The sequence below is a fragment of the Tachypleus tridentatus genome, chromosome 2 (assembly GCF_004210375.1).
Source record: "Tachypleus tridentatus isolate NWPU-2018 chromosome 2, ASM421037v1, whole genome shotgun sequence".
Classification (NCBI taxonomy): Eukaryota; Metazoa; Arthropoda; class Merostomata; order Xiphosura; family Limulidae; genus Tachypleus; species Tachypleus tridentatus.
This window is the reverse complement of record NC_134826.1, coordinates 132,911,886-133,146,327: the sequence shown is the minus strand read 5'-3', so window position 1 is coordinate 133,146,327 and position 234,442 is coordinate 132,911,886. Positions and strand designations below refer to the sequence as shown.

Below are 234,442 nucleotides of genomic sequence, written 5' to 3'. Positions count from 1 at the left end.
CCCTGGAAAAAGAAGTGGTTGAGGAAAAATAACAAGAAGAAAGTATATCCTTTATTGTCAAACAGGCGATATCGGAATATGTCATCCTTTGCAAATCGTAATTTATTATGTCAGTAAATACACACAAAAGCTATTATGACATCTAAACACTCAGAATAAAGCAATGAAATTTAAAGTCAGAAAATATTACATGATCTCATAATATGGGGGATATTTTTTTATGTTTGTATGCATTCTAACTATAATGCTGTCATTTGTTGAATTAGAACTTCACTACAGAAAAAAGGAAAACTGAAATGAGAGAAAAGCCAAATCAAATGCCCTACTTACAAAAGACAGTCATATCTCTATTAAACATTTTGTAACAACAGTTTGCATAAAGGTTAGTAGACAGCAGCAGCTATTCGATATTCTAAATTAGCAGTAAAACACTCAATATTTATATATTTTTCAATGTTTCAGTATGACGAAGTGCGATCATTGAACAACCTTCATTGAAAGATAGAGGAGAATCGGGTAGTAAAGTATTAAGAAATAATGGAACGTTGTAAACAGCTTATTGCGTGATTTATTTTTGACTGAAATTAAGAATCATCATAAAACGCCTCAACCCACCTGTCCATGCCCGGCCGTTCATATATTTAAAGGCAAAGGTTCCAAATTTCCTTTCGGGCACTTTGTAGTGTACATTAAATATAAATATTCTTAATTTCGGCCCGGCAGGGCCAAGCGCGTTAAGGCGTGCACTTCGTAATCTGAGGGTCGCGGGTTCGAATCTCCGTCGCACCAAACGTGCTCGCACTTTCAACCGTGAGAAAGTTATAATGTTACGGTCAATCCCACTATTCTTTGGTAAAAGAGTAGCCCAAGAGTTGGCAGTGAGTGGTGACCTCAAGCTGCCTTTCCTCTAGTCTTACACTGCTAAATTAGAAACGAGTAGCGCAGATAACCCTTGCGTAGGTTTGTGCGAAGTTCAGAAAACAAACAAGTATATCAAATAAATAAAGTGTGGGTACTCAGAATTGTTTGTAAGTTGTTTGATTGTTTATTTGAGAGCAAAGCCACATTAGACTATTTGCTGTATTTACAGGGGGAAATCTAACCCCGAATTTTAGCGTTGTATATCCATAAATTATGGATCGTTGTTGTGAGATATTAAAATATCTTAAGATTTGACGTTTAAGTTGCAAGCCATGTAGAAAGTTCATAAAATTCAGCAGTACCATATTTTAACGACTTGAATTTTTAATCACAACACCTCACGTCAGAAGACAAAATCAATGTCTGAAAGCGTGTTGCAATTTTAAAAATGCAAAATATCTTTTAAAAGCCTTAATAGATGGTAGAAGCTTCCAAGAATTCAAAACCAAAACTAACTGGTGGAGAGATATTGCAGATACATTTGTAAACACCAACATTATATTAGAACATGTCTTACAGATCTTGTATGTGGTATTTGTGAGATACAGCTCACCGTATCAACAGTAAATTAACTATTACTCCATCATATACGTATTATTTTTCAGATGTTTATCTAAGAAGTATGACATTAAGGTATCTAATTTATTTCAATAAATATTATGTTATCATGTTTCGTCTATAAAAAAAAACTAGATGAAGTACCCTCCATGTGGATGGAAGCTAAGTAAATGTATGATTAAGGAGCTTTCTCTGTGTTGGTATTTGGGTAATTGTGTGGAATACCCTGGAGGGTCAGGTGCACTAGACCTCTTCCTCCATCCCGTACTTTGATGGTATGTCTTCAACGTATGTACCACCAGTTGTACCTCATTTTCTCATCCTGCATTCTCTTTCAGAAAAATCTTTAGGGCAAATATCCACCTTTTTATTCAGAAGGGACTGGATAGATTTGCTGGCTCTCCAAAGTTGGTAAAGAAGCTTCGATCTGGAGACATATTGGTTGAAACATCCACATGCCAACAGAGTGAACTTCTTTTGAATTCAAAGGCATTTGGGAATGCATCTATTGTATGATTAAGGAAAGGTTTGTTTGTTTGTTTTTGAAATTCGCGCAAAGCTACACAAGAGCTATATGCGCTAACCGTCCCTAATTTAGCAGTAAGACTAGAGGGAAGGCAGCTAGTCATCACCACCCACCGCCAACTCTTGGACTACTCTTTTACCAACGACTGTCACATTATAATGCCCCCATGACTGAAAGGGTGAATATGTTTGCTGTGACGGGGATTCGAACCCGTAACTTTAGGATTACGAGTCGAGCTCCTTAACCACCTGGTTGATTTGCCGTTTTATGGCCAAAGCAACTAAGCTGTCTGTGCCAAACATCCAGTAAAAAGTTAAAATCAAATTAAAAGTATTAAAATTCGTAAAAAGGATTGTTTGTTTGTTTGTTTGTTTTGGAATTTCGCGCAAAGCTACACGAGGGCAATCTGCCCTAGCCATCCCTAATTTAGCAGTGTAAGACCAGAGGGAAGGTAGCTAGTCATCACCACCCACCGCCAACTCATGGGCTACTCTTTTACCAACGAATAGTGGGTTGACCGTCCCATAATAACATCCCCACAGTTGAAAGGGCAAGCATGTTTGGTGCAACGGCGATTCGAACTCGCGACCCTCAGATTACGAGTCGAACGCCTTAACCCGCCTGGTTCGTAAAAAAGAATCAAGGTAAAAAAAAACAAAGTTTAATTTTTGAATTAAAAACATAAACAGTATGAAATACAATTTTTATACTTAGTGTATAGCAGTAAGAGAGAAGTTACAGTAATGCTAGTTTTAAAGGACTTTCTGCAGCATGTTCTTATCATAACTCGCCAGAATGACTAACAGGTAAGTTCAAGCATCAGCGTCAGTCACCTGAAGTTGGCCTTTCCAGTTCTGGTTTTGAGTTATTTGACGTCACGACCATTTTCAGAAAGTAAAGTAATAAAAATTTTAAAAGATTTTCTGCAGTGTAATTTTGATCATTATAACACGCCAGGATGACTCAAGATAAGTTCAAACATCAGCGTTTGTCACCTGAAATTGACCTTTCCAGTCTTGCTTTCGAGTTATTTGACGTCACAGCCATTTTCTAATTTCATATCGAACTAGTTGTACTTCAAAAAAGGAATCATAACAAGGGTCTAATTTATGAATTAGAAACTTAAATAGTGTTAGAAAGGTCAATGACCTTAAAAAACTAAAAACAGTTGTAAGGTGGACAATGTCACCATCGCCGATGACAATGTCGAACGTTATGTGTAAACCTTGATACAAAACATGTCTAAAATGGTGCCGTCGTTGAGAGTCATATCGACGGTTAGACAGTAAAATGTGGCTTATTGTGATTTGAATGTCACATAGACAACACATTGGTGCATCACTCCCAGATAAAAGAAAACGATGAGTTAATAAACTGTGACCAATGTGTAGCCTGATTAGGACAACATCCCCTTTCTGATTCTTATTGAAACAAGACAGCCAAAGTCCAACAAAAGGTTTTATTTGGAAAAGCTTGTTTTCACGATGCTCACTTCAAGTCAACTGCCAACTGGCACGGAGACGAGCCTTGAATACAGGACCATAGTTCGTGTAATGAACAGGCACAGTAGTGATAGTGCCAGAGCAAACAGACTTCGGTGCGTTGTCGACGAGCTTTTTCCCGCGAATACCATGGCCTGATATCCAAAAGAACTGGATAGAAGTAGATGTTAAATAAAAATGGGCCAGTTGGTTTTGAATGTCAGCAAGAAACGATTCCAGGGCTAACATAGAGCTAAGTAAATCGATATAAATAGTACAGTTTGTGTACTGCATAGCTTCTATGTGATCCAGGGCAAAAGAAATGGTGTACAATTCGACAGTGAGCACAGAAACTGTAGAAGGGATTCTTTGTGCAATAACCGAATCACGGCAAACAAAAGCAGAGCCCACAGAGTCATTGTTTTCAAACCATCTGTATAAATAAGAATGGAAGGATGGTTCAAAAGATGTTTCGCAAATAATAGACGGTACTTCTAATCAAGAGTATCTGCCTTCTTCAGATGGTTCAATGAAAGGTTACATTTGGGGATAGTAATTAGCCATGGTGGGATGAGATGATCTGTGGATACTGCTGTATCCTCCAAAGATAGACCCAATTCATCCAACTACACTTTGAGATGAAGGCTAAAAGGGACAATGGCAGACCATCTATAATGAAAAAGTGTGACCTACTGAGGAAGGAAAATACAACCTCGTGTGTGATGCTGTGGTAAAGTTATGAAGCATACGTTAAAGATAGATGCAAACAACGAAGGTGTAGAGGAGGTTCATGTGACTCCATGTACAAACTCTGAACTGTAGAAGTGCAGATGGCTCCTGATGGTGAACAGGGCCCAACATATTCAAGGCTGAAGTCCTGGTAGAGCCATAGACCACAGAGCCATAGTTTAGTTTTGACTTAATAAGAGCATGACATATTTTTAACATGGAACATCGATCCACCCCACCCCCCTCTAAGAGGTGGAAAAGAGGTACGTAGAACGTTCAGTGCCCTTGTACACTTGACATGTAGTTGCTTTATGTGTGGAATAAAGGTCAGCTTACAGTCAAATATAAGCCTCAAGAACTTTGCTTTAGAATCCACGGGAAGCACAACTTCACCAAAATGGAGTTAAGGATCAGGGTGAATACCTCGTTGATGACAAAAGTGCATGCAAACAGTTTTGGAGAAAGAAAGGTTGAAACCATTTGTTGTGGTCCACGTCAGCAAATGATTGAAAGCAGTCTGTAGCTGCCGCTTAATTTACCTCATATATGATGACTGACATGAGATGTGGAAGTCGTCAAGAAAGAGACCATTTGCAACTGTAGGGGTTAGTTGTCCAGTGATGCCATTAATCTTTATAATGAAAAGTGTGATACTCAAGACACAGCCCTGAGGGACTCAAAGTTCCTATGGAAAAGAATGGAACTCTATTCGCCGATTTATTAAAAAACATTTTAAATAAAAATCAGCAAATTGCCTCGCAACCTAAACGAGTGGAGGTCTCACAAGATACCATACCTCCATGTTGTATCATAAGCTTTCTCAAGGTAAAAATACAGAAACAAGATGCTGTCGCTTGAGAAAAGTTCCCCGATTGATGTTTCATGTCGAATCAAGTGGTCCATGGTGGATCACTGTCTTTGGAAACCACACTGAGAGGGTGATAGGAGGTTGTTTGATTCAAGGAACCAGACAAGACAAGCGTTAACCATCCTCTCTAGGATCTTACAGAGACAGCTCGTCAAAGTAATTGGACGGTAGTTCAAAGGAATCTTGGGATCCTTCCCAGGTTTAGGAAAAGGGAGAAAAGAGGATGAATCTGAGGAAACACTCGCACCTGAAGGAAATAAAACTGGGCAGTCACTGGAAGGAGTGATAGGGACAGAGATGGAAACAGACATAGATACGTCAACTTTTTAAATTATGGAGGGTGCAAGATTCTTAAGATGTTTTGCAAACGACTCTGTTGGAGGCACGGAAAGATCTGTCTGTACTCCCACTGTGGTAGTAGAATGGAGTAAAGCAGCATATGTCCGAGATGAAGTTGGGGACAATAATTTACGAACTTCTGACTATGTGATATTATTAACAGTCTTTAATCATTGCACCTCTTTCTCTTCTACCCATTTAGGGCAAGAAATAGAGTAAGAGGGGTGTTGACCACTGCACTTAACACAGTGTGATTCTAGGTTGTACTCGTAAGTGTCGTAGCCTTTACCACCACAACGAGCACATATCAAAGAACCATGACATGATGTTTTTGAGTGACCAAACCCCTGACACTGGAAACATCTGAAAGGGTTAGGAATGTAAGGCTGTATCTTGAAGTTCAGATAACCAGTTTTGACTGTGACAGGAGAACGAGGTAATGTAAACATTAGTATCAAAACATTAGTGTAGTCCATAATTTTGTCCTTAGGGGTGAAGATAAGGCGCACTGCAGTACGCCTTGGCTGGAGAAACCAGAAAGGATTTCCAATTTGGGAATGTTCTTTAAATCCCTCTCAACTATAACTCCTCTGGAAGAATTCAAAGTCGCATGGGGAGTAACCTCAATTGGTATATTCCCTATGGATTTTGATTTCAAGAGGAGTTTGGTATGTTGTGGAGAAAATGTTTTCACCAAAATGTCTATATAGTGCAACTTCTTTACTGACTTTGGGGAGCCAACAAGTCCCTCTAATCTCTTATGATTGAAAAATGGAGACATTTGTTCCAAGTATTTCTCAGATAAGGAATGGGTAATCATAAATCGAGGTGTAGAATTTAGCTGTAATATTGTCTGTACAACAGAGTCGTCCATGCGTGATCGTTTTCCAATGATCTTTTTTGTTCAATTTTATTTATTTTGTCAGAAAGAGGGGTATCCATAATAAAGAAGCTATATTTAAGTGCCCACTGACCCCACCCATCATGGATCCCTACGAGGGGAGGCACTAAAGTGCCAAACAAGATCCAATGTCAGGGTTTCGTTAACGCTATATCCAAACACCAGCATCAGATACAATGTCCACAACACCTATTGAGAACATCCAACACTGGTACTTGGTTGATCCTAGCCCAAGTAGACCAGCCAATTGACCCTAAGGGGGCTACCCCAACGCCGACCGTCTACAAGAATTCAAGGTTGAAGTGATGTGTTAGGGTTGGACCCCAAACACCAGAATCCTCTCCTCTCCTTCACGGGTCACCATGCACGGTAAACACGTGGGTGGATCTTTAGATCCTAGAGGATGGTAAACTGAAAGAACAGAAACTTCCTTGGGAGGTCCCCTCACCACGTACAGGAATCCATATCAAATGGTCAGCTACCTCGCCGATTAATGACAGGTCATCTGAACTCGCCATGGACTCAATGAACCTCCATACCAAGTTAGATAAAGATCCATCCACAGGAGGCAAAAAAGTGGTAAAAAACGTAAGATCCAGAATTGAAAATTTGTATGTACCTACTAAACCTTCAAACCAATTTTGGTGAAGATACTTCCACACCCTGTAAAGTATTTACCTTGACATACAACAGACAGTACTGTTATATTCATATCTAGAGATATCACGTTGTTTTGAAAGTGTTTTTTTTTATTTCGTATTGATAAAGTCACTTAATAGCGTTGAAGTAACTATGTGTTGAAAATGCAAAGTAAACTTTGACTCAGTTGGTGAGGAAAAAATTATTACTTACTTGAACTGTTACTTATGTGTGCAAGATAAGTATGCTCCATCTAGAGTCTAGAAAGTTCTAACCCAAACTAAATTAATTAGAAACATTGAGTGCTTTACGATAGCATTTTATCAATAAATTAATCAGTATAATTCACTACATCTTGCTTCTTTAAGCCGACTAGAAATTAATAACGTCTTCAAGAGTTATCTTTATATAATAGATAAAAAGTGCAAACTTCCACTTTATTTGTTTGTAAAATTAAAGATGAAAAACACCGTCACTACAGTCATCTGTACTTTTTAAACCTAAATGGTTCATGATAAGGGTTTCGATAAAAGAAAAAAAGTGTCACTCTATGCGCTATAAAAAATATCAACATATTTTCTATACTTCGATGACGATTATATGTAACGTGTTATATTTTTCAATTTTTGATAGAGTAAGGGAATGTTTCATGAGTTCTAATTTAGGGCCCGGCATGGCCAAGTGTGTTAAGGCGTTCGATTCACAATCCGAGGGTCGCGGGTTCGAAACCCGGTCGTACCAAACATTCTCGCTCTTTCACCCATGGGGGCATTATAATGTTACGGTCAATCCCACTATTCGTTGATAAAAGAGTAGCCCAAGAGTTGGCGGTGGGTGATGATGACTAACTGCCTTCCCTCTAGTCTTACATTCCTAAATTAGGGACAGCAAGCGCAGATAGCCCTCGAGAAGCTTTGCGCGAAGTCCAAAACAAACATTCAAATTTAGAACATCTTATGCTTTTCCACCCAGTTCTTATTACTTCATAAAATTGATTATTCCTTCCCTTCCTCAAATCTGAATTTTGTTACGTAATCATCAAAATATTTCAAACCCGTCTCCGCTGTTATAATACTTACTCTTTAAAAATGAACGGTATTTGTGTATAAAGTGTGACGTTTTAGGGAAATCCGACAGGTTTGGTGTTTTATTTATATTTACTAATATCCAGTGCCGGATTAACAATAAGTCACGTACCCCAAGGCCACCTACATTGGAGAACTGAAATTATTTGTAAAACTAAATTCACAAATAATTTTTTGTTTATTTTTTATAAATATATTAATAGATAATTTTACCCTGTATAATAATTGCTGAAAGAATGAGGACAGACTACGTAGAATTATTTTACTATTAACCTTTATATTTTCTACAATTTTATTCAAAACTGATTTGAAGCAACATTCACCTTTGAATTATACTTTTACTTATATTTGTAAAAACGGCTGGTTGGGTTGAGAAAATTTTTTATGCAGAGGAGCGAACAACGTTTTGACCTTCTTCGGTCATCGTCAGGTGAACCTGACCAGCCGTTGTTTTTACATATATTTTTCTCTACAAAAGTATCATCACTGATACTTTTACTTATTTCTATTGTATAACCCCTGAGGATCGTTTCGACCCTGGTATAAAATTACTTGAATACAAGGAAGAGATTTCGATTTTCTTTTGTAGGTCCCCTCGGTGTGGATTCCTGTACGTGGTGAGGGGACCTCCCAGGGAAGGTTTTGTTCTATCTGGTTACCTTCCCTGGGATCTAAACATCCACCCACGTGTTTGCCGTGCGTGGCGATCCGTGAAGGGGAGGAGAGGATCCTGGTGGATGAGGGGTCCAACGCTAACACACCACTTTGGCCTCGAATTCCTGTAGACGGGCGGCTTTTGGGTGGCCCCTTGGTCAATCGGCTGGTCCACGGCTAGAGTCAACCAAGTACCAGTGTTGGAAGTTCTCAACGGGTGTTGTGGACATTGTGCCTGATGCTGGTGTTTGGGTATAGTGCTCACGAAACCCTGGCGTTGCTGCATTGTCCTTGCGTGACTTTGTAGTGCGTCCCCTTGTAGGGCTCCATGGTGGGTGGGGTCAGTGGGTACCGAAATTTTTTCTTTTTCCTATGGATCCTCTAAAAAATTTAAATAAAATTGTAAAAAAAAACAGTCAATGGGTAAGCGACCACGTCTTGAATACTCAGAACAGCAATCTTCAACATCAGTAACACACGTACCTCATTTTCTTATATTACATTATCTTTCGGAAAAACCTTTAGGGCAAATGTCCCCTTTTTTTATTCAAAAGGGACTAGAGGGACTTGCTGGCTCTCCAAAGTCAGTAAAGAAACTTCAATCTGGTGACATATTGGTTGAAACATCCACATCCCAACACAGTGAACTCCTCTTGAATTGAAAGGCAATTGGGGATATACCTATTGAGGTTACACCCCATGCTACCTGGAATTCTTCACGAGGAGTTATTGTTGAAAGGGATTTGAAGAACGTTCCCGAGTCAGAGATTCTCGCTGGTCTCTCCACTCAAGGAGTTTCTGCAGTGAGGCGCATCTCCACTCGCAAAGATGGAGTTACACTGCCAACAAATACCCTCGTTTTAACATTTACTTCACCACGTGCACCTGCCACCATCAAGGCAGGTTATCTCATTTGCAGGGTTCGGCCATACATACCAAACCCTCTTCGATGTTTCCAATGTCAGAGATTCGGCCACTCAAAGACATCTTGTCGTGGTTCCCTGACATGTGCTCGTTGTGGAGGCAAGGACCACGATGCCTATGACTGTGACATGAACCCACATTGCGTAAACTGCAATGGTTCTCACCCTCTTACTTTCATTCTTGCCCAAAATGGTTGGAGGAAAAAGAGGTGCAGCGTTTGAAAACGACACATAACATTAGTTATCCTGAGGCTCGGAAATTGCTGTCCACAACTCCATCTCGGACATATGCTGCTGCACTTCATTCCACAACTACAGTGGGAGTGCAGACAGATCTCTCTGTGCCTCCAAGAAAATCGTTTTCAAAACAAATGAAAAGCCTTTTGACTTCCGTGGTTAAAAAGGTTGATGAATCGACTTCCACACCCATCTCTGTTCCTCCCATACCTTCCAACAAACCTCAAGATCCACGTCCTTCAGTTTCAAATACAGGCATTTCTTCTGATACATCTTTTTCTCCCACCACAAGAGACAAAACAATTATTCGTTCGCGTCCTCAGTCACTGGATTCCCCTTCCAATAACAAAAACCTGCCCACCCGACCCAGAGCAGGATCCATGGAGGTTGATAGACCTCCTCCGACTAAAGACAGTAAAGAAAAAAGACGTGGTCGTATACAGAAGGGTTCTCCAGCCACTTCATCTACCCGTTCTTAAAAATGGCCACCTTGATACAATGGAACTGTCGAGGTTTACGTTCTAATCTGGATGATATCAAAACGCTGATTGCTTTCTACCATCCTGTTTGTCTTTCTTTACAAGAAACATTTCTCAAAACTGCTGATACTGTCTCCATTCGGCAGTTTTCTCTGTACAGAAATGACAGGTTGTGTGATGGTCGAGTACATGGAGGGGTGGCACTGTTGGTTGATCAACATGTGCTCACCCTGTCTTTGTCACTCAACACACCCTTGGAGGCTGTAGCCATCCGTGTTTCCTTGGATCATACCATCACTGTTTGTTCTCTGTACTTGTCCCCTGGAGAGACATATGATCAATCAGATCTTGATGCTCTCGTTGAACAATTGTTATCTCCATTTCTAATCCTAGGGGATTTTAATGGACATCATCCCCTCTGGGGAAATGCTAGTATTGATGGGAGGGGCCGATCTGTAGAGCGGATGCTCTCTGATCACAATCTTTCTCTTTTCAATACTGGTTCTTCCACTTACTTTCATGCACCTAGTCAGTCCTATACCGCTATTGATCTCTCAGTTTGCTCCCCTTCATTATTCTCCCATTTTTCATGGAAGGTTGACAGTAATCCACTAGGCAGTGATCATTTTCCGATCCTTTTGAGAGAGACTGGCCGTGGTCAATGCCACCCTACCCGCGTGCCCCGGTGGAAGCTGGATCAGGCAGACTGGTCCACTTTCACTGCTCTCGCAGAACTAATCCTGCCATCGTAAATCAGCCATCATTAGACGACTGTGTAGCAGCGGTAACTGACTGTATTACACATGCAGCTGCTCAGTGTATTCCTAAAATTTCGACACGTTTTCCACGATATCCTCGTCCGTGGTGGAATCCTGCTTGCCACTTAGCACGGAAGGCTCAAAAGCGGGCCTGGGATACTTTTCGTAGATATCCCACACTTTCAAACCGGGTTGCTTTCCAACGGGCCCGTGCACATGCTAGGTGGGTAAGACGTCAAAGCCAGAAGAAATCTTGGATTAAGTTCACAACCAGCATATCTTCTACCACCAGTTCCAAGATCACATGGGACAGGATTCGAAAGGTTAATGGGCACTACAATTCTGTCCCTCTCTCGATCTTACTCTCTGATGGTCAGGAGGTGACTGATGTTCGGAACATCGCTAACATTCTAGGTGAAAGCTTTTGCCGGGTATCTAGCACTTCTGCTTGTTCCTCCACCTTCCTGGCCATCAAGACTCGGGCAGAGCGATCACCTCTTTCCTTTCGAACTGACTGTTTCTTTGACTATAATTTCGCTTTACCCTGGTGGAACTAAAATTGGCCCTTCATCGGTCTGCCAGTACGTCTGTTGGACCTGATGATATTCATTATGACATGCTGCACCATCTACCTCCTACTTCTCTTAATGTCCTTCTGATTGTTTTCAACCGGATCTGGCAGGAGAATGTTTTTCCTGATGCCTGGCGCCAGGCTATTATTTTACCTTTCTCTAAGCCAGGGAAAGATCCCAAGATTCCTTCAAACTACCGTCCAATTGCTTTGACGAGCTGTCTCTGTAAGACATTAGAAAGGATGGTTAATGCTCGTCTTGTTTGGTTCCTTGAATCAAACAACCTCCTCTCGCCCACCCAGTGTGGGTTCCGTCGACAGCACTCCACCACAGACCACCTAATTCGTCTTGAAACATCTATCAGAGAAGCCTTTCTCAACTGCCAACATCTTGTATCAATATTCTTTGACGTAGAGAAAGCTTACGACATAACATGGAGGTATGGCGTTTTGCGAGACCTCCATACATATGGGTTACGTGGCCATCTACCCATGTTTATTAAAAAAATTTTAATGGACAGGAGATTCCAAGTTCGTGTGGGTTTGATACTTTCCCGTTCTTTTGTACAGGAACTTGGAGTCCCTCAAGGCTGTGTATTGAGTGTTACACTCTTCAGTATAAAGATAAATGCCATCACTGAACAACTCCCTCTCACTGTTGCGAATGGGCTGTATGTCGACGACTTTCACATCTCATGTCAGTCGTCAAACATGAGATATATTGAGCGGCAACTACAAACCGCCCTCAATTGTGTACGGAAGTGGACTCTGGCGAACGGCTTTAATTTCTCTCTCTCTAAAACTGTATGCTAACACTTTTGCCGTCGACGGGGTGTTCATCCTGATCCTGAACTTCATATCGGTGAAGTTTTGCTGCCAGTGGTCCCGGAGACCAAGTTCTTGGGGCTTATCTTTGATCGTAAACTGACCTTTATACCACACTTAAAGCAGCTTCGGGTCAAATGCACAAGAGCACTGAACATCCTCCGTGTTCTCTCTTCTACCAGTTGGGGGGCAGATCGCTGTTCAATGTTAAAGGTATATCGCGCTCTTATAAGATCGAAACTCGATTATGGATCAATGGTCTATGGCTCTGCCAGACCCTCGGCCTTAAAGATGCTGGACCCCATTCATCACCAAGGACTTCGACTCTGCACTGGGGCTTTCCGTACCTGTCCAGTTCAAAGTATATACATTGAATCTCATGAACCTTCTCTACACCTTCGCCGTTTGCAACTGTCTTTACAATATACTTCGAAACTTCATTCCTTACCAAAGCATCCCACCTGGAAATGTGTTTTCCTTCCTCGGTGGGCAGTACCTTTTCAGAACAGACGATCTGTCATTGCTCCGTTTGGCCTTCGCATCCGGGCGCAATTGGATGAATTGGGTCTGTCCTTGGATAACATTGCAGATTCTACAGGTTGGTCCATCCCACCATGGCTTATTACAGCCCCCAAATGTGACCTTTCTTTCTGTCACCTAAAAAAGGCAGATATTCCAGATTGGAATATCGTCTTTTATTCAATGAATATCTTTCAAACAATCATTCAGTTCCCATTTATACAGATGGTTCCAAATCAGGTAATTCAGTGGGCTCTGCTATGGTTTGCTATGGGTCAGTAGTTGCGCGCAGAATCCCTTCTACAGCTTCTGTGTTCACTGCTGAACTGTATGCCATATCTCTTGCCCTGGATCATATTGCAGCTGAGCAGTACTCCAACTGCACTATTTATACTGATTCGCTTAGTTCTATACTTGCCTTGGAATCGCTACACGTTAGCTCACATCCTATTCTCGCTGATATTCGAAACCGACTTGCCCATTTCTCATTAGCAGCTACTTCAATCCAGTTTTTCTGGATACCAGGCCATGTTGGTATTCGCGGGAACAAGCTTGCAGACATGGCAGCTAAATATGTCTGCTTCAGCACCATCACTCCTATGCCTATTCCGTACATGTACTATGGTGTTGTCTTCAAGGCTCGGCTCCGTGCCAGCTGGCAGTCCACTTGGAGTGAGCAACGTGACAACAAACTTTTTCAAATCAAACCCAAATTGGACTTTGGCCATCTAGCTTCCGTAAAGTTCGGAAGGAGGAAGTTGTTCTCACTAGGCTACGCATTGGTCACAGTTTTTTTAACTCATCATTTTCTTTTACTTGGAACTGATACACCAATGTGTAGTTTGTGTAACACTCAAATCACTATCAGCCACGTTTTACTTTCTTGCCATCGTTACAATTCTCAACGACGGCAATATTTTAAACATATTTTTTCCCAGGGTCAATCTGTAACATTGGACAGAGTTATTGGTGATGGTGACTCTGTCCACCTTGATAATGTTTTTAATTTTTTAATGGCCATTGATCTTTTTAATCTCATTTAAGTGTTGCATATTTATTCATTACACCTTTTTAATTGTGGCTCCTTTTTTACAGTTTTAATCTCTCTCCTTCAATTTGACATTGGACAATGGCCAGAACATTAAATAACTCGACACCAGGACTGGAAAGGTCAACTTTAAGTGACTAACGCTACTGTTTGAACTATCCGTTTGAACTACTCGTTAGTCGTCCTGGCGAGTTGTTATTATACTTTTGCTGCATATCATTTCACACTTTTACTACTTAACTTTTTGGTACTGGCCATATTGACTCATAACCCGGAACCAGGACTGGAAAGACCAACTTCAGGTGACTGACGGTGGTTTTTATACTTACTTGTTAGTCTTCCTGGCGGGTTATGATCATTACCATTCTGCTACAGGTAGTTCTTTACAACTTTGTTGACTGGATGTCAACATTGGTTTTTACACCATTTTCTGTTTTAATTGCCGTTTTGCTTTTATCTTCAATTACTTTTACAAATTTTACTCCATTTACTTGACTTTTATCTTTTTTATTGGACATTTGGCTACTCATTATTACGATTTTGCGGAGTGTCTTTTAAAACTTTTATTCTTTTACATTTTGATAATAGCTGCTATGACACATAACCCGGAACCAGGACTGGAAAGGCCAACTTCAGGTAATTGACGATGGTTCTTGAACTTACCTGTTAGTTTTCCTGGCGGGTTATGATCATTACCATTTTGCTAGAGTAAATATTTTACAACTTTGAAGACTGGATGTCATCATTGGTTTTTACACCATTTTCTGTTTTAATTGCTGTTTTGTTTTTACCTTCATTTACTTTTACAAATTTTACTCCATTTACTTGACTTTATCTTTTTACTGGACATTTGGCTACTCATTGTTACAATTTTGCTATGTATCTTTTAAAACTTCTATTCTTTTACATTTTGATACTGGTTGCTATGACACATAACCCGGAACCAGGACTGGAAAGACCAACTTCAGGTGACTGACAGTGGTTCTTGAACTTATCTGTTAGTCTTCCTGGCGGGTTATGATCATTACCTTTTTGCTAGAGTAAATACCTTACAACTTCTTATACTCTGCCTTCTATCTTAACATTGTAGACTAGGTGTCAACACTGGTTTTATACTTTTTTGTTTTACCTTCATTTCCATTTATGTCTATTACTACATTTATTTATTTATGTTACATTTTTACCGAATGTCTGGCGCAGATAGCCTCGCTGCTTTGTGCCATAAAACACTAAATCAATCAATCAATCAATCTTTTGTAGGTCTTAAAATGCTATGTAACCTAAACCGTTACCTTTGACATGCATATCGCATCAAAACTTATAACCAATTAATTCACGATTGTATTTAATGAAATATTTCGCTAGTGTTTGATCGTGATTAACCAACAATGTCGCTGTGTATTTTTAGAAATATCAAAACATCTCTTAGTTATAAAAAAAATTAAATATACAAGTTTGATATGTTCATACGAATCACTCGAGGAAGCAGTCTTTGAGTTTTTATTTTAGTTCAAAAAATCAGTATGATACATATTACTTCTTTTTATACTCGCAAACCATATACATTATAATTTACTTTACTACAAGAAAGATTATTTAATAGGATTTGTTTAACCGTAGGGATCTGTGTTTATAATTGACAAATTCAACGGTTTACCTCATACTCTGAATATTAAAATCACAACCTTTATTTTTATATGACAGCCAGGTGGTTGGGGCGCTTGTCTGAGGTTCGCAGGTTCGCATCCCCGTCACGCCAAACATGCTCGCCCCTTCAGTCGTGACAGCGTTATAATATGACGGTCAATTCCACTATTCGCTGGTAAAAGAGTACCCTAAGAGTTGGCAGTAGATGGTGATGATTAGCAGCCTTCCCTCTAGTCTTACACTGCTAAATTAGGGACGGCTAGCGTTCTCCGGTGTTGGAATAATTGTAGATAATTGTATATAACAATACTTTAAAATGAAGCAAGAATTAAAACATTCAGTAACGTGGGGTCGGACATAAGAGTTGGCGGTGGGTGTTGTTGTCTAGTTACCTCCTCTCTAGTCTATCACTAAAAAAATATGAACGGATAGCGCAGGTAACCCTCGTGTAGCTTTGATGGAAATAAACAAAAATGAAAAAACTTAAATAAATCGATATTAAAATCGAAAACTTAGTCGATAGCCCACATGGCTGCTTGCTTGGAAGTCCAAGGCTTGAGTAATAATACACTGTTAAATATGGTTTACACTTTCAACTGCGAGGTTGTTATAAATGTGACATTCAATTCTGATATTATATTAATAGAAGACACTAACTGGTTACAATTTCTCTGGTCAACAGTTTTAAGTTGGAATTAGCTGTGTCTGATCCTTAAGGTGACTTCCATGTGCAAAATAACAAATTTTTACTTGAAATTAATCTAACCCTTTTCTGTTAATTAAATTGAATAAAAAAGAGAAAGAAAATTATTTGTTTGTTGTCAAGCATAAAGCTACACAATGAGTTAGTTGTGGAAGGATGCTATTTTGGTTCGATAAAGGGGTTCATTTTCCTGTAACTATGTTCAATAACATCTGTTTATTTTGGGAACAATACATATATATATATAATGTGTATTTAGCACTATTTAAATTATTATTGAATAATACACGAAAACATTAAAAGAAATGATCCCAAAAATATTTTATATTTTAACCGTTAAAAATATAACAACATTCAGGGTCTTAACTCGATGGACTTCCAATAAAAGTTCTCTCCACTTTCCATTACGATTGTCGAGACTCGAATTTTAGCACTGTAAATCATCAGACTTTCCGCTTAGCCGTTTGGGAGGGAAGAGAGGACAAGATAAGGAAAAAAGAAGAAGAAGAAAACTGACCATTTCCAAGTTGGATAAAACACAACTTACAAATCATATCGTGCAAGTGCTAAGATTTTCACTGTGTAAGTTTATAATATTGAATATTTTATACATATATCTTGAAATAATAATGAATGGATACTCGTTTTTCAGTGAAATTCTCTTTGTTTCTTTGTTTTTGAATTAAGCACAAAGCTACACAGTGGGCTATCTGTGCTCTGCCCACCACGGGTATTGAAACCCGGTTTTTAGTGTGTAAGTCCGCAGACATACCACTGTGCCACTGGCGGACCAGTGAAATTCTTAAAATGTGCTTGATTCTATAAAAAAGTCACTTGTAATAATTTTTGCCCAGTGCGCTTGTTGGACAGAGAGTGAGCGGACCGTGAATCCAAAACTTTATGGCTCCCGTCTCGTTGCCCCCCAAAAACGAAAAAAAAAGAATTGTGCTCAACAGTTTGAGAGATAAAGAATTTTCAACAGGGGTGACCAAAAACCCATTATTCGATAAGATAAGAGTTACGTGTTGACTTGACGTTTTACTGCTAGTCTGTCAATTCAAAACCAGGGGTGGCTGTACACATACATTCCTTTAAGTAATTTGCAGAAAACAACCCACAACACACTGATTAATTCGAACCACGTTACCAAGTTTTACACCCACTAGTTATCAGTTTCCATGAGCTCATAATTAATTTTCTTATTTCGACATGAATTACCGGAAACAACTTGAAATGTTACTTCTGAATAATCAAATTATTTCATGGCTCAGAGTTATACCTATCATCGCTAAGAGGATTTTAAAAGAGGTAGTTAATAAGGTTTGGTTTGTTTTGGATTTTGCACAAAGATACACGAGGGCTATCTGCGCTAGCCGTCCCTAATTTTGCAGTGCAAGACCAGAAAGAAGGCGACTAGTCATTTTCACCACCGCCAACTCTTGGACTACTCTTTTATCAACGAATAAAGGGAGTGACCGTCACATTACAACACCTCTAAGGCTGAAAGCATGTTTGGTGTGACGGGAATTCAAATCCGCGAATCGATTGCCTTATCCACCTAACTATGCTGGGTCAAATGCATAAGTCTTACGATAATATTTTAGCTTATCTCCTGGTTGGCAGAGCACAGACAATTTAATGTGTAGCTTTGCATTAAAAACAACAACATAAAAAAACAGTAATTCTCGATATTTCTTCCTATTAAAAATGTCAATGTCACATCTATGAAGACAATTCACACAGAACGTTAAACTTTAAAGATATTTTATTATTAAAAACAATTTAATGCAAATAAAATGGCGGTAGGAATATAGATTCAAGAACTTGGGAAATATTATTCCGTTCATATACTTGTTTCATAGAAAGCAGTTTTTCTTCAGCTTTTATGATATACATTTATCAATTGTAATTATGCCATGTGGTACTCTGGCAATAATGCTTTTTTTGTTTGTTGTTAAGCGCATAGTTACACACAAATTATCTGCTATCTGTGTTGTATCTATTGCGGGTATCGAAAGCCTTCAGACTTACCGCTGATGCAAGTGTCAAAACCAAATATACCGAAGAATTATTTCTGTTAAGTTTTCAAAACTCGTGGGTAATATTTCTTTACGAAAAGGCCCGGCATGGCCAAGCGTGTTAAGGCGTGCGACTAGTAATCTGTGGGTCGCGGGTTCGCATCCCCGTCGCGCCAAACATGCTCGCCCTTTCAGCCGTGGGGGCGTTATAATGTGACGGTCAATCCCACTATTCGGCGGTGGGTGGTGATGACTAGCTGCCTTCCCTCTAGTCTTACACTACTAAATTAGGGACGGCTAGCACAGATAGCCCTCGAGTAGCTTTGTGCGAAATTCAAAAAACAAAACAAAGATCTTTACGAAAAACAGAAAAGCTACGAAAATAGTGAAAAGAAAAATAATAATTATATTTTCGTGACTTTTTTAATTCATTTGATTTTAGATAAGCTTTCATCATTTCATTGAAATTAGAATTATTAAAACAAAAGTTTGTATTGAAAATAAATATTCAATAAAATAGTGAATATTTCTCATCATATAGGAATCCTATAGGCATGATAACAAGTTGGTGCGTCCTCTAGAGGCTACAGGTATAGCAGTTGAACAACAAATAATCAAATGACGTATACACCTGTTTCAAGAACTGGAACAGGTTTGTGATATTTACTCCCAGCATTCCACCGTACCGCGAAAAGGGCTTGTGTTAAGTAGGGGAACATTTTAGACAAGTATTGGAAGGTGTTTGTTAGCTATGAATATGTTCATTTAGTTGTGATGTGTGTGTTTCAAAATAAGTAAGAGTAATTGTAGTGTTTTGGAGATTATAATTTACAATAACGACGTATGTATATTCATTTCCAAAACTATATAGTACAATTAAGCCTCTCACTGTCAGTATAAGTTGTAACTGTGTAAGCAACTTTATAATTTATTCAAACAGTACTAGTGGTTAAAAAGGATTTCTTCAGAAAATTTCATACAACTACCAACTCGTAGATTTTTCTTGTCCTATCGGTAGTGACGTCATATCATGCTATGAACCTAACTCAAGGTATGTTCATAAATTTAGTATTTCTTAAATATTTTAATATTCATATCTAATTCCATATTTAGTATCATACTATTTATAGTTTTATACTGTCTTTACTAACCGTTTGCAAATTTTAATACTTGTTAAAAATAAAATTCATTGTGAAAGTTAAGTATATTTCAGACTGTTTACTTTTTATCATTATATTAAAGAAGTATTTTATCTGCATTCTAAGTTTCATTGTAGAATACTCTACAAAATAAAATGCTATTAATGAGAAGGATTGGATGAACCACAATAAACAAAAGAGTAGATCTTTTAAAAAAAATAAAGATACAATACTCAAAATGAGAAAATTGAAATGAAATAGACAAACAAATAACACAGTTAAGTTTATAACTTAAAAGGTATTCATAAAATTAAGGTAGAAAAAATTAACCAAAACATTCACAACATGAGAAATTGCATCCTGATACAGAACTCTGGCAAACCCAAACACAACACTACCATGAAAACCTGACAGAAGTAACACATCACACACACACACAAAAGAAAAATGGTATTGTGGAAACAAATAATGAAGTAATATGCAGAAATTATTTAAAGAAAATGATGGAAAAATCATTGGGATTTGTAAAAAACTGATAAAATAATTTTTCAAAAACAATGCATAATATTTATTTATGAGAAACAGAAAATCAAAGAAAATAGCGTAAAAGAGAGTGATCAAATCTTTATGACTTGATTCCATATGACTGCAAAGAAGTGACACTAGCTTTGAGCAAGTACCCATCAGTTTATTGAAATTTACAAAGTAAAAACATGGGAGGACTGAGCAATAAATCAAAACAACTAAAATTAAATTAAAAACAAAATTTCAAGTTGATAAGTGAGTAACATTTTTTCTTAAATGATTGAAATCTTGAATTCCAGCCATTCAAATTTATTAATTAATAAGTTATTAATATCTGACTTTGTTAATTAAAACATAATAGGGGCATATTTTTCTGACTCTTGCTTCAAAAAATAACAGTGAAACATATTGGTATACTTTTAACTGTCAGGAAATATGGCAGTGTAAAATAATGATTGAAAACCCACTAACCTTTTCTTATAGTTAGATCAAGGTTTTACAATAATTGTCACTAGGGGATGAAAGCTCTACTGCAAGTTTCCCAGGTTTTTTTTTTTTTTAAAACTGAAAAATAAATACCTTTCTACATTTAAAGATATTTAACTGTTATGTGAATATTTTCTTCCTCATCAGTTAAAAAAAATATCAGTCATGTTTTTTATTTTATAGTATTACAGGGTTCCCTTTAGAAAGTCATAAATAATTTTTCTAAACACAGAAACCTTAGAACTTAATAATTTAGCATAAACACTAATAATTTTAATAGCAGCTAACATAAATGTGTTATTTCCCTAATCCTCAAAGTTCTATATTTAATTAGAATCTTTTGTAAACTTGATGTTTTTCATTGTTAGTAAATTCTTCTGATGATCAATTTCAAAATGGATTTTTGGTTGAATTTTCAAGATTTTGAAAGACAATTTCTTTGAAGCTAACATGATCAAATGAATTAATTTCTTAAATATTTTTTATTATTTAGATTATCCTTCAAAGTTTCCATCAAAACAAATGTCTATTTTTGAAATAATTTTTAATTGGGGATGAATCCCATATTGATTATACAATGTTTACAACTGAATTATGTGATCCTTAGTATCAAGAACCCATAATTGGATGGCACACATGCTGTGTGAGTGTATAATCTCCCACAACATCAAAAGAACTTTTATAGCCTTGTGTGACAAATTCAAGACTTAGATAGTTTCTCTCAAATGAGCAGATAGCCTGATGTGGCTTTGCTAAAAAGAAAATACAAAACACACACAAACTAATAATCCTTAATAATAAAACTGGTTAATCGGCATTATAATGCATCTGCCTGTGTATATTCTTATCAGTAACCAATAATCTGTTCAGGTGGCTGTAGAAAACTGATGAGGACCCCCACACACTTTTTTCTTTCTTTCTTTTTTTGGAACAGTTGAAACACACCAAATATTTGCCAACATCAGTATTATTAGATATTTCATGGCATTTCAGTCACTACTTTCAAACAAAATCATATTTATTTTTATGATTTCTAAGGGAGATCTGTTCTTGATATAGTTATATGTAATAAATTAACAAAACCAAAACCTATACTAACTATGGTAACAAATTTTAGTATTAAATAATTTAAAAGTTAATTTTACATCTTCAGTTTTAGTTTATATTGAAAAATACATGCATCACCCAGAACATAACAGACCCTATATATGTGCATGTGCTTTTTTGTTATTTTTATCTATTAAGTTTATTTTTATATTTTATAATTTGGAATTATCCTTCATTTTTTCTTTCCAATCATAGCAGATAACACCTGTATCACTCATTATCACAATTTTCTGCTGTTCAATTCTATCTGTGGAAATGGCAAACTCTTCACAAGTTGAAATTTAAACATAACTCGCAGTGTTACGAAAAGACAAAAGTGTACATGTTCTGTTTACTGCTGATTATGCTTTTAGTCAAGTGCGAAAGTTTGTGTGCAAGTGCAAACAAAGATAAGTAAAATAAGAAATATATATAAATATAAAACACATTTTGCCACACCTAATAAAAAAAAATTAACGAGCCTGAAATACATTTCAAGAGGTTATCTAAATAAAAGGTCATGGATTGATAAATAACTGAATGAAAAAGATATAGAAGTGGATAAGAATAAACAGATAAATAATTTTAGGATAAAGCTTGTTTTGTATTGTCAGGTTTATTTTTTAATTATATTGGAAAATAAGCATTTTTGTAGCAATTGCTTGATCCTAATCAATATGAAAATTATGTTAAACTTTTTTTTAAAATAAAAGCATATGCCTACTACATAGTAAATTGTGAAGTTTATTACATTTAGATCAGGCATTGTTTTGTTAGAATAAAAATATTAAGCAATTGTTAGCTGTAAGTTATATTCATGAGCTATGGATTCACCCTTTTACTGTGTAGTTTGGATATATCCAAATAAACATTTGTATCTGCTAACTGCAAATTTGGATTTATCCCATGGCTACCAAAAAACGTTTCCCTCTTCTACAAAAAGCAGGAAGGTTTCCTTGTAATTGAAACAGTCATCAAACCTGTTTGCCAGTTGCCATCTGTATTCTGCACCATGACACTGGGATGTTTATATGACTACAAAATTGCACACTTCTCAGAAACACACAGAATCTATATAAAGACATTATCTTTACATCTTGAATATCTAAATAATTTGTTTTATATTTTGTGGTGATTTTGGCCTGTTGTTGACTGACTTTATGTATTTAAACCATTTATTGGAGAACACTTATTTTCTCCAATTTTTTTGTTTCTGTTTTCAGTTATTGCTGTCAGATATATAAAATGTTTTGGTGGATAATTAACATTTTTTGGCAATAATCCTGTAAAATTAATTGCTTGGCAAAAGAGTTAGAGTTGCTTGGAAGTAGGGGCATAGTACATTATGAAGAGGGAAAAATAAAGTTCATTTGGTTTATTGAGGTCACATCTAAGCAAAACCTATAGTGTTTGTGTTAAGGGTGAAAATAATTTTTTTGCCCTGTTCTACATGGCAAATGATCAGGATGTTTACATTGGTGGAATGTGTGTAGACATTGTAATTTTACTGACAACAGAAACGTGCTTATTGTGATAAGGTACTGACTTCAGGAAGTTAATGTGGTTAGTCTTTCTTCATCACATTTCTTAATTTCTTGAGGTTTCCCATGCATTTTGGTGGTAAGAATTGTTTTTTCACTTTGTGTATGAACAATCTCACTAGTGGACACTTGTACTTCTTTTATAGCAGTGAGGACAATGTGTTAAAAGATTGGTTGTGGAAGTTTCTGAGTGATAAAAGGTGCATATCTTATATTTAAAAAGTGGACTAACAAATAGTAAAAGATATTTTGAAAGAGAGGGATTTGTTGGTTGATCTTTATGGTAAAGATGGTTAATAAAATCTGGAAATGTTTGTAAAGCTTGTTTAGCTAGAAGAAAAGGAAAATATTCCATACAAATGGTTACATTCCTTCCAAAAGCTTTTTCAAAGAAGACGAATAGAGGATTTGAACATTGGTGAATGAAGAATGTTTAACTTATAAAACAAAACAAGAAGGAAATTTATTTAGAAAAGGAACGGTGTTGAAGTTCATAGAAATAAAGAATATTATTATGGTTATTAGGAATATGAATGTTTCATGGAACCAAAACAACAAACTGAAAAAAGAAAGTGAAATTAACATTGGTCCTTTAAAAGACTTTGAAGGGAAAATGACTAAAATAGTGATTAAGTTTTTTACTGATGGAAATGAAGTTCCTGAACTGACTAACCTTCAGGGTAGGTAGGTATAATTTTTCTTTTGACATTTAAGAAACTTTTTTTTTATGGAAAAGCTTGAAAGAGTTTTTCAAAATGAAGCTCCAAGCTTGAGAAGATTCATTTTAATATCTTAGAAAAATTTAATAAAAGTCTGACAAGAGCTTTTATTATTTGGGAAATTCTTGATAACTGAAAGATTGTTGATGCGAGTGGCCTATTTAGAAAGAAAAGGTGTAAAGACAGCATTGTAAACCTTTGGCTCATAGTTTGACATGTGTTATTAGCAGGGTGTTGAATGCTATAGTTGGAAGCCATTTAGAAAAGCATATGGTAAGTTGGCAGCATTGTTTCAGGAAATGTTTTTTCCTTTTCCTTTACCAATTTTAATTTTTGATATGGCTCTCAAATTTATGGGCAGAAGCACCTTGATTGGTCTTGTGTACCTGGGTTTTAGTAAGTCTCACATAATGTGCTAAACAAAAAATTAATTAGATGAAAAATTTGATGCTTTTTTAAGATTGGGAAAGTGGTAAGGTAGAAGACTTTCGTGACAATTGTAATTTTTCTGACTGAAAGAATACAACATTTTTATTAAGGGTGTTTGTTTTAATTTCTTTGTTATTCAATGTTTGTGTTAACTTTTTGAGAGGCATTTTTTTGGCCAGTTGTATTTCTAAAATACTGGAATGAGATAATTCCATTACATTTTTATTTTTGTCCAAAATGTAAAATGAATTTGGAAAATTTTTAATATTGAAAAACAATTATACTCATGGATCATGAAAATTGGATAGGGGTTTGTGTGAGAAAATCAGTGGTTTTGTGAAGGAAGAATAAAAACAAAATGATTTAAGTGTAATTGTTTACAGAATCTTAAAATCGTTTGAGTATTTGTTTGTAGTTTAAAAAAGAGCAAATCCAAAGTTGTTTTTTATTTAGAAAATTTAATTTTTAGCACAAGTGTGTGTGGTTGTAACCATGTTTAAAGTATGAGAAATTTTTTCAGGATACTTGTTAATGACAATTATTTTTTTGTTAATTTAGTGTATGATCAAAATTGCTATAAAAATATTTGAATTTTATAATTTTTCATTTTGATGTACTGTAGAAATAATTAAAAAATTAAACCTGTTTCATTTAGTATTCTACATAATTTAGTCATAACAATGGTCATAGCCTATATATTTGTATGTTGTACAGGAAATTGTTTTTACAGTTAGTATGCTAGCTGAGTATTTGTTTTTGAAAATGAAAGCAGATAATCGTGTTTATGATGCACATAGGTGCATTAAGTGACTTGGTGATATCCTGTGTTATGTGGATCATTTTGGCTTTGCAACAGGGTTGTATTAAATTAATTACATGTTCAAACTTGTTTAATGAAGATGGCACATCACTTTTCATGGAAAGCAGAATTGAATAAATGAAAACATTAATAATGTATTTTTTTTGCTACAGTATTCAGTGGATTATGAGGGTTGTTTTGTTTTTTACAGAAGACTGATAGAGTAAACCTGATCCTGTGATCAGATACAAAACATTCATTCATTCTACTGTCACTACTTTTCTATGTTATACTATTGTTTTAATGATATGACTGTTTAATGAGAAATCTGTTATTGAAACCCTTGTGTGTTGTATCACTCATTAACTAGGTTGTCCAAACTCCTTTAAAATCATCAGTTGTTAGTGGTTATAATTAACTGTGATAGTTATTCTCTTGATGAACAGTAAGTTTCTGCTGGTATGAGCAGTCATAAAATAGTTGTCATAAAAGTGGGTTTTGTTTAAACAAATAATTTATTAATAGAATGTGTTTAAAATATGAGTATTGTACATTGTTTATACATATCAATACAGTTTTCATCTTCGATTAAAAAATACAAAATAAGAGAAGAGTATAGGTTTGAAAAATACCAGTTACTTTTCTGCTCTTTAGTGTAGGAATATGTAATAACATAATTATAGTGGTGCAGAACTGTAATAAGAGAGATCTAAATTGATTCTAACATAATTAAAAAAAAGTACCATTTTTTAAAACAGAAATGATGAATTATGTTTTTCATCAGCATTCTTAATGTTTTACTTCAAATTTGTTTATAAAAGATTTAGAGGACTTTTACAAGCTGTTGATGTGTTAGTGCTATTACTGTTGGAAACAATGGATCTGTTGTATAAAAGTAGCAATAACACTTGCAAGTTGTATCTAACTCTGACTAGTCATCTTGTCATAAATGCCTTTATGTCAATATAAATATTATAATTCTGTCAACATAACTGCTCCACAAGGTGTGGATTAATCTTCACAAAAATTGGTTCATTAGTTCCATGTGGGACACATACAGATTTGTAGTATTTGTGTGTTTTTGCATTTTTAATCATGAATTTACACAATGTGAGTCCATGGAATGGGTACTCTAGCTAGTGTGTGTTAATTAATGTCAAAAATTGCCACACAAATAGTGAAATATTCACCTGATTTGAGTGCTGAGTAACTGTCTGCAGATTTCAGTATGTCTGCTACTGCCACAGTATCAGACACCATCTATATGCATTATAGAGGTTATAATTTCATTGTACATGTCACTGGTTAGGCCATGTTTAGAGTATTATATTCAGTCTTGCACTTCTTACCTTAAGAAGGACATTGAATTGTTGGAAAGGGTTCAGAAGAGGGTTACTAAAATATTGCCTGGGATGGAAGGCTTATTATATGAGATGTTAAAGTTTCTTGAGCTGTTTTCTCATGAAAAAAGAAAGTTAGGAGGGATCTGATTGAGATGTTTACCATTTATAAAAGAAAATGATAGTGTTGATGCAGTGTCTTTTTTCATATTTAACAGTGAGAGTACTAGAACTAGGGGACACAACTATAAAATTTGGCAGGGTAGGAGTCATCTTCAGTTGAGTTTTATTTTTCTGACAGGGTAGCTGGTCTTGGAAATGGGTTGCCTTTGGATGTTGTAGCTGGTCTTGGAAATGGGTTGCCTTTGGATGTTGTAGCTGGTCTTGGAAATGGGTTGCCTTTGGATGTTGTAGTTGGTCTTGGAAATGGGTTGCCTTTGGATGTTGTAAATTTAAGTGAGTTTAAGAAAAAGCTTTAACTATATTATTCATAAAATTTAAAAAAACGTTTTAATTGTTTACTTTTGGAGGATGAACCAATAAGTCCTTTGTTGTCACTAAACATTGTTATCAATATACTAAATGGAATTAAGCCTAAAGCATACCCTTGAGTTTGTGAAACTATGTAAAAGTAATGTTGCATTAGTGCTATTGTTAAATCAGTTTAGAAAAAGTGTTAAGTATTTTGGATCATTAACATAATGTAATAAAAGAAATTGATATATTAATATTCAGTTAATAAATATGTATAAAAATAATATCATAAATGATAACTATTTATTGTATAAAACTGACCAAAATATTTTGTGTAAGGTAATACTGATTAATTATAACTTGTGAGTGATAAAGAACTTGCTAGTGTCACACAACACTACTTGATTTACACACTTCCGATAGGGCATTTTGTTGAATACCATGTCTCATTAGGTGAGCTTGGTATATGACATAGTGGTCCCAAATATTGTATACAGCATTACTTAAACAATGACTATTTTGGTATGAAATATTAAGTTGCAAACAAATTTTTATCAGTTTAATTTGTCACAAATCAGAATTATTTTAACTTTCATTAACATTTTTATTACTAATACTTATTAATTTATTGAATTAATAATGTGTCTAATTCTGCTCTGTGCAATACAATGAGACCTTTCACTCAATACCAGGGCTAGTCAGGCATATTGGGGACAGGGTGCCACGTTTATTTTTTGACATACGAGGTTGGGTGTGGATTAGTGTAGCTAGACTATGAACCTGAGGGCTCATGAGTTGGTGACCTGATACCACAGAAAAGGGCTCTGTAGTTTGAGGTCATATTCTACTACTCAGTCAGACAGGATAAACTTAAGACTTGACAATGGGTACTGTGAACTAGCCTACAAGTTCACAAATAGGTATTTTTATGAACAGATAGCTGCTTTTAGTAGTGTTGCATGGTATTCTAAAAAAGAAACAATTCAACATGCTATTACTCCTAGAGGGCGCTCTGTTTTCTAATGGAACTTCAGTATGATAGACAACGTGGAGATAATTTTATCTCAGTTGACGTTGGGAAATGGAATTTTCAAGTAGATAACAATTTGAGATAATACAATTTGTTATTGCTGCAAATTCAATTAAATGTATTTTTGAGTCAATTCATCACTTATCAGGGGGAAAACGAAGTTTTATAACAGATGTGAGGAACACAGTAATGCAAAAAACATCGTTAAATACAGATGTTACGAAATTGTTTTATGTTATATCATAGGTGCTAAAACATCAAAAAGTTATTTAACAGTATTCTGACTACAACGTAAAACAAATAAAAACCACAGAAACATTAACTGTTAAGCAAGATGTTTTTGATAGAACTAAAAGTTTAGGAGAACCCAATTGTAAACGGTAACAGTGTCACAGAATGAAATTATTCCGTAATGCCCAATGCTAAATATACACTTGGATCACAAATATGGTTTTAGAATTTCCAAAAATATGGTATTCGTTGTACTTAACGACGATGGAAAACAAAGAAATGTGCATTAACTTGGGGTGCCAGGACCGTCAAGAGACCTATACCAAGTTTTATCCCAGCTTTAGTAAAGCAGAGTACAGCGTCTTTTAACAGATACAAAGACCAGTAGCAAAAGTCGTTCACGTGCCCCAGGCAATAGTACCCAATATAATCAAGAAAGATCTCAGTCTGGAGAAGATATGCAAGTCGAATGTATGTATGTTGCTTTAATGACGAATCCAGTAAAGGAAGATTTTGTAGAAAACTGTATGAACAGTATCTATTTGGAAAAATATTTGTAGCGCTTGGTGACACTACAAAGCTTGTGTGTAGTTTGGCACGACACTTTTTACAATTATCATTTTCTAATGACTAGTTGTGAAAACAAATCCTAAATTTGTATGCATTTTTGACAAAACACTTTCAGAAAGATTCATTATTTTCACTGGATTGTACCCTGAGGACAGGTTGGGATCAAGAGAGTAAATAGAAGGGTCAAGGTAAATTCTGCTTGTTATAAGGCCAATGTTCATAGGCTTTGTACTGAAATGAAGCCTATGGGGTATTGATTTATTAGGATAAGGCTTACAATGCATATTCCATTTTACCCTCACATATTTTAAGGAGCTGAATAACTTAACGGGTATTCATAATATTCAATAAGAAGACATGTCGGTTATGTCGCTGTGCCTGTGAATTTCTGTGTGATCAAACTGAAACAGTCATTGGAAAGCCGTCGTCCAAGATGGATCATGGAAACAATGCTTGGAGGAGCAGTGTGTACACTAGGTATTACAGCAGAAGTTTTTAGATTTTTCACAACAATTTTTTTTAGTAGTCATACCGGAGTTACTAAGCCTTAGTGTAATCTCGACTTTAATTCCAAACCTAGCAATAATGAAAAGCTCAGTGTAGGGACACAGGAATTTTGTTGTTGTTTGAAGGGCGACTTTAAACGAACCTTTATTGTTATCTCTAAATGGGAATTTAATTGTTTTGACCTCCTTGGGTCACCGCTTTTCCCCTTCTCGCCTCCTCCTACATAAATCTAGGAAGAGCGTTTGACCCCCCCCCCCAGTTCCTGGTTCCTACACCATTGAAGTTTAGTGTCAAATTTACTGATTGGGACCTGTTTACTTACTACTGTAATTTCCTTACGAAAGTATTTAGCTAAAGTGTGCTTAATTAGTGTTAGCGATGATTTTAAAGAGGTTATTGAAGAAATTAAAACTTGAAAAACGATTGAATCACATATTAGTGTCAGAGTCACTGGTTAAATACAATTTTTCCAGTAGCGCCCTCTATGATTTTTTGCCCATTCATGATGTTTTTGTTGAAAAATGTTATAAAAATATGGTTGTTGAATTTCGTGCAAAGCTGTTGAAGGTTTGTCTACTAGCCGTTCTCAAGTTTAAAGTGGAGGGATTGTAGTTAAGTTAACCGTAATGGAACTGCGAAACCCCAGATCTAAAGTGGGTCTCGTCAGCCAATAGGACGCATTAAAAATATAAGTACGATTGTAATTATTCTAATACTTAAATACTGAAAATCAGAAAATACCGAATACACTGTCTTTATGTGTTGTAGTCTGTTAATTGTTCTTCACGTACCTGTTCACCTTTTGACGCGATATTTGGTCTTGTTAACTTGTGTAGTCGTTATCGATATTCGAGGGTAGCGGATTCAAATCCCCGTCATATCAAACATGCTCGCCCTTTCAGTCGTTATAATGTAACAATCAATCGCACTATTCCTTGGTAAAATAGTAGTCCAAGAGTTTGCGGTAGGTGTTGATGACTAGCTGCCTTTCCTCTAGTCTTACACTGTGAAATTAGGGACGGATAGCGCAGAAAACCCTCGTGTAACTTTGTGCGAAATTAGAAAAACAACAACAAAAAACAATCGTTATTGATCACGTGTCGTTGAGACAACAGTAATGGTGGGTGTAAGATTGCAGGGAGCATTGTATACATTTAATATATACTGTATGATAGATAACAGTGTAATGTAATGTATCTATGTATCTGGAGACGGCATTAAAACTTGTTAAAATTAGGTCATCTTTAGGTTGACAAACACCCATACCAGAGCCGTCTTGACATACATTTTTACTTCAAGTGGTTTTCTCGTCATCAAGGAGTGTAATATAATGTGTAAACACATTTAAGAAAATAATGCAGATAGAAGTATTCCTTATATATGTAAAATCTGCTTGTTTGGGTTGAGAAAATATTTTACGTAGAAGAGCAAACAACGTTTCGACCTTCTGACGATGACCGAAGAAGGTCGAAACGTTGTTTGCTCTTCTTCGTAAAATATTTTCTCAACCCAAACGAGCCGATTTTACATATATATTTTTCTACAAGTGGGTTTTCTCGACATCACTGAGAAGACTTCCTTGGTGCTGATGCGGGTGGATAATTAGGAGAGCTTTAATTTTTAATTTATTCACAGTTATTTGTATGCTTAATATCTTGGTGTTTTCTAGTGCTATATGTGTTTGTTTGAGATGAAGTGATCCAAAACATGGGGGGCTGTGTTTTTGTGTTCACTGAATAAGGTTTTCATTTTTCGGTTTGTTTCTCCAATATAGAAATCATAGTTGTTGCATTGTAATTTGAAAATAAAATTAGTATTGTGATTGTAGAGTAGTTTTTACATTGTAGATTTGAGTTTGGTAACTGATTTTTGGATGAATTTAATTTTTAATAGAATGTAATGTTTGAGTATAATAGTTTTTTCCAAATGTTATTTTGTTGGTGATATGTCGAATGTAATGTTATTTTAAGGTATTTTGTTATTGTTATATGGAATGTAAGATATCTGGCAGTGTAATGTTTTGTCGTTAGGTGTTTTATTTGTTTTCAGATTGTTGGTTGGATGCTCATTTCATTGTAGGTCGTGCTTTGTGTTTTAATTCTGTTGACGGTTTTGGAGGAAATTTATTCACCTTGATGAAGAATTGGGGTTGATTGACTTCGTCATCAAGGTTGTCAGATGAGAAGATTTACGGCCGTGTTTATTAGGTTTTTGTTTTGTTTCGTGTGACGAGTTTCAGGAAATGTAGTTCAATGTGGTGTTTTTTTTTTCTGTGGAAATTTGTTTTAAACTGTGCATCTGTTGTTATGTTTCGAATTTCAGAAATGTTAGAGTTTATCTTTTTTTTTTGTATTTAGTGTTGAACTTGGTTTATGGGTTTATGGAGCTGGTGTGGTTGGAAAAGCTATCTTCATGTTCTGTAGATGTGAATCCCTTACATGTATCATCTACATATTTGTACCAATGTGGTGTAAAACTTAATCGATTACTTGAGAATCGATCTGTTATAAAAATGTAGTCTAGGACTGATGACATCAGATCACCCATAATTTCAACCATGTGTGCATAGTTTTTTTTAATTTTTGAACATAAAATTAGCTTTTGAGGTAGTAAATTCCAAGAAAAATATAAGTTTGTTGCTGAAGGTGTGTATTAATGAGTTAGAATATTTAGTGTAGAGTTCTAAAACTGTTGTAGACTGTTGTGGTTAAAACTTTAGCGAAGGAGAAACTAGTTAAGATTTTATCTCAGAACGGCTGGCATGGATATTCACACTTTTATTGATTAGCAGAGAACAACGTTTCGATCTTCAGGTTTAGAAAGTTAAGATTTTATGGTTTAATTGATCAAATATAGTTCTAATGTTAAGATATCTCTGAAAAAGGAACCAGCAGCTGTGGTGTATGTGGAAAATGGTCATGCTATGCATTTACTTAGGTTTTAATTAAATGATCCATGTGTCGATATTATGGGTTTTAGAGGATTAATGTGGTTTAGGAGTTTTACACACTTATGGTATGGGAGTCGGTGTTATGTAAGTAGGAGTTAGGGTACTTTGAAATTGTTTTCTTGTTTCAGTTGTGATGATATTTTCCATGATGACGTGAAAACCCACTTGTATAGAAAATTATATGTGTAAAACATGGCTGGTATGGATTGAGAAAGCACTGTGTAGAGGAGCGAACAACGTTTCGACCTTCTTCGGTCATCGTCAGGTCGACAAAGAAAGAAAGAAGTAACTGACCGAACTTGATCATGACCGAAGAAGGTCGGAACGTTGTTCGCTCCTCTACATAGTGCTTTCTCAATCCATACCAGCCGTTTTTTACACATGTAATGATATTTTATTTAGTTGGGTTTTACTTGTTTTACCAACAGAAAAAAGACAACTTCAACAATTTTATTGACATCCAACAGCCAAACTTCCCAGAAAAAAATATTTTCCAGAAACACCTAAAATCATCTTAAACGATTTTTTCAAAGAATTTTCTCGCAAAACCATCAACATAATTTCACAAAAGAGAAAGCTAAAAAAACAATCTTACAAAAAGAGACATTAATTCCATTAAAAACCTAAAACAAGACAAAAATATAAAAATTCTAAAAGCAGATAAAGGAAACGCTATAGTCATAGTGAACACGAATGAATACATGCAAAAAATGAAGAACATTCTATCAGACACAAACACATTTAAACCAATACACACAAATCCAACAAAAACACACGAAACGCAACTAAACAAAATACTACTAAAAATAAAAAAAAACACTTTATTTCTACCTACGCAAGACCGACTCACGCACACCACAAATATACGGCATCCCCAAACCTCATAAACCAGATTGTCCATTACGACCAATAATGTCCACATATGAATCGTTTGATCACAAACTTGGTAAATACATAGCATGGGCATTTTCCAAATATGTAACATCAGCCAGCTCATTCATCAAAGACTTTTTAATTTCAAGTCTAATCTTAATCAACTTAATCATAAAGCCTTAATGGCCAGTTTTGATGTTATATCCCTCTTTACAGAAGTCCCAACCGCTGAAGCCAGCAAGATAGCCTTGTAACTCTATATCCGGGACCCTAATCCATCAATAGACATTCCTAGCAACCAATTAGCAAACTTCATGTTCAACAACCACAACTATATACAAACAAATGGCCTAAGCATGGGCAACCCAGTATTACCAGTTCTCGCCAATATTTTTGTGACACAAGTTGAAACATAAGCAATTAACACAGCATTACATCCACCACTCTACTGGTACAGATATGTAGATGACACGGTCGCGGGATTCACATCTACAGAACACGTACTTAATTTTTTTAATCACATTAACTCTATACATCCCAACATTAACTTCCCATGTAAACAGGAAGAAAGCAATCAAATATTTCTTAACCTCAAAATTACAAGAACTGATACACAATTTCAAACAGAAATCCACAGAAAAATCACCCATACTGGACTATACATTCCTTGGGACTCAACACATGAAATAAAAAAAAACTTAACATACTAAGAAACCAAATAAACATAGCCATAAAACTATGCTCACCAGATAAAATTAACGATGAATTAGACAAAATAAAACAATACTTCATCAACATCAATAAGTTTCCTCCACAAACCGTAGAAAATATTATACGCACACACCTAGACAGAAAGCAAAATCAACCAATAAAAGTAAATACATCTCACGAATTAAAAAATCACGAAACCATATAATGCTGCGTACCATATATTCCCGACATCAGCAGACAAATAACCAACATTTGGCAAAAGCTAGTAACAAAGTATGACATTCCAGTTAATACTAAATTTATTCAAAAACCAGGCACAAAACTAAGGTCTATACTATGTAAAAACTACACTGACAAACACCACACTAACATTATTTATAAAATACAATGTGATAACTGCCACGATTTCTATATTGGAGAAACAAGTAGAAAAATGGAAACCAGATTCAAAGAACACGAAAAGTCACCCTCACACGTTTTCAAACACTGAAAATCAAATAAACACAACATAACCATAGAAAACACCCAAATAATAAATAAACAAACATAAACGCAACATTAAAGAATCCTTACTTATACAACAACTCAAGTGCAAAATAAATTAATAAAAAAGAACACCTTTATACCTATATTAATAAATATATCCAACATCTAAGCACGCCCTCTGCATTCCTACACTCAATTACACAACCCCCTTCAAACCATGTGGTCAACTATTGGTCAGTTACCTCTTTCTTTCTTTGTGAACCTAACGATTACTCTACGTAAAAAAATTTCACAACCCAAACCAGCCGTTTTTACATATATTTTTGAATGTTTTTCTTTGGAAAATTATATTGGAGGTTTTGTTTGAGAATTCTTTTAAAAGTTGTTTAAAATGCTAATACATGTATTTAGGTATTTCAGTGAAATGGATGTTTTCATATGGCTAACTTACCATGTAGAATAGATTAAATACATACAACACCCCCTACCATCTTGTATCTTTTATTACTGTCATCTCTGCGACACATGATCAATAACTGTCACTTTTTCAAAGGTCATTCTTCACCTGATGATGACTTAGGAAGGTCTAAAAGTTGTTACTTTTGTTTTTAATACCTACATCCACCGTAACCACTTACGTGAAGTGGGTTCCCCGCCATCATGGACATGTAACCGGTTTTCCATCGCGTGTTGCCTTGGTTCTGTTGTTAGCTGTTCGCTTTTCGTGTTTCACCGAGTGTATATGAATAGCCAGCCGTAAAGCATCACGACGTTTGATTTGTATGTCTAATAAGGTCTATTCGTAGAATAAAGTAGCTTTTTATTTTCCTTCTCATTTCTTTAATAGGTGTGCTAATCTCAGAATTAAGACAATCGGGTCAACATTGGTTGAAAAGCATTGCGTCGAAAGCGTTATTATTGGCTATTGAAATAAAAGTTGTATCTTTGGTTTTGCTCGTTTGTTTTATGTGAGTGTATTACCCTATATCTATTGACATCTGCATGTTAGATACTATAAGGCAAACGTCACTAAGCTGTAATTATATTTATTCATTGTGCAAGTGAATAATAAACTATTGGATTTTGTGTACTACATTTTAAGTAATATGGTAACTTGATATAACGAATATTACACAATGTTGGGGGTGAAAACAACGAACCAAACCCTATTGTGGATAAGGTTCTTTTTGTGAAACCGTTATTAATAATTATGCAAGTACGTTAGCACTGAAAACAATGTGTGACAGGTAAGTTAATTTTAGGTGAAATGTGACATATAGAGGGTGACCCGTAAGTCCCTACCCATCCATATATCTTATGTGTCCAGTGTATCTGTGTGCTGACCTTCATTCTTACTGTGTAATATTATGCGACGCCATGTTGTGTGAGACATGTTCCTCAACATAGCAGGGGTTATTGTTCCAAAGGCCGCGGTAACAGCTGCCTTCAACTCATCATTAGTAATATAATGTTGTTTAGACACAATATATGGATGGGTAGGGACTTACGGGCCACCTTGTACGTGTGTGTGTGTGTGTGTGATATGTGACACTTGATGTATTACTTATATGAGAAATGATATTAAACCTATAGTATTACAACATACATATAAGTAAAGTTCATCACTGTTTAGAACAGACTGGCTATTGTAAGATTATACATGAAATCATGCCTTGATTATATATATATAAAATAATAATTTTCAGCAAAAAAGGAAAGCCAGGTACAGCGGGACCTTTTTGTAGTATTTTTATTAGCCAGAGGCACTTATGTCAGTTTTAATACGTGTGTGTGAGTGCATGGGTGCCCACAGAAATATTGTAAAGGGGAACATGTGTGAAGGGGGTCAGTGTTTGCAGTGTAAGTCAAAAGCTTAAAATATATGTATTAAATGTGTTTAAACGCAAACACAAGTATACAGTTTCAGTAAAAATTACTGCAACAAGTAGTTTAACTGAGAAACTAAACTTGCATCATAATAGGTATATTTTGTTTCATAAAATATGAGGGACAAGCGCCCCCCCCCCTTGCTATTTCTGTGGGCGCCCATATGCACGTGTATGTATGTGCACGCGCGAGCAAAAAAATGTTATCACTTTGTTTTGATTTATCAGCTATCTTTCTTCTGAAGTGTGCAGTGAAAACTTATCGATAACATTGCATAACCGTAATCAAACGAAAACAACAAACACTTAGGATCACGCAATGTGGGTGCGGTTTGGCCTTCGTTTAGAGCTTGGGATTTCGGACCTCGTAGGTCGGGTTCATATCCTTGTGTTACCACAAAATAGTCCCTGTACTTAAGTTGATTGGTTAAGAGTGATAGTAATTCCCTTAATTTGGACAGTGGGTACTACTGACTAGAGCTGTCTGCCCGGTTGGTTAATAGTTCAGAATTAGGGATGGTAGTGTGTAACCTCAGTATGATTTTTCCAAGTCATATTTTTGTTTTTAATAATTGATTTGGTTTAATTGCATGCTTTTATTGTTGTTATTACAATAACTGGATGTACTTAACCTTGCGAAGACATGGAAATGATCCTGTTAGGACAGTAGCTCACATCCTGAGGGTCTACGAAGGTAATGACGGGGGTTCACGATTATTTTCAATTACATAATGTACAGAAGGACATAAATAATAACGCGTGAAGTGCTATATAAGTTAATTATTAGTTAATAAAAACAGTTTCACTGGTAGACAGAAGTTTTCCTAAATATTGGGTCCGTGGGGAGAAAAATACATTGAAAGGGGTATATGGTGGTGAAAAGGTTGGAAACCCCACGTTGGGACAAAAACGGTGTATGTCCAGAACAGACAGGGCTTGAAAAAATCGTGATAGTTCATGACTTTAGGGTTACTTTGTTTTTGAAACTCTGCTGTATAAAACAAAGAAGTTGTGCTATTTATGTTTAGGCTTAAACTTTGGCATTCTATTTTAAAAGCATTTTAAAATTGACACTTGCATCAGTAAAAAAGAAAGAAAATGGGCTTACATGTTGCTGATGTTTGTTTTATTTAATGTCTTATTTTTAAATACACATTTTTTTCTTTTCTAAATTTAAATTTTTTACATTCGCTCATGTTTTTTTTTTTTTTTCTACAGCACTTTTACAGGAAATAAGCGATGCTTGTTGATGAGACAGACTAACGAAAGACTGAACACAGAATTCAGGTAAATTCGTTATAATGTACAATAGTTGAATTGTGAACAGCGTTGGAAAGCTAGAAATAATTATTAAAGATTAATGGTTAGGCTGTACAACAGTTGAACCGTGAAAAGTGCTAGCGTCTTGGAAAGCTAGAAATAATTATTAAAGATTAATGGCTAGGCTGTACAACAGCTGAACCGTGGAAAGTGCTAGCGTCTTGGAAAGCTAGAAATAATTATTAAAGATTAATGGTTAGGCTGTACAACAGTTGAACCGTGAAAAGTGCTAGCGTCTTGGAAAGCTAGAAATAATTATTAAAGATTAATGGCTAGGCTGTACAACAGCTGAACCGTGAAAAGTGCTAGCGTCTTGGAAAGCTAAAAATAATTATTAAAGATTAATGGCTAGACTGTACAACAGTTGAACCGTGAAAAGTGCTAGCGTCTTGGAAAGCTAAAAATAATTATTAAAGATTAATGGCTAGACTGTACAACAGTTGAACCGTGAAAAGTGCTAGCGTCTTGGAAAGCTAGAAATAATTATTAAAGATTAATGGCTAGGCTGTACAACAGCTGAACCGTGAAAAGTGCTAGCGTCTTGGAAAGCTAGGAATAATTATTAAAGATTAATGGCTAGACTGCCGCTACCCAGTGGCTCAGCGATAAGTTTGGTTTGTAACTCTAAAACCAAGGTTTGAATACTGTGTGGTAATATCGCTTGAAAATTTTAAATTATTGACTCATGATAAATCCTTCAAAAAACACCACCAAAAACGTTTGGGCAAACATTTCAGAAAGATTGACATGTTTGCGTGAAATGTTCCGTTTAACATGTAGCAATTTGTTTTCAAAAGGCTGGACGGCAAAAAAATGTTTGACCAACATTAAAGTTTTTCTTCTGTGTATGCTCTTATATTGTCATCTTAAGTTTCGTGTTGGTGTTCTAGGTATGTAATTACCCTTATGGAAATTGAAGTTGCAATGCCAACTTTAGGAGCTATATTTTACTTGGCATAGCATTTCTGTGTGTTACGGGCTCGAATTGAGTTCCTTCACCGAATGTGCTCGCTCTTTTGACCATAAGAATATTATTACGTGACGCGTGGCCCCACTGTTCGTTGATAAAGAATAGTCTGCGATTTTGCGTTGGGTGGGAGATGTTGAGAGCTAGCTGTCTTCCCTCTAGGCTATTACTTTAAAATTAGAAATGGCTAGCGCAGATAGCTCTCGTGTAGCTTTGCGCCATATTCGACAAATACACAAAATTGAAGATTACATCCTGAGTTTATTTACGTGTTGGGTAGTAATTATTTTATTCTGTTTTATTTGGTTTTTTGTTACCAATTTTGCTGTTTCTGTTGTTCTTATAAATAAATAACCATCAGCCACTAAACTGACTGGGTCGTGCGCCTGGACCGTATGTTCGTAGTTTTAAATCAATTTCATTAAAAATAGAAGTTCGATCCAACATTCTATTCGTGTATTGTTTTACGCCCGCTGTGACGTATTAAGTGTTGTAACTGCACTATTTTCACCCCAGTTTTAGTCGCCGTTCTCCCGCGACTGTTTGTTTTTGGTCCTGTTTCTATTGAAATTTAAAATCACTGATCGCTCTTCAATGTTGTTATTATTTTTAATTTCTCGAAATTCATTAATGTATCCAGAAATCTTTAAATATAATGTACTTTTGCATTTATTTCTTTCAGTAAAATCCACCAGTGAATTATCGCTAAGTTTGTAGTTTTGTGACACTGAAAACTGGATATCGTTAGCCGTGATGAGAACATCACAGATGACACTAGTAACAAAAATTACTTTATCTTGTTCCTGGCCAGAAAGTGTTATTTCCCAATTGCTTATGCCTAAAGTAAATGGAAAAGACCTATTTTCCTCTTCAAACTTTGCTTTTGTGACCTGGAAGCGTATAATGAAAACATGATGGGAGACTATATTTGGGGGGCTGATACGTGAAAGTGATTTAAATTAGTCACAAATCTCGAAAAACTACTCACTTCTAAACATTTTTGTATAACTTTGGTATAAATACATGTAAATCTTAATTCATATGTTGTTTTATTCAGACCTTATGTAAATGAAAATGTGCAAATTTGCCCATTTTTACATAGAAAATAGGTTAATTTTAAATTTCATTATCCAGGTCACAAAAACAACGTTTGAAAAGAATAATGGCCATTTTCTGTACCTTTACAACATAAGCAATTAAGAAATAACACATACTATCCAGGAACAAAATTTGTTACATAGTGTAATAACACACTTTGCTCTTAGCAACTGACAAACCTTTCAATAAAAGGATGTATCTCGCTCACGATGTATATATAACTCGTGTTAAAAGTTTTTTTAACTTCAAGTACCAAATATATAAATTTGTATCGATGGTGTGTGTTTAGTCTAGGTTTCAGTCAATGCATGAGTATGCAGTTGCTGATAAATTCTCAACCTATAAAGGAACCGATGTCTTGAAAACAAAAATAGTGTGAAGAGGGGAACAAATAATTATTGAAGTGATAAAATTGCACGTTACTGTGTAATTTAAGTTGTATAGAAGCCAATGTGTGTTACGTCACTCCTGTTTTCCAGGTAAAATATTCAATTACTGTCTACCAATTACGATTTTTTATGACAGGAATGGAATGGTGGTGGCGAAAAGGGGGCCGACCTTGAAATTCAAAGTTTAGTGAGTGTTGGTATAACCAAAGACGTAGAATGGAAACACGTAGCATAGAGCCAAGTGCATAACATTTATGCACGTATTTATGAAAATAAGAGTATTGATGAAATTTTAAATCTTTTCTGTATTTAGCTGTTTTTCGTTATCTTACCAACGTTTTCAATGAAAACTAACCTCTTTAATTAACGGAAACTCTAAAGTAAGAAATCAACAAATATTTTCCAGATTTGTACTTTTAGTACGTAACAAACAACAATATTAAAGTATTCTCTCGTACTGTCTTTTGTATTCATTAGAAGTTGTTAATCTGATTGTTTTTTACCAATAACTACGCTATGAATTCTCCAAGAATTCATTTCATGAATGTTCATAATTTTGATTGGTTCACAAAGGAATTTACCAATGTTTGACTGTCTTTGTGTTGTTCGAACTTATTTCGTAAAATTTGTTTCAGCTGTAAAATGTGATGTTAAAGTATACTCTAGAATGGAAGGTGCTATTTTTTTTTGGCTGTACACAAGTTAAAGTATATTATTTAGTTTGTAAGATTAAATGCTCCTCTTGTTTTTTAACGATTAAAGTGGCTAGTTATATGAAATACTATGGACATAAAACATTTCTTTGGCTACTACTTAAGGCATGTTACATATACGCTAACACATAGAAAAAAGGAGTGAACCAAGTGTTGTTTGCAATGTGGATGTACCTCAGTGTGGTGCCTAGGCATCTTTAAAATGCTTGTCTACACCACTGTTTCAAATGTTCGTAGTCTATTTATTGATAAAATGTCGAATTGTTAAGTGAATTGAAGTGGGTTAATCTTTAAAAAATATATAAGTGTGGTGACATATATATATATGTAATGAAGGTTTAGTTACTAGAATTAAAACCTGAACCTTCCACACCTTTCACTAATACAACAATGTAATGGAAATGAATACCATGTATATTTATCAGTAAAAATAATTCTGATATATGAATGGTTAGATGTTGAGATGAAATGTAACTTTTCGATATTTGATTGGGAAAGATAGATCTTAATTTGATTAGTGCAATAAACATATAAACAGGTGAGAGGACAGAGTTATGGACTTTTATATACTAGGAAGCAAGTAAGAACAGTATAGAGATAATGAAATGATAGTTTGACACACGTGTATTTCAATGTAGAATATATTAAATAAAGCTCTGCGTGTAATATACTTAATTTGGTGTGAATCCGTGGAAACCAACTTATTTATATCTAACTCTGGTTACAACAAACATTTACGTTGCGCATCACTGTTACGTGAATATTGAGTAAAAATAATTGATTTAAATATCGTTATAATTGTCTGTCTCCTAAGCTTAAGCCTCATTCTTCTGAAAAAATGTCTAGCAACAGATCAGTGTAATGAGTCGAAGTTTATGTACAAGTCCCATTGACACGCATCTCTTACAAAAGAATTGAGATAATCGTATAGGCTTTGCAGAGATAAAATGTTTTCTTATCCGTACCAGATAAGCACTTTCGTCAATATTGCTGATTTTTAAAATATCCCCAGATGTTTAAAGGTTGTCTGGGGATAAGAAGTCTACACAAGACGCTGATTTAAACAAGTTGATGTGTAATGTTATTAAAAAGAACTAACAATCCGATAAATAGATGTATCTTTGCAGTGTAATGTTTGCAAATTTATTTTCCTATTTCTTACCTTCAGAGCATGTGGGAGGTAGCTTTAATTTTGTTTTCAAATATTTCACTAATCGCACCTAGTCTTCTTAATTGATAAGGATTTTTCTCGAAAGAAAATTCGCGCATATTTATTGCTCCCCCCCCCCCAAGGTTAAAATCTATTGTTACGCTAACGAGATGCACAGGTGGTGATGTAGTTATACATATACTGTAACGTAAAAGTAAGGTCGACTAGGTAAGAAGGCACGTGTTTATGGTTTGATACTTTTTTCAAACTTGGAATGGTGACGATGCAGGTCTTCCCCCCCACCTCAACTGACGAATCATTATATGAAATACGTACATACTATTTTATTTAGTTATTTTATTACCGTCTTAAAATGCATTTTCTACCACGTGCTGATTTTAGTTGACCAGTGAGGTTGGGAGACGGGCGTGGTATCTGTTGTGTTGCCTTGTGTGTTGAAATCTAAATATTGGGAATTATATTTTGATTGGTTGGTTTTTGATTTACTTTTATAATCAGTGCTCAATTTTATGTAATTACGATTAATTTGTTTGAGACCTCCACTTACGAATATTCATCTGTTTCTCAGGTATTTATGAAGGTGCAGAAAATTAATAACCATAACTTCAATGTTTATGTATTAAGGTTTGTATAGTCAGTGCATCAACGTTGTGACATTTCTGAGTTATGTTGTAATAGTTTAGGCGTTTGTACAGTTTTGGTGAGAGAGTTCTAGATTTAATGTGATGAGTACATGACTCTACGAATTTTCTTGTTATGATGGTACGTGACTCGTGAAATTTTCACGAGTGTCTCGAATAGTGTTTAATAATGTTAAGTTAGACTATAAAGAAAGATGGATACATGCGATAGTTAGTTTTGTGCTCTAAATTATTATTTTAACAAAGTAGTTTGCAAGCAAGTGGTTAAGTTGGAGGTGTTAGAAGAGTTACTAGTATTTCATTTTCGTAGTGTTTTTGTGTGTTTAGATATATTATATTTCTTTGCTTAAATACTGTTGCTACCCAAGGCTTAGCTATTGTTTGCGCCGTTGCTAATACGTGGTTAAATATTGATCAAATGCTAAGAGTTAGCTTGAGTTTATTTTTAATACATGTTCAAGTCATCAAGTCTGAGAGAGGGACTAAGGTAATTCAAACTCCGCATTTTAAAATCTTGGTTCTGTTGTATGCAACTTTAAGGCGGGTGAATCTCTAGAATATGGCATGAAAAGTGTAGCACACGTACTTGATAAGTTGACAGAAAATATTTCGTCATAACCTAATACTGAAGGATTGAAACAAGCAGGGTCATAAGCAGGGCTGATCGACTTTCGTTCAGGCTACTAGGAGGCTTCTAGGCTACGGTTGGGTATCTTTCTACCCTACTGGCCAGTGTGCCACCCACCTCACCTAATAATTCTAATAGATTATTGTTCTCTTGCGTTGTTTGGGAAGAAAGTGTTAGGAACAGGAATTCTGAACAGTATATTGCCCTCAAACAGAAGTGCTTTAATGAAGTCCATGTTTGTATAATGGTACGACGTTTTGGCTTTATCCAAAAAAACAACACAAGTCTTACGTTAAAGGTTATCATCACAACAAGGATCCAGATAAACTATTATACACGTGTTTAGTGTTATTGGTGTTATTGCGTTATGATTTTCACCTAATTTTTCAAGGTGTGTCACGATAAAGTTCGTCTATTGTGTAATTATTAGCTGAGTTTTTTATTACACTGTTAGTCAGTGAGACGATAAATGAAAAAAAAAGTATCCTTGTATCTCACGACGGCTGGTATGGGTATTAAAACTTTTATTAAAATAAAATACATAACATGATTTACCTGAGGGTGACGTAAGATGGTCGAAACATTGTTCTCTATTTTCATAAAAGTTTTAATATCCATACCAGCCGTCTTGAGATATATTTTTACTTCAAGTGGGTTTCTCGTCATCACGAAGTTATATCTTTTATGAAGAGTCGCGAGAAGTGTAATAAGAATTTCTTTATCACCCAATTCAGCATGTTCCTAAAATATTAGGAAATTTCTAGTCGCGTGCCACTTTTTATTGTTTAAAAGATTTTGCTGCTGATTTTATAAACATTGATTAACACAATTTCAAACTGTAGGCACGTGGAACCACATTCAGTAGCGCAACTTTTTTTTTCCTCTTGAGGAAAACCAATATAGGTTAAAGTAAAATAGTTATTACCAATTTTCTGAATTTATAAATGACAACGTACAGGACTCGCCTGTGGTTGGTTTCCCAGAAAACGTGTGTTAAATTTACTATTTCAACATTATTAGTAACATGCGTGGTAAAGTTTTGCAGGCGGCGCTACCATCATCAACAATAATAAACTAATAAAATACTAACAGATAATAGTGAGGTAGCGAATGTGTTGATAAGGTTTAATACGTGTGCGATAGAAGAGTTGATAAGGGAACTGAAAATAGTTGACATTGTTTCAAGTATTGAAAAATGACTATTGTAAAGTACGTTTTAAAAACTGTTAGAAAAATGGAGTTATCTTACTTTAACTGCGTCGTTACCTATGAACACGTATTTCTTTCTCGTTGGTAATTGGTTGCATCTTCTTAACCTATTGTTTAGATTTAGTTTTTGCTCGCCAGAAAAGTTTCGTTTTAACTTTTAATGTTTGGTTGTATTAACACATGATTAAACTTCTGATTGAATTTGTCATGCTTGGCAAGCTTGGGATTATGTATCCATTGTTTGCCTGTACCAGTACGTGATTGTTAAATTTGTGAATGTATGTTTTGTGCGTTATTTGTCACTTTTCTTAGTAACTTGTTCTGTATTATTACGAACACAGCTGCAAGCACTTGTACTTAGCTTTTGTTCTCCGCGAAAGCTTTGGTTCTATAAAGAGATATTTGAAAACACTATAAATATGCAATACTGAGTATACTCGAATTTATGTGGTTGACCTTCGTTGAGACAACAGCAACGTAACCTTGGGATCGCGTGATTAGTGTAAGTTATCTAACAAGGAACGGTTCGTGGAGTGTAAGAAATAAGCATACTGGATTGGAAGATTGAATAGCAGTTTTTGTTGTGCTTTAGATGATACATTATAATGAGGCCTAGTGCTTTACTTTTAAAGATAATGATAAGATAAAACAAATCTCCGGCTGAGCGTCTCCTGGAGCACCTCTGGTTTTTGTTTTAAGTATAAACTTGTAGCTTACAGCTCCGCCATCTCTTGGCAAATTTGAGATCTAATTACAGTTTTGGATTCAGGGTGCCAAACATTTTCGATTGATGTATTTGACCACGCCGAATGTCTCGTAGATTAATTTATTCAAATTCTACCTAAAATAATTTCAATTTGGGGTAGAATGGTAGAAATCCTGATGAGTTTTAAAATTGAATCGTATATACGCACGCCCCGTGTTTTGGTATTACTAGCGCACAGAAATATAGCCTATAAAAAGGGAAGCAAAGATCTTGTATATTAATTTACTATAATTCTACCTAAAAAGTTTGTGCTGCAGCTGTTGAGGATTCCCTCTTGTTACTTTCGTACTGCTGAGTGACTTGTGGAATGAGTTATCGTTGGCATTGGTAGAAATGGGCATTTTACAAAAATTTAAAAAGGAAAATTCAAGATTTCATGAAAAATAGTGGTTCCTGTTTTTATATTTCTAAAGGGTGGATATGACAGAGTAACTGTGAAGGACAAAATGGTCCCTTGTTAATTAGTTCGTATGGTACGTAAAGCTGTAAAACTTTATATTAAAATATCTGAAGTTGAAGTCTTTGTGAGAAATAAAAAAAAAACCTTTGAACTGTAAGAATAGAGTTAATGATTTAAGCAAAGGAATTATTTGCGGGATCAGAAACGGGATCTATAATGAATGAAATTGGTTCGTTTGAGAGATATTAACTTCAAGTACTTTGAATTTCAAGTCGAAAAATATATAATTATGCTTGAAATGAGTATGAATCACTTTGAATTTCAAGTTGAAAACTTGTAATCATGGTTAAAAACCATAAAACATCTATAGTTTTCGAAAATAGATATGGAAATTTTAATAAACTTGTAAGTGTGGTTTCACGTGGTAACGGTGGTGTCTAAAGTATGGTATTAAAAAAAACATCCAGAACACCAGAAGTATTGTTTATTGAAATTTAATTTTCAAAACTGTACAAGATAAAATAAGACCAATAGCGGTTTGTGTGTGCATCATTATAACATGTTTAAACAAATAGAGACAATTTAATTATAGGTAGGAGAAATGTGCTAAAATATGTGACTGAAGGCAGTATAATTTTTTCATCATTGTATTACTAACTTCTTGGCAGCCCGGCATGGCCAGGTGGTTAAGGCACTCGACTCCTAATCTTAGGGTCGCGGGTTCGAATCCCCGTCGCACCAAACATGCTCGCCTTTTCAGCCGTGGGGACGTTATAAAGGACGGTCAATCCCACTATTCGTTGGTAAAAGAGTAGCCCAAGAGTTGGCGGTGGGTGGTGATGACTAGTTGCCTTCCCTCTTGTCTTACACTGCTAAATTAGGGACGGTTAGCGCAGATAGCCCTCGTGTACTTTTGCGCAAACTAACACACACACTAACTTCTTTTGTCATGATTGTTTTCTAGTATTTTGCTGTTATGTGGGTTTCACAATCACCATTTTACCAAAAATTGGGAGGCACGATAATGTTTATCTTCGATATTTAGTGCTACGTCATTTGAAAATACGAAATTATCAGCTGATCATTATTTTATAGAGAATAATAACGCTTCAAACAACTGACTGCTGTCTGGTTATTATAACACGTGGTTCGGACCTTGTGTACGTCCTTGTTAAGCATGTGACAAAACTGGTTTCTTGGCTTAATTTCAAGTTTTGATACATGATGAACGGATAGATTCAACAAGCATTCGAAGGACGAAACCGCCATTATAAACTGTTGTTCAAAATGATTAAAATCCTTCACTGTGAATCAAACGTTTCGTTAGCTTATACACTGAAGGTTAAGTAACTGATCGTTTGTTTTTGTTGTCCTGTGTATTGAGGTAACAAGCTCATTTGAGATACAGTGGAAGTTCACCAAATTTAGTCACCCAGTTCTTTTATAATCCAGTTTTGAATATCATTAACCCAAGACTGTCTTATCCGTAAGTGGAAAAATAGGCTTAAATCTGGATTTGTTTTAAAACAAAAATTTCGATTGAATTACCGTTGAATAGTAACGTCTCGAGAAAAACTGTAAAATTGCGCTTATTATAAAATCTATAAATTAACTTAAAATTATATTTCATTTGGTGCGTGAACTTTACATCAGATTTTTATGTAATGCTTTGTCTTCTTACAAAGCATGTTTTGTAAGAATACGCATTCTCTTTTGTATATCATGTTATATACATTTTCGTTCTGACACAGAACGAAATGATAATCTGACGTCACTGATCCCTGGATCTAGAGTTATTTCACAAGGTTGAACAGTATTCAAAACTACAATCCAATGAGATTCTCTTACTTTTTGTAGTTTGTTTTGTTTCGAAAACAAAATTTTTTTATTATACAAAAATAACATGATATATGTTTTTAATTTTTTTTTACCCTGTTTTCACTATGACGTATTAAATAAACAGAACTTTAATATTTGTTTCTTCGATAATGTGTTACTTTTAGAGGTGGAGCCTGCAAAGAAGGAAGTTAACAGAAAAAAAACAAGCATTTTATAGGAGCGACAAACAATTTATAAGCGCATATGAAATATTATGTATAAAATATTTGTGTAACAACTCTGTCGTTTGCCATCAGCCTCGACTTGGATATTGTGATCATGACCATTAACCTATACGTCTTTACGGTTAGTGGTTAATTTTAGTATTCTGAAATAATACTAAATATAATGATAAAATATGAATTACTAATAATTTAAGTCTCTGATAACTCTATCTTACTGTGGTAAATGTCAGAAAAATTAGTGAGGCGTTGTTGAGATTCTAATTTTCATATGTATAGGACTTTGTACCATAAATAAATCAAACGGGTTCAATGTTTAACTTGGTAATTAAGCTATGGCGTTCACCAGAGAGACAAAATTAGTGACAGAGTTGTGCTTTTCGAATTGCCGATTAAAATGCTCAAATGTTATAAAAACAATAAATAAATAGGCAAAATATAAACAAACTAATGATTTACGTAACTTTTCAGAACACTAGAAAAAATTAACTCGTAGGGAGTATTTGTGAAAAATTGTACTTTAAAAATTATAAAAGTTACAGCTTACCAAGTTTTGTGAAGATACGTAAATCGTGTTATTGGCTTCACGATACGATCGATGCTCGTATCGTACGACATTACACACGTGTAATTTTTACTCTCAGTTCATCTTGAAGCACTGTTTTAAAGCTTAAGTTTTGGTTGTTGAAAATAGTAGTAAAATATTGTTAAAACTTCTTTAGCCGTACATTATTGTGGAGTTCAGCCTCCATCGGTCACATGTTTCTCCAGTTCTTTCCTTCTTACAATTTGCAAATATCTTTAAATAGTGGAAAATGCTCCTTGAACTGATAGATGCGACAGTAAGTTGAGCAACTGATGTACTTTCTATATTGCTGTTCCTCTTTGTATCTTATAATAACGTTGGTTATTTATATGATTACATATAACCAAGTGATAAACTCGTATAATCATGTTTACGATCTTTCTGACTGATATACTTTCTACAAGAAAAAAATAATCTATAATTTTTTAAGTTGCATTAATCTGAAAGTTTGATGTCCATATATTAAACCGAGTGAATATTATCTCATGTTTAAGAAGCAGAGAGAACCATTTTTCTAAACTTATCGGTTTTCCAAGCACAATGAACCCGAACTTTTTATGATTGTGGTAACACGAGTATACTCAGTGGAGTTATGTTACACATGTATAACCACACAGTAGCAGATATAATAAATAAACTTTGTATTCAGGAAATTGTTTAATTTCGAAGTCTTAAGTTTAAGGGAGGTCCAGTTCAATCTGATATTTGATCAACTATTGTTATTCGGCTATACTAGCTTCGGATAATTCCACTCTTTATCAGAAACTCTGAACACAAGTTAACTAAAATGAGAGAGAAGATATAATTTGAAAAGCTGAATAATGACCAATGATACTTTTCTTCGCTTATCCAGTGTAGAAGTTTTCTCATAGTGACCGCAAAGTACACTAACACCAACATTATGTGGCTGAACTGTTTTAAAAACATGTCATTCTTTTATGACTGATGTACATCAGGGCTGATGTCATGGGGATGAGATCAGGGAATCTTTCCCAGCTTCCAAACTGACGTAAAAATTCTACGACAAACACAGCTCAGAAACTAAAATAAAACTCAATTAAAGCTACACGCAATAATAATGATAGTAATTATACGGAAGGATTTCTGGTACATTAATAATAGTACCACTCATTTAAAAAATCAAATTATGTTTGTGTAAATGTTTAACAATACGCTGTCGTATTTTATTAATTAATACACAATGATGTAACATCAGAGAATAAGAACTAATTAATTTTTACTTTTTCAAGCTCCTTTGTTAACAAGTGGATGACCTCTCATGGTGTGTGTAACAGTATTGTTGTAATTTAGGGTCATTTCTTGACGTAAGATGTTGTGTTGGATGCAATTATTTTCTAAGATTTTTATCTTTTTTATACCAGTGATTTCCAACATTTTCACCACCAAGGACCCCCCTTTATTATTATTTTTTCCCCACAGACCCCATCTTTCTGAAAGATTACGTTTACTCATAACACTTTAGCTAGAAAAATTGAGATAGTTATTATAGAATAATGTTATTCGTGCCCTTCCGTGCATTATTTAATTAAAGAAAATAGCTCACGAATATCCTGTATTACTTTCTTGGATCCCAGGTTGGGAATCACTGCTCTATACAAACAGATTAGGCCCGGCAGGCCAGGTGGTTGAGGCGCTCTACTCATAATCTGAGGATCGCGGGTTCGAACCTTCGTCACACCAAACATTCTCGCTTTTTCAGCCGTGGGGGGGGGGTTACAAAGTAACGGTCAGTGGTTGGTAAGAGTAGCCCAAGAGTTGGCGATGATGACTTGCTTCCTTCCTTCTACTCTTACACTGCTAACTTAGGGATGGCTAGCGCTGATAGCCCTCGTATAGCTTTGCGCGAAAATTCAAAACACACAAACAGATCACATTAAATTGATCACTTCAGACTCCGTATTTAAGAATTCAATATATTCCGGTAACCGAGTTAGGAAGGGAATGTTTTTTTCTGAAATGTTTGGGACGTAGGACATTTCGGGGTATAAAAGGTACATAACAGTTCTGTTTAAATACTTCTGCCAACCTTACAGTTCAAGTTCATGGCTACCGAACAAGCCCGTTAAATTTCAAGCCGTAGTTACAATTTGTAACATCCGTATTTATGTGAAACGATCATTGTGCATAATTTAGTCCAGTTTGCGACCAGATGAAGGTATACACTTAAAAGCCGAAACGTCGCACGCTTCAATACTCCTGGTAAATGAAGGGCGAAGAAAAAAAAGTCACAGTTGACATTTTCTAAAGTACCAGTATGGCGTTAATAAAATAACGGTGTAATATGGTTTTTTAAAAAAGTGTTTACTTAATAGTCTTCCATTAGTTGAGTAACTGTGTATTATAGGCGTTTTGCATTCTTCAGGAGTATTATACTAATAGAAAATTTGAAGGTAGTATTTTATGGTTAAAAAAAAAAGGTTTACCAAACCTCAGACGAAAGGGCGTTTGGCAGTGAACACAAAACTAAAAATGAAAGTCTCCACCCACGTCTGACCTTGAACAGAAAGCGCATGGCAACTTTTGTAGTCGGAACTCGAGTTGACAAGAAACTCACTTGAAGTAAAAATGTATCTCGGGACGGCTGGTATGGGTATTAATACTTTTACCAATAAAGCAAAGAACAACATTTCGACCTTCTTAGGTCATCTTTAGCCGTTTTGAAATACATTTTGTAGTCAGAACAGTGAAAGATGACCGATGTCCTTATTTCGCTTGCTCGCGAAATGTTTGATATACATGTTTTTGTTTTTATTACTGGTATTCAGTACTTGTTAGTTAATTTGAGTTTATTACACAGGAATGTATATGTATATATATATATATATTTGTTGCTGCGTATGATTTATACAAATGTGGTAGGAGTGATAACAAAGAATTGATCGCTGAGCTGTACTGGTGGTTACAGGTTTTATGAAACATCGCAGGTGTTATAAGTAGGCTTAAAGCCAGTTGACGTAACACAGCGTGTGTATTAACTTCCAAATATAGTGGTGTCGTTTTGAGTGTAGGTTTTAGCATGTTCAATGTTGTAAATGTAGGTTTTTTTTGTGGTCACTGGTGTAAAAGTGCAGATAGTTTTTCGGTATTTTTTTGCGTGTAATGTGGGTTTTGTTTTTTAAAGTTTGTGTTCATTAAACACGAGGCTATGTTAGTAAACTAGTTTAAACCAGATATCTTGTTTCATAGTTACATTAATATCGCTGTATGTTAGTTATGATTTTAATTCGTGATGACGAGAAACCCACTTGAAGTAAAAATGTATTCTCAAGATGGCTGGTATGGGTATTAACACTTATTAAAAGAAAGTACAGAACAACGATTCGACCTTCTTACGTCATCTTCAGGTAAACAAAGAACCTGAAGATGACGTAAGAAGGTCGAATCGTTGTTCTGTACTTTCTTTTAATAAGTGTTGATACCCATACCAGCCGTCTTGAGAATAGTTACGATTTTATTATGCACCGTGTAGTTAGTAGAGGCTATTATGGTTTGGTGTTGTGGTGCATATTTTACCTTTTCTTTTTAAATACTGATGAACCTGACAGATAATAAACGTATGCGTATATTACAGTTCTAGAGAATGTTTTCGTGTTAGTTTTTAACTTTGTCCGTCTGATTTATCTTTAACTCATTACATAACCCCCTCTATAAAATATATAAACAATTATATATAACATTTAACTTTTTTAATGTTAAGTCTACAAACTACAAGTTTACAGAATATAACTTGTTTCTAATGTGTTATGTACAACTAAATTTTGAGTAGGTTCTTACTTTTATTGATAGAATTGAACATAAAGATGGTAAAAGCTCGTATGTCAGAATATGCAGCGAATTATTTTAATAGTTTACACAAGTTTATAAGATTCTTATTTTCAACAGGACTTTTGTATTTTCTTGCACCAATTTAACTGGTAAATGCTTTCAATAACCTTTTAAGGACATCAAATGCATCATGATCTAGTGACAAAATATAGTTTAAGTATATGCAAGTGGGAAAAATAGGTCTGTGTATGAGAAACAAGTTTAGTAATGGGAAACAAAATAACCATTTTTTTTTCTCTCCCCCATCTGTATGATAAGTTGACTCAACTGAATAATATGAGAAAAACCATTTAAATAATGAAACATGAAATAAATCCTGAAATAAAATAGTTTCTAGGAACTTAAAAGTAAGTTAAGTGCATACGTTGTATTTCTTTCCTTTGTTTTAAGAAACTGGAAATTTACCTGTGTATAATAAACATAGAAAGGAAAGTATATAATATTAAAGACCTTTTGTTAGAACCACAACAGTGTTAGAAAGACTGACTGTTGAACATATGCTATTATAGCAAACTACTGGAGTTGAAAGTTACATTTATACTAGTTGGTCAAGGCACACCCATCAGTGATGTAATCTAACGGAAACAGGTATTTTATCTTAGGCCATACTCTCATGAACCAGGATACTTGTATCATTCTAATCAGGAAACTTTAGAGGGTGATGAATAAGAATTAAATTTGTATTTACGTTGATTATAAAAAAACACCTTAAAAACAAATTTTGTGAGGTTGTTAGAGAAAATTGTACTTATATTTTGGACAGGTAATTCTGGAGATGTGTAATGTTGTCTTTTTATTTGTAACTTTATAATCATGTATTCAGTTTAATTTCTAATTTTTATTAAATCATTTTCCCATTAATAGCATCTGTGATTTATGAAGATAGCTTGGTTGTCAATAATATTTCAAAACATATTTGTCTGAGTTAATTGAGGAAAACTATCTTCCTTTTTTTTTAAATATTTGCCCAACTTTATTTGCATGTCAATATGTATTGCAAAGGGCTAGCAAAGAACAAGAAACAAGTGTAGAAATAAGTATAACATATAAATAGAACTTTTGTTAATACGAATGCAGATAAAAGAACTGAAGGGGTTAAATATCAAAAGTTTCTATCTTGGAAAGTATGTATATACTGTTTGATTTTATCAAGTTGCATTGGTTAATATCAGTTGTTATTCCTGTACAATTGAACTCTTGTTTGTGTTGGAAACTTGACAGTAAGTTAGAAGGTATTGGCATTATTTAATGTGCTTGTGTAAGTGTTAAAGTGTATACTAATGTTAAAATATTTTTAAACTTATGTTAGTAATCTTAACTTTGTTTTAGTGGAATTAAAGTTTGTTACATTTTACTGTCTGAAGTAATCGATGTTTAGTATTTAAATTAGCTGTGAAAATATTTTACCTCAAATTTTTGTTACCAAAATTAAAATTTATCTGTAATATGATGCCAAAGTTGATCAGATAAAGAAAATTTAATTTTTTATCTTTATTTTTGTAAAATATTTTACTATTATTACTTTATCAGAAAAAAAGGAGGACAAGTTAGACTAACACAATTGGTATTTACTTCATGATAATTATAAACTTTTCCATCATGACTTTCATGTTTCAACTAGACTTTATGGTTTAACTGTTTCAGAAATTTGGGTGTTTATTTAGTTTGGAGATGAAACCTGGAAAGTATCAGAAGGATAGGAAAATGTGTTTATAAGCAAGCATTTTTATCTGTGTATACTTTTGGTATTGTGCCATCTCTTTTGATGTGTTTTTCATCACTATTGCTTATTGCTATAGTGTCTTCCAGTATCACTTCTATAAAGCCAATGCTTTGTTTTAAACAGTGAGATCTGCAAAATTGAAATGTTTTTTACATAGTTTTTATAACAAAGTTTTATTAAGTTCTGAACCTGAGACGTTGTGAGATAACACTGGAATTAAAACTAGAATAAATTAGTGTACCTTACTGTCAGCTCTTCAGCACTTTAAAAATATATACACTTTGGACTATCTTAGTTATAGTGCTGCAATTTTAAAAACAAGCAGTTGAAGTTAAATCAAATGAATATACCAAAATTAAAGTTTAGTAAAACTATTGTTATTAGAGATAACAAAAATATAAGGACAAGTAGTAGGTTTGTAAATTTTAGTTGTAACAATTAATGAATTTCTTCATGTCTTCCATCATTCACTTTAATTCTTCATTCAAGTCCTAAGAAAACATTTTCCAACCCAATAATATGATGGATTAGATAACATCATTGATTTGATGTTTCAGTTCTTCAAGGTGTTTTTGGTTTGTCATGGTAGACGTTTGTTTTAAAAAAGCCCCAGAGATGAACACTTGAAAGAATTAAATTTAATGAACAAGGAGGCTATCTAATAGGTCCTCCTCTACCAATACAACTCTGGAAAATTTGCTTTAAACACTTTAACAATTTGAGCAAAGTGGGGTGATGCTTCATCCTGTCAGAAGATGGCTCTTTGTAACAAGCCAGTAGTTTCTCAGAGTTGTGGAATAAAGATACACATCTCCTGTAACAGTTTGTTTATCAAGGAAATACGAATAAAACAAAACTTGCAGACCTACTACTTGTATTTATATTCAGTTTTAGTTATCTCAAATAACAAAATTATTCAATGGTATTTTTTGGATATTCATTTTTAGACACTGTATAAATAAGTTAGTGATGTGATTGAGTTGAAACATCATTACCAGAAAAATGGTTCATACCGTAATGCACAGACTGAAATGTTTATTACAACAATAATTTAAGTATTATATTGTTTTAATAAAACTGATTATGAAATTCATGATTAAGTCAACATAACCTTCAGCAGGTTGTTTTAAGTTAATTATTCTAGTCCCCAAAACTCTCAAATCTTTGCATGGGTTCAGTTCTTGAGTATTAACCTGTCTAGGGCTGTGTATTTCAGAAGAGGTCAGTTCCTGTTGTGATGTCAAACAGTGTTGGTTATTGATAACAGTGTGGAATAATCACCAAAAATAATTGAATTTGTTTTTCAGAAACTGGTTGAACACTTAGACAAGTTTATTTGTAGTGGAAAATAGGATTATTGAAAATTGGTATAAGGCCTTATGGTATTCACATGTTGTCCTGATTTTTCTCAGAGAAGCTGGAAAGAACTATTAAAACAGAATAATTCATCGTATCATTTAATAAGATCTGTATTTTTCTCTGCTTCTGACCAAGTCTTTACACACAAGAAAGACTGCACATGAAGTGTAGATAATCAGAATATTTATTATACTAAAACAAAGTCAAATTCAGAGTTAAAATGCTTTAACAAGTACTTTTTTTTTTTTTGTTGAATAGGGAGAGAAAAAGAACTCTACACTCTTGCCAGTGCAACCATTATGCTAGTCAGAGTAGTGATAAACATAATGTATGTATTTGAAGAATATCCCTAACAAAGGAATAATAGAATTATCTGTTAAGAGTAATATATCTGAAGCTCTAAGAATGGTTGCACAGTTCTCTGTAAGTTTGGCTAAAATCTGGCAAAAAAAAAGACAGACAGTACATTATATTCAAAGTTTTCTCCCTTTGAACATCTGATTGAGGGCCATTGTTATGACAAGGGGTGGATACCACAGACCATCCCATAGTTTACCATTGGAACACAGACTGCATCTATTCATAACATAAGTTATACTACAGTGATCTATTATAAAGGAAAAACACATGATATTTATGTGTCAGTAACTCCATGAATAACTAACATGAGATAACTTAGTTTTCTTGACTGCTGTTCTGTGTTAAGAATAAATCCTGAAACACTAAATATGTGAAGCAATTATTAGCTAAGTGGGTAGAAAAAACAAAATATCAGCTTGTTACAGCCTTTGTCATTATGAATCAGTGTAATACTGTATGAAGAAGTTAGTGGTTCATGGTAAACTAGTGTTCCATTCCCGTTTTACCAAAATAGGAACAGCACACTGGAGACTTGTAAACCTGGCTTGAGTAAAAACATGATAGAAATTTTTATGGGGTAAAAGAATCGGTGATTTCATTTGATATCTAAGTCTGTTATAATAACATGAAATATAAAACAATTTTTGTTTAAGAAATGGTTATTTGAATTACTAAATTGTCAATGAACAAAGCAAATACATTATTATATGTTAATATGATAATATTATTAATATTATTCCTTGAATACATAATTTTATTCTCCAGATTGCTAAATTGGCAATTAATAAATACAGCTCTGTACCTTTTATTCCAAAGATGGGTGGTATGAATATTAAAACTTTTATTAAAATAAATGACCTTAGAAGGTCGAAACATTGTTCTCCAATTTATTTTAATAAAAGTTTAAATACCCATACCAGTCATCTTTGGAATACACTTTCACTTTAGCCTAGCCAGGTGGTTAAGTCACTCGACTCATAATCCGAGGGTTGTGGGTTCGAATTCCCCTTGCACTAAACATACTTGCCATTTCAGCCATGGGGGTATTATAATGTGATGGTCAATCCCACTATGCATTGGTAAAAGAGTAGCCCAAGAGTTGGCAGTGGGTGGTGATGGCTAACTGCCTTTCCTCTAGTCTTACACTGCAAAATTAGGGACAACTAGCGCAGATAGCTCTCGTGTAGCTTTGCACAAAATTCAAAAACCAAACACATTCACTTCAAGTGGGTTTCTCATCATCATGAGTCCTGTACCAGGTGTTAGTGTTATCATAATTAGTAGTCAACAAATAAAAATTCTGTATCTTGTGTTAGTATTGTGCTAATTGACAATTAATAAATAGAATCTTGTACGATGTGTTAGTATTGTCCTAAAAGCTGTTAATAAACTCCTTTAGTTTGTTTTAGTTTTTCCATAATTGCCAGTTAATAAGTGAAATGCTGTAGCTTGTGTTAGCTTTATGCTAATTGGTAATTAATAAATAAAATCCTATACTTTGTGCTAATATATTTGTATTATCTTTTATTTTTAGTATGATTGTTTTTGTTCAGTTTGTAAATTAGCAGGTAATGATGACATTTCTGTAACGTATGCTTATATACATATTAATTATATTTTATTTCTAATATGAAATATTTTATTAGTTGTATTGTGTTAATGAATATTTAAAAAAATCAAGGTATTCTGTCAGTCATATGTTTAACAGTGATGTATCAGATTTTTCTCAAACTGTGTTTGTAAGTAAACATTCTAATTATAGAAAGAGTTAAAGTTTTTGCTATTAACAAATGTGATTTCAGAATATACTGCTTAGGCAAATACCCAGTGTCATTATGCTAGTTTTTCTTCCAGTATTGCAGTAACTAGACATTATGATGCCATTCATGAATCAGGCTAATGATGAATAAAGAATGATGTATTGCACTTACGTAACAACTAATGAAGTTATTGTGTTTACTTTTATATCATAATCTATACTTTGTGAGACTTAACGTTTTGTTATTTATATATATTTCTCACCTTACAGAGTTTAATTTTTCATCTAGTAATCAAGGAATGTCCCCTCACTACGTGAAAGATCCAGAGATGAGAGGAGCCAGATCATCTCATTCTAATGGTTACAATTCAGGTATTTTCAGAAGAACATGGGTTATATGTAATGCCACTGTTTTCTATATGTGATATAAATCTTTACTCGTCACATTGCAAAGTTATGTATTTATAAATAACTTTATTTAAATTTTGTTAAATTTCTCATAACTTTTAATGAGCTCCATGCAAAAACTTTCAGTGGGTATCTAATTCAACATTAATGTAATTTTTTATAAACACTGATAAAATATTATAATATATGTATAGGTTTTAATAATTAAACTACACACATCAGCTCTTTTTTGCTCTCCATGGGTTATGCACATCACAACAAAGGTGAAATCACCATTGAAAGCATTAAAGCACCAGTTTCCAAATTTATTGTAATTTTGAGACATTCTGAAGGATATAGCTGTGGGAGGATTAAAACACTAAGATAACAGTAGTGGTTGGTAAAAAAATATTAAAATATTCTTTGAGTTTATTGTGATGCTTTTCTGCATCTTCCATTTGTGATAAGGTTTTTTGTTTTTCATCTTGTTGTTACAGTATAACTTGCATATAACTTTGACACAACGGCTGTGGTTCCGAATATTTACTTTGAAGAACAGGATTCAACTGATACAAAATCTTGTACTTTCAAATGAAATTTGGATTGTCTGGTTTTCAGTGTTTTGGATAACATATATTAGTTTTTCAAAACTATCAGTCTGACTGGTGCCAGGAAGAGTACAGTTTAATAACACTCGAGTTGCCTTGTGTTTACCATTTGGAGAATAGATCTTAATGGCCACATTTTAGTGTTTGTGCACTGTACTTTCAATAATTATTATACAGAAATATATGGTATTGAAATTAAAAGTCTTTATAATATTTAAACATTTTATCAAAAGTTTGAAAGTAAAATAAAAAATTGTAAATAGAGCTTACCAGAAGTTAATCTGTTAGGAAGTTGTACTTTTGTGCATTTTGTAATAGTATTTAGAAGCATTTAAGAACATAAAGATTTTTCTTTTATCTCTGAGATTTTAAAATAATTGATCTGACTTGTCATTTACTTTATTTGTTGCTTAGTTTTGCACATAAGGTTGTTATTTGTTTTTGTTAAAAAGTGGAAATTCCAAGAAATTATAATGATTACATTTTTTTTTTTACCTTGTTGGTGTTATGTGTATATAGCAGCACTGTGGATAATTATAAGGCAGTTTCTTCTGTTGGTTTAACATCTTTAAATATTTCACTGATTGTTCCCCCTCCTGTTCCAAGCATAAGAGTTTAGATTCCTGCTCCATCTTATTGTTTATTTTCATTAGAGATTGATGACCTGGTGAAGAAAAGCAACTTTCATTTTTCTACCATAATAATTCATTAATATTGTTTTCATTAGATCAGCACAGTGACACCAGTGATGAAGGACCAGCTTACTTGGTGGAACATTTAGCAACATTTTCTGTAGGACCTCAGTTTGGTACAGTTTTTCTCCTTTTTGTGTAAATTATAAGTAATTGGAGGAACTGAATAAGAATGTAGATTGTTAAAAGTTTAAGTGTTTAGTGATAAATTACTGTTTTATTGAAAATAATAATGTGATAGAAGTGTGTTTATAAAATGTAAGTTTAATAATGAGGAATGTACAACTGAATATTTATGGATGTGAAATTACGAAACTGAGTATTTGAATATAAGACACGTGAAATATGCAGGGTTAAAAAAAATTATACAACAAAATTATAAAACTTACTGTATTCTTGAAAAAGACAAATGCATCAAATTTAACAATTGTTGGAAGTGTTATTATGTTTCAGTAGTATAGTTTATTCTAACATTTGTTAACTGATCCACACAAAAAAAAGCTGTTGAAAGACACACATAACTTATAACTGCTACAAAAAAAAATAATGTGGGTTATTCATTCACATATTTCCCGGAGAATACAGGATTTATATAATATGTATAAATACAACATGCTAAATAAGTTTTTTATGTATTTTCAAATTTTTTTTTGTAATAACATACACTTAAATTCATGTTGTTCTTGCCTGGGTGCCCCTCCAGTGATACTGTGGTATGTCTGCAGACCCACACTGCTAAAAACTGGGTTTCAATACCCATTGTAGGCAGAGCACAGATAGCCTATTGTGTAGCTTTGTGTTTAATTCCAAACAATCCAATCCAATCTTGCCTGGATGATGTGACAGCAGAAATAAACAATAACTGTTTCCTACAATATTTCACTAAATGCTGTTTGCATATAGATGTTTCCACATTGTCTGTGGAAGGCTTTAAGTATAACACTTTAGTGGATATATATATTTTCTATGTGTTGTGGTGATCTGTTAAATATGCAAATTGGAACTTGTGTAAGATGTTGTTTTTACCCTATGTACAAAATATTCCACCTCTTGTATATGCTGTGATCATCTAAACAATTTTTTTTTTTTTTTACTTTCTTTGTAAAGTCAATTTAACCTTTCTTTAAGAAAGAGAGATTTTTTTCTGTAACTACTGTTTATTTCTGGTTATTGTTAATTAACATTCTAATCTGTACAGTTAGAAGAATTTTATTTACCCAGATTCATTCATGCAAAGTATGTGTTCAACAGAGAATGGAAGTAATTATTGATATTGTTTGGATTGAGGCTAATTAACAGAACTGAAACTCTACCACTTCTGTTGAAACCACACTTCAGTGATTTTAGCAAATAACCTAGCAGTATTTTTAAATCAAACAATATTGTTGTTATAAATTAACAAAAGTGATACCTTGTTAGTGTGAGCTGGATTTCATTGAATCATATTTTATTGTTTAATATTGACATAGACAAGACAAATTTGTAATGTGTCTGAATATTTGGTTATAATGGGGATTATGATACTTGACTGAACACTAACATATGTTGGCAGTGTTGTGCATTATTGCTGTAATTGGCATCATTTGCTAGGTTGTTAGAATGCTCGCACTGCCAGAGAAGGACATTTGTTGACTTGGTGGTTCGTAAAGATATAGTACTTCTGTGATCACCGACTTGTGTGTGTGATGGAATGAAATTGTGAAAATTAATACTGTAAAAGCTGAGTCGTAATGTTAGTTAGTTGTAACTTGTATTATAGTAATGTTGGGAAAATGATCTGTAAAATAATGTGGTTATCCCTCAGATTTCTGATTAACAACATAGACAAAAGACACAACAAACTTGTTGGCAGTTATGTGAAAGTATAAATTTAACTAGGATCATAATTTTATTACAAAATAAACATAAGTGTTGTATTAAAATGTTACTAATTTTTTAAGAGAATTAGCAATTAGTTTTTTATCAGAAGGTACTTGAGCATGTGTAGAAGATTATTGTGTGTGTGTAATTTAATAGATCAAATGAAATACTAAGGTGCAAGTGTATTCATGTGCTTCAGAAAAAAAGAGTACAAATAGTTAAAACACCATTTTTTCTTGTTCTCATGACTTGTCCTTGTAACCATTTACATAAAGCTATTTTTAAATACAGTTAACCTGTATGAATTGAATGGTGGGACACAACACTAGCATAGATATTAACTGGTAAACCTCAGGTTAGGTGAAAAATATTCTTTAAATGTATTAATTTCAAAAGTTTTTTTTGTTACCTTTTTCTTCATAATTCATCATTTTTTAATATATTAGGTTTAGAGACGTCAAAAGATGGGTTGAGGCGTTTATTTCAAATGGAGAAAACCAATGGTATTTGGACCCAAAAGATGCAGATGAAGTTGGACAAGAGATGGCTTGTGATTATTGATTACGAGAATGGAGTAAGATATTTTGATTATCTTTTTTGCCAAAACACGTATTTAAGATGTTTTTGTCAATTATAGTTAGTTGTAAAAACAATTTTTAGTATTTTATATTAAGTTGTTTCATATCAAGTGGCTGATTGTATAAGTAAAATTTTTTAACATATTTTTAACAAATACTAATTTTATTAATCAAAATATGCTCCATATTCTGCAATTCTTTTTCTCCCAATGGGATACTAATGAGAATATCCTATCTCTATAAAACTTCATTGTTTTGGAAACTAAACTCTTCAAAGGCTTCAACAATAAAGTTCTGATTCCTAAATGTTTGTTGTGGAAAAACAGCTCCAAATGCTGGATAAGGTGATAATAAGATAGGTCAGGTTAGTATGGTGGATGCTCCAAAATTTCATATTTCAGTTGTCTCAATTTTCAAATGGTGATTTGTTGGTTATGGGGTTAGGTGTTTATCTAGCAGCAGAATCGGTCCATGTCTGTTCACCAATGATGGATGTTTGGTGTTTAATTTTCAATACATTTTATTAATTTGTTGACAGTAAGATTGTGCTATAATTGTTTCACCTGGTTGCAGAGAGGAGTAATGGATAATTCCTTCTGCAGACTACCATACTGTCACCATAGCCTTTTTTTGGTGCAAAGATGTTTGGGCACGTCTTAGATTCACCTGCATCTAACTATTGTCCTGATCTCTTCCGGTTGTTGCATAGGTGATGATTCATTTCAAGAATGACTCCCTCTTGTTCCTAACCAGTTCTTGCTTTTCTGTCAATTCATGGTGTACCCATTTGTCCAATTTTTTAACCTTTCCAGCTGCAGACAGGTGACGAGAAACAGTTGCACTGGAAACTACTAAGTCTTCTGCACATGTCTGAACTGTAGTTTGTGTGTTAGTTTTCACAATACCTTTTAAATTGGGGTTCATATCACCAAAGCTATATTTTTGGAACCAAGGTCAAATAGTCTGTTAAGGAGTTGTCCAAATGTCTAGTTGATGATTTTAGCAGCCTTGACTGTATTTTTTCCCAATTTGAACTTGTACAAAAAAGTAGTCTCGATTCTTTTGAAGACATGTCTTTTATAGGGTTCCAAAGAAACACAATTATAGTATAACTTAACATGATGACAAGAGAAGAACAACATTCTTGTCAGTACTGGATAGTATACAGTCAGATTACTGTATCTAACTTATCCTAATTGCAGTCACTCTTCAACTAAACAAAAGTCGGTCATCTTACAAAAAACGACCTAATAATAGGAACATAAGGGCTGAGAAGCTCTAAAATCTTGGTGGAAGAGTAAATCATGAGACAACTTTAAGTTTTGTTATCATTTTAAATGGTACATAGTTATTAAATATTATAATAATAAATGATAATAGTAGATATTAAGGGTTCAATTATTACTACAGTAGAACCTGTTAGGCTAGAGAATAGTTTCAGAATGCATGATAGTCTAAAAAATCCATCGTAGCAGAATATTTCTCATGCTTGTAATAGAATGTTTTTGAATGCCTGAGCATTTAATGTATACTAACTCATTTTTTTTACAAATTCTATAGAAGATAGCAAATGGATAGTAATGACTACAGAAGAAAATTAGATTTCTGAAGGAGTATTAAAGGCCCAGTTTCAGTTGTTATGAGCATTTTAGTAATTTATGAATTTAAAATATGACAAGTAACTTTTGTATAAAAATAAAAAAAAGATTGACACATTGATATGAGAATGTATTTTTTCTTAAAAACTTGGTATAGGCATAACTTGATAACATTAAATTTTATAACTGTTTATGACCGTTTTAAGTTTCTCACTAAAGAAATTGGTAGTATAACAAATATGGGGTTGCTGGGTCTGCCTCTTATCTAAGCAACAAGAAATAATTGTAGGTTACTATTATTACATAGCATTTCTTTTTATTTATTATTTTCATGCAACATTATTATTAAAATCTTTATTCTCAGTATTTTTATTTTGACAAAAAAATGGGAAATAAACATTGATATTTGTTTTTGGTTTTTTTCTCCAGGATGTTGTGGAAAAATTTCCAATGAACTTGATTAGTGATCCAACTGACTTTACCAGTCGAGATCCTAAAGAACTGTACAACAATATAGTTATTTTTATTGTCATTGGTGACCCAAAACATAAAGATCATAATCCTTCTGAAATGCACATATTTCAGTCACTGCAAGTATCTGTAAGTTTATTTTCATCATATGATTTTAACTGTTAAGAGTTGAAGTTTAAGGTAACTGTAAGAAATGAATCTTTTTTTCTTCTTCTATACAACTTTGAGAAAAGAATCAATAGCACTTTGAATATGAAGCTAAAAGATGAGTTGAAAAAAGCAATAAATAAATACTAATAGATAATTTTCTGTAAAATAAATCTCTGGCTTGGATACACTAGCACTCTGAGAAGTACAACAGAAACTATTACATAACAGTGGAGTTCTGTTTCTGTTAAACATTGTTTACGCTGTATATTTTGGATGCACTTACAGGCCAGTTCTCTGAGACGTTTTTACTATTCTATACATCTGAAGTATCAGTTTTTCTTTTTGAAACTGGCAGATAACTTTTATAAAAATCAAATAAATTTTATTTTTTAACATTATTTTGTCTTTATAACTTTTACAGTTAATGTTTTTGAATAACATATTTCTAAGGTTTTCTCAGCAACTTATTCTACTTCTTAACTTTTTTAAATTTTCTTTTCCTGAGATTTCTCAGTTGGAAATGATTTACAAAATATAGAATGCTGAATTTAATCAAACATAAGTCTAACCTATAAAATGTGTCTAAAATGAATAACAAAAATTGCGTAATTTCTTGTCGTTATAGAAAAAAAAATATTTTATGGTAAAAGTTTTATTTTTTAAGCTTGTTAATTTCACTTCAGTAATTTGTAGCATAGCTGTTTATGTACTTATGGTTATCAGTTATGATGTCTGACTTAATGTTCTATATTTTTACAAATCCCAAAGGTCACATTAGGGTTTTTAAAAAGTGTACCATGAATGCCTTCATGTGTCTTCAGATTAGTGGTGGGAAACAAGAAAAAACCCTCAACTTAGTCTGCTCACTCACTCCAGTTCAGATGGCCTGTTCATAGTTTGGCCTAATGTTTGGCTAGTGTTACCAACACTTGGCTAACTGTCAGATATGTGAAAAAATCAACAGAAAAATGAAAAACTTTAGGCCTTGTATCAAGTGATATAAAAGAACTTCCGATATACAGTCGAGACTTGGGTGTAAATAAACAAAAATGCTTACAGTATATTTGGTGTGCCAGTGTTTGGGTACAGGTATAAGTTTTGTGTGATATATGCACAATTTTGCATTAATGTGACCTCTGGAGTTCTGTTTAAAATGTTTGGATTTTCAGTGTTCTTAAGAGAAATTGGCCTGTAAATATGATCATATATATTTGCATAACAATATAAAATCTCCTTAACATTTAAAGTAATTGGTTTATCTTTTTGCATAAAAAATATTCATGTTTTTTTGGGGAAAAATGTTTATTAGGTTATACATAAGTTATGAAAATTGTATTTATTAAATTATTTAGGCTCATGACATTGTAGCGGACATGAAACTTTTCATGACTGGAAAATGGAAACCTGGGTAAGGGTAGTTGTAACAGAAGAAAGTTTGATCAAGTTTTAATGACTAGAAAAATATTTTAGAAATTAAATTGTGTTGGAAGATCTGTTTATTTTGATTGTTTAGTTTTGTTCAACTTTTTAAAGTAGCTAACATTAATGATTGCAAAGATTTTGATGGTTTTGACATCTTTTGTAGTTATTAAAAATACTATTATGTTCACTGTAATTCAGTATGTTTATTAAGTTGACAAACAATATTATATATTTATGAACATAGAGTTAAGAAAACAGTATTTTACCATGTTCACATGGTTTTATTTAGTGTAAGTAAATGTAGACAATATACTTTTCTTTTGAATCACTCAGATACTGAGCTTTTAATAAAATTTTTTATAAGATTTACTTTTAGCAGGACTGGCATTGTATGAAGTTACTCTAGGGGACCTTGCCCATCCTGGTTTCAAATTGATATAAAAAATTGTGATAAATACAAATAATATAATAATGTTTAGGGACAACAAGGAGCTTATTGGTCCATCTAGACTTCCTAGTCCTCTAAAATAAACTAAAATTAACAAAACAACAACAACAACAACAAGGATTTAAAGCCAGCCCTTATCATTCATGTAGTTATTAAGCTGTTTCTTAAACTTGCTTAAATTTACTGCATCTGCACCATCTGAAAGCAACCTGTTAGTAAAATATTGTCCAAACTGAAGATGACTCTTCCCCTGTTAAAATGTATATTTCTGTCCCCAAGTCCTACTATTTTTATCATTAAGTATGAAAAAAGATTGTGTCAACACATTTGATTCTTTTAACAATCTTAAACACCTCAATCAGATTCCCTCCAGCTCTTCTTTTTTTTCAAGAGAAAACAATTTCAGAGATCTTAATCTCTCCTTGTATGACAACTATTCAACCCCAGGCACTATTCTAATAGCCCTCCTTCTGAACCCTTTTGAACAATTCATTGTTTTTCTTAAGGTAAGGATTAATATTACAATTGTCTTGTTGCTCAAGGCAGAACACGGTACTCCTATACAATGAAAGTATAACCTCTTTAGACTTGTATTCAGTATTTCTGTTGATACGACCTAAAATTTTATTTGCCGTACCACTAACTGGTACTTGAATGTAAATTAAAATGGTACTCAGACTGAGCCCTGAGGTACCTCACTTGTGAACATTAATCATTTATAACAACTCATCTTTCTTCCATTCAGCCATTTTTCTATTCAAACAGCTAACTTACCTCCCATATTCATAGATAATATTTTTTACAAGCCTTTTATGTAGTACCTTGTAAAATGCTTTCTGAAAATCCAGATACACATCTACACCCTTGCCCTTATCTACATAAGCAGTAACCTTTTTAAAGAATATTAAAATATTGGGCAATCTTTAAATCGGTATACACATATGCATACAAGCATGTTGAAATGGAGAATATGTTAAGTGTGATAATTGATCATGCATCATTTCTCTCTTTCTCTCTCTGACAAATTTTGTTGTTGTCTCGAGTTTGGCGAGTAGAAATTTAAACTTAATTATTTATTCAGTAGAAATGGTAACTAACTATAATCAACAGTGTAGAATAAAAAAGACTAGAGGACAAAGATGAAAAAGTAAAAATTAAATTTAAAACATTACTTGTATAATCATAGGGTCCAGTTGTTTGATGGGTAATATCTGCCCAAGGACATCCCTGCTTATCTGAGCTTTGTAAAAAAATATTAAAATTTGATTTGTAGAGTGTCTGTACAAGGTTATTTATGTTTCTAATTTATAGTTATTGTAGTAGTTCTTTTTAAAATCCATTTTCAGAGATTATTGTGAAGTTTAATGGTCATGGAGGGCATGGTTAGCAAAATATTTTGTGTGAAAGGAAATTGTTGGTCATTATATAAACTGTAAAAACAAAAACAAAAAATATAAACTTAACATTAAAAGGTTTTTGAGGTGCAATTTATATCGATGCAAACCTACTAATATTTTTATTTGTCAATATATGTTTAATTAAAAAAAAATATAAGCACAATTTAGGAATTATTTGAGTTTGTATTTTCAATCAGTTATTTCATAACTACAAGTTGTTTAGTACTTTTGAGAAGCACGATTGCTCAAATTATGCCATGAATGTAAAAGTTATGTTAATTAATTTACATATTTAAGCACAAGTTTTTAAAATTGGAAAAGTTACAAAAATGTGATAATGTTTAAAAATTTCAAAGTTTCATTCATATCCTAGTACATACTTTTGTACTAATTGTAATAATTAAGAACACTGAAATGTTTTATCATAAAAACCTTAAAAATATCTACACTAGACAAGATACAGTTTCTACTCATATTTAAATTTATTTTTGAATTAAAATATTTCTTACTTTGAACACATGTTAATCAAAGAAAATAAATTAAAATTTGTGAACTAACAAGAAAAACAGGAGCTTTTGTGCAAGATTTTTCGTTGCTAAGTTTGAGAGTAAATTAAACTGTGTTAAATGTTTGAAATGTGTTGACTTAACATTTTGTTTCTTCTCTTAAGGTACAGAAGTGATAGAAGACCCATTCCGCCGCCACCTGCTAATTCTCCACCTAAGCCACCTCTCAATGGTATCAGTGTAAGAGAACAAGTAGACATGTTCAATGCATCAGTGAAAGCTCAGGTTCCAAACTCTCCAGGTAAGTGATGTTTATGGACAGTTATATTTCAGTACAAGAATAATCTTCTGTTGGTGCTTTGTGATTAGATTTCTTTAGTGTGATTCTCATTCTTTAAAAGTAAATATGTGCAATTTTAAATTCCAAATTTGATACAGGTACAGTTTGTTGATATAAAATTGATAGTTTTATTATGATCTTCTCTTTTAATATTAAGGAGAACTTTACTATATAATATTTTTTCTCTAGCACCACACAGTCTGTCAATTCACCAGGAGCGACTTGAGCGAGCAGACAGATCAGAAAATGTACGGTCAAGTTTGTCTCGTGCATCCAATGATGAAACAAGTTCAACTACAAGTGAAAGATATGAGAGAGATGTTGTGAGTAATTTACGTTCTGAACTATATTGTTTTTATAAAGTTACACAATGTCTCATTCACAGGATTTATTGCTGATACTTACTCTCTGGATATGAAACACTTTAATGGTAGGAAACGTATCCACATTAGATATGCTACAAATCATTAGATAGTAAAGACTTAACAGCAAAATAAGCTGGGATTTTAAGTCTTTGAAACATTGTTTATGAATGTGTTTTTCAGACCATGCTGAACCATTGTTTTGATGATATTGAGAGATTTATTGCACGGCTTCAACATGCTGCAGCAGCTTTCAAGGAACTGGAACGTAGGCAGAAAAGCAGGAAAAGCAAGAAAAAAGATCTAGGAGGTGGGTAGCTATCCTTCAAAGTTTCAAACACAATTAATATGATGATCTAGAAGGTGGGTAGTTATCCTTCAAAGTTTCAAACACAATTAATATGATGATCTAGAAGGTGGGTAGTTATCCTTCAAAGTTTCAAACACAATTAATATGATGATCTAGAAGGTGGGTAGCTATCCTTCAAAGTTTCAAACACAATTAATATGATGATCTAGAAGGTGGGTAGTTATCCTTCAAAGTTTCAAACACAATTAATATGATGATCTAGAAGGTGGGTAGCTATCCTTCAAAGTTTCAAACACAATTAATATGATGATCTAGAAGGTGGGTAGCTATCCTTCAAAGTTTCAAACACAATTAATATGATGATCTAGAAGGTGGGTAGTTATCCTTCAAAGTTTCAAACACAATTAATATGATGATCTAGAAGGTGGGTAGCTATCCTTCAAAGTTTCAAACACAATTAATATGATGATCTAGAAGGTGGGTAGTTATCCTTCAAAGTTTCAAACACAATTAATATGATGATTTAGGAGGTGGGTAGCTATCCTTCAAAGTTTCAAACACAATTAATATGATGATCTAGAAGGTGGGTAGTTATCCTTCAAAGTTTCAAACACAATTAATATGATGATCTAGGAGGTGGGTAGTTATCCTTCAAAGTTTCAAACACAATTAATATGATGATCTAGAAGGTGGGTAGTTATCTTTCAAAGTTTCAAACACAATTAATATGATGATCTAGGAGGTGGGTAGTTATCCTTCAAAGTTTCAAACACAATTAATATGATGATCTAGGAGGTGGGTAGTTATCCTTCAAAGTTTCAAACACAATTAATATGATGATCTAGAAGGTGGGTAGTTATCTTTCAAAGTTTCAAACACAATTAATATGATGATCTAGGAGGTGGGTAGTTATCCTTCAAAGTTTCAAACACAATTAATATGATGATCTAGAAGGTGGGTAGTTATCCTTCAAAGTTTCAAACACAATTAATATGATGATCTAGGAGGTGGGTAGTTATCCTTCAAAGTTTCAAACACAATTAATATGATGATCTAGAAGGTGGGTAGTTATCCTTCAAAGTTTCAAACACAATTAATATGATGATCTAGGAGGTGGGTAGTTATCCTTCAAAGTTTCAAACACAATTAATATGATGATCTAGGAGGTGGGTAGTTATCCTTCAATGTTTTGAACACAATTAATATGATGATCTAGAAGGTGGGTAGTTATCCTTCAAAGTTTCAAACACAATTAATATGATGATCTAGAAGGTGGGTAGTTATCCTTCAATGTTTTGAACACAATTAATATGATGGTCTAGAAGGTGGGTAGCTATCTCTCAAAGTTCCAAGCACAATTAATAAAATCTTGCACCATCTTACATGGTTTTGATAATAAAGACTTATTCTCTTAAAAGTTTCTTTTTTTTAATAAGGCCAGCCAAAATTGACTATCATTAAATTCCTTGTTAACTGTTACAGTATCATGAATTTAAAACAGGGGGTGTTTATATTTTTGATTTTCAGTTGCTTTAATATCACTTTATTATGTAAAGAACTTGTGGTTTCTATCATTTTTCAATAAAATATTTTTTGTACAGTAATTTCAGACTTTTATTGATTTGATTAATAGAGATAAAGCCAAGTAAATATTCCAAGGGTAAAAGTATAATCTTTTGTATGAACTTGTATTTCTTTAAGAATTTGAGCAGCAGGTATTATTTTTGATTTCTTTACATAAATTAAAGTACATATACTGTTTGTTGATGTAATTTAGGTACTTTTATATTTGTTTAATAATATTTCACTGAACATAAATAATTATAAAAATATTGTTTTTCTATCTGACTTTAACATTAGTAACATACACAAATAATTGTTCATTCATGTTTAATAAAGTTTTATTGCTTTCTTAATCTTTAAAATAACTTGCATTTGTTTATAAAAATTACATGGAGAAGTGTTCCTTCTTAATTTTCAGATGGAATGTTAAGTATGAGGGCTAAGCCACCACCTGAGCGAGAATTTCTTGACATTTTACAGAAATTTAAATTGTCCTTCAACCTTTTGGTAAGAGCAAAGAAAAAAAATTATTATGCATAGTAGTGAAATTCTTTGTTTTGTTTGAAACATTCTTAGTTAGGACAGTCTTGGACAGTACTTTGTGTATGAATAATGACCTATCAAAACCAGTTGAGTTACCTATGGAGTGTTAACTTGTACTATAAATGAGTTCATTTATAAACAAGCGTATTATAAAAGATAAAACTCTCTTTTTACATAAATTTTGTTCAGTTTACTGAATGTTAAGAAACTAGTATTGGAGTTGTGTTCATTAAATCAAACCCTCCATGTATGTATTCACTATGTAATTTTTTACTACGCAGTAAGTAATGCACACTTGTGTTAGTTTGGTAAAAGTCATAAGTGCCATGTTTGTATTGACTTTTCTAGTTTTAAACTCGAGTACTTAAAATACTTTTTTTATAATTTTCCAGTTAAACATTGGAGAGTATGAAAATGTGGTTTTTATATTTACTCTGACTTTGCTTGTTTTAGGTATTTGTATTAAGCATTTGCAGTTGAAGTATTTCAGTATTAATTAGTGCACACTGAGACCAGATATTTAGCCATTTAATATGGTTTATGAAAAATATTAGGAAAAAATTGCAGTTTTAGACTTAGATGAAGATATACTTGCACGTAAACATGTGATAATTAAATCTTTGAACATTTGTTTAGTGGTAAAATATTTATATAAATGATACCTATATAGTATCAAGTAAATTTGATCACTGTTTCTTCATGCTTTCATCATAGGCAAGATTGCGGAATCACATACATGAACCAAATGCACCTGAACTGGTTCATTTCTTGTTTACACCTCTTACTGTGATTGTTGAAGCTGCACGAGACTCAAATTATGGACCTAATGTTGCAGATAAAGTTGTTGCACCTCTCTTAACAGGAGATGCCATTGATCTACTTAAAAATTGTTGCACATCTAAAGAAAGTGACCTGTGGTATAGCTTAGGGGAAACGTGGGTTGTACCACGGTGAGTTTTGATAGAAAAATGATTATTTGGAGTTCATTATTATTAGTGTTTGATTTTTATGTTAAGCTTGGATTTCTTGCATGATTTCTGTTAATTTAATCCTATTAAGATGGGTCGCAGGTCGAAGTCCATTTCATCGCATTTGTTGACTTTCATTCAAAATTTTATTCAACTAGTATTGCATGAATTTATGGTAGTAAGTTTGGTATCATACTGTAGATTATAATTCAATTTTTAATATTATACATTAATTGAGTTTTTTAACCTAAAAGTAAATATTAAAAGAACCCACCTAAATATCTCTTTTTTTTTTTTTTGTGAGTCATGGTATGTTGAATGCAACACTGGTTTAAATTAGATATTTATTATGTCAAAATACTAAGTATGTAGTTCCATACAAATTAGGAACTCAAATTACCAATATTGAAAAGCTAGAATATAAAGTAAGAACCTCGTATTTTTTCATTTTGCTGAGATATGGCTGAAGTACTGAAACAAAAACAGTGGGCCCTGTTCACCTCTTCCCATTTTTGGAATCGACCCCTTATATACAATTAGTTCAATGTGTAATCTGAATAACCAGTTGACAGCTTAGAATGTCCCCTTGTGGTTCTTTTCTTCTACTAGAATATCTCATTTTTTTCCAACCAAACTTTTGAGGAAGCAGGTTGTGAAAATTCATATTATTTTTAGAATTAAATACAGCTTAGTATGGTATCAATGTAGTATTTTTTTTTTTCGGTTATTCAAGTGTATATATATATATAAAACTTAAAACAATACTATGTTCCATATTTTCCATGTGCAAAATTTTAAAAGGCTGAGTAATCTATGCCAAGTTATAACAGAGTTCAAAGGTCATAGCTAGAAGAGATAATAGTTTTTTAATCATAACATGAAAATCACTTCATATTTGGAATGCACATTAAATATTTATGCTATAATTTGTATGTAAACTTGTGTGTATTATATTGAGATCATTGTGGAAGGGTTAGTAGCTTGTATGTTGAAGTCAAATGTTTTTAGTAATTTGCATTCAAAATTTTATTAATCTGCTTTGTGTTTATGCATAGAATGTAGCATAAAGTCTTAGTTAATAATCCATATTTTAATACTATACAAGTTTTAATTTCTTGATTTTATATGGTAATACTCAAAACATCCTGAATTTTTCCTAGTGTGATACACTTGTTTATGTATCCTCTGCTTATAATGCAAAAAGCAGAAAATTCCCTTAATTTCACAATTTTTCTGGCCTTCTAATTATGTGACGAGCCATTACAAATTTATCCTATCTAATCATTATCTTTTCCATGTGAATAATGCTTGTACTATATGTGAAACTAATGTTTATTTATCTGTTCAGAATACAACATTATACAATGTCCTTTGATAGATGAGAACCATGACTTTCAGTTGGATATAGGTACTTACAGTTATGATAGAAAGTGTTCATACATCTGTGTCCTGAGTGGGTTTTTGCTCATAACTTAAAAAGTATCATGAGTAGACTAATTGAACAGTTTATTTGTCGTTCAATTTAGATAAAAATTTATGTTAGTGTAATACTTATAATATATTATACTTTCAGTAACCTAATCGTGATACTTTTTAAGTTATGAGGAAAAACTACTCACGACGCGTGGGTATGAACACTTTCTGTCGTAACTGTAAAAGACAGGATGTGACAGTTAGGTGTGGCAGTTCTGTACCTAAACAACATTAAAGGCTATAAAAATTATGGTTTGTCTGAGCAATGATGATATTATATGGTGCAATTTATATTAACTTTCTTACATTTTGAAGGGATGATTGATAAAATAAAGATGCCTATAGAAAATTTTTTTTGTGTAACACTAGGGGAAGTTCAGGATCATTTAAACGTTTCTTTGTAGAATTAAGAACTTAAAGCGTACATATTATTAAAAGATGGATTATTAGTTAAGTGTTTATTGCATGTTAGTTTGTGTAATATAAACAAAGAGTAGTTTTATAAAATTTTGAATATTAGACACTAAAACTTTGTCATGCATAGTAAAGAAATTCCATAAAGTGAAAGGGTTAATACAATGTACTCAAAACTGTATATATTACATTTGTTCTGTAAGTAAATGTTTTTTTTGCAAGGTATAATCAATTATGAAGTGTTTTTTTTTTTTTTTTAAACAGAGAACTGTGGAAGGGTTATGAAGGAAATTATCGTCCAGTATTTGGAGATGGCTGGGCACCAGAAATTTCATTTGTAGATGAGAGAGAGAGATCAGAGCTAAATGCACCAGTGACTTCTTCAGTTATTCATCGGACTCACCAAGAAGATGTGAGAAGTAGTGAAGAAGTATGAGTTATTTCTTTGTTTGAATACAAATTAAGGACAAGTAAATAAACACTTAGCCTTTTTCTCAACTATGCTGACAAGTATTACTACAAATAGAAATATTGTTTTATGGGTTGCTGTTTGTAGTAGTAATTAATGATTGTTGTTTTCATGCGTTATTGAAAACAATGGAATAAACGGAGGTGGAATAAAAAATCTGAAATTCTTAGTCAGAAATACATATTTAATCATCCATTCAGTATTGTGATGTTTTTTGCCATATGATGTGAAACATTAATTTGAATCACAAAATATAAGAACAGTTGCTTGTAGGTGAGTGTTAAATATGAAAATTTATTCTTGTAATGAGATACTTGTGTATTCATAGTATTTTTCATTTTCAAGGTGATACATACCTGTTCACACAAAGCTATCTTCTCTGTAGATCTGCTATAAATTTGCATGCCACTAGGCTTTAGGCAAATTTCATCTAAACTCACCAATAGGAGGGTGACATAACCTTCATGATTACAAGCTCTCTATGTTCTTGCACTCATGATCTCTATTCCTTTTTCCTTGGCACTACACAACTAGACAGTGTTTGTTTTGCTTATAATGTACAGAGATATGCAGCCTGATAAAGAGTCTTTCTTTCCTCTATATATTCCAGTTATGTTATGCACTCTCAATTTGATGTTACTTCAACATCTGGAATGATTGAATAATATCCTTACACAAATCAAGTTTTTAACTTGACTACTGAGGGCACATTAAATGGCCATTATGTATAGGGTAGTGGATTCTATTATGCAACCATTATTTTTGGCTCCTGTCCATTTGTCTGGCATTATTTTCCCTCATTACAGGAGGGAATATGACTTTTTAATTTATTTTCTCCTCCTTGTTATGCTTTGGGAACCTCTCTTCCTGTTGAGGATAATTCTCAAACTTCATCGTGTCATTTGGATCTTATCACTAAGGTACATTATGTCCCATCTTTCACTCTTGTATCTTATGATACTTCCTGTTCTCTTCTTCACTCAGTCTAATTTGTTTTGTTTTCTACTGTTCACATGATATTGTTACTCATGCTATTTCGTTTTCTTTTTTAGATCAGTTCCATTTCTGACATTTTAGGCCTCATCCCTCTGCCCCTTTCAGGTTCCTTTATGGTTTTATAGACATTTTAACCTCACCTTTCTGAATCACAGGATTTGGAGGACAGACCCATTAGAGTCAGTCTCATGATTCAGTGCTCATTTTCTTTGTCTTTGTTCAATACTCCTTTTCATGGTTTGTTACTTTTCTTCCCTCATGTAATATGCACTTCACAGACCCTCAGATGACTTCACTGGTAGTTCGTACTCCTTTCCACCATTGTTCATACTGTTATTACTTTCCTCTCCCTACTCACTTGGATCATTTCTTACTGGGACTTGTTGGGCAGGGAAACATGTTTTATTCATGTTTGCATTCCTTCTTCCTGTTTTGTAGGACTTTGCCTTACCCTATTTTTACATCCCTCTGTTTTTGATGGTATTCCTGATTGAATTTAATCACGAATAGAGGCTGCTTAACATCAATGCATGCTAGCTTTTTTGGTTACTCACCTGTCCCAACTCCCACATTCCACTCCTGGTTCTAGTCCTCCTGCTTCCAGTTTTTCACTCTCTACTTGACATTCTTTAGCTTGACATCATTCTTGTCTGACTAGTTGGTAACAATTATGCATATTTGGTCCTCAGAAGTGCTTGTCTGCTGCAGTATGCATATCTTTGGGAACACTTATCTTCTGACAGATGGGTTACAATTGTTCTCTCTCTTTGTCTCCCCTTCTATTTATTCTCCCCACTGCCTCTCAGCCTGTGCCCAGTTCCCCCTTTCCCTCAGATCTCAAATATCTTTAATGATCGGAAGACATGCTGTCAGATCTTTTGCAGAAATAGGGTACAGAGAGAGTGCATGACCCTTCAGCAGGGTTTCACTTGCCTTTTCTTAATCTCCAAGAAGACCATAGATTGGTGGTTGACCCTCATTTATATATGAGGGAACTTCCCAGGGAAGGTTCTGTTCTTTCAGTTTACCTCCTTGGGATCTAAACATCCACCCACATGTTTGCCATGTGCGGTGACCTGTGAATGGGAGGAGGTGAGATTAAAGATTTGATTCTTACCATCCCATGTGCCTCTCCTTACAGGAAACATTTCTGAAACTTGCTGATTCAGTCATCCTTTGGCAATTTTCCTTGTATAGAAACAACAGGTCATGTGATTGACAAGTGCATGGTGCAGTGGCATTGCTAGTTGATCAGTGTGTGCCCACGTTGTCCTTGTCACTTGACACACCATCAGAGGCTGTAGCCATCTGTGTTTCCTTGGGTCGTACCATCACTATTTGTTCTCTCTACCTGCCTCCTGAAGAGATCTATAATCAGTCAGACCTTGATGCCCTCAAGGTTATCAAGCAGTTATCATCCCCCTTTTTACTACTGGGGGATTTTAGTGGACATAATCCACTTTAGGGTGGTGCTAGTATTGATGGGAGGGGTCATGCTATCAAGCATATGCTCTTGGACCACAACCTGTCTCTCCTCAATACTGGTTCTTATACTCATTTTCATGGACCTAGTTGGTCTTTTACTGCTATAGATATTTTTCTGCTCCCCTTCACTTTTCACTTACTTTTCTTAGAGTTGATGATAATCCATAGGACAGTGATCATTTTCCTATTGTTTAGAGAGAGACTGGCCATGGTCAATGCCATCCGATTCACATACCTTGATAGAAGTTGGACCAGGCTAACTGGGTTCTTTCTCCACTTTCTCAGAACTTGATCCTGCCATCTTGTGTAAGCCATCAATAGATGACTGTGTGGCAGCAGTAATTGACTGTATTGTTCAAGCAGCTACTCATTGTATTACCTAAACATTGACACGTTTTCCACAGTATCCTCGTTCTTGATGGAATTCTGCCTGCTACATGACAATAAAAGTGAGCTTTGTAGACCTTTCGTAGATATCCCACACTTTTAAACTGTATTGTGTTTTAGCAGGCCCATGCACATGCTCAGCAAGTCAGAAGTTAAAGCCAGAAGGAATCTTGGATTAAATACACCTCTAGTATTTCTTCTACCACCAATTCCAAAGTAACATGAGACAAAATTTGAAAGGTTAGTGGCTAGTATCCTTCTGCCTCCCCCTTCAATCTTTTTCTCTGATGGCCATGAAGTTGCTGATATCCAGAACATTGCCAATACTCTCAGCAAAAGATTTTCACATGCATCTAGCACTTCTGCTTCATCTTCTATCTTCTTAGCCATCATAAGATGGGCAAAATGATTACTTCTTTCCTTTCAAGCTGATTGTCTCTATGACTATAATCACTCCCTTACAATGGTGGAACCTAAACTTGCTCTTCATCGGTGTGGCAGTACATCAGTGGGGCCTGATGATATTCGTTATGAGATGGTGCATCACCTTTCTCCTGCCTCTTTTGCTATTTGTCTGATTGTTTTTAACTGGATCTGGCAGGAGAATGTATTTCCCGATGCCTGGCACCATGTAATTGTACTCCCTTTTTTTAAAAACCTGGGAAGGATCCCAAGATTCCTTTGAACTACCATCCAATTGCTTTGATGAGCTGTCTATGTAAAATCTTAGTTAATGCTAGTCTTGTCTGGTTCCTCGAATTAAACCTCTTCTCACCCTCTAATGTGGGTTCTGAAGACAGCACTCCACTATGGACCACCTGATTCAACTTGAAACATCAATCAGGGAAACCTTTCTCAAATTACATCTTGTTTCTGTATTTTTTTGACCTTGAGAAAGCTCATGATACAATGTGGAGTATGATATCTTGCGAGACCTCCACGGGTTGTGGGGCAATTTACCGATTTTTATTGAACATTTTTTAATGAATCGGTGATTCCAGGTCTGTGTGCGTTCAACACTTTCTCATTTTTCCCACAGGAACTTGGAGTGTCTCACAGTTGTGTCTTGAGTGTCACACTTTTCATTATAAAGAATAATGGCATCAGTGTACAATTAACCCCGTACAGTTACAAATGGTCTCTGTAGACGACTTCCACATCTCGTGTCAGTCATCAAATATGAGGTATATTGAGTGGCAGCTACAGACTGTTCTAAATCATTTACTGACGTGGACAACAGCAAACGGTTTCAACCTTTCTCTCTCCAAAACTGCATGCACTTTTGTCGTCGATGGGGTATTTACCCTTATCCTGAACTTCATATTGCTGAAGCTGTGCTTCTTGAGGCAAAGTTCTTGGGGCTTATATTTGACCATTAGCTGATCTTTATTCCAGATATTCAACAGCTATGTGCTAAATGTACAAGAGCACTGAACATTCTCCATGTTCTCTCTTCCACTTCCTGGAGGGTGCAGATTGATGTTCTATGTTAAAAATCTATTGTGCTCTTATTCAGTCAAAACTAGACTATGAGTCTGTGGTCTATGGCTTTACCAGAACTTCAGCCTTGAATATGTTGGGCCCTGTTCACCATCAGGAGCCATCTGCACTTCTACAGTCCAGAGTTTGTACATGGAGTCACATGAACCCCCTCTACACCTTTGTTGTTTGCATCTATCTTTAACTTATGCTTCATAACTTTACAACAGCATCACACACGGGGTTGTATTTTCCTTCCTCAGTAGGTCACACTTTTTCATTATAGATGGTCTGCCATTGTCCCTTTTAGCCTTCATCTCCAAGTGTAGTTGGATGAATTGGGTCTATCTTTGGAGGATACAGCAGTATCCACAGATCATCTCATCCCACCATGACTAATTACAATCCCCAAATGTGACCTTTCTTTGAGTCATCTGAAGGAGACAAATGCTCCTGATTGGAAGTATTGCCTTTTATTTGCCAAACATCTTTTGAACCATCTTTCTATTCCCATTTATGCAGATGGTTTGAAAACTGACTCTGTGGGCTCAGCTTTTGTTTTTCGTGATTCGGTTATTGCACACAGAATTTCTGTGTTCACTGCTGAATTGTACACAATTTCTCTTGCCCTGGATCACATAGAAACTATGCAGTACCTGAACTGTATTATTTATACCAATTTACTTAGCTCTCTGTTAGCCCTGGAATTGCTTCATGTCAATTCTCATCCATTCTTGCTGATATTCAAAACAAACTGGCCCATTCTTCTTTAACATCTAATTCTATTCAGTTCTTCTGGGTGTCAGACCATGTTGGTATTTGCGGAAATGAGCTCGCTGACAATGCACCTGAGTCTGTTTACTCTGGCACTATTACTGCCGTGCCTATTCAATACACGGACTATGGTCCTGTATTCAAGGCTTGGCTCCATGCTAGTTGGCAGTTGACTTGGAGTGGGCAATGTGAAAACAAGCTTTTCCAAGTAAAACCCTTTATTGGTCTCTAAGCATCTTGTTTCTGTAAGAATCAAAAGTTAGGAAGTTGTTCTAACTAGACTAAACATTGGCCACAGATTTTTAACTCAATGTTTTCTTATATCTGGGACTGATGCACCAGTGTTTTGTCTGTGTGACACTCAGGTTGCAATAAGCCACATTTTGCTGTCTTGCCATCATTACGACTCTCAATGACAGCACCATTTTGGACATGTTTTGTACCAAGGTTTGCTCATAATGTTGGACAGTGTCATTGACGATGGTGACACTGTTCATCTTACAAATGTTTTCAGTTTTTTACAGGCCATTGACCTTTTTAACACTAAGTTTCTAATTCATAAAGTAGACTTTTTTTATGATTTCGTTTTGAAGTACAACTAGTTCAGTATGAAATTAGAAAATAGCCATAACATCACATAACCAGGACTGGAAAGGCCAACTTAAGGTGACTAACGCTAATATTTGACTTACCTGTAGTCATCCTGACAAGTTATGATAATTTAACTTATGCTACAGAATGTCCTTTAAAAATGGTATTACTGTTTGCTGACTTTTTAAAATAGGTTTTTGTGGTTAATGATTGTGTTGTCTCCCACTTACATATTCTTTCCCCTTTCCTCTGAGTTGAGCATGGGAGATTCTTTCTGCTAACCAGTTCTTAGCTGCTGGGTTGATGGATGTTGAAGAACACTTGAGTTACTGATTGAGACAGAATAGCAGGGGGCTGTTCCAAAAGTGCAAAGTCAGTTGGAAGTGAGGTAGTGGTGACACTTTCTGTATAGCACAAGTCACCTCTCATATTTTTATACTTGTAACATACCAACAGTCCCATCCTACAACCTGAAAGTCAATTTTATTTCACAGAAAAGCCATTCCACTAAATATTGTGCAATTAAAGTATCCATAGCAAAAATTAGCATTGATAATGTAACAGGTTTCAAATATGTTTTGTTTCTTGTGTGGGATGATATTTTGGGTCTCTGTGTTGTGAGATGGACATAACGTATTTCTTCAAAGAAATGAGGCAAGATAATTTCATTAATAACTCCAAACTTACAATGTGAGTGCTGCTTATGAAATGACTCATAATGCAGTTCTGTGATTCATTGAAACTTTTTCAAACACTATATTCAAAATAGCAATAACATTGTTAGTTTTGATCATTTGTAATTTTCATAAACATCTGTAAAAAATATTTCAAAACATGCAAGTTTTTCTTTCTTAATGCAATATAAGCTTTAATGTTTTCTTGTGGCATAAAACTTTTAAATTTCTTCTGCATCTGCCTAGTAAAAAAAGTTGGTTAAAAAAGTTAATGCTGGCTTATAAAGTCAAAGGCAATCTTTTTTTAATTAACTTAGGAGTTCCGCAGACCATTAGGTCTTCCAGCAGATCAAGACAGTCACTACGACAGTGATTTCTTCTATAGAAGTGAAAGAAGAGGTGAGAGAACTTCTCAGTCTGTACCAGCTAACCATCCATCCTCAGTGTTTGATAACCGTCACTATGAGACTCAACATTTAAGTGTTCCAGGAAGGTATGAAACTTTGTGGTATCATGATCATATTGCTATTTTGCAAATCATGAATCTATATGAACAAAAGCAGTATTGGGTCTATCCATATTATTCTTTTCTTTGATATCACAGGGTCCCAGGAATTTTTTAACTGTGATATTTGTTATATTGAGAGTAATTATTTGTCCTTCAAAATGTATGTCAAAGTTTCATTATAGGAAAAACAGTTGTGTGCCCTTTCTCTGTTCCTAAAAGTAGAAGTCTTTAATGTTTTATGTTACAATTTAAGTGACTCAATTGGTTTAAATGTGTTAATGGCTGCTGATTGGTCTCAGGAGTGAACGCCATTCATCTTCTGAAAGGGACTTCAGAGATACGAGGTCAGATGTGAGTGCTGACTCTATTGAGCAGGGTATAGACCCACAACAACAATTTGAAAGGTGTCAACAACGTTGGATGGAGGAACTAAAAACCAGTGGTGCCAAGATTGTGGTAGTGTTATACCCAAGGACAGCAAACAACGACAAAGAGTTGTCAGTGGTGAGAGGGGAAGTGCTAGAGGTAAGTGCCTAAGTGTAAGAACATTTTGTAAACATTTTCCAGTAATGCCAACCATGATATTGGCACCATAATTTTTTAAAACAAAAAAACAAACTATATACACCATCTAAGGTTATTATCTTAATATACATTTTGGCATTTCACTCGTGTTAAGGTTTCATTGCTCTTTTTATCAGCTTTTATACAAAACTAAAAATAAAGTAGAAGGCAAAAATATCACTTTAATCCTTAAACAGTGGGTAACAGCATCAGTTGATGATAGGTGTGTGAGGGTTAATAATTGAATTTTATTTAAGTGTATGAGTTTATTCATTTTCATACATCTAAAGGTTTCTTTTATTTTCCTTCATTATCTTCCATCTGTAATTCAATTACAAAAGGGTGATAATGAATAAAGAAAATTCAGACAACAGCTTTTTTGCACATGTAGTTTCTTATTCTGTGATTGATGAATAAGTGGTTATTGTGTATGAGTTTTGAAGAGGCATCTCTGTTTCACTATCGTTGTTCATACAATGTTTTCACCTCGGATTTCTTATCTGGTGGTTACGAGGTTTAAAGAGATGTATATAGGGCAGACGGTATTAATAATCTACAAACCATGGAATTTCTCTACATTTTCTCAAGTAATGCACAAATTTTTCGAAGTTAAAACTTTAGTACAGGATTTAGCATAGTTAACATGAACAGTTTTTTTCAAATAAACACAGCATTACTAGTGTAAGTGCACCTCCTAACTACAGCAAACTGTATGCTGCACATTGTTAATATTTCTGTGCCCTTTCTGGTAATTACTATCGCATGAATTCTCTGTTAGTATATTTGTACACCTCCCTATCCTGACAGTTGACTTTTACTGAAATTATGAAAGATCTATGTTACTGCTGTCCATATTACTGTTACTTGGAATTGTCATTGGCTGAGGCAGTACTTTGTGAACAATTTGGACCAATGGAGAAGTTTATTCTTACATCTGAGTATTCTATTTCTAAAACCAGAAGTCTGTTTGGCTAGTATTGATTCTTTAACAGAACACAGGAATGAGTTCATTGGTGGAATTTGACCATTTTGTTGGTGCACAAATCACAACTAATGTTGTAACCACTAGGAAGTTATTGCCAAAGAAATATGACATTATGCAATTTACCAATTTCAACATAAGTCAAAGAATGTGAACCAAAGCTATAAGCTATGTGAAGAACGGTTGATTGGGTCAGTGATAAAAACCATACCATCTGAAGAGCAGTAGATTGTGCTAGTCATAAACCAGAGCTGTAAACTGTCAAGAACTGTTGATTGGGTCAGTAATATATTTAAAAAAAAAAAAAAAAAAGGAATTAGTTCTTTATACATGTCACTGGTTCTTCTGACCTGTAGTATTGTGTACACTTTTGGTTTCATTATATAAACAGTATTAAAGTAAAATAACTGAAAAGGATGATTCTAGGGATGTTAGAGTAATGTGGATAACTTAAAGATATTTTTAATTTGTTTTAACTTGAGAAAGGGTAGTTAAGAGGTGAATTTACTCAAGTTTATAGAATTCCTCAGGGTTTAACCTGGCTCTGATTTCTTTGTTCTGAATTTTATAGGACATCAAGAAATAAATATTTGAAAAGTGTCTTATTATCAGATATGTTATATATTATACAAAGAATAAATGATTTAAAATATTGCATCTCCTCAGTTAAATTGTGCACTCAAAATGTGCACCATTTCATTAGTCCTTATCTTTTACATCTGTAACTTGCCAACCAGATAACTGGGAATCAGCTAATGAACTGGTAAGCAGCCAGGAGCAAGCTGCAAAGTAGAGAGAATTTAGTTTTTATAATTGATTTCATCTGTTGTTTAAACAAAATGAAGTTTTATTGTGTACAGCTTCTTAAAATTTTTCCATCATGCCAATACATTTGAGTCTTATGATGTTGGCATTGTATTTACAGGTATTGTTCAGTGACACATGTTTACAAGTTACATTAATGACTGAAATTAGTGTGAATTTGATTTGCACAGTTTTCTATATATGAATGTGTGTATGTACATTTAGAGAAGATTTGATTTTTGATATAAAAGGTTTAATGTAAAGTATTTTCTTGAACAATGTAGATGCACATTAAGGTGAAAATGTTACTTTTATTTGAACCTATGTTAAATCAAAGAGAAATTTTTGGTTTTATTTTAAATGATTTTAAAGTGGTGGGCAAAGCACACGTAGCCTACTGTGTAGCTTTGTGCTTAAAAACAAGGATGGAAACAAAGTAAAACTTATTTGACTTGGCATAGCCTTGTTGTAAATGTACTTGACTTGTAATCTGGGGTTTATGGGTTTGAATTCTATTACTTGTATTGTTCAGCAGTGGGAGAGTTACAATATTACAGCAAACCCCACTATTTGATTAGAGTAGCCTAAGAGCTGACAGTGGATGGTGTTGACTAGCTGCTTTCTCTCTGATTTGTCATTTCTAAATTAAGGATGGCTAGTGCAAATAGCACAAGTAACTTTCCACAAAATTAAGCAAAAAACAAAACAAAAAACGGACAAACATACCTCTGACCGTTTAGTTTTATCATGATGGTAAGATATAATTTTTAATATTTTGGTGCATCCGCTATTCAGAGTGACCATATTGCTTTTTTCAGTGTATGTTTGTTTCTCTGAACTGAATTTTGATGCACGATTCCCCAGTTCGTTCTCTTCTCTTCTTGGTGTCTCTCTCTCCTCCTTGTGTACTTCATCAACATATTTATCTGTAATTGTGATTTGTTGTTTTAAAAGTGAAATAAACGCAAGTTTTTCAGTTAAATTACTTTCCTTTGCTCTTCCTATAAATGGTGGGTTTGCCAAAATTTAAATGTTGTAAGTTGGTCTATCAGAAGTTGAGTCTTTTCCTATCATTTTGAAAACCTTGTTTTATGTAAATGAAAGTTTAACTCAGTTTAATGGAGATGAAATATTTGTTATTGAAATTAAAATTATTACAGAGGGAGTTACAATAATGATTGAAATTATGTAAGATACATTTACTTACTTGAGTAAATACCTGCATTCAGAGGAATTTTATTGTGAATTAAATAACAAAACCCTTGAGAGATGCATCTTAAAATAAATCCACAGAGCTTTCCTTGTTAAATTAATTTCTTCAAGAAATGTAATTTCAAATTAATTTCAAAAATTGTGTAATTGAGGCAGTTTGAAAAAGAGATGCGCTCTTAATTTTATTATAAATAATTAAGAATTCTTTTGAGTGACATCATTTTGTTTGTGTATAACTGAACTTCGATGTTGAAGTCATTTGGAGAACTGTTGAGTAAAATTTTCTATTTTATTTTTATGCAAACCAACCCACATCAAGGTAGAATCATCTTTGTCATAATGTTTTAACATTCTCTAGTATTTGTCAAAGGCCATTTGAAGATTGTGCAATTTTTTTGAAAACATCACTGTTGTAAGTTACTGTTCATGTTTAATATTGTAAAAGTTTTTGTATTTCTCTTGATTTTAAATGCAAATGGAGTTTTATTTCTTGGTAAACACAAGAAACATTTTGTTTCGATTGATGATAGGTTATTGATGATAGTAGAAAGTGGTGGCGTCCGAGAAATTACCAGAACCAAGTGGGACATGTTCCTCACACCATTGTCACTCCATACCAGGCTATGGTTCGTGAAGAAGAGGCTATTAACAATCGGTCATATCTACGAGGTGGGCCAGTGAGAGAAACTTACCAGAGTCAGGTATGTTTGTTATTGAAGGTTATTCAGTAAATGTTTCTTTTTACCATTTGTAATCATATAAGCTCAAGTGTGAGAGCCATTTTACAAGTGTGTAATGTGTGTCACTTCTAGGGAAGTAACTTGTATAATTTTATGCACATGGAATGTTTATTATTTGTAGTAGTATTGATTGTATGTGCCTGGAATGTTTATTTGTAATCCTGAATGTAACAGTTACAACAAAGACTTGTTTTCATTTTTGAAAATGTAAAATTATTATGTTAGGCAATGAAAACAAAAACTGCTTCTGCTATGTTTTGAAGATTTATCACGATGATAGGCAATTGGAACAAAGATATTTTTTAAAGTTATAAAAATATTGTGAGATTTGCATTAACTTTTTCAAAAAATAATTTTTGTGTACTTGTTTCAAATGAATACACCAAATATAGAAGGAAAAACAAATCTTTGCTTTGGTTTTTTGTGTTAAAAGATTGTGTTATTCCAGTGCTTTACATTCTGAGGTTTTTTAAGTAATCTTTTATGGGCAAGAAATGTCTTGAAAATGGAGGAACAACCTAACTATACAAGTACAGTTAATAAAAGTGGAACACTGTTTCCATAAGTAGAGCTGTTTGTGATGGTTTCTTGAAGTTGAAGATAACACTTAAAGATTTGAAGATTCTTTGGGCAGCATTTAAGTCATTAGCTACTTATCTTGTTGACAAATTTTTTGAAAGTGTTTAATATATAATGGGTGATTTACTATTTACTTGTATGGAAAATTCTGTTTTTCAGTTTGTATAATACATTTTACTTAAAAAAAACAAAATAAAACACACACACTCTCTCTCTCTTGTAACTTTGTTATAGGTACAGCCCTGTTTTTGTTGTCAAATTAAACCATTAGTATTCTTGTGTTTTATTTTGTTATAAAAGACTGACAGTCAACCTGCTTTGAGTGGTGATTTAATAGATTTGTTTGCTTCTGTCAGCTGCAGTATTTTAATTGTCCACAGTAAGGTGCTCTTGCAATGCAAGCATACTGTATGTGTGGTTAAACAATGTACATTTTCTATTTTTATGTAAAATATAACAAACATGATCACTGTTCAGTATACCATTGTTTTAAGCTACATGGGAACGTTTTATTTCATTTGTGTAGATTACTACTAGAATCCAAATGTTTTCAGTCAAGTATAAAATAGTAGTTATTGAGACTTCATTAGTAAATTATACAAATTAGTGCTGTTGAAGGTTAGAACAATCATTCTGTAACTTGTTCTGAACTTTCAATAGTCAGAATCTACCATTCTTAACAATTCTATCCAGGAGAATTGTGTAGTTGAGTGTGCTATAAAATATTTATTGGTTCTGAAGCTGCGAATTTATATAATATTGAGTATTTGATTGTATTTCAGGTGTTAGTTGTGATGATAATCATGTTTTTTGTTGTTGCTTTTTTTGTCAGGGAAGCCTTCTTGGAGGAAGAGATAGGCTGGAGGAAGGGTCTCATCGGGGTTCTCAAGGGTCAGTTGGTGCTTCTGCACCACCTGAATGGATACAACGAGAACGAAGAGGTAACAAGGGTGAATTTCGGTACTTCTGAGCTGGTGTGACGTTTTTGTGGTGTATGCTGTGTTGTTGTGGTACTTGTCTGAACTTTTGTGGCCTTATATATTAATCTTTTGTTTCTGCCAGAGTATATGAGCTGCTTATAAGTGTATTTTTTAGAAGAATGCCATTTCATCAAGTTCACTGGCAGCTTTGTATTGATAAAACACAAGTTTAAAATTGATGATGGCTATCATACTGAAAAGGAATAATAAAACATGCTCAACCATGAATGTGGAACACATTTCTCCAACCTCACAAGTTGTGTGCCTTTTTGTTATTCACATTATTTAATTTTATGATATGATCACAATTAAAAATGTGAATCTAGCCCAGTTTTTATGGTAACAATAATAAAACTCTTTTATGTTTTGGGTTTAAGGATTGCACTTAATCTAATCAGGGGAATTCTGAGAATAGACTTGGAGCTTTTATTAATTTCAGTAGTTTAAGACTGATTGTTTTGTACTGTTATATGGCAGACTTTAATGTTCACTTTATTTTTATTATGTGGTATTTTCTGTGCATATCTCAAACTTTTAAATGTATTTTTATATGACCTTTTCAAAAGTGAAGTAAAACAGTCGAGAATAATGACAGTAGTAGTTTGTGATTTAACTGTAGAGGCATAATGTGAAACACAGTCTTAGTAAATAATTGGAATTTAAAGTTTAATGTTTACAACAGCACTAAAGTACTTTTTAATTTTGTGAATTTTTTTCTAATTTTTTTATTAAAATAAATAAAACTGAACAAATACCATTCCATTTTGGTTTTTAGACTTTGAATTATTCTTTTATTGATATTGATTTGGTTTTAATTGTTAATGAGTGTGCTTGTAAAAATTCTTCAATTGTGATAAGTTTTTGTTTTCTAAAGTGAGTAATTTTCATTTTTAATTCAGTTGTAAAGTTAAGGTTGGTCAGAATGCTTTTTAAGCATTAAAGATTTGCACAACTAGAAGTTTCAATGTGATATTTGATCGGTGACCATAAAGCGAGTCTTACTACCAATTTGTACCAATTATTGTTTCTAATTGCCCATACCTTCATTTTATATTAGTGTTGTCCTTTTTTAAAAATAAAATTTATCAGTATGCAATGTACTTGTTGTCAAGTTTATATTCAAGTAAACTTACTGCATTCCAAGGTAACTAGACATAATTCAAAGTAATATTTTTGAACTTCAGTTGTATTGTTTATCAGCAAATTTCATTTAAAGTCTCCAAATATGAACATATCTTCAGTAATATTTAATGTACAAAAGGTATAACTCCTCTCTTACTTTTCTTGTTTTCCAGATGTAAATTTCATTTAAGTTTTGTAATATGTAGTGGAGTTTTGTATCAAAATACAATAATAGCAAAGATTTACCTCTTAAAGACTGTGTTTTTGATTAAATGTTTTAGTTAGATGTAATTTTTTTCGCTAAATTTAATGGTTTTAAAGTCATTTCACCGGTAAAAGTGTCAATTTAGAACTAAGATAATCCATCTGGCATTATGTTTTAGTTGGAATAGTTCTATTTATTGGGAGAAAAACTTAATTTCATGTGTTAGCCCATTTAGTTATGAGTAAAAGCTGAAATTAATAACGTTTAGTGTTAAATGATTCAAGTGTAAGATATTTTCAACACCAAATGATTCCATTGATTAGATGGTTATTATTAATAATGGTAGGGATGTTTTGTCAGAAAAAAAATGGGTAGTGTAAAGTTATATTAATCCTGGATACAGTTTTACTTGCAGGTTAAACAAAAATGTTAGGCTTTCAGATTTTTGTTTAGTAGAACTTGTCCAGTTTTATACATGTTTTATATAATTGTTATACACTGTTTGACAAAATGTATTGTCAGAAGTTCTATGTTATTGTTCTCTATGTATTTGTGAAAAAGATGACACTTCTGTCTTTTAGGTGTAGTGTTCTTTGTTTTCTTTTGTATAATCATCATTGTGACCAAATGAGTAAAACAAATCGTATCTTTAAACAAGAGTTAATTGTGAGTGGAGAAGTTCTCTACTTTGGTTTCATTTTAATTCTATTACTTGATATATGTATTCATTTTTTGTTTGGAAAATACAGCCAGTGTTCTCTATTACTTTAAGGATTCTTATTCATTTATCCCGTACTTGTGAAACACTTGTTTACATTCCTTAATATGAATGAAACATTAAATCATCTTATTTTATTCTGCATTACTCTACATTTCTTTATGTTATAGCATTTTCCTATTCCAATTCTGTCATCAAAGTCTAAATGTATTGCAACCCTAAACATTTCTAAGCTTACTTATTTTGGCATTTATTAATATTTAAGATTCTGTCACTTAACATGCAGTGTTGTATTTCATTCTTTCTTTAACCTTATATATATGTTTTAATAATCTAAAGTTATAAAATATATTTGGGATGATGCTGACATTTGTGTTTATTCTGTACAAAGTTGTTCTCTCCTTACCAGTAAGTGTTTAATACCCATACCAGCTGTTCTGAGATACATACTTATTTCGAGTGGGTTTCTCCTCATCAAGAAATGACTTCTCTTGGTAAATGACCCTTGATCACTCAGTACTACACTTGATAGGCTTATTGTACTAAAAATGAATTGGGACTGGATTCTCATGGTGGGTTCAGCTTTTTCTATTTGATGAAAAGCAAACTCTTGTTGAAAATTACTAACAATATTTAGAATTGGTAGGTCCTGCTATTCCATATATTAATGGATGTTACTAACCTGTTGTCTTTTGACATTTTACAGCAGTACTAACATTTCTGTTTGTTTTTCTTATTAAGTCTCTTTACTAACACATCTGTTTCTCCTTATAACCAGACAGCAGTATTAATTCTCATTCAACATATTCATCTTCCTATCTGTCAGAAGAACTATCTCCAGTTAAAGGTAAGAGTTACTGTATCCAGGTGTGTGTAAATAGAATTCGTGAGATCGCGTATTGTTAATTTTTGTATCTTGGCAGCATTTTCTGTCGTTGTCATAGTTAGTAACCTTTGTGAATGTTTAAATACTAATTTCCTTCTAATTTTTATTTATTTTTATTTTTCTTTTTTTTAACAATAATAATAATAAATGTCATTTGCTTACTTTTATTTTTATATTTCTATGCTAATTACCAGTTAGAATTCACTAAAACACATGTAAAATAAATTAATTAGTATCTAATTAATAATTAGAATTAGGCAGTTGAACAGGTTTCTAACCATGACAATGATTGATATCTTTACCATGAGTTGTTTCTTTAGGTAATTGGATAGGCTACTAACCATGACAATGATTGATATCTTTACCATGAGTTGTTTCTTCAGGTGATTGGATAGGGTAGTAACCATGACAATGATTGATATCTTTACCACTAGTTGTTTCTTTAGGTGATTAGATAGGCTACTAACCATGACAATGATTGATATCTTTACCATGAGTTGTTTCTTCAGGTGATTGGATAGGGTAGTAACCATGACAATGATTGATATATCTACCACTAATTGTTTCTTTAGGTGATTGGATAGGCTACTAACCATGACAATGATTAATATCTTTACCACTAGTTGTTTCTTCAGGTGATTAGATAGGCTATTAACCATGACAGTGATTGATATCTCTACCACTAGTTGTTTCTTTAGGTGATTGGATAGGCTACTAACCATGACAATGATTAATATCTTTACCACTAGTTGTTTCTTTAGGTGATTGGATAGGCTACTAACCATGACAATGATTGATATCTTTACCACTAGTTGTTTCTTTAGGTGATTGGATAGGCTACTAACCATGACAATGATTGATATCTTTACCATGAGTTGTTTCTTCAGGTAATTGGATAGGCTACTAATCATTACGATAATTGATATCTTTACCATGAATTGTTTCTTTAGGTAATTGGACAGGCTACTAACCATGACAATGATTGATATCTCTACCATGAGTTGTTTCTTCAGGTGATTAGATAGGCTACTAACCATGACAGTGATTGATATCTCTACCACTAGTTGTTTCTTTAGGTGATTGGATAGGCTACTAACCATGACAGTGATTGATATCTTTACCACTAGTTGTTTCTTTAGGTGATTGGATAGGCTACTAACCATGACAATGATTGATATCTCTACCATAAGTTTTCTCTATATTGATTTCTGCTGCATCTAAACTGGCATTTTTATTCCCAAATGTTGTAAAATGGGATTTAACTATTTTTGACTTTTTCAGAAGTCATTGTTTTTAATTCATGTATTACAGGGTTAGTTTGTAGGTTCTATGAATTACTGGAAGACAATCAAGAATTGTGGAATTTCATGATTTTTAGATCAGTCTGGGTATTTATATGAAGATGTAATCAAAAGAATGCAGTGTTAATTATAAAACTTTTGAGCATGTATAATGTGTGTATTTACTATAAAATTGACAGTTCTGAAAATATAATTTTACCCATTTCAAGTTTTAACTAGTTTTATCTTATAGTTGTATCATTTTACTCGTAGTTTTATTTGTTTCCACTCTATAGTTGTGTTATATCGGCTATTTTCCCTGCTTTTTTTAATTTCAACTATAGTTGTGTTATACAAACTTTTATCCCTACTTCTTCTGATTTCCACTCTGCAGCTGTGTTATATAGGGTCTTATCCCTACTTTTTCTGATTTCCACTGTAAAATTGTCATATAGACACTTGTGGACTCTATATATATTTCAGCTAATTAATGTCACAAAATACTTGTGCAATCTATACATTTTCAGTAGTTGACCATCATTTTTTACATTGACTAATGACTATAATATTTGTTCCTTTGTTGTGACCCTGTGACATAATGTGAAGAAGTGTCATTAGACAATTTATATGACAGAAGACGATATAAAAATTAAAATGCAACTCTTCGATTTTTGAATTCATTGGAATTGTATATAATATATTGCACTGCTCAGTTATAGACCTTATATTTGCACTTAATAGATGTGTATTTTATTCCTACACCACAAGAAAACAAATTTACAAATAAACAGCCACCTCCCAATGAATCACACATACTCTGTTGCATCAGGAAATAGTGTGAAAGTTTAATGTTAAGAATGGTTTTGGATAAATTTCTAATGTCAGGATTAGGTTTGGACACAATTATATCAAAATTTGGATTTGGCCGAACTTCTAATGTCAACGTTTGGGTTTGGATTAACATCAAATGTCAAAATTGAATATTTGTTAAGATTAAGTTTTGGACACATTGTTAATCCAAATACTGGAATTTGGACAGACATCTGATGTCAAGATTGAGGTTTCAACAAACATCTCAAGACTGGAGTTTTGACAAACATAATTTCAAGGCTAGGGTTTGGACAAGAATCTCATTAAGGATGAAGTTTCAACAAATTTTTAATGTCAAGGTTGTCGTTCTCATAAATGCCACGATTTGAGGTTTGGACAAATTTTAATGTCAAGATGGGAATTTGTACACAAATTTGTCCAAGACATTGGCTTGGACAATCTTCTAATTTCAAGATAGAGGTATGAAGAAACTCCTCATTAAAGTATCTTGAAAGGCTTCAAACCTGTGTTGAAATTAAAAATTATGTAATCGTATACAACGGTGCAATGAAAGCTGATAAAATAATGGAAAACCAATAGTCATAAAACTGCTGCAAAAACAAGTTAATTGTATTTTTTCATCCCATTCCTTTTAACTTGTTTTTTTGTTGTTCAAGGCAGGGTTATGGAAAAGTAGCATTTCATCTCTTGTCTCTCTTACTACAAGCCACTGCCCAATAATAGCATTTCATCTCTTGTCTCTTACTACAAGCCACTGCCCAATAATAGCATTTCATCTCTTGTCTCTCTTACTACAAGCCACTGCCCAATAATAGCATTTCATCTCTTGTCTCTTACTACCCCAATAATAGCATTTCATCTCTTGTCTCTTACTATAAGCCACTGCCCAATAATAGCATTTCATCTCTTGTCTCTCTTACTACAAGCCACTGCCCAATAATAGCATTTCATCTCTTGTCTCTTACTACAGTACTGCCCAATAATAGCATTTCTCTCTACTACAAGCCACTGCCCAATAATACTTCATTCTGTTCTCTCTTACTACAAGTTAACGCCTTGCATTTCATCTCTTTACTACAAGCCACTGGGTATTTATATGAAGATGTAATCAAAAGAATGCAGTGCTAATTATAAAACTTTTGAGCATGTATAATGTGTGTGTATTTGCTATAAAATTGACAGTTCTGAAAATATAATTTTACCCATTTCAAGTTTTAACTAGTTTTATCTTATAGTTGTATTATTTTATTCGTAGTTTTATTTGTTTCCACTCTATAGTTGTGTTATATCGGCTATTTTCCCTGCTTTTATTAATTTCAACTATAGTTGTGTTATACAAGCTTTTATCCCTACTTCTGATTTCCACTCTGCAGCTGTGTTATATAGGGTCTTATCCCTACTTTTTCTGATTTCCACTGTAAAATTGTTATATAGACACTTGTGGACTCTCTATATATTTCAGCTAATTAATGTCACAAAATACTTGTGCAATCTATACATTTTCAGTAGTTGACCATCATTTTTTACATTGACTAATGACTATAATATTTGTTCCTTTGTTGTGACCCTGTGACATAATGTGAAAAAGTGTCATTAGACAATTTATATGACAGAAGACGATATAAAAATTAAAATGCAACTCTTCGATTTTTGAATTCAGTGGAATTATATATAATAAATATTGCACTGCTCAGTTATAGACCTTATATTTGCACTTAATAGATGTGTATTTTATTCCTACACCACAAGAAAACAAATTTACAAATAAACAGCCACCTACCAATGAATCACACATACTCTGTTGCATCAGGAAATAGTGTGAAAGTTTAATGTTAAGAATGGTTTTGGATAAATTTCTGATGTCAGGATTAGGTTTGGACACAGTTATATCAAAATTTGGATTTGGCCGAACTTCTAATGTCAACGTTTGGGTTTGGATTAACATCAAATGTCAAAATTGGATATTTGTTAAGATTAAGTTTTGGACACATTGTTAATCCAAATACTGGAATTTGGACAGACATCTGATGTCAAGATTGAGGTCTCAACAAACATCTCAAGACTGGAGTTTTGACAAACATAATTTCAAGGCTAGGGTTTGGACAAGAATCTCATTAAGGATGAAGTTTCAACAAATTTTTAATGTCAAGGTTGTGGTTCTCATAAATGCCACGATTTGAGGTTTGGACAAGAATCTCATTAAGGATGAAGTTTCAACAAATTTTTAATGTCAAGGTTGTGGTTCTCATAAATGCCACGATTTGAGGTTTGGACAAATTTTAATGTCAAGATGGGAATTTGTACACAAATTTGTCCAAGACATTGGCTTGGACAATCTTCTAATTTCAAGATAGAGGTATGAAGAAACTCCTCATTAAAGTATCTTGAAAGGCTTCAAACCTGTGGTGAAATTAAAAATAATGTAATCATATACAACGGTGCAATGAAAGCTGATAAAATAATGGAAAACCAATAGTCATAAAACTGCTGCAAAAACAAGTTAATTGTATTTTTTCATTGCATTCCTTTTAACTTGTTTGTTGTTGTTCGAAGGCAAAGGTGTGGAACAAAGTAGCATTTCATCTCTTGTCTCTCTTACTACAAGCCACTGCCCAATAATAGCATTTCATCTCTTGTCTCTCTTACTACAAGCCACTGCCCAATAATAGCATTTCATCTCTTGCCTCTCTTACTACAAGCCACTGCCCAATAATAGCATTTCATCTCTTGCCTCTCTTACTACAAGCCACTGCCCAATAATAGCATTTCATCTCTTGTCTCTCTTACTACAAGCCACTGCCCAATAATAGCATTTCATCTCTTGTCTCTCTTACTACAAGCCACTGCCCAATAATAGCATTTCATCTCTTGTCTCTCTTACTACAAGCCACTGCCCAATAATAGCATTTCATCTCTTGCCTCTCTCACTACAAGCCACTGCGCAATAAATGTATTTTTTTAAATTCAGAAGTATTTCAGTTGGAATATGAGAGAAAAATGATTTTATGAAACGCCAAAATGCTGTTTGCTACACACCTTGTTTCAATCTGCAATCAACAAAATAAAATGAAATAAATAAAAACGATAAAGAACATCTACAGATAACTTTTATAACATATCCACGATCCTAAACCGCATAGCGTTTTCCCGACAAATGTTCTCGATGCGCGAGCCCTCGAGTTCTTTAACGCTTTTTATATTGTTAAGAATAATTATTAATTACTTGGTATTAGCAGTTTTGAATCTGATTAGTGTAAACTTCTGCAAACTGTAGATAGTTCAAAACTGTTTGTGCCAGATTTGTTAATCAAGCGACCACCGTTTAGAACATTACATGGACAGGTATGTGATGGGCTTTCAGTGGGAATAAAGTCTGATGTTCTACCAACCTTTGAGCATTACAGTAACTTGTCTATTAATAATTGCGTTTTCCACGATTCAATCTGTTATTGAAAGCAGGATTTAATTTTTTTTTTAAATTTACATTTTCTCACTGTTGTAACAAAGCAAATGTTAGTGAATAACTTGGGACTTTTAAATAAAGGAGTAGAACTGATTCAGAAAATCTTGCCATAAGCATGTAGGAATTCTATGTATTTGATATAGTGGAAATAGTTGGTTCATGTGAAATGATTTCCGGATGTGAAGTCAAATTTACGCAAACGCCGCTATCACCACGATTTTTTAAGACTTTGCAGAGGATCATATTGCACACACTTAATATCATGATGATAATATAATGCAAGTTCAATCACATCCGAGCTAGTTATTGTAACAAAAAGTAAGTGAAACACAAACAGGTTGTGTTTGCATTAAAGATGAGAGTTTTGTATAATCCTGTAATATTTATTGCATGTTTAAAAAGGCCAGGTAGGTTAAGGCGTGAGGGTCACAGGTTTGAATCTCCGCCGCACCAAACATGCTCGCCCTTTCAGCCGTGGGGGCATTATAATGTGACGGTCAATTCCACTATTCGTTGGTAAAAGACTAGCCCAACAGTTGGCGGTGAGTAGTGATGACTAGCTGCATTTCCCTCTAGTCTTATACTGCTAAATTAGGAACGGCTAGCGCATATAGCTCTCGTGTAGCTTTGCGCGAAATTCAAAACAAACCAAACGTTTAAAAAACAATGTTAAATTTTAAATACAATAGTTATAAGACGGTTATTTTGTTCAATCTTTAAACGACGGCCATCATCAATTGATGTTGCTACCTACAACATTCCCGCGGTTTCGAATAATATCGTTATCGAGATATTGGGCTCTTACATTTCGAAACCAGAAGTTTCAGTTGATTATCGTATATGGTTCTCATCCAGTGTAATGAATTAAAACAAAATGTGAGGTTGGAAGGTCTTGTTCTAGGTCTCCTCTGGAGAAAGCTTCAAAACATTTTCAATACAAAAGAATCCAAAATCAATAGGGAACCCTCGATAGCTGTGGTAGGAAATTAAGCTCAAATCGGTCAATAGATGGGGCCACGAGCAAAAGGTTTTTACTTGAAAGCAATACAAACTCTAAGTCACTCTACGAGACGCGGCTAAATATGTTCATGTTGAAAAGAAATCGCACCAAACTGGGTTTTCATTAACACACAAAATACAGATCTTCAGGAGTTACGTGTGACGAGAGTTTTGTACAATTTACTGAGAACAGTAGATGAATTAGATGCTCCCAAAATGAAATAATTTTGTGAAATACAATGTTTTAAGTAAGGTGTAAATAAACCAGCTTAAGGTATGTGTGACGTGTGGTTATGTACTTCGATATAAATGATTAACAGATTAGAGGAAACCAGAAGATTTTATGCTTTAAAGCAACATGAAACACAACTTTTAAACCAGCGATTGAATCTTCGGATGCGGTTGAACCCACAGTGAAGAAATACAGTCTTAGTATCTTTACGTAAAACCAACGAAGAAGTTCTAATCGCAAAATATTTTGATGAAGTTCGAACAAAATTCTTTTAATGTAAGGAATTATACATTTTTATCGTATGGCTCCAAGCTACCGTGCTACATAGATGTAAATTCATGAGTGCATATTACGAAGCAAAGAAAAACAGCGAGAAACACATTTTATTAACTTTTACTCACGCAGAAAAAGTTTCAAAAATTCTTTCACTGATGAAGTGAACTGGTTGTTACGGGCAAATGGACGTTTCATTTTGGACGAATTTCGCAGGACCTGCTAATCTCACTAGCCGTATGAAAGCACGTGTATGTATGTATGTACATAGCTATGTTTGTTGAAATTATCAAGATAAAATCTTTCCAGACATTTTTTTCAAAAATATAATATTTCCGTAATGCTTCTTACAAAACTTCCTTTTTTTTACCCTCAGTCGATGCTTGTAATTCCTCTCTTCTAACGAAACAAGAGTCTAATCTTACAGGTAAGCTAATGGCTCGTTTATTATCTTAATTTACGATAGTATAAATTACTTTCGTATTGGGTAAAAAAAAAATGTTTTGATTAGGCGGTTATGCATTTTGTTTGATCTTAACTAAAAATGGATGAGACGAAGCTTGTTTAGAAGAATCGCCAACAAGAGGGCGTTTGCTGTTTATTTTAAACCAAATCCGTATTGGATCATATGCTATATTCGCCGCAAAGAATCAAACCCTGAATTTTTGGGTTGAAAGTCCGTAACCTTACCGCTGTCTCACTGGTGGAACCCTACAAGAGTTCTTATATTGATTTTTTCTGTGATTTGTACGTGAAAATTGATCTCCTGTTGGGACAGCGATAAGCCTAAGGACTTACAACGCTAAAATCAGTGTTTCGATTCCCCTCGGTGGATACAGGAGATAGCCCGATGTGGCTTTGCTATAAGGAAAAACACGTACACACGCGCGTAAGAATTGTAGTTTTGTTTGTTTTGAATGTCGCGTAAACCTACTCGAGGGCTATATTTCCTAGCCGTCCGTAATTTTAAAGTGATAAATCAGAGGGGAAGCTTTATCAGAGAAGTTAGTTTTGCCTTATGGGTGGGGGTTCAATAGGTTGATTTGTATATTGTTTACAAAGTAGGGCTAAATATATTGGTTGATTTATCGTCTAGGATAACTCATCAATACAGTTTTAAAACGACAAGGTAGCACCTTATGCAGAGAAATTATTTCTTTTTCAATTCAACATCACTCACTGAAACCTCTTGGATTACTCTTTTACGAACGAAAGGTGGTATAAACCTTTACATAAAAACGCCTACTTAGCTGAAAGGGCGAGAACCGTCGAGGACATGATTCGAACCTGCGACCCTCACACTCGGGCTGTAAATCGAGTGCTGTGATTTCCATATCATGCTAGGACCTGTCTGTTTGAAAAATCTGGAATTTATGTTTAATAATCATAGAAAACAGTGGAATATTCTTTTAGTTTTTATTACCTTTTGTCATTAGCTGTTGATAACTAAACTTCTGCCTGGATTGTTTTTACAGCCAAAATAACCTTAAATATATCGATTTTTCTTATAATTGGAAACATGGTCACTGATACCATAACCACAATAGTGTTTAAAAATGACACACAGGAAAGTAACCTGCTACCAAATGCTTATTTAATTAAACAGTCGTGAGGACGTTATAAAGTACAGTCACCACTTTTCATTGGTAATAGAGCAGCCCAAGAGCTTGTAATGAGTGGCATTGACTAATTGCTTCCCTCTAGTATATCGCTTCAAAATTAGGGAGAACTGGTGCAGATAAACCTTTTTTAAACAACAAAATGTCTTATTACTCTTTATGATATGCTATTCTAATCTTAAGCAATAGCTTATACAACAAATGGACTAAGCGTACATGTCAGAGATGATTGGGTGTTTTGTTTCCACAGTCCGGCACAGTGACCATTAGGTCATATTTAGCCCAAAAGAAAAATAAACTTTTTTTTTTTTTTATTTCTGACTGGTTGATTGGTCATAAAGAACTACTGCCGTATTTCAGACCAGTGTGTAGCATCCTTGACATATTTCAATAGGTTAAGACATTAGATCCTTCACCTGTGGATATCGGATATAGATGATGAGTGGTAGTGGAACGTAGGACGTTGTGGGTTCTCATGGTTAAGTGATTACGGCGCTCCAATCGTAATCTGAGGGTCGTGGGTTAGAATCACCGTCACACCAAATATGCTTGCCTTTTGAGTCGTATAGGCGTTATAATATGATACTCAATCTGCTATTTGTTGGTAAAAGAGTAGTCCAAGAGTTGGCGGCGGATAGTGATGACTAACTGACTTCCATCTTGTCTTTCACTGCTAAATTAGAAACGGCTACCACAGATAGTCTTCATGAAGCTGTTTTTTTCTTTCTTTCCATTTTTATATATGTACAGTCTTAACAGTCAGTAGTAAACATTTTAAAGTGCTGTTCCAAATTAATCTTTACTGATTAATGTGCTTTTCGCCCGAATGTTCTACTAGGGTTTGTTCAATTCCTTCGGTTCCTATTACGAACTACTATTGTGGTTCATATGTGCGTGTGTCTCAACGAACGTGTGTTCAAACACTGAGATTGACCTCACACGTCTTTGAACGCAGGCGTGCTGTAGCCTTACGTGAAAAGAAATTTGAACTTTAATAATCACCTTGAATTATGGAAAATTAAACTTTCTGTGTCAATCAATTGAAGAAAGTTTCTGTCAAAGTGTGGCTGTAACAAGTACATAAGTATGACTTGTAAAGTTTCTCCTGCTGTTATCTAAAGTGTGGCTTTAACAAGTACATAAGTATGACTTGTAAAGTTTCTCCTGCTGTTATCTAAAGTGTGGCTGTAACAAGTACATAAGTATGACTTGTAAAGTTTCTCCTGCTGTTATCTAAAGTGTGGCTGTAACAAGTACATAAGTATGACTTGTAAAGTTTCTCCTGCTGTTATCTAAAGTGTGGCTGTAACAAGTACATAAGTATGACTTGTAAAGTTTCTCCTGCTGTTATCTAAAGTGTGGCTGTAACAAGTACATAAGTATGACTTGTAAAGTTTCTCCTGCTGTTATCTAAAGTGTGGTTGTAACAAGTACATAAGTATGACTTGTAGGGTGTTTTCCGCTGTTATTTAAAGTGTGGCTGTAACACGTACATTAATATGATATATGTAGTTTGTCCTGCTTTCAGTGTATTGTATTTCAAACTTTTTATGGGGAATGCTTGGGTTGCTTTTAGTCTAATTTTAGGAAAACACTGGTGCAAAGAACAGTGTAACTAAAAATATTAAACATAAAAATTCGAGTTCCTATTAGTTAGTGTTGACTTAATTAATTTTCCCAAATCACTATTTTTTGTGCCTTGTTTGCCTCATTTACAACTGATCTTGAGTCGAGTTCCAAGGTTTAACAATTAATGGATCAGCTCTAACGCTGGGGAGGTGTGATCTATTGATTCAATGACAGTGAGAAATTTCTTGGTTCATGTGCAGAATGTAGATTTTGAAAAACATTCAGTCCTCATGTGCTGCCCAGTGGAATAGATCTTTTCATCTGATTCACACATACATTAAGGCTTACGTTATGTTGTCTGCTTTAATTTATATATGTGCGGTTTTTGGAGACAGAAGTCAGAAAACATTGAAACACAATTTAACGACCTTCCGAGTCATCTAAGCATTGTTATTAGATACGTATTTGATGTATTTTCATTAGATCACAGTAGGATATATCTTACTATTGAACAGTGACACCTGTAATTGTCATATCTTAATCAAGTTTCTTTTTTATTTTGTGACTAGAAAAATACAGAGATAGTCCTTATTACGTAATAAAAGCGCCATTAAAAGGAAAAGGTACGTTAATACAGAAGTTACTTTTTGTATTTCACATTAGAAATTGTTGTTAATTTGTTTTAGAGCAAAGCCACCGCGGGGATACGAATCCCAAATTTTAAAAAGTGGCGAACGACATTAAAAACAAACACCAGGTTTATCTTTCACGAGATAAATTACTTTAATCTTTTGTAACATTTTTACATTCATAATCAAAATTTAACTGAATTTAAAAATTTTTTATTTTGAATTTTGCCCATGTTTACTTGTTTTTTAATTTTCATTTTGTTGTTATTTTCCGGAAATTGTATTAAATTTAGAGCATTAAAAACTATCTTAAAACGCAAGTAATGAAACACAGTTTCGTTACTTATTATAAGGTTATGAAACGTAAGTACTATATTTTACTTAAGTTTTAAAAACATCAAAGAAGTTTCTAATGTAAAAAGTTTTACCTTAGCAGAGTTCATTTTCATTCAGATAATACAATGTGATTGTAAGTAAATCATAATAAGTTGCTATAATTTCAAACATGTTGGTGAAATACGTAAAAATTGGACAGAATAAATAAACGGAAACAAACCTATTTTACGGCTGATACATGATTTTCATCGACATTAGAATCGTGCCTCAAACATGACACATTACGTTGTACGTATAGTCATTTCGGACATGACACAATATGTTTCATGCAATCACCTCGGACCTCGCACAAAATGTTTTCCTTTTACGCGTAAATACCTTATATGCGGAACACTATAATTATCTTTTATTTTCTGAAAACATATTGCAGTTACTTCAGTGTTTCTGATTTGTACGATGTGTGATTAATTATAAGAAGCAAAACTATCCAAAAACTGTGTTCTGATTTATACACTGCTGGCCAAAATCTTAAGGCCAATGAACATAAAGAAAAAATATGCATTTTGCGTTGTAAGACTCAACCACTTATTTGAGTAAAGCTTCGAAAGATAAAAATAAGAAAATTGAAAAAAACACAACAAAAAAACGTTTTTAGCATTTAATAGGGAAAATGTGAACACTATGAAATTAGCCTAAATACTAGCTGATTAAAAGTTTAAGACCATACTAAAACGAAGCATTCGTTAATCTGTAAACACGTAACGAAATTTAGTCATTTGTGTAAATTGTGTTCAAGCATTAGCGTTGTCAACATCTCCCACTGACATCTCTTATCTCACATTGGATAGAAACATGGCAAAGGCTAAAAAGGTGACAGAGTTTGAACGTGGCAGAATTGTTGAGCTGCAAAAGCAAGGTCTTTCTCAACGTGCCATCGATGGTGAGAATGGGCGTAGTAAAACTGCTGTTGCAAATTTCCAAAAAGACCCTGAGGGATACGGAACGAGAATTTCAAGTGGTCGGCCCAAGAAAATGTCGCCGGCGTTGTGCAGAAGGATTCGACGGGTTGTTCGGCAAGACACCAGCCGATCGTCGAACCAGATTAAAGCCCTTACGGACGCAGAATGCAGCTCAAGAATAATAAGACAGCATCTACGAGAAAAAGGCTTTAAAAACCGTAAACGTCTTCAAAGGCCACGCTTCCTTCCACACTACGAAACAGCTCGGTTAAACTTTGTTGAGAAGCACCAAACATGGGACGTAGAAAAGTAGATGAGGGGTTTGTTCTCTGATGAGAAAAAAATTAACCTGGATGGTTCAGATGGCTTCCAACGTTACTGACACGATAAGAATATCCCACCGGAGACATTTTCTACACGACACAGTGGAGGAGGTTTCATCATGATCTGGGGTGCTTTCTCCTTCCATGAAACAATGGAGTTTCAGGTTATACAGGGGCCTCAAAGAGCAGCTGGGTACACTGGCATGTTGGAGAGAGCATAATTATTGACTGAAGGCCTTCGCTTGTGTGGAAATGACTGGATCTTTCAGCAGGATAACGCTGCAATCCACAATGCTTACAGGACAAAGGACTTTTTTATGGCAAATAACGTGATTCTTTTGGACCATCCAGCGCATTCGCCCGAACTGAACCCCATTGAAATTGTTTGGGGGTGGATGGCAAGGGAAGTCTATAGAAATGGACGTCAATTCCAAACAGTGGATCGTGAAGCCATCTTAACCACTTGGAATAACATTCCAACCAGCCTTCTGCAAACACTTATATCAACCATGCCAAAGTGAATGTTTGCAGTTATTCGCAATGACGGCCGTGAAACTCACTACTGAGACTTCTTGTTGGGCATTTCCTACCTTATTTTGGACTTCTTTTTGGTATGATCGTAAACTTTTGACCAACTAGTATTTAGGCTAATTTCATAGTGTTTGCATTTTCCGTATTAAATGCTAAAAGGTTTTTTATTTTTATTTTCTCTTTTCTTATTTTCATCTTTCGAAGCTCTACTCAAATAAATGGTTGAGTCTAACAACGCAAAATGCATATTTTTTCTTTATGTTCATTGGCCTTAAGATTTAGGCCAACAGTGTATATTTGCATATATATTAACTTTCAAATTGTGTAATTTTTCATGGTATTGGAATTTACGACAAATATTTGAACATGTTTTCGTAATCAGAGATTAGTTTTGTTATTTTTGTGAAGTTTTTTTTAAACGAGAATTATAATACCGACGATAATTTTCTTCTCCTTTCTACATAGACGTGTTCGAGTTACTTAAGATATTTATTTGTTTTAGCAGAAAGTGATGACGACAAGCCTCCATCTTCTTTATTGTTGAGAACAGAAGAAAAGGTTAAAGGTGAGATATAGTAATAATAAATGCCTTTCACAAATTAAAGTCTAGATACTTAGCTAACTAATGCAAGAAAGTTCATTTTTAAGCCTTTTCACTTCGGACAAGACGCCAGGTGTTGCGTGAAAACGCTTCATATAAAGTTAATATTAATTGAAATGGAATTGCAGCCAGAGTACTGAAAGAAAACCTAAACTTTGTCACCTAAGGAATTTCCTGTCTTGATAAATGCTGATTATGCTTACAGGTTCTAGTTCAAATTTCAATAAAAATAAGTATCTGGAAATAACGATAAAGACACTTTTTTTTTTGTTTTAAATACAGGTGCTGTTATTAACCGATTGGATAATTGCTGTTATAATGCAGCCTAGAACATAATATACATATGCGAATTAATTACAACTATAAATAAATATGCATACAAAACATATTGCAAGGCTGAATAGGTTTTTTTATTAGTAAAATAAAACGTAAAACCGACAGGATAACTAAGTAAAAAAGTGTTTTTAGTTCCATCTTTTAAATCGAATTAAGTTCGTTTGTGTCAAGCACAAAGCTACACAATGCCATCTTTATCTATCGAACCAGATATTTAGTATTAAGCTATCGCTGAGTCATCGGGAGAGGGGGCGTATAATTGAATAGAAAAGATGTTTTTAAATTAGAACAGCAAAATACCTGTTAGTTTCGCGATAGTCGCAGAAGGCTAATAGTAACATAAGTTCTATATAAACAGGACAGGTGTGCAAGCAAGATAATGACCAGTCAGAAGAGGTGGTTAATGTGGCTGTTACATAAATATGTACGTCTTTTATAATTGTATTAATAACTGAAGTTATAAAGTATATTTTGTGTATTAGGCTTAGACGATTTTATTCGTTTCGCTCTATAGCCATCATTAAGTTTAAATTATTTTTACCCAGGTGTTTCAGTAGTGAACTGAGGGCTTAAAACATTACAATTCAGGGCTCGATAACACACTGTTCAGCATAGCGTCAAATCGTCTCAATGTATCATTTCTTTTTACGTAATGACAGCGTTACATTAGTTTCTTACTTGATGTAGATTAGTGGTCGAATGGCACACTTATCGCCCTCCGCTAGTACAGCGGTAAGTCTACGGATTTACAACGCTAAAATCAGGAATTCGATTCCCCTCGGTGGGCTCAGCAGATAGCCCGATGTGGCTTTGCTATAAGAAAAACAAACACAAACAAAACAAACACACTTATCGCATTGACAAACTATAAAACTACAGATTAAATGTTTGTCGTGTATTCTTAAAAGTTTTCTTTAATGTTTTCTTCTGATCATCCAACACTGTAAAGGTTTATGTGTTTTTCTTGTTATCAGCCACTACTGTTGTCGTGTAATATATTAATAAAACAAATGTTTCATAACTTTTGATTTGTGCCGCTTTCACACTATGTTGGTTAAAAAATGTCGTTAAGATCTTTGTACTATAGCTGCCCCATGGTAGACGTCATTTACTCTCTGTCTATAACCTTTTGTCTTCTCTTGAGAAAGACTGTTGTAAAGTCACCTATGGTATGTGAAGTTAGATATCTTTTCAACTGGCGGTCAAGTGAACTCTGGAAGTAATGGCATCTTTCGTATTTCATTGGGGAGTGACTTGTCACGTGTATGAGCGTTAATTGTTCTGAGTAAGTCTAACGTTAATGATTTCAATCGTTAATGTGAACCAGACCTAAGAATATTATGCCTGGAACACAAGAAAAGAATTTTGTTGAAATCACCCCGTAAGCGCTAATCTCCAGTAAAGGCATCCATCCTTTGTGACAAGTATATATTTTCACTGTTTGTTTTGAATAAAGATTATTGTTTGTCTATTTTTTTTTCCACATTTTCCTCTTTTTCTTGTTAGCAAACATTGGAACTAAAACACAATCAAAGAAGGCACAGTACGGAAACATATACATTTTCCCACATGGTATATGAAATTATTTAGATAAAGGCAAACAAATTAATATTAAACTTTTATATTACCTGCTTTTTTTTTTTTTATCGCGCATTGCCGGTAGGGGGCACATATTGTAATTTTATGTTTTTACCTGTTACAGCACTAGGTGTAGAGAAGAGTGGTTGTAATTAGTGGGACTGACTATCACACGACTGAAATGGATGAACTTGTTTGGTGGAGTGGGACTCGAATTTGAGATTGACAGCTTGTGATTTAAGCACCCTAACAACCTGGCCATGCCAGTCCGAGTAAGTCGCGAGCCCCAAGCAATTTGTTCGGTAAAGAATTTAGAAAACATATTTTAAAAAGTCGGCGAGGTAGTTACACTTCACAAGTTGTCGTTGATCTCAGAACTAAATATTTTCTTAACTTCTGCTAACAAGTGTAATAACAAACAGTTATCTCAGTTATAAATTACCACATCTGTTCCTACGCCTACTGAAAAATTTTAAAACACAATAAACACAGTATACAGTGAAGGATTGTTTGCTTATTTTTGAATTAAGCACAAAGCTACACAATGAGCTATCTGTGCTCTTCACTACGGGTATCGAAACCAGTTTTCTCGTGTTGTAAGTCAGCAGACATATCGCTGAGCCATTAGGGTTACAGTGAAGAGTACTGATACACGATAGGGTTACAGTGAAGAATACTAGTTCACGATAGGGTTACAGTGAAGAGTACTGATACACGATAGGGTTACAGTGAAGAGTACTGATACACGATAGGGTTACAGTGAAGAATACTGATACACGATAGGGTAACAGTGAAGAGTACTGGTACACAAACAGTGAAGTGTTGTAAAAAGTTCCGATTTTCTGGTTGACTGAAATTTTTCTCCTTGAAACATCGACAGCTATAGTCAACGTTTTACCCATTAACAAATTAGAGGTTTGATCTGTTACTCTCGATTTATGTTGCCAAACAATATTGTACTGTACTTATTACAGTGGTGCAGGAATAAGAAAGTCAGTTTTTATCTTACCGTTTCTAGACAACAGTGCTAATGATGGTCCTTCAACTGTGAGCTCGTTTACGACGGAAATAAGTAAGTCACTGATATGTCAAAAGACTTTTAACATTGATGGCAGTTTCACATTATTTTATGATGTATTAATACACTTAATTTAAAATAATGTTGTTTAACTATAAGTGTTCAAGTGTCTTCTAATTCTTGATTGTTCTCATTAGGTTTGATAGAAATAATTAATTTTATATATGTGTGTTTTTCGATAACATGAAGTATTCATATGTATTTTACATATATTGTTTTTATTGATAGAGGAATATATAGCAACATAAATATAAAAAAACGGACCAAGAACTCTCCAATTTTAAATATCTTTACAGGTTTTGCCCTTTTATTATCGGGTTCGAATCCCCATCACACCAAACATGCTCGCCCTTTCAGCTGTGGAGGCGTTATAAAGTGGAGGTCAATCCCAATATTCATTGTTAAAAGAGTAACCCAAGAGTTGGCGGTAAGTGATTATGACAAGCTGCCGTCTCTCTAGTCTTACACTGCTAAATTAGGGACGGCTAGCGCAGAGAGCCCTTCAGTAGCTTTGCGCGAAATTCAAAACAAACCAAATCCTTTTATATAACGACACTTTAAATATCACATCTTCATTTTACCTTAGTGGTTTTGTACTCGTAAAATATTTCGATTAGAGTTATTTATGTATATATATATATATATATATACATTAAATGTTAAAATGTAATTCAAATGCGTGCAAAGACATTGCGTTAATGTTTTGTATGTTTATAGGTGTATATAGTTGTTCTCATTTAGAAAATCGGTTACTTTATTAAAGGGACTATAGAAACGAGCTGTCGCTCCTGGTTGATTTTATATTCGTGTTGAGTAAAACAAGTAGGCCTACCGGTATTATTTCTAATTGTGCTTAAGATCTTTCCTAATATTCAACTTACAACATCCAAACGATTGTTTTTGTTTGTTTGTTTTTTAACTTCGCGCAAAGCTACACGAGGGCTATCTGCGCTAGCCGTCCCTAATTTAGCAGTGTAAGACTAGAGGGAAGGCAGCTAGTCATCACCACCCACCGCCAACTCTTGGGCTACTCTTTTACCAACGAATAATGGGATTGACCGTCACATTATAATGCCCCCACGGCTGAAAGGGCGAGCATGTTTGGTGCGACGGGGATTCGAACCCGCGCCCCCAGATTACGAGTCGAACACCTTAACCCACCTGTGATGCCGAGCCCATCCAAACGAAACCCTTTGTTTTATCTGGCATATGATGCTAAAATTTCTTTTTGTAAAGACTGTGTTGTGCTTTTGTTAACCTAGTATAATTTCGTCACCAATTCAGTGTCATGAATGTATATATATGTGTATTTTAATTAGAGTGCGTTCAAGATGATGAAGTGAAAATCAGGTCTGGAAGTTTCGTCGAACAAAACAATCAACTTCCAAATCCGCCATCACCTGTCCTTAATGCACCTCCAGCGCCACCTCTGCCAACAAAGCGTAAGTTTGAATAAATTTATCTCTATATTTAATTTTCTGTGTACTTGTTGCTTTTCCTTCTCGTTACCACTTATTTTTCTGTTTCTTCTATTAGGTAGAAATTGGAGAAATAGAACTGTATACTTCAGACATAACTTTACAAACAGAATTATGTGCTTCAAACACAGCTTTAATTATGTTCTTCAGACATAGCTTTAATTATGTACTTCAGACATAGCTTTAAAAATAGAATTATGTACTTAAGATACATCTTTTAAAATGGAATTATATATTTGAGGCTCGTGTTTAATGCAGCCCTTATAGTTGAAATAGATATGACAATCTCTATGCAATTTGGGCTGTGGAATGACAACAAAAACTTAATGTATAGTATTAAACAGTGTTTTTATCAAGGTTTTTGTGGAGTTCTATTAAATTGAATTTTTCTAGTGTATAGCAGTACCATATGCTTGTTTCTTTCTATACAGCTAAGACACTGCATGGGGTATCATCATGGTTATTTCATGAATTTGACTTGTCCTTTGTACAGGTGTAAGGGAATTCTAAAGAATGATAAGTTTTCTCACTCTGGGTCATTCAGTTGTCAACATTGATCAGTAAAGTATTACCGTAATGTTAAAACTTACATTCTGTAATGGAATGGAAGAATTAGCCTTATAGAATAAATAATGATAAAATATTTTATTGTCCTAAAACTTTTGCACAGTACTGTATGTCTCTATGATAGTCACTGTTGCTAACTGATATATGTATTGTAATAACCTTGATGGTATGTTATACTATGCAATAAAATTTTTACTTTTTCTTGTTCCTGGGCAGCAAGTGTTGTTTCCAAACTGCTTATGCCTAAAGTAAATGGAAAAGACATATTTTTCTCTTGAAATTTTGCTTTTATGTCCTGGGAGCGTATAATGAAAACATGATGGGAGACTATATTTGGGGCTGATACGTGAAAGTGATTTACGTTACAGTCGCAAATCTTGAAAAAACTACTCACTTCTAAACATTTTTGTTCCTTTTTGTATAACTTTAGTATAAATACATGTAAATTTTGATTCATATGTTGTTTCATTCACACCTTACGTGCAAATTTGCCTGTTTTTACTTAGAAAATAGGTTAATTTCTAAATTTCATTATCCAGGTCACAAAAGCAAAGCTTGAAGGGAATAATGGTCATTTTTCTGTACTGTTACAACATAAGCAATTAAGAAATAACACACACTATCCAGGAACAAAATTTGTGTTACATGTTGTTATTGTGTATCTCTATGATAGTCACTGTTGACAAACACTTTTTTTGCAGCCTTGGTTGTGAAGAAGAAAGATGTGAGTGTTCCCAGAGATGCACATGACCGCTTGAAGAAAGAACTTTATGAACATGTGACTCTAGGCTATAATTCTAATAAAAAATGGGGAAAGGTCAATCTAAACCACTGGGATGGATTATATATAACTGCTGAGTCAAAACCAGCCGAAGTCCAGGAGTGGTTAGAGTCTAAGGACTTTGCCCCAAAGTAAGTAGATTTAACACTGACACGAAGACTGTAAGTGTAAAACAACAGTAGAGTCTTGCCTTGCGAGTTGTTTCCCAAGCATCACATTCAATACATTCTTGTTGTATTCATTGACATATAATTCTACTGCGGTCATCTGTAGCACACTAATGAGAATCATGCTGGTTTACTTTGTAAGCTTAGCCTATACCGCTCTGTAAACATGATGTATTTTTGATCTACATTAGTGAGAATTCTGTGATGTTGTTTGACATGCACTGATTAAAATTCTGTGATGTCGTTTGACAGACATTGGTCAGAATTGAGTGATATTGTACGATATACACTGGTTAAAATTGAATGATGTTATTTTACATTCACTAGTTAAAACTTTGTGATGTTGTTTGATATGTATTAATTAGAATTCTGTGATCTATTTGTTTGGTTTTGATGCATGATACTTCCATTTCCAAGTGAAACTTGTTTGCTACAGTGGAAGTAACAAACTAGGACTTTACATCATCTTTTATTCATGAAAATCACGTTTTGATGAGAAAAATAAATTCAAAATCAAATAAGTAACCAGTTGGTACACTAATGAAAAGTAATGGATAATTATTTGTGACTGTATATCACATGTTATCCAAATACCTAAAGTGTTTTAAGCTGTTAGTGGTGACTAAAAGGATTTAAACCACTACAAAATCATACACATTAAAACTTTGTTATAACCACAACAGTGACATGTTTTTCACCACTTAAAATATATCTGATTGTTCTTTCTGCTTTTCTAGGATCAGGAATTTGTTTAATGAGATGACAGGAAAAATGATGTTTAAACTGACTCGTTCTCGTTTGGAAGAAGTTCTTGGTAATGAAGAAGGTGGTCGACTCCACAGCCACTTAACTGTTCAGAAAAATATCAGTGGGGTTTGTAACTTAATTATGTATATCATCAACTTACAATCTGATTTATTTAATATCAGCTAGATTTATAAACTAATCCCGTATACTACTGACCTACAACATACAATTTCTTTATTTATCTGCTAGGCTCGTAACCTCATTATGCATGTCACTGATTTACAAAGACAGATTTCATTCATTTATTATCCGCTAGGCTTGTCACCTCATTATGCATGTCACTGATTTACAAAGACAGATTTCATTCATTTATTATCCGCTAGGCTAGTAACCTCATTATGCATGTCACTGATTTACAAAGACAGATTTCATTCATTTATTATCCGCTAGGCTTGTCACCTCATTATGCATGTCACTGATTTACAAAGACAGATTTCATTCATTTATTATCTGCTAGGCTTGTAACCTCATTATGCACGTCACTAATTTACAAACACAGATTTAATTCATTTATTATCTGCTATGCTTGTCACCTCATTATGCATGTCACTGATTTACAAAGACAGATTTCATTCATTTATTATCTGCTAGGCTTGTAACCTCATTATGCATGTCACTGATTTACAAAGACAGATTTCATTCATTTATTATCTGCTAGGCTTGTCACCTCATTATGCATGTCACTGATTTACAAAGACAGATTTCATTCATTTATTATCTGCTAGGCTTGTAACCTCATTATGCACGTCACTAATTTACAAACACAGATTTAATTCATTTATTATCTGCTATGCTTGTCACCTCATTATGCATGTCACTGATTTACAAAGACAGATTTCATTCATTTATTATCCGCTAGGCTTGTAACCTCATTATGCATGTCACTGATTTACAAAGACAGATTTCATTCATTTATTATCCGTTAGGCTTGTCACCTCATTTTGCACGTCACTAATTTACAAACACAGATTTAATTCATTTATTATCCGCTATGCTTGTCACCTCATTATGCACGTCACTGATTTACAAAGACAGATTTCATTCATTTATTATCCGCTAGGCTCGTCACTTCATTATGCACGTCACTAATTTACAAACACATATTTAATTCATTTATTATCCGCTAGGTTTGCGACCTTATTTTACGTACCAGTGACTCACAACAGTCAGTCTAGTTTGTTTAACATCAACAGTATTTGTTACCTGATTCTCAATAACACTGATCTCAGACAAACAATGAGTTTTTTTTAATGCTATTTAACATTATGTAAAAACTAAATGCTATCAGAAACAACAATCTAAGTAAGTTTAAAACTTCTTTTTGCTGATTTTATTTTAGTATAAAACATTTAGTAGCCGGGAACTTCAGACTATTCTAGCCGAAAGACGGCGAAAAATAGAAAGTACTACTGATGACAAGTTCTCATGTAACCGAGACTCTAACTCTAATTTTAATGGTTCTACAAATAACTCCGATTCCGGTGTTTCCACCCAAAGCTTTGACTCTGATGTCTCCAGCCAAGGCTCTGATTCAGAAGGTAATTGTATCTCAGCAATATATAACTATTGACACACCTTCACAAATACATACACATACATATATTCAATATGCCCTTGACTTATTCTAAATTTAGGTTTATATTGATTGAAGGCCCTCTCATCTTTAGTTCTGTAAGAAGTTTATATTAATTCTTATTAACACCTAATTTTGTATTGATAAAACAATAAAGTAGGGTAATTAAATTCTAACTAAATAAAAATGTTTAAGGAAGTGGGGAAAGATCCGTCTTCAGAAAATAAAGTTGTTTCGTTTAATAAGGTGAAATGAGAAGAAATAACTATATTTATTTAAAATAAATTATATTCAGCTTGAGGGATATGATATTTTACCTTTGAATAGTTCGATTCTTCATTTTACATAGTGTTCATTTCTATTGCTTAGACTAAATAAATAATAAAAAATATTGGTTACTCATATATGCTACATTATGCGTCAAATTGGCCCTGGCATGGCCAAGTGGTTAAGACACTCGACTCGTATTCCGAGGGTCGCGGGTTCGAATTCTCGTCACACCAAACATGCTCACCCTTTCGGCTGTGGGGACGTTATAATGTTATGGTCAATCCACTATTCGTTGGTAAAAGAGTAGCCCAAGAGTTGGCGGTGGGTGGTGATGTCTAGCTGCCTTCCCTCTAGTCTTACACTGTTAAATTAGGGACGGCTAGCGCAGATAGCCCTCGTGTAGCTTTGCGCGAAATTCAAAAACAAAGAAACAAATAATGTGTCAACTTAAAATCATTATATTTTGGCCTTCCGTTGTATAGTAAATATTATATGATGGTAAATCTGACATGTTGGTATTTGATATTTTCAACACATGCAACATCTTATGATACACGTATGCCAAACGGCGAGGTAAAAGACCTCTAAAGTTCCAGAGGAAGGGAATCCAACCATTAGCAACTGCCGGCTAGACGCTGTTCTCAGAATAATGGGATTGACTGTCACAGTTGTAACGCCCCAATAGTAAAAAGTGGGGAAAGTGTTTTGGGGCCTATCACGATTCTAATCTTAAACTAACCAGTACACAAACGGGCGGCCTGGCATGGCCTAGCGCGTTAAGGCGTGTGCTTCGTAATCTGAGGGTCGCGGGTTCGCGCCCGAGTCGCGCCAAACATGCTCGCCCTCCCAGCCGTGGGAGCGTTATAATGTGACGGTAAAGAGTAGCCCAAGAGTTGGCGGTGGGTGGTGATGACTAGCTTCCTTCCCTCTAGTCTTACACTACTAAATTAGGGACGGCTAGCACAGATAGCCCTCGAGTAGCTTTGTGCGAAATTCAAAAGAAACACAAACGGGCAGGCACGAAAGCTACTGTAATATGCTTGACCTATTAACAGCACATTTCTGTGAATTAACTCTAAGTGCATTTGTGACATTACATGTGATATATTATAAAACTGTCATCACTATATTCAGTGTTTTGCCGCTTTTAGAACAATAATAAAAAAAACTATCTTAGTTTCTTACTTTTCTTTTCCAGTCAAGGAGCACCGGCCACCCAGAAAACTATATGGTGCCAAGAAAGAAAAGGAAAACCAACGTTCGAATGGCAACGACAACAAATACTGGCTCAGGCTTTGGCTAATTAACAACACGAAGTTCATGGGATACAACGACGCAACCTGGATTTTGTAAACGTAGTTATGCATTGTTTCTCTAACAGTGAATATAAACCACTGGAAAATCAGTTAAATGTAGTGCTAACGATTTGGACAAGAAATTCAATGCGTGATTATCTCGCTTAGAATTTAGGGAGAATATTTCCTACCCAATATTTCTCTAGGAAAACATTTAACATCGAGATTGTTTCAATTATCAGAAAAAAAACTTTCAATTTTTTAATTTATAAAATAAAGTAAGAAACCTTTTAATAGAAAATTAACATTGTAAAACATATCCTATTAAAACAATGTAAGAACTTCTCGTATTCAAATGTGAAATGTGTTCACTGATGTCAATCGTTATTATTGTTATGTGAGGACTATCTGAAACTATGTGCTGTTAAAAGTGTTTTGTTCTCTTAAAGGGTGGTTTAAAACAGTAAACAGTTAAATTATGTATAAATACGTGGTGTACAATGAAAATATTGAGTTTTTTTAATGTGACACTAACGCATTGTTTGTTAACTCATCAATTATAACGCATAACTCTAGCGATGGGAGACAGCCAATAGCAGTTGTTTCTTATCGTAACGGATGTTTAGGCTTAGTCGATTGTTGTGTCTTGTCGTAACGGAAACTTGAAGTTCGGGTAGTTGTTTATTAGAGAATTTGAATGAGACACAAGTTGTCAGAAATAAGCATTGGTTAACGTAATTAGATCAGTAGGTAGATGTTTCATAGCAACACTTTGATTCGTGCTGTCTACTCAGGAGTATAGTCTTTGAATGGATTAAATATAGAGGTCGTTTCGGCACTCTTGATCTGATGAAGGCAACTGTGAGAGTGCAGATTAATTCCGTTCATAGCAGATAATACAACACGGAACCGCTTGTAATTTAGACTAATATCTGAAAGTGTTTACAGTATTGCTCAATATGTAACTAATATAAAATATGTTCAGAAAAGGTGCTCCAAAACGAATTACGTGGTTTTTGTTTTGAATAACATTCTATGTTGTGCTTGTGGATGGGGAAAAAAATCCTTCTGGATGTTACTAAGGTCAATTAGTTTAGTCATGCTATTACCTAGTCAACTTGTTGAATCCTACAGTCATGCGATTTATTTAGTTGGTTTATGTGACTGATGAATTATTCCTACAAATATATGGCTTATTTAATTGGTTTATGTGAATAATAAATTATTCCTACAAATATGTGGTGTATTTAGTTGATTTATGTGGATATAATATAATAAATTATTCCCACAGATATGTGGCTTATTTAGTTGATTTATGTGAATATAATAAATTATTCCTACAAATATGTGGCTTATTTAGTTGATATATGTGAATAATAAATTATTTCTACAAATATGTGGCGTATTTAGTTGATTTATGTGAATAATAAATTATTCCTACAAATATATGACTTATTTAGTTGATTTATGTGAATAATGAACTATTTCTACAAATATGTGGCGTATTTAGTTGATTTATGTGAATAATAAATTATTCCTACAAATATGTGGCTTATTTAGTTGATTTATCTGAATAATGAACTATTTCTACAAATATGTGGCTTATTTAGTTGATTTATGTGAATAATGAACTATTCCTACAAATATATGACTTATTTAGTTGATTTATGTGAATAATGAACTATTTCTACAAATATGTGGCGTATTTAGTTGATTTATCTGAATAATAAATTATTCCTACAAATATGTGGCTTATTTAGTTGATTTATCTGAATAATGAACTATTTCTACAAATATGTGGCTTATTTAGTTGATTTATGTGAATAATGAACTATTTCTACAAATATGTGGCTTATTTAGTTGATTTATGTGAATAATAAATTATTCCTACAAATATGTGGTTTATTTAGTTGATTTATGTGAATAATAAATTATCCCTAAAAATATATGACTTATTTAGTTGTTTTATCTGAATAATGAACTATTTCTACAAATATGTGGTTTATTTAGTTGGTTTATCTGAATAACGAATTATTTCTACAAATATGTGGTTTATTTAGTTGATTTATGTGAATAATAAATTATTCCTACAAATATATTACTTATTTAGTTGATTTATGTAAATAATGAATTATTCCTACAAATATGTGGCTTATTTAGTTGTTTTATCTGAATAATGAACTATTTCTACAAATATGTGGTTTATTTAGTTGGTTTATCTGAATAACGAATTATTTCTACAAATATGTGGTTTATTTAGTTGATTTATGTGAATAATAAATTATTCCTACAAATATATTACTTATTTAGTTGATTTATGTAAATAATGAATTATTCCTACAAATATGTGGCTTATTTAGTTGGTTTATCTGAATAATGAACTATTTCTATAAATATGTGGCTTATTTAGTTGGTTTATCTGAATAATGAATTATTCCTACAAGTGACTTATTTAGTTGTTTTATGTGAATAATTAATTATTCATCAAATATGTGACTTATTTAGTTGTTTTATGTGAATAATTAATTATACATCAAATATGTGACTTATTTAGTTGGTTTATGTGAATAATGGATTATACATCAAATATGTGACTTATTTAGTTGGTTTATCTGAATAATGGATTATTCCTACAAGTGACTTATTTAGTTGGTTTATCTGAATAATGGATTATACATCAAATATGTGACTTATTTAGTTGGTTTATCTGAATAATGGATTATTTCTACAAATATGTGACTTATTTAGTTGGTTTATGTGAATAATGGACTATTTCTACAAATATGTGACTTATTTAGTTGGTTTATCTGAATAATGAATTATTCCTACAAGTGACTTATTTAGTTGGTTTATCTGAATAATGGATTATACATCAAATATGTGACTTATTTAGTTGATTTATCTGAATAATGGATTATTCTTGTTGCCTCTGGACTCATACTCTCAGTTAAAGAAATATTTTTAGGATAATTTTTTATAGTTAGTCGATCTAATTAAAGAACAGTTTATCCTACTATTAGCAAATGTGATTCAAGAAAATATTGAGAGTTTCTATTATTTTTCTTATTTCAAAGACAAGTAATGAAGACATGGGTATTCCAATATCACAAGGCTAACGTGTTTCACTAAAAGTGTGATTTTTTTCATAATTCATTTATCAGCCACGAACCATAGAAATGTCGTTTGACTATGTAAAAATTATACTGAGCGGGATTCGAACCTATGTCAATGATAATTTTTGTTAATGAGCCAGAAAGTTACTTGGTCTTGGGTTTATTCGGTTTCAACTTTAATATGTTTTTTTATAATTATCTTATACATTAATAGCTTTATTTATTTTTAATAATGAGATAGACCTTTATTGATATGTTGTTTCTGTTTTTTGGAACATAATTCCGAGGCTAACGAACTTCACAAAGGCGTGATTTAACCAACAATGTCTTGGTTGTTATTGTCAGTTATGTTTAGTCGTTCATCGTAAAGCGTTGTAGCGAACAATTAGCTAGGTGCATATAATTTGTTTAAATTAGCGAGTAGAGATCAAAGGCTATACCCAATTTACATAAATGGATACTTGTAGGAGTAAGTTAAGTTTGATTTTTTTCGTCTCTGTGCCCCATTTATTCTTTTTTTATATGTTTAGAAAGATTCTGTGCCTTGTGATATAGAAGAAAATACAATGCATTAAAATCTAGAATTAGGACAGCAGGTGGAGTATTGCTTTCTGGCTATAATATAAATACCAAAACCTTTCTTAAGGAGCAAGTTAATGATTTTCAACATTCTCAGTCAAGAAAAGTCTTTACATATCAATTTCCTTCTGTGATGTTTTCTGCTTTGTAATTATTTTTTTAAAATTTCAGGTCAGAATTGGCATAATATTTCAAGGGGTTGTTTTAAATTTTGTTGAAACTTTGCCATTTTAAGTACAAGTTAAAAATAAAAATCGATAACTTCTAGCATAGTACTGCTCAAACGAAAACCATTTTTATCTACATAAAGATGTTAGAGTATTTTTGAAAGTGTTTTAGGCAGTATGGATTTCTAGCCATTATAAAAATATTCGTGTCTAAATTCAACGTTCAAAATCCTTTTCATAAGGATCGAAATGAATACCACAGCTTGTTTTTAGTAACTTCAATGACTAGCTTCACTCATACTGGGTTTAGTTGAAGCAAGATTAAAGTAAAGAAACAGTTGATTCAAAGTAATTGACTTCACAAATCATTATACAGTATGATTTTTGTATTTGTTTATTCATAATTATAAATCGTTTTTATAAGAAATAGAACTTGTGCTATAAGCCAACTTTAATTTATATGCACAATATATTTATTATTGGCCAAAGTTAACGGTTGTACAAACAAATTTATTGTAATTTATCGTGTATTTTTGAGTTCGAAATACACGTAATTTAATTTCCAGATATAATCTTGTTTTATAAAGTTTTGTGGATATTGAAACATATGTGTGCAATAGATAAATATACTTTTTAAATGAATATATATTATCAAGTAAGAATTCAGTTTATTTTAGACATCCATAAAATAATAATCACAGAATTTTGTTTTCGTAAAATAAAACTGTAATTGTTAAAATTATTATTGTAATAATAAAAAAATAAATAAGATTCTTTTTTCAGTTTTATTTTCTCTCTGTGTTTGGCATAATGGCTTTCTAATGAGTTTGTAAAATGCGTAGAAATAAAAATAGTGACAAAATCCCCTTTACATTAAACATGTTCGCCCTTTCAGCCATGGAAACATTATAATGTGACGTTCAATCACATTATTAATTGGTAAAAGAGTAGCTCAAGAGTTGGTGACGGGTGTTGGTGGCTAGCTGCCTTCTCTCCAGTTTTTCACTTCTAAATTAGGAACGGCTAACGTTGATAGCTCTCGTGTAGCTTTGCGCGAAATTCATAACAAATGAACCATCGTAGTTATAAAATCGGCGAGAATTTTATATTAAAAATGTGAATGTTTTTTTTCTCAAACAAATAAATGTATTTTTCCATTTTCTTGTACTTCACTGTCTGAAGTCTTGCCACCAGAGCTCTCCAAAACGGAATTACGAACGTGTGACGTATTTCTCGCTGTCAGACTTATACAGTGGTGTTTCGGTGCCAATAAAACAGGTGAAAAAATTATTATTAATTTACAGATATGAACATTTCTGAAATGCATGCCATTTGGAATTCAAGTTTAGTTCCTGAAGCAAATGTTACATATCTAGCATTGGCACTGGTATAAATTACAACATTAATAATGCATGACGGGGAAAATGGTTTACATAAAATACTATTTCTCTCTCTCTGTAAGGAACAGATTTCTAGAAAATTGCACGTGCGTGAGTCTTACGTAAACCTAGTAAAATGTTTTTGCACTTCATATCACTTCTGGTACAAATTATGTGACTGAAGCCATTATTACTATTACCAAAGCTATTATTAGTATGACATTCTTACCTAAGTTACATTTTCACCGTGGCGCTCGCGGAAATATTTTAAGAGGAGGGGCATGTATGTATGTGTGTGCTTTTGCAGTGTAAATCTGTTTGTTTGTTTCAAATATCGCGCAAAGCTACACGAGGGCTATCTGTGCTTGTCGCCCCTAATTTAGTAGTGTAAGACTAGAGGGAAGGCAGCTGGTCATCACCACCCACCGCCAACTCTTGGGCTACTCTTTTACCAGCGAACAGCGGGTTTGACCGTCAAATTACAATGCCTCCACAGCTGAAAGGGTGAACATGTTTTATGTGACGGAGATTCGAACCCACGACCATCTGATTAGGAGTTGAGTGCCTTAACCACCTGGCCATGCCGGGCCTGATATATGGGGTGGAGGAGTTTGAATATACCCCCGAAATTTGTTTCGTCACAGCAAAAAAAAAAAAAAAAAAAAGAGAGAGAGAGAGAAGGAGTGAGCGTATATTTAAGGAATTGAAAATGTTAAAACAATGAATTTAAACCAAACAGAGGACTTGTAGTGGCAACTTTGGTTTAGGAAGGAGAGTACTTTTCTAGGCATATACTCCCTTCTCCGAACTGAAATTTTGACTACGATCCAACAGGTAGATATTTGGTGTTCGTCATTTTCAAATGTATGAGATTAAACATGCTAATTTTGTAAACTTTTATGTCCTTTTAGATAGGTTTTAATTGTATCTGTACATCCAAGTCTCGGAGGGAAGGAAGCTATAGGTAATTCTTAACATTAATGCCCCCCAGTGGCTCAGCGGTATGTCTGCGGACTTGTACCGCTAAAAACAGGATTTCGATACCCGTGGTGGGCAGAGCACAGATAGCCCATTGAGTAGCTTTGTGCTTAATTCAAAACAACAACAACTTAACATTAATATGTAGAGATCCCCTTTAAAACTAGTTTTACTGCTATACACGTTGTACACAGTTTTGCGTTTGACATGGTTCTTAAAAGAAATGGAATTGCACAGACTTAGAAAAAAACAAGAAACGCTTTATGAATTTACACTGTTGGATGTCATAAACGTAAAAAGTGTGAATTATGGACTGGATATTTTTGTGATGAATGTCCATAAACAATTAAAATTAAAGAATTTTTTTTTTTTTTTACCCTGCTGGTATTAAAGCTTCAAGAAAAACTGAAGTCATGCTTTTATTTAGACTACTATTCCTGTGTTCGCCCTTAATGAAATGACTTTAATGTATACATTCTATTGTAACATATATGTTTCTAATAAAGCCATATTCCATGAAAATTAAGGAGACAAGCGAGTTTCTAAAAATGAAATATATACCATACATAGGTATAATATAAAAAGTAACAAATAACAGTATTAACAAATTATAATTTTAAAATTAAGTAGGGACCCTACTATAAAACGTAATTGAAACAAAAATTGAAACCGAAATCCCAAATTCATAAAATTGTAGGCCTACTTCGGCAGCTTTATACGCTTGACTGGTGGCCAAAGTGAGGATTCAATTTTATAAATGTGTAATTATGGTTTCATTTTCTGTGAAAGTTACAGCTGTCAGGGATATGGCTATACTGAACATTTATAGATGTTGTGTCCATTCCATGAACATTTAAGAACTGAACAAATAAATAGAAAAAAATTTAACGGAAAGTAGGAATCTTTGGTTATTCGTAAAAATGATATAAGATGTATCTAAAACACAATAAATACTGTAGTAACAAACAAGTGAAGAGATACTTGTTAGATAGATTTTAGAACGATTTTCAATCCTTCTAAGTCTTTATGTTTGTGTTGCTCAGGTGTAAGTAATCTGATATTATTTTTTACAGTCTTGGAATGGTTGCACCAGACCAATCAATTAACTTTCACAGTGAAATTTTATCTCCAAAGTTATTTTGATAAAAAAATAAACCAAAATATGTATATTTTGTTATAGTGAGTATGCAAACAACGGCTTATAAGCATAATTAAGTGATTTATTTATCGTGGAAATAGGCCAGGTTGGTTAAGGCATTCGACTCGTAGTTCGCGGGTTCGAATCCTTGTCGCACCACACATGCTCGCCCTTTCAGCCGTGGGGGCGTTAAAATTTGTCGGTCAATCCCACTATTCATTGGTAAAAGAGTAGCCCAAGAGTTGGCGGTGGGTGGTGATGACTGGCTGCCTTCCCTCTAGTCTTATACTGCTAAATTAGGGACAGCTAGCGCAGATAGCCCTTGAGTAGCTTTGCGCGAAATTCAAAAAACAAACAAACAATTATCGTGGAACATACTACATGTTTCGAGAAAATATTGGTCTCTCATTTTCAGACAAAAACATATAGTAAAGTCCCCCGAAATAAATCACTTTAATTTGCTTATAATGGTGCCGAATTAAGGAAGAAACTACCTAAGATGTAACTTGTGGCCTCGCAATATATGAGACCTTGTAAACTTGGCATAGCTTAGGGCGTCATAATGTCATAATCTGGCACTACCTTACAAATCATTATTTTCAAACTTATTAAATTTTTCTCTTTACTCAAGTATTTCATTCATAACATCTCAATGTAAGTGTCTTTATGTTTTCTTATAGCAAAGCCATATCAGGCTATCCTCTGAGTCCACCGAGGGGAATCGAACACCTGATCTTAGCGTTGTAAGTCCGTAGATTTACCGCTGTACCATCGGGAGACCCAGCTCTCCTCTAACTGGTTCACTTTACTGGCACTAATGTCTTAGTGATTTAAATTTCACACAAACGCACGTAAGCTGAGTTAATCACACTTTTCGGTTGTTTATTGTTTGTAGTTAGGCACATAGCAACACAGTTGGCTATCTGTTCTCTGCCAACCAGCGGTATCGAAACCCGGTTTATAGCGGTGTATGTCCGAGGGTAAATCGCTGTGCCACTAGGGGGCACACTTTAAGAATTGAAAACAAATTGATATACATGAAATTACTTTTCTGATTAGATAGATACCATTTCATTAATTGACTTCTGCTTAAACGTGTAGGTATATTTCTTGAAAAAATCTACTGGTGTTATAAAAGTTTTGATGAATTAATTGTTTAAATCACATCCTTTTCTATGAATTAAATTTGTTTATAGCAGCTGCAGTGACTCTTTTTGTTACCTTGTTAATTAACTTAATGTTGTTGTCTTTTTATGATGCTGCAGAATCACAATAGACCAAAAAGGAATAAATCCCCGCCCCTAACAAACAAAACAAAATACAATCATCTTTGTACTTTCAAATGGTAAACTTTTATTTTTCAATTTTTATAAAATCTTATTAAGAACAATTTAATGTACAAACATTTGTGCCAAGTATTAAAGTGATATTTATAATTAGTGTTACGATGAACAAGGGGACCAACAGGGGTACACTTTCTCCAAAAACTAGTTTATGGTTTATGTATATATAAATATCTTTGTGTTTAACACGCCTCCTTCAATAGCAGTCATACTTATATTCCTGCATAATTGTTTTTTTTTTTTTTTTGTTTTTTAAGGGAAAGTGCTATTGTTCAGAAAATACATTGCAAGTAATAAAAAATTTCCAATACGTACTTTGATCACTGTGGAATGTAAAACTACCAACATTTTAAGTAAAACTACGAATATAACTGTTGAGCAAGTTTGAATGTTTAATAAAAGATGTGTAATACTTAATTAACATTGTCCCCACTTTTAATAACTCGAGTAAAATATAGTTCTCAGCGTATATACAAGTAGGGGGGAACGAAAAGTAAAGTAAGTATTGACAATATGGGGGAAAACAAATTTCTGTATATAATATACAATTCCAATATAGTATTATCAACTTTATACAGCTGATAAAATATAGTTCTCAGCGTATATACAAGTAGGGGAACAGTATACAATATTTCAACTTTATACAGCTGATAAGGGCAGTATACAATATTTCCAAATAAAACATTGTCAGCATCTTACAAGATTGTCTTGTTGTTATTTTGAATCAAGCACAAAGCTACACAATGGGCTACCTGTGCTCTGCCTACCACGGGTATCGAATCCCGGATTTTAGCGTTGTAGGTTCGTAGAAATACCGCTGAGCCACTGGAGAGCAAGACTGTCTTAACTTTTGCGGTCCTTCCGGTGTCTCTGGGACACTTGAGTATAGTCATTGGGAATAGTATGACAGCCTACACTTTTAAAAGCATTATTCTGGTGTAACATGTGATTACTTGGTTGATAGTTAATCACAATGTAAACTGTCAACATAATAGAGGTGTATTTCAAAATATTTGGAGTTATAACCATTTTATTCAATATTTCATAATCATTTCCACAAAGTAGATCAGAAATAAATTTTCATAATATCTAAGCTTATAAATTCATGCTCAAGATACCGCTAGTATGACATTTTATTCTACAAAAAGTATTATAGCAGTCCTGGCCAGAATTATCTGTATTTGTGGACTGTATATTTCCTTGAAACGTAATTTACCAACGGTTTTTGTTTAGTTTTCTGCCGTTAGACGTCGGAACTATGTGCTCTGGGGTGACGTTGCTAGGTTTGTTTACTTCAACACATGCGCAAGTACCCGTATCCAAGGTGAATGTAACTTGCACATGACTAGAAAGAAATGCTGGTTTCTTCACTGATGTAGAAACAGCCCAGCATGGGAGATATAACGACAGAAAATATAGCATTTTCTTCCATTAACGAAGGTCGTCCTCAATCTGACCAGGTGAGTTACATTTCTACTAGTAATGAAATTATTTATATATAGTAGTGAGTTTTTGCAGATGAAAAAAAAACAAAAAACACCCGTAAAACCGAAACACAAGAACTGTCTTTATTTGCTGATTGTGTATTACTATTTAACTAGAATGTAAATGTTGATATTGTAGATGTGATAATAAACGTACCTGACTTATTTTTTCTCTTAAGAAAATAATTCGTATTTAATAAAGCTCAACTTCGTATGGAAAATATTTACAGAATGTAACTATTCACAAATCTAAGAGTAAACTCGTATAGCCAGGTATATTTCAGCAACCGGAGGGGATTTAATTTTGAAAGTAAAATAACAATATGTGGAAAAATACCATTTGTATCGTTTCAGTTTATCGTTAAGAAACGAAGTTATAAGTTCGAAAGAATATTTAAAAAATTAGAACTTGAAATCTTTTTCTACAGGTAAAAAGCAGAAAGTGTTCTACACGAATCATATTATTTTCTGATGAAATAAGAAAGAATAAATATCGATAGTCATAGTCTATTTTTAAGTTAATAAACAAATTTATTTTCTAAAATTGCTGTACACGTGGGATTATTTAAAGTAGGCTTAGGTAACAAAATGTCGCTTGGACAAAGTTATTTACGTCATACTAAGAATGTTAATTTTGATATTACTCGTCGTTTAACGTAACACAAATATTGATGATTCATAAATTTTAAAAAAAATCAAGGTTTATTCTTTTCAAACTAATTATGTAAGTATCATTTCTGTAGGAAGGAATTTTTAATTGGTCACGTCATTGCCACAGCCAAACAATGTGACGCACATTATGTGAAAAGCACACTACCGGTTTACAAGGCATGCCAGTATAAAGATTACAACAAAAACAAACGGGCCCGGCATGGCCAGGTGGTTAATGCATTCGACTCGTATTCTGAGGGTTGCGGGTTCGCATCCCTGTCGCACCAAACATGCTCGCCCTTTCAGCCGTGAGGGCGTTATAATGTAACGGTCAATCCCACGATTCGTTGGTAAAAACGTAACACAAGAGTTGGCGGTGGGTGGTGATGACTAGCTGCCTTCCCTCTAGTCTTACACTGCTAAATTAGGGACGGCTAGCGCAGATAGCCCTCGTGTAGCTTTGCGCGAAATTCAAAACAAACAAACAAAAAACAAACGAGGTTATAAAATAACTAAAAACATAAATCAAGTTTTCCAAATGTTACTTTTCTTTTTTAGAATAATAACGCTGTTTGCTTTTTATTTTTACTATGAGGAACCATGATATTACTGTTTATGTTCTTAATACTCGCAAAAGATCTAACAGTTTTACAAATGAAAGGCAAATAAAATTAAATACAAAAGTAAGGCAACTGTTTTTATATCACCATTTGAAATACAAACTAAAATACGAGTTGTTGTTTTTCCTCAAAAGGGTTAACACGCTCGAACAAAGGAACTAAAGAGTGTCGGTTGTTTCAGCTGAGGGGTTTTCTCTCACACGGAATGTTATTATTAATTGAAGCCACTTCACTCTAAGAAGCATTATATGTGAAATACCAGCAGGATGCATTATTTAATATTTAGTCTATATTAAAATATTAAAACCCAGATAGTAAAGAAGTACAGTTAAAAATTTATAATACTGTGACAAGTCAGTATTTATGAAACAATAATGGTGCCAGCTTGACGGTTCAGCTTGTAGAACATATGAAACTGAGAATTAAAACAAGAAAAATCAATGTTGACCTATATCTTGTTAAGATATATGAAAACTGTTGTAATTTGTTCTGCCTAGATCAGAGCTACTATAATACAATGAAGTACAGACAGTTGAGTGTTGAGAACACTAGTTATTTGTTCTCTTAGATCACAGCTGATATAATTTAGTGAGTACAGTTAGAGAGTTTAATTACTAGGTTCGGACAACTCTATAGTACAGACGAAAGACATAATGATTAAAGTTTCGCTAAATATAGGTTTAACGTTCTCAGACAATACAACAGTTATAATATATCTTACAAATGAAGGATACATGCTTTTATCAGATGTAACGTTTTGGAAAAGTTGTGAAATATTTTAAAATTAATAAACTCTATAATGGAAACACTTTTAAAAAATACAGACCTTTCTCTTTCAGGGGTAAAACAAGTTAGATGTTTTTTATTGAGTAAGGAGATTTTAAATTAATTAATTAATTATATTATTCACATCCATTCTTTACTATTTCCTTCATCCATTTTTCCATATCTCGACAGTATTAGTGACTAAGGAAGTGATTTCATTTGGAACAGTGGCTTCTATAATAGGCACCGAACGTATTACGTAGTTATAAGTTACGAAAATAGGTTAGATCAATGCAGACTTCGGCGGCTTTTTTTTTTTTTTTAATATATTTATAACAATAAATATCGCGCTTCACTCTTTAGGGCGTTGTACCCTTTAGGCTGTGTGGCTGCATAACAACCAATCAAGTGTCGGTCACATTCTCAGTAACGGTGAGGAGTCTCAACATGTTGACGACCTTAATGACTCTGGCAGTCGATAGGCCTAAAGCCCAAGTAACCAACTGATAGCACTGAAAAATTGGCCTAATGATTTAGTAGGGTTGATAGTCTAAAAATACCCCTATAAAAGAAAACTGGTAGTACACATTCACACATTTCTTTGATATTGGAGCACATTAAAAAATTCATTCTGCACTTGGAGTGAAAAAAAAACTAGAGGGAACATTGCTTTAGGGTCGTGGGTGTGCTGCAAAAGTGGCAATCCAACTACTCTGTCTCACAACAACAACCCAAGAATTGACAGAATATGGTGTTGACTAACAGCCTTCTCTCTAGCATATCACTCGAAAATTAGGAAGGGCTAACGCAGATAGCACGCGTGAAGACCGACAAACAAGCAAAACTAATACATACATACACACCTATATATATATATCCCTTGAGTAGTTTTGCATGCGTGGCAGAGAAGTATGAACAGCGTTTTCCCAAAAACAAAATATTAAACCACTGACGTCAATACAACTAATTAACACTAAGGTAAAAAAAAAAACCGGCTTCAGGATTCTGTTCAACTAGCTTAAGTTATCAGATAAACTTAAATCTTTATGTTCGGAAGGTTATGTTGTGATAAATTAAGAACAAATACAGGGGTTGAGTGAAGTTCTACATGGTAAAAAAATAAAAACAACACTGAATCTTTTGGAAAAAGAAGACATTTTAATATTACAACAGGAATCACGTGATTTGCATTACTCGGTGGAAACGTTTTATTATTACTAGAAAAATCTTCTAGTTCCCGATTTCAGTCAGTATCTCATTGATAATAGACGTGTCAGATGCAGTATCTAGACGTGCTCGTGGCGTTTTCTTTGCCACTTTCCTCGCGCAGATGAAAGCAACATGAATGCTGCTTAAGCATTAAAACCGAGTTACAAAACGTAGATTATTCCTTATGTTGCTCCCCTTCCGACAACTGAACCTAAATCTGAGGATTTAAAACACTAAAAATAAGAGTTCGATACTTGCGGTGCAAGTGACACATCAAAGATAACCAGTTGTGTTTCTTTGTTCTTGATAATAAACAAGCAGAAATCATTATATCATTTAAGAAATTTAGCCTTTAGAAATTTACTGTTAAAAGAAACTCAACTGTAAGGCAGGCAACACGTCATTTTGTATCAATATAAAAAATTAATAAGGAACAAATTTATGGTTCTTAAAACAAACCTCTGGAAATAAATAGAAACAAGATCGTTAATGATGTCAATTTCCAAACCTATTAAAGTCTGTAACTGTAAGTGACTTGTAGCTTTTACTTTCAGATATGTGACTTATTAAGGTGTTATCAAAGTACAGTTACTCCTGTTTGTTCCGAATTACAAGGACAGCTCGTGGAACACATTCTCTAGAATTCGTTGAAGTTTCATGGGTAAAAACAAACAAACATGTATTTTACAAAATGTGTTAGTTACTAACTTAAACCTAAGGCAAAGAAGGCATAGGCGTACGAGGCTTCCTATACATAACGGCCGTTCGGGAAAGTTTTCAGTTTTTGTTTGGGCAAAATTATAAAATATTGTGATTCGGGCGATTTTTAACTTCATTATGGAAAAACTCATAATCTCATTCGGGCAAAAATTGTACACCCCACTCTGATAAACCTTCCATACATCTATGAGAGTAGTTCACAAAACCTCTTCAAGGTGAAACGATATTTTATATTGTTATTCAAATAAGGGCGTTGTTGCTTAAAATCTCAGGTAAAGGAAAACTACTGTTGGTGTTGTATGGCTTAGCTGCTACTGTAAGCTGTTATTATTGAAGTATAGAACTGTTAATAGCTAAAGTTTCATGTACAATGAAACGAGATGGACCGGATTAGACCCGGCATGGCCATTGGTTAAGGAACTCGACTCGTAATCCGACGGTCGTGGGTTCGAATCCCCGTCGCACCAAACATGCTGCTCACCCTTTCAGCAGTGGGGGCGTTATAATGTGATAGTTAATCCCATTATTTATTGGTAAAAGAGTAGCCCAAGAGTTGGCGGTGGGTGTTGATGATTAGCTGCCTTACTTGTAGTCTTACGCTGCTAAATTAGGGACAGCTGGCGCAGATAGCCCTTGTGTAGCTTTTCGCAAAATTCGAAACAAACCAAACCTATACCGGGATGAGAGACACAAAACATGATTTATAAGGAACATACTTTGTTAGAAATGGTTAGGGTGATTGTTATGTTGTAAAAAACAAATAATGTTTATTTTTATTTGCTAAAACGAGATAGAAACAGCTTTTTAAAATCCATCAAATTTTTCCACAGTTATCTGAAATTCACGTTTATCTTGTACCGAAGGAAAGATGGATAGAAACACGAAAATTAGCCAAAAATCAAGTCATGGATTATGCTATTTCCTCAGGATTTATCAGGTAAGTGTATTGCTTACCACGTGTATTTCAACAACCATTATAAGCTACTCATGCCCGGCATGGCCAGGTGGTTAGGGCGATCGACTCGTAGTCCGAGGGTTCGGATCCCCGTCAGCCGTGAGGGCGTTGTAGTTTACGTTCAATCCCACTATTCGTTGGTAAAAGAGTAGCCCAAGAGTTGGCGGTGGGTGATGATGACTAGCTGCCTTATTAGGGACAGCTAGTGCAGATAACCCTCGTTTAGCTTTACACAACATTAAAAAACAAACAATAAAACACTCTTTAATTTTTCAAATAGAAATAGCACATATTTTAATTCTTTATCGTATCAATACTAATTTAAGCTCTGGTATTCGTTTGTTGTTGTTGTTTTCAAAATCAAAATAACGTAAGCTAGGTGAAAATTACAGCAGAATTAAGCAACAAGATTATGTTATGAACAGCCTGTTTACTAGCAACACCTTTTAGGCTGTACGCATACACACGATAACACATTTATCAATAATAACTTATTTTTTCCCTCTTTTTAAATATTTGGTATCGTCAACCTGAGCGACACCTTTTTGCAAAACTAGGCCTAAACGGTTGAGGTCATAGATCCCAAGGACATAACCATTCATGATATTTAAAACGCCGATCAGAGGGAGTACAACCAATCAATATTGGTTGCCAGCTTCACCAAACTCCTGAGCAGTTAAGAAAATTAGATATGTTCGTGTTATAAAAGCATCAACACACATTATTTTGTTGGTTAAAATGGCAAATTTAAACTCTGGTGTGTTCAAAAGAATAAAATGAACGTAACATAGAATATACTTAACCGATCGATAACAAGAACATAAACAACAAAGCATCAACGAAAAATGTACCACTTACATCGAGTTTACAGATAAATCCGCTCATAATAATGAGTTCTTGCTCTTGTAAGATGATATGTAATCAAGCATAATATGACCAACGTTTCGAAAAGTAAACCCGTAAATAGACTAATGCAAATTACTGATTAGTTATGAAAGTTTGTTACTTTTATACGAAATTAACTTTGTATTTGTAGTTATGCATTTATGTTAAAGTTACCAAGGCTGCTCACCAGAAAAAAGTCACCCAGTGCGCACACCATAGAACCCGCTTCAAGAGATTGTTACTCTTAACAGCTTACTTTCCATGAATATCTTGTGGTATTGCACGGATTCGAACCCGGTTATGGCCCGGCATGGCCAAGCGTGTTAAGGCGTGCGACTCGTAATCTGAGGATTGCGGGTTCGCATCCCCGTTCGCATAAACATGCTCACCCTTTCAGCCGTGGGGGCGTTATAATGTTACGGTCAATCCCACTATTAGTTGGTAAAAGAGTAGCCCAAGAGTTGGCGGTTGGTGGTGATGACTAGCTGCCTTCCCTCTAGTCTTACACTGCTAAATTAGGGACGGCTAGCACAGATAGCCCTCGAGTAGCTTTGTGCGAAATTCAAAAACAAACAAATCGAACCCGGTTAGCTAGCTCAAAACCAGGGTTCTACAACAGGGGCACATCTACACCCTTTGATTTTACTTAAAGAGAGGTCGTTTGAAATGTGATTTGATGAATGAAGGGTTGAAAAAAATCGTATTATGAGTAATTTAACAGTTTGTCTTTTTTCTTACATTACTCACAGACAGTCGCTAGAAACGTATATAAATAGTTTTTAAACTTTCTTTCATATATCAGTCAGAAGCTCTATTTGTTATATTTTCCTTATTCTGTATATCACAACTTATTTATTCTATACTGCGCAAGACTTTGATTTGTCAAACCTTTCTCCGACGCGACCCTGTAACGAACAAGACGTTAGCACGTGAGCCATAAAATTTGCTTGTTTTTTAGGGCAAAGCCACTTTGGGCTGTCTTTTGTTTCAACCGCGGGGAATCGAGCCCCAGATTTTAGCATTGTAAGCCCGTAAACTTACTCCTGAGTCACCAGGAAGAGGGAAATGGACATAGAAAAATATTACTAAAATGTAAACATGTATATACAGAAGAAAGAAAAAAATATTTATCTGATATCTGTACATAGAGTAATTATCTAAATAAAGTTAAGGTTAGTTGTTTTTTTTTCTTAATTTTGCACAAAGCTACACGAGGACTATCTGCGCTAGCCGTCCATAATTTTGCAGCGTAAGACTAGAGGGAAGGCAGCTAGTCATCACCACCACCAACTCTTGGGCTACTCTTTTACGAACGAGTAGTGGGATTGGCCGGCACATTATAAGCCTCCACGGTTGTAAGGGCGAGCGTGTTTGGTGTGACGGGGATTCGAACCCGCGACCCTCAGTTACGAGTCGAACGCCTTAACCCACCTGGCCAAATTAAGTTTATGTCGGTTTAGATAATAACATGACACTAAAGTTAACAAGCTAAATTCGATAGCAGTAATTGGCAAATGTATATATTTTGACCCATAAATGTTAGAGCGTGTGTTTGTGTGTTTTCTTCGAGCAAAGCCACGCTGGGCTGTCTGTTGAGTCTACAGAGGGGAATTGTTACCCCTGATTTTTGTGTTCTAAATCCGAAGACTTACCGCTGTACCAGCGGGGAACGAGTGTTAGAGACTCATGTCACTCTATGTATAATCTAAACACATGATTTGTCACTATAAATATTCATAATGCGCCGCTTTTTCTTCGTAAAATAACAAATTTTAACTGCATTGTAGAAAAACACATGTAAGTGGTTTGTTTAACTCTGAGTTATCCATAACAGAAACAAGTAACATTTATTATTTTTTTCCTTTCTTTGATGATGACCTATTACTATATAAATTACTTTTGTAACACTGTACACACATGCAGAAATAACATTTTCGTACTTATCAGAGGAAATTTTTCCAGAAATGTTTATTTGTAACGATAATAAAGGGAACCATTACACATTTCGTCCTTTTGTTTGTTTTTTTTATCGTACAGTCAAGTTACATGTAAAACGAATTCTACTTTGGTCGAAAATGAACCCTACCCTACTTCAAATCTGGATATGGTCTTGTTGTTACGAAGCAATACGGAAGATAAAACGATACTGTACTATTACTACCTTTTCTAGTGTTAGTCCACCTGATGGATAGTTTCCATGGCAACATTATATGATTATTAACTTTTCTAATAATGTTATGTCACTATAACTTTTCCTGATATTATGGTATTATCACCATCTTTCCTGGTAATTCTAAATTGAGATCAGCTTTCCTAGTAGTGCTAAATTGCCATCGGTTTTTCCAGTAATGGCACACAGTGATTAGCATTACGGCTAGTTTTCCTAATAATGCTATACTGCGATCAGCATTTCTAATAATTCCACATTACATCTAGTTTTTATACAACACACCAGTCTTCCCTAATTGTTTTACATCGTGAACAGAATATATGATTGCTCTACGTTACGACAAATTTCCTATTGACACTAAATTGCAATCAGCTTTCCGAGTAACGTTACGCAGATAGCTGAACCAACTCATTATGATCTTACTATATTAAGACTAGTTTTCGTAGTGATAAGTTTTACGACCATGATACGTATGATACTATATTACAATAAGTTTCCTTATTAGTATAGTTATATAGTTATAACTATATAACAATCAGGCCTCCTGGTGACTGACTATTAAGATCAATTTTCTTATTAAAAGAAAGTAGTTTTACTTCATTCAAAATTTTAAAAAAATTATTCAGTTCACTAAGTTGAATTGAAACTTTCCAGCTTAACCAGATGTGCATCCTACAAGAAACCGTGTTTATATTTTTAACCATTTTCGATACAGTATAACACTTTCGACTATACGTAGCTACTAACCATCATACAATAATGGAACTCTTGCTTATATTATATATATTCATGATGTTCTAAAAACACGTAGGTCCATGAAGTCTTGATAACAATGAAATGGAAACCCTATAACCCTTTTTCATTTTACTTATATATATGATACTGGAAAAAAGTTTTTATTACGTGATGTGCAACATCCAACTTCGCGACGTTTTTAACCTGTTGCATGTAGATTTGCAATAGCGGTTACGAGTTTTCCGTTTCGCCTCTGTTTTCCGTTACGGATAACTTTATTTTATCTATTCTCAGGGTGCAGATATGACGTCATGAATACGTCACACGCGGATCCAATGTACTGGCGCCACGGGTAATCGGCTAGTAGTAATAAAAGATACGCTGTGGTTTTCTTTTTTACATTTTTATTTTTAAATACTGGTCTTGTTAACTTGTTAACCTTACATCATTGTTTTCTCTTTTATGTTCCTTATAAATTCGTATTAGAAAATTTCGCTGTTGTGTAATTCGCGATAAAAGGAAGGGAAAATATTCAAGGTTTGATATATACTCAGAATTATATTTTTCATCGAGTTTTAAGCTGTGCTTTAAATACAGAATGGTCAATGTTCTTAATTTTTCAGTATTATCTATATTGACAAATGGATACCAATGTAATAATGACACTACGAATGCTACAATACTAATGATTAGTCTTCATGCTGCCGATGTATTCTTTGGTTTTTCCTGTACATTACGGCTGATGAGATTTTTATAGCAATGATCCTGAAATCAGGAGCTTTTAGAAAATTGGCCAATCAGCCAATACTTTATCTTGTTTCTGTGATGAAGAGGCTCCAATTATAAATATATATATGGATGCAAGCACACATATATACATATACCAGACAGCTTCATCAGTGGATCAACTCTGTGCAGTGTGTCACATAATTCACCTTTCAACTGTTCTTTTTTTTTTTTTGCTGTGTTTGTAACGTAGTTTAATACGAAGGTTTTATTTATAACCTATTTGTGCTAGTATTGTTATGGTGAATGTTATTTACGGTACTTTGCCCAAGGGTAAATATTAGTCGTAAATTTGAATCTTACGACAGTAAAGGAGGAGTCATGTTGGTTGCTAAGCAACACTTGTCTACACATTGATTTGTGGGTATTTCGAAATGAATGAACTGTGTACATCTGTACTACTACCAGTGCTAAGAAATAGACTAGACTGTTCCAGTGTAATTTGGAAGCTCTTTTGAAATCTGTGCACAAAATAAAGGAATAGGATTTTATTCGTGTAAGTTAGATAAAAACAATTTGGGGATTCCAGACGAACAGTTTGAACAAAATCGAGCTTACATTATTGATAATCTCGTTTATAACAAATGGAATATTGAGTTTTAAGACATAAAACTACTTTTTAAAAGGCTTTCTATTTTCATTTACTGATATATTGCTGCCATATATATGGAAATATAAAACACCAATATTTCAACAGTGAAGTAATCTGTCACTTTCTCAATCTATTAAAAATACTTAGTTAAGAAAAGCTTTCTCAAATAACTGTAAAATAAGGGGTTCGATTCCTCTCGGTGGACTCAATAGATAGCCCGATGTAGCTTTGCAATAAGAACACACACACACACACATTTTTATTAAAAAGGAAGTTGCACAATAATAACATCCACCTAAGCCTAACGAAACCTTTTACTGTGTCCATGCAAAAGCAAGGGCAGAAAACAATGAAAGAGGTGACATTTTTACAATTTGTTTTGTTTTTTTATACGCTAGTAAAGTAATTGTCATTTGAGGATGCCTTGTTGAAGGAACTGAAAAGTTAGTTGTTGGAAATACTGTCTTGGGTTTTTAAAACGCTAAAAATTGCAGCTCGATAGCTGTGATTGGCACGAGGCAGTTAGCCCGCTATGAAAATACACTAAAGAAGAACCAAACAAATTGGTAGCAATGATGGTTCCCGTCTCCCGAGCTTGTGCAGACTGATAAAACACCTAGTGGTAGTTTTTCTTCTTCAAGCATGTAGGTCATGTTCCACCGTGCAAGGCCCGGCATGGCCAGGTGGTTAAGGCACTCCACTCATAATCTGAGGGTCGCGGGTTCGAAACCCCGTCACACCAAACATGCTCGTCCTTTCAGTCGTGGGAGAGTTACAATGTGCCGGCCAATCCCACTATTCGTTGGTAAAAGAGTAGCCCAGGAGTTGGCGGTGGGTGGTGATGACTAGCTGCCTTCCCTCTAGTCTTACACTGTTAAATTAGGGAGGGCTAGCGCAGATAGCCCTCGTGTAGCTTTGCGCGCACCGTGTACTCGATGTATGTCATTAACTAGCCAGATTAAATGTCGGAGTATAATTTTGCTTTTCAGTTTGGTTGTTAGACACGCAATGTTAATTATTCAGATGCATCATACGATAAATGTGTGTTCTCTATCAGTTTCAACTTAATGAGCTGTACAAATGTCAATATAACAATTTGTTATAGTTGAGATTAAGCTTTAGTCTCAGTGTACCTTTAACGGAATTTCAGTAACTCTTGCCAAGGTTAGCAGACCACATCGATTAGAAATCATCTGTGGTAGTTAGCATATGGTCACAAGAGAGGATTGTTCTTTTTTGTAAATCCATTGATGGACAATGTTACGATCAATCTCAACAATAATAGGATTCACCGTAACATATATAACACCTCAAGAACTGAATGGCCGATCATGTTCCATAAGGGTATTCGAACCCACGATCTGCAGATTTACAAGTTTAGCACCCCAACCAGTAGATTATTTGTTGTCAACTAAATATAAATAATGCTTTGTTTAAAGTGTATACATAGACTTACTTAACAAAAATTAGGTTTAACGTCCTTCTGTACATAAGGGAGTTGTTTGGAATAAAAATGTTCCACGAGTTATCAGCCATAAGCTCGTTCACGTCACAAAATACTCATGTCCCCCACGGTACATTGTGTATAATAATAATCTTGCTAAATTATTATTTCAAGATTATGTGATGGTATTTTATAATCTTTACCATTCTGATAGACTGCAGAAAATTGAATTTTAGTTTTGACACGTTAATAGCAAGCTTTGTTCATCGTGTTTGGAATCGTGATTAACATTACGATTTCCTTTTAGCCATAATTAGTTTTTGAGTCATCTATAAAGCTTAATAAAAAAAAACGGCATTATAGAGCATAACAATGATTTATTATGTAAGTACGCACTACATCTGTGGCGTATCCAGAGTTTTGCTAAACGGGGTTTGTTCTTCTATTAGGTCGTGAAACGTTTGAAAAAGTTCCTTTTTTTGTTATATCTGATCATCTAAGAATATCTTTGTTTGATGGTCCACAGGAAGGAAATCATGCCTTGTAGGCTGGAGACAAAACAGACTATCCGGTGTGTTTTTGCCTCATGAGGAAATGTTACATTAACTGCATTAGAATAACAAAATGTGATATTAAATTATGTATATTTGATGATGACAAATGTTCTAATAATACTTAGAACTTAACTTACCTTTTAAAAAAAAACACATCTACAATCTATCTCAACGTACCTGTTAACAAAACACGTGCAATCTGACTTCACTTACCTAATGACAAACACAGGTGTAATCTTTTAAAGTTACATGTTAAAAACAATACACTCATAACCAGTGTTCCCTGTAAGCTGCGAGGTCGCACAGTAATAAATCAAGTGCCATGCACATTCTCAATAATAGTGAGGAGTCTCATCACGTTGATAGCCTTAATGACCCTAGCAGTCAATAGGTCTAAAGCCTTAATGACTCTGGCATTCAATAAGCCTAAAGCCCAAATAACCAACTGGTAACATTGCAAAGCGGCCTAATGATCCAATAGTGTTGATGGTCTAAAAGTATCTCTTAAAAAAAAAAAACAACTGATAGCGTACATCCACATGTTGCCTTAATACTGGTACACATGAAAAACAAAATCCACTCATGGATTGAAGAAATTAGAGGGAACATTGCTCGTAACATACTTGTTACAGATTAAATAAACAAGCTTGTCATCATTTTAGTATTAAGAACAACTGCTTTTTCAGATACTGCAATGATCAATATCTCATATTGATTCAGCCTGCTTATAATTGTGTAAGCGACTGTACATCCGGTTTACACCTCCCACAGATCTGGAGCAAGAATCAAATTTGGCAGACAGACTGAGGGTAGCCTGGAGGGTATCCTTATTTATATGGCATAGCCCTATTACCAAGGGTACCCAAGGGGCTAAACATCCCTGGAAGGCTATCCAAGAATAAGTCCAGGAGCAGGTTTTTAGGGTCGCTAAATCCAAATTTGGCATCGGATTTTCAGGTCCTCGCCCTCTTCTACAATTTTGGGGCTCACAGGATCAAACTTAGCATCGAGATTCGTGATGGTCTGGGATGTATTTTTACTTATATGACGCAGCCCCACTTCCAATGGCCTACCAAAGGAGACTAAAACACCGCAGGAGGGTCACTCTAGCTTGATGGGGAAATACCATGAGGGTTTCATGGTTGCTGAGCCCGAATTTGACTCTGAAGTTTTTGTTACTGGTCTGTTTCGGGATTCCGGTGGCGCCATGTTTTAAATTTAAGTTTATTCTCCAAGTTGTAAGTTAGAGAAATCAAACTCACATGTACAATAGGCAGGTGCCATAACGTTTCTTGTTTCTTGGATACGAACTTCTCTCGTGAGAGCTATAGAAGTAATTGAAGATATTTGGAGGAGATTGACAGTCAAATTAGGGAGTCAGTGAATAATGAAGGATCTTCGAATCCCACAGCGGATCGCGGGTATTTTATTCTAGTCTGAACAAAAATAACAAACTGTGGTGTATACAGGTTTAAGTTTACTTCGTTGAAATAGCGTCGAAAGCCAACTATATACACAACACTAAGTTTAAAAAACTTCACTATCAAGCATTTTTGGTAATGAGCAAAAAAAGAGACAGTTTTCATTTCGTTCTTCATAGCATATTTTAATACATGATAACACGAATAAATTCGGACAAATATTTTTGAAACATAGAAGGCGCCCATGTTATCTTGGGAAAGTCACATAAAGGGTTGGGCCCGGCATGGCCAGGTGGTTAAGGCACTCGACTCATAATCTGAGGGTCGCGGGTTCGAAACCCCGTCACACCAAACATGCTCATCCTTTCAGTCGTGGGAGAGTTACAATGTGCCGGCCAATCCCACTATTCGTTGGTAAAAGAGTAGCCCAGGAGTTGGCGGTGGGTGGTGATGACTAGCTGCCTTTCCTCTAGTCTTACACTGTTAAATTAGGGAGGGCTAGCGCAGATAGCCCTCGTGTAGCTTTGCGCGCACCGTGTACTCGATGTATGTCATTAACTAGCCAGATTAAATGTCGGAGTATAATTTTGCTTTTCAGTTTGGTTGTTAGACACGCAATGTTAATTATTCAGATGCATCATACGATAAATGTGTGTTCTCTATCAGTTTCAACTTAATGAGCTGTACAAATGTCAATATAACAATTTGTTATAGTTGAGATTAAGCTTTAGTCTCAGTGTACCTTTAACGGAATTTCAGTAACTCTTGCCAAGGTTAGCAGACCACATCGATTAGAAATCATCTGTGGTAGTTAGCATATGGTCACAAGAGAGGATTGTTCTTTTTTGTAAATCCATTGATGGACAATGTTACGATCAATCTCAACAATAATAGGATTCACCGTAACATATATAACACCTCAAGAACTGAATGGCCGATCATGTTCCATAAGGGTATTCGAACCCACGATCTGCAGATTTACAAGTTTAGCACCCCAACCAGTAGATTATTTGTTGTCAACTAAATATAAATAATGCTTTGTTTAAAGTGTATACATAGACTTACTTAACAAAAATTAGGTTTAACGTCCTTCTGTACATAAGGGAGTTGTTTGGAATAAAAATGTTCACGAGTTATCAGCCATAAGCTCGTTCACGTCACAAAATACTCATGTCCCCCACGGTACATTGTGTATAATAATAATCTTGCTAAATTATTATTTCAAGATTATGTGATGGTATTTTATAATCTTTACCATTCTGATAGACTGCAGAAAATTGAATTTTAGTTTTGACACGTTAATAGCAAGCTTTGTTCATCGTGTTTGGAATCGTGATTAACATTACGATTTCCTTTTAGCCATAATTAGTTTTTGAGTCATCTATAAAGCTTAATAATAAAAAACGGCATTATAGAGCATAACAATGATTTATTATGTAAGTACGCACTACATCTGTGGCGTATCCAGAGTTTTGCTAAACGGGGTTTGTTCTTCTATTAGGTCGTGAAACGTTTGAAAAAGTTCCTTTTTTTATTATATCTGATCATCTAAGAATATCTTTGTTTGATGGTCCACAGGAAGGAAATCATGCCTTGTAGGCTGGAGACAAAACAGACTATCCGGTGTGTTTTTGCCTCATGAGGAAATGTTACATTAACTGCATTAGAATAACAAAATGTGATATTAAATTATGTATATTTGATGATGACAAATGTTCTAATAATATTTAGAACTTAACTTACCTTTAAAAAAAAACACATCTACAATCTATCTCAACGTACCTGTTAACAAAACACGTGCAATCTGACTTCACTTACCTAATGACAAACACAGGTGTAATCTTTTAAAGTTACATGTTAAAAACAATACACTCATAACGAGTGTTCCCTGTAAGCTGCGAGGTCGCACAGTAATAAATCAAGTGCCATGCACATTCTCAATAATAGTGAGGAGTCTCATCACGTTGATAGCCTTAATGACCCTAGCAGTCAAGAGGTCTAAAGCCTTAATGACTCTGGCATTCAATAAGCCTAAAGCCCAAATAACCAACTGGTAACATTGCAAAGCGGCCTAATGATCCAATAGTGTTGATGGTCTAAAAGTATCTCTTAAAAAAAACAACAACTGATAGCGTACATCCACATGTTGCCTTAATACTGGTACACATGAAAAACAAAATCGACTCATGGATTGAAGAAATTAGAGGGAACATTGCTCGTAACATACTTGTTACAGATTAAATAAACAAGCTTGTCATCATTTTAGTATTAAGAACAACTGCTTTTTCAGATACTGCAATGATCAATATCTCATATTGATTCAGCCTGCTTATAATTGTGTAAGCGACTGTACATCCGGTTTACACCTCCCACAGATCTGGAGCAAGAATCAAATTTGGCAGACAGACTGAGGGTAGCCTGGAGGGTATCCTTACTTATATGGCATAGCCCTATTACCAAGGGTACCCAAGGGGCCAAACATCCCTGGAAGGCTATCCAAGAATAAGTCCAGGAGCAGGTTTTTAGGGTCGCTAAATCCAAATTTGGCATCGGATTTTCAGGTCCTCGCCCTCTTCTACAATTTTGGGGCTCACAGGATCAAACTTAGCATCGAGATTCGTGATGGTCTGGGATGTATTTTTACTTATATGACGCAGCCCCACTTCCAATGGCCTACCAAAGGTGACTAAAACACCGCAGGAGGGTCACTCTAGCTTGATGGGGAAATAGCATTAGGGTTTCATGGTTGCTGAGCCCGAATTTGACTCTGAAGTTTTTGTTACTGGTCTGTTTCGGGATTCCGGTGGCGCCATGTTTTAAATTTAAGTTTATTCTCCAAGTTATAAGTTAGATAAATCAAACTCACATGTACAATAGGCAGGTGCCATAACGTTTCTTGTTTCTTGGGTACGAACTTCTCTCGTGAGAGCTATAGAAGTAATTGAAGATATTTGGAGGAGATTGACAGTTAAATTAGGGAGTCAGTGAATAATGAAGGATCTTCGAATCCCACAGCGGATCGCGGGTATTTTATTCTAGTCTGAACAAAAATAACAAACTGTGGTGCATACAGGTTTAAAAATAGCGTCGAAAGCCAACTATATACACAACACTAAGTTTAAAAAACTTCACTATCAGGCATTTTTGGTAATGAGCAAAAAAAGAGACAGTTTTTATTTCGTTCTTCACAGCATATTTTAATACATGATAACACGAATAAATTCGGACAAATATTTTTGAAACATAGAAGGCGCCCACGTTATCTTGGGAAAGTCACATAAAGGGTTGGGCCCGGCATGGCCAAGCGCGTTAAGGCGTGCGATTCGTAATCCGAGGGTCGCGGGTTCGCATCCCCGTCGCGCCAAACATGCTCGCCCTTTCAGCCGTGGGGGCGTTTAATGTGACGGTCAATCCCACTATTCATTGGTAAAAGAGTAGCCCAAAAGTTGGCGGTGGAGGGTGATGACTAGCTGCCTTTCCTCTAGTCTTACACTGCAAAATTAGGGACGGCTAGCACAGATAGCCCTCGAGTAGCTTTGTGCGAAATTCAAAAAACAAACAAACAAACATAAAGGGTTAAATTTTATGTCGCTTGGCGTTCAGTCTTGGTTATGTTTGTGTAAATATTTCCAGTTGTATGAAATGGAGGCTTACAAGTTTTAGGCCTGTTAGAAAAAATGTATGTATGTGACAAAAGGGATACTTTTATTTCTTTAATGTTCTTGTATAATTCTTGGCACGACAAAATGTATTGTTTTTTTTTTTTGCATTTCGCTTATTTCTGTTTTCCCCTTTGAGAAAAATTAATTACTTCAAATTAAATAGTACTGAATAAAAGGCGAAAAGAAGCAGAAATGTCTTCAGAGAACCATGTTAGTTCAGTTTGTTAAAGAACTTGGCTAAAGTCTCGATGCTGGTATCTTCTGATGATTCAAACACACAAATGAACAAATATTCCGTTTGAAAAAAAATACAGAAGAAGAGTGGTTATAGTGGCCATATTTTCTTGCTTCTTGAAAAGTAGTTAGTAAATATAGAAAATAAGGATCAGAAAATACTTAAATTCATTGGGGTTAGAGTATTTAGTGCGTACAAAACACATGTCACGTTAGTTACAAGATCGAACAAAACAAACAAATTAATAACATAATTATATCCGGACAGAAACCTCTTACTGGTAGCAACATCAACAAAATTATTATGGAATACAGTTGACTCAAATTCAATTGGATACCAGGCATTAATAGTATAGTACCACAATTTGGAAAAGGGAGAGTTACCTGAGAAGTCTGACTTGTAATAAACAAGGAGATTCAACAGCAAATATATTAAAAATTTACAGAACGTAGAATAAGCCTGTATAACATAAATCAATGCATCAAAAATACATGCCAACAAATTACAACAAATATAAAACTTATTTTAATGAAAGAATGTATATTCCCACCATCAATAAATTCAGAATTTATACGTAACTATTTAAACGTGCCAACTCTATCAGACAATCTCGCTTCAGTATTATAAGAAAAATATTAATAAAAATGAACTGATGAACAAACTAGAAAGTTGACACATGATGAATCAAGCCCTAAATACTTCTACCCTCTAAACATCATAAATAAGAAACTTAGAGGCCAAACAGATCCAGACCAACTGAATCATAAACTCAAATGTAGTTCTATTTTAAAATGGTTCTATATGCAGGCCCGGCATGGCCAGGTGGGTTAAGGCGTTCGACTCGTGATCTGAGGGGCGCGGGATCGAATCCCTCTCGCACCAAACATGCTCGCCCTTTCAGCCGCGGGGGCGTTATAATGTTACGGTCAATCTCACTATTCGTTGGTAAAAAAGTAACCCAAGAGATGGCGGTGGGTGGTGATGACTAGCTGCCTTCCTAGATGACTAGTCTTACACTGCTAAATTAGGGACGGCTAACGCGAAATTCCAAAAAACAAGAACATCAAAAACAAACAAAACAAATTCTATATGTAAAAATAGGATTGTATATGTATGTGTATATATGAATACTAAATTGAACTGTATTGTGAACATGGACTAATAGTGCGAAGCTTGTCAAAATATGAGTTAATATTACCCCATGAACTGTACATGATACTTAAAGGGTATGTTAATTAAAACTACAAACAACGGACAGTGGATAAAATTTAACATACTGTGAGTAGAGTAACAAGTGTTCTTACCTAGGATTCAGTAACAGTACAAACAAAATAACAATTCCAGAGGGAGAAAAGAGAGTTCCCCTGGCATGTTGTTTTAAATTTTGTTGATTATAGGGGGGTTACTGAAACTCCACAGGCTATTTTATACTAATAAGAAATATAAATAACGCTGAAAGTGTTCACATCTATAGGGAATAGCACATGATAACGACCCCACGGCTAAAATGACGAGCATGTTTGGTGTAACGGGGACTCGAACCCGCGACCCTCAGACTACCAGTCGACAGCTATCTAAATTTGAACATTGGTGTTAAGTACAAATTCGTTTTGTCTAAATGTTGTTGTTTGTAATTAAACTCACAAGTTGCACAATGGGCTATCTGTGAGATGATCACCATGTGTTGTTGTTACACAATCAGTTCATTGTTTTTTAAGTTATGGAAATTTTAAAAGAGTTTCTACTGATTTTAAAACAGGTTAAATAGAGTTAATTGTCATCTTAATCCACAAGGAAATGCGTTTTCTCTAAATGTTGTTGTTTGTAATTAAGCACAAAGCTACACAATGGGCTCTCTGTGAACTGCTCACCAAGAGTATCGAAACCCGAATTCTAGCGTTGTAAGTCCGCAGACATGCCGCTGTGCCACTGAAGAAGGGGGCTTGTCTAACTGATAAAATCTTCTTTTCCTGAAATTTAGAGTTTTGTGCGTAAAACTTAAAATAATATTTTACCAGAAAATTTCTTTAGGTTAAAATCATGTGAAGACTAAAAATTAGGTACTTTTAAAGCGCTACCTAGTGATAGAAAAGCAGAGTTAATATTTAGGTAACTGATTCTTTTTTTATAAGATAGAAAGCACATAAATGTTATAATGGTATTGAAATACAAATAGCAATGAGTTAGAAGACTTTCACGTTTACCTTCTGACTCTACGAAACTTGTCTTAAACGAAAAATATCTTTCCACATTAATTGATATTTTCATTAAAATCAAATAAGTTACCGAACGGTCACAAATTACGTCAGTTCAGTAGCTTTTTGTGTGGTTTAACATTATTTGTTTGTTTATTGGTGTTAAACACAAAACTATACAATAAGCTACCTGTAATACGTAAACCACGGGGATCGAATCCCAGATATTTAGTCTTTCTAGTCTTCAGTCTTATCGCTCAATCGCTTAGAATATTCCAATCTTGATATTCATGTTACCTAATATTTAAAGTTTTGACATTTTATCCTATTTTATTACAAGGCTCGGCATGGCCAGGCGGTTAAGACGTTCGACTCGCAATTTGAGGGTCGGGGGTTCGAACCCCGCTCTTTCAGCCGTGGGGGCATTATGATGTACGATTAATCCCACTATTCGTTGGTAAAAGAGTAGCCCAGGAGTTGGCGGTGGGTTATGATGACTAGCTGCCTTCCTTCTAGTTTTACACTGCAAAATTAGGGATGGCTAGCACAGATAGCCCTCGTGTAGTTTTGCCCAAAATTAAAAAAAAACAAACAAATAATTTTATTATTCACTAACTCAACTAAACATAAAAAAAACACAACCACAGATCTATATGAATGGAGAACTACTCCAGACTGCTACATCAGCAAAATTTTAGGACTTACCTTTGACTTAAAACTTACGTGAGTAAACCTCGTAAATAATATTAGAATAGAACAAACTGTGCTAGGAGTCTAGCTGGCAAAAACAGTGGAGCTACGGCAGACAACATTATAAAAAGATACAAAACATATATTAGACCTGTCATTGACTATGCAACCCCTGCATATATAAGTGTAAGCAAACAACTAGTTCAAACAAAACTACAAACAATACAAAATACACTTTCCACAACAGCTTATGAAGTACCCAGAACAACATCACCAGAATTGATGCATAAATACACACACATGGAAACAATAACAGATAGACTCCTACATAGTACAATAAACTGTTTTGACAAAAAGTGGAGAAAAAATGAACAAGTGAGCGAACTTGTTTACATGATGAGGATAGACCTAAGTACTTTTCCCCAATGAATATATATTTTCTAAATAAATAAAAAAATAAAACGCCACCTATTAACTAGACTCCACATTAGATTAAGGATTAATTACAAAACATTGAAAGGGTTTTTTATGTAAACGTTTTCTAGTTAATACCTAACTGATAAAAGTGCAAATAATCTATGGAACTATAAGATAAATGTTTTATTTGCACGAAGTGTATGTGTAGATACCGTGTTTCTCCGAAAATAAGACAGGGCTTATATTAATTTTCACTCCAAAATATGACACTAGGGCTTATTTTCGGGGGATGTCTTATTTTGATATATTAAAAAAATGAAGTTACAAAGTAAAACTATTAAACTAACCATTTAATACTTAATACACACTTTTTGTCAAGTATATATATATATATATAAAACTTTCATTCAGTTATGACAAGTTTTGTTGATAGACGAAAATAACAATTATTAAAGCCTCTTAATTATTTTTCAAAAGCTACTTAGAGCTATTTGATCGTCTCTGGTGTAAACTGTTTGGTTTTTCGAATTTCGCGCAAAGCTAGTCGAGGGCTATCTGCGCTAGCTGTCCCTAATTTAGCAGTGTAAGACTAGAGGGAAAGCAGCTAGTCATCACCACCTACCACCAACTCTTGAGCTACTCTTTTACCAACGAGTAGTAGGGTTGACCGTAACATTATAACGCCCCCATGACTGAAAGGGCGAGCAGGTTTGGTGCGACGGGGATTTGAACCCGCGACCCTCAGGTTATGAGTTGAACGGTTTAATCCACCTGGCCCTGCCGGGCCGGTGTAAACTGTGTAAGAATATTCAAATGTAAATTGTTTTCAAATGCCCCTTAGACCTATTTGATCGTTTTTGGTGTAAACTGTGTAACAACATCCAAATGTAGATTGCTTTCAAACACTTAGAGCTATTTGATCACCTCTGGTGAAAATTATGGAAGATTGTTTTTGTTTGTTTGTTTTTGAATTTCGCGCAAAGCTACACGAGAGCTACCTATGCTAATCGTCTCTAATTTAGCAGTGTAAGACCAAAGGGAAGGCAGCTAGTCATCGCCACCCGCCGCCAACTCTTGGGTTACTCTTTTACCAACGAATAGAAGGATTGACCGTCACTTTATAACGCTTCCACGGCTGAAAGGACGGTCATGTTTGAGCGACGAGGATTCGAACCCGCAACCGTCAGATTACAAGTCGAACGCCCTAAACACCTGGTCATGCCGGACCAATTATGGAAAAACATTGAAATGTAGTTTGTTTTCAAATACCTCTTAGAGCTATTTGATCATTTGTGGTGTAAAATATGTAAGAATCAACAAACTTAGCTTGATTTTAAGCAGGAAAAATTGGTTTAGGTTGGTCAGCATTTCTTCTTAACGACATTTTGTTATGAATTTGATCCCACTTAGGCCTTATTAATTTAGCTATAGAAATATTCACAAATATATATCACTGTTAAGAGAAAATTATGTAAGTTGTACTTTTTGTGTCATAATATTACTCTTGTTGTTTACTTTCGTAACAAGAACAAGAATTACGTCATTGTTTTTAACATTCCTTTGACGTATTTTGATTTGTGGCGATTCTAATATTTATTAAAACCTATTTTATGACATTTCTAACCTTCACGCGGCGTGATGTGTTTATGAGGTTTCGAATATCTCTTCGTTTTTGTTTCAGTTTTTAACCCCATTCTTAGTATTTTCAAAATGTTAGTCGTACGTTATTAATTGTACATTTTATTTACTATGGCTATATATCGTCTTAGATGCAAGTCGCGACTCCAAGGGCTGGCATGTTCGGAATGTATAGAATTTCACGTAAAGCTACGCGAGGGCTACCTATGCGATCAGCATAGAGTAAGAATGTTAGAATAGAGGGAAGGCAGCTAGTCAATGCTACACCCAACACCAACTCTTAGGCTCCTCTTTGGCCAACGAATGGTGGGATTGACCGTTACTTAAAACGCTTCCAAGGCTGAAAGGGCGAGAATGTTTTTTGTAAGGTTATTTATAAGAATATTTGTAAGTTATACTTCTAGAGGGCGCTATCAATAGCCTTTAATAATTATGGAGAAAACTAAGTTTAATGATAAAGATGAAAACGGTTGATAAAACAAAAAGCGTCTTCACTGTTATTATTAGACCCATAATCATCCATGGCACTTCAGAAAGTAGCGAAATTTTTTTTGCATGGTTCCAGTTTTATTCGTTTGTGTAATTACGTGCTTTCTGTAATTGCCATGCGACAGATATATCTTCGATTCACTTGTGGTAACATTTAATATTCCTGCTACGTTACATCCCCCCCTCCAGACTTGGTCAAGGATTGTTATGTCTCATGAAAATACCTTTAAAAACAAACATGACGGAGAGATTTGAAACTAGACTTTAGAATCACGTTCACGCAGCAGAACGAAACAACAGATTACATGAATATTGTAACTGTTGGGATTAATTCCCGTGTTTAATGATTAATGTAATGTATATGCTCTTCCCAGATTAATCGTTTGAAGATCCTTGTCTGCTACAGCTGTCGTGTTTCGCATTATTCCAGACAAGCCTTCATTTCCTGTTAACAAATGTCATAGATAGACGAACTTTTACCGCGTTTCGGAGAGAATTTTGTATGACTACCTTGAAAGCAATATTAAAAATAGCGTTACTAGAAACTTCTAATTTCCATAGCAATGACAGTTCAAACAGTATAAAGGTACGAAAGAAAAAGTTTGCTGTTTTCATTTGAGATTATTATATTCCAACCATAGTCACCCGTGATTAAAACTAACACTACTACTTCAACTAATTACATAGTCATCCGTGATTAAAACTAACACTACTACTTCAACTAATTACATAGTCCCCCGTGATTAAAACTAACACTAATACTTCAACTAATTACATAGTCACCCGTGATTAAAACTAACACTAATACTTCAACTAATTACATAGTCACCCGTGATTAAAACTAACACTAATACTTCAACTAATTACATAGTCACCCGTGATTAAAACTAACACTACTACTTCAACTAATTACATAGTCACCCGTGATTAAAACTAACACTACTACTTCAACTAATTACATAGTCATCCGTGTTTAAAACTAACACTACTACTTCAACTAATTACATAGTCACCCGTGATTAAAACTAACACTACTACTTCAACTAATTACATAGTCACCCGTGATTAAAACTAACACTACTACTTCAACTAATTACATAGTCACCCGTGATTAAAACTAACACTACTACTTCAACTAATTACATAGTCACCCGTGATTAAAACTAACACTACTACTTCAACTAATTACATAGTCCCCGTGATTAAAACTAACACTACTACTTCAACTAATTACATAGTCATCCGTGTTTAAAACTAACACTACTACTTCAACTAATTACATAGTCACCCGTGATTAAAACTAACACTACTACTTCAACTAATAGTCACATTAAAACTAACACTACTACTTCAACTAATTACATAGTGATTAAAACTAACACTACTACTTCAACTAATTACATAGTCATCCGTGATTAAAACTAACACTACTACTATAATTACATAGTCACCCGTGATTAAAACTAACACTACTACTTCACTAATTACATAGTCACCCGTGATTAAAAACACTACTACTTCACACTACTACTTCAATTAAAACTAACACTACTACATAGTCATCCGTGATTAAAACTAACACTACTACTTCAACTAATTACATAGTCACCCGTGATTAAAACTAACACTACTACTTCAACTAATTACATAGTCATCCGTGATTAAAACTAACACTACTACTTCAACTAATTACATAGTCACCCGTGATTAAAACTAACACTACTACTTCAACTAATTACATAGTCACCCGTGATTAAAACTAACATTACTACTTCAACTAATTACATGAGTCACCCGTGATTAAAACTAACACTACTACTTCAACTAATTACATAGTCACCCGTGATTAAAACTAACACTACTACTTCAACTAATTACATAGTCACCCGTGATTAAAACTAACACTACTACTTCAACTAATTGCATAGTCACCCGTGATTAAAACTAACACTACTACTTCAACTAATTACATAGTCATCCGTGATTAAATCTAACATTACTACTTCAACTAATTACATAGTCATCCGTGATTAAATCTAACATTACTACTTCAACTAATTACATAGTCATCCGTGATTAAAACTAACACTACTACTTCAACTAATTACATAGTCACCCGTGATTAAAACTAACACTACTTCAACTAATTACATAGTCATCCGTGATTAAAACTAACACTACTACTTCAACTAATTACATAGTCATCCGTGATTAAAACTAACACTACTACTTCAACTAATTACATAGTCATCCGTGATTAAAACTAACACTACTACTTCAACTAATTACATAGTCACCCGTGATTAAAACTAACACTACTACTTCAACTAATTACATAGTCATCCGTGATTAAAACTAACACTACTACTTCAACTAATTACATAGTCACCCGTGATTAAAACTAACACTACTACTTCAACTAATTACATAGTCACCCGTGATTAAAACTAACATTACTACTTCAACTAATTACATAGTCACCCGTGATTAAAACTAACACTACTACTTCAACTAATTACATAGTCACCCGTGATTAAAACTAACACTACTACTTCAACTAATTACATAGTCACCCGTGATTAAAACTAACACTACTACTTCAACTAATTGCATAGTCACCCGTGATTAAAACTAACACTACTACTTCAACTAATTACATAGTCATCCGTGATTAAATCTAACATTACTACTTCAACTAATTACATAGTCATCCGTGATTAAATCTAACATTACTACTTCAACTAATTACATAGTCATCCGTGATTAAAACTAACACTACTACTTCAACTAATTACATAGTCACCCGTGATTAAAACTAACACTACTACTTCAACTAATTACATAGTCATCCGTGATTAAAACTAACACTACTACTTCAACTAATTACATAGTCATCCGTGATTAAAACTAACACTACTACTTCAACTAATTACATAGTCACCCGTGATTAAAACTAACACTACTACTTCAACTAATTACATAGTCACCCGTGATTAAAACTAACACTACTACTTCAACTAATTGCATAGTCACCCGTGATTAAAACTAACACTACTACTTCAACTAATTACATAGTCACCCGTGATTAAAACTAACATTACTACTTCAACTAATTACATAGTCATCCGTGATTAAAACTAACACTACTACTTCAACTAATTACATAGTCACCCGTGATTAAAACTAACACTACTACTTCAACTAATTACATAGTCATCCGTGATTAAAACTAACACTACTACTTCAACTAATTACATAGTCACCCGTGATTAAAACTAACACTACTACTTCAACTAATTACATAGTCACCCGTGATTAAAACTAACATTACTACTTCAACTAATTACATAGTCATTCGTGATTAAAACTAACACTACTACTTCAACTAATTACATAGTCACCCGTGATTAAAACTAACACTACTACTTCAACTAATTACATAGTCACCCGTGATTAAAACTAACACCACTACTTCAACTAATTACATAGTCACCCGTGATTAAAACTAACACTACTACTTCAACTAATTACATAGTCACCCGTGATTAAAACTAACACTACTACTTCAACTAATTACATAGTCACCCGTGATTAAAACTAACACTACTACTTCAACTAATTACATAGTCACCCGTGATTAAAACTAACACTACTACTTCAACTAATTACATAGTCACCCGTGATTAAAACTAACACCACTACTTCAACTAATTACATAGTCACCCGTGATTAAAACTAACACTACTACTTCAACTAATTACATAGTCACCCGTGATTAAAACTAACACTACTACTTCAACTAATTACATAGTCACCCGTGATTAAAACTAACACTACTACTTCAACTAATTACATAGTCACCCGTGATTAAAACTAACACCACTACTTCAACTAATTACATAGTCACCCGTGATTAAAACTAACACTACTACTTCAACTAATTACATAGTCACCCGTGATTAAAACTAACACTACTACTTCAACTAATTACATAGTCACCCGTGATTAAAACTAACACTACTACTTCAACTAATTACATAGTCACCCGTGATTAAAACTAACACTACTACTTCAACTAATTAATTAAGAGTATCCTCGATGAAAGATGAAAAAAGAAAGAAAAAAAGGAACACTGAATATTTTTATATTTGAACTATGGTTTCAGTATTGATATTTTTGTATGGTTTCTTTAGGGTTTTACCGACAACGAATCTCACGGAACTTCGAAAGGTTATCCACCGACAGTTATCTTACGATGTAGTACCCAAAAATTACGTCTTCTTACGAAGTGTTGGGAGGAACTTCACGCAGGTTAGTCCAGTGATATTTCGATATTTATTATTGTTAGATTTATTGTCTCATAACTTCCTACTTCTAACTGATGAATAAATTGATTAACAAGATACCTTTTAGCTCTTAACGCTTTAGACAAAAACCTTGTAGCAACAAATGCTCTTTAGTTCAGTGTATTAAATGTACATTGAAAACAATGTTAACAAACTCAACAAAAATATTATCTTACAGGTAAAACCACACCAAGAAAAGGAAATGAAAGCCAAGCATTTTCTACCACCTTTTGTAAGATTTTCTTTATTGCTTTTATTTCTTTGTATTTGTAAAACTTTGATTCTTTGTTTGTTTTGAATTTCGCACAAAGCTACTCGATGGCTATCTGTGCTAGCCGTCCCTAATTTAGCAGTGTAAGACTAAAGGGAAAGCAGCTAATCATCGCTACCTACCGCCAACTCTTCGGCTATTTTTTTTACCAACAAATAGTGGGATTGACCGTCATATTATGACGCCCCCGTGGCTGAAATGGCGAGCATATTTGGTGCGACAGGGATTCGAAACCACGACCGTTAGATTACGAATCGAACGCCTTAATCCATCTGACCGTGCCGGGCCTGATGTTGTTATCAAGGTGGTGCTAATCATATAAGTATCGATATGTTATATATATATATATAACGTACGTATGTTCTTCATCATGTAATTTGTTGAAATAAGAATTGGTATTTTAAATATGTTGAAAGAGTTATGCTGTTAATTATGGCTTGTGATGAATGTAGATCCCAGGTGATTTTCATGGTAGTGTTGGCCATAGTGGCTCAGCCAGAAATCTGAAGATTTGTAATGGCAAAAAACAATAACAACACACACTACTCGTACTATGTACAATACATATATTTTATTGTACATCTTTGTGTATAAGAATAAACAAAACAAAAAAACAATATTATCAAGAGTGAAATTATGTTGTGAGCATTCATATGATATGTATAGACAGTCTAGTTTGGTGAATGGTTCTTAAACTGTGTAGAGGTCATGTAAGAAGCGTTAAGAAAACGTTTCGCCTTTTGTTTTATTTCTAAGGTTAAGGTCGTTGTTGTTATTATTGGCTACACACACACACACACACACACACACATATTGCAATTTGAATGAGTTGAACGTTGTTTTTTTTTGGGGGGAAGGACGACTTAAGAAGTTTGAGAAACATTGGTCTGGGTGAGGAACGCAGACAACAGTGCTGAATATCTATGTAACATAATTTATTTTTATTATGTTAGTTTTTGAGTAGTTCAAGTAGAATTATTACACGAGCAAATAAGCCATTTCATACTCTCAGAAAATGCACCGACTCCCCCTAGATTTTTTTCATTTTAATGGAAATTAAATGTATGTTTTTTTTAAATTTTGCACAAAGCTACACGAGGGATATCTGCACTAACCGTCTCTAATTTAGCAGGATGAAACACATGCTAGAGGAAAGACAACTATTCGTCACCACCTACTGCCAACCCTTGGGCTACTCTTTTACCAAGGAATAGTTGGATTGATCGTCACATTATAATGCCCTCCCCCACAGCTGAAAGGGCGAGCATGCCTGGCGGGAGAGGGATTCGAAACAGTAACTCTCAGATTACGAGTCGAGCGTTCTAACCACCTGGCCATGAAATTAAATGCGAAACCAATGACTTCTAACGATAACCAAAATGTGGGAGTCCTTCCTGGACATGAGGAAAATAACAGATCTTAAAGTAATAATTATAATTAACCTTATATGTGTTAGTTATAGACATCGTTTCGTTCGTTATTCTTGTTTTATCAATTAAAATTTGCTTTATGAAAAATATAAAAATACAGACAACTAAATCATTTTTAAAAGAGGGCTTCATCACGATACCACTCTAAATTTGAATAACATGGTTCATGATGAATTAGCTTTCTACCAGGGGGCGCACATATATAAATTGCAAAGTCCTGCATATGTATAGTTTATGATCAGTTAGGCCTAAATTGTTCGTATTTGTTACACAGATATATCTTATGAAACACATACGTACAACTCAAGATAAATTTGTTAACAAGTTTCTGCTTCTGTTTTACCTCGAGAACACGCAGAATATTACAAGTAGAGATGATGTAGTTAAGAAACTTAATATATATGTGTGTATCAGTTTTTAAACTTTACAGAGAAAACCGTAGGATTGAAACTGTTTAGAAAAAATGACTAAAACACTCCAGAAAAAACACACGGAAAAACGTTTTTTTATTTCAACTTCGAGGTTTCGGCTTACGTTTCTCTCGAGGGTTAAAGCGTCACATACAAATGTAAACTACGTATTGAAAAGAACACATACAAGTGATTCGTTTTTTAAAACAGTTTTATAAACATTCAGGTGAGAATGCTTATATATATTAATAAGTATAAATAAATTGTTAAGTTAAATGTCACACTTTTAGATATACAATGATACATGTTGATGTTGTGTTAGTGCAGAGCCACACAATGAGCTGTGTCCATTGCGGAGAATCGACTTTCCGATTTTATCGTCTTAGCCCTGTGGACTTACCGCTAACTTATCACGGGACTATAAAGATGTAATAGTTGTAGGATATTTCAACGTTAAGAATTGAGGCTAGTTTCTCTTTTTTTTTTTTTCTCGTAAATATGAGATATATTTTTTCTAAAAAGGAATATCCGTTATACAGTATCTGAACGTTTTAAATTTCACAATATTATTGTCAAATAAAAGGTGTAAAACGCATTTTTTATATAAAGAATGTTATTATATAAGTATGTGCATACGCACACACTAAAACTTGTTTCTTGGATTTTATTAAACAGGAAGATTATTATTATAGGAGGTAATAGCAAGCAATAATAATGTAATTCCAATTAGTGATATTCCTGTAAGAGAAATTCAGCGGTATTTTTCTTGCACGAGCACTGTCTTTTACTAGAAAGTGATTTGTTTAATTATCAGCACGAGCAGATTAGCCTATTGTAAAATAGTTTAGGCTTAAGTCAAATACTGAAATCAATACGCGTTAGTTTGGCATTTATCACAGATTCTTTGTGGCTATCGAGCACGTTTGACTCAAACGTTTAGATAAAAATACTTTAATTAAGCAATATATTTGTAACAAAGGATCAAAACCCTCCTTTTTGTAAGGAAGAATCGAAAAAGTTAACAAATTAATTTTCATAAGATGTTTGGTAAAATATACAATTACTGTAAATTAATTCATAATATTAGAAAAACACGTGGCAGACATGAATAAAAACCCTATAACCCGAGCGGTTTTGAAAGATGGAACTTTTTCCTTGAGGGGCAAACTAGGGGTGTTCAGTTTGAAGAGAAGTCGGCCTTTAGAAAGCGTTCTAATTATAGGGTTTTTATTCATGTTTGTAGATAAAGATCATTGATATATGTGTATCACAGAAATGAAGATTTAGTTACTTTGGTTTCCAATGTGTATCCATCGTTCTTATTTACCTGATACTTTCTAGATTTTATTACTATTAGGCCTTTGTTCTATTAGGTAACTTCTATTTTTTATATTCCCAAGGCCCCCGAACCTGAGATCTATTTAAAGGAAGGATTATACGTAGGTGATCCTAATTGGTCACAAGGAGAGGATAGTGGCGTTGAAGAGACACTAGATAATAAATCTCAGTACAGTGAGGGTAAGTATGAATTATCCTAAATGAAAATTTAACACATTTCACTAACAGATACAGGGAAAGTATCCATAACAAATAGTGGACTTAATAAGGATAGAAACAGTGTCACGTTATTAATACAAATATAAACAGCTAGAAATAAAGCATAAACAGTACTAATAGTGCTAAATAGTACTAGGCTTGTGCAAAATACCAATTGAAACCACTGAATTATGCAAGATGTGTTCAGAAATAACCATATGTGTGATATTAGTACACTGCGCGAGAGATGCTCAACGTTATGTGTTTGTTATTAGAGGCATTACTTCGGTGTTTTCACCAAAGTTGACATTCAACACAATTATAAAATGGTAACTGAGAGTGACATTGGTTATGACTGCCACTGAAAAATTCAGATAAAACAGCTCTTTCCTCATTTCCATTGGTACGTTATATCATGTCGCCACGTCCAGTCATATTCTATCTAACTACAGTGCATCTTTACAATATCCCTGTAGCGTAGTTTCGATTGCAAAAGGCTATATTATAAGGCTGTCTTACCTAAAGCAACTACCCCCTCCCAGTTTGATTTCTATAATCCATCTAATGTATGGTTACGATGGATTTTCAATGCTCATTTCAACAGTCTGACCACACTGAAGTCTGTTGGCAACTGTTCCTGTGACTGTCTAATATTGTGGTAAGCCAAGGGTCATTATATCTGAACATAAGAAAATGAGATATTCGTGGTCCTAATTTACAGAAAGAAAATGCAATAACTTGTGACAAATGGTATAAAAGAGATAAGACACGGTTGAGCAAGAAGAAGGAGGAATTCCTATTTTTAACAACTCCTGTAAAACAGCAAGTGAACATTAAATACCTGAAAATGCTGAACAAATATTGTATGCTCATTTATATTCATTCAAACTGACTGTAATCACTGAAGAACAATTTTATACGTCAGATTTAACAGAAAGTCATAACCTGGAACTACTGGAGAGTTAATACGCACACAAAAAATATATATAAATATATTTACATACATAAGTAGAGTTAGGGGACAGTAATGGTTTCAGTCCAATATGTTCTGACTGTTTATTTGGTTCTATACTTCATCAGATTTAGAGGATTTTCATAGTTTGATTAGACTAAGAATTATGTAAAGTATTTACATAGTAATTCTCTATAATACTGGGTTTGTTGAGTAATAATATTCTGAATTTTTTTATCAGTGGTTTTTTGTATGGTACTGAATTTTATTGGAAAGTAATATTCAAATGTCCTCGTACAGTTATATGACATTTGATAGTAATATTCTAAAGTCTTCAGATAGGGTTGTATGTGATAGTGGTTGGTAATGATCTAAAGTTATTTGATAGTAATATTCTAAAGTCTTCAGATAGGGTTGTATGTGATTGTGGTTGGTAATGATCTAAAGTTATTTGATAGTAATATTCTAAAGTCTTCAGATAGGGTTGTATGTGATAGTGGTTGGTAATGATCTAAAGTTATTTGATATTAATGTTCTAAAGACCTTGTATAGTAGTTCTATATGATACTGCGTAGTAATATTCTAGTCTTCGTATGATGGTACTGGTTAGTAATATTCTGAATTCATCTGGTACTAGTATTTTTTAATCTGATAAGGTGGTTTCACACGACAATATACTTATTTGAGTAATGATATTCTGAAGTCCTTACGTAGGAGTTTTATACATCATAGCAATTATTGGAAAGTAATGGTATGAAGTTGTTGTAACAGTAATTGATGGTTAAAAGAGAGTTTAGTCAGATACCATTTTAACCATCAATGTACCTTTTTCTGTATGACAAGCGTGGGCTTCAGTCATTTGTTTACTTCTTTCTTATCTTTGTTAGTACAATGGAAAAAAAAGTCCCTTTGTGTTTACCTTCCTGACCTTTAAAACAGTAAACTAATTACACTATACTTGTATGCAGAAGTTGTGTATTGTTTTGGATTTAGTACACAATTGCTGACTCATGGATCGCAAAAACCGTATCGTATTTAGTGGATATATGTTAACTCAAAGCTTTATACGGTAGCTGTCTATTATATTGGATTTTGTGGACATTTGTTGCCTCAAAGCTTTGTACAGAAATTGTATATTATACTGGATTTTGTGGACATTTGTTGCCTCAAAGCTTTGTACAGAAATTGTATATTATATTGGATTTTGTGGACATTTGTTGACTGCTTACACGAAAAACATCTGAATCGGAAATGGTCTTTTTGGAATGAACTTCATTAGAACTTCGAGATAAAATATTCGAATGAAAATAGAAGGAAAACCACGAAACCTAATATATTTTATAATACATTTTTTACAATCATTTCTAATTTTATAACATAATTCTGTACTTGTTAATTTTGCTAGTGTTTCTGTTTTTTTCGTTTTACTTAAACTGTTTAAACCTGCTCCACTTACCTTCTTGTATAAAGTGGTGTAAGTATTGCACACCTTACAAGCGGAGGTTTATACGGAGATGGTAAGGTGTGCAATACTTACAAGTCTTCTTGTATAAAGTGGTGTAAGTATTGCACATCTTACAAGCGGAGGTTTATACGGAGATGGTAAGGTGTGCAATACTTACAAGTCTTCTTGTATAAAGTGGTGTAAGTATTGCACACCTTACAAGCGGAGGTTTATACGGAGATGGTAAGGTGTGCAATACTTACAAGTCTTCTTGTATAAAGTGGTGTAAGTATTGCACACCTTACAAGCGCAGGTTTATACGGAGATGGTATTTTTTTCTCATAATTAATATTTGAACATTTTCCAGATACTTCTTTTGGTGGAACTAAAGGTAATTACATAGAATCAACCACTCAGTCAAACAACACTGTGTCTTCAAAATTTGTAAAACAGCAAAAGTACAGTACAGCGCCACGTTCTGATGAAAGGGGAAAACCAAGACGACTTATGGTTAGCAGAGGAGAAACTGACGAAAGTAACGTTCGATATAGACGGTAAATATTAATTTACAAGCGTTTGTTGTTCGTCGTACCTCTCTTAAAACCCTATTGGAATAGCATAATTGTTAATAGGGAAACAGTTCTAGCCAGTAAGTTGCAGAATATAATCTGGTGTATGACAAGATATAAAATGCATCATGTAAATATTAAAGTTTTAAAAATGTTTTACATGTGGATGAACCGAATTTAACATTGCAAGACCATCGTATTTATGGACGGGCATGGCCAGGCGGTTAAAGCGCTCGACTCGTAATCTGAGGGTCGCCGGTTCGAATCCCCTTCACACCAAATATGCTCGCCCTTTCAGCCATGGGAGCATTATAATGTGACGCTCAATCCCACTATTCGTTGGTAAAAGAGTAGCCCAAGAGTTGGCGGTGGGTAGTGATGACCAGCTGCCTTACTTCTAGTCTTACACTGCTAAATTAGGGACGGCTAGCGCAGATAGCCCTCGTGTAGCTGTGAACGAAATTCAAACACGAACATACCAACATATTTTATGTACACCATTTTATCCCAACATGTGTATCATGATAACAATTCTTTGATATGCGTACTCAGTAAGATAATGTATCAGCGTTATCACGAACCTCATATTGAAATTATGTGACTGTGATTATAAGTATACTTAACTAAAACAGAAGGTATCATTTTACTCCACTGTTACACAGCATTTGGTTGAAATTCTTAACAAAATATAATGTGATACAAACTTTATTAATGTACTAGTTGGAGTACCCGTCCCCTGGACGGCAGTTATATAAATTCATGATTAATGGAAGACAATTGTCCTTTATCCGAAATTTAAAAATCGCCCATTAAAACTGCAAAAGTGAAAAATTTCTGTGTCCCCCTGCATGGACCTAATGAACCTCCACACGAAAGTTGGTTAAGATCCATTTACAGGGGGCGAAATAGTGGTAAAAAAACCACAAAAACACCCATAAAAAACCAGCAAAACTGAATATTTATATATATCCCCCGCTTGAACCTAATGAACCTCCATACACGTTTTGCTGAGGATTCATCCACATCCTGCAAAACAGCTACATGGACATACAAAAAACATTACTATTATTTTGATATCTACACACATACATACAGATAAAGCAATCGACTCCACTCATATAGGCCAGTGTTTTTCAACCACTGTTACAGCCACCTTGCCGATTTGTGGGATTTAAAAACCAAAACAAAAACTGTTCCCTGATATTTAAATTATTGAAAATCTTTTACGTAGAAGATAGCAACACGCTCAAAATGTTTCGTCAATATTATGTCTTGCTTTCATGCCGTATATCATCTTAACATTTTTATCTATTTACGCAGAAAAAAAGGAAAAGAGGCGAAATACAAATTAAATGAACAAGAAACTGGGACCAGGAAGGAAGATGCCGAAGAAAACTATTTTGATGAAGATGAAGACGAAAATGTCAGTTACGATCAGGTTGAAGGGGAAAAAGTGATAAAAAATAAAGGAATTAGACGTACAGTCAACAATAAGTCTCATGAACTTTCTTCTAACAGAAGAGTCAATAACATTCCAAAGTCTCAATCAAAAAGTAAAAATGGTCTCCCCGACAGAAAAAGGATAACAAAGAGGAACGAGTCTAAGGTGGAACAGCACACGGATCAAGCTGAAGCTATAAGAAGAGAAAGAATGTCTTCACAGAAATACCAAAAGAAAACTTTTGGCAAACAGAACAATAACAGACAAAACACTTTGACAAATAGTAATAGTGTTAGTACAGTATCCAAGGGGCAACTTTTTACTGAAGACAGTAAGTACAATTCTCCTTCAAAGAGTTCAAATGAAGAGTATATTATTGAAAAGACCAGTATTAAACTTCTTGATGCTGACGGAAACAATGCTACAGGTAACGAGATTAGTGAAATAGTTCAATACGTTGAAGACGAAGAAAGAGATCCTGAGGTAGAGAGTGGAACAGCTGTTATTCGAGAGCATGTTATAACTCTTGATGATAATGGTTCTGATGCTGAAGAAGGTAATAAGTACATCGTAAGGAAGATTATAACAGAGACCCGAGAAGAAAGAACAGAAAAGAGGAGATACAGGCATACAGTGAATGATGGAACGATCCCAGCCAGTGGAGATAATGGAGGTGATGAACCTACAACGTTTATGAATAAGAATGAAGAAGAATGGATTGAAAACAAAAGTTCTGAAGGAAAAGTTCTGGACCAGGATTCAGATCATGAGAACAATGAAGAACGCTATGCAAGTTCCGTTTTACAAGATAACGCAGAAATTAAAGCAGGAAGTGAATCTAGTCAAACTCAGCGTGGTCGATTAAAAATCGAGGTATCTGTGAAGGAACTTGGTGAAACAATGACACAAACTGATAGCACAGAATTAGAAAACATGCAGACAGAAACAGAAATTGATAAAGTAAGTGTTCATGACAGTAAGGAAAATTATATTGACGAAGATATTGGAGATTCGCATACAGGTGAAGCTGTTCTTGAAGATGGAACACAAGATGTATTAGAACGAGATGGAGATGGGACTAGAATAGAAGCTGGCGAAGAAGATATTAATGATAGAACGGGGGATGCAACTGAAGCTGGCAAAGATGATATTAATGATGGAACGGGGGATGCAACTGAAGCTGGTGAAGAAAATATTAATGATGGAGCAGGGGATGCAACTGAAGGTGGTGAAGAAAATATTAATGATGGAACGGGGGATGCAACTGAAGCTGGTGAAGAAAATATTAATGATGGAACGGGGGATGCAACTGAAGCTGGTGAAGAAAATATTAATGATGGAGCAGGGGATGCAACTGAAGGTGGAGAGGAAAATATTAATGATGGAGCAGAGGATGCAACTAAAGCTGGTGAAGAAAATATTAATGATGGAGCAGAGGATGTAACTGAAGCTGGTGAAGAAAATATTAATGATGGAGCAGAGGATGTAACTGAAGCTGGTGAAGAAAATATTAATGATGGAGCAGGGGATGCAACTGAAGCTGGTGAAGAAAATATTAATGATGGAGCAGAGGATGTAACTGAGGCTGGTGAAGAAAATATTAATGATGGAGCAGAGGATGTAACTGAAGCTGGTGAAGAAAATATTAATGATGGAGCAGGGGATGCAACTGAAGCTGGAGAAGAAAATATTAACGATGGAGCAGGGGATGCAACTGAAGCTGGAGAAGAAAATATTAACGATGGAGCAGAGAATGCAACTAAAGCTGGTGAAGAAAATATTAATGATGGAGCAGGGGATGCAACTGAAGCTGGTGAAGAAGATATTAATGATGGAACAGGAGATGGTACTGAAGCTGGTGAAGGAGATATTAATGATGGAACAGGTGATGTAATTGAAGCTGATGAAAGTGGAACAGGAGAGAAAGCAGAAAGTTTTGAAGGAGACTTCAACAATGGAATAGGGGATTTAACAGAAGCCAGTGAAGGTGATATGGGGGTTGGTTCACGAACTGGAACAAGAGAAGATGATGGACAGAGCAATACTGATAAAGCAGGCAGTGCGGCTAAAGCACATGAAGGTGACTTTGGTGATTTGGAAGTTGAGAAGTTGCATGATGAAGAAGGCTCAGACGGCGTTGATGATCAAATAGAAGAAACAGTTAAGAATAACAGAAAACATAAACATAAAAATGAAATTTTTGCGCGTAAAAACGGTGTTACACACAGAAAATATGAACACAAGAATGATGTTTCATTGAGAAACAAACTTCCAGAAAACACTTATACCTCAAGAGGATCGCTTGCCTGGGCAGTTGATGGGAATGGTAGACGATGGTATTATAGACGCCATGATCCTAGAACAAAGCGTGGAAGAAATGCCCAGAATGAATTACCTCCAGCTTCTCAGCGTGGAGTGATACAAGAAAACGACGGGACAGTGAGAACGAAAAGAGGAAAGGATACTCTTCACGGAGGACCTGGCAGCAAACCACAAGTAAACACACAAGAACAGGACTTTGGTTGGACGTCAAGATTGGGAAAAAGAAAATGGCGACCACGTTGGACATCTGATGGAGGATACCTACTACGAAGAAGTCGCTCTGATGGCTATGGACTTGCAAGACTTCCAGCAATGGAAAGAAATAAAAAGGGAGATATAAACAGGGTGCATAAGACTTCGTCCACATTAGAACTACTGAGAGATGATGAACCTCTTAGTCGCAGTAAGTATTTGTGAGTTTTGATCTTGTATGTGGCCCAACTATTTTTACAATATTATAATTTTGTTTAATATAATAACTACAATTTAAGACAAATTTTGAAATGTGGCTTCTGTTTTGACACCTTAGAGTAACCCCAATTATGACTTCATTTTCATTTTCAAAATCAAATTAAAGCGAAGTTAAAATAAACTGAAAGAAACAGTTAGGAAATAGCTATCAGGTCCTCTATGTTGGACCAATATTAGAATAAAGACTGACGTTTAATACTTCATTAAATAAGATAATTTACTACACTATATTATAGTAGCAAAAAGAACGGACATTGCTTATAGTTTCTGAGTTTATTTACAAAAGAAATCTGAAACCCAAAGTACTTGTTTAATAGTTGTAAGGAACAATGACAGAAAACTAGTTCCGTAGTTGTTCTTTATTTTCACTGGATGAAAAATGTAAATTAATCATCTGTAATCTTTACTTAATGTTCGACAATTGTTATATTAAAATGTATAACAAAACGGACGTATACGGATAAATGAAGGACAAGACAACTTTTTGCAAGATAGGTTCTTAAGGTTATTTGTACCACAATGGGCCACAGTAGACATAGCACATCAACCGATGTGGCTTTGTTCTAAATCAGACAATCTTAAGGTTATTTCCTCATGTATAACCTAAGTTTTAACCTGTTCTTGTTTAAAGACGCACGAATTTAAAAGCAAACAACAAATTAATGAAACTGAAAAACTTGGGGGTTTTACAGTACGTACACCATTTGACTTTTCTTGTCGGTTTTCTTTTCTTAGCGAGTATTAAATCTGTATATTCGACACGACGGTCTCACTAGCATATGTTTTAAAAAAATTAGCCTTCCTGTACATGTAGATAATATCTGACTAAAGAACGATTAGTACCAATCAATCAGTTTCTCTAGGAAAGTTTAATAGCATTAACGAACGTCATCGTCTTGCAAGCTTTGAACTGTACTGTATTACGTTGTATAAGTGTTGTTACCGAAGAAGAAAAACTGGGATAAATGACAACAAAGAATAAATGCCATCTGTTGTATGTCGATGTAACTATTTCGTAGGGTGGAGATGGAATTTCACCAAACTTGGTATGGAGGTTCATTAAGTCTATGAGAAAATATATACAAATTTTCAGTTTTGTATTTTGCGTTTTTTCACCACTACTTCGCCTTCTGTTGATGATTCTTTGCCGAACTTGATTTGAAGGTTTGTTGCATCAATGCGAGGATACATACAAGCTTGCGATTTTGCATTTGTGCTTTGCAGTTCTTAAGATCATTTAATTACATATAAGGGAGGCAATGTTCTAAATTTACATAATTTCCCTCCAGGGTACGGATAGTCCAGCTACTAAAGGATGAATTGATGTGTCTATACGAAAAATTTAGGCCCGACATGGCCAGGTGGGTTAACACTTGCGACTCGTAATCTGAGGGTCGCGGGTTCGCATCCCCGTCGCGCCAAACATGCTCGCCCTTTTAGCCGTGGGGGCGTTATAAATGTGACGGTCAATCCCATTATTCGTTGGTAAAAGAGTAGCCCAAGAGTTGGCGGTTGGTGGTGATGACTAGCTGCCTTCCCTCTAGTCTTACACTATTAAATTAGGGATGGCTAGTAAAGACCATGATCAAGGACTTCTGGTTGAAACGTCGCACAATATAAAACTAAGTAAAGTTTTGATATAGACACGTCAATTTATTCTGTATTAATTCTGCAGTTTTGATAAATGAACTTATAGTACAAAATTGAATCTATTACTAATTTAGTTCCAGCGTATACAAACCTTGGCATATTGAGCCCAAACATTAATATAATTATGTTCTTGTATATTTCTGTGAATTAAGGAGAACGCCTACAGCTGATGTTAGAGGAACTTAAAGCAGAACGTCGACTACTGGATGCCAAGCGACAAGAGTATCTCAGACGAGCGAATCAACTAAAATCCAAGGCTAATCGAAAGAAAGATCAAAGTAAAGTACAGTTGATACTTATTTCTGTCAGCTTAGTTTCTGCGTTAGTATAGCATGGTCGAGAATATAAAAAATGACCCAGTGAAGTATTATAGTTTTAACCTCTCATCTTGTTTTGGTACTGCAATTTTAAAAAATATAAACTACATATTTTTAAAAACGAAATAAATAATAGGAAAAAAAAAAGGAAATACTGCTGAGTAGTGTTGAGCACGTGTATGAAAAAATGGAATTACCTTTTTTCAAGACCTGGCATGACTAGATGGTTAAGACACTCGACTCGTAATCCGAGGATCGTGGGTTCGAGTCACCGTCACACCAAACATGCTCACCCTTTCAGCCGTGGGAGCGTTATAATGTTCAGTCAATCCCGCTGTTCGCTGGTAAAAGAGTAGCCCAAAAGATGGCGGTGAACGGTGCTGACTAGTTGTCTTCCCTCTGGCCTTACACTGCTAAATTAGGGACGGCTAGCGCAGATAGCCCTCGTGTAGCTTTGAGCGAAATTCAAAAATAAACAAAAATCAAACCTTTTCCCGAAATTCCTATGGTTATTGTAAAATGAATTACTTCTTTAAGGTAAGACTGAGCACCATTTTATGTCGTTACAGGTAATGTAGTCGATCCATGGTGGGTGTTATTTTCAAGAGATTGGGTGAATTCTTACAATTTTTTTTGACTCGATAAAAATAAAATATATTAATTATTGTTTAAAGTTTTTTAAAATAACAAAGTCTGCGTTTCAAAGAATTAAAGTGTGCTCGTTAAGACCTTGCTTTACCGTTTTTGAAAATCATATAAATATAATACAAGAACTTTTGAACCCATATATTTCATGGTTTTGAAAATCCTATAGTACAAGGACGTTCACTATAGTCCAATCACTTTTTTTGCTCCAGATCTTCTAAGGTTTTTAGAAATTCCAAAATTATACTAGTGTATGTAACCAAACGTTTAATCAGAGACAAAACGCTAATCTTGGAAAATGATGAAAAATAATATCGATAATTAAATCAGTCTGTTGCCGTTTAGGGTTTAGTGGCGTGTTTGCTTTTTAGCTCTACGAGTGAACTCAGGTAATTGTGATAGAACAGTTTAGGTGGTTTAGCCTTAGCAGTCGTAATCAAATGATAATGACTTTTGAAAACAAAATTTTACATACTCATATTTAAACACACAGAAATAAGTCTAAATACATGAAAATAGTATAGATATAATTTAGTTTTAAATTTGTGTTAGATCATTGCTTAGGTATCGCTACTTAGTAACATACAAGTATATTTAAATATTTCTAGACCTAATTTTAGAGATAATTAGAATACTTTAACGTGTGTTAAGTTAACCGATACACAAGTTACATTTATAGAATTAACGATTAACTACAAAAACTTATATCTAGACTTAAAAACGTATCTGAAAGATAATTCAAATGTTCTATCAGGTCTGGAAATGAATATTTTATCGACGGTTCACGATGAGCGAGTTAATTCTGAGTTGATATTGTTACACTTCGCTTCGTAGCTAGCTAACTTTCTATTCTTGGCTAGCCTTACACCATTTACAAGCTGACTTTTCACCGAGGAAGATATAATATAATGTTCTCGTAGAAATACTAATGTCTGAAGTTATTTTCTTAAGTTAAATGGTTCATAATGTTCGAAATTTATAAACGTTTCTGGTCAAATATCTCTAGTTCTCTGAATAATACGTGTTTATCACAGTTATAGCTTCCGAGATTTATAGTAGTATACTAACTGTAGCAAAGCAACAATGTATACTGTCTCTCCGCGTGTTGCGATGACTACTTTTTATAATCATCAGGCGAGGTTCTCTAAATTTCAGTTGGCAATAATACTGGCAGTCACTAGTATTTTACATACACACATTGTTGATTTTTATATGCGAGAATTTCTACAAATTTAGAAAATAGGCGGGACTTTCGCAACACACATTTTCAATATATACATAAGTCACATGCATTTCTAAATATATATTTAACTAAAACAAACATCAATATTAAAATAAATATGTATTAGCAAATCCGTTATAACCGATCTATCTTTCGGTCTATCTCTGTCTCTAATTGTCAAAAGTGAAAGATATAGTACTGTGATTTATCTTTCTTTTTTCTGTATATGGATCTATATATTTGTCTGTTTAAGTCCTCAGGACAGAATTAATGGCATGCTAGTGTCTAATAGACTTCCAATGCTCGAATTTGCGACTTCTCAGGTTAATTATTCTGGACCAGGGACTGTTTCAATGAACTTCAGAAGCTTTCAACATCGTATTGATTTTTGATTATGCTTGAAACGTGATATCAGACTCTTGTTAATCGTACCTGATGTATTAGGAGAGCAGTAGTTAGCAGTGTTGTAGCGTTTTATTAGAGTCATATGCTTAAAAAATAACTGAACTATATATACTGTCTAGATATATTACTCAGCAATGAAGACATACTCAACCAGCAATTTTTTAGTCCACTGGTAGATTAGGCCTGTTTGTAATTAAGCACAAAGCTATATATAGGCTATTATCTGTGCTCTGTCCACTACATGTATCAAAACCTGGATCCTAGCGTTATAAGTCTGCAGACATACAGTTGTACTACTAATATCCGATGCTCGATATCCGCAGTGGACATAGCTCAGGCATTCATTGAACAGACTTTTACTAAGACAAAAATAAATACTTTCAATTACTTTAAGCAAAGAAAAATTCTGAAATCCAGGGAATTTTAATTATATGTAAAAAATAAATGATGATTTTAAATTAAAATTGTTAGAAACTTCTTTCATTGTAGTTTAATTTTCGCAATGTTGGAATTGAAAACCAGGCGGTTAAAAAGTCACATGTTTAAACTTCTTGTTATAACATTTTCAGTGAATACATTTGGAATTCTGTCTGTTGAGCAAGAAATTTCCAGTTGGGCGATTTTAACCTAGTTAATTTGTTTTCAAACTATTTTGCTAGATGTCGCTAGTGTCCTTGTTAAGTTCACAATTCTGTTTCAATTTTTCTTGCTGTCTGCACTTACGCTTTTCATATTTCTGTTTGCTCTCGCGCTAATTTTTTAACTATCGTGGTTTTACTTTTATGGGGCCAGGTGGGTTAAGGCGTTCGACTCGTAATCCGAGAGTCGCGAGTTCGAATCCCAGTCGCACCAAACATGCTCGTTCTTTCAGCCGTGGGGGCATTATATTGTGACGATCAATCCCACTACTCGTTGGTAAAAGAGTAGCCCAACAGTTGGCGGTGAGTGGTGATGACTAGCTGCCTTCCCTCTAGTCGAACACTGCTAAATTAGGGACGGCTAGCGCAGATAGCCATTGAGTACCTTCGCGCGAAATTCAAAAACAAACATTATTTACTTTAATGAAGTGGTCGCGTGTTAATCCAGGTACACAGTCTAATTTCTAAAGTAACAATAATTATTTGCCTTATGTTTAAATGATCGAGTTTTTACTAGAAATGATGGAAAAATGTCGGGTGTTTTAAGACAACAACCAATAAAACCAAGTTCGAGAATAGAGACTGCTTGTCCTGATACTTCTATCAGTGAAATCCACCAGGGAAGAAGTGACTTTTATATTACGTTCTTCTGTGATTCATTTAACTTCGTTTATGTTTACCGTGGCCTGAACAGTGGGGAAAAAATAATAGTTGAGTAATATGGCGTTTCTTTAGTGTCAGGAGGGCCAGGCACAAATTAGGGCAATCTGAGGATCGTGGGTTCAAATCCCATAACCGAATATGTTCGACATTTCAACTATGGAGGTGTTATGATGTGACGGTAAATCCCACCTTTCGTTGGTAAAGAGTAGCCCAAGTGTATGACGGGGTGGTGTTGCCTACCTGCCTTCCCTCTAATAATACATACATCACATCTACCGAGTATACTTAACAAAAGATGTCAGGTAATTACATCAGTAAGTTTATTAACATTGAATTCCGAGCTTGTGTAGCACGAGAGTGCATATTGCATGGACCCCTCTTCTTTACTCTTTGTTTTGGAATTTCGCACAAAGCTACTCGAGGGCTATCTGTGCTAGCCGTCCCTAATTTAGCAGTGTAAGACTAGAGGGAAGGCAGCTAGTCATCACCACCCACCACCAACTCTTGGGCTACTCTTTTACCAACGAATAGTGGGATTGACCGTCCCATTATACACCCCACGGCTGGGAGGGCGAGCATGTTTAGCGCGACGCGGGCGCGAACCCGCGACCCTCGGATTACGACTCCCACGCCTTACGCGCTTGGCCATGCCAGGCCTTCTCTTCTTTACTATTGTGTAAATAACACGAATGCCAACCACAAAATACCTCATTACCAGAGGTTGAAGGCGTGTAAGTCTGAAGCTAACTAAAGTCTTTAATATTGTAAACTCAATTTCCGGAAGACCCACACCACTATTTTACGGAATTAACAAATTGTTATATAACACAATGCCACTTTCTGTCTCACTGTTTTACTGTATTAACAAATTGTTATATAACACAATGTCACTTTCTGTCTCACTGTTTTACTGTATTAACAAATTGTTATATAACACAATGTCACTTTCTGTCTCACTGTTTTATTGTATTAACAAATTGTTATATAAGACAATGTCACTTTCTGTCTCAATGTTTTACTGTATTAACAAATTGTTATATAAGACAATGTCACTTTCTGTCTCAATGTTTTACTGTATTAACAAATTGTTATATAACACAATGCCACTTTCAGTCTCATTGTTTTATTGTATTAACAAATTGTTATATAACACAATGTCACTTTCTGTCTCAATGTTTTACTGTATTAACAAATTGTTATATAACACAATGCCACTTTCTGTCTCACTGTTTTACTGTATTAACAAATTGTTATATAACACAATGTCACTTTCTGTCTCAATGTTTTATTGTATTAACAAATTGTTATATAACACAATGCCACTTTCTGTCTCACTGTTTTACTGTATTAACAAATTGTAAAATAACACAATGTCACTTTCAGTCTCATTGTTTTATTGTATTAACAAATTGTTATATAACACAATGTAACTTTCTGTCTCACTGTTTTACTGTATTAACAAATTGTTATATAACACAATGTCACTTTCAGTCTCATTGTTTTACTGTATTAACAAATTGTTATATAACACAATGTAACTTTCTGTCTCACTGTTTTACTGTATTAACAAATTGTTATATAACACAATGTAACTTTCTGTCTCACTGTTTTACTGTATTAACAAATTGTTATATAACACAATGTAACTTTCTGTCTCACTGTTTTACTGTATTAACAAATTGTTATATAACACAATGTAACTTTCTGTCTCACTGTTTTACTGTATTAACAAATTGTTATATAACACAATGTCACTTTCTGTCTCACTGTTTTACTATATTAACAAATTGTTATATAACACAATGTAACTTTCTGTCTCACTGTTTTACTGTATTAACAAATTGTTATATAACACAATGTCACTTTCAGTCTCATTGTTTTACTGTATTAACAAATTGTTATATAACACAATGTAACTTTCTGTCTCACTGTTTTACTGTATTAACAAATTGTTATATAACACAATGTCACTTTCTGTCTCACTGTTTTACTGTATTAACAAATTGTTATATAACACAATGTCACTTTCTGTCTCACTGTTTTATTGTATTAACAAATTGTTATATAACACAATGTCACTTTCTGTCTCAATGTTTTACTGTATTAACAAATTGTTATATAACACAATGCCACTTTCTGTCTCACTGTTTTACTGTATTAACAAATTGTTATATAACACAATGCCACTTTCTGTCTCACTGTTTTACTGTATTAACAAATTGTAAAATAACACAATGTCACTTTCAGTCTCATTGTTTTATTGTATTAACAAATTGTTATATAACACAATGTAACTTTCTGTCTCACTGTTTTACTGTATTAACAAATTGTTATATAACACAATGCCACTTTCTGTCTCACTGTTTTACTGTATTAACAAATTGTTATATAACACAATGTCACTTTCAGTCTCATTGTTTTATTGTATTAACAAATTGTTATATAACACAATGTAACTTTCTGTCTCACTGTTTTACTGTATTAACAAATTGTTATATAACACAATGCCACTTTCTGTCTCACTGTTTTACTGTATTAACAAATTGTTATATAACACAATGTAACTTTCTGTCTCACTGTTTTACTGTATTAACAAATTGTTATATAACACAATGTCACTTTCTGTCTCACTGTTTTACTGTATTAACAAATTGTTATATAACACAATGTCACTTTCTGTTTCACTGTTTTACTATATTAACAAATTGTTATATAACACAATGTAACTTTCTGTCTCACTGTTTTACTGTATTAACAAATTGTTATATAACACAATGTCACTTTCAGTCTCATTGTTTTACTGTATTAACAAATTGTTATATAACACAATGCCACTTTCTGTCTCACTGTTTTACTGTATTAACAAATTGTAAAATAACACAATGTCACTTTCAGTCTCATTGTTTTATTGTATTAACAAATTGTTATATAACACAATGTAACTTTCTGTCTCACTGTTTTACTGTATTAACAAATTGTTATATAACACAATGCCACTTTCTGTCTCACTGTTTTACTGTATTAACAAATTGTAAAATAACACAATGTCACTTTCAGTCTCATTGTTTTATTGTATTAACAAATTGTTATATAACACAATGTAACTTTCTGTCTCACTGTTTTACTGTATTAACAAATTGTTATATAACACAATGCCACTTTCTGTCTCACTGTTTTACTGTATTAACAAATTGTTATATAACACAATGTCACTTTCAGTCTCATTGTTTTATTGTATTAACAAATTGTTATATAACACAATGTAACTTTCTGTCTCACTGTTTTACTGTATTAACAAATTGTTATATAACACAATGTAACTTTCTGTCTCACTGTTTTACTGTATTAACAAATTGTTATATAACACAATGTAACTTTCTGTCTCACTGTTTTACTGTATTAACAAATTGTTATATAACACAATGTCACTTTCTGTCTCACTGTTTTACTGTATTAACAAATTGTTATATAACACAATGTCACTTTCTGTTTCACTGTTTTACTATATTAACAAATTGTTATATAACACAATGTAACTTTCTGTCTCACTGTTTTACTGTATTAACAAATTGTTATATAACACAATGTCACTTTCAGTCTCATTGTTTTACTGTATTAACAAATTGTTATATAACACAATGTCACATTCTGTCTCACTGTTTCAGTAAACACGCATAATCAAACTTTGTCAATGAATCAAGCAATAAAAATGGCAGAATCCCAGTTCGAATTTTAATATATTTTCGTTAAATCTTAGGTTTTTATTAAGACTTCGTCTTTGGTTTTTCTATTAGCTCTACGAACATGCTAGCAATAACTTTCATACAACATCTAGGGTAAAAATCTCCAAAAACAGCAAAAGTTAATTAAAACACGAAAACTTTATATTTAGCATAAAGTTGACGAGAATTGTTTAATATGATGTCATTTGTTGTTGTTCATAAACAATATCGTTCATAAAATTGATCATTTAACCTCAAGTAATTAAACCACCGTTTTAACTACACTAAAGTATCTACCACAAGATTCAACGAGCCTTATAATCCATCGTACAAAGTATTTGAGATTTGGAATTGAATATTTTAACCTAAACGACGCGTTATGCGACACATGAGATGACCCAAAGGTTTAAAAATAGCCAATTCTACTTTAGAATTACTGAACAAAAGGAAGAAAACCAGTCAGCAGTAGTTGCTTCGGACATTAGACTCTTTAATCCACTAACCATTTGTTACTTCTGGCCATTGAGGGTGATATTTTGTCAACAGAAACATAGGTGATGAGTAAAACGTATAGATTATAGAATCATACAGTTAACGATTTCGATAGGCCGTTTAAGCAAATATTTTGTTGACTCACAACACAGTACATCCAACTGTATTTCCCACATGAACTCAAACCTATGAGAAATTATTCGAAAGTTTCGATACGAACCCTCCTAAAGTTTGGTGTGTATGTTTTTTTCTTATGGCAAAGTCACATTGGGCTATCTGCTGAGTCCACCGAGGGGAATCGAACCCCTGATTTTAGTGTTGTAAATCCGAAGACTTACCACTGTACCAACGGGGGATAAAGTTTGGTTTGGTTTGAATTTCGCGCAGAGTTACACGAGAGCTATCTTCGCTAGCTTTCCCTAATTTAGCAGTGTAAGACTAGAAAGAAGGCAGCTAGTTATCACCACTCACCGTCAAATCTTGGGCTACCGTTTCACCAACGAATAGTGGGATTGACCGTAATATTATAACACCTCCACGACTGAAAGAGCGATCATGTTTAGTGTGACGGGGATTCGAACACACTACCCTCAGATTGTGAGTCGTGCGACGTAACCACCTGGGCATGCTGGGCCTTTAAAGTTTAGCAATGAGCAAATAACTCAACACTAATTTGAATGATTGAAATACATCTAGGTTACAAAGTTAACTGTTTTAGGTTCATATCTATTTGTATTATGTATCAAATCATATCTAATTTGAACAAGTACAACCCTTCGAATGGCTGTGGTAACAGAGAGACGTAAAATAAAGCTGCCAGTAAGCAATTTACAGACACGGTTTCACAATTTTTATCCCCTATCCATCAATTTTTCAATTTTCTCAGAAAACAACAAGAAACACAAACAAATTTAAAAAACGGTGAAAAACAGGCACTTGAGAAACGTTGCTCTTCGTAAACGCTCTTCGTGAGCCCCACCGAACTCTGGTTCAACTCATCAAAACTACCCAGAGTTATACAGAAGCTAATCAACACTTCCTAATAATGCTTTCTAGAGCTCTTTTTGATTGCTTTCCGTGACTTAATAGACATATGAATTCTCTCAATATTTCTCAGTTATTTTCCAGCAGAGATAAAACACGGGATTTCTTAAATTCTGATTAATTTTTATTACTTCCATCCCACTAGAATTCTCTTCTTCACGCGGTGTATTTTCAGTTCCTGCTGTTTTCGCGATTGTTTTCCAGTCTTTTTCAAATAATAAAATACCGCGACACACGAGCGTCTCATTCGCCACTGACGATGTTGATGAAATTCCATATTTGTTGTTTTCACAGCACGAGAAATGTGGAGAAAACGGTACATGGAAGAAAAAAAGAAAACTCCCCTACTCGAAGAAGAATGTGCGAAAATTCGTGATGAACTGGAGCGACTTCATCGAGAGCTATTACTCAAGCAGGAAGAGGAGTTTGGAGTGGGAGTTCACGTTGGAAGAATGGAACAACCTTCAGACAAGGTTAAATATTATTAAAGTACTCATTTGCTAGTAACCCTGGACGAAATCAATTGAAAGGCACTAGTCAAGAACCATTTTAAAGTTGAATATGATTAAAGTGAATGACTTTTAACGCTAGAACCAGGTTTCGATACTCGTGGTTGGTATTACACATATAGCCCATTGTGCAACTTTTAAAATGCCGTAATAATGTATAAGAACGCGTTTGTGTTTTTAATTAGGTGCACCAATTAAAGTGAGGATGTTGTTTTTACATATTTAAAACAGTTTATTTTTAATATTCGATAACCCGTGTAAATTAAAATGTTTATTTACAGAACATTGCACTTGCTGTTTCTTTGTTGTTGTTTTTTCACGTGGTCTTTTCAAGAAACTGTATTTCAGACGTTACTATTTCGCGATAAAGCAAGTTAAACATTTCATTTCCATACAGCATAATTAATTTATTAGCCCTCAACTAGTGGCATGGGGTCAAAATGACCCAACTCGGTTTTTCAACTCGATATTTTAACTCAGCTACTTATGCTCTCTACCTGATATCTTGTGTACTCTATCCTCAATCAGTTCCTAAGTGGACGTACTGTTGTACTCGTCTTTCTTATTATTTGAATCGTTGATTCGTTGTTTGTGGTTCATTCTGACTCCATCTGGCACAAAATGGCCAGTGGTTAGGGCACTTGCTATCTGTGAGCCGAATTATTGCCCCATCAAACACGCTTACTCTTTCAACCGTGGGGCCGTTATCATCTGACTGTTAATCCCACTATTTGTTGGCGGTGGGTGGTGTTGACTGGCTGCATTTCCTTTAGTATACCACTTCAGAATTAAGGACAACTAGCGCAGATAACCCTCGCGTAGCTTTACTCGAAATTCAAAATAAACTAACATCATCGTACTTTAAGGGCAACTTTTCTAAGTTTATTCAAAATTTTGAATCACTTATACTACAAATATTTTCCCTTACCATTTGAAGGATAAATAAATCTGTTCTTCAGTGAGCTCAAGGCAAGCTGTGGCGCTTGTAACACTAAAATTTAGCCTTTGATCTCCGAATTAGACATAACGCAAAGACCACGTGGTGTAGGATTGAACTAAATACAACCAATGAAATACATTAGCTCACATATGTAGATGACATCCCCCGTACCATAAACTGGACTTAGTATTGGTGACATACGTCAGAACCTGTCATCTGGGTCAAGTATTTGGAAAGTTAATTGGAAACGAGTACGTCTTTATGTAAGAAATTATATTTTCCCCTTAAAACAAGCAACCAGGAAAAATAACGAAAAGTAGTAAAGATAAAGAGAAAGCATACCGCTGACACCAAGATCCACCATGGTCAGATAGTTATAGCTCTTGACTCGTAATCTGAGGGTCGAGGCTTCGAATCCTCGTCATACCAAACATGCTCGTCCCCTTTTAGCCGTGGAGGCGTTATAACGTGACAGTCAATCCTACTATTCGTATGTTAAAGAGTAGCCCAAGAGTTGGCGATTATGACTACCTTCCTTCCCTCTAGTCTTATACTGCTAAATTGGTGATGGCTAGTGTAGATAGCCCTCGTGTAGCTTTGCGCGAAATTCAAAACAAACAATCCCTTGACAACAAGAAACGAATAATATTGGTTACCCTCCCTCTAAATTATTATTCAGAAAACTTGTATATTCGTTGTTGGACTTTTAACTAGAAAGCTACACAATTTTATCTGCACTCTTTCCATCGCGGTCAATTAAATCCAGGATTTTAAGCCCAGAAACTTATCGCTGTCCCTCTAGGGAACAGACATATAGTGAGAATTCCTCATTAACGTTCATGCTAGCATTGCAGTTAGTCTAAGGAAGTTCAAGGTGGCCATCTTAGTAACTTTTATCCAAAAATTCAAAACGTGGACCTGCCAATTTGGAATTGTGTTGTATATTGATTAAGTTGTTTTAATCAAACCACGACGTGTATTATGAGGGAATTATATTCTGAACGCCGGCTATGGCATTTCCCACCGGAGTCCTACTTTTATATCATGTTTGACGGAATTTATTCCAACTGTTCGTCTGTTATAAGCGACGATACACAGAGAGGCTTTCCCTTAAATAATTCTTTTGATAATTCTTAATTTCAAGCATTTCGTATTTAAATTATATATTTATTCAGTGACGCTTTTACCAGTTTTATTATCTGTGATATGTAAAAAACAGTTTTTATTACGTAAGTTCTTACTAATAGGGGAAATTGGTAATAACCTGAAGATTTTTATCATATGAAAGGAAAGTATTCTAAAGTATCAGCAAGACAGAAGCACTCGTCTCATTTACCGACTTAGTCTAATAAGGTTTTAAGGAGACTTCATTCGTCATGTAATAATGCATAAGGTATCATAAGCTTTCCTAACCTTATGAAATGTAGGTTATTTTCGTTAAAATTTAATCCGCATATTTTTTTAGTATTAACTTTATTAAATCTGACAATAAAATCGGATAAAGTTAACTACATAAGAAAAGAAACAAAAGCAGGTGAGCTGTTTATATTGTTCTATTTATTGACTATTGGGCCCGGCACGGCCAAGTGTGTTATGGCGTTCGACTCGTAATCCGAGGGTCGCGGGTTCGAATCCCGGTCGCACCGTAAAGGCTCGCTCTTTCAGCCATGGGGGCATTATAATGTGACGGTTAATCCCACTATTCGTTGGTAAAAGAATAGCCCAAGAGTTGGCGGTGGATGGTGATGACTAGCTGCCTTCCGTCTAGTCTTACACTGCTAAATTAGGGATGGCTAGCGCAGATAGCCCTCGAGTAGCTTTGCGCGAAATTCAAAAAACAAACAAAAACAAACAAACATTTACTATTTGCTAAAGAACCCTGATTCATGATTAATGAAAGGTTATCTTAAGACACGAATAGTTTCTTTCTTTATATGTTATTGTACAAAATATAAAAAAAACGCCCATGAAAACTACAATTTTGTATATACCCCCCCCCCATGATCCTAATAGACCCCCATACCAATCTTGGTGAAGATCCATTCGCATGCTGCGAAGTAGTTATGTGGACAGACATCAGACAATGCTATTACAGTTATACAGACATCAAGGGATTCGTGAAAACGTGAAGCTTTGGTCAGGGTTAGACACGACTCGCGATTGCTGTTGTTACTGTTACACAACAGATCCATCCCACCAAATTTGGTGAAACTCCATCAACGGGAAGTGTAGATGAAAATATTCATAAAAACCGTAAAACGCATAACTGAAAAATTTATTTATATCTCTCCAGGGACCCATTGAATCTCCATATCAAATTTGATGAATATCCATCCATGGGGGAAGGGGGAGTAAAACAGCTCCTATAAAAACAGCAAAATGCAAAACTGAAAATTTGTATGTTACCCCGCATGGACCTATTGAACCTCCATACTCATTTTGGTGAAGATCCATCCATATCATGCGAAGCAGTTAAATGGAAATACAATAGAAAACAAACAAATATATAGATACAGTTATCACGATTTATTCGCAGTGTTCTGATGTACTAAACCTATTGACGCCATGCAATCATCTAGTGTTCTGATGTATTAAACCTACTGATGCCATGCAATCATCTAGTGTTCTGATGTATTAAACCTACTGATGCCATGCAATCATCTAGTGTTCTGATGTATTAAACCTACTGATACTATGCAATCATTTAGTGTTCTAATGTACTAAACTATAGATTAGATACATTTATGTAGCGTTCTGACGCCCTAAAACTGTTGATGAGATTCATTTATTTTTATATTTCTGTTAAAATAAGACAAAATGATGTCCGCACGAGCAGTGGAAGTGCTAACAAGTTTATTAAATCATCAGGTGGTGTTTTGTTCAGCTTACTCAATTGTTGCCACTCTGTAGTTTCGGCGCTGTGGGTGCACTATTTGATTATACTAATCCAAGAAACGGTAGTCGATGCTTTGACTAGTTACCTGTTCTCTAACATATTAGTTCAAAATTGATGAGTATAGTTAGTTCTCGCGTCGTTTTACGCAAGTATCTGATACAGAGTGAGCGAAGTGAATTGTCAAGTTCATAATATATCATTATAAAAACTGAGACTAAAGAGCGAATTAACACTGGTATGTTTTAAAATATTTATTGACGTACATTATTAATACGGAATTTTCCGATGTTGAGCTTTATTTCTTTTAAAAATATATATCTCTCTTTTTCAGCTAAGTTTGAAGATCATTATTGCGCGGTTGATTCAGGAAATCGAAGATTTGAAACGTCGGGTTCAGTCTACAAAAATAAAATTAGCTGCTGAAGCTAAAGTAAGTTGATTTTACCCACAGTGTTTCTTCACACACAGTGTTTCTTTGAGATAATGTTGAAACTAAAGTGAGTTTAACGATCGGCGTTCGTCTTGAATATGTAGTGGTCCTTCGTTAAGAGCTGCTTTTCTTTAAAAGTAATTAGTTTCTGTAGTATCAAGGTCGCAGTAAAAGAACACACTTTCACATTTTTTAGAAAGCCGAATAAAATCACCATCGTGTGGCGGAAGTATATACTCTACTGAGTGGCTCTCTAGTTGTGAACTGTTTCCACATTCTGTGCATAACAGAATGTAATATATATTGTGAACCGTAGTGTCGAAATGACAGGAGAACAGATACGAATGATGTTGATGCCAAATTTTATTTCGTAGGCAGGATATTCTACACTAAATTATTATGTTTTAATTACACTATCATTCACATTTCAAAATGTGACGTAACTTAAATAATAAAAACGTAGACTTACTGTATGTTATTGTTCAGTGGCTCTTAGCATGACTGAAATACTCAACAATTACTTTTCGTGGTAACTCAGAACTTCGACTCTGAGTGAAACCAAAAGGGCATTAGAATAAACGTTTTTAATGTTCGTGAAATCATTTAAATTTGTAGACTAACACAGAGCTTTTCCAGTCACTAGGGACGGGTACTTTTATTTGTAGATATATAATTGCGTTTCAAGTAAAGATATATTTCAAAGTACTGAATATAACGAGATTTATACTTTATTTTTCACAGGTTTCTAGCATCTGTACTTATTTTCTTTCAGTAGCTATTTAAAACCACAAGTCTGTAGCTATTTAGGTGAACAACAGTATAAAATTCACTGATGCAGTACAGTTTATTTCGGTTTGACTAGTAACCCTCTACTGCTCCTCAACTGGTGACTATAATAACGTGTTTACAAAAGAAATACAAAAGACAACATACATCTAATACTTGAGAATTATTTAACAAAATACTGATAATTTGTCTCCACACTAGAGGTTGCCTTCGGTTGCGCTACTCTTCTCTTAGTTAACCAAAATGAAAGTTTAGACTTTCACAGAAGAGTAAAAATTATAAAAGTAAACCTAACTTAGTATGTACCAGCAAAAACCTGTGTCGTTTTATAGCGTATGTGTACAAATCCCTGATTTGTAAATCCGTAGACTTACCGTTGTACCAGATATAGCTGCAAACTTGTAGAGAATAGTATCTCTAAATATCGCTCATGGAATCATTCAGTTCGCTTTCAAATGAATAATTAAGTTACTCAATGTTGCCTTCCGGTGGCTGAAAGTAAGGTTGAAAGTTTATCACGCCAAAATGTGGGTGTTCCATTCCTGCATATTGTAGATACTCCAGTGTGCAGCCTTTCGCTTAAACACACAAAGAAAAATTCCTTTCAATGTTTATATATATTTTTCCAGTGCACATTTCGTAACGTCTATGTAATAACTTTATTATTGGTAGTCGGTAGAACAATAAACGTACATTAAAAACATAAGACGAAGTTTTTCTTTTACGCTGTTGGGTTTTTCTTTTTACTAGTTTTCAGTTACAGTTATCCATTGTTTGTCAGCCGGCCACCCGAAAATACACAAAAACAACCGCAAATAGTCGCTGAAGTTGTTATTCCAAGTTCTTATGAAAAAAAAAAAACAACAACACATACAGAAACACTTATGTTTTATCTTTTAATATACGTGTTACCCAGGTTACGATCTCTAACATTAAGTATAATTTGAGAAGAATGTCTGTATTATAACCAATAATGAAGAACAAGGCCTAATTTAGATATCACTGCTCTGCCATATTTCTGTTTTAATTAAAACCGTAACTATAGTAACACAACCTCGTATACTTAACAATTCATTTGTTCGAAACAATACTGTACTAAAGTAAGGCTACCGGCTGAAAAGTAGCTGATATACAATTTTATGATTTTTGTTCTCTAATGGTGGTTCTTGTTTCTGTTTTTGTAGTTACGGACACACGCTGAAAAGGAAGTTAAAACCTTACGAGAGGAACTGATGAAGAAAAAAATCCAAGCTACGTTAACTAAAAATGAAGAACAGTCTATTCTGAGGCCCATGTTGAGGGATGCTCACTTCATCAGTGCTGTGTAGAGAGTCGAGAGCAAACTTAACTATGAGGATTGACTAGTTTAATGAATGTTGAATTATTTGCTAGATATTTCATTTCTACAAAGTATGTGTAAGAAACGTTTACGTACACTATTTTTTGGGTGATAATTTGATCAAATTATCTTGTTTAAAGCAAAGACAATCTATTCGTAGGTAATTTACATAGATCCAGAAAATATGAGCTATAGGGTCGGTGACAATTTTTAACGACACATTATGATTTGTCTTGAATTTGACTTTCGCGCAAAGCTACTCAGGGCTATCTGCGCTGGCCGTCCCTAATTTAGCAGACTAGAGGAAAGGCAGTTAGTCATCATCACCTACCGCCAACTCTTGGGCTACTCTTTTACCAACGAATAGTGGGATTGACCAAAACATTATAACGCCCCCACGGCTGAAAGGGCGGGCATGTGTAGTGGGACGGAGATTTGAACCCTCGACCCACAGATTACGAGTAGAGTGCCTTAACCACCTGGCCATGCCGGGCCCGCATCTTTCTGTACTGCTAATTAACCCTAACATGCTAACCCATTGAGCCGTGGACCGTTATTATTTGTTGGTCAATCCCATTTTTTGTTAGTAAAAGAGTAGCCCAAGAGTTTGCGGTAAGTGGTGTTGACTAGCTACATTTCCCATAGTATATCACATCATAATTAGGAATAGCTAGCGTAAATAGTCGCGTAGTTTCGCGCGAAATTCAAAACAAAGAAGCAATTACTAATTAACAAGAGGAAGAGATCTGAATAGCACTTGCCCAGATCCCGATATATTTGGTAATTAACAAGAGGAAGAGGTCTACGTAGCATCTGACCCCATAGATCCCGATCAAGATAAATGTTCTAATTAACAAGAGGAAGAGGTCTATATATCACCTGACTCCATAGATCCCGATCACGATAAATGTTCTAATTAACAAGAAGAAAAAGGTCTACATATCACCTGATCCCCATAACTCGATTAATATAAATTTACTAATTAATCTGTCACACTGTAAGTTACAGTGACACACAAGCCTCCTCTCTGATGTTTGTAATTAAATGAGTCACAAAGGAAATGACATATACTTGGTATACTTTTAATCACATCTAGAAATGTGTTGGTGAGAGTAGGTTACGCATATGAGAGTAGGAAAAGCATAGTTTATTACGTAAATCATAAATATAAAATGTCTTAACAAGTGAACTTATTTTATATACTTTTAACTCAGGGCATTCGCTTATGCGCGAGCAGCTGAAGTAATCGCACATTATGGTTATAAGTCGCAAGATAATATTAAAACTTAAGGTCGCAGTTCTGAATCTGTAAGGAAAGAAAAGCTAAAAACTAAGGCCAGTGAACTGAAGTTTGTCCACGTGTGGAAGAATTAATGTCACTGGCAGCCAAATCCTATTCTGAATAATATTAGCTTGATTTAGAATATTGCCCTCCCTCCTAGTGGCACAGCGGTATGTCTGCAGACTCTCCGCTAAAACCCGAGTTTCGATTCTGTGTTGAGCAGAACACAGGTAGTCCTTTGTACTTAAATCTAAACAACTAAACATTTAGAATATTTTCCTTAAAGTATTGAGTCTTGGTAGAAACAGAATAGCCTCCCGGTGGCTCAGCGGTATGTGTGCAGACTTAAAACGCTAAAAACCGGGTTTCGATAACCGTGGTGGGCAGAGCACAGATAGCCCATTGTGTAGCTTTGTGCTTAATTCAAGAAACAGAATAATTAAACAAAGGAATATGAAACAGTAGATTTCTGTTTTAAATTAATTATTATAAATGATATTATTCAATGGTGTTTACAATGGTGCCTACATATATGTGTCTTTTACAACCGTGATATATATGCTAGTTGATGAGTTTTGGGTTTTAACTAGGCTTCGTTTTATTCTGTTGTAAACTTTATCTGGTTGGCATTGTTACTACACTGACCTTAACTTGTATAAATGTTTTAATAATTCATCCGCGTCAGTATTGCAACCATGATTATCTTTGTATCAGTGTGGTAACGCCTCGCTCGTATCTTCTTATAAACAAGCATTGTTACTACACTGACTTTAACTTGTATAAATGTTATAAGAATTCTTCCGCGTCAGTACTGTAACCAAGTTGATCTTTAAATCACTGTAACAACGCTGTGTTTTTGTCATTTCTTGTCCTCTTGTGAATTATACCTAAACAGTATTGTTATTACAATAACCTTACCTTGTACAAATATTTTCTTCCGCCTCATTATTGTAATCACGTTGATCTCTGTCTATATATATATATGTATCACTGTGATAATGCCACTTCTTTAAGTTTTCGATACTTTGAAGCTAAAAAACTAAAAAAACAGCGGTTCCCACTTTGGAACAGAAATTCGCGAATGTTAAGAACAAAGACTTTTTATTTTCGCACGCAGTATAAACGAAAAACTCGAATTTTCTAAAACCGTTCAATTGAATAAAAAATGTATTCTGTTGTTCATCGGTTTTTGTTTGATAAATGAACCAAACAAAGCAATATAACTTTAATGAATTTATAGAAACGCTAAACAGTTTCTGAGTGATTAATATATCTGATAAATTATTTATATACAAAGAGAACTGTCAGTGAAGTTCATCAGAGCAGTAGGGTACCGGAAAGTAACAAATCTGAGAAGGACATGTTATCGTGCCTAACTAATCTTTCACCTAGACGGTTGGTTTTATTACATTATAAGTGTCAAAATATATAAGCAATTTTAATTCTGTGGAATTTATGTCGTCAGAGAATTATACGTATAATTAAATATTTAACGGAATAATTCTGTCAGTAGAATATGACAATTTATTGAACCTTTTAGGTTCAGATGTTGCCTACGGCCAAAGAATCTTACATACAGGTCTGTTTTATGGCATTAACATTTCTATTGTTAGCAAATCTGTTATAGAAATTTTAGGAAAAGAAAAACTGGACGTAACAGATATAGTGTAGTTAGATATTACTGTATCCTCCTTCATCTACACTCATCAGTTCTTGTAATTATTGTTATTTGTTTCTCTAATTACTTAACGTTCCCTCTTCAGAGCATGTTCATTAACATTTGGAAATGTATTCATGTTCAGACTTATGAGTGTAAAAGGAATGATTACTTTTAACATTAGATACGTGAACCTACGATGATTTTATTGTTCTACAGTAATATTTGTATGCTGAATCCGAAAATGATATCCAATTTCATTCACCACGCACAGATGTTTTCACAAAACGTCATATGTAGTTTTACATAAGCGAATCAATTTCAATGAGATCCGGTCACGTTTTGTTATGCTTAAAATTTTGACAGCTACTAGCCTTAGATTTCTCTAGACCAATCGCGACGTGAGAGTCTTATCGATCGTTCTAAACCCCAAACATAATAAAAATATTTCACTATTATGAACGAAATAATAATTTGATCTGAGTAAAAGTTTTTGTTTCAATTCCCGATTTGTAAAAAAAAAAATCCTCGCGTGATGGGGGAAAAATGAATATTATTTTCAAAATTTGCGTAGCTACGTTATGGAAAATTCCTTATTAAAACTAAAACAACTTTTATGAAATATATATACGCAAGCCTGTGATATTAGGATAGTTACCTCTCAGTGATCATTTAAAAAAATTGTTGGGGTGACAGCGCGTTAGTTAGTGTGAAGAAGTGTCGTATAACAGCAAGAAATGAGACAACAAATAACATTTTACTTAAAAAATTAGAGTCCGTTTGAGTCATCTTTAACATGTAGGTTTAAAATGTAGGATATAATGTGAAATGAAAGTAACTAACATGTGAAACAAAGTATAGAGTGCATCAATGTACGTGATTGAAAATATATTTTATTGATTGGTCCCATTTATTGATTTGTTTTATTAAATAGAAGCTTTATCCCTGTTAATATGAAGCAGATATATATAAAATGTGATATCAAGTAGTAACTATTGTTGTATATAAATAATTAATTGTTGAAATAAAACAATTTGTGACATGTACAACATTTCTAAGTTTTGTTGTCTTTGAAATATGACATGTTTTATGATATATAAGCAAAAATATTAACAACAATTGTATCTTTATAGGTATTTTTCAGAGTTGTTTGTTTGTGTAGTTATATGAAGTTTCTACATATTGGTAAAAAAATTTTGTTCAGTTCCTTTTGCTCTAGCTACCTATTGTTCTGTGTCATTTACTTATAGTACTCCTTTTTGTCTTCCCATGGCAAAGACACCTGCAGGGTTAGTAATAGTATGTGAAGCTAAACAGTCCTATTTTCTACTGGCAATCACGTCTTCTTGATGTAGTGATCTCTAATGTGTCATTGCCAATCACGTGGGTATCGTTAATCGCTGTGAGTAAACCTAACGTCAAGGTTTAATTTAGCTAACGTGAAATTTGATCCCTTTGGAACACGAACTTGTCCGATTCAGTCTAGAATAGGAGATCAACTGAATTAGTCTTGATCAGTGATGTCGAGAAAACCCACTTGTAGAGAAATATATATATGAAGAAACGGCTCGTTTGGGTTGAGAAAATTTTTACGTAAAGGAGCGAACAACGTTTCGACCTTCTTCGGTCATCGTCAGGTGAACCTTTGTAAACCTTTGCCCTGCTCAGGGCAAGGAACAAGTAAAAAATAACGTAATATCACACCTTCAAATGAGACAAAACAACACCTTAGCGAACACCAACAAAGAAAAAGCAGAAGTCTTCAGACATCAACTACAAAACACATGATGACCCAGACATGAACAACTATTTCTAAGTAAACAACCATGTAACAAATAACATAGAATTACACAAACCATACATTCCAATCAATATTACTAACAATAACACTGATAATACTTATGACTATAATACTCTGTTGCTCACCAAAAAAAAAATCCCACTAACTGAACTCAAACAAGCAATCAAGAATTCCAAAAACAAATCACCAGGAAATGATGGCGTACAAACAATTCTCCTCTAAAAAGGCACTCCAAAATTATTTGACTACCTATTAGCTATCTTTAATTTATCTTTCTACTCTGGATACATCACAGTTTCTTGGAAGCAAGCTAATAAGACAAACAGTTATTGGCCAATCACCCTGACCAGCTGTGTAGGCAAAATTCTTGAACGAATAATAAGTAATAAGCTCTCCACATTTTTTGAAGATTACTTCAAAATTACCTGAGGAACAAAACGGATTTAGAAAATTTAAACAAACAACAGATCATTTAATTAGGTTAACTGAAACGATAATAAATAGCTTTAATAAAAGAATGCACTATCGTTTGCTTCCTTGATATCGAGAAAGCATTCGACACTGTATGGCACAATGGTCTTTGGTTCCGTATGCATTAAATGGGACTACGGCGTGGAATTATTCGCTGGTTATCTAACTTTTTAGAAAATAAAAAATGCAGAGTAAACGTAGAGGGAACTTTCTCGAAGTTCTTCACTCCAGAAGCTGGAGTCCCTCAAGAAGGGATGGTTAGTCCTATTCTCTTCATCATGTGTGGGAATAATATGCCACTTAAAGACCCAAATCATGGATACACGTCACAGTTCGCTGATGATGTAGCAATTTGAAAAAGTGCCCCTACACCAGAAATTGTAGCCACTAACATACAACCGCAACTAAACAGAATAAGTGAATACTGTCAAAAATATAGAATTAAAATAAACACAGCAAAGACACAATTAGTGATATTTTCCAAATAAACGAAACATCAAAAAGTACCATCGCAGATTTACATGAACGGAGCGCTTCTCCAGACTGCTACATCTGCAAATATTTTAGGACTAACATACGATTCTAAACTTACCTGGATAAAACATGTAAATAAAAACTAAAATTTGGCAAAGAATAAACTATGCTAGGAGTCTAACTGGTAAAAATTATGGAACAACATCTGAAAACATCCTTATAATATACAAGACATATACAAGACCAGTAGTAGACTATTCAGCCCCTGCATGGATTAACGTAAGTAAAAAACAACTGCAAACCGAACTGCAATCATTACTAAATACATTAATTACAACAGCATATAGAATACTCAAAACCACTTCCTCAAAGTTCATGTACAAATGCTCTAATACACAAACAACACCAGATAGACTTCTACAGAGTACATTAAAATATTTCCATAAAAATTGGAGAAAAAATGAGTTGTTATGCAAACTAGACAGGTATTGCATATATGATGAAGAGGGTTCTAAACACCTCTTCCCGATACACTTATACACTAGATCATTAAGTTAAAATTAAGTATTTAAAAAAAACTAATAAAAATCAATAATAATAATAATAAATATAAATAAATTATGTATATATATATATACTAGTGCTAAAATAAAACAGGCCACCTATGATCTAGACTAAGAAAATCTGAAAGAACAATATACATGGACATTGCCCTGAAAAAGGTCTGAGTTATGTTCATCACTCTAGCCCTCATGTATTTACTTTAAATATACTAACAAGTCCACTCTAACAATGAAAAGGAATGAGGAAGAGGTCTAGTGTACCTGACCCTCCTGGGTATAGAAATATATACCCAAACACCTACAGAGAGAGAGAAGTCTAGTGTACCTGACCCTCCCGGGTATACAAATTTATATACCCACAAACCTAGAGAGGGAGAGAAGTCTAGTGTACCTGACCCTCCCGGGTTTTATATACCCAAATTAGAGAGAAGTCTAGTATACCCACAAACCTAGAGAGAGAGAGAAGTCTAGTGTACCTGACCCTCCCACAATTTTATATACCCAAATACCTAGAGAGTACAGAATCTAGTTATGATCCCCACAATTTTATATACCCAAACACCTAAAGAGAGAAAGAAGTCTAGTGTACCTGACCCTCATAGGTATACAAATTTATGTACCCAGACACTTAGAGAGAGAGAAAGAGAGAAGTATAGTGTACCTGACCCTCCCGGGTATACAAATTTATACCCAAACACCTAGAGAGAGAGAGAGAAGTCTAGTGTACCTGATCCTCCCGGGTATACAAATTTATATACCCAAACAACTAGAGAGAGAGAGAGAGAAGTCTAGTGTACCTGACCCTCCCGGGTATACAAATTTATATACTCAAACACCTAGAGAGAGAAAGAAGTCTAGTGTACCTGATCCTCCCGGGTATACAAATTTATATACCCATAAACCTAGAGAGAGAGAGAAGTCTAGTGTATCTGACCCTCCCGGGTATACAAATTTATAAACCCAAACACCTAAAGAGAGAAAGAAGTCTTGTGTACCTGACCTTCCCGGGTATACAAATTTATATACCCAAACACCTAGAGATAGAGAGAAGTCTAGTGTACCTGACCCTCATAGGTATACAAATTTATATACCCAAACACCTAGAGAGAGAAGTCTAGTGTACCTGACCCTCCCGGGTACACAATTTTATATACCCAAATACCTAGAGAGAGAGAGAAGTCTAGTGTACCTGACCCTCCCGGGTACACAATTTTATACACCCAAACACCTAAAGAGAGAAAGAAGTCTAGTGTACCTGACCCTCATAGGTATACAAATTTATGTACCCAGACACTTAGAGAGAGAGAAAGAGAGAAGTATAGTGTACCTGACCCTCCCGGGTATACAAATTTATACCCAAACACCTAGAGAGAGAAAGAGAAGTCTAGTGTACCTGACCCTCATAGGTATACAATTTTATATACCCAAACACCTAGAGAGAGAGAGAAGTCTAGTGTACCTGACCCTCCCGGGTATACAAATTTATATACCCATAAACCTAGAGAGAGAGAGAAGTCTAGTGTATCTGACCCTCCCGGGTATACAAATTTATAAACCCAAACACCTAAAGAGAGAAAGAAGTCTTGTGTACCTGACCTTCCCGGGTATACAAATTTATATACCCAAACACCTAGAGATAGAGAGAAGTCTAGTGTACCTGACCCTCATAGGTATACAAATTTATATACCCAAACACCTAGAGAGAGAAATTTTATATACCCAAATACCTAAATACCTAGAGAGAGAGAAGTCTAGTGTACCTGACCCTCCCGGGTACACAATTTTATATACCCAAACACCTAAAGAGAGAAAGAAGTCTAGTGTACCTGACCCTCATAGGTATACAAATTTATGTACCCAGACACTTAGAGAGAGAGAAAGAGAGAAGTATAGTGTACCTGACCCTCCCGGGTATACAAATTTATACCCAAACACCTAGAGAGAGAAAGAGAAGTCTAGTGTACCTGACCCTCCCGGGTATACAAATTTATGTACCCAAACAACTAGAGAGAGAGAGAAGTCTAGTGTACCTGACCCTCCCGGGTATACAAATTTATATACTCAAACACCTAGAGAGAGAAAGAAGTCTAGTGTACCTGACCCTCCCGGGTATACAATTTTATATACTCAAACACCTAGAGAGAGAGAGAGAGAAAGTCTAGGCAGTAAGAAATTACCTGCTATAGAAATATCAGCACATCAGACGATGAAATGATTTCATCTATGATCTTTAGGTTCAAGTTTGAAGAATAACGCAACGAAAGTTTTTTATTAGCCTATGAGCAAAATAACATCTGTCGCCAGTGATCGTCAATATTTTTTTAACAATCGTAAAAAAGTTCAAAATTCTTATAAAATGAGAAATGTAAACACACTTTCTTATACAAATAAACATATTTAAGACGAAAGTGAGACAAGCACTTACAATTTCTAGACAAATCCATTACTCAAGAACAACTGCTATTATTATCAAATCCGAAAATATTAACTATCAACCTTGACGTCCCCCAGTGGCACAGTAGTATGTCTGCGGACATACACACTAGAAACAGGGTTTCGATACCCGTGGTGGGCAGAGCACAGATAGCCCATTGTGTAGCTTTGTGCATAATTCTAAACAAACAAACAATCAACGTTGTATCAAATTAACAACAAATGAAAAACCCTCGAACTACCCAGCTAAAAAAATTATCTCCTGATATAAGTTGCAATTAAAAGTGATATATAAAACTTCTCTGTTCAAATGACATACAATTCCAGTTTTTTATTTTCAAATTTCTACGTCATTATACGTTAGTTTGTGGGATATTTAAAATGGTAAATATTGCGTAAAAAAGTTATTTGAGAACGTAATAACCTTACGACCTAGTTTCATGCACGCGATTACAACTGCTGCTAAATGTTTTCTCTCTATGATAATTTTAATTTTAAGATGAAATAATTAATTTAATCTGATTGTGTACCTCATTAATTGTCTAATTTTCTGTAAAGGAGTGCTATTCATCTAAACGTTCTGTTGTAAAAGATCACATAACACTTAAATAAATGGGAAGCTAGAAATGTATTGAAACAGTAATCTAAGTCGTGCATTCCTTACTTGAAATTATAGTTGTTATGGCAACTTCCTGGTTGGAAATAATTGGCTAGAGAAAAGCCCATTAAATTACTTGGGACGTGAAGAGACTTGCGATAGGTAGCAGTAATTGCATTATGGAATGTGTCTAGTATTTATGATAAACATGGAAAGACTGTTTGTTTGTTTTTTGAATTTCGTGCAAAGCTACTCGAGGGCTATCTGCGCTAGCCGTCCCTAATTTAGTAGTGTAAAACTAGAGGGAAGGCAGCTGGTCATCACCACCCACCTCCAACTCTTGGGCTACTCTTTTATCAACGAATAGTGAGATTGACCATCATATTATAACGCCTACACGGCTGAAAGGGCGAGCATGTTTGGTGCGACTGGGATTCGAACCTGCCACTAGAAAGACTGTACCGGTAGTTCTAAAAATGCACGATACCGTTAGGACTAATCCATAACTTCAAGTTACTACTATTATTACCTTATCCAAATATGTGAAGTATCAGTTTATGTTCGATGACTGAACAACTTTAATTAATAGTTGGATTTTTCATACACAATGAATCAAGAAAAAGGGGGTTCACGTTGAAAGCGATCAGTCCAGCTATCGCTATTGCACTTGTAGTGTTTATTATTATTATTATTTTGAGTTGCTTCCCATAGTGACGAAATTGGCGAAATAGAGGTTATTATGAAAGAACTTTTAAAGCAAATGTTTACATTTTCAGCAGTGAAGCTTTGAAAAAGGTTCACACTGAAATTTTCTCTCTACATGGTTTAATCTCGATTATTTGCATTTTGTTGTTTATCAGCCATTATAGGCACACTTAATCTGGATTATTTATGTTTTATTATTTATCAGTCATTATAGGTCAACTTAATATGGATTATTTTTGTTTTATTATTTATCAGTCATTATAGGTCAACTTAATCTGGATTATGTATGTTTTATTATTTATCAGTCATTATAGGTCAACTTAATCTGGATTATGTATGTTTTATTATTTATCAGTCATTATAGGTCAACTTAATCTGGATTATTTATGTTTTATTATTTATCAGTCATTATAGGTCAACTTAATCTGGATTATTTATGTTTTATTATTTATCACTCATTATAGGTCAACTTAATCTGGATTATTTGTGTTTTATTATTTATCACTCATTATAGGTCAACTTAATCTGGATTATTTATGTTTTATTATTTATCAGTTATTATAGGTCAACTTAATCTGGATTATTTGTTTTATTATTTATCAGTCATTATAGGTCAATTTAATCTCGATTATTTATGTTTTATTATTTATCACTCATTGTAGGTCAACTTAATCTGGATTATTTATGTTTTATTATTTATCACTCATTATAGGTCAACTTAATCTGGATTATTTATGTTTTATTATTTATCACTCATTATAGGTCAACTTAATGGGATTATTTATGTTTTATTATTTATCAGTCATTATAGGTCAACTTAATATGGATTATTTATGTTTTATTATTTATCAGTCATTATAGGTCAACTTAATATGGATTATTTTTGTTTTATTATTTATCAGTCATTATATGTCAACTTAATCTCGATTATGTATGTTTTATTATTTATCAGTCATTATAGGTCAACGTAATCTGGATTATTTATGTTTTATTATTTATCACTCATTATAGGTCAACTTAATCTGGATTATTTGTGTTTTATTATTTATCACTCATTATAGGTCAACTTAATCTGGATTATTTATGTTTTATTATTTATCAGTTATTATAGGTCAACTTAATGGGATGATTTATGTTTTATTATTTATCAGTCATTATACGTCAACTTAATCTGGATAATTTAAGTTTTATTATTTGTCAATCATTATAGGTCAACTTAATCTGGATTATTTATATTTTATTATTTATCAGTCATTATACGTCAACTTAATCTGGATAATTTAAGTTTTATTATTTGTCAATCATTATATATCAACTTAATCTGGATTATTTATGTTTCATTATTTATCAGTCATTATAGGTCAGCTTAATCTGAATTATTTATGTTTTATTATTTATCAGTCATTATAGGTCTACTTAATATGGATTATTTATGTTTTATTATTTATCAGTCATTAAAAGTAAACTTAATCTGGATAATTTAAGTTTTATTATTTGTCAATCATTATAAATCAACTTAATCTGGATTATTTTAGTTTTATTATTTGTCAATCAATATAGGTCAACTTAATCTGGATTATTTATGTTTAATTATCAGTCATTATAGGTCAACTAAATATGGATTATTTATGTTTTATTATTTATCAGTCATTCTATGTCAACTTAATCTGGATTATGTATGTTTTATTATTTATCAGTCATTATAGGTCAACTTAATCTGGATTATTTATGTTTTATTATTTGTCAATCATTATAGGTCAACTTAATCTGGATTATTTATGTTTAATTAATTATCAGTCATTATAGGTCAACTAAATATGGATTATTTATGTTTTATTATTTATCAGTCATTCTATGTCAACTTAATCTGGATTATGTATGTTTTATTATTTTCACTCATTATAGGTCAACTTAATCTGGATTATTTATGTTTTATTATTTATCAGTCATTACAGGTCAACTTAATCTGGATTATTTATGTTTTATTATTTATCAGTCATTATAGGTCAACTTAATCTGGATTATTTATGTTTTATTATTTATCAGTCATTATAGGTCAACTTAATCTGGATTATTTATGTTTTATTATTTATCAGTCATTATAGGTCAACTTAATCTGAATTATTTATGTTTTATTATTTATCTGTCATTATAGCTCAACTTAATCTGGAGAATTTTAGGAGTTACTCTTCAGTATTTTATTCTTCCATTTATGTTTTAATTAAAACTGTTTATTTACACGTAAACACAAAGCTAAACAATAGGCTATTTGTACTATTCCTATTACGGGTATCTAAACCCGGTTTCTAGTGTTAAAAGTCCGCAGATACATCGCTGTGCCATTGAAGGTGTAATCAAATATTAACCGATTTTTCACTTTTGTTGTCGTTTCAAGGAATATTTTTCACATAATTGTTTTAATATCTTCTGGCACACAATATTCATTTTTATAAATTAATTTTCGTATGGTTTTCGTTATGGACAAGTGAATGTCTGATTTGTTGATGGAATAATAATATCAGTAGATATTCTTCCTATCCCGGAAAGTCCACGGATTTCTAACACTAAAATCAGGGGTTCAATTCCCCTCAATGGGCTCAGCAGATAGCCCGATGTGGCATTTTTTAAAATAAGAAAACACACATAGCGATCCTTCATTATTTTCTAATACACGACTAATATTGGTAACATTGTCAGTTTTTATCCTTTAATCTTTTAATACTTGACAAATATTATTTGTTTACCAACAGCTTAGCTTTACTCTGTATGTTTCCTTTAGATACCAAATGTGAAGTTATTTTTCTTGCTTTTGTACGAAAGTCATTATCTTGAACCTGTATATATACACCAATTAAGCGATTATTCCTTGTAACGTTTCCTTGGTCTACATTATTTACGTTCGCATTACATGCATTTACATTGAGAAATATCATCAGAGCTGTTATTTTCTTTAGAAGCTTCCGTCTCGTATTTATTTTCGCGAGAAGCCCCCAACCTCAGATAGATTTTTTATGAAATTTTCCAAAATTATCTTTTTTTTCCACTGGAAATGTTTTCCATTCCGGATATCAAACTTAAATAGAAAAGAAAAGCATGAATCACTTGCTCTTCCTCACAGCTTTATACAGCTTTTACCTTCCAGAATTCCTGAATACTGGAATGTACAATTAAGCACAATTTCTAATCTCGCATAATGTTTTACTAAGTCAGTGGATGCTCATACAATGTCTTCCAACTATGTATATGTTAGTGAGGCTATCGCATCACGTATGCATAGTCGTTGTAAAATCATACTAGTATAAGAAAATGTCATGGCATAACCAGCTTTACTACTGATTTATATTGGTCTATCAATCTGAAGTCAAAATTCTTAGATGACCACTGTCTGGTTTGCTCAACATATTTCCAATGTAATTAGGGTCTGCAGGAATATATATATGTCAATATCTAGGTTGCTCTAAAGGCGTATTTGACATTTGGTATAGAGTTTAAGAGAATAGCACAGTGCACGCATAGAGGGGTCTCGAAAGGTGTGGTTGCACAGGGCGTTAGATTCTAAGGTCATCCCTCCTCTGTTACTTCCAGGAGGCACTAGAGGTGCATGCTAAGTTTAAGATTGGTTATAGTATTTTCATGTGAAAGTGATGTTTCCCAAGACTGGGCACAAACGTGAATATGTATTGAAATCAATCTTTCTTTTCAACACAACACAACAGTGTGAGTACTGTTTTACCACAAGAGACAATCACTTTTACTAGAGAGTTTGTTTGTTTGTTTGTTTTGGAATTTCGCACAAAGCTACTCGAGGGCTATCTGTGCTAGCCGTCCCTAATTTAGCAGTGTAAGACTAGAGGGAAGGCAGCTAGTCATCACCACCCACCGCCAACTCTTGGGCTACTCTTTTACCAACGAATAGTGGGATTGACCGTTACATTATACGCCCCCACGGCTGGGAGGGCGAGCATGTTTAGCGCGACGCGGGTGCAAACCCGCGACCCTCGGATTACGAGTCGCACGCCTTACGCGCTTGGCCATGCCAGGCCTTACTAGAGAGACATTCTGTGTTGTCTACAGACTTGTATAAGTTGTGCAAGTCGTTCCAGTCTGAGGAAACATCACATACTTGTAAAGTATAAGGTTACACTTTTTTCGAGGGCAACCAGTGCTAACTAGGTGACTGGTCATCTCCACTAGAAAACACGGAAGATTTTAACGTCACGACATCACCTTAACTATCAATATAGAAACTACTCTCTACTTTCACAAGCTACGTACAACTTTATAGCTAATTCACCAAGAAAAAGAGAGGTGCAACCATCAGTGAATGATACAGAACAATAGGCACCTAGGAGTAAAGCAAAACATATTGACTTTCGTGACTAATATGGTATGTGAAAACTACATATAACAGAATGAAAGAAAACTTTGATTATTTAAATATTACTTCAAAGGGGATAGGAAACACATGATATGCCAAACACTTCCCTCTCCTCAATTTTAAAGCCATCTCAGCCATTACTGGTTTTAAAATTTACACCAAATTAATTTTACTCATGTGCTGGCCAAGAAATTGATTTAACCAATAATTTAACGACGTAAAATACGCGCAACACAGGCGATGCAACAATTTAACAAAGATAACTCAGAATACAATGACATACCCTTTAACAACAAGAGCCAAGAATATTAATTAGCGTAATTCTTTTTTCTCTCGAAGCTATTTTACAAAATATATCATAAAATAAAATAAATGAATCTTTTAACACCAAAACAATACAACATTAAGTCAAGCAAACAAATTTCGTTTACCGCAGATATTAATTGACAAGTAACAACTCTAGCAGACTATTTAACAATGAGCTATCGTTCAAACATCACAAAATGTAAAAACTTCTTTGGCAGAGAGTCATTTGTGTTCCTCAGTGACACAGCAGTACATCTGTTGTTTTATACCGTTAGACATTGTGGCAGTCAGACCGTAAATAGCTTTTTGTGTAGCTTTGGGCTTAATAATAAATATCAGCATAATTTAAGAATTACATATTGCATGATAAGTACGATTCATCAATGACGTAATGCAACATATAATCAAAACCTTGTAACAATGATATCATCCAATATATAGTCAAAAATGCTGGAATCTCGGTTGGTAACATTCATATTAGTTTAAAGGCTTGTTCTACACAAAAATGTTAAGTTCAAACCCCGTTCGAGTGGAGATTCGTTATAACGTTTTAAATCAATAACTTATTACGTTAGAGCAAGATATCACATTATGAAAAACCACAATAACATGATTGATAGTAAACATTAAGAACTTGAATTATTTGTTGAGATTTGATTAAAAAGTGCCGTTGTTACAGTGGTAAAAGTGCTCGACTATCACGAGGAAGACTCGACTTTAAATTTTAGTCGAGTTGGGATTATGCTACTTTTTATACGTTTGTTATTATATTCAAAACAAGCTCTTTCAGTATTTGGAAGAATACGAGTACCATTATAAACTAAATCAACGATAATATTATATTATACAATAAACACCACTGATTGTGTGTTTCAAAAACAACTTAAATATCTTGACAAATCAACAGATAGCACTACAATACATTATTATTGGTATTTTTTAATAAAAGTTATAACTTCATGAATTAGCTATTCATAAAATATGTTGCTGTTATTATCACAATTAATACACCACAGAGTCAGACATTTAACCATATAGGAACATTTTTTTTTCCAAAATCAGTTTTACATATAGCTGAATCTATATATGGCTTTATCAAGAACATTTAAACATAACATAAAAATATATATAAGTGAAAGTTTTAATCAAAGACCCGCTTACATGAGGTGACCAAATATGTATCAAACAAGTTTTCATAAAATACTAGGGGAATGGATAAATATTTATACGGATAATTATTTTTTAGGAAATACGTTCATAAAATATTTATTCAGAATTCATTGCCACAATAAAATTTATTCAGAATTCATTGCCACAATAAAATTTATTCAGCATTTACAGTCATATGACAGGCAGTCATATAGTAGTTAAGTACATATACATCTAATCCAGCCTTTAAAATAACTTGAAAGATAAAAAACCTCGTGTGTGTGTTTTCTTATGGCAATGCCACATCGACCTATCTGCTGAACCCACTGAGAGGAATCGAACCTCTGATTTAGCGTTGTAAATCCGCAGACATACCACTGTACTGGCGGGAGGCGATAAAAACAAACAAATAACATGAAGAGTATAAATATACATGAAACAAAGCACACAGTAACACAAGCCAGTTAGTAATGATTATCCCTTGGATGGAAACTGAAAGTACAAAACCTTCTCTGAGATCTAAACATTCATCCACGTGTTTGCCGTGCATGGCGACCCGTGAAGGGTCCTGATGGTTAAGGAGTCCAACCCTAACACCACTTTGGCCTTAAATTCCTGTAGACAGGCGGCCTTAGGGTGCCCCCCACAGCCAGTCGACTGGTTCACTGGGCTAAGGTCAACCGCGTACCAGTGTTGCACGTTCTCAACGGGTGTTGTGGACATTGTGTCTGATGCTGGTGTTTGGTTATAGTTCTCACGAAACCCTGGTGGTGCTGTAATGTCCTTGTTTGGCATTGTAGTGTGTCCCCTCAAAGGGCTGCATGGTGGGTGACGTCACTGGGCTCTGAAATGTATTTCCTTTAATATGGATAGCCCCATCAATGAAAAAAAAAAACAGATCATCGAAAAATGACCATGCATGGACGACTTTGCTGTACAGTCACCGTCAGAGTCAGATTCTGTATCTCAATTTTTAATTATACATTCCTTATCTGAGAAATCCTTAGAGCATTCGTAATGACGAGAAACCCACAAATAAAAATGTATTCTCAAGACGGCTGGTATGGGTATCAGCACTTTAATTAAAATAAAATAGAGAACAAACCTTTGTTAACCTGAAGATGATCTAAGAAGGTCGAAACGTTCCTCTATACTTTATTTTAATTAAAGTGCTAATACCTATACCAGCCATTTTGAGAATACAACTTAGAGCAGATGTCTCCCTTTGTTATTCAAACGGGATTAGAAGGACTTGTTGGCTTCCCCCCTGTCAGTAAGAAAGCACGGGATTAGAGGGACTTATTGGCTTCCTCTAAGTCAGTAAGGAAGCACGGGATTAGAGGGACTTGTTGGCTTCCCTCCAGTCAGTAAGGAAGCACGGAATTACAGGGACTTGTTGGCTTCCTCCCAGTCAGTAAAGAAGCTACCTTCTAGAGACATTTGGTTAAAACATCTTTACCACAACATAACAAACTCCTGTTGAAATCAAAGGCTACTGGAGACAAAACCACTGATGTCACTATCCATGCTACTTTAAATTATCCTAGAAGAATTATAGTTGAAAAGGATTTAAAGAACATTCCAGAGTCGGAAATCCTCGCTGGTTTCTCAGATAAGGCGTTTACGTGGTACGCTGAATCTCCACTCGCAAAGACAGAATAATACTATTTACAAATGTAATTATTCTGACCTTTACATTGCCAAGTCCACCTGCCACTATCAAAGCAGGATACTTAAATTGTAAGGTAAGGCCATATAATCTAAACCCTTCCCGATGTTTCTAGTGCCAGTGGTTTGGAGATTCAAAGACCTATTGTAGTGGATCTTTAATGTGTGTTCATTGTAATTCAAAGACCACAACGCCTACAAGTACAAAATGGAACCACACTGTGTAAACTGTAGTGGTTCACACCTCACATAGTTTTATTCTTTCCCGAAGTGGATGGAGGAGAGAGAGGTACAACATTTGAAGACTGTAAACAATATCTCCTGTCTAGAGGCTAGGAAATTATTGTCCCCATGCCATCTTGGACAAATGCTGCTGCACTCCATTCCACTGCTACAGTGGTAGTGCAGGTAGATCTCTTCGTGCCTCCAGTCGTTTTCAAACCACTGGAAGAATCTTTTGCCCTCCATGGTTAAGAAAGCTGACGAGTCAACTTCTACTCCCACCAGGTTCGGGCATTTCCTCGGTTCCATCTTCTTCTTCAGCCCTGAGATACACAACGATTATTTGTTTACGCTTTCAGTCGCTGGATTCTCTTTCCACCGACAGAGACCTGCTCAATCGACTGAGAGCAAGATCCATGGAGGTCGATAGACCTCCTTCTAATAAAGAGAAAAGACGAGGTCGAAAAGAAGAGCTCTCCTCCAAATTCTTCACCACCTAAATAAAAATGGCTACACTGATATGGTGGAACTGTCAAGGTTTCTGTTCTAATTTAGATGACATCAAGGCACTGATTGATTCTTATCATCCTGTGTGTCTTTCCTTATAGGAAACGTTTTTGAAACCTGCTGGCATACTCACCTTTTGGCAGTTTTCTTTATACTGCAATGACAGGTTGTATGATGGACGAATGTATGGAGGTATGACACTGGTGGTTGACCAACACATGGTTGCTCTACCTTTACCACTCGATACACCCTTGGAGACTGTAGCCTTCCGTCTCCTAGGATTTTACTATCATTGTCTGTTCTCTCTACCTGTTTCGTAGAGAAGAGACCTGTGATGAATCAAACCTTGATTCTTTTATTGAACAGTTGTCGTCTCTCTTTTTAATTCTGGGTGACTTTAATGGACATAATCCATTCTGGGAAGGTATTGATATTGATGAGTAGGGTCGCTCCATAGAGCATTTACTCTCGAATCACAACCTTTCTATTTTCAATACAAGTGTTTATATTTATTTTCATAAACTTAATCAGTCTTTTACTGCTATTGATACCTCTGTTTGTTTCCCTTTACTTTTCTTGGTGGTGGACAGTGACATACTTGGCAGTGACCATTTTTTTATAATTTTGAGAGAGACTGCCCATGGTCGATGTTACCTGATCTGCCTCCCTTGGTGGCAGCTGGATCAGTCCAACTGGCCATCTTTCACTGATTTCTCAGAACTTAATCTTGCTGTCATCTGTAAGCCATCGATAGACGCCTGTGTGACAGCAGTAACTGACTATATTGTCCAAGCAGTTGCTCAATTTATTCCTTAAACCTCGACATGTTTTCCACAATGTCCTCGTTTACGGTGGAATGCTGCTTGCCACATGGCAGGAAAAGCTCAAAATTGGGCCTGGGAAACATTTTGTAGGTATCCCACACTTTCAAACTGCATCACTTTTCAGCAGACCCGTTCACATTCTCGACAGATAAGACGTCAAAGTCAGGAGGAATCTTTGATTAAGTTCACAACTAGTATCTCTTCTACCACCAGTTCCAAAGTCATATTGGACAAGTTTTGGAAGGTCAGTGTGCAGCATACTTCAGCTTCCTTTCAATCTTGCTTTCCAATGCCCAGGAAGTTATTGATGCCCAGAGCATTGCCGATACTGTCAGCAAAAGGTTGTTCGTGCATCTAGCACTTTTGCTTCATCCCCTACCTTCTTAGCCATCAAGATTTGTGCAGAAAAATCACCTCTTTCCTTTCAGACTGATCGTCTTTATGAGTAGAATGGCCCCTTTACACTGTTTGGATTCAAGCTTGCTCTTCATTGGTCTGACAGTACGTCAGTCGGACCTAATGATATTCACTAACGATAAGCTGCACAATCTCTCTTCTGCCTCTTCTGATTGTTTCTACCAGATCTGGCTGAAGAATGACTTTCTTGATGCTTGATTTCCATGCTATTGTGTTCCCTTTTTAAGCCTGAGAAGGATTCCAAGATTCCTTCAAACTACTACCCAATTGCTTTGACGAACTGTCCCTGTAAGATTTTAGAGATGATGATTAATGGTCGTCTTCTTTGGTTCCTCGTTCACCCAGTGTGAGTTCTGTTGACAGTGCTCCACCATGAACCACATGAAATGTCAATCAGGAAAACCTTTTTCAAGCGACAACATCTTGTTTCTACATATTTTTTACATTAAGAAAGCTTATGATACTAAGCAGAGGTATGACATCATGCTAGATCTCCACTCATATGGGTTGCACGGCCCTTTGTCCATTTTTATTAAATATTTTTTAATAGGGCCAGTGATTCCATGTCAGTGTGGGTTCAACATCACAGAAACTTGGAGTCAGTCAGGGCTATGTCTTGAGTGTCATATTTTTCATTATAAAGATTAATATCATCAGTGGACAACTTCTCCACACCTCTTGTCAGTCGTCGAGCATGAGGTTTATTGAGCAGCAGCTACAGACTGCCTTCAACTGTTTACTGAAGTGGACCACAACAAACGGTTTTACCTTTTCTCGCTCTAAAACCGTTTGCACACACTTCTGATATTGGGTATTCAAACCACTTCTGAGCTCAGTTTCAGAAAAGTTGTGCTTTTCGTGATCCCTGAGGCAAAGATCTCGGCTTATATTTGATCGTAAGGTGGCCTTTATTCCACACATCAAGCAACTACATGTCATGTGTACAAGGGCACTGAACATCCTATGTCCTTTCTTCCACCTCTTGGGAAGTGGATCGATGTTCTATGCGAAAAATCTACCGTGCCATCATTTGATTGAAACTGGTTTATGGTTTTGCCAGAACCTCGACCTTAAAGATGTTGGACCCTGTTCACCATTAAGGGCTTCGGCTCTGCACATCTTGTGAACCATCCTTCTATTCCCATTTATACAGATGGTTTGAAATCAGGTAACTATGTAGGCTCTGCCATGGTTTGTCATGGTTCTGTGGTTGCACACCGGAACCCCTCTATAGTTTCTGTATTTACTGTCGCAATGGACGCCATTTCTCTTGCCCTGGATCAAATACAAGCTGTACAGTATATGAACTATACTATTTATACCGATTCGCTTAGGTCTCTACTGACCCTGGAATTGCTTTATGTTAGTTCTCATCCCGTTTTCGTAGATATTCGAAACCGACTGGACAATTTCTCTTTATTGTCCATTTTTATCCAGTTCTTCTGGATACTGGGCCACGATGGTATTCGTGGAAACAAGTCCATATGCTCTAGTGCTATCACGGTCGTGTCTATCCTATACATGAACTACAGCCCTGTATTCAAGACTCGGCTCTACACAAATTGGCAGTGCAGTCGACTTGCAGTAAGTAAGTGGTAACAATCTTTTCTAGACTAAGCCCTCTATTGGACTTTTGCAGTATTGTTTCCGTAAGGATCGGAAGGAGGAAGTTGTTCTAACTAGGCTACACATTGGTCAGTTTCTAACTCATCGTTTTATTTTTATCTGGGTTTGATACACCAATGTGTGACACTCAAATCACAATAGTCCACATTTTACCATATACATTAAATAAACTGAAACACAGATTTACTTAAATATATATACAGTCTTACACCGTAAATAGATATAAAAGATATATACAGATTACCTCTAAATAGAAAGATAAGTACTTACACTAACTCACTCAATGACAAGTTTAAAATTTGATTAACTTCAACAGATATTTCAACGTGGTGTTTGACCATCTGCTGGTTTAAATTGGTGGAAATTATGATTTTCTATGCTTTGGGTCTGTATCAAATTGCTCTGTAGTTGGTGAATTTCTTCTTCCAACTGCGATTGCTGTAATGGTTGACACCTCAACTGGTCCTTCTCCCTGTTGTACATGGTCCATGCTTTGCTCCACCACATGGCCATTTCTTGGTAGTATCTCTTGAGATTTAGCAAATGCTGTAGAACCTGGAGGTTTGTAATGATGGTTGGTGGAGTGGATTGGAGCTCTATTTTCTACTGCCACTGTGTTAGATCACAGTACTTATAGGTGGTAATGGCTCATATTCTGTGGAAGTGAAGGCTATTTCTTAGTCTCTATGTTGACACTGGGGCCATTCCATTTGTAGAGAACTCTCTGAGTTATAAAGGTTTGGGAACTGTTTGAATGGCCATGGTGGTGGGCAATCCATGAGTCACTGGTGCATCCAGTGGAAACCTGAATTGTACAAGAATCTGGATGGCTAATAGGGACCATCAGAGCTAGTCTAACTCCAGAAGTAGCAAGCTTTGCCTTATGAGATATGACAATAAGTAACACATCTTCATCTAAGGACTCAGTTGCAATTGATGTCAAACTATGAGAATTTTTGGGATGGCCGTGTATTCCAAGTCCTTTGTCAAGTGGAAGTATAGCTCATATTAGTTCTTTATGATTCAGTTTATAACACTTGGAAGATTCAGAAAAAAATAGAATAATAGACCACTGGCTGGAATTTTATTTTGAATTGCAAAAATCGGGACCGAAAATTTAAAGTTTTTATGAATTCCAGTTGGTCAGACGTCTAGTCGGTAAGTGTAGGTTCCCAAATTAGTTTGTAAACATCTATTTATTATCATGCCATTTCTAAACTTACTTTTGGAGAAAGAATGTAAATACGATACTTTAGTCAAGCGACATTTCTCTGGCTTTCGTGTGCTCATACATATAACATCTGCAGAACATGTATCTTTTACATCTGTATTCACAAGCCCTGATGATGGTATCTGTTACAGGTACTGGTGATGGTATATGTTACAAATCCTGATGATGGTAACTGTTCCAAGTTCTGGAGATGGATATCTCTTACATATCCTGATTATGGTAACTGTCACAAGTCCTGATGATTGCAGTCGTTACAAGTTCTGGTGATGGTATCTGTTACAAGCCTTAATCATGGTAATGGTCATAAGGGCACGGCATGGCCAGGTGGGTTAAGGCGTGTGACTCATAATCTGAGGGTCGCGGGTTCGCATCCCCGTTGCGCCAAACATGCTCGTCCTTTTAGCCGTGAGGGCGTTATAACGTGACGGTCAATCCCACTATTCGTTAGTAAAAGAGTATCCCAAGAGTTGGCGGTGAGTGGTGATGACTAGTTGCCTTCCCTCTAGTCTTACACTGTTAAATTAGGGACGGCTAGCGCAGATAGCCCTCGAGTAGCTATGCGCGAAATTCAAAAACAAACAAATAAACTTTCACAAGTCCTGATGATGGTAACTGTCACAAGCTGTAATGATAGTAAGTGTTACAAGCCTTAATGATGGTAATTCTGTTACGAAATTAGTTGGCTGAAACAACTACTACAGATTTAATCCTTTGTTTTGCCAAAAATGGCGTTTGTGTTTTCTATTGTTATTTAATGAAAAACATATCTGAATTTAGATAGCCTTTAATACATTGCAGTGAATGTGAGAGGATATGTAGAAACGAAATATTATTATACAATACAATTAACTTTTAATTTTCTGATTTAAAGAAATAAATACCGACAAAATAAGCCAGTTTTCAAAAGAAAACAAATGAAGTCGATGCATATTCAATAAACATCAGGGAAACTGGAAGTAATAATTCACTTTACGTTTACTTCCTCAGTGTAGTTATAATTATACAGTGTCCATTCTTCCTGACTTGAATCTAACATATTCTGAACGCATCCCAAGTACCGAGGGTTAGCTGATGTCGAACTGGTATAGAAGTAATTATTATGCAAGTAATAAGTCATATAATGAAGAATTTGGGGGAAAATCCGAAAAAAAAATATCATGCAGAGCATAAAAACCGAAAATAGATTAAAACCTGGTTTCAGGCTATCTAAAAAAAACCAAAAAAAAACCCAAAATAATAAAAGTGAACACCCGAAAAATGAAATTAATAAACTCCAAAAAATAGAAGTTCAAAAATAACTCAATAACATATTAACAGAATCGACCTGATTAATGCTTTGTTTGTGATTAAACACAAAGCTACACAAATGGCTATCTATGCTCTGCCTACAACAGGTATCGAAACCCGGTTTCTAGCATTATAATTTCGCATACATACCGCTGTGCCACTGGAAGGTAGGTATGTATGCGTGTTTTTCTCATAGCAAAGCCACATCGGGCTATCTGCTGTATCCACTGAGGGGGAATCAAACCATTGATTTTAGCGTTGTAAATCTGTAGACTTACCGTTGTCATAGAAGGAGACCTGAATAATGCAATTCAAAAATAAGAAATACACACTTGCATATTATATACATACATAGATATACGTAAATACAGTTACACTATGCAAGTAAATATGTTTTTAAAAATTGATTATAGATTAGTATTACAGTAAAATAACTACAAAACAAACTGAAAAACATTCGAGTCAGTGAAACGGCACCATATCAAACCTGCTTCCGTGCAGATGTCCCGTGGCATAAATACGTTGTTACGTTATTTATACATTATACGAATGGCTCATTAGTGTCTAAAAATTGTGACAATAATTAAGACGCTGTTTCTTGTATCCAAGGTTTCTAAGCTTTTCTGTTTAGAAATCGGTTTATCTCATGTGGGGGTGGATACACGGCAGTTATTTTCTTAATCAAGGTTAATTTTATGTCAGCAGTGCGTGCATGTTTGGTTAGATGTGGGCACAGTTGTGACTATTTGTCAATACTCGGAGTGAAAATGTTTGGAACAGAAAACGTCATTAAATTACATTGGGTTCTCTGTATACTTCTTCCTTTTAGCAGAAACCTAAGAAGATATAGAAATCTTTTAGGAAATGAAATGTCGTGGTTGATTAACCGGTCTTATAGTGACCTAGCTTAATAATCATATCTTTCCTCGTCGACTCTCGTCTCTTTATGGTCAACTCGACGGACTAACAGAAGTTCTTGACGTTTTATTTCACGACGGACTGTCTTCTGGCTTGTGATTTTTCTTTTTCACATCAGAACCTAATGTAAGTTACAATTCCAAAAAAAAAAGTCATCGTTTATGTGTGTGTGTGTGTACGTACAAAATCAACGAGTTACAAAAGATTAAATTTATCATCTCTAATTCATAAATCTTAAAATATCTCCAACATAGAACGTCTCAGTGGTCTCAGATATTTCTTTCTTGCTATATTTTACGTTATGACCGCTGTTTTGTCTTGTTGACAGTTAATTAGAGGAAAATCATGCAGTGTTACAAATATCCGTTGGTGGAATCTAGTACGTAAGAAACTTCAAACTTGCTCAGGATATAGTAGGTGCCAATAATTATTACGAAAACAAATTATTCTACCTCCGTCATCATGGTATAACACGACAAACAGACATACCCGAAACGACTCAGTGCGAAAGCTCTTGATTCGTTATAACCTCTACGAAATATTTCGACGTCAATAGATGACGTTTTCGATGAGTATTTTACGCACCCGTTGTCATTATACCAGAATAAGTCGGTAATATTCGAAACAACAAACATGTTTCATTTAGGAATCAGTTGTGTTTCATTACATCACATTTAGAGCTATAAATGTATATTCTTAAGCATGTTTTAGTTTACCGTGAAGATTAAAGTTTTACTAATAACTAACGATCTGACTAAAACGTCAACACTATAATAGTAATTATGCTGTGAAACACGTACGTACATAGTGGGATTCGAGGCAGCTCGACCGAATCCCTTATTTTTGTCATCTAAAAAAACCTATGCTTATATAGTTATAGTGCAGCTGCTTATAGTGTTTAACGTTTTCTACAAAGTCTACCTTAAATTTTTTTGGCTTCATATAGTCGCATGCAATGGCTAACACATTGTCACTGGAAGCCGGAGCCGTACTGCTACTGTCAAGTTTTGTAGACCGGATTCTTTACAACAGGTGCCTGTGATTTACTGGCGATGAATTTCAACAATAAACAAACAGCAACACAATTCACTTGTTTTAAAATAGTATATTAAAACAAATCAAACGTATATGCAAATATTCGTTACACTGTTGGCTACCACAGTTGTATCCAGAGCTTTAATAAAGTGTTTCTTTTTCTTCAAAGTCCACACATACTAGTTCAAAACTGCTAACACACGGTGGCGTCAACACCATCTCCTTTCTTCAATTTCCACTAGACCCGGCTGAACACATAAAATCACTTTCTAGACAATTCCATATTTCAAGGTCATGCATGACCACCACTCTTAGAACATCCAGCCACACAAGTAATTTGAGGTATTTTTGAGCTGTTACGTTTATGAAGAAAGCACGATGATACGGTGAAACAAGGAAAATAAAGAATATAACTATCCAGATAACTGACTATTGACCGCATCGCATCTGGTTCCTTCTACTGGTAAAATCAGTATGGTTTGTCATTACTTTGGAATACAATTGGCAAGATGCATTAATTTTCTCTACTCTGTTATTACAATACAGTGTGTAATAATTTTACTTTAAAAATCATTAGTATAGTTCTTTATCGCTATACTCACAATCACACAATCTAGGTCTAAATAATTTTTTGACTATGTTTATATTCCAACAGTATAGAACATTCGACGCTATACTATATATTCTAAAGCAATAATATTTACTTAAAATAGAAAAATTCAATAAGTTCTAGTGCATTGGCACAACAATATAAAATAGCTAGCTTATAACAATTCAACTTACCAACCACACAACGTATGATTCGTAAACAATTACGTAAATTAACTTTTCATTAGCTCTTGTTTTTAAAAATAATTAAATATGGCACCCTCACGCACGTACGCAGGAGGGGTGGGTTCAGCCGTGTTGTGCTATGCACCTGTTTGTTTGTTTGTTTTGGAATTTCGCACAAAGCTACTCGAGGGCTATCTCTGATAGCCGTCCCTAATTTAGCAATGTAAGACTAGAGGGAAGGCAGCTAGTCATCACCACCCACCGACAACTCTTGGGCTACTCTTTTACCAACGAATAGTGGGATTGACAGTCACATTATAACGCCCCCACGACTGGGAGGGCGAGCATGTTTGGCGCGACAGGGATGCGAACCCGCGACCCTCAGATTACGAGTCGCACGCTTTAACACGCTTGGCCATGAAGGGCCCGCTAGGCACCTGTCTAGTGTTTCAAAATAACAGTTTGTTTCAATCCATGAATACCCATACATGATATTAAAATTTGTCTATATATATAGACAAGTATAACAACAATCTTTAGTGTAGATTTTATGTATCATATAAACTACAATAATATGTTAAAGCTATATAATGTTATATATTTTGTTTTTAGGTACTGATGTTAGCACAACCCAGTCACTATCTCACTTTTTCACTGATGTTGGTGATGAAAGTAAAGATTGTGAGGTTAACATTATTCTTATAGTGATGACACTGATTACATGCAAACTGGTTTACTTGAACTTCAAACTGCTTCAAGCACTGACAGTTCTATTCTTCGTGGACCATCATATCTGCATTGCACTAAAGAAATTATGGATTCATCAGAGATTTGTCATGGTATTTCTATAGTCACTGAGTCATGCATTGACACTAGCAATTTATTGACCCCAACAAAACCACTTGATAAAAAATTAAAAGCTATTAGTAATCTTTAAATGCTGAAAAGTGTTTATATTTTTATAAGCATGTGGCACCACTAAAAGTTTTCCTACCACCTTTTCTCGCTGATGTGACTACAGCTTTAAAATAGCTAGGCTTGAAAAACACCCATGGTTATTATACATCCCAAAACTGAATGGTATTTTTTGTGATCCTTGTGCTTCTGTTCTTCTGATACATAATAGACGTGTTGAAGTATTACTTGTTAACAAATCATTTAACAACTGGATAAGAATCAGTGATCTTTAAAGTTTGTTTATCTTTGTGATTCTATGCAGGTTGCTGTTGCTTTAATGGCTTCCATTGAACATCCACCATCCAGCATAATTAATATTGTTACCAGCATTACTCTTCAATCACGTATAACCTGGAATAAACATATTCTTCATCAATTCGTAAAATTTGGGTTTTAGGTAAAAAGGCTTAGCGTTTCTGCCAATACTGAAGATGTAAACTTTTCCAAAAATATTATTAATTTTCTGACTTTGCTGAAACATTATGCTGAAAATAATGAAATACTGAGAGGTAATTTGTATCATTTCAAGGTAAAAAATGCTATATATTTATTTCTTCAGTCACAAAAGTACATCATCAATATCATAGCATATTATATAGTTCGAGTTCAAATTACTGATGAAGTGTAAGAGACTGGATTATACTCTGCTCCTAGTGATAAAGTGTCTTTTCACAAGATAGAATACTTACCAATATTTCTCCGGATTGTAGATGGCAGCTGAGAGTTAGGGAAGCACTTATTGGTTTTGTTAAGCTACAGGGGGCCAGTACAACAGATATTATGTCAAAGATATTGACTGATGTTGTGTGTCGTCAAGAATATGATGGAATATCCACCATGACTGGCGACAGATCAGGTGTCGAAAAACAAATTGGAGATATGCAAAGCAAAGTGTTGTAAACTTATTGCACGGATCACTCACTGAATATTCCTATTATAAATTTACATTTAGTGTCTTTACTACAAAACTGTATTTATCAAGTTAAAGAAATAACTATTTGTATTAAATATCCTAAACGTGGGGAACAATTAAAGACAATCTATCAAAAGGTCAACCAACATGAAACAGATTCATTACGTCTTCCACTACTCAATGTGTGTATTACATGTTGGGTTAGGAGTTAGAGTGGGGGTTGGGAAAGATTTTTTTATGTCATTCATTCTTACTTCACATTTGTAAGGTTACTGTTTATAGAGATGATAATTTTAAAATGTTTATCGACATTTGGGTTGCTGAAGATAACAAAATTATGGTTTATCTAAAAGTCCTGGAATCCTTTAAATTAAAATCTTGTTAAAATGTTTAACAATGTTCAATTTACTATTTGAAAGAAGCATCTATAAAATGTACAATGTCCAAACCAAAATATTGTTTCTAGTGTTTCCTTGATAGAACAATACTGTAAAAAACTGGCTTCACGTATGTGATTATTTACACCGTATCTTCAAGCACAACAATAATATTGTAAATAAATCTAATATTAATGTTAACATGTCAGGAGTTAGACAATGACAAGCCCAACATATAAATACAGAATATAGTTCTCGGAAGGACTACTTTAATAAAACAGTAGCTATTCCTTTTATTAACCATATTATCGGTAATCTTTCTTCCAGATTTGATACACATGTAAAGCTAGCAGCATCAGTTCAGAAACTTATGCCATAAAAACTCGCACAAGAGTGCTCTATTTCTGATATCAGACAAAACATAGATATTTATAGGAAAAAATCTGTCAAATCTTTTTATTTTTTATGAAGAATTTCATCATTGGAAGATAATATGGCTTTCTATATCTCTCCAGGACAGATATTGACTGACTGATTAAAAAGCTGTTTTGCCACAATGCCACCAGGCCGATGTCCATATAAATGTTCAGCATATTTTCCCCCCGTTGAATAATTACCTGAAGTGTACACAGATCATTATGACACTGCTATCAACATCGAAACTGTAAGTTATTTATAGAAAGGCACTTCAGAACAATGTAACATGCATGCCAACAAGTTATTTCAGTAGTGCATACATGTACGCATATGAGAGCCAATAATTGAAGTAGTTAATATACTATTGTTGTATTGTTTAAATTAGTAAAGTATTTTAACAGTTAATAACTACTCTACATGTACGTAATACAGACCTTACTGTAATAAAACATACATATTTATATTAATATAAGTCTAGCTCCATTGGTAGTGTTATAACAGAATGACGATTTGTTGTATTTTCACTGTACAATTAAGAGCAAAATTGCTTCAGCATTTCATCTCATAGCAGCTATTTTTTTTTTTACCAATTTTCTGTGTATGTGTGTAAAGAGGCCTCAAAATTCCTCAGCATTAGCATGCCAATTTGTGTTGGTTTTTGATTCTACAATTTAGAACCTCCTTTTCAAACATTCTGCGCACGTGCCTGTAAACGATAGCGGTTTGTATAACGTATGCCAATTCGCCTGTTTCTGAGCTGTTCACCGCGTCAAAGCAGGACATTAAGATGTGTCACCAAAACTTCTTTATTTTTCATTACAGACAACAGTATTTACTTTAGTTAACTATCAGTCAAATGAAGCCAATAACAAAGTTTGTATTTTAGTCAATAGTTTTTTTCTATAATTTTTCTAAATGAAAGTCTATGTGGGTATCATACATGGTGAAAGTAATATTCAAACATGGCTAAGAATTAAACCGAGTGATATTATATTTGTTCAAATATCACACGATTGAATCACTTAAGATTAAATTAATGCATATTTAAACAAATTCACAATTTTTAACCAGTATTAATTAAACGAAAGTTTAATTTATTGTTGTCCCTTTAGGAATGTCACAATGTAATTCATTGTGTATTGAAATTTTGTGCACGTGCGTCAGTCCTATAAGTTTAAGTGTGAAATGAAAAAGCCTTGGTTCGAGTTTTGTCACTCCAAAACTATTCTTTCACTTTGGGCTCGTTATGAAAACGTCAGTTAATCACAATATTTATTTATCATAGTCCAAGAGTTGATGGTGATTGATTATTATTTTGCCCAAATTAACAATGGTTATTTGCAAGTAGCACTTGTGTGATTTTGCTCGAAAATCCAAAACCATTAACATGTATGTTTATTAAATTATACTTTTTTATTTTGATTTGAATAAAATAAAAGTTTTTTCATTATTTTCAAAACCAGTTAAAACTTTATATACTCTTCAAAAAAGAGAAACGCAAAAGGGATATTTTTTATTTTAAAGAGAAATATATGTAATAACGTTACAAGCTCAGAGTATGTGATGTTACACGTGTTAAGGCACTGATTGTCAGACCAAAATGACAATAAAAGATGTGCACTTTGAAAACGGAGGAAAACATCGGATTTTTCGCCAAAACGCATTCGTTTCCAATAAATTTGTTTGAGAGATCTGCATGTTCTGCAAGTGCAACATGTGCAAAATCCCTATAAAAGTGACGGGTTCTCGGTTTCCATAGCTCAGTGTTAAGCCACCGACACGCAATACAGTTACGCCAAGACTGACTGAAGCACAACGCAACAACGCCATTGGTCGCTTGGAAGCAGGCAAATCTCGATCAGATTTTGACAGAGCTGTGAATGTCCACCCAAGCACCATCACAAGGCTACGGAATCGTCACCAACAACATGGATCAACTCGTGACCGTCCACGATCTGGCAGACCTCGTGTGACCACGCCCGCACAAGATCGCTACATCTGGTTACGTCACCTTCGGGATAGGACCACCACTGCGACGTCTACTGCCTCAACCATACCAGGGCTGCGTAGGATTTCCGATCAGACCGTACGCAACCGTCTACGAGATGCAGGAATCCGACCTCGATGTCCAGTCAGAGGCGGCATCCTCACCCAGCAACATCGTCAAGCACGGCTGCAATGGATTCGGGCATATCGGGTATGGCCTCATCGACGATGGAGGCACGTTTGGTTCAGCGATGAATCACGTTTTATGCTTCGTAGGCAGGATGGAAGGACCCGTGTTTACCGTCGCCGAGGTGAACGTTTTGCAGCAAACTGTGTGCAGGAAGTTGACAGATTTGGTGGTAGCAGCGTCATGGTGTGGGCTGCCATCGCCTACATTGCCAGAACAGACCTTTTGCACATTCGAGGGAATCTTACGGCTCAACGATACGTCAATGAGATTCTTAGGCCCCATGTGCAACATACCATGGTGAACGTCAACGACGTTTTTCAACATGACAACGCCCGTCCTCACACAGCCCGACTCACCACTGTCTTCTTGAGACACCACAACAACAACGTTCTTCCCTGGCCCTCCTGATCACTATATTTAAACCCCATCGAACATTTTTGGGACGAGTTGGACCGACGTCTGCGACGGCGACAACCTCGACCGCAGACTCTACCTCAGCTTGCAGCAGCTTTGCAGGATGAGTGGACAGCCATTCCACAGGATGTGATTCGTTATCTCATCGCTTCCATGGGCAGGAGATGCCAAGCAGTTATTGATGTACACAGGGGGCATACTCGTTATTGACGTTGAGTGACGTTAAACTTCAACTAGTGAGCGTGGACTTCGCCTTTGCAGACTTTGGATGTTCAGCAGTGAATGTGCAAAGTTTCACACATGCCATACAGAACTACCCAGAATAAACTTGTTAACAATTTGTCTCAAATTTTGCCTTTTGCGTTTCTTTTTTTGAAGAGTATATATACACACACATACTGTTACGAGGTATGTGATTTTAAAAACCGTTCTTACTTGACTTGAGTGATGCAACTGATGTTTGGTAAAAATCTATGCTATCACTTCCATTTCAACAGCACAGCCACTAAACATCTTAACACTATGTATTTTCCTTCCGCCCCCTAATGGCACAGCGGAATGTTTGCAGACTTTCAACGCTAGAAACCGGGTTTCAATAGCCGTGGTTGGCATTGCAAATATCCCATTGTGTAGTCACGGAAAAGAACAATTAATTTGTTTGAAGTTTAGTCACTGCTGGCCAGGCATGGCCAGGTGGTTAAGACACTCGACACGCAATCTGAGGATCGAGATTTCGAATCTCCGTCACATCAAACATGTTTGCCTTTTCAGCCGTGGGGGCTTATAATGTGATAGTCAATCCCACTATTCGTTGGTAACAGAGTAGCCCAAGAGTTGACGGTGGGTGATGATAACTAGCTGCATTCCCTCTAATCTGCTGTAGGGACAGCAAGTGCAGATAGCCCTCGTGTAGTTTTGTGCGAAATTCAAAACCAAGCCAATAAATGATTCCTAAGTGTTTACGAAACTAGCGTTACGTTGACGACTTTGTTATGCCAGCATATTGGAATTTCAAGTTAACACTTATATTCCTTAACTAGTATTCTAGAAGGAACTGAGCTGCATCTAATTTTTTTCGTTTGAAGCGTCAGTTTACAAGTGATGTGTAATAAATAAAACTAAAATATATGTTTTCACTTGTGTCCGAACTACAGGTTATAACCTTGAATATAAGAAACTATTTATTCAATGGACCGTCATGGCCAGGTGGTTAGGGCACTCGACTCGTAAAATCCCCGTCACACCAAACATACTCGCCCTTTCAGCCGTTGGGGTTTATAATGTTGCGGTAAACCCCACTATTCCTTCACAAAAGAGTAGCTCAATAGTTGCTAGTGAGTGGTGATGATTAGTTGCCTTCCCGCTAGTCTTACGCTAGAAAATTAGGGACGTTCAGAACAGAGAGCTCTTGTGCAGCTATCCGTGAAATTTCAAGCAAACAAATCACTTCTTCAAACGCTCTACCCTAGATGTGATTTGAAGCATTGGAACTCAGGTGACTCAACACAATCTTTTCTCAAATAAAGAATAAACATACAGCTCTTTACGACTTTAGTAGAGTTTTGAAAGCAAAAAACTAACAAATTTATGTGATCAGCATAATATAGTTATTTTAGGCTGATTTGTCCAGTGCTAGAGGGATCTAACATCATTTAGCCTAGTTGAAAACAGAAGAAGAGATGATGCTTCTAAGTTTAGCACAGACCTGTACAATGGGCTATTTGTACTATGCCCACCGTGGATATCGCCACACAGATTTTAGCATTATAAGGATGAAGACATACCAATTAAATTGCATGTATGAAATCAACATGTTGTGCAAAGAGTAATTACTTGTCGCCAGGGGGCAACAGTACCGTACGATAGATACATATACCATTTACTACATTTGAAACATCATATAATGATGTCAATTGAAAATAAAGGTTTTAGGTAGCAATTACCTTGTTTAGTAGATCGCCGACTGAAGATTAAGTTATAGTGCAGCTGTTATCCGTAAAAACATTAGAAAAGAATAATTTCTGAATATGTTGACGTCAGAAAAAGTACTGCGAATAAACTGTATGTCCAATTAAATGTATCACTAATGAAAAATGCTACAAAAGTGTAGGTGTGGCCTTTACTCACATTCGTAAAAGTTAAGATCATACAAATACACGGTCCACGTGATTCTAGTGTTGCCGATGCAAAAATACATGAACGAAATAGGATTATAAGACAATTGTTGAAACTGAACAAAAACAACTTATCTTGAAAAAATTCAGTATTCTTCCGATGTTTTTTTGTAAGCTTTGTGCACTTTAAGTGCATTTTTAAAAGTTAACAAATACTTGAATCTACCTTTACTTTTCAAGAGCCATCAACATGCTCTTCACTCTGAACTTTCTCACGGATGATTGTTTGTTTCTGATTTTCGCACAAAGCTACTCGAGGGCTATCTATGCTAGCCGTCCCTAATTTTGCAGTGTAAGACTAGAGAGAAGGCAGCTAGTCATCACCACCCACCGCCAACTCTTGGGCTACTCTTTTACCAACGAATAATGGGATTGACAGTCACATTATAACGCCCCCACGGCTGAAAGGGCGAGCATGTTTGGCGCGACGGGGATGCGAACCCGCGACCATCAGATTACGAGTCGCACGCCTTAACACGCTTGGCCATGCCGGGCCTTGATTGAATGAAATTTCATGATAACTTGGTGTAACGTTCACTAAGAAGGAAGTATGTTATTAGAGAATTAGTCGGTAATGGATCGTAAACACAAAATATGTTTCGTGTTTGTTTGTTTTTAAACATTTTGATTACAAATAGTTCAGTTATTTATGAGGCCTCACCTTGAATTATGGGATCACAAAGTTTACACAGAATGAAAGAGTTAAAGCATAATTGAAATAGGTAATTTTATACCAATGACAATGTAGAAGTAGTGGTTTAAAATAACCTAAATAATTCGCCTTAGTTCATTGTTTTGAAGGTCAGTTATGATTTGAAACGCAAATAATTACTGGTATGCATTCAGTTGACAATGGGTATATACAACGGACTCACATAATAGTATCAAGTTTCCTTCTTAAATTATCCAGAGTTTAAGGTATTGAGTTCCAGCCAAAGTTAGACTTTAAAAGAGCTAATGTACGAAAGAAGCCAGACAATCACAAAATAGTCTGTTAAAAAATGATAATAAATGTTTCAAGGTGGAACTACTTTCGAAGAAATAATACAGCCGCTATGAAACATAACTGCTATGTGTCAGTTTTGGTTCGTTGCAATCGAATAGTACCTGCTCCCACACTGCAAATGTTCGCAGCTGCAACTGGATGGTATGTCAGTTTACAGATGGTAGCATCAGATTTCACAAATTAGCTTGTATGTAATGGTGCCAACACCACGTTCAGAGGGTCAGGTAGAAACGATGAAACAATACTCTTTATGAGGTGAGTCGCAAATAGATGTACGTTTCAGTGTTGCATAGAATTCTGCTGTAGCCAACAATAACCCACACACAAAATACCAAACTCTATATTAATGCGGAATAATACCATTAACGTTACACTTTATAAGGGCTAAATCCAACGGCTTTTTTATACTACCATACGCTGGTGTAAATAGTCCTGTCTTCAGTGTAATGAACAAATAATCAAGAGTTGTCATCTCTGTACGCACATTTTTAAAAATATTTTTCATAAATAGAGGAATGTTGAACATAGTGGCATGAAATTTCATTTTGCATTCGTAGGGTGTTCTTGGAAAAACGCGTTATATTCCATCAAGTTACATTAGACCGTGAAGATTCCACTGGAGCCGGTTTCATCTCATTTTGAAGACATACTACACTCCTATCAAACATAAATTTAAGAGCGAAAGTTCAACTAATAACGAAGGTTCAACGAGTAAAATTATACGCACTCCATGCCATAAAACAGATTACCAGACATTTGATGTTTCACGTTATTTTGTATCGGTCGAAGCTACAATATTATGCGTTCCAGTCGTTCTTTAACTGTTTGCTGCAGTGTGCCTATCTGAATAATTAGCTTTGTAAGAAGAATATTCTGCTATAATTTTGCATTTGGAACGTATCTCATGCCATACGATGATTTTCACTGCCGATGTACTAGTGACTAGACTGTTTACTTACATAAAAACATAAAAGGAAATCTGCGATCTAGGGTCCTAAAACCATCAACAGTAAGTAGATACGAAAGTACATAATAGATTATGAAAACGTTTTTAAACTTGAAAAATGAACGTTATCGTTAACATTATCGAGATGTTCAGCAGTTGAAAAATTTTAGGTTACACTGCCCTCTAGAAAACCTGAAAAACTATGTCCAGTGAATTACGCGATATTTTCCCGTGGAAAATGTGTGCTTTTTTTTTTTGCAACTACGTTATTTTTCCAGCAAGCCTAAATTAACTAAAAACTTCAAACAAAAAATAAACACAGTAACGAAATTTGCCTAGAAAATAAACGTAAAATGTGAATGTTTTGGTTTGTTTGTTTTGAATTTCACGTAAACCTACTCGAGGGCTATCTGCGCTAGCCGTCCCTAATTTTACGGTGTATGACTGGAGGGAAGGCACCTAGTCATCACCGCCAACTCTTGGGCTACTCTTTTATCAACGAATAGTGGGAATGACCGTCACATTAAAACGCACCCACAGCTGAAAGGGCGAGCACAGTTGGTGTGACGGGGATTCGAACCCGCAATCCTCAGATTATAAGTCGAGTGCCTTAATCACCTGACCATGCTAGGCCTAAAATTTGAAAGAAAGTATTATATCATACGTGCACTGTGCTAGTAAAACAACAGTAAATCATATGGATACTGTGCTCAAAGAAAACAGTGAAACATATGGACACGGGACTCAAAGAAAAGATACAAGCAAGGTAATAACTTTACACTAAAATTCAAACACAGTAACCTTTTGTAGTAAAAGATACTGAAGGTTAATTAATGTTAACAATAATTAGTGCAAACTCTTGCAGCTCAAGTTAAGCCTAATAGTCTGAGTGGGTAAGCCTAAAGGAACTGAAACACAACATACAGACTTCTTATTAGACATAATTAATAGCTGCTTTGATCCATTCACAAGGTAACTAAATGCCTTATTACAGAGGAATGTTAATTAAATACAGTGAAATAATCTGAACATCCTAAATGAGTGGTTTCTGATGGTAAGATTCACTGTAATTTGCCGGACTATATCCAGAAGCTTTAAGTTACATTTATATGTGAACATATTTTATTTGTGGACATTTCTTTGTACCATGGTTGAACTACATTTTCAGAACACGATTAATTATGTGTAGTTAAAACTGATTTTACTTTACCTCTGAAATTCCATTTCATATTTTTATATAGCTTTATGTGGGAAATCGTGTTAAATATTAGTCTAATTGTAGCATAAGTATTCTGGTATTTTTAATGTCACTCACACATTCACTACGTCTATTCTATATGAAATTATTTCTACTGATTATTTAAAGTTTCTAAGTATATTACGTACTTAGAGGTCTATTATCATTAAAAATGTTTTTTTTCCAGTGATCTTCGACAGAAATGTCAAAAGCTTTTAACGCCTCACATGCAAAATGCAATTTCCTCAAAGTAATATTAAACTGGTTATTTCTTGTGGCCTACTATCTCTCGAGTTAAGAGCCACACGCATCATAGTTTTCTGTTTGCTTAGAAACCGTTAATGTTTTAACTCCTAGTAATAATTTTTAACAAAATGCACATTAGTTTGAATCATGATGTGAGAGATATTATTGAAGTACAAATGAAAGCAGTATTTTACTCTTTTTTGTTTAAACATACCACCTTTATAGTAACCTAATTTCATAAGAAGATTTTACATCGGTTCTGGGAAGATTAACTACTTACCTAAGTATCCAGTTAGCTCTAAAATGCACATTACATCAAATGATATTTTCTACACTTTAAGGTATTTTTGTTTTATGCGTTTTTCACTGCATTCTATATTTTTGGAAAGAACACGCACGTAAGATACAGTCTTTAATCAATGAAACATTGCACTAATACACAGAGTTGGCCACATACGTCCACACACTTATTTACACGTATGTCTGTCTATTTCATCACATTTATATCTGTATACACAGATTCACGAAAAGGAGGGGAGGCCGAAGGTATTTCTCCGGGCCCACTGTTCGAGTCCCATGAAAGCGGCAAAAAATGTGTGCCTAATGCATCAAATGTTAGGATGGAAAGTTAAAGCAAATATTAATCGCGCTAGCAACCAATATAATATATGCGGCAACATTGCAATATATATATATACACGGTTTGGTTTACTTTTAATTTCGCGCAAAGCTACCCGAGGGTTATCTGCGCTAGCCGTCCCTAATTTAACAGTGTAAGACTAGAGGGAAGACACCTAGTCACTGCCCCTTCCCCAACCGCGAACTCTTAGAGTACTCTTTTACCAACGAATAGTGGGATTGACCGCACATTATAATGCCCCCACGGCTGAAAGGGACGAGCATGTTTGGTGCAATGGGGATTCGAACCCGCGACCCTCAGATTACGAGTGCGGAGCACCTTACCACCTGTAACCGCCTGGCCACACTCCCCAACTTTTCAGACTGTAGAGAGTTGAGGTACATTATATTTTTTGTTATATTATATAAGTTTCCTTGCACAGTGTTAGTGGAGGTATACTAAAATAAGTTTCTTCACTTTTACAATACTTTACAAACATACTGACTTAGATTCCATGCGTGTGTGTGTTTAGACTTCACAACTACATAGAATAAGAAAATAGCCATCTCTTAAAGTTTTTTTTTTACATGTTTAAGAAACTTAATTAGGATTTTCCAAAGTCAAATGATACCTGTCTGGTGATGTCTCTCAGGTGATATATGTATAGCGATACCTATCCAGCGATGTCTGAGATTTCAAGTAGTTGCAAATACTCTACTTAAAAAGTATATATATAATAAATATCTTATAAACAACGCCACTAGCAGAATGGCCATTCAGTTATTAGGCAGACCTTTCGCATTCCATAATTTTAAAATATTTATTTACAATATCCAGTATCTAATCTCATTTTTCAAAATGAATTTCTGATTTATTAAAATCGGACATGGTAATTTGTTCCCCAAAGAAGGTGTTTTCGAATAGAAATTGATTTAGGGAATACTTCCGTTTTTATTCCTACAAATGCCCAATCGAATCAAAGTGAAAATTAGCTCTATTCAGCTAAATAAAAATTTCAAGAGTAGCGAAATGTAACAATTTCCATGCTTTTAGTGTTTGTTATATAAAATCCAGAATTATACAAATGTCAGTGATATAAAACGTCTTTCGCCCTCTAGCGACAAATTGTATGTTGAGTAAGCTTCGCCAGGCTGATCGGGAACGCGAGCAACACGAAGATTGCCTAATACTTATGAGAAGTACCGTGATTCGGTAAGACTTGATGGAACTTCATCTATAGAACGGTAAGAATAAATATTTTCCGAATAATGTTTGCTGAATGTGTGAAATATTCGAAACAACATTTTTTTAAAAAGAGGTGTTTTATGCAAGTATTTTTATAACTTGGAATGGTGCGCTTCTATAACTTTTGGATATATTAGATCCTAACGTTCACTTTCAGTTCACAACAGTTAAACTTCTCTAAGTGTGTATTTTGAGTGCTACGTAACGTAAAAACTGTTCTAGTTGTGACTGTGTTTTTACTACATTATTCATAAAAAAGGTAGACGTGTATCAGTTACTTTAAGAAGAATTGTATGTTACGGTATAATTGCACATTATTTTAAGATAGTGAACTCATCAGCCAATTACTGTAAGGAAAGTCCACGTTAAACAAGTAAGCGATTAAAACAAAACTTAAATAGGTTATAATTACATTGATAATATTGAACATAGAACCAATAAACTTGAAAAACCTAAGTACTTGACAGTTTCAGTATAGAGAAAATACTATTAATTATTGATTAAAATAGTGAAAAGTAGACTAGTGATAATTGAAACAACAAACAGAATTAAGATACTTCATATTTGCAGTATGATCTTGGCCATTGCTCTAAGTACTTAACAGTTTCAGTGTCAGAAGAATATTTCTAAGAGCAAGACGATAATTCCTGGCAGATACGAACAGCTTTTTTCGAAATGTCGTCTTAATAATATAATGATGAATCACACGAGGGCGAAACAGCTATTTTTTTTTCTTTAAACAAAATCTACAATTCGAACTTTTAGTCTTAGCATATGCTTTGATTAGCGCAATGTTTAAAAGTGTCTTCCATTTCACTTAACATAAATTGTGACTGATATAGGGTACCATAATTCTTTACATTTTTCTTAACAGAAGTCAGTGCTTAGTAGAAACTTATATAGCCCTTTTCAGTTTTGCCCGGCATGGCCAGGTGGGTTAAGGCGTTCGACTCGTAATCTGAGGGTCGCGGGTTCGCATCCCCGTCGTACCAAACATGCTCGCCCTTTCAGCCGTGGGGGCGTTATATTGTGACGGTTAATCCCAATATTCGTTGGTAAAAGAGTAGCCCAAGAGTTGGCGGTGGGTGGTGATGGCTAGCTTCCCTTCTAGCAGACAGCCTTAGAGAGGCTTTGCGCGAAATTATAAAACAAAACAAACATTTCAGTTTTACTTACGAATGGTTGTGACTAGTACAAACATACATGGTTGTTTCTGTTTTTACTTAACAGCTGTGACTATTTGTATAGTACAGTCTCGCATGGTTCTTTTCATTTTTACTTACCAGGAGTCGTGTGTATTATAGACTTACATGATTCTTTTAATTTCTGCTTAACACAAGTTATGACCATTACATCTTAGACAATGACTGAGTGTCTGAAATATTCAAAGTGTTATTTACAATCTTTTTACCTTTTGAAACACTGCTAGGAAGATGGCTGGGATATCCTATTAGTTACAAAACCGCACTATGAATCGAAGGGAACATGATTCGTGTCCCTTTGCTCTAAAAATCACATTCTGCACTTTGAGGCCGTAAGTGTATTGCAATATCTAAGGTAAAATCCTACTATTTGATCAGAGTATCCTAAACGTTAGTGATGGTTGATGTTGGCTAGTAGCATTTCCTTTAACCAATCAATTCAAAATTACGGGTGGCTATAACAGATAACAATTGTGTATCTAATAAGATCATATATAATAGGCCTAAACTTTGTGATAAGAATCATATAACTTGCATATGTTGTTTTTTTATATTTTTTCCCATCTAAATATGTTCATTTCAAAATTTAAATAAGAGACAAACCACACGGAGAATGAAAAGAAAAACATATATGCGATTTTTATCACAAATGTCAGGCCTATTGCTTTATAATGCTTTGTTAGTTTTCATCGATAGAGCTTGTACGCTTTTGTACGAGTAAGAAAATCAACACTTCTTAGAAGATTACAGCAAAGTTTAGAAATGTTCCAGATAACAAACAATACTACTTACTTTGTTACTGTCCGTGGCTGGAAGCAAGTGTAAAACGAAAAAAAGAAGAAACATGAGTTGAGTCTCAATTGTATTTAGGATGTTAGCATCGGCTGTTCAGTGATTCTTAAGCCTAGTATGTACATCGCGTTATCGTTATTCGTTGAAAGTGACAGCTTCAGTTGGGGTTTTGATTATGTACAGGTTGAGAACATGAGTTGTTGACAAGATTTTTAATCACGTATTAAAATTCACTTATTATTTTATCATCGCTTGTTTTTGAGTTGCACAAATGTTAATTTGAGTTGGATTTCAGTTATGAGTGAGTTGAAATATTATTATTATACATTCTGTTAATTTTAGAAAATCCCTGAGGTACTAGATAAATGCTGTAATGTTTAAAACTGTAATAGTAATGTATTATGAAAAGTATAGTTAATTATTGTTATTGTGTGGTTTTGACTGGCTCGTGTGCCAGCTAAAGTTTCAGTAATACATAGGGTTAGAATAGGGACTGTTTACAATATTTTAATCTTGTATTACAAAATTAGTTATAGCTTCATCACCGCCCAGTTTTGAGTGGCTGAGGTTGAGGTTAGGTTGTTATTATCGATTATGCACGGTTTTGTATTACAAAGTCACACAACCATGTGTGGTTGAACTTGGAATGCGACATTTTCTAAACGGCGGTGAAACAGAATAATACAAAGTGCAGGTTTGCTGCAGGTCAAGTTTATCAAAAAATAAAACAAACCACATGGCTGATATTTTCAAACGCATAGATGACTTACTTTAGTCATGGTACTTCGGTTTAAATTCGCAGGCCTATTTTATCTGTTTATGTGGGTGTCAGCTAACAGCCGTGGCTTTGCTGAAGCGGCCCGGCATGGCCAAGCGTGTTAAGGCGTTCGACTCGTAATCCGAGGGTCGCGGGTTCGAATCTCCGTCGCACCAAACATGCTCGCCCTCACAGCCTTGGGGCCGCTATAATGTTACGGTCAATCCCACTATTCGTTGGTAAAAGAGTAGCCCAAGAGTTGGCGGTGGGTGGTGATGACTAGCTGCCTTCCCTTTAGTCTTACACTGCTAAATTAGGAACGTCTAGCACAGATAGCCCTCGAGTAGCTTTGCGCGAAATTCAAAACAAACAAACTCTGCTGAAGCAAGGCCTGTATGAGAATAAACGATTGGCACACACACACACAAAACTCAAGAGCCCATCTAAATAAGAACGCAATCATTTTACTTTTATATCAAGTCCCATAGAACCACAATCAATTCTTAATCTCGAAGGAAGTATGAATATTATATGGGTGTATTATAGACTGGCTAATGTTTACTTGGGGTTAAAATCTTTTACTACAAACAAATAAATACATGGCTAAAGATACAGTTTTAAGCCATATCAGTATATAAATTTTACGTGTGATATAAGAGTTATATTTAAAGGAACGAAATTGATATGTCGCTCATTCGTACCTGTAATTGATTTTTCTTACACCATATAGTGTGTCAAAACTAAAATTTGCCTTCATTCATTTATCACTAAAATGTAGGTTAAAAGTTATACTATATACAGTTTCACCTCTGTTACATATTATAATTTATCTCGGACGAGCTTCCAGTTTATTATGTTACGTTTTATAACTTATCTGGACGAATCTCTGATTTATTATGCTACATAAGTTACATACTTCAGTTTCAAATAACCGGAAAATTTAATTTTAATTTAGAAGTTAACTGAATGTCAGTAAGTATGAATTTAATATAAAAAATACAATTTATAATAACGGTTATTACAAATAACGATTTATATAAACAATTTTTTTATAAACATGCAAACAAAACCGAGTCTTCTATCTGATATGGAACTGAATGTTTTATTAACGGTTCACGATGAGGGAATAATTCTATATTGAAACGCAGGTACAATTTACTTGATGGGAAACTAGCTAGCGCTATTCTTGGCCAGCCCCACGCGGTTTACAAGATGGTTTTTTACCGAGGAAGATATATAATGTCCTCGTAGAAATACTGACGTTCGAAATTAATTCTCTGAAATTGAACGGTTTGTAATGCCCGGAATCTATGATCGTTCGTGGTCAAATATTTGTAGTTTTCCGATTAGTAAGCGTTTACCAATTATAGCTTCTGAGGTTTATAGTATGCTAAATGTAGCAAACCAACAATAACATAAAACTGTTTCTTCACGTTGCGTTGGTTATCTTGTATAAGCTTTAAGGCGAGGGTCTTGAAAGTTTATTTGGCAACAATATTTAAAGACACGCTAATGCTTTCGTAAAACATATGTTGTTGATTCTTGCACTCGAGAATTTTCTAGAAGTTTAGAGAATAGGCGGGAATTTTGCAACACATATTTAACACTTACATGAATTTCTAAAGGTATATCCAACTAAAACAAACATCAATATTAAAATGAATACATAATAGTAGTTCCGTTACATATCTCAATGTAGAAGAGTTATATCTATTTATTTATAAAATAGACTTAAAGCAATTTAAAATGTACTTTTATATTTATTAGATTGCTTTAGAGTTTGCTAGTATTATTTTATCATATGGCTTAGAATAGCTCAAATGATACACTTGCACAAGTACAATGGCTACTTATAATTATGTCTAAGTATTTGTATTAATTTTTACACCTTGTATATAATGAAGAATAATGACTACTGTAACTATAAAACAAATTGAATTTTTAAATATTTAATTTGTGGACATCAACAGATTATCAATTCTGTATTTAAGTACATTCTACATAAGTGCAACATAATAATGAATTATATAGCAATGTATGAAGTAACAAAAGAACAATATGTAGTTTTAACAAGTTAAACTAAATCATGTAAAATATATACACCTGTAACATTTATTGGGTTTACGATTGGAAAATATTTTGATTTAATTTCACAATTTTATTTTAATTTTATATCGAGAATAATACCGTTGTAAGTTATATAATTTAATGTTGTTACATGTGTGCTAGAGGGCCTAGAACGCCTAGAAAGTTTAAGGATGTGACGTCAAAGTTTTCCTGTGTATTCGAACGTATATTATAGATATGACGTTTCCTGAAGCATTGTTTGGTTATTTTGAGTGATTTCAAAACAGAGAATGAATCAGCCAGTATGTTAGTTATTGCGGTTACTTTGTACAAGTAAGATTATTTCTTTTACTTCAGTTAACATCACTTGTAACGTAGGTCTACAGCAATTTACAACAGTGCAAGTGTTCAAGTTAGTAGAAATATTGAAAGAGGAAATAATGTAAGTTATTATCTTTACGCAGACTACCACGTAATTTAAAATCACACTTCATCAGAGATATTTGTATATATATCTATCTGCTTGGTGCGTATGATTATATTTTTTATAGGTTTCTAATTTATAAAATAGAGTTTGGAAGAAATTATTAATTGTTTGTTGAGCCGATGGCATTTATTAGCCCTGGTATTTGTGCCCTATAAATGCAGCTTGGAACTAAGAACATTTATGTAACTCTTTATTAACCCCAGTGAAGCTGTACTCCGGATTGTAGTAAACATTACACAATTACTTCTCACTGAAAGTCTTCCTTTCAAATGTTCCAGAAAATGGTATTCCGAATGACCACTGACATCTTAATTACTGTGTTACGATGGTTGTAATTGGTTTTAGCTAAGTCCTGGAGCTATAAACAAAGCTGATAACCTGATGCAGACACGAATAACTAAACACAGCTTTTACTAGAGGTATGATCATAAATAGTACTTTCTCTTCAGCCGAATATACTTTTCGGTCACAGTAAATGTATTCCTGCTATATTTTCCATCTATTCTATTTGTAAGTCAGTTCTTAAAAGCAAGATTTGATTTTCTCTCGCAAAGACGAAATTGAAAGCTAGTCAGTAACTACAGCCAAAGTAGGCTTAGCGAATATCCTACTTGCAAAGCTTTAATACAATCTATTTCAATAGAAGGAACCTAAAATTCCTATGATTTGTCAGAAAGTAGGATATTGCAAAAGGTCAAAGGTACGTATCAAAAAGAATAAACTAATAATTTTAATACACCTATCTGTTAAAGTACGTTATTTTCAATGTACACCATGAAAATCGTCGAAACTGAAATACTAACTCTAATACCTGGAAACCCTTGTAATTTCTGACACATTCTCACACAAAAAAAAATATTCGAATATATTTCTCTTTTTTCAACGCAACAAAGGCTAAAAATATGGTTCAGTGTTTTTTCTCGGCCTTATAAATTTTTCCGATAGGTAAAATAATTATCAAGATGTCCAGAATTTCATGAGGGTTAAACTTATTATAAGCCCCACCGGAGAATGCATATTTAACTAAGTTGCAAATTATATATGTAAAACGGCTCGTTTGGGTTGATAAAATATTTTACGTGGAGGAGCGAACAACGTTTCGACCTTCTTCGGTCATCGTCAGGTTCACAAAGAAAGAAAGAAGTAACTGACCGGAAGCTGACCACACGTTTGAAAGGGGGTTGTAAGTAACTGAGTGTCGGAATGTAGACGGTGGTCAGCTTTCGGTCAGTTACCCTTTCTTTCTTTGTGAACCTGACGATGACGAAGAAGGTCAAAACATTGTTCGCTCCTCCACGTAAAATATTTTATCAACCCAAACGAGCCGTTTTTACATATATATTTTTCTCTACAAGTGAGTTTTCTCGACATCACTGAGTTGCAAATTGGTTTGAGATTCGATAGCGTGAAAGACTTAAACGGCTTTTCTGTCCATGTTCAGGCCCGGCATAGCCAAGCGTGTTAAGGCGTTCGACTCGTAATCCGAGGGTCACGGGTTCGAAACCCGGTCGCACCAAACATGCTCGCCCTTTCAGCCGTGGGGCGTTATAATGTGACCGTCAATCCCACTATTCGTTGGTAAAAGAGTAGCTCAAGAGTTGGCGGTGGGTGGTGATGACTAGCTGCCTTTCCTCTAGTATTATACTGCAAAATTAGGGACGGCTAGCGCAGATAGCCCTCGAGTAGCTTTGCGCGAAATTCAAAACGAATTGTCCATGTTCACAAAAATCAAAACATATGGAACATGTTCAGGTTTTATCAACGGTTGTACAAATGAACTAAAAATACATTTTTTGTTTACATTCATGGATCGAATATCGACAGGAATTGAACGAAGTCATAGAGGCAGGTATGAAGTATTAATGTGATAATATGCCCATTATTTAGTCTTAAATATAGTAATGTACTTATATTACGAAAAAGCTTAAATTTAACAGTTAGGCCAGGTGGTTAGGGCGCTCGACTCATAATCTGAGGGTGGCGGATTCGAATTTCCGTAACCCCAAACATGCTCCCCATTTCAGCCGTGGGGACGTTATATGGTGATGGTCAATCCCATTTTTCGTTAGTAAAAGAGTAGCTCAAGAGTTGGCGGTGGGTAATGATTACTGGCTGCCTTCCCTCTAGTTTTACACTGCTAAATTAGGGCCGGTAGCGCAGATAGCCCTGGTGTAGCTTTGAGCGAAATTCAAAACAGATGTAACAGTTGTGATCGACGTCTCCTATCCAACCATACTGTTATTGTAATTTCCAAAATAAGAACATTTGTGCACAACTGCGAAAATTTGTGCATATTTGACATTTTGAAGGTGACAGGTTGTCAATATCAACTAAGCCATTTTTTAAAGATAAATACACGTCACTAAATACTGGATTAGTTTGTTGATGTTTAAAAAAGCTTTGAACGAATAATGGAGAATTGTGAAACAAACTAAACTTTGTCTTTTATTTACAAATCTTCTCTACTTGTGTTATATCCATGGCTTATCGAATAACTACTAACTGATAATTGAATGCCGTAAGTAATCATTTGAATAAATGGCAGTGCCTTCATAAGCTGTTTTCGTTTTTCAGGCTTATGTGAAGACATATTAAACTTATTTTTCAAAAAAATCCACATTTTTCACGTGGTCTCATTTTATGTTGTCAGTTCCAGATGCTTTCTCAATAATCAGTCGTATAAACGTTTTGTTTGTTTGAAGTTAAGCAAGAGCAACACAATGGGCTATCTGTACGCAGCCCATCACAGGTATCGAAACCCGGTTTCTTGTGTTGTGAGTCAGCAGACATACCGCTGTGCCACTGGGGGAGCGTTAAATGATACCCCTCTTCACAGTAACTTTGTTAATCTGTTCTTCAACGAACAAACAAGTGTATAAATTACAAACACTGCTATTTAAAATGTTTGTACAAACTCCGATCTTTGATACGATTTAGTACAGTCAGAACAACTGCTACAAGGTTCCGATTTTCAACTGTGAAGCTTCACGTACTTTTGACGTTTTATTAACAATTAAACAAAAAGTATTGTTTTTTTTAAACGATCAAAAAGGGGTAAGGTTTTTCTGCTGGAGTTGAAAACAACAGAATCAAGCAGTTTTGTTTCGTTTAACATTTCGGTGAGTTTTATTGGAGTTTTAGGTCCATCTTGTGTTTTTAATAATACAAATTAATAATGCTAGTTGATCGCATTTTTTAAAAATGATTTATAGTGGTCAGGGTTATCCTGCTTGGGTTTAAAGTAACAAAGTAAATTCCTTATGCAAACTTGTGCGCATGTTCAAGGTTAATGACGAAGAAAAGCTTCTGCCCCCCCAGTGGCTCAGCGGTAACTCTGCGGATTTACAACGCTAAAAACTGGGTTTCGATACCCGTGGTGGGCAGAGCACAGATAGCCCATTCTGTAGCTTTGTGCTTCATACAAAACAACAACAAACAACAACAAGAAAAACTTCGTGAAAGTAAAGTGATTCATTGATACTCGAGAAGCCTGAATATACTGTGTTTTTAGCATGTTTTGCTGCCAGAATTGACATTTCTGGTACAGAGCAACACATTTGTGTGTTATTCTCTTATTTTATCTCTTAGGGGTCGCTTTTTTATTTTTTCTCGGAGAAATAATGTATAACGTTTTAGGTGAATCACTGCAGAGTTTTACCCTAATTTATTTCCTGCCAAGTCTAATTTTAGAATTATTTTATTTTTTCTTAGTTGTAAGCACAATGATGTACTGCGCAACATCTGCGCTGTTCCGAATGTATCGATCAAAACTCGAATTTTTGTGTCGTGTGTTTCAAACCAAACATTTTTAGCAGCTTTTTTAAAACCGGTTAATTACGTCGTACCATTGAATTCTAAGTAAAGTAACTTTGTTTATTTTTAAATTATTCACCGAAACAGAAAATTATTGACGTTAATTTAATCGAAAACATTCCGTTTTTACATAGCAACACGTTTTTACTATCATTAGTGTTTCAGCTTCTTGATACATAAGTCCGTATAAAGGTATTGTTAATTTCTTTTAATGTAACAAAACATAAATGTTTGAAACGTCAACCGGTATTTTCAGGCATTTACAATATTACATTAAAGTATTTATATTTATATTTATGGTAAATATATAATAAGGTTATATGCCGCCGCCCCTAGTTTGTAACGATCGACCAGAGGGAAAACAACACCGTATCATCCATCACCCACGCTAAGGGACTACTTGTCAATCTGTTAAGACATATAAAGCTTATAGTGCATGGAATATTTTTTCGTATCGCACAAATTTTAGCCTGGATAGACAGATCCAAAATCCAAGTCACAGTGCTAAACATTCCTCTTGTCCGCAAGGTATGACTTATTTTCGAAAACTTTAGTGTATTTACCGGATAAGGATGCATTAAAACAATTTTGTAGACCACCCAGTAGGGGTGTAAATGCTCAACTTGATAAAAAATGCGATGCTTATTTAAATATAAAATAGAACTTATCTGGAAGATGATCAAAACGAAGGACAGTAAAACGTGTCCAGAAAACGTGTGTTTCACGTTATATATTTGCTATAACTCAGGTATTACGTCACACATTTGCTATATAGTAGGCATTACGTCATACATTTGATACATAGCCTGGTAGTTATGATGTTCGACTCCCAATTTGCGAAGCACGAGGTTGATCCACCGTCTCTGATTCTGTTTACCTTTACAGTCGTGGGGGGTATCATACTGTGACGATCGGTCCTAGTATTTGTTGGTAAAATGCCCAAGAGTTGGTGGTGGATGATGTCCACTAATTGCTTCTCCTCTAGTCTATGACAGCTAAGTTAGGGACGGCTAGTAAAGTTAGCCCTAGAGTAGCATTGTGCGAAATTCAAAACAAACCAAATCATGGATTAGCTGTAAGTTTGATATTACGTCATACATTTGTCAGAAGTTTGATATTACGTCATACATTTACTACAAGTTAGATATTACATCATACGTTTGCTAAAAATTAGATATTATTCTATTACCAATAAGTGGTAGTTATTTGATGCTATCTTTTTCTTTGTTTTCAGTATTGCATATTTTCAACGCTAATGCGACACTTAGACTGAACACTCAAGTCAAACAACCTAAGATTCAGTCATAGCCGTCCCTTATCTTTAGCTGCTGACAGAGAGAGGGTCAATCCCACTATTCGTTGGTAAAAGAGTAGCCCAAGAGTTGGCGGTGGGTGGTGAAGGCTAGCTGCCTTCCCTCTAGTCTTACACTGCTAAATTAGCGACGGCTAGTGCAGATAGCCCTCGAGTAGTTTTGCGTGAAATTCAAAAACAAAAACAAACAGGCATCCGAATGTGATGGGTTCTTATTGAGTTCTTCCTTAGTTTCAGTTGTGTTTACTTGCATTGATTGTCGTCTGAAACCGGTGCATAAGAATGGAACAAAATAACCTACGGGAAGAAAATCCGCTTCACATAATCCTATTAAAAACGAACGTATGATGTTCAAGGCAGATTTAAGAAAGCGAATATAATATATAATATGATATAATAAAGGTAAGTTTGATTTCCTAGGAGACCATGTGTGGCGAATAGAATTAAAGTGCGTTTAATTTCTCAAGAAACGATGCATTAATAAAGTTTATAGTAAAACGAAGGAAAAGCACATAAACGCCTATAAAGAGTAGACTGTAGCCATATTAGATATGATTTGGAAAACAAAAGTGCGTTAACAAGCAATTGAATGCGGTTACCAAACATTAATTATAATCTCATTTGGTACGATCAAATTAGTAAATAAGTATGCATGGTTTTAAAACTTGCTTGTTTTGAACTTCGTTCGTGACACAAGTACTTTTTATAGTAAAAATAAACACTTACCTATTTGTTTCGCGCAAACCTACACAAACGCTGTCTGCGTCAGCCGTCTCTGATTTTGACTGACAAACAAGAGGTTAATCAGCACCCATATTCAGCTGATAGGATTTGGTTGTCACTCTCGAAAACGCACCTGTCTCAGCATGTCCAGGAGGTTAGGGTACTCGACTCGTAATCCGAGGGTCGCGGGTTCGAATCCCGGTCGCACCAAAGATGCTCGCCCTTTAAGCCATCGGGGCGTTATAATGTTACGGTCAATCCCACTATTCGTTGGTAAAATAGTAGCCCAAGAGTTGACGGTAGATGGTGATGACTAGCTACCTTCCCTCTAGTTCTTACACTGCTAAATTAGGGACGGCTAGCGCAGATAGGCCTCGTGCAGCTTTGCGCGAAATTAAGAAAAAACAAACAGACTAAGTGGATAGAGAAAGAATACTGATTTTCCAGAGATTTAGACAGATGATACTTACTAGTACTTTATTATTATTGCTAAGTTTGCCTGAACATCGATATTTTTTATTTTTCATTGCAGGATAGAAGAAAAACAAAACCCCAATCAGAATGGAGAATCAAATCTAATTTGAAAATATCATACAAGAGCTTACTATTAAACAACAGAATTTCAAAATTTTTGACAAAATAAAACTGAAAAAGAAGGCGGATTTGAGCCTATCAAAAAAAAAAAAAAAACAAAGTGTGCTCTTACCGACTATGCTATTGGGTTCCGATGTTTGAAGCTTTAGTTTGCTTCGAATCACATCTCAGAAAACCAGCGAAGTGAAAACTCGACAATTTACTGAAAGCACTGTCTTCTTGCACATATCATTTACCAAAATTCCAAAAGATTTCCATTAGCTAAAGTTTGAAAAATATGAGTCAGGGAATGGTTAGGTTTATACGATGAGCGATTTTCTGTATCTAGGAGACGCGTACGAAAATGTTCCAATGAAGAAGTGACATAATCCTGTCGAATTTACACGCACACTATCAATACAACTTTTCTTACTAAAATTGTTTTCATTTACACAGTATCCATTTTGTTTTTGTACATCAGTATCGCCATCTGTAATATACATCGTGCAACTTTTTTTACTGGCATAATTTGTTAGATTTCATTTCATTTTCGTTACCTTATATTTAGTTTGCATCATGCAACTTTTTATTACTGACATAATTTGTTAGATTTCATTTTATTTTCGTCACCATATATTTAGTTTGTATCATGCAACTTTTTATTACTGACATAATTTGTTAGATTTCATTTTATTTTCGTCACCATATATTTAGTTTGTATCATGCAACTTTTTATTACTGACATAATTTGTTAGATTTCATTTCATTTTCGTTACCTTATATTTAGTTTGTATCATGCAACTTTTTATTACTGACATAATTTGTTAGATTTCATTTCATTTTCGTTACCTTATATTTAGTTTGTATCATGCAACTTTTTATTACTGACATAATTTGTTAGATTTCATTTCATTTTCGTCACCATATATTTAGTTTGTATCATACAACTTTTTATTACTGACATAAATTGTTAGATTTCATTTCATTTTCGTCACCTTATATTCAGTTTGTATCATGCAACTTTTTATTACTGACATAAGTTGTTAGATTTCATTTCATTTTCGTCACCATATATTTAGTTTGTATCATGCAACTTTTTATTACTGACATAAATTGTTAGATTTCATTTCATTTTCGTCACCTTATATTCAGTTTGTATCATGCAACTTTTTATTACTGACATAATTTGTTAGATTTCATTTCATTTTCGTCACCATATATTTAGTTTGTATCATGCAACTTTTATTACTGACATAATTTGTTAGATTTCATTTCATTTTCGTCACCATATATTTAGTTTGTATCATGCAACTTTTATTACTGACATAATTTGTTAGATTTCATTTCATTTTCGTCACCATATATTTAGTTTGTATCATGCAACTTTTATTACTGACATAATTTGTTAGATTTCATTTCATTTTCGTCACCATATATTTAGTTTGTATCATGCAACTTTTTATTACTGACATAATTTGTTAGATTTCATTTCATTTTCGTCACCATATATTTAGTTTGTATCATGCAACTTTTTATTACTGACATAATTTGTTAGATTTCATTTCATTTTCGTCACCATATATTTAGTTTGTATCATGCAACTTTTTATTACTGACATAATTTGTTAGATTTCATTTCATTTTCGTCACCTTATATTCAGTTTGTATCATGCAACTTTTTATTACTGACATAATTTGTTAGATTTCATTTCATTTTCGTTACCTTATATTTAGTTTGTATCATGCAACTTTTATTACTGACATAATTTGTTAGATTTCATTTCATTTTCGTCACCATATATTTAGTTTGTATCATGCAACTTTTATTACTGACATAATTTGTTAGATTTCATTTCATTTTCGTCACCATATATTTAGTTTGTATCATGCAACTTTTTATTACTGACATAATTTGTTAGATTTCATTTCATTTTCGTCACCTTATATTCAGTTTGTATCATGCAACTTTTTATTACTGACATAATTTGTTAGATTTCATTTCATTTTCGTCACCATATATTTAGTTTGTATCATGCAACTTTTTTATTACTGACATAATTTGTTAGATTTCATTTCATTTTCGTCACCATATATTTAGTTTGTATCATGCAACTTTTTTATTACTGACATAATTTGTTAGATTTCATTTCATTTTCGTCACCATATATTTAGTTTGTATCATGCAACTTTTATTACTGACATAATTTGTTAGATTTCATTTCATTTTCGTCACCATATATTTAGTTTGTATCATGCAACTTTTATTACTGACATAATTTGTTAGATTTCATTTCATTTTCGTCACCATATATTTAGTTTGTATCATGCAACTTTTATTACTGACATAATTTGTTAGATTTCATTTCATTTCCGTCACCTTATATTCAGTTTGTATCATGCAACTTTTTATTACTGACATAATTTGTTAGATTTCATTTCATTTTCGTCACCATATATTTAGTTTGTATCATGCAACTTTTTATTACTGACATAATTTGTTAGATTTCATTTCATTTTCGTCACCATATATTTAGTTTGTATCATGCAACTTTTTATTACTGACATAATTTGTTAGATTTCATTTCATTTCCGTCACCTTATATTCAGTTTGTATCATGCAACTTTTTATTACTGACATAATTTGTTAGATTTCATTTCATTTTCGTCACCATATATTTAGTTTGTATCATGCAACTTTTTATTACTGACATAATTTGTTAGATTTCATTTCATTTTCGTCACCATATATTTAGTTTGTATCATACAACTTTTTATTACTGACATAATTTTCACGATATATTTTCACTTGATAATAAAGGTGTAAAACGCTAGTGAAACATTTACATTACTTTTTTATCGTTTGTATAGCTTACGCAAGACTATTATCTTATGGATAGCAACCAGAAGCTGAGTGTTATGATATACCCCTACTGTCTTTAGTGTACGAAGTGTCGGCAGTTATTTTATGTAAAAGTGACTTACGGGCCGTATATTCGGCAATCTTACTAGTCTTAAAAACACCCGTGTGACTTTTCACTGGACCAGTTATGTGGGAGTCTTGACTTTGTCACTTTTGAATTACAATGGTTGGACAGCTTGCAGATGTGTCCTTCTTTTTTTCTTCTGATGAAAACTGGACTAGGTGACGTTAATTTGTTACTACAGTAACCTCTTAGACAGGTCATATGTGCCATTTAAGCCTAACTCCACAGTTGTTTTTAAACGAAGAGGGAAAGACGTGCCAGTTAACTGACTTTCAAAAAGGACTGATTGTGATTGTCAGATTAATAGGTGCTTTGGTGGCCAACACTGCAAAGCTTCTAAGATTTGCAGTAGGGACCATACGAAATGTAACTTAAACGTAACGATTGTCGCATAAGTGTCATTATGTAGATGTAACAGTAAAAGAATTGGAGAAGTTTTAACAGCCAAAGTTATAAGCACACGTTATGACGCCGTTTCCATTTGGTGCACCAATTATGTTTCGTTCAATCCTTGTAGTTGTTATCCATTTTCCGTATACTTGTTCATTTCTATTTTCTTTCTGCATGAACAAACCAAGTTTCGAAACATTAGTGGTACCGTTGTAAGTTTCTCCTTTCACATTGAGTTATCTAAATTGTTGTTTTTTTTTTAATTAAGCACAAAGCTACTCAATGGGCTATCTGTTCTCTGCCCACCACGGGTATCGAAACCCGGTTTTTAGCATTGTAAGTTCGCAGACATACCGCTGAGCCACTGGGGGGGGGCTTGAGTTATCTCAGATAAATGTTGGAAAAAGTGATTCTTTTTCGTGAACCAAAAAATTGTCACCAACTTATTGTGGTGGTTTGGCTCTCTAACCCTCTAATTACGCATTTTTGGGTTACTTTGGATCGTGATTATAAATAGCAGGATAAACCTAAATATCGCTCGTATTTTTTTAAAATATTTTGGGTATGGCTCAAGTGGTATTAAGGACATTGTAACAAACACTGTACACACCAATAATTCTAGGATAAATTTATAGATTCTACTAGCATAAATGTTTTTCATTTTTCTACATATGCATTTATCTTTTGTTTAAAGTTTCGATTTATGGATTGAAACTATTTTGCTAAGAGAAGTTTAGGTAGATGTTTTGTCACAAACAGCTGTTCGCAACTTCACTGGTCCAACGTTATTTTAGATGCACAATGTTTTGTTTTATATGTATTGTATAAACAATCCAGCTAAAAGTGAGTTTTCTTTGTGAATCGTCGCAAGTCGAGCATCTTTTGTATTTTAGATACCATATTTCTGCGTACAAGAAAATTGCTTAATCACATGGTTAAAAGTTCAAACAAATTATAACGAATTCATTCAATGGTTATTTCTTTTTTTTTCTTCAAAGTTCTTGAACTCTTAACGGAAGCAAATACTTCGTCATCTGATTAGCGTTGTACATGAATGAAACACCGAGACACTCGGTGTTTCGTTTTAATATCTAACCAAACCTTAGTTAAAGAAATGAACAAGAAAGCAGGGGGGAACGTATTCCTTGCGATCGGTTCTCCGTTTTGCTTCACCGAGTCTCTAGTGTATCTAATAGGTCTGATCTTTTTGTAATTCTGCAGCTGAGCTAGTTTTCTCTATACCTTGTGGATAAACAGAATAAAGAGGAACAGTTGGAACGGTCGTGAACAGACGTCTCACACCCGTACGTCCAAACCAAGAAACGCCACATTTGCTAATTTATTAATCAAACACTGAGGA

At 34.4% G+C, this 234,442-nt stretch overlaps 2 protein-coding genes and 1 long non-coding RNA gene across 34 annotated transcripts in view; all 3 read left to right on the top strand.

The window, feature by feature from the left end:
* Nucleotides 1-19,009: 19,009 nt before the first annotated feature.
* LOC143245143 (epidermal growth factor receptor kinase substrate 8-like) lies at nucleotides 19,010-115,654 on the top strand. 30 transcript variants are annotated; one of them, XM_076491108.1, is made up of 27 exons: nucleotides 19,015-19,480; nucleotides 37,430-37,498; nucleotides 57,496-57,578; nucleotides 58,929-59,009; nucleotides 61,200-61,327; nucleotides 63,359-63,529; nucleotides 64,903-64,958; nucleotides 67,494-67,624; nucleotides 67,853-67,986; nucleotides 68,209-68,335; nucleotides 70,317-70,405; nucleotides 71,156-71,391; nucleotides 73,561-73,726; nucleotides 80,469-80,644; nucleotides 80,959-81,184; nucleotides 84,752-84,922; nucleotides 86,373-86,481; nucleotides 89,344-89,412; nucleotides 96,906-96,956; nucleotides 100,287-100,340; nucleotides 102,998-103,060; nucleotides 106,029-106,082; nucleotides 107,408-107,530; nucleotides 108,835-109,045; nucleotides 109,819-109,954; nucleotides 111,228-111,426; nucleotides 112,930-115,654. In XM_076491108.1, the coding sequence occupies exons 2-27, from the start codon at nucleotides 37,461-37,463 to the stop codon at nucleotides 113,082-113,084; spliced, it is 3,237 nt and encodes a 1,078-aa protein (XP_076347223.1). In that variant the 5' UTR covers nucleotides 19,015-19,480; nucleotides 37,430-37,460; the 3' UTR covers nucleotides 113,085-115,654. The 30 variants fall into 30 exon arrangements, with proteins under 30 accessions (XP_076347233.1, XP_076347223.1, XP_076347214.1 ...); XM_076491099.1 differs by having other exon boundaries at nucleotides 19,021-19,480; nucleotides 67,488-67,624; XM_076491114.1 differs by lacking the exon at nucleotides 37,430-37,498 and adding an exon at nucleotides 47,517-47,697 and having other exon boundaries at nucleotides 19,096-19,480; nucleotides 67,488-67,624.
* A 7,314-nt stretch (nucleotides 115,655-122,968) lies between these two features.
* Nucleotides 122,969-182,854, top strand: LOC143245141 (uncharacterized). Of its 2 annotated transcripts, XM_076491077.1 has the most exons (11): nucleotides 122,969-123,183; nucleotides 128,003-128,109; nucleotides 150,234-150,351; nucleotides 150,565-150,618; nucleotides 153,898-154,015; nucleotides 156,797-156,983; nucleotides 158,319-161,164; nucleotides 163,035-163,160; nucleotides 172,325-172,503; nucleotides 176,707-176,805; nucleotides 178,776-182,854. In XM_076491077.1, exons 1-11 carry the CDS (start codon nucleotides 123,115-123,117, stop codon nucleotides 178,917-178,919), a joined length of 4,047 nt encoding a protein of 1,348 aa, XP_076347192.1. In that variant the 5' UTR covers nucleotides 122,969-123,114; the 3' UTR covers nucleotides 178,920-182,854. The 2 variants fall into 2 exon arrangements, with proteins under 2 accessions (XP_076347192.1, XP_076347194.1); XM_076491079.1 differs by lacking the exon at nucleotides 172,325-172,503 and having other exon boundaries at nucleotides 178,776-178,911.
* Nucleotides 182,855-217,879: 35,025 nt separating this feature from the next.
* LOC143236603 (uncharacterized) overlaps nucleotides 217,880-234,442 on the top strand; it is a 19,775-nt gene continuing 3,212 nt past the window's right edge. Inside the window, exon 1 of one of the 2 annotated variants that reach the window (XR_013019599.1) lies at nucleotides 217,880-217,982. This is a non-coding gene — a long non-coding RNA (uncharacterized LOC143236603). Of the gene's footprint in view, nucleotides 217,983-234,307 lie in introns of those variants that run through there. The other variant, XR_013019595.1, reaches the window with a different exon arrangement.

Coding starts and splice junctions, on each gene's coding strand:
- LOC143245143 (XM_076491089.1), top strand. CDS start 23,820: ATGACTAAAATAGTGATTAAGTTTTTTACTGATGGAAATGAAGTTCCT. Junction 73,727..80,468: donor ATGTGAGAAGTAGTGAAGAA/GTATGAGTTATT, acceptor TAATTAACTTAG/GAGTTCCGCAGACCATTAGG. Junction 89,413..96,905: donor AGAACTATCTCCAGTTAAAG/GTAAGAGTTACT, acceptor TTTTACCCTCAG/TCGATGCTTGTAATTCCTCT.
- LOC143245141 (XM_076491077.1), top strand. CDS start 123,115: ATGGGAGATATAACGACAGAAAATATAGCATTTTCTTCCATTAACGAA. Junction 128,110..150,233: donor ATTTCCTCAGGATTTATCAG/GTAAGTGTATTG, acceptor TGGTTTCTTTAG/GGTTTTACCGACAACGAATC. Junction 156,984..158,318: donor AGTAACGTTCGATATAGACG/GTAAATATTAAT, acceptor CTATTTACGCAG/AAAAAAAGGAAAAGAGGCGA.